Below are 288,358 nucleotides of genomic sequence, written 5' to 3'. Positions count from 1 at the left end.
ATACAGTTTTTTTTTAATTTTGCGCTTAGAACTCAGAGCGGAATTGTGAAAAATATCTAAATCAGCTTTTTTAAATGCACAATTGTAGGCTGAGACAATTCTATTTACCGGGGTGGACCTGCCTAGATTAGTTTTTGTGAATGTAGGCCTAAAATTTTGCTTATTCTTGATATACGATCTCGCATTATACTTAGGTACCTAATTATACCTTACCTACCTCCTTATAATAATGCATATGGCCAGCGTACCTGGGAATATATGCTACCATCACTTATAAATATGCTTCCAGTTAATTTGTTTGATAAGATTAAAAAAACTAATAACATAAAAAATTTAAGGGCAACCTTAAAGAATTTGGTTTTAAAATAACTTTATCAGAAAGAATGTTGCGTAGGGTAGGGATCTGGTATGTCATCTATGTACAAGTTGTAATCATAAACTGTTGTGTACTGACTACCGATAGCGTTGTGATTGCAACTTAAATAATAAAAAAAAAATGTTTTTAAAATGAATGTCACTAATCATTAATCTATACCTTGTCACATAAACTATGTGTGGTTTGAGATGAGGTGATTGACCTAGTTGTCGTAAATTGTTTTACTCTTAATTTGACCAATAAAAAAAAATTACTATCTTACCTAATTACTAATCTTAAATTAATTATTAATATAGACTTTAAATATTATTAAGTCATCATTATTACCGGCCCAATACAGGGTCTCCTCTCAGAATAAGAAGAGCTTAGGCTGTAGTCCACCACGCTGGCCAAGTGCGGGTTGGTGAACTTCACACAGCTTTGAGAACATTATGGACAGTGGCGTGCACTTCATACATGCACAAAAGCACTGCCTACCCTAAAATTGATATTTAACTCGTACAGGAGGAGGATTTTTGCCTTTTTATGCAATTTTCCTGCTGTATGAATACCCTGGTAAGAAACCCAGTGCACGCCACTGATTCTGGAGTACTCTCAGAAATTAGAAACGGTCTAACTCAAGTGGATTTTACGAGTCCGTAAATTTTTCTGCTCAACCATTAGGTATTGTGCGCGAAGTGATATATCAGTTTCGTTTGTACCGCGTGTCACGAACACACTCATGATCAAGAATCCCAGACAAGCATACTCCTACGAAAATCTACGTGAGTTTAGCCGTTCATGGATTCCATTAATATATTTGTAGGGACACATGCATACCGCAACACGAAAGATTGTTGAACTGCTGAGTTTTGCCGGCTCTTCTCAGCGGAATCTGCCTTCCGAACCGGTGGTAGAGTCACTACAAACAGACTGACTTGACGTTTCAAAAGTGCTTATTAATTAGGCCTACTTGAAATAAATGAATTTTGAATTTTGAACACGATTCCTGTTGCTGATTCAGCAAGTCACCTGGCCGCAAACGATTATTTTAATTGGAAAATTTTATATTTTTACAAGAGATTTGCAATAGGTACACTGCGCTGTATACGGCGAACACGCAGATTAAATAGAGTTACAATAAGAGATATGATCCCTTACTCCAGCTCCAAAATTTTATTTAACTTATGCATATAGAATTCATAAAAATTAGCTGAGTTTGAACCTTAACTATAGAAAACTCGTAACTGTGCATAATCACATAAATATTTAAATAAAATCGACGCGCACTTCATTAACTGTCTAACGCATTGCATTATGCGTTTTCTAATGTTTATTCATTATTGCCATTCTGACATCAATCTTACATTATTGTCATAAACGACATCCGTTTTTGTATCAATTAAGGCGGTTGCGGGTTTTTTTTTTCATTTGCATCTCTCAATGTAATGCAGGATGCAGACTAACAAGTAATCTAAGTAAGTTTAGCTTTACAGTTTTCCATACTTGTGTCATCATCATCATCATCATCTCCCACTTCTGGGCACAGGCGTCGTCTCTCACCACTTGGGTCTTGTAATCGAATCTTTAAAACCAAATTTGGCTACGCTAGACATACCCGCGCACACTCCAGATGATAAAGCCAAGGTGTCGCCGTTGACGGATACGTCATGGAGGACATCATTATCATCAAAGCATAGTTTCGCCATACTGCTCCAATGCGGTTTGGTGGGCTTTAACGACTGTTGTCACAAGTAAGTGATACTACCCGGGACAGATGGTCTAACGTGCTTTCGGAGGCATGGAGCCCCCGGCCGCCGCCTGACACCTCTAATTTCCTAACTCCGGTCTGGTACTAGAAATTCCATCACTGGGCCGACCCGAGATTCAATCCCAGGAACTCGAGATCCATAGTTGAACATGCTAACCAGTACACCAATAAGGCAGTGGAAACAAAATAGTTTAATACATACACTTCATTATTAACTTATTTACATTATACTTATATAAGGTAAATACCGCGGTTTCGACCTACTTTATTTCGGATATATAAAAATCCTGTGAAAACCGATATTTTTTTCGGGATAAAAATTATCTTGTCTTCAGGATGCAAGCTATCTTTATAATATATTTTGCCAAGATTTAGCCCAACATATGTATATGTAAAACAACATATGTATGTGTTAAAATCTCGATACAACACATTCCGGATATTTATGCGGGATCATAAATATAAACATATAAAAAAAAATATGCACATGTCCAGGATGCACGTGTGCCAAATGTCATAAAGATCCGAACATAGGCAGTAAACAAACAGACAGACACTTTCGCAATTTATTAAATTATATTATGGCTCTCTCATACCTATTTTGCTTCAAAAGTAGCGTAAATAATTAGCTTCTTCCTTACTTTGTAGTGTGCTTTTGATAATAATAGTTATCGTAGAATTATCAACTTCTTACATCTCAGTACACATTCTTACTTTTACATCAACTCCAAACAATACAAACGTACGAGTACAATACAAGTAACATGAACGATACAAAAGCGAATGTAAAATAAAAAAATTTAGAATAAAGATAGTTAGTCTCTTCAGGAACGTACTATATATTGATCTAGTGGAAAAATACTTTAAGAACGACTCCAAGTCGAAAGCGAAAAAAGTTGCATAAGAATTTGAATAAAGATATCTATTATTTACTGCGTTTTAAGTAGGTACACGATTTAAACTAAACATTTCATTTTTGTAGCGGAAAAATACATTAGATACTATTTACATTAGCTTTATAATAATTATATAAAATATATAATTTTTCAGTATGCAAAGTTGAAAATTTATTTACAATTATTTTTTTTGAAATCTTTAATGCATTCTGAGAATCGTCGTAATCATTATTAATGAAATTTCATGTAAAAATCAGTTTAAATTAGAAATTAAAAAAAAAAAAAATTACTAAAATACTCAGTAATGTCTACTCATTTTATACTATTTTTAATTTTATTCCATAACTTTTATAAATTAGAGGTATCTTTAAATTTTTTTCCTATAGAGGAACTGAATCGTGTACCTATGTCGGACAAAAATTAAGTCAGAAATATGGTCAATAAATTCATATCTTTTATTCGCTGTGAAGAACAACAAAGATTATAAATTAATAGTTTCATTTCTTTCAATGAGTTCTCAGGGCGGAAGGCATGTAAGGATGACTATTGATCTAGTAAAATTCGTATAGTCTAGACTTTGTCAGTATTGTTCTTAGAAGCGATTTAAGCCAGATAACATTTAGTGTTTTAGTATTGACGATATCACGCTCGGTGCGTCGCAATGCGCGGGGTGCGAGCGCCGATGCGCGCACGTACTTTCTCTCCCCCCTTAACGGCGGCTTGTTGCAGCGGGGAGACGCGGCTCGGCGGCCTCGGCAGACGACGAGCGGCCGCGGGCACCCAACCTCGTGAACAAGCAGCCCGCGCTCCCCTTCGTGCCGCCCGCATTCCCGCACAACGCGCCCGACCGCCTCATCAAGCCCTCGGAGTACTTGAAGACCATCACGGCGCCCTGCAAGCGCGACGATGGCGCGGCGGAGGCCCGGCCGCCCCCGCCGCCGCCTGTGCCCGACAACATCCCGCCCCCGCCGCCCCAGCCGCCCGTGACCTCGCACCAGCCCCTAGCGGTCATCAGCAGCGCGGAGCTCACAGCAGTGCGGCTAAAAACCATCGCCACCAAAACCATGTCAGCACCACCGCCCGCCAGATCCGTCAGCTTGCAATGCATACCCAGCGCTGCGGACTTCAGAACTGTGAAAACTGACCTGATAGAGGAGCTGAAGATGTCCAAGGACATCACTGGGATCAAGAAGTTGAAGGTGGAACGTGCGAGGCGCGAGAGTTTGCAGGATAAGGAGACTTTCACGGAGTTCACCAAACGCTTCACGGCGGAAAACTTTGTTGATCAGGTATGTGTTCTCTTTTGTTCGTTGTTCTATACTTGAATTGAAGTGGCATTGTGTTTTTTCGGATGTGATAAATAGTTGTACTTACTTAACTTCTTGATATTTTATATAGAATTTTCTTGAGGCATTTTATACATTGTGATTTAACTGCATCCGCGCATTTAACCCACTGATCTACTTATCCTCCCTCACCCCTCTCGGCTCGTCTAATAACCGTGAAATATAATGGCTGCAGTGTTTTTAGCTGAATATGCTCACTTTTACGGTTTGTTGGAAAATTTTTGATACAGAAATTGTGCTAACTTACAGCTGTTTAAATTGAATAACATTTACATATTATTTAACTTTGTAGTTTAATTCTAGACAGTTCTGCCTAGGTTTAATTTAGTGGCAACATATTTGCAAAACAATAAGTAAGCGATTTAATTTCCAGATCAATGTTTTAGCATTTTAATTCTCTATTATATGTAACTATATTTTTACGTTCATATCGTCAAAAGAAAAGTTAATTTTTGTACACGGTCAAGGTGTCTTTACGCTTTCTGTACTAGAAACCTTCGATTATAAAATGATTAGAACAATAAAGCTAGAATAATTTGTTCGCTGCAAATTTGTCAAATGACCTTTTTTCGAATTAGCCCGATTTCTTTAAGCTTAATTAATTTTATCCGAATGTAGCAGACTGAGAGAAATATTTTCGATTGTATGTATATATGTAACCTCTATTTTTAAGAATGTAGTAAAATTTTAGTAAAAATGGTTTCGTTAGTTGGTGGTAGATTTTGAACAAAAATAACAGTGTGTATGACAGAAAATATACAAACATACAGACGAATACTACGTCTGTATGTTTGTATATTTTATATGTTTATTCATAATAATAAGATTGTAATGATTCTTTTTTTATTAGCATACAATTACTTCAACTACGGGAATAGTGCATATCGAAATCGGTTCAGTAGTTTTAAAGATATAAATCACTATCCCATGCCCACTACACTGCACGGGTCTCCTCCCACAATGAGTCCACCACGCTGGCCCAGTGCAGTTTGGTGGACTCCACACACCTTGGAGAACATTATGGAGAACTCTCAGGCATGCAGGTTTCCTCACGATGTTTATCTTCACCGTTGAAGCAAGTGATATTTTAAAAACTTAAAACGCACATAACTTTGAAAAGTTAGAGTTGGAATTCGAACTTGGCTCTCGAAAGTGAAGTCGGGCTCCTATACCCACTGGGCTCTCTCAGCTTTGTATACGTTACAGCAAACGCCTGTAATATTAAGCGTCACAATTCTAAACGGCACTTGCGTTTGTCAATACTGAAGTCAGAAGATTTCCTTTTGAAAATTTTCCTGTTTTTTTTTTCTAATCTCCGTCAATAAACCTTAACGGGGATATAGGATTTGGGTTTGATTAATTGCATTGCTGATTAGCTTTGCAGGGTGACGTGACAACTGACGCCCATATTTTTTTTTGATTCTGCCCATTTGTAAGTGTATTTTAATAGTATCACGTTCAGTTTCCTAACATTTGCTTAAGACCTGGGCGGTGATACCTATGGAGTTGAAATCTTAACAACACACAAAATGAATTTTGCAAGCGAAATTTTGTCATCTCTTACTAGAGCTGTAAATTTGTAATGCTAAATAATGCTTCTGTGTCCAGCGCGCGGTTGCCAATCCAGCTTGAAGCTTTTAGAAATGAGGAAATATAGCCTGCAAGGTCATTGTCATGGTCATTGCACAGATAAAAAAATACCTGAATTTTCACAACCACTATTTTCAGTTATGCCGGGGACAGAATATTATGTGAATTTAGCTGTAAAATTTAACTGTGAAATATTATAACTGAGTTGGAACTGTACTGAGGAGTAAATCGCAACTATTGTGCCTCGTAGAGCACGTTAAATCTAGCAATCTTTGCAAACGTCCCTTTTCTATTTTTTTTTGGTATGCAAAAGGGATGTTTGATAGCAATGATCGCGAGATTTACGCCTGCCGAAAGCCTATTGTGAGATACGGAATCACACGGTTTTGTTTTTCTTTCCACTACAAGTTAGCCCTTGATTGCAATCTCACCTGGTAGTAAGTGATGATGCAGTCTAAGATGGTAGCGGGCTAGCCTAGTATGGTAGTCACCCCTAATCGGTTTCTACTCGAAATGTCACCAGAAACATTTAATTGCTAGGGTGGTAACTAGCCACGGCCAAAGCCTCCCACCAGACTAGACCAGAGGAAAATCAGAAATTATAAACTCCCAAATTACCCCTGCTGGGAATCAAACCCGAGACCTCCTCCTAAATTCACAGCGCTCGCCGTTACTTACTTACTTTAAGATTTATTTCGAAGTCAATTATACTTTTCTCTTCAAAAAATTGTCAGGTTTTTGTTGTCATTTGGACTAGGTGATTATGTTCGAGAAAAATACGCCGAATGTCGGCCTCGTCTTGTGAATTGAGATTAGGCGTTGAATAGGTTAATGAACCCATAAGTTTAACACATTGTTACCTACATAAACTCTAAAGTGGTTCAAAATATTTCGCATCAGGCTTGCGAAAATGGTTACTCAACCGAAGCATTGTGTTTATTGTTATCTATTTATCAATCGTCACGAAACCTCATGATTAAAGCATAACATCGCAACTACTTTATTAGGCTGTTAAAGCGAATATCTTTTAAGAACGGTTTTTTTTTTAAAGTAACCGTTTTTAAGTTGCTGCTTTAATCAATGACTATTTTATTTCGCGCTTTATTTTAATTGGATTGTGGTGAATCAATTTGAGCTCGATGAGAGCGAAATGTACTATCCATATAAACCCATTATTAATTAATAAACGTGACGTAAGGTCGCAATAGTAACGCAGTGTTTTGTCACGTTGCAACTAACAAATGTCGTGAAACGTTTATTAATAAGGAGATAAGGATGTCCTCACTGTGCACGCATATTTAGTGCTAAAATAGGGTATATAAGTTACATTAGGACGCATGAGCGAAACCCTTATACGTAATTTATACTGAAAACAAAAAACAATACAGAACCTGTCGCTGGGCAGTGAAACAATGAATGAATGAATATTATAGTAATCAGGATAATTCCAAAAAGCTTTACGTAACCCCGAATAGGCTAGTTTCTTTATTACACAATTACATCGTAGGAAATGACTTAACATATCGAGTGAAATTGCTCTTCTTACTAGTTCACCGCATACAAAGCATTTCTGACACTGGAATTATCTTCGAATTCGATGACAACTCTTTCTCACCTGATGACGCTGCAATTTAACATTTTAGAGTTAGTATACCCGGTACGGCGGTACGTCCAAACCTGCAATCGAAATCTTCACGTATTAGAAGGCTTACCTGCAATGGCGTGCATAGAGGGTATGCAGATGATATAAAATGAAGAAAATCTGCAGTACGAATTATAAATACTTACGGTACGAGTTATAAGAATACGAAAACTTATGTTTTCGGTGTGCCTTTGATTGTGATTAGGGACTTTTGAGTTCCCGGTATAACTGGGGGTCACCAATTAATTCCGGGCAGCTCGGTTACGGTTGTATGCGAAAGCGTTCCCATGATATAACATGCTCACAATGTGAGCTGGTGGTAACAAAAAGAACACCCGACTAAGTTTGTTGTGGGCTCCGTTTGGAACCCTCGTAGCTGTAGTTTTAAGTTTACGAATGTAGTTATCGCCATCACTACTCACTACTATGTACACATTTTATATGTAATCAACGCATCAAAAGTGCCATCTATATGTCTATTTGAATAAAGAAGTATTTGACTTTGACATCATTAACGTCAACTGCTGGAAATAGGTATTTCAAGCAAGTTCCAAATTCCTAGGACCTGGCCGTGTGTAACCAGCGGCTCCCTGCAACTTGTTTCATGTCAACTGTCCACCTACTCATAGTTTTGTGTCTACCAATGCTACGCTTTCCCGTTCAGCGTTGTCATTCAAGCATCCTGAGACACCAAAGTTCATTAGTTTTCTAAACTCAAAACTTAGTCTTTGTATCTACTAATGATAATTGTAATTTTACCAAATTTACCCAACGAGCTGAGATGATAAAGCCTTGTCCAGTTTGAAATCATTTGCGTGATCCGATCATTGTATCCGTATCGCTGACACGTGTCATGACCGCATATGTGATGATACGCACGGGTGATGATACGCAGTCATGATACGCTGTCTCGATACGCTGCTCTGATACGATACGCGATCGCTGTCCCGCGGCGAGTCGAAATTTTAGGTTTATTTTATTGAAATGTATTACCTCTTTGAACAATGACATTTTAACCACTAGTAGGTACCTTTATGAAGTTGTTGACTAATAATAACGACGAAAGCAACCGGAGCTATATTTGCACCGTCAGAGTCTCAATACGTAAATCCACCAGTATATATATTAAAATACCCACCGACAAAATATCATGAACATTCGCTATGAAACGAAATAAAATAATTAAAATAAAACGATTCCCGAATTAAGAAAAATCATTAAAAAGCACACACTGTACGTATAGTTATAAAAAAGATTAATTATTATTTACCCTCTTTCAAAACTTCTGTAGCACTAATTATCAAAAATTATATCGCTCATTACAAAAATAATTACTTGACACTGATACGATGATAAAATTTATGACATTTACACGGTTATTGATTGGATCGGAGAGATGATACATGTTGTATTATCCGGAACCGGCTGTTTACTGCTATAGCATACTTCGCCGCGTCGGTAAATTCGTCAGTATGAATTGCATTAATCTAGAAATTACTAGAGCGTTTATCGAATAAGATTAAATTTAAAAACTAAATCTTAAGTTTTTTTAAATACCACCAAGTAACCAAGTACGGTTAGTTTTGTTTTTCAAGACATATTACTAAAATGTGTTGTTTTTTTTATAATTATATTGATTAACTTATTTAGAATGAAGTTTTTAATTTAACTATGTTATGGCCGAAATTGGGGGCCGTTGCGTTTACCGGTGCAGAGTCGCCATTCCAGCACCTTAAAACCCCCAAACGTCCATCGGTTCTCCGAGCTATGTACCCCGCCCATTCCCACTAATACTTCGCGACCCGCTGAACTATTTCGGTATCTCTAGTTCTTCTATGGATCTCCTAATTTCTGATTTGATCACGTAGAGATACTCCTAGCATAGCTCTCTCCATCGCCCGCTGACTGAGCCTTCTTATGAAGCCCACGTAAGCGACCACGTTTCAGATTCGAAGACTTTAGTCTTCAGACAAAATTCAATCAAAATCTGTCCCCCCGATATCCAGGTCGGAGTGTAAGTTACTAGTCTATGATCGCTATAACTTTCAGACGCATGGCCTTCAGAAGCCTTTCATTGTTAGTTTACAATTACATTACCCACTTCACAGAGTTATTTTAAAAGAAATGCTGATTGTTATTGCGGCATTGTTAAAGGCGAGCGTAACAGGCTATTTTATTTGGTAACTTTTAAATGCGATTGTGCAGTTCTCGACTTGTAATCTCGAATTAGACATATATAGGTATCACCATAACTAAAGTAATATTAATATTCATGAAGCAGCCTATAATGAAATAATATGTGAAATAACTAGGCAAATCTAATTGCCTGTTTTATGTTTTCTCCCTTTTCATTAGAATAACATTCGAATCTCAATTAACAATGCACAGTTTAATATGAGATTCGATTATAATTTGAGATATTACTAACAAAACATTTTCCATACGATCAACAACTTTCTGTTTTGCAAAAAGCTCGCTGTGTGTTCACACAACTGTCTCGAAAATTTGTGTTAATATTATTATGTAACGCTTAACGAAAACGGCGAACTGTCATTCGAAGAAATCGTGTCAGTAATTATATCATCTTTTGAATAAGTTATTTGTTCAAAGTGCGATTTGGTCGCATGGCAATTATAATTCCGACAAGATTTTTGTACGGATTATTTATGCTTTTCCTAGTTTGTTCTCCTTTTTTTTAAGGTTGCCTGGCAGAGATCGCTACTAAGCGACAAGGACGCCTTTTAAATTTTACTTCTATTTTAATGGTTCTATCTTTTATTAAATGTGTAATTTATAGCATTAACCAGGTTGCTTCTTTAATAGTTTTTAAATGACAATGTGAGAGGAAGCCGGTTAGCCGGTTGTTATTTAAAAAAAAATAACAACCGGCTAAGTTTGTTGTAGGCTTCTACTTAGACCAGGGCGCGTTTGGAACCCTCGTAGCTTTAGTTTTAAGTTGACGAATTTATTTATCGCCATCAACTCACTCCTATGTCATATTTTACATGTAATGTACGCATCAAAAGTGCCATCTAATAATTTCAATAAAGAAATATTTGACTTTGATTTTGAATTTGGTGTACAAGTAAAGAGTAATTAATAATGAAAATAAGTAGGTTGTATTGTTGGTATTTGCGATTACAGATCACGAAGTCCACGATTCGATTTCCGGTTCGGTTTAAAAAAAATGGTTCTGTTAATTCTTGAGTATTTAGATACTAGTCTATTTGATATTTTTTTTAATCTGTCTTATTTATTTGTTAACCAAGCAACTGTTATATATACATTCATCATATAAACCCATAATCGGCCGGCATAATGAGAATGGTTAAGGCCACGCTAACCCAGTGAAGATTGGTGGTCTTCACACGCCTTTTAAAATAATATGGAGAACTCTTAGGCATGCAGGTGTACTCACGATGTTTTCCTAAAACGCATATACCTAACTTCTAAAAGTTGTAGGTGCGTGCTGGGATTCGAACTACGCCCCACGAAAGGGAAGCCAAAGTCCTAATTAACCTAGCCAGTCCTAACCATCACCGCTCCTATGTACATTGCAGTGTTTAAACTATATTGACTTAGTAATAGAAAGTGGTCTAAAAACACCCGTCTTTTATTCCCTTAAAGATATCAAAACATAGTACAATAGAAATTTCCAAATTATCTAATATCTTACCGTACAACAGCAAAATTAAATAAAAATCTCTTTATAACTACGGAATATCCATGGAATTATGCGGGTTTAAATTGTGTCATATTTTCGAAGAACAAGATTTTACTTTTTCTTGTTTTTGACAACCTTAAAAAACACTAAGGAACGTGCACAGGAAGGACACGTGCACTGGGTTTCTTACCAGGGAATGCACACAACAGGAGAATTGCATAAAACGACAAAAATCTGCTCATATACGAGTAATGTATAAATTTTAGGGTAGGCAGTGCTTTTGCGCATGTATGAAGTGCACGCTACTGCTAAGGAAGTACGATAAATTATTACAGTAGCCAGCCTTAATCTCAGCTCTTATACTGCCCGTTAATTACTGCTTTATTACCTGTGATTTATTGATAGTTACCTACTTACTTAAAAAACTTACGTTGAGTTTAAGTTATCTCACAGTTGTGTGAAAAATGCGCGCAAGATAACATTGTTCTGTTAACCAGGGCGATTGTGGATAACCCAAATTTAACTCAAATATTTACTTATTGTAATATTAGGCTAAATACTTATCTTAAATAAGCAAGTTAATTTGATGTGGGAATCGAGAAATCATTAAATTCTCATTTATTTATATTTCTCATCAATACCGTTGATAGGCTATTGGGTAAGGCTGCGGCTTCAGATTCGGGGGATTTGCAGTTAAAATTATATTTGGAGTTATATATAAAAGGTAAAGGCGACTGACTGACTGACTGATCTATTAACGCAAAGCTCTAACCACTTGACGGATCAGGCTGAAATTTTGCATACAGATAGTTATTACAATGTAGAATAAGAAAGAGGGATGAAAGTTTTCAATTTATTTTTCAAATTATATCCATGAAACTTTGATTTTAGGTTTTCGATTAAAAATAAAGAAATACGTGTTTCACAAATTCAAAAAATTCGAACTACAAAGGCATAAAATAGGAGATGAAAATTTATATGAAAGTTTCTGATTTTCTAAGTAATTTACGTTCATATTTCTCTATTAGCAGCAAGACATTTTTTTAAAACTTTTGCAGTTAAAATTTACCAAATCAAAAATTGAACTTAACGTAAGCGAAACCGCGGGCAAAAGCTAGTTTAAGCATATTACTTGCTTAATTGGTGCAGGAAAACATCGTGAGACCTAGCATGTATGAGACTTTTCATAATGTTATCAAAGGCGTGTGAAGGCTACCAAACTGGTCCAGCGTGGTGGACTACGGCCCAAACTCTTATCACTGTGTGAGGAGACAGTCTAGAATTTGTCAAACCAAAACTATAGGTGTGTCTTTAAGTTTGAAGAGGATATTTATTTTTACGGTTATTAAACGGCTTTTGCTAGCTAAAGGGTTCGAATTCCAAATAATTATTGTACTGAGAGAAAGATTTTGTAGCTATTTCAATTAGTATTAATTTAGAAAACGCCCTCCACTTTTGGTGGGATAAGAGGAAGAAGTGGGTTATGAACAACGAATTCAATTCATACAGAGCGTTAGTAAATATTGCGATAGTGTTTAGATTAGTTATTTAAATTGATTCAATTATATAATTAAAGTCTTTATATTTGAAATATGTGTATGTCACTAAACTCCTCCTACACGACTGGACCGATATGAATGAATTTTTTGGTATGCGTTTGGGTGGCACCCTGGATGGTTTAGATTCACAAATCAGCCCGACAGATGCTGATATATATATTAATTATATCTCATACTTATATATATATATAACATAAGAAAATGCTTTAGCATTTCGTCCACCTTTCGTAAGCCGACTTTGTACTATGAAGATAAAAAATATCGCCCGCAAGCCCGACTTTAAAATACTTTTTATAATGGTCTACTTACGAGCGTCTCATGTCTTTATTTATATGCAAGCGAAAGCTGTCTTTATGTATGATATCAATTAGCTCATGTGTTGAACGGAAAATCTTTATTTTGTAGACGGTACGCATATGTATGCCGTTTTTACGCTTTCACTACTCTCTGATGCTGCTCCGCGGATCGCGTCTGTCTTTTATTTATTCCCTCGACTGGTACGAAGAGTTGATATATCGGTATATATTATCATATGATAAACTGGCTTCTAACTGCGGCAACTTGAAATTTCATACAAGTTATATATCTTGTACCTACTTACTAATATATGCTGAAGAGTTTGTTTGTTTACTTGAACGCGATGATCTCAGGAACTGGTCCGATTTAAAAAATCTTTCAGTGCAGCCCATTTATCGAGGAAGGCTATATACATCTCGCCAAGACTAATAGGAGCGTAGTACCAATGAAGAATGTTTAAAAACCGGGGTTTTGCCTTTTGAAAGCATCGACTGCGTGCGCTGTGTAAACGTTAAAGTTTTGATTAAATCATATATGAGAAAATTGATCCCCATTAAGAGTTCTAAATATGTCTATCTTTTAAGGTTGACTTATATGCGGACAAAGTCGCGAGGAACCGTAGTAATATATAAATTCTATTTTATACCTAATAGCTACCCTACAGTACATTCGTATTATAAGCTTAAACTCATTCGCCTATTTATATTTGCAATATGTGATACACATTAATTTCCGTCTGAAACCTTGTCTAATTATTTTACTATTTGATCTTATTTCATAGTAAAGAAAATAGAAAAAACTGTAAAAAATACTTAAAAGAACTGATTGGGGTTTGGGTTGTATATTAAGCTTTACTTTTTAAAGCGTGTTTCAGACTTAGACTTAGACTTTTAAACTTAAAAGCGGAGTCCCAAGGTGTTAAAATCGCGACCTCGCACCGGTAAACTCAGCGTTCGTACACCCCCGAAGAGGTGGACGGATGATATCAAGCGAGTCGCAGGGAGCAGCTGGACACAAGCGGAACAAGACCGTGGTATTTGGAACTACAAAAGACCTACGTCCAGCAGAGGAAATCCATTTCTTGACATGATGTTGATAAACTTACCATCATGTTAAATCAACGAATAACAAAAACGTGGCTTCTAGCCTACGTAAGCAGACGGATTTCGTAAGACTTGCGTTATTTCGTGACATGATGTTGGTGAACTTACCATGATGTTAAATAAACGAATAACAAAAACGTGGCTTCTACCCTACGTAAGCAGGCGGATTTAGTAAGACTTGCGTTATTTCGTGACATGATGATGTTGGTAAACTTACCATGATGTTAAATCAAGGAATAACAAAAAAGTGGCTTCTACCCTAGGTAAGCAGGCGGATTTAGTAAGACTTGCGTTATTTCGTGACATGATGATGTTGGTGAACTTACCATGATGTTAAATCAAGGAATAACAAAAACGTGGCTTCTACCCTACGTAAGCAGGCGGATTTAATAAGACTTGCGTTATTTCGTGACATGATGATGTTGGTGAACTTACCATGATGTTAAATTAACGAATAACAAAAACGTGGCTTCTAGCCCAAGTAAGTGTGGGGTTCAGTAAGACTTGCGTTAAGCTGTCATAAAATCCGTAAGATGTAAAATAAGACCGCACACAACATTTAGAAATTGCGAGTAGGTAGTTAAGTGCGAGAGAGCTGTATTTTAACTCAAAACGAAACTTTCATTGCGCCGGCGCCGAGAAACGATCACAATCATGAAACACTTCATTCATAGAGCAACGATAAATATTATCATCATATATGCTTACTTAGTAACCGACATGCTTTAGGCGTCACTTCCGTTAATTTTAAAGGGATTTCTAAATCTTTCACATCATTGAAACCTCGATTTGTGACACTTGGCCAGCATGATGGACTACGGTCTAAACCTTTCTTAATCCGAGACGAGACCCCTTTCCCCGGGGAAAGGATAGATATTTACCTTCTCCCACAGCTTTATCAACTGTCAAAGCATTGGCGTACACGTGACAAGGGATATAATTCTCCATCTGCTAAAGCACGGGAACATGGAATAGGAGAAGTTTACACCCGTTTATTATTCATATTATTTGGATATTAATTTATCCAGATAATATTAATTTATTCTAATATATGTGAATAATAAACGGGGATGAACTCCTCCTATCCCATGTTCCACGGGAACTTTAGCAGATGGACATTTATATCCCTTGTCAGGGGATATAATCGGGGGATATAATTTTTGTATCCTGTGGGCCGGTAATGCAATGATGAATGACGAGAAGATGAAAAAGTCATACGTACATACATTCGCAATAGGTTCTTATCTACCAGGATAACAGCACCGATATTGAGGTAGAATTACTTATAATTATAATGCAGCTTCTTAAATGTTATTTCTAAAATGTTTCGCTTAAAAACAGGCGACAAAACGCACCGTTCCGAAATACTTTGTCATCCGTAAATATAAACACCGAACAAACAAAAAACATAATTTCCTTACAGTGAACATAAAATTTTATCTTTGTATGAGTTTGTTTTGAGATTAGTTATGGGCCGTAATCGTAAAAATATACGAGTCAATTTCTCTCGCGTCAATATTTGTTTAAATCTTACCGATTTCCGGAATTACGTAAACCGACGTGCGGTCCTTGAGATCGAAAGCTTTCGTACAAATAAAATGCTAATAATACTAGGCCAGGTCAGGGTTGTCAAATTTGTTGTAAATTATTTTGACAAACATAAAAACAACTTTTCTTGTCGTTGGTTAGATTTATTTCAGGTGCATCGAAATTCGAATTCGACTCCACGATTGCGTGGATGCTAAACTTGTACCAAGGGTACTGTTATCTTTTTATTCCACTACAGGTTAGCCCTTGACTTCAATCTCACCAGGTGGTAAGTGATGATGCAGTCTAAGATGGTAGCGGGCTAACCTGTTGGTAGTTTGATAGTCCACCCCCTTAATCGGTTTCTACACGACATCGCACCTGAACACTAAATCGCTTAGCTACACGTCTTTGTCGGTAGGGTGGTAACGTTCCACGGCCAAAGCCTCCCAGATCAGACCAGAGAAAATTCAGAAAAATAAATAACCAAATTGCCCCTGTCTGGAATAGAACCCGGGACCTCCTACTTAAATTCACAGCGCTCACTGTTGCGCCATGGAGGTCGTCAAAATGAGTAGTGGCCAACAGTCCGATTCACTATCTCAGTTGACACAAAATTTAGATCCTAATTACACAGTGGTATTGTACCTGCCAACCGAGACGTAATGAACTCAGTTGGACACTTAGGTTTCAGAATAAGGCGTCCAAGGCCGTGGGTTCGATTCCCACAACCGGTAAAAGGTTTGTGTGATGAATGTTTTTCAGTGTCTGGGCTATCTGTATATTATAAGATATTCATAAAAACATTCATCGGCTATCATAGCTATACCCTTAACACAAGCTAGGCTTAGTTTGGGGCTAAATGGCGCTGTGTGTATTGCGGTAGTATATTTATTTATTATTTGGTGGCCAGTTAAATTTTGTGTCAATTGAGATAGCTTTAGTACTTGTGGCGGGGATCCTTTGGAACTTTGTATTTGGATGAAAAATGCCATAGAATATATCATCGTATAGGCCCCTGGTGTCTAATGTGTACCAACTGCTTCGTTGGTCTAGTGTTTAGCATGCTCGATTCAAAAGGTTCGTGGTTCGATTACCGGTTCGCACCAAAAGTTGTTAGGTATCATACAATCTGTATCCACCCATTTAAAGACCACAGAGTATACTTCACCAGGTACGATGAGGGTACAGAGATTCAAATCCAATTAATTTTTTTACACGCCTATCAGTCATAGTCCTTCAGATCCCGTTTCGGTCACGCCTCGCAAAGATCGCGTGTGATGTAACCATGAGTCTGTTTCTAACTGACGCAAAGCATCAGAGCATCGCACCGGTTCAGATTAACGGTACTAGCTATATTATCATTAAGAAGTCTAGGTTACGTTGTTATGGATATACCGGAAATGGTTGTTAGTTTTTGCCGCATTATCTTACTCAAATAATTTTTACCTTGTGTGTTGTAGTCTTAAATAAAACTTAGTTCGGTACTTACCTATAACAAAGTTAAAAAAAATTAAGCTCACTATATTATAAATGCATATCTTTTTCATTCCACTACATGTTAGACCTTGACTGCAATCTGACCTGTAAGCGATGAGGGTAGCGGGCTAACCTGTCAGGGAGTATGGTAGGCATACCCATAATCGGTTTTAAAGCGACATCGCACCGGAACTCTTAATCGCTTAGCCGCACGTCTTTGTCGGTAGGGTGTTAACTAGCCAGAGAAAATTCAGAAATCATAAATTTCCAAATTGCCGCAGTCTGGAAAGAAACCCGGGATCTCCTACTTTAATTCCAGGTTCGTAATTTAATTACAGTAGGTACGCCTGCGAATTCTGTACTTTTTAACTTTGAGGGAGTTAATTAACCTAAACGTGTTTGAAAGAAAACTGCTCAGGAATATATTTTGACCCGCATGAATTTGCGCTCAGTCGACCGGAGAAGCATTTTCAGGTGTCACAACGTCTAAAATGATACTGAATGATGATGAACTTATAGATTGTATTAAGAATGCTAGTGATAAACGACTAGCGCCAGGAATTATCTTTGCACCGTTCGAGTCCATGTAGGACTGAAGACATTGAAAACGCAGTCGTATTTGTATCAAAATACCCACCAACTCAATGTCATGGTTGTTAATCAAATATAATTTCAATTGCTTTTTGAAAACTTTCTATTAACTAAATAACAATTATTAGCAATTAATTAATATCTGACAAATAAGATTTTATAGTTTGCAAAAGTTTAATTATTTACCCACTTTATAAATTTACTGTGACATGTGACAGAGTATTTTAACACAATTTTAATTTAAATATCCCTTGCTTTGGAAAACATTTTGAGGAAACTGCATAGGCAAGCCTGAGAGTTCTCCATAATGTTCTCAAAGGTGTGTGGAGTCAACCAATCCTCACTGGGCCAGCGTGTTGGACTACGGCCTTAACACTTTCTCATTCCGAGAGGAGTCCCTTACCTTAGAATGGGCCGTTAATGGGTTGATGAAGATGATGATGATGATGATAACGATGGTTACAATTTTTTTTTTTTTTTGGATATACAGTCTTTACATAGAAGTTACTTAATACATATAATAACAATATTTTAATATAGACTAGACATTGCCGAAAAAATACAGTTAAATTACAATAGTAAAATAAAAGCATTGAGCAGAGCAGTAAGGCAATGGTGATGATTTAACACAATGCCACTTCAAATTCACTGTTAGATATAAGATTACGACCACTAACGAGGACTAAGGCAGATCTATACAGCGTACCTACTTTGAGTTGACTCAGCCAAAGTTAAAGCCAGAAAGTTTTGTATTTGACGCATAACTTTGTCTCGTTTAAAGTTTCTCATATCTGAGGTAAGACGAAGCACGCTCTATAGATCGCAGCCTTGGTTATGAGACATATTATTGGCGCCAATTATGTTGTACAAAACTCCCTGAACTAAAAATAACGCTAATCTAGGTCTATTTGTAATAACGGATCATTTTCGCAAAGAACATAGTAAAAAAGATGGCAATTTTTTTAAGTTTGTGTACAATAAAATCGGCACTACGGATTGTTGGTGACACTTACTTGTCCGGGTTACGATTGTTCATTTGACAGCTAAAATGTACGGTTTCTTATTTCAAATAGCTAATGTGTATGAGGTTATTATTTACCGTTTACATGTTTAGCGGCATTTATTGTGTACAAAACTTATCTCAATATGAATTTGCGTATAACGATCCATGAGCAAAAGTACACAATCGCATATAAATTAAAAATTCAGTAATTTTTATGACATTTGTTAACTGGTCCCATATCTCATTACAAAATGTATGATGAGTTTGCAACTGCGAAATATGCGGGATGCGGAGTGCCTATTAGGTATCAAAAAATGTACGTTATATATACATAATTGTTCGTTTAATAACAATAATTGCATCTACTATCAAGATATACAAGAAAAGGCAATCCGCCTTTCATGTCACACGATAACTGCATATCAACGATTAAAATTATTGGTTAGGTACATCTGAATGTTAACTTTTCGTACAACTAGTCTTTAACAATGTCTAAACCTAGACCGTATGTTGGTGAAACAAGATATCGCCCTCCAGGAAGCAGCCTTTCTGGCGGATACATCGATAACCCGTCTTGTCTCGTAAATCTTGATAGTGCAATTATTTTTTGATCAATTGTGCAGTTTGGTACATTTTTCGTAATTTTTTTTGACACCTAATTAAATCCTGAACGGTGCCATCTCACCGCGAGAAAGTGCGCGCGTATGACGATATGCGAAATGCAAATTATGCTGTTTAAACGAAGACGACCGTTGGCAATCTATCAGAAAAATTACTGAATAGGCACATCAGGTTATGCTAAACTTCTATAGGGAATTACGCTTTGGGTGATTACATGTGATTTACATATTCTCTTTAGTATGTTTATTATTCACATGTCTAGTTGTTTGCATTTTTGGTATATCTACCTTTATCCTCTTGGTTTCGATGCAATTTCCGGGCTGGGCCAAAATTTGTAAACTTTAAATTTTCCGTACCAACCCAGCGTACAACCCAAAGTGTAATGCTTTGGGTGGTTACATGTGGATTACAAATTATTTTTAGTATGTTTATTATTCACAGGTCTAGTAGTTTGCATTTTAGATATACCTACCTATTTACACTCTTGGGTTCGATGCAATTTCCGGGTCGGGCCGAAATTTGTAAACTATAAATTTTCTGTACCAGCCCAAACTTAGCAATTCGCTGTAGTGTCGTCCCGTCAGTCTTTAGGTTCTCTTTCTCTTTAGGTCAGGTCACTAAAATGTGATAACGAACGTTTATCTGATAACCGGTGTTGAAGGTGTGAAGCTTTTTAACTCGGATATAATTCATACAAGAGACATATTCCTGTGCCCAGTTGCGTGGCCTTTCTAAGTTGAACATGATAGTATTTCAAATAGAGTTCTGGTAGAGAAAAAAAATCCATCTTACCTTCAAAGCGTATCTAATAGAAGTTTGACATGACGTGTTCTCGTATTTATGTTAACCACAAATTGTCCAATATTCGGACAATTTATATATCAAATATCCGAATGGCGGGCATTCCCTCAATATCGCGCGGTTGGTCGACGGCAGGGCTTTTCGCAGATCCCCGAGCGGGACACAGCCGGCAACGTCATACCGTCGTGGAAGCGCCAGATGTTGGCGCGGAGGGCTGCGGAGAAAGCTCGGAAGGATTTGGAGAGAGAACTGGCGGGCGAAGCGGAGAGACGGAGAGCTGCGGCCGTGCCTGCGTGGAAGAGGCAACTGCTGGCAAGAAGGGAGGAAGCGGAGAGCCGATTGAGGTGAGTTAAAGCATTTAAAGCATAATTTCCAACCCAAAATCTTTTGAATATGTACAGACAGCAACAGTTAGGTTTGCAGGGGTTAGGTTTTTGTGTAATCTAGTTTAAGTATTAGTATGTATCTTTTGTTAATATGCACAACCTGCAGTCTGTTATCCTTTTGTTTTCCTTATCCTTAGGTTGCCTGGAAGAAATCGCTGGGCCGCCTTTTGTATACTGCTTCTGTCTGTGTTTTTTTTATTCTTTTTCTGTATTTTTTTGTGTGCACTAGTGGTGTTAGGGCAATGGATGCCAACTTTTTACATGTATAGCGCGTCTGAGTATAACGCCTCGTTGCTCTAGGGGTGATTATATTCGACAGATCACGAGATGAGTTCGATCCCCAGGTCGGGACAATGGTATTGTGTTTTTGATCTAGATTTTCTTAGTACCAGCTCGGGGTTTGAAAAAAAAAACTTTCTTTCACCGAGCAAGAGACCGACTTGATACCGATATTGCTTAGTGGTAGTAGATATTTCAGGAGTTAGCGAATAACATAGACATCAACATCCATATTTCTCCGAAAAAAAGCTCGTTAGACCGCAAAATATGGTTTCTCATGAACCGTCAGTCTGACGTAAGGCCAACATTGCTCGAAAACAATGGATTTACGGCATAAATGGCTGCAGATTGCCCACCAGGGTATACGTTCCTTGTGGGATTTTAAAAGTTAAATTCTTTATTCAAATAGGCCTATCACAGGCAGTTATGAAATTTATTACTACATGCGTCCAATCGCAGCCTGGTCTAAAGGTTCTAGCCGAGTGTTATAGGTATATTTTATGTTATGACCACCTTAGTTAGTCCCACATTAAAACCAATCAGCTATTTTTTTTCTAACTAATCAGCTATTGAGTTCATAAAACATCTTTTCTCTTACTTTTTCAGACAATCGTTATACACACCAAAAGTCGAAGAATCCAATGATATATGCAAACAAAATGGCGAATGGCGCGCTTACCCCAGCGGCACCCAGCGTGCCGTGTCCATAGACAATATCTCTCTGTGCTACGAGGTGCATTCGGAACCCACCCGCGCGCCTTCCGAAGTGAAACTCTCATCGGAACATTGCAATGGTAATTTTATGCAAAAACTTTATTACCTTAGTAGGTATGAAATGAAATACCTAATTAGCGACTCATTGTGTGTTGTTACCTAGATAAATAGGAAGAGTATTATAGAGAGATCTCTGTGACAGTTATCTTTAGGTCACAGACACTGATTGCTATCAGTAACACACCAGACTGACTGTCCATATAGACATGACTGCTAAAATTTGGAACAACTGTCCATTATCCCCGTTCGAAACGCCAAATGTGACACACGAGTAGGAACAATTGTCTATTCAATATAACTTGTCCCCTTTAAATATACGTTAGGGGACAAGTCAGAATGAATGGACTGTTTAACTATAGTATTATTATTAATTTAGATTTTAGTTCCTTGGACGCTTATATTACAGCGTCACATTTAAGCGCCAGAATGGCGTCAGTGGTGTTTTATGGTGATGAAAGACGTCAGTTGTGACAGAATAATTATTTTACTCTGTGGTTTAAATCAGTGAGAGCAAAAACCAAGGCAAATATCAGCGGTGAGATGGGCCCTATTCTAATTTACATAATTAGAATAGGGCCATGATTCTCTTTGAAATTGAAATATTAACTGCGCAAGAAATGAACCTCGTTACGTATACTATGACATATTATACGTAACAAATTGCGGTTATGAGTATGTTAAGATTAGAATGAGGTAAATCTATTCAAACTTTATATGTTCAAGGAAGTTAGCAGGTAATTTGTCCCACTGATTGGCTGATACCGATTTATTGAATTCTGCGCATCAAGACGCACGAAGTTCGAGTAGTCATAAAATTTGATTCGGACTGTACTCCTAATGTATACAATCATTTGTGTACACTTTTTGCGAGTATTTTCTTAAAGTGTCAATATTATTGCTTATCAATACGTACTGATGTTTATACTAGACATAAACCAACACCAATCACCAACCCCTCTGCCCAGCGACGTGATCATGGACAAACCCTCCAATTGACAGAGGTTTCTAGTTCAGATGTACTAATGTTTATGTACTAGAAATAAATGTACTAGACACTGTACTGATGTTTATGTACTACACATAAATGTACTAGACACTGTACTGATGTTTATGTACTAGACACTGTACTGATGTTTATATACTAGTCATAAATGTACTAGACACTGTACTGATGTTTATGTACTAGACATAAATAAATAAATAAATAAATATACTACGAAAATACACACATCGCCACCTAGCCCCAAAGTAAGCGTAGCTTGTGTTATGGGTACTAAGATGACTGATGAATATTTTTATGAATTATATATACATAAATACTTAGAAAATACATATAAACACCCAGACACTGAAAAACACTTAATGCTCATCACACAAACATTTTCCAGTTGTGGGAATCGAACCCACGACCTTGGACTCAGAAAGCAGGGTCGCTGCCCACTGCGCCAGTCGGCCGTCAAATAACATAAACATCAGTACATCTGAACTAGAAACCTCTGTTAATTGGAGTGTTTGTCCATAATCACGACGCTGGACATACGGGTTGGTGACCGAAGTAATGATATTACTAGTAAATGATAGTAGTACAAGCACAGGGGACGCTGCTACCCGTTCTCTGCCAAATTCCCTTTGGCGCCTCGTACGACACCCACGGGAAGAGAAGGGTTGGTCACCACACGGCGCAACTTAATCATACCAATCGGTTTTCCTTGGTTTTCCTAATCCTAAGGTTGCCTGGAAGAGATCGCTACCAAGCGATAAGGCCGCCCTTTGTATCCTACTTTTTAAGTTTCTTCTTGTTGTGTCCATTTTTTTTTTTCAATTTGTGGTATACAAATAAAGTGTATAAATAAATAAATAGATACTGGAACTTTTTAATAAGCCAAAAAAAAAACTCACGTCCATTATTGTTTCAGGACACTCAACATCGAACGGCCATCATACGGTGGCGGAGGAAGAAAAGGCAAAAATTATCCCGTGGCGAGCACAATTGCGTAAAACAAACAGCAAACTTAATTTACTTGAGTAGGTTAACTAGTGGTAGGATCGGTTAGGTTGCTAGTGGTAGAAACGAATCTCTATGGTAGTTTTTGTATTAATGGCAACATCGTAAAATATATCTACTATATTTCATATGTTGCCTCACTCTAAATTTGTATTCGATAGCTGTTTCGTAATCTACCTACATTTTATTGAATTTCGAACCGACTTTTTCGATAAGTTTTATTCAAATATTTAAAACTAGTTTAGTATTTCTGCGAGTATTAATTTTTATACCTTGGACGTATTCTAATGTGTGAAAATTAAATTTATACTTTTACTTAACGCTCTTTTTTTTTAATTTAAAATTTAGTGATTATTGAACAAAGATTTTTATACTTTTATAATAAAGAAATTATATGTTAAGCTAAACATAACTATTCTACGATGTAAAAATGTAAATCTTTTAACTTTTTTTTAAATGTCCGTTTAATCGTTAACTCAAATTTAGATCAGAAAATTTGTATTTCTAAAAACATAGATAATGTATTTTAACGTTTTAAAAATGGGAATAAATATTTAATAGAATTTAGTTTTACACTAATATGCAAGTGATATAAATGTTGCAATATTAGTTTTAAGCTTAACAGAGGCTTTGAATGATCATACTTATAACCTAGATACGATTATGTAAGTTATAAATCATTACGAATGTTAATAAAAACCTGTTGCTTAAACTTTGTGTTTTAATATTGGATTATCTATACGTAAAAAAAACAGCTCAACACGCAATTTAAAATGGATGATTATAATTAGTGTATCTAACATAACTTACACACACACGCAATTACTTTGTAGTTAGATAGGTACTTACGCGTTCGAGTAATATACATAAGCCTATGATATAAAACTTCGGAACGTTCGGCCGTTGAAATAATGCGTCCGTCACGGGTCGAGATTGAACTGACGATGTAACTTCTCTTCATCTTTCTTATTATTGTTTTTGTTTGAAAACTTTATTGCACACATATTTCAGAAGAAACTTAGAATAGAAAATGGAGCGTGCAAAGACCGTCTTATCGCTAAAGTGATCGTCCAGACAAACTTTTTCTTCTGTTATTGTATTAGTTCCCTTCTAGCGTATTATTTTAATAAATATAAAAGTATCAATGATTCAAATAACTTAATAATTCTTTATTTATTTTTCAATCCATGAGAAAACAGTATTTACTGCACTGTTACAAGGTTAGGTATGTCCACAGATTATTATTGTTTTATATGACCAACTGACAGACGAGGAACACATTCATCATATCAACCCATTACCGGCCCACTACAAGACACGGGTCTCCTTCGACAATGAGAAGGGGTTAAGGCCGAAAGCCATGCTGGCTCAGTTGTTGGTGGACTCCACACGCCTTTGAGAACATTATGTAGAACTCTCAGGCATGCGGGTTCCTCACGATGTTTTTTGTCGCCGTTGAAGCAAGTAATATTTTAATTACTAGAAACGCACATAACTTAGAAATGTTAGAAGTGCGTGCCGGGATTTGAACTCGGTCCCCCTAAAGTGAAGTCTTTCGAAATCGCTTCTATGTGCTATTTTAGTTTGGCAGAGATGTGGAGATCCGTAGAAGAGCTAGAGTTACCGACATAGCTCAACGAGTCGCGAAGCTGAAGCTTCAATGGGGAAATGGACGTTGGGGTTCCAGGGTGTTCAAGTGGTCGGCCACCAACCAAGTAGACAGACGACATCAACCGAGTCGCGGGGAGCCGATGGAAACAAGCGGCCCAGAATCGTTGAGTTTGGAACGCCATACAAGACCTATATCCAACAGTGGACGTCAATCGGTTGATTTGATGATGACGATGACGTAGTAGGAAGCGTTTCTGCTTGGCCTTATCGAGGATGCCAAGTTTTTGCTATCTAGTTTGTAAAGATCTGAATACAATTGTCATCACCCCTCTTACCGCGGGTTTCGTACGAGGCGACTGAGGTAATTAAGTCAAAATCAAATATTTATTTATTCAAATAGGCACATAGATGGCACTTTTGATGCGTACATTACATTTAAAATATGAAATAGAGGGTTCCAACCGCGCTCTGGACTAAGAAGAAGCGCACAACAAACTTGGCCGGTTGTTTTTTTTTCGTTAACACCATCTCACATTGCCATTTAAAACTATTAAAGAAGCAACCTGGTTAGAGCCATAATTTATACCCAAGCATTTTTATAGTTGGCGTACTTTATTATGAAAATTAAGCCTAATTTGCTATACTCCGCGAACAGCAGGAGAATCTGTATGGTGTAATTTATAATTTCTCAACTTCAATCCGTATTCTCCACAGCAAGCAGATCGTCGGCAATGTACCCTCTTCGCACGTTTCGCTCCGAAACCAGAGCATCCTCAGGAGATGTTTAAACTGTAATAGGGCTTTTCTATAAGAATATAACGAAAAACGAGAAGTAGCGTCCTGTTGTACTACTATCAACTATTGCGATCGCCAACCCGTCCGTCCTGATTATGGACCATTCATCCCGTTGGTACACGCCTTTAGTCCATCAGTGGACTGTTATAGACAATAGATGTACATTTTCACTGTAGATGGGACTTTGAAATATCATAATATAATAGCTAAAGCGCAAATAATAAAACAAATATCGATAAAATACTTTATGTTACAGCAATAACAATAACGTAAAACACGGCGAAATTTTGAAATAAAGTAAAACAAAATATGCAACTCAGATTAGGTAATAATCTTAAACTTGTTTAAAATAAACAATAGGTTTGCCATGGCGTTTTATAGGAATATATTTTTAATTTATTTTTCAGCGCAAGTTATTTTAGCCTACAACGTATATTGTACTCGAGCATTTAATATGTCCAGCATAAAGGGCAATCTACCTGATCTCTCAGTAATTTCTAGAATATTTTATGATTTTTTAGGACCAGTGATGAGATCTTTTTCTGGAAATAAGCTGAAAATTAATAATTATAAAGAGTCATTAGTACATATAGCGATTAATAAGAAAATTGAAGAATTAAAACCTTTTCTACAAGACAGTGACGTAATATCAAATGAAGAAAAGTTTACGTTAGAAGATCACGACGACACGACGATAATAGAATTTTTGCCTAAAACAGAAGAACACAACCAAAAGACCGAAGACGATTCATTCAAAAGTAATCTTAAGGATTACAAAAAACTAAAAGAGAAGATAAATAAAGCTCTAACAAAGGAAGCGGTTTCAATGAAAACAAAAGACCTCGTAGTAAAAACCTTGGATGGTTTAATAAAGTCTTTACTTAGAAGTCAATGTAAATGGAAAAGAAATCTTCGAGCTGTGAAATCCGAAAACCCCTCGGACATAGCAAGAAAATGGAACAGTGGCTTGCAGAGAATTAAAGAAGTTATTCTCGACTTTGTTAAAAACAAATCGGTTAATTCGAGACGAAACGATGACGTTCTGAACATTTTAAATGCTATTCTAATTATGTTTAGAAGTGTTTCAGAGAACGTTGATATTATTTCCAAAAATTATAGAATTCTATGCGATTTTATACCAAAAGAAAGTAACAACTATGTTGTGAAATCTGAAGAAACGAACGCAGGTGCTTTAAGAAATAATTGGGACAAAACCGACCTTGAGGAGGTCCGCTGTCATATCGTCGTTTGTTCAGACGAGCTGAAAGAATTTATGATAAATTTTTATCAATCATTAAATGAAACAGCTGTAAGTGTGTTAAACAATTACGTCGAAATGTACACGAAGGACGTGAACGCAGACAACGAAAGCGAAAAAAAAGTAATAATATCTCTTCTTAATAATATTTCCAGAAATCTTGAGAAAGATATCTCTAAAGTATTTGTAAAAGAAACAAAAGAGCTGGGGCTTCATGAAGGAAAAAATAATCAGGCTAATATAAAAGCTATGTCTAGTTATGTCATAAATACTATTAAAAGCGTCAAATATTTTGCGAAACAGCTGTTAAAATCGGAGTTGCTTGTTTTAAGAGAAAATATATTTTCGATTATATTTGATGATTTAAATGTCAATTTGGATGTCGATTTGGGGAATTTGGAAAGAGATTTCTTAAGTAAAATCTGTACAACGTTTCGTTTCTGCAACGGCAGATATAGAGGTAGGAGGCAAGGCTCAAATAATCTTAATAAAAACAATCTATACGTTCAATTAAAATTAACTTTTGACGAAGATATTACGAACAGTTATAGGAAATTTTTAAACTTAGCGTCTTCTAAATACAGTCATTTCATCCAAGTAAAGAGTTCCAAGACAAATTTTATTGCGACGAGAACTACTCTGATGAATAATGTTAATAATCACAAGTGACTATGAGAATAATGTAAATATAGCTTAATATCTATAATTCGATTTCGTAATGAAAGTCATACCGAGGTTCGATGAAGTCCTCTTCACAATAATCATGTATGGGCCCAGTAAATTACCCTTACTGGCTTTGGTAATAAAGGTATAATCGAATACCTGACGGTGTATAGGATAAGGACTTCCTAAGTCAACTTTCCCAAGATATCAAAGGCGTCGAAACTCTCTGTATACGGTGGCATTATTACCTTGCGGAAGTTGTAATTTATTGCTCTGCTTAAAATAAAATAATAAAATAAACAATAAAGAACTGTTGCTATATGTCAAATTACTTTTTCAAATTCATTTATTTCAAGTAGACCTTACTGTACGGGAGCTATGGTGATACGCTCGACAGTAACAATAGGAAGATCTTCCTTCGAGCGGGTGATCGTGCTCGGGGACCGACGTCCGAACATTCATTTTTGGAAGTTGTATATATAGGCATTCTTCGTGAACACGTCGCTCGCGATGCAGGGTTTTTGTGACGCCATCTAGTTTTTGTAATGTGGAGACCGCTACACCTAGTTTAAAAGCACCTTTGAAAGGATATCTGTACTTTTCTCAGACAATATGCAGATATCACTAATTTATGTCCGTTTCTAGTAAGTCGATTGTTTATCACTACATTTTATATGTATCTCTACTCTAGTAACTTTTATATTAACACACCAGCTATTTTGAATGAGAATTAGATTATCTAAACACAGTATATTCAGAATTAATTCAACTTAACGTAACTTTTTTAAAAGCTTGAGTTCATCTTAGCTTCAAAAGACCATACTCCTAGCGGGACTAAAAATAAAATGTCTTACCTAAAATGACAGGTCTGAAAGTAATTATTCTTGTAAAAAAGGATAGCACTATTTACGACTGCTGTTCCGGTTTCAAAGACAAGTTTCAGTTAGGCAGCAAACCGTAGACTCGCCGTTGTCAACATACAAGAGTTACCGACATTTTGCATATTTTACGTAAACAAAAATACTTAAAACATATAAATAAAAAATATATTTTCAAGATAAACTTTTTACAACAAATACCATTGATACATTACAAAAATTGTTTGATACTTCTTAAAATATAATATAATAACTAACCAATCCGGATTCACATTACTTCCAGCACAGTACTGCTGTGGTCTTTTTTTTGATAGTTATTATTGACAGTCCAATCTATCACAATAAAAAAAAAATTAACTGGAATGCTACTGATTAATGTTAACCAGTTATATTTTGAAAAAAGAATCAAATTGTTCAGTGTTGCCATGCTGTAATATTACGTCAATAACTGTCAGTGTATATAATGGGGAAGTGTTGTATCCTACCGCTTGACCAGGCGATGGACAGACAAGCGCCCTCTGTGAAGTTCTGTTGGAAGGCCATGGTTGACGGCACTTCGTTGTCTATGCCACTGATGAAGCAACTGAAAATAATTGATTTGGCTTTAAACATACAACTTAAATTTAATCAGTTCATTACCACCTTCGCTTAAAGCAGTATTATTTTTAACTAGCCGATCTGCGCAACTTTGTCTGCATCAAATCGGTTATATTAAAAAAATCTAGAACCTAATTGCAGCGCCACCTACCGGGTCCAGTTTTGATTTCCTAACTAACTATTGGCATTCAATCACACACACCTCAACTCACATTTCGTATGAGTAAACATATTATTTTATATGACACACAGTGGCGTGCACTTCATACATGCACAAAAGCACTGCATTCCCTAAAATTGAAATATAGCCTGTATAAGAGGAGGATTTTTACCATTTTATGCAATTTTCCTGCTGTATGCATACCCTGGTAAGAAATCCAGTGCACGCCACTGATGACACACCATAGGTATGTCGTAATTGGTACCCCTGTTTTAAACTGATGGACATAGTACTATTGGTAGTTCTTTCTAATAAAACTTTGTTTACTGAAATAGGCCTCATTGAAGGATCATACATTCATGTTTTGATGCACAACAAACTCCGCCAGTTTGCTTTTTTTTTTTAATTATTTCCATCTCATATAATATTTATAAAAAAAATCCCTAACCTAGATAAATTATTCTCAATTATTTTAAATTAGGTTCTAAAGAAAAGAAGTACTAAAGCTAATTTCATTACTATTAGATAAATAACTGTATAAAGTCGTAATATTAAAATTGCGCAGTGCCAAACATAGCCGTACCATCAGCTATGCTGACATTTAAGGTCTAATGAGATCGCAGATTCCTATGGCAACAGCAAAAAGATTATTGCGCAGTCTGATGGTATTGGCGTGCACTCCATATTTTTCAAAGTGATTTGCATAAAAAAACGCTTCCTATCCTATAATTTTTACTTAACCCATGCAAGTTATGTAAAAATTGTCCTATACAGGTTTTTTCCATTTTATGGTATCTTCTTGTTTAATGCCTACCCTGGCAATATCCTGTGCGCAAATAACTATGTAAACAACAAAGCTGCCAAAAATGTAATTATACTGCAGCCATTTAAATATAAATTAACTTACCATGGTGTAATACTAAGCTGCATCATCAGTTGTGTTGTACAGAACACAGATATGAGGTGGGTTTCTTCATACAGTATCGCCAGGTAGCTGCCTGTGGGGTCCCAGCACATATCCAGTATGGGTCCTCCCACCGCTTCTCCAGAGGGTAGTTCTATTTTTGTTACGTCAAGAACTGGTTGTGCTTTGGTTGACTTTGCTCCTGAAAATGATAAGTAGGTTTGTAGTATATAAAAGAAATATATACAAGTAATCCAGTATGGACTACTTTATTTTAGTAGACATTCAGCAGTTTTCATCACAACATTCATTCATAAATAAATTTTTGCTTATTTCAATCTCAGTGGGATCTGACAGTTTATGAAAAGTGTAAAATAATATTCATCATCATAATCCGACCTACGACCTACACAGCGCCATAATAATATTGCATATCATGAAATGAAAATTGTTTATCTGAGGTAAGAGGTTAGTATACGAATCTCATAACATTAACAACAAAAAAAAGAAACTTTGCATATACATAAATGTAGTTACAATAAGAAATATCAACTAATGCAATTCTATTGCTGGAATAAGGTGCATCAGGATTGATTCCTATTGCACTGAAAAATAAAACCCCAGGCCCTCATCAAATTATTGTCTGAGTTTAAATCTAAAAAATACTATTACATTTTTTAAACACATGCTCAGACTCGAGAAACATCCCAATATCTTGGCACAGAGACTGCTTACAGACATAAATACTAAACGTCTGAAGAAATGGCATATACTAGACTTGCACGAAAGATAAAGCTTTAAGTACCGGACCATAATTAACTCTATAGGGGAGCATATTCACTGGAATACCCTTAAAAATCAAACAGCATGTAAACATACAATCTGATTATGGCTGGAAAAGCTGATGGCAGATAATGCAAAAAAAAAATATCTATGGTATCCTACTACTTACGTATAATAAAAAATGCAGATAGATTATACCCTGGATCAACATATATGCTGCTTCTTATCCCGGGAAAATGTAATGTCCCCACAAGTGTCATGAAAAACTAAAAAACCGCGTACTAAGCCGCAGGCAACAGCTGGTATATAATACTTACCATTCATCAAGCCAGTATTGCTCAAGGCATAGACAATAGGTTCTCCTTTAGCAGCAAACAGCACCATATCTTTGGGTCCCCAACAAGCAGCTACAACCCGGCAGCCCCGGGCACACCAACGCTCGGGGGTCCAGGCTTGAGTGTCCCACACCCTGTTCAAATAATAATGTAGACTAGATCATCTTGCCATGTTTTACAGGTTGGACGGGACCATCTGATTATGTAATTTTTTTTTTGACATCAAATATTTACCCATAATACGTGCATCTGTAGGATTTTCTTTATTTAGTAATAAGGCACCCAAAATGTACCTTCTATTGTTTTTAAATTTAATTCTTATGATTCTATGTTATGTGCAGTAATTTATTTCATTTTTTATTTTCTAATGTATTTATTTGTTCATTCATAACATTATTGAAAGATCTAGTGACATGAAACCCTATGTCATGATCAAAGCCAAGATAAAAACCACTATGGGTATCATCAGTATAGAATTCCAGATACTTTATTAAAAATTTATTAAAATAAAGGATCTATATATAGTTATATACAATATACATATATATATATATTTATTGTAAGAGATTGCTTGCAGCAATAAGGCTGCCTTTGCATACCTCTTTTCTTGTTCTTTTGTTTATTCTTTATTTTATGTATATTTTGATGTTTGTGTGCAGTATTTCTTCTTCTTCAAGTGGCATGTTTCCATAAACACCTTTGTTTTAAACAATTTATATAACTACTTGCTTAGAGGTGAATCCTCACACTAAGAATTGCACAGCAAAAACATACCTGAATATAATAGAAGATGTAGCAGCAAATATTTTACTAGCACTCAAAGACCATCTAGCAAACACAATGCCACCTCCTGCAACTCTCCGCAAAGGTACAGCCATTTCCATACTGACGTCCCAAACTAGCATAGAGGTGTCTGCTCCACAACAGCTGACTAAGAGATCGCCATTTGGAGACCAGCTCACGTCTGTAACTGGACTGTGTCCAGATCTGAAATGGCAACAATGAGGTTAAACCAAAATTCAATTTGGTAATCAGATTTGTGTTATTGGAATAAAAAAAGAGATGGTGAGACAGTAAGGTAAAGTGTATTAAAAACAGAGAACAAAATTGGTCCCATTTAATAGTCTCTTTGATTCACCATAGACTTTTTTAGTTTTTAGCAAACCTTTATCAATACTTATGTCAATTCATTGAGGCTTCAAACTATAATTTCTTATGCCTTTAAAACATGGTCACTTACTATGGCCATCATTGGAAGAGCTATGTGCATATTCAATTTAGACATTACCAACTCAGCTGTATTAGTAATGAAAGCTGAAGTAGCAATCGACAGGGTGCAAAGCACAGAGAACTAAAGGATGTTAGGTTACAGGGTGCTGTAGCGGCAACCAGTGGCAGCAGTGTCTAAGCTTTAAATCTCTCTCATATGACAGAGGAAGTATGTAACTAAAAGAAGGATGTTCAAATGTTGAGGATAATGGTTAAGCACAAAGGGTTTATGAAACGCCAAAAACTTATAAATGACAATTTAACACTCATTAATCATAAATTTTACTAGCTTACCTCTTTAAAACAACTGCATTACTGGAAGATGGTTTTGTGAACATGGAATTTGGGTCAACAGTCCATACAATCACACCCTGTTCACATCCAACCGCTATTTCAGATGCTGAGTATGGTCTCCAGCATAATGACGACACATGACCTTGCGCCTTACATTTTAAGGTAGATACAAATGAAACTTCGGAACAATACACTCTTACATTATCATCAGCTGTTGCTAAAGCAATTTTTGTAGTATGCGGATGCCAAGCAAGGCACTTCACAGGTGAACTACTCCAGGTTCTAGTTCTTGAGTATTTCGATACGATTTTAGGCCCTATGTCCTTCAAATGCGGCTGCATGAAGTATCGTAATGTAGTAAACAAATTCGTCACTTTCAAAGCATATGACGCTGTTAAAGCTAGCACTTTGCTTTCTCGGTTCACATTGGTATCGGCAGCAACGCTCAAAGCTTCTAAAAAACCTTGTTTATACCACACACTTGTTATTTTTTTCAGCAAATTGTCTTCGACATCGATATACATAGTTATGTTTTCATCCGACAGCCTGTGGTGGTGTAAATCTTTTGTAACATTGATTATTGGATGCTGTTTGATCTGAAACGCAAAAGTTAATAATTATTACAAAAAATATTGCTAACATCGCCAGAAAAACAAGCGTTAACCTTACCGAATTTGAGAAAGTAGAAATGCTTCCATAACGAACATTTCCGCAGCAATATGACTCGTTAATTTTACAAAATGCAGTCTCTTCTGGTCCTGGCAAGTGAGGAAAACTATTAAAAATCGACATTTTGATTAAAAATTGGGCAAATTTTCGAAACCGGCGAGTGCAATTCAAACTTTGGAAGTTCCGCCGCTGTCTGACAAGTGACAGTTGACAATATCTAAGGATGTGAAAATTCCTATTTCACTAGAATATTTGAGACGACCAAAGGATACTTTTTATCCTATGAAAATAAAAGGTTCCTACGGAATTTACAAAATAATTTTTGAATACCAATAATTACTGAAGTCAGAGAGTGAATGTGTCAGAGATTGCGTAACTAATTATTCTAAATGAGTGACTGAGCATATCAGTTCAATATTTTTATTTAAAAATACAAAAATCGTCATCTAGCCCCCAAAGTAGCTTGTGTTGTTGTACTAAGATGACTGATTAATAATATATTTAAATACTTATAATATACAGGTAAACACCTAGACACTGAAAAACATTCATGTTCATCACTAAAACATTTTCTTTTTGTGGGAATCAAACCCACATGTAATCCTTAATATTAAAATAGTATTTTAATATAAGCTTAGATATTATAAAAACTCTGAACTTATTGAGAGACGTTTTAATTAAAGATTTGTTGGTAGTTTGTTAGATTTTTATAGAATAATATAAAACTTATCTTGTTTATTTATTTATAAATTTACATACAAGAGATTAAACTGTTCCTACTTAAATGAATTACTAATAATATTATGTAGCCTTCTAAAATTATATTTGGTTTTGCATAATGTGTTTATTACATATGTGAATTTTTTTTTGAAGATTTGATGTGGTCTTATATTTAACTCAGTTAAAATAACGAAACAAAATAAGTAATGATGATGAGAAAGCGTCAAAACAAAATCATTTATGATTAGTTTTTTAGAGATTATACCTAGTGATCATGTAAAATTTTTCAAAAAAAATGTTTCTTTATGATCTCTTTTAAATTCATTATTCTTATAACGTTGCTTTATATGTATATACTAACTGTTGCCCGCGACTTCGTCTGCGTTAGATTTTGTTTTTAAAGTATTCAGTATCGCTAAGCCTTAAATGAGTATAGTAGTATATATATATATATATATAAAACATGTGACTGTCAATTAATTATAGACAAATAATTTGCAATAAAATAAAATAACTATAATTAAAGATCTAAGCTATCCTATCTCTTAAGTTGGAGCAGACTGCTCACGGTGTGCCAATTTAATTTAAAATCAGTTAAGTAGTTTAGGAGTCCATCGCGGACAAACATCGTGACAGGAGATTTATATAATTTAAGATGTAGCTTAATTTAAAAAACAATAAATAATATTATTACATAATATGTAACTATGTACTGACTTACGTATTCAAATTGGTAGCCAATCGGTTTCCTCGAGCCACGTTAGTTGAGGGAAAACCGCTTATTTTAAAAAGTGATACCTACGTATCACTTTCAGTTGCAACCCTTTTTGACATTATGTCAAGGTATTTTTTTTCTTTCCCATAAGGACAAGGCAAAAGTATATCACCGTACAGCCAAATATATAATAATATTAATAATAAAAATATTTATTAACCACAATAAATAAATAAATTACAACATACTACAAGAGGACAGAGAAAAAAAAAATATATAATAATTTAGGCGTATGTTGCTTCGTTGTGGTCAACGGGTTACCTACTCACCTCTGTGCCGCAGCACCATGGCAGTAAATGCCAAGGAATACTACAACGCTGATTTTCAGTAGGGACCAAAGGTAACGAACGGGTTTTCGCGGTCCGGCAGCGACATGGTCTGACGCAGTGTTTGCATACTCTATGGGTATAAATAACAAATATAATACAAACACTACGTCCTTATAACTTAACAATAATTACAAACATAAATTTAGGTCTACAAAATATATAATAAAAAAAAAAGAAAAACAAGATTATATCAAGATATAATATATATCAAGGTAAAGTTAAAATAAGTTACAATTTACTCAGGTCATATACATGGTTATCTTTGGTTTTGGCTTAAAACAGGTTATAATAAAATGGATTGGATGGAAATTAAGAAATAATGATGATCATTATTTCTTTATTTGCTTAAGGCTGATATGGTGGGCTTCGGCCGTAGCTAGGTAACGGTCAAACACGGAACCAAAAATACTTAGAGATATGGGTTTAATAAACTGCCATATCCATTCTTTTTCCTGCGCTTTCATACACATTTCCATCAGCATGGCTATCATGGGCATGGATGGATATAATATCCTAATAATAAAGGGAAGCCAACATCTCCTATTCCCTACGGCCGTGCTTTGGCAGCTGTACAACACAGAATTAAGAACAAACAGAAACCGTGTGTAGTAGTGTTTCTCGAACAGGCGGATAGTCACTTCATTCCATTTGGCAGTTGACAGTAATTATTTTACCTGTAACGTTCTAAACGTAACATAAAGTGTAAAAATGAGAAAAAGTTTGTTTAACTAGTAACATTCCGCGGATGTGAGATCATACGTGCGCTTTTTTTACCATTTTTGGGATACAACGCACTTCATGCAATAATGGCCATAGAATGAGGGTTCTGTTGGTTTTTAATTCTATGTGTTACGTTAATATTATCCCTTGTCAGGGGATAATATTAACGTAACACATAACGCTGCTGAAGTGGCCATTGTTCTTTATCATCGAATAAAAAATTCAGTGACTCTACATGCTATTAACATCTCATCTCTCAAGTAGATATTATAAAACATAAATATAATAACTTGAAATAACTGCCCTCATTTTCCATTAGGTAGTCCGTTTTGCATAATAAACCAATAAAAAGAATTAGGAAAGTCTTTGTCTGCATTTCCAAAGTAAGTAAGTAATTTCGAGTTACGAATACCAAGATAAAAGATTTTGCTGCGTTTCAAGGTATAATAATGTGCTTTACGAAAAGTTACAGCGTTTTGAAAAGATTTATTCAGAGTGTAAGGTGATTGTAGAGTAGGGTGTCCATAGTTAGGAGAAGTGCTTCATAGTTTATTGATAAAGCTAACACAACGGCGCTTAGACCTCAAAACTCTTTCATAACCATATTTTTTCAATGGATAAATTTACGGTAAAATAAATTAGCTTCTCTCAACATTATCTCTCAAACTATAGACATACACATAACACACATGCATATACACACACAAACACACACACACTCATACAAAATTGCACACACACACCCGCACTAAATAAGTCGCTGCATGTTTTTATTATTTTAATTGACTCTTATTCTCTTTTTTTTATTGGCATTTACTGTGTTCTACTTTTGTCTTATTGGTGCTATACATTTATTGTTGGAGGTGGGCGTTAATTGTTGCGACACAGTTTATACTACTGCAACAGTTATCGTGGCACCATGTTTATTGTTTCAATTCTGTACCCTTACCAATATTCTGAATAAATGAATAATGAATTTACTTCTATCGATCGACCTTTAACAATTATAATAGGTACAAATTTTATATAAAAAGTAGTTAAAAATATCTAAAAACACCGCAATTGCATTTTTAAGTCTCCCAGTTATGTTTTTGCAAAAATTTTTTATGAACAGTACGACTAGCATGGGCAGGAGACAATTATATCCACGAGGAAAGGATAAAAAATTATCTTCTCCCACAGCTGTATGAACTCTCAGAGCACTGGCTCACAAGTGAATATTATCCAAATAATAAAAAACCATCGCACGCTTTGGACAGAAAATGCTGGGCTGGCCTCTCATGACTCGTTTCCTATTAATGCACTAGACTGTAGCTGATAAAACTCCTGTGACTACCAGCACTTCTCGGTCTTCAATTGTTTCGACACAAAAGTTTAATTTCGCTGAAGCCTCACCTTATAACCTTTTTAGAGCCTTTCTGGGCCTAATTCAATATTATTTTGTCCTCGATTATATCTTCTTTGACTGGTAACCCTACGGAAAGGCAATTGATTTTGCACGCTACAAACAGGTAACGGAAAATGCCTCTCAAATGTGGATTCAAGATCGCATCTTATCGCCGCAGTAGTAAATGCATTTTTAAACTAAAAACCATTACTGTTTCGAAAGGTAACTTTGAATCCATCCAAGTTCATGGTTCGTAAATAACGTAAATAACTATTAAAAAGTTTAATGTACTCGGTGAAAGAGTTTCTCTACGTGATTAAATCGGAAACGATCACATCTGTTATTCGGTGGAACCAAATTGAATCCACCTAGCAAGGACCCCTAGACCTAGGAGGACAAGTTGGACACACCTGGTGGCAAGAGCTCTACAAACGGTGCTCTTTATCGGTGCGACGTCTTGGGACCCGAACATTCCCAAATCTTGACGGCCGATTGGCGCAGTTTGCAGCGATCCTGCTTTCTGAGTACAAGGCCGTGGGTTCGATTCCCACAACTGGAAAATGTTCGTGTGATGAGCATGAATGTTTTTCAGTGTCTGGGTATTTATATGTATATTCTAAGTATTTATGTATTTTATTTATAAAAATATTCAACAGTCATCTTAGTACCCATAACACAAGCTACGCTTACTTTGGGGCTAGATGGCGATGTGTGTATTGTCGTAATATATTTATTTATTATTATTTATCTATCGGTTATCCAAGCTACGTGTCCACCCACTGTCACTACAACTTTACAACTACAACAAGTTCTTGTCCCCTCCAAGAGCGAAACTACGCTAAGGCTTTTCAAACATATGATGATTGCTCTTCGGCTTCCCATTCGGACCGAGTTAGCTTGGTACTCACCTCTAACTTTTTGGTTGTGCGCGCTTTAACGGCGCAGGAAAACATCGTGAGAAAACCTGCATGCTTCTCCATCTCAAAGGCGTGTGAAGTTTACGAATCCGCACTTGTCCAGCGTGGAGTACGGCCTATACCCTTCTAATTCTAAGAGGAGACCCGTGCCTAATTGGAGCAGGCGGGACTTTGCGGAAATCCACGATATATTATGAAAATTAAGCTTACTTTGCTATACTCCGCTTTAAATTTTTGATTTAGCTGGAAAGCTATATGGAATATATAAGAAAATGTCTCTACCATCCGTATCAACCAGTACGTATAAGGGAAAAAGCCAGCGCTACGGGTATTGTGAAAATTAAGCTTAGTTAGCTATACTCCGCGAAAAGCAGGAGAATCTGTATGGTGTAATTTATAATTTCTTCAATCCTTATAATCCACACCAAGCAGATCTTCGGCAATGTAATAATTGTTAAGTCATCATTCATTATTCATTCATTGTAAAGTCTACAACTCCTGAGGATGCTCCGGTTTCGGAGCGAAACTGTTTGGAAAAGATCTGTTTGGTGTGGAGTATAAGGATTAAAGAAGTTATAAATTACACCATACAGATTCTCCTGCTTTTCGCGGAGTATAGCTAACTAAGCTTAATTTTCACAATACCCGTAGCGCTGGCTTTTTGCCTTATACGTACTGGTTGATACGGATGGTAGAGACATTTTCTTATATATTCCATATAGCTTTCCAGCTAAATCAAAAATTTAAAGCGTGCGAGCCTGGCGTAGTTTATTTGCTAGTTCAACGATTGTTCAGTGGAGTTTCCTAACTTATTTTAAAACCAATATGCCGAGAAATGCACTCCATGTCGACGGACGAGCGTTATCAAATATTTCTGATGAAATGCTCGTAGATACCAGGAATTCAGGCGCACTGGAGCCTTTAATATCCTGTTGCATTTCATACGGATAGCGGGGGAAATTTTGCATCATGAAATATTATTGGAAATTGTTAAAATAATTGAGACGAAAAACTGTTTTCAAATATCGATAGTTCTATAATTATAATTGAGTCTAGTGGCTGAATTTATTTATTAAAATTCATATTTGTTATATAAACCTAATTAGTTATTAATGTAGCCCAACAGTAAGTGTTGGGCATAGGACAGGAGGGAGGGTTTGTTTTTAGACCCAACAAACTCAAATGAGAGCTTTGGTACTCGGTTAAAAAAGCCAGGTCTACACGTAGCCCTCTCCATCTCCCGCTGAGTGACTTTTTTTCATAACTGAGTTAGGTTATGGCCTTAAAATAGGTCTAATGTCTGGGAATAACACTATTAAGTACATAGCACACACTGTTCGGGACACACATTGGTCTTTTTTCTAATTTAAGAAACATAACAGGACCGCTACTAGCCCTAGCTTGCTTTAAATATCCCACGTATTTTAAATATTATACTCTTTACACTAACCTAAACCTAAAAATTTAAAAAAATATATCTACAAAACGACAATGTGAGATAACTAAGTTCCGCAACACTCTCTAGAGACTCATAGACTAACCTTAAAATATATCAACAGAACACAAATAAAACACAGACACACACGCACACACCAAAACAGACACACACACACACACACACACACACACACACACACACACACACTCTTTCTCACACACACACACATACAGGAGCATACATACCCATGCACACAACAATACTCCCACATCGACCAGTATATATACCTATTAGTTCCATGGAGGTACGTTAGAGGTACTTTGTCATGGGTAAGGGTTTTAAACTTTAAAGTATTCTAGTTCTTTATGCGTGAACAAAGACTTTAATCTTAAGTTTTATACCAATTTATACAAACTATCCTTTCAGATTTAATCTTGGAGTCTCATTATGGACGATAACGTTGAAAGGACTGATATAAGATAATGAATTTTTGAAAGCATTTCGTTCGAACAAAGAGTTTCTTCGCTGAATCAGCATTTCGCTTAAAATTTAAAACTATCTTTCGCTAGGTAGGTATGTTTTTATTTATGTGATAAAGTGAGTAAATTTGATATGGTATTCATGAGGAAAATTACTTTTTTATGCTGAGTACTCCTAGGTACTCCTTCTTTGTCGAAAAATAGATGACGACGCACTTTTCTTCGCACTTCATATGTACGTTAAAGCAATTATTTATTAAGTTAAATATATAAAGCTTTATTTACTGTGATAATAGCCCATGTGGAAAGAGGTACTAGACACCATCTATAAAAGAATCACTAAAAGGCGATTAAAATAACTGATAGTTTCGAGTAGGTAACGTATATTTTTGCTGTCATGTAAAAATAACCTAATTAAATATAATATATAATAACTTGAAATGAAATTTGAACATAAGTATATGTGAGTGAGTGAGCGTGAGTTTGATTTATTATGTAGGACTTCTTTCTTCGAATTTTCTATCTGTGGCACAGTGCCCATTTGACCCAGCTGATGTCGAAACATCACTTTTTGTTGCCACTTAGTATTTATTGAAAATATTGTACAGCTACCGCTATTTTTGTCTACCTTCCTGGTGTATTCTAAAATCTGCGCTCTTTTTAATAAGAGATCCAAGGTTAGATCCTCAGTACACAAAACATGGGAATTTCTATTTTGTGAATATTCGGTCTGAAGTTTGAGGTTTCGGAGGTGATTAGTCCACTCTCTCAAAGAAGTGCCGCGTACCGGTATGATGCGTAAAACCAATAAAGGGGTATAATATAACTGCCATATCCCTAACAGGCTCGCTGCCATGTTAGAATCCATGCACACTTGTCACCAGATGAGACTGCAGTCCAAGGCTTTTAGTAGAATACAAAAAAAAAAACATAAATAAAATTCACTATTTTTGTTTTCAATTTAAGTAACATTAGTGTTTCAGATAATAATGTCATTTATAATTAAATTCCGTCTGATAGGCATCTTTCAAATTAAAATCGCATTTATATTTAAATTCCTCCAAAGTAATATTTGTAAATATTATGTTTCAGTTTAAATGGAGTTTACAGTTAAATTCCTTTTAATATTCTTAGCCACTGCACCGGCGAGAACACTTGCCAAACACAATACTCAGTTTGGGTCCCCCGGGATACGGAGAAATATTCTGCTTGGAATTCAGAACGTAAACTATCCATATTTAAAGGTAAACGAGAAACAGTCAAGCGAACTAAGCAATTTCTATAAGGATTTTTCAATAGTTATAGTTGAAAACCCACTAGATGTTAAATGAGAAACCATCGCCTATTTATTTTACATCTCGTTAGTACGGCAGGGCCACTTACACTAACTAGATATTACTACATAATTTATGGATAACTATAAGAAAAATGAATGAAAGATGACATTAAACATTATAAAAGGCATGATATTAATACAGTGTACTATAGTGATACTCTGCGAATATTAAAGTAAAGATAATTCAATATTCTCAGAGTATCTCAACAACACGCACGAAACGTTTTTTATCCACGTTTCTGATACGTGCCGCTAAGATGTCGAACGCCCTCCCGGTAACTGTGTTTCCTGCCACGTATAATTTAAGTACCTTCAAGGCTAGAGTGAATAGGCTTTTTCTAGGCAAGCGTGCTCCAACCTAGACCTCATCATTGCTTTCTAACGGGCATGATTGTCGTCAAACGCTGGCCTATCGTTAATAAAAAAAAAAAAAAAAAAAACAATTCACGGAACAATGCTGTCCACCCGTCATGGAATGGATCCCATTGAGCATTGCTGTCCAAGAGCGCATCGAATGACGATAATGGACGCGGTATAGGTGCCATGCTTCGTGCAACAGTGTTACAGGAAGGGACCACGAATAATTTGTTTAGGAAGGGTGAAGATGAATGCAAAGTTTAGATAAGATAAACTTTGCATTCATTCATTCCTGAACTACCTGCAAAGCTTTGATCTCCCTCACTGCTAGGGGACTACAGATGCTGATAAAGTATTAAGTACCTACGTTTGTTTCAGATACTTTTAATTACGCTCGCACCGCAGGCAAACTATGCACCACTCCACAGAAGTAGAAAAACGACACACACCAACGTAGAGATCGGTCCGGGCTCCTTCAAGCAAAGGCAGACTAACGAACGACTGCCAGAGGAATATTTAGTAATGCAGTTCAAAAAACTATTTGCTAAGAAAAAGAAAATGGAAAATAATAATTGAAAAACCAAAAAGCTGTTTTGTAACTCAAATAAAACTTTACATAATTTCGAAAGAGAGAATCATAATGACAGGTCGAGATATAGCGAAGTATAGGATAGAAGAAGGCGTGACTTTGCGGAAATCCATAATATATTATGAAAATTAAGCTTAATTTGCTGTACTGCGCGAACAGCAGGAGAATCTGTCTTAACAATTATTCACTGTAAAGTCAACATCTCCTGAGGATTCTCCGGTTTCGGAGCGAAACGTGCGTAGAGGGTACATTGGGAGGTTCTGTTTGGTGTGGAGTATACGGATTGAAGAAATTATAAATTACACCATACAGATTCTCCTGCTGTTCGCGGATTACAGCAAATTATTCTAGTTTTCACTTATTACATTTGAAATATAATCGAGCAGAGTTTCCCCATACAATTACTTGATACAGAATGAATGCTTGAGAAGGTAATGCTTCAACTTTTATACGGCTCAGGTACCGTTTAAAATGTTGACAACAAAACGAACGAATAAAAATATTTTACGATATTAGTTTCCGGTAAGTTATTTCACAAAATATATTGTTATTATTCTATTTGGTAAACATTAAATATTAAGATAAGTATTATTACGAATTATATAAAGCAAAATAGTACTACTAAAGAAATTCTATATTAAAAAGTCTTGTAGTGACGTCACAATTTGTTTACGGCGTAGCGTAGGTATAAGCCAGGTGGGCAACCGCTAAAACTTATTTGTCTATAATTACAGTTTACATCAGCAATCACGCGCTTAAGATCGGAACACAGCAATTATGCTTGGCGGCAGAAGTAAGCACGATTGAGCATAGGAAGATAGCACAGGAATCAAACTGTTTCCGTGGTATTTTTATATGTCTTCAGTGAATAAACCATAATCTTCTTAAACACAGGTTTATAGCATATAAAAAACCAAAATATTACTTTCTTAAACGATGAAAGAAAACATCGTGAGGAAACCTGCCTGCCTGAGAGTTCTCCATATTGTACTTAAAGGCGTGTGGCACATCCAATTCCACCCTTCCGCGCTGGGCCAGCGTGGTGGACTACGGCCTAAACCCGTCTCATTGTGGGAGACCCGTGTCCTGTAGTGGCCTGGTAATGAATGGATTGATGTGATGATGATGATTCTTTATATTATTATTAAGGATTTTCTTTTTAGCATCCAGCTGCAATGTCTAATATTCTATTCTTATAATTTTGATTATTAATGATACGAATAACAAATAATAGGCAATAAACAATACCTACAAATTCACTTGCCAACAATTTTCATCAAATATCTACTCTAACTTCATCGCGATAACTTTAAATTTCCTCGAAGTTGTGCTGCGTGCTTACTTTATATTTACCTACACTATGATAGCGCGAGCCAAATTGAACCTAAGCACACTACTGTAATGCTCATAATACAATAAAATAGTTTTATAAATCTTACACACGCACTGAACGCACCCATAACTATTTGGAGTTTTATGGGTTGTAAGGAATATAAACTTATATAACTATAACTTGCTTTAACTGTAAAGGAAAAGAATTGTGAGTAAAACTGATGTTTGAGAGTCAGCATAATGTACTCAAAGGCGTGTAAAGTCTGTGGATCCTCACTTGGCCAGCAAGGTTGACTATGGCCTAGTCAAAGCCTTCTGAGTTAACCTTTATGCCCTGTAGTTAACCGGTGATGGGTTGAAGATGACGCTGGTGACGATAAATCTTAAACTGGCTTCGCGTGGATTACCAAGGACTCTGGCCGCGTTAGAAGCTTGCGCTATGATGACCGTTTGCCGGTAAGTCGGCTTAGGATTAATTATTATGTGGTCAAATCGTAAACAACAACCATTAATTTGTTTGAGCATACAACTCTCAGGTCAAACAAACGAATGAACCTTACATCATAATCTTGCATGGATGAGATAGAAAGAAAGAAGAAAGAAAGAAAGAAACATTTATTTTTTACATTGCGCCACACATTACAATATTCACAACACCACATATGTTATGTAAGATAAGGAAAGTATTTTTCAGAAAGTTGCTTCCGAACAGGAGAGACCAGGCATCGAATCTGCATTTTGCTTACAAATAATTTTGCACCAGGGTCGTTGTAGGTTGACCAGGATTTGACCGGCAATTTCGCAATTATTTTTGGTTATTTTTTTTTCAGTCCAAGTCAGCCCCTAGCTGCAATCCCACCTGCTGGTAATCCCACCTGGGTGGTATTGAAGATGCAGCCTAAGGTGGTAACGAGTAGACTTGTTAGGGTTATGCCAGTTACATTAAATCCATACCCCTATGGTTTCTTAATCGCTTGGCGGCACTTCTGTTCAGGGGTAATTACCAATACCAGACGTACATAATATTCCACTGTATCTTTTCATATACTATTGTTTTTTTTTTTATAAAAAAAATGCCGCACTGTCTTAGTGGGACATTTTTTATTTTCATGATGATGTTGCGTAGTACACATACTGCAGTATTAGGTATATGAAATAAATAATAGTTTAAAAAAAACTAAAAAAACGCTTTTTATAGAAAACCGAACTAAAAAATAGAAAATAAATTTTAATAAATTCAAATTAAAATAGTGTTAAAAATTTCAATTAATATAAATTTCAATTTATTTTTATGTAAATTAATAATAGTGTGAATAAAAAAAAAAAATTTTATTGTAAAAAAAGCGCGGGGTGCATGGTGTCAATAGTTATCAATATTTTAATAGATATGAGTAGAGTGATTATAATTTTGATAATATCTTAAAAAGCACCCCGCATATATACGAGTATTACAAGTGGATTCCGGAACTCCCCAGCTATGTCCAGCAGTGGACGTCAATCCAGATAGTTATGTAATGTGGAGACCGCTACATAACTTATTAAGAAATCGCTCTGTAGAGATAAGGCCGCTAAATTGTACCCTCTAGATGTGTTTATATCTCTGTAACCTCTTTTTTATTTGGTTACAATAAAAGTTGATGCATTCTTTCATACATTTACTAGTGAGTATAATAATAATAATAATAATAAATCTTTATTTGGAACTGTTACAATGGCACTTAAAATACTAGCAAGGGTGGCACTGCAATAGTAAAAACTGTGCTGCATGTACCACCGCCCACCTCCGAGTTATAGTACAGTAATTATACAAATGTTCCACTAGATTTAGTGTGTGTGTGTGTGTGTTTGTTTGTGTGTGTGTGTATTATAGATACTCGTACGTACTACAGGATGGCTAGGGATGTCATATATTTGATAGAATGAACTCTTTCGTTTGATCATAGCTCATTTGCAGTAGCCATGTAGTAATTTTCGTTTTAGCTAGGCATTTAGTCATAGGACAGATATTTAATCTTTTATTGATCTTGTTATATATATAGGGAGCTAAGATTGAATGAAGTATGATATTTCATCGATGAAATGTATGGTCACAGTATTGTGTAGGTAAAGACACAGCAAGAGTCGCAACCTACATTGACACTAATCTGATTAGACAGAAGAGCGGACGCGATGTCTTGAGAGCGGCTAGATAGTTGCATTCAGCTGGAACACTGATAAACCTGGCGTTTGGATGCACCTGCTTGTTTTACTAAATAAAACGAGAATACAGTACCTTACACGCGATGCATTCAAGATGTCTGACATTTATTTAATTAGATTTACTCTTTTGTTAGTTCGGCAAAAATACATAATAATGACAATTTTAATTAAAAATAAAAATATAAATAGAAATTAGCAGACAAGTGAAGATGATATGAACGTCCTGACAGTAATTTATTTCAATGATCCTGTCTCCCGTAGAGCCACAGAGTATAAGTTACCCAGAACGGACAGCGAAAATCATTTATTTTCTCTCCCCAGTTCTACACACATATTCGAAAAACAGCCGATTGATCTTACATAGCGAGGTCATTTTCTTTAACTTTTCCCGGTGATAACTACTCAGAGTGTATCATTAGTTGTCAAGCAATTAATCCCAATTGTGTTTACGGTTAATAGATGATTTTCAATTTGGATCATTTAACTAAGGCAATAAGTGAAAAGATTTGTGGGGTTTATATTATATAGATACTTTTAATAAGTTTATAGTTTTTCTCCTAACAAGATCATAATTAGTGATAAAGCAAAGCTTACTTGCAGTTTAAAAAGCGTACATTCAGAAGTAAAACGGTCTGGAATACTCCGGTACAAAAACATCATATCAAACAATATTAGATGGCCCCGGGGCGGTATTCTATGTGATTGCTATAAGTATTTCATAAAAGATCCTTTTTAATAAAAACTCTTGTCTCATACTTTACCGTAGTCTACCGTCATTGTGTTTTATTGCTTTAATGCCTAATTAACGTTCTACCTAATAGTGTAATCTTTGTATTTAAACTCACACGCATCGAATAAGTTTAATTTCTATTCCTTCTTTTTTAGAACACTATACATCTGGCCACCACGCGGGTACCACATTAGTGTTTCCTACTGCTTTTTTTTAAAACAGTCTAGTATATAACAGAATCCCAGGACGACCAATCGGTAGTTGTTACTCGGTCGCATCTAAATTAAGACCGGGTTTCGGCCTCGAGATGCGCGCGCGCACACCCACCGACCGCTCAATAAAAACCAAACGTAGCACGTATTATATTTTTTTCTATCCCGATTTTTCCGAAAATCCCGTAGCCGGGTAACGAATCGAACACCAAAAAGAAAAACCCGGACAATAATAATGGTAAGTTGTTTCTATCGATCTATTTCTAAAAATAGTGCTCTTGAAATATTTTTGGTTGGCAGTGCTTTAAGACGAATCGTTTTGTAATAAATGTTTCTTCGTTCCAGTCTGTGATGAAAACGAAGTGATATTTTCGAAGTGAAAGGACTTATCCCGTCAATATGAAGTTCCAAATTGACGTTTTGGGGATATTTTTGAAAGTTGTCGTTAGGGTAAGTGATAATGCGAAAACGTGATAAAACTCCAGTAAAATCAGTGATAAATGTAACTTATTTGCTGAATTTTGAGCAAAATTAGTATGTTACAAATTTTACTTTTGGGTGATATTTTTCGGTAAGATTAATCCGTTTTGGCAGTTCGGTGTTTTTTTCGCTAAACTGAGTCTATGACAAATTTTGCGTTTTCGTTGTAATTATTCTTGGTTTAATAAAAAACTTACTTATTCGTTTGGAATGTTTATTAATAAGATTTTGAAATAGCTTTCATTAACAATAACATTAATTCTATACTTCTTATGCTTCTTATAATTATTTTTGTTAAAAGACTTTCAAGTGAATGCTAGCGAAAGTGATATTAATACGTACCTTAACCGTGATCAAATTTCTGGCGGCTTTTTTTTTTTGTGAGTAATTGATAAAATTCACCGTTTTGTAGCGGCGTGGTGGGTCTTTCCTCTAAAAACTATCTCTCTCGTGAGAGCAGTGGCGTGCAGGGTTTTTGACCAAGGTATGCATAACGAATGAACATGGTATGAAATGGAAAAATAATTCTAGTTTATGAGAAGTACTAAAATTTTAGGAGGCCTATGACCATAAAGGGATATTAAAAGATTGGAAATTGATAAAAAAAAAAGGATTCGGTTGCTTTAATTCTATTATTTATCTCGTAGGTATTTTGTAACGCCTACCTAACCTAACGTTCTGTATTTAATAATAAGTATTAGTCAACAAAGATTAAAACACTACTTGCTTTATTGCAAGAACTAAAGGGCTTCTTTTTCTTCGCTGTTAACCTTTATCGCTCTAAACCTTATGTAAGTAATATAACATTTGATTATCTTTCATAATAAATACAATTGTATTCATAGAGACAATGATAGATGGGCGTAAATCAACGTGCGACTACATTCACGGCCGTATCTGAGCCTTGTACCAAAATATCTGCCGTGCCGAGCATACTAAACTGTTTTGTTACGCCGTACGCGCAACTGTGTTTCGTTGACATAGGGCCAACACGTAAACACTTTATCTATCTAACTCTAACTTTAAAAGTCTTTGCCGTAACTGACTGACAGACAACCTACAGTCCAAATAAAATATAACTAAATATAAATTTTGATATAATGTTTTTGGAGCGCCGTAGAGGTCAATAAGTTTTTTTTTTTTAATCTTACCCCTATCCTACCGGTGGTAAAACAAGGTAGAAAAGAGTTTGTATTTCAATGACATATTTTATCAAGTCATATCAGTTTAACTTGGTAGTTAGGGTTTTGTTTAAAAAATAAGAGCGAGTTTCACAGTTTTAAAAATAGAATATAGTATAAGTGTCATCATCATAGTATCAACCCGTTACCGGCCTACTAGGGCACGGGTTTCCCCCTACAATGAGAAGAGGTTAAGGCCGTAGTACACCACGCTAGTCCAGTGTTGTATAAATAAATAAATATACTACGACAAGACACACATCGCCATACCCAGACACTGGAAAACGTTAATGTTCATCACACAAACCTTTTTCAGTAGTAGGAATCGGACCCACTGCCTTGGACTCAGAAAGCAGAAAGCACTACCCACTGCGCCAATCGGTCGACTGTGTTGTATAAGTATACTTACTGAGAGTATTTAAATACATTATACATTTCAGTAGCCAGATGTTAGCAGCACACTCCCGACTGACCAAGTTCCAACAGAAAAATGTAAACATTTTTTATAAAAATAAACATCTCATGAAAATGTTGTATACTCCTGAACATGTCCTGAACACATGGTCATATTACGGACTTTTTGTTTGAAAACATTTTGTCCTATCCTTCAGACCTAGTTACCCACTAGACTTGAAAATCGGGCTTTACACTAAAATATTTGAACTTGGTACATGGTACTGCTGGGCCCCGCAGTGTTACCTAGGGGAACAAAACTTATTTTATCTTTAACCGGGATTTGTTAAAAACGCGGAAGAAGAAGGAGTGCAGCAGCTAGTCATATATACAAATTACGGGTAGAAATAAAAGTAAATAAAAATAAATATACTACGACAATACACACATCGCCATCTACGAGTAGCTCCAAAGTAAGCGTAGCATATGTTATGGGTACTAAGATAGCTGGTGAATATTTTTTATGTTATATATTATACACATAAATACTTATAATACACAGACAAATACCCAGCCACTGAAAAACATTCATGTTCATCACACAAACGTTTGCACGCTCTATTTTTTTTTTTTTTATTATTTCAAGTTTCTTCTGTATTTGTGTTTAATTTATATAAAATGTGTGTGTGCAATAAAGACTTAAAACAAACAAACAAACATTTTCCAGGAATCGAACCTATGACCATTGACTCAGAAAACAGGGTCGCTGCCCACTCCGCCGTAGAAATGAATTAATAGCTAACGTTTCCACTACATATTACACTGATTCCGACAGTTGTGAATAAAAAAATCTATTTGATTGTTTATTTATATGTTTATATAATTTTTATGTTTTTACCTACACTTGGAGGAATTATAAATTTTATAAATTAAAAATGTATATAAATATTATTTCTTTTTCGGCATCGATGGTAGAAAAGCCGTAGCTTAATTGGAAAAAGCGCTCAGGCTTAGAGTGTCACAGGTTCAAATCCTGGCGGTCCCGAAAAAAGTTTTATATGCATTTTAAATTTATAAAATAAACTGTAAACTGTAAACCACCTATGTCTAAGTCTATGTTACTACCGGTCCATTCAACTATCTCTATGCCAAAAATCAATTCGATTGATCAGCGTGCAGGAGGGACAAACAAACATTCGCATTTACAATATTAGTTATAATTAGGATTTGATTAGTGTCTCACAATGCGTAGGAAGCCTAAAACGGTGTTTTTTTAACATGTCCGTTTTTGCGTAATTTATCAAAGCTCGCTGTGTTTGTGAGACAAGCTTTAAAATAGAGCTTTTAAACAACCGTCGGAATCAGTGTAATTTGTAATGGAAACGTTAGCTATGAATTAATTGGAAAAACAACTTTAATTTTGTAATTTCTATTCGTAAATTTTATATGGACTAGCTGTAGCACTCCGTCTTCTTTCGCGTTTTTAGGAAATCCCGGTAAAACGATGAATACGTTTTGTTCCCCTAGGATAAATAAATATACTAGGACAATACACACATCGCTATCTAGCCCCAAAGTAAGCTGACTGATGAATAATTTTATGAATAATATATACATAAATACTTAAAAAATACAGAAAAACACCCTGACACTGACTCATTATTATTTATTACTATTCTCTTAAATATTATTATTCGTATTATTTAACTCTATTATTTCATTACGCTTTAATTTGTATACCACATCATTAACTTATAAAAAAAAAATAGAAACATGAAAAAAGAAGTAGAATACAAGATTCGGCCTTATATAGCGCTTTATAGCGATCTCTGCCAGACAACCTTCGGATTAGGTAAAAAGAAGGGAGATGAAATGGCGTTGGGACAATTTTTTTTAAATACATACATGCGAATAACACTAATACATAAAATAGTTTACACAAATACAATCAATTTAACACAAAAGTAGAAGAGAATAGAATCGAAAAACCTTATTGTAACACAACACAATAGGAAAACACACGAGAAAAAGTAACAGTACTTATTATTTAAATACTTTAACATACAATTTTTTTTTTTTAGTTATAAATAAATATACTACGACAATACACACATCGCCATCTAGCCCCAAGGTAAGCGTTAGCTTGTGTTATGGGTACTAAGATGTCAGATGAATATTTTTATGAATAATATACATAAATACTAAGAATATACATATAAACACCCAGACCCTGAAAAACATTCATGCACATCACACAAACATTTTCCAGTAGTGGGAATCGAACCCACGGCCTTGGACTAAGAAAGCAGGGTCGCTGCCCACTGCGCCAGTCGGCCGTCAATAAATGTTTACGTGAGAGTGAATAAATGCTATTAACAGTTCGTGTTCGCAACCACGGCCTTTTACTTAGAAAGCAGGGTCTCTGCCCACTGCACCAATCGGCCGTCAAATAATCGGCTAAAACGTAGCCTATGGTTCGTTGAAGTTATGCTTATGATGATCTACATTATAATCATCACATCAACCGATTACGTTTCGGTCCGAAACCGGAGCATTCTCTTGACCTTACTTTACTTATTCATTATAAATGCAACATATTCTGAGCATGCTCCGGTTTCGGAGCGAAACGTGCGGAGAGGGTACATTGCCGAAGATCTGTTTGGCGTATGAGGATTGAAGAAATTATAAATAACACCATACAGATTTTCCTGCTTTTCGCGGAGTATAGCAAATTAAGCTTAATTTTCATGAGAAATTAAGACTTAAACTGTAAAATCTCTATCGGCATTCTTTGATAATACGGAATTCTATAAACTGCATCATAATACTCTTTTTAGTTTTTTGTGGAAAATGCAACCCACAATACCACACACACATATTTGAAAATTTAATGTACGTTCATAAAAACATTTCTAAATTTAACAAAAAAATGTGACTGCAATAATTTAAACATTAGAAGTAAGAATAAACTTACAGTGCAATATACTAGGTTACATAAAATTCATAATTCGTTTAAAGGAAATTGCGTACAATTCTACAATAAACTACCAATTGACATCTTGGAGATGTCTCTTAAAAAGTTCAAAGTTTGTATTAAACGTAAGCTTATAGAAAAGTCCTATTATAGTATAAAGGACTACGTAAACGAAAAAAAAAGCTTGGGTGTAAATTATTGCTCTAACCAGGTTGCTCTTCTAATAATTTAAAATGACATTGTGAGATGGTGATAACAAAAAAAAAAAACACCCGGCTAAGTTTGTTGTGGGCTTCTTCTTAGACCAGGACGCGTTTGCAACCCTCGTAGCTGTAGTTTTAAGTTTACGAATGTGGTTATCGCCATCATCTCACTACCGTGTAATTCTTATGTACGCATTAAAAGTGCCACCTATGGGCCTACTTGAATAAAGATATTTTTGACTTTGACTTTGACTTTACACACACAACTGCATTATTTTACACTGACCTGATTTTATCCCGTTTCTATATCTCCCAACGTAAGTATAAGTGAAGTTCGGCAAAAGAATGTAGAACAAAAATAATAATTTACTTTTTATTACAAGTTTCCAATACGTAGGCCCGCCATTATCAGCAGCCGTTAGCATTTTCTTCATTTTCCTTCCCCAGTAGTGGCGTACGTGTTAATAGTTCTAGATCCGAGGTCCCCAAACTTTCCAACCAACTGAATATATTCCATTCCAATTTTTTCGTGTACAACATTTTTAATAAATAAATATGCTATGAAAATACACACATCGCTATCTAAGCTTCAAGTAAGCGTAGCTTGTGTAATGGGTACTAAGATAGTTCAAGTATATTTTTACGAATAAAATTCACATCAATAATATACAGATAAACACCCAGACACTGAAAAACATTCATATTTAACACACAAACATTTTCCAGTTGTGGAAACCGAACCCACGGGCTTGGACTCAGAAAGCAGGGTCGCTGCCCACTGCGCCAACCGGCTGTTAATTATTTTTAACTTACTGAATGAATATATGATAAAATACAAGGCTTTGTACTGATTCTTTTAGCACCTTAATAAGGCATACTAAGAAAAAGTTTTTTAAATAACCCAACACCAAAGGGGTTAAATAAGGAAATAGTAGAAGTTGTTATGATACTTAGTATTCGTACTTCCCGTCAAAAATGAGTAACAAACATCCACACTTTCACATTTATAATATTAGTAGGATATTATAGTAGGATTGACGATGTTTTTCAAATAACCTATTACATGTTAGTTGAAAACAAAAGTCCTGTAGCTCTAAATTTCTGCGATTCAGCATTTAAAAAGCGTACGCAATTGACGCAACAGTCCCGTGGCAGCATGCCAAATTACATTCAACATAAACAATAACACATTTCAGTTATTATTATGTAATAAAAGTACGTACTTTGGTCAAAGGATGATTATTACAAGATTTGGTGACAAAAAAGATTTATAACTGTGTTACCATAGCCATTGCCAAAGACATAAAGTATTACGGTTCGGTTCTTAATGGGTGTCCGACAGGGCTCAATTGAGGGTCCCTTTCTATTTTTAAAGTATATAAATGATCTACCACACCGTTTCAGTAACACTTGTGACATTGTACTGTTTGCAGATGATACAGCACTCATTTTTAAGACGGATTGAAGTAAAGACAATTCTGACGATGTAAGCCGTACTGTGTCGCATGTGTTTCATTGGTTTACTGTCAGTAACTTACTTTTAAATGCAAAAATATCTAAGTGTGTGGAATTTATTTTACCAAAAGTGTGGAAGATTGCGTACTTTGGCAAAACAGCTGTTATGGATACTATATTTATACTACAAAAAAGAACTGTCCGATCAATATACAAACTTAGATCACACGAATCCCTTCGTGAAAATGTAAAGAATTATGTATACTTTTATATCTTCGCAATATATTATAATAATTGAATCTTTGTAGGATAAAACATTGTGGGGCTGAGTATGCTTTTATAACATGAAACCGTAATATTTACCTTTATGTAAGTTTAAGCAATGTATAAAAACATATTTAATACATCGAGGCTACTATACTTTTGATGAATTTCTTAATGACAAAAATTTAAATGATGTTGGAAAAAAATACACGACGTTTCAAAAGTGCTAATCTATACTTATAATAAAACTGTAACTAGAAGATTTCTGTACATTTAATACACAGACATTCCAGTTACAGAGAGTTCATTGTCGGAGATAAAGGACATATCTAACTCTTCACAAATAACAGCAAGCAGCAAGGCATATGGGACAGCGATCGAATACATGCGTACCATACTACTTAATATTATAAATGCGCAAGTTTGTGAGGGTGGCTATATGGATGTATGTATGTATATATCAACTAAAATAATGACAACTTACTAACTCATTGTATCACGTAAAATAGTAGTAGGTACATAGCTCGATTCCCGATTGACTCATACGCGGACGAAGTCGCGAGGGTTCGCTAGTATTGAAATAAATGAAAACTTACTATCTTATTTTACGGGTACAAAAACAAGTCATCCTACGGAACGTAAATAAAAAAAAAATCTAAATTAGGTACCTTTAGGCGGAAATCAAACGAATATTTCATTTATTCAGTGTGGATAAAGAGCTTTTTAATTAAAAGTAGGCTCAAACCTATGGCACATTGAAGAGCCTTTTCCATTAAAATTGTCTATTCCTATTAACTTTTAGTTTCCTATGTAAATTCAGTGTAGTCAGTATTCACGTGGTGTATTGGGATTTACACTTTACTGCGAGCAGAATTTTCAGTGAAAACATACGGCGATGTTATAACACTCTTACTCATTACATCTTATATTTTATACTAATAAATGATGAACTTGAACGCGATGATCTCGGGAACTACTAGTCCGATTTGTAAAATTACTTCAATGTGGGATAGGCCATTTATCGAGGAAGGCATAGGCTATATATAAACACTAAGACGTTAGTAAGGTGTTTTTCTTTTTCTTTTGAGAGCTTCCGCTGGTTGCGCTGCGTAAACGGCTAAAGTTTTAATAAAATTATGTATCACCAAGTTTAAAAGTTCTGAAAAAAAGTTCGCGACAGCATATATCTATCTTAAAATCCATCTAATATTATAAAAGCGAAAGTGTGTTTGTTTATTTGTTTGTTAGTCGTTCCTTTACGCCCTAACTGAGCAATCAATCAATTAGATTTTTGGAATAGAGTTAGTTAAAAGGACGAAGAGTAACATAGGCAAACCCAACCCACCAGGGTATTTATAAACACAAAGTGTGACAAAGAACGCTGGAAACAGCTTGTTGTTTTATGTTTCACTCACAAAAACGTCTAGACATCACCGGATTTGATTTCAGTTTTCAATGTTACAATTTTGTTACAAGTCATCATAAATAAAATTTTACATTATTACTAAATTGTTCTTACCTACACCACTAGCTCTTAAGAGTAAAATATGCTTTCACTAACTTCAACAGTGAAGGCAGAACATCGTAAGAAAACCTGCACACGTGTGAGTTCTCCATAACGTTCTCAAAGGCGTATGTAGTTTACCAATTGGCATTTGGTCTGCGTGGTGGACGGCCAAAAACCTTTATCATTCTCAGAAGAGACCTGTGTCCTTTATGAGTCGGTAATGGATCGATAGTTAGGATGATGTTGATCCACAATAAATTTATTGGGGTGTAAAACATTCCCGTGTTTCACAAGTTTACATTCGTCATCCATTGAATGGGGGTGTGTAAACATTTCCAGAGACTCGAACTAGATTTGACAACTTAGCGTAAACCACTAGCGGCGCCGTAAGCTGAAAGGTAGTTTTGCACTTCATTGCTATTAAGCGCTGTTTACGCTGAAAGATTTATTATTCGCTGAGACGGTTTCTATAGAGTATCCATATAATTATTTGCATTTTCATATCAACCGTCTTTGCAGTGTATCGTCAAAGTCAAATATTTCTTTATTCAAATAGGCACATAGATGGCACTTTTGATGCGTAGATTACGTATATAAAAAAATGTGGGGCAGTCTTCGGAGACTGCCGAGTGCCGATATAAGTGAAAACTAAATTTATGTACATATATTTACAGAACTCAGTATATCAAATCGTTCAGTGACAATGACGCAAGTTCAATGATTTTACTCGCCCAAAGAAGCTTTCAAGTATATTATTAAGATAACATTCATAAACTTAAAACTAAAGCTATAAGGGATTCAAACGCGCCCTGGTCTAAGAAGAAGACCACAATAAACTTAGCCGGAAGTTCTTTTTGTTATCACCATCTTACGTTATTATTTAAAAGTATTTAAGTAGCAACATGATGAGTGCGTTAATTTACACCCAAGCTTTTTTATCGTTAACGTAATTCTGTAAACTATAACAGGACTTTTCTAAAAGCTTACGTTTAATACAAACTTTAAAGGACATCTACAAGATATCAACATTTTAAATTGTAAAATTGAATAAGTACAATTTCCTTTAAATGAAGTTTATGCAGGCTAGTATATCGCATCATCAGCACATTACTGGTCCATTATAGAGCATGGCACTCTTCTCAGAATGGGCTGGAGTCGGAGACGGTTAAGGCTGGAGTCCACCACACACGCCCAGTGCGGATTGGTAGACTTCACATGTATTTATTTATTTAGTAGCTGTTGCGCGCGACTTCGTCTGCGTTTGATATTGTTTTTTGATGTGGCATTCAATTGGCATTCTAGTATTCAGTATCGCTAAGCCTTAAATGAGTTTGCTACTGTCCGCTGAGGACTTCTGCTCTCTATCCCCAACTACATTCATCAGATCTGCACAAAGTTTTGGCAAAAGTAAACACATATTCCTCTATAGTACAAAAATAATTATTTAAATCGGTTATAATTTGTCGGATTAATGGGGTAAAGTCGTCAAACACTTTCATTCCCTCTCCCAAAGGAACCGAGCTTAATTTCGGGATAAAAAGTATCCGATATTACTTCTGACACTTCCAAGAATATGTGTACAAAGTTTCATGAGGATCGGTTTAGTAGTTTTTGCGTGAAAGCGTAACAAACAAAATTACATTGACTTTTATAATATTAGTAGGGATAGGGATAGGGATTTTTCTTTAATTGGAAAACCAACAGTTGTAGACACTAAATAGTTAACAAATTGGTTGACTTAAAACTAATAACAGGTTTCCACAGAGTCTTATATAGTCTTATTATATAATAAGTCTTATATAAACAAGGGTACCTGATAGAACCCAGCAAAAACGCAGCAAACTATAACTAATTGTTAAGTTTACCTAGCATGCAACAGTTTATCTACTAAGTTGCGACGTAGACTGTTGATATTACCATAAAAATTATGAAAATTAAGCTCAATTTGCTTAACTCCGCGAAAAGCAGGAGAATCTGTACCCTCTACGCACGTTTCGCTCCGAAACCGGAGCATCCTCAGGAGATGTTGACTTTACAATGAATAAATAATTGTTAAGTCAATGTATTAACGTAGAGGGTACATTGCGAAAGATCTGTTTGGTGTGGAGTATAAGGATTGAAGAAATTATAAATTACACCACACAGATTCTCCTGCTTTTCGCGGAGTAAAGCAAATTAAGCTTAATTTTCATAATATATTATGGATTTCCGCAAAGTAACGCCTGCTTCTATCCAATAGACTTCACATGCTCTTGCTATGGAGTTCTACCGCCATCTTCTGCCGCTAAGCAGCATTGTTGCAACGCTGTGTTCCGGTCTGAAGGGCGTGGTTGCCGGTGTAATTACAGGTACATGAGGGGTTAGAACCTACGCCTCAAATTGATGGAAACAGCGGCATGTATCACTATGTATCGCTACTTGCATGCCCTGTGAAGTGTTTTTCTGTTTATGGGCGATATATCAAAAAAAAACTCTCAGGCATGCAGGTTTCCTCACGATGTTTTCCTTCATCGTTGTGATATTTCATTTTTTTAATTAAATCGCACATAAATCCGAACAGTTCCGATGTGGAACGCCCTCCCGGCGTATAATTTGAGTACCTTCAAGGCTAGAGTGAATAGGCTTTTTCTAGGCAAGCGTGCTCCAACCTAGACCTCATCATTGCTTTCTAACGGGCATGATTGTCGTCAAACGCTGGCCTATCGTTAATAAAAAAAAAAGTTAGAGGTGCGTGCCGGGGATAGTACTTGGTCGCCCGAAAGGCACCGAAGCTTAACCCACTAAGCTATCACGGCTTTATATTAAGGCACTAAAAGTATATTTTTGCTTCTAATGCTTTATTTCAGTCACATTTTTTTAATAATGCTTTATGATACGAACGCTCAAAGCGAATACATACACCAGATTTAGTCGGTCCAATATCGAAATGAGTCAAACGCGCTGTAGCGAGCTCAACAAAAACGTATTGTAGCTTTGGGATAGAAATATAGAACAAAGCCAGCTCTGACCACAGATTTAAGAACATATAGAAACCGCGTGCACGACTAATATTGAAGCATCAAAAACCACTATACTTTAAACTCAAATTATTCTTGTCGCACTCAAATTTAAAATGGGCAAACGGTTTTTTTTCAACCGCAAGATACTACTTTCCCCGCATGAGTGATACAAATACTATTGTATCACTCATGCGGGTAAAGTAGTATCTTGACGCTCGCTGTTGCGGTTGAAAAAACAAGTAAACTTGTCGCACTCAAATTTTAAAATGGGCAAACGGTTCTTTTTCAACCACAAGAGCGAGCGTACTACTTTCCCCGCATGAGTAATACAAAATAGTATGTGCAACAAGTGCGACATCGATTACCCACTCAAGCGAATGACCGCACTCGCTTCTCTCGTGCGTTGTACTTCGCTTTCGTGGGCAATCGACAACTTGTCGCACTAGTTGCACAATATACTATTGTCGAATAGGCGGTTAGTCACTTTATTACATTTAGCAGTTGACAGTAAATTATTTTACCTCTAATGTTCGAAACGGTAACCATAAAATGGGGGAAACAGGATAATTGTGTAAGCGGAAGTGAAATGTGCGCGGGGCATTTTCACTGTATTTGAACAATATGCAATAATGGCTCCGACGTATAAAAGTTCCAACTAATATACAACTATGCTCGTTCCAATAAAACTGGTCGTTACTCCACGTTTTAAAGGTGCATGTAAACAGCTTTTTCATTCCGAGCGACGCATCACATAAAATCCCACATAAACTCTGAATAAACGTTAGAGTCCGTTTAGGGATAGAAAGATAAGAGGAAAAAACTGAAATGGCATTGAATCGGTTTTTAATTAATATTAGCAAACTGTTAAGTGATTCAAATTTTCTTTATTCATGTAGGCCTATCAGAGGCACTTATGAAGCGTTCATACATATATGTTTAAATAATTGAAAGGGGATGGTGATAACTTCGTTAGACCTAAAGCTATGGGGGTTCCAAACGCACCCTAAGAAGAGCCCACAAAAAACTTCACCGGGTATTTTTTTTTTGTTATCACCATCTCACAGTTAATTAATACTAAGCTACGAAGTAATTCAACAATTCACACCCAAGCATTTTTATCGATTAATTAATCCTTCACAATTATAATAGGATTTTTCTGCAAGCTTACGTTTTGAACTTTGAATTTATTGTGAGACATCTCAAATATTTCATTCAGTAATTTGTTACATAATAATATACAATTGCCCTAGAAAGAATTAGCAATTTTATGTAGCCTAGTAAACTTTACAACGTGTAGTGTGTGTGAGTTTTTTTTTTTGCTCCTGCTATTTATATTCTTCTCTTTTGTTATATTTTATGGACATAAATTAAATTTTCAAATATGTACTGATCATGCACCGTCTTTATTTTTAATAATGATTGAAATACTTTTCTAGGATTTGGAATAGGAACACCGGATACCTCTAGTCACAGTAAACCTCAATGACTCTAGTGACACTTTAAAGTTTAATCAGCTTTTCAGTGCAAGGTTTCAGGAAACACTTCAAATTGCAAGTAACTAATCGAGTTACTAGGTTTTTGATCCCCCTGGCGCAGTGGGAGGCGCTGTTGTTGTAAGAGAGACCTCCCTTTAACAACCAATAGGGTTGGGTCCAATTATTGAGAATTAATAAATTCTTAATTTTCTCTCTGGTTGAGGCTTTGGCTGTATGTATCGCGTAGAAACAGTTTAGGGGTACATGTTTAATATAACTGCCATACTGCGTTAAAATCTTCGATTGCACCATCTCACCACCAGGTGAGATTGCAGTCGAGTGCTAACTTGTAGTGGAATAAAAAAATAGGTATCAAAAGGTATCTAACTTTTCTAAATTGGGCACATTTTAAAAAATTAAAATTGCACTTGCTTTAATGGTCAAGAAAAAACATCATGAGGAAACCTGCATGCCTGAACGTTCTCCATACTGTTCTTAAAGGGATATGAAGTCCACCAAACTGGGCCAGCGTGGAAGACCGCGGCCTAAACCTTTATCTCTGAGAGAAGACCCGTGCCCTGTAGTTGACTGGTACAGGTTTAATAATGTTTTTTTGGAATCAATATTTTTCGAGAAACAACTGTAAAAATCACTGAACATCAGCCGTGACAAAAAATAAAATTCAAAAAAAAAAAAATAAGTAAAGGTTTCGACTTTGATCATAAATTGCTAGTGAAATACAAATTTATAAAAAATATTAGTTAACTTAGCGTAACGAAATAGTTTATATAAAACCTTTCTGGCATGCCCGATTGGAAAGCACATGTACCATGGCGCTATGGCGATGCCAGCAAGTGAGTAAAAATGGGTGAATGTTGGTTCCTTCATTGCAGATCAACAAAGTGACGTTCGCACCGCTGGTGGTGTCGACGCTGTTCATCCTTCTGACCTCGCTACTAGCACATTGTGCGAGGCGGCTGGTGCAGAAGACAGTCAAGGAACCTTTCGTGAGGCTACTGCTGGAAGAGGCGATTGCTGCTGCCGAATTATGCGGGTGCTGTTTTGAACTGATTGTTGGTGAGGATAAATAAAATAAATAAACAAAAATCATCCTTGATGAAAAGAACGCGGGTAAGCAGTAACGGCATTCTGAAAGCACTAATAGATCGATACGACTCTCCAATTTACAAGTTGTATATTAAACTCCACGTAGGGCTGCCTGGACACAGAAATTTTAATTTGTACCTTTTTTTTATATTGCATTAATATTTAATGTAAGGTTTTTTATTTTTTTATTTAGTTTAGTTTTTAATTATTCTATTTATGTTATTGTGTAGTGGGTAGTTGTGGGTCATAGATACTAAATAAATAAAAATAAATATACTACGACAATACACACATCGCCATCTAGCCCCAAAGAGTATCTTGATGATTGGATAGAAGCAGGCGTTAGTTTGCGGAAATCCATGATATATTATGAAAATCGGAGCAACCACAAATGTTGATTTAACAATGAATTATTCTTAAGACACTAACAAACAACAACAACAGACACAACAACAAACAGCAAAACAACAACAATTATTGTAATTATTCATTGTAGTCAACATCTCCTGAAGATGCTCCGGTTTCGGAGCGAAACGTGCGTAGAGGGTTCATTGCCGAAGATCTGTTTGGTGTGGAGTATAAGGATTGAAGAAATTATTAAGTACACCATACAGATTCTGCTGCAAATTAAACTTTATTTTCATATTATAGCGTAGCTTGTGTTATGGGTACTAAGATGACTGATGAATAATTTTATATATGAACACCCAGACACTGAAAAACATTAATGTTCATCACCGAAGCATTTTCCAGCTGTGGGAATCGAACCCACGGCCTTGGTCTCAGAAGGATCGCTGCCCATTGCGCCAATCGGCCGTCAGAGATAGAGATAGAGGATAGAATAGAATAGAATAGAAAAATTTTATTGCAACACAACACAATAGGAAAAAGACAAGGAAACTACTTATGCTAATAGTACTTAGTGCTAGGGTGCAAAGGCGGCCAATATCCAATATAACTTATAGTGATTTCTTCGAGGTAACCATTAGTGAAAACGGGCATTTGTAACCCATGCCTATGTTTAGCACAAAAAATTAAGCTTTCCTTATCTACTACCACTACGTCGTTAGAATGAAGACGCTCCGAAACAATCAGTGAATTAAAAAAAAAACTATTCCGTCGTTATGCCACGTTTATTAATCAAGTCCCAGTGACAATACTAATTTGGTATTTTATTTTTTTTATAGGCCTCGGATAACACGTCCTTATCACATGCTTTCATGATAGTGAATCATTAGGAACTTAAGAAAGTCAGAGTTACTTCAGGTCCTGACCTGAAGTAACTCATCTAATTGTTCAATAGATACGTTAGCCCTTTGTAACAATATGAATTAGAGCTTGGACCTCTGTACTCTAATAGTCTAAATTGAAGCTTAAAATTATGATAATTACTCAATTTATATGAGGTTATATTGAAAGTCCTGTTTTCAATTGCAGTGGCGGACCATTTCGGCGTGGCCACGTACGCGATCTTCTTATTCGTGCTCACGATTTGGTGGTCGTTGAACTGGGGCGACGCGACGGCGTGTCCTTATACACACATTGAAGATGTCATAGAAGGTAACATACCCTACGCCATAGTTCTGAGCCCCTGGTATAAGATGTCAAATTACTATTAACTATCACAACTTTCGGAACCAAGATGGCCGCCTCCACAAAATGATTTTTTTTATTTTTAATCCTCGCTCAATAAGGTTTTATCAAATGAAATGGCTTAAGTAGTATAGTTATGTACATGAACTTGGAATTCGGGGTTTTCTTTCATCTCATTATTTCGGTTTCGTTTGTACGAATTCATTTGAGCACAGTATATCAAACTACTCTTTAACAAGGTAGCTCTGCCTATGAAATGTAAGACCACCTGAACAGCTGAGGGGCATTTAAGGCAGATGATGATGATGATGATGATCAAAGTCAAAGTTAAAGTCAAAAATATCTTTATTCAAGTAGGCCCATAGGTGGCACTTTTGATGCATAGTTACATAAGAATTACACGGTAGTGAGATGATGGCGATAACCACATTTGTAAACTTAAAACTTAAGCAACGAGGGTTCCAAACGCGTCCTGGTCTAAGAAGAAGCCCACAACAAGCTTAGCCGGGTGTTCTTTTTGTTATCACCATCTCACAATGTCATTTAAAATTATTAGAAGAACAACCTGGTTAGAGCAATAATTCACACCCAAGCTTTTTTATCACGTAACTAGTTAGTTTAGTGAACATGTTAAGATAAAGTATATACTTATATACTATACATAAATAAGTGCCTGTGATAGAAACGAAGTGAATGAATAAAGAAGTTTTGATAAAACGCTAAAATGTACCAATAAAGTTATTATATTTTTTCAGGCCGCGGTGACGTTAAGAAGGCTTTTCTGAAAACATGGGCCGAGCTAGCTGGTGGACTTTTAGTCTTTAAATACGTGCAAACGTACTGGGCGTTAGAAATATCAGAAACACACAAAAACAAAGCTTCCGAAGACTGCACTGCTGATTTACAGGTTATTGGCATGTTTTTATCTCTTACTTACCTAAAACAACGCTACTCGGATAGAGTATCGGCTGGAGAATTCATGGCGCCCTAGTAGAATGAAATCAATATAAAAATTTAATTTATAAAGCACACGATCATATGAAATAAGTTCTCGAAATCCGAGTTTTTGTGCGGTGTCCGACTTGAATTATGTATAAGCAGTATAAGGTTTTGCTATTAAATGTTTTATAATTATATATTAAAATACAATATGTATGAACGCTTCATAAGTGCCTGTGATAGGCCTACATGAATAAAGATTTTCTTTGAATTTGAATATAATAAGTTTTAAAGTTTAGTGTACCTAATATGAATAAAGAATTTTTTAAGTTAATACTTCTTTAGGCACCTTGAGCACTTTTTTAAGTGAACAAAAATCATGGAACTCGCGTCATATATCATATAAGTACTGTGTATCTGTGTATCATAAATGTACTTACATTTATACACAGTACACTGTATATATATATGTAGTTTTCACTTCTGTCGGCAGTCCTCAAAGACTGCCCAGCATGTATTTTTATTAAAAACGTTTGCTTAAGTTGGGCAGGTTGACCAGTATTGCCAAATAAAAAAAAAAGTTTTTGGTAAAAACATCAGAGTATTTTACAAATCGAAATTTTAGAAATGTTCGTATCTTCTTTGGTATTTCCAGTCATCAAAGATTGTTTTTGTAACACATAATTTTAGTTATTTGCGTTATCGTGAAAATTAATGATAAAATGTCCCTTTTAAATAGATAATTTCATTACAAATATTCATGATTCAATTACAGTGTATAGACGACCCGTCCATTCATTTTATTAATTGTTACCCGTTTTAATTAAATAACCATAGCTTTTACAGTCAGACAGGGACATAAAGAGGTCATTTAATTTATTATGAGGACTCTTGAAAAAACGTTTCAGAGAGACAATTATTGTTTGCATTTAAAATAAACGACCTGTTTGACGATATGGGCCACTCATTGTGGCACCACTTTTGATTGGAAAATAATTTTGTATTGTAATTTAAAACTTTTTTAATAGTAGCGTTTAAAATTTTGGATACGATCAGGCGCTGAAATACATTATGTATTCATTCTCGTTTTTTAAAATTCCTCAAAAAAACGTTAGTTACGACATCAAGCGAGTCACTGGGAGCCACTGGAAACTAGCGGCCCAGTATCGGGGATTTTGGAATTTTTTTTTTTAACGTCGCCATCTAGCCCCAAATTAAGCGTAGCTTGTTTTATGGGTACCAAGATAACCGATAAATATTTTTAGTTATAATATACATAAATACTATATATAATAAAATAAATAAGTAAACTAAAACTACGACAATACACACATCGCCATCTAGCCCCAAAGTAGCTTGTGTTATGGGTACTAATATGACTGTTGAATATTTTTATGAATAATATACATAGATACTTATAATATACAATTAAACACCCAGACACTGAAAAACATTAATGTTCATCACACAAACATTTTCCAGTTGTGGGAGTCGAACCCATAGCCTTGACTCAGAAGGCAGGGTCTACCTACTGCGCCAATCGGCCGTAAAAACTCCTTACAAATGACCTATATCCAGGACGATACTCGGTTGAACTGATGTTATAGTTTGAAGCCCACCCACTAACTCGCTTTAAGTACTATCTCTGATTAGGAGAGGAGGCATATGCCCAGCGGTGGGATTCTATAGGGCTGTACTTATACATTAAATAAGGAACTGCTTTTTATTGCACTAATCCTGACAATATACAAAGTTCAAATCAATATTTATGTATCTAACTGGTTTTTTGGAAATATATAACAAAGCTGTAACTAACGAGTTGATAATTAAGGTTTTTTTTGTCTGATGGGAGGCTTGGGCCGTGGCTGTATCGACAAAGACGTGCCGCTAAGCGTATTTGGGGTTCCGGTGCGATGTTGCGTAGAAACCGATAAGGGTATGACTATAATACTCCCTAACAGGTTAGCCTGGTGGAAATTGATGATGCAATCTAAGATGGTAGTGCCATCTTAGATTGCATCATCAATTTCCACCAGGTGAGATTTCAATCAAGGGCTAACTTGTAGATTAATAAAAAAAAATCATCCAGTTTCGAAACTGGCCGGACTAATAAAATTTGATGAAAAAATCTTGAAAGTTTCAGCTGCGTTCAAATAAAGAAGCTTTTTCAGTAATTAGTTCGAGTTTGGCTAACAGCTTCTAAAATCGCACCCTAAATGCAAATCGGAGGATCACACAGACTTTTGGTTATTACGCAGGGTGCCATATTATACTGTCCTCTCCAGACAAGGCTGCATTTTCATAGATGCAAGCACTAGAGTCCGTTAGGGCACAGTATTAAATTAAATAATGAATGAAAATTAACTAATATATGCATGCTTTACTTTAATCTTAATGACGGTTGGAATAATGTTTTTATTCTGTTCAGACTTGAGGCCACTGGCCCTCATAACTGCAAAGTCAATACGAAATACAAAAAATCTACTTAAAGTATATGTCAATTTTGAAAAAAGTGTGTGCGTGTAACCTTTACGCGCGATTGAAGTCAAACTTTTATTATTATAAATATTGATGAAAGAGTAAAATGTTCCTGGGACTCCGCATTTTCAATAAATATACACTATTTCATTTTATATTCTATTTAAAATATATTAATACCACTTTCACATTTTATAAATATATTCATTTGTTAAATAGAATAATTGAAAGTAGAAAATTGAAGGTATCGGCGCATCTCAATATAACCTTGTCATTGTTATAGAGTGTCTCATGTAATTTATTACAAAAGTAATAAATAAACAAACATATTTAGAGAATTTCAAAAAACTTTGCAATTTAAAATATTTTTTGTATAATTGTTTGAAATTATTGGAAATGAATAATCCTAATTGATTATGATATTTGCCACTAGCTGGCGTATAAGTCAAGAAGCGTGGAGTATATGATATATACTTACGACCAATCCAAATTATTATTTTTAAATAGCGGAAACTACACAGACGTAAGCATTACTTCCGTCAAAAAAAATCTGAATAACTCCCTAGTCGCGCCTAAAGAAGTTTTACTTTAAAAAACAATACGTGCAAACAGTTAACCTTTTTTTTCTCTATATTTCTTTCAGGAATCAAACTCTTACTGGAATTCAAATAACGGGTTGACACTACTATTCTACTCGTCATTACTTAACAAACACTAATTAATAAACGTGACGTAGCTTCAAAATAGTATAGTATGTAGTGTTTTGACTGACTGCACCATTTGAAGTTATGTACGTCGGTTTTTTAATAAGTAGTAGATAACCGAGTAACAACGAGTAGAGTAGTAGTCTCTACTTTCTGACTTTCTCATCTTTCTCGACAATAGCCGGAAACAAACACGTAGGAGATAAATAAAAAGAGATCTCAAAATAGCTATCGTAATTCGGAATATAATAAAATAGCAGAAATATTACAAGTATACTATACAAATTTTGCTTAATTTGCTATGATACGTGAAAAGCAGGGGAATCTGTACGGAGTCATTTATAATTTCTTCAATCTTTACACAAAATAGATCTTTAGCAATGTAGAGTACATTACGCACGTTTCGCCCCGACACAGGAGAATCCTCATAACATGTTGAGTTTTTATTATTATTATATAATAGACTAAAAAGCTTTCGCTGATGCGTCTATATCATTTCTTGTGCTCTTTGTCTTTTTGATGTTTGTCCAGTCTGTTCCATAACTGATTCAGTGATACTGCAGTCACTCACACACATCTTCAGGCAAGGCATTCCACATTTGTATAACTCTATTGCTGATAAAGTGCTTGGAAGGATTAGACGATGCGTGCTGAAATCCAACTTTAAGACCATAGCCTCTTAATCTGGGATTACTCTTTTTTGCAAATATTATTATTTATATTCTATCCAATATATTATTACAAATAGTACTTTGATAGATAGATAGTACTTTGATCATTAAAATGAGTTAACTATTCATTTTATTATTAATTTTAATCTGAGTTGTACCCGAGCTAAAAATAATGTTTTAAGTACCAACATAACAACAACGAATTTAAATTCAACGAGATTCGTTTAATAATAGCCAAAACGAATAGCATTTAATTCAGTGCTATCAAACGCTATCACAGGTACTAAAACGTTAACACGCATTTACCCCGTTGTTACGGAAGAATTTATTGTTCCCTATATCTTCGGAAGCTGCGCTAATTTTGTAAAATCAATAAAGCTAGGCAATAAAATAGGTACTTTGGCTGAATTTATGAGTTCAACCGATGAAAATGGCACGCTGCGAACATAAATGAAATTTTTACAATTACTATTATGCAGCTCTGCAAAGTTTTGTTTTTCGAACAGTTTTAACTGTTTCATATCTAATTTATCAAAATATTTAAAATTAATCGAAAATTGTAATGTTGTAATATTTATTTAATATGTTTAATGATATCATCGAAGTGAAAGTGTGTGTATTATTTTGTTTGCTTTGTTACCCTTTTTCGGATCAAACGCTGCACCGATCTAGTTGCAATTCAAACTCAAAACACTTGATGAGGCGGTTTTTTTTTATTTATTGACATACCCACATAAAAATTTATAATAAATTAGCATAAAAAAAACAGATCCTCAGAATTTTGTTAGGTAAATAGAAAGTACCTATACATCTAGAACGGAGAAAATAAAGGTTTCACAAGGGATTCATAATAACGTTACTTTTGAAGTATATTTTATTTATATTTGGCTCAAACACTTAACAAATCCTAACGAAATCTAAACATTTACTTACAAAGATAGAATGCATCCTGGAGACGGCCAGAGAATAGAGAATCTTTTATAATTCCAGAAATTAAAAAATAACATATTACTTATTATTAACAGTTCGGCCAATACTTCTTTATAAGTAGTAGCCGCGGGCACAGCTCGTGAGCAATGGCTTTTACTTCATACATGCACAGAAGCACTGCCTTCCCTAAAAAAATATTTCACTCGTAAAGCAGGAGGATTTTTCCATTTTCTGCCAAGTTTCTGAATTATGCCTACCCTGATCTAAACCCTTTTGAACGCTACTTACTGCTCTTGAGTTATATTGATCCTAGCAATTTATGTCAAAGCTTTTAAAGAACCATGTCAATATTATTACAGGTACCAGTTTTGTACGGAGCTATGGTAGAAGGCATAGCGACATGTCTTTGCAGACTAGCATCTAGGTCACTGAGCGATCTCAACCCAAGATATGCCACTGCCATCGACTCTTTTATTGGAACATCACTAGTAGTTGCTGGTAAGACTTCATATGATTTGTAATCTTCTGGCTTTAGAGTGATCATAATTTTACTATCTCATACATTGAGTCCATACTGCAATTGAACACTGTTACATCTTTGAGTTCTTGTTAATACTATTATCCACTAATTCAATTTCGATGTCCAGATCATATAATCTCATTTCAAAGTCTCCTTTCAATCTAGCAAATACGGGCAAATTCGTTTACGTTTGACCGACGACTTCTCGTTGTATATATAATTTGGCATCCTAGCAGTCGCATTAAATTTTGAATTTGAGAGATGGCGGTCAGATTTCTAGTTGAAAAAATAATAATTAGAAGAAAATTAGTACCTTGACACCCGGAAGCGTGTCAAGCCAAAAGAAAGGAACTGGCGACGCAGAATATACGAGTACTTTACAATAAACATGTACATACATTTAAGAACCTCAAGAAAACCGTAAAGTTTAAGAGTCATGCAAAACTTGTACTAGAGATGCAATTACCATTTACTTAATGCCCAATTATCACGAACTTAACCTATTTAAAAATCCTTACATTCACATTAGTCACACGTGGGTTACTTTTGCAGGGACTTGCTTGCTCCTCACTAGGGACACGGTATACGTCTACCGCTATGAGGACAGTAGTGCTAACGCAGACCTCAGTGTGTCCGTCTTTTGCAAAGTCCATTTAGGAAAAGGTACATAAGTTAGCGACCCGAATCAAAGGCACAACAATATAAAAAAATTCTAACAAGTATAAAATGGTGTACCCTTCAAACTGTTCAAAGATCCTGATTTTTTTAACGTTTGTGATTTACCCTTTTATTTTCAACTTAATCAATTTTAAACAATATTCGGAAGATCCTAATGAGTTTCCCTCAAAATTATTAATAAATCTAATCAAAAACCTTCGGATCGAAGATTAAATATATTCGTTTCGTAGCCAGGTTGTGACTACAGATTAGAATACAGTAGACCTTACCCCTCCTCATCTCGCGGATGTCGAATGAGGCAACGTAGGGAATATAGCGGAGTTCAGGCAGCAGTCTCTGTGCTAGTAGCCTAGTACCACCATCTACTGCGATCACGAACCATTCTGCCCAACGTGGTGATTATTGGCACACTCCCGTTGTGAGAGGCCTTCAATCAGTTATTCAGTAGTCAGTTGCAGGCTATTGATGTACCCTATTTTCGGTTTCTTATTATATGGCCGACACATCAAGCTTTCTTTTCTTTACTACACACTTCTGGGTTTTCTCTTCACGCGACTTAGCACAGTTACGTTTTTTATTTTGCCTCTCCAGGATATTTTTAACGGTGTCTTATATACCCACATTTCGAAGGCTGAAACTTAAAATACGATCTACTACAACTCATAATATAGGGCAAGATCCAAGGAAAAGGAAGCGTTGGGCAAAGAAGAACATATTTGCTTAAAAACTTGTAGTTTGGAAAAATGTACTTTTTCCATATTCAGAGCAGCGGTATCAAAAGTACTTACCTTAGAAAGAAGATGGCACTTTAAGAAGAAGAATAAATTTATCTTATATACATATATAGGTAGATAGCTCTACTTAATTTATTTCTCGATCGATAGATTTTGGATTAGAGTGTTATTAATTTCGGGCGTAAAACCATTAGCGTGTCACGTGAGGCAGAAGCGAAACAACTTGTCCAAATTAATAGATGTTATCCGTAAAATAATACATTGATTTTGTTTCACAGCAACAATAAATATTGTTTTTTTTTATTCCTATACTAGCTAGCATCTTTAAATTACCACAAAACGTGCGTTTGATTCGGACAGCGCTCTGTATACTAAAAACGTTTTTTAGAGCCTACTAATTTAAAAAGTGAAATCCGGAATGGAAGCTGTAATTATATAACTTTTTCTGGTTGGTTTTATTTGTAATGTATAAACTTAAGTTTTTCAAATTTCAAAACTAAATTGCAAAATAAGAGTATGTACTTAACTATATATAAAATAATGTAAACAACGCCGGGTTTCATTTTGATATTTGTAATTATGATCCGCAATAGCTCTAAGTGTCTCGCTATTCACAACCAGCACTTCACTTTCATTAAATGCATTTTCATCATGCTAAAAGCGCATTTAAAATCCATTTTTTTTTGTCAAGCTGACACCATTTTTCATAATACTAACATAATCAAGTTTTTCGGTAAGGTTTTACCGAATAATTAGTAGATTAAATGTTAAATAAAACTTGGAGACTCTTAAAACTCATGTGATAAATGAGAATTGACCAGGGCGTAAAATTTTCTTTCTAATGTATTCCGGTTTCAAGGGCGTGGTTTCCAGTCCAATTTCAGGCACGTAAAACCCACGACTAACGCTGATGGACACAGAGCGACTTTGTAGAACGTCTTTCCTGCATGCCTGCGAAGTTATTCTCAGTTTTTAGGCAATGGTTTGTTAATGACCATTAGGCGGGCCATTTGCTTACTATAAAAAAAAATCTAATTATATATTTATACAAACTTGTAAAAATCTGTTTAATAAGATAAGCTATTTTAAATATATTATGTCTGTAGACTTAACAATTACCTATACTACGTAGTGAGGTAGAGTGATTATTCACTTATTAAATTGTAATCTATTTTTTACAGCTTTCGACTACTCTGGTGGATACTTCAACCCAGTGCTGGCAACATCTCTGAAGGCTGGCTGCGAAGGTCATACTTTAATGGAACACGCTTTGGTATACTGGCTCGGCGCTTGCGCTGGTTCAATCATTTCAGTATATGTGTATAAAATACCTTCTATACAGAAGTACGTTAAGGGTACCACCGAAGTAAACGGTGATAGTTTTTGGGCGGAAAAAGAAGATTAAGTCAACATGTTTGGTTGGTTGTACTTTTACTTTATTTTTAATTGTTACCAAAATCGCAAATCTGTCACGCGCTCCATTCGGTCCAGGCTTAATATTATAAGATATACCTCATTCTATAATGAGTACACATATCATATATCGCACTCACCAACATAATGAAGTGAGAGCAAAAAAGAACATGATGAAGCAGAGCAGGACAGACATATGTCTGCGTTTCACGTGACGCGTCGGAGTAGCGTTCCTTCCTATTAAGAAATTAATAAAATTAGAAAATCTGTATCACTTTGCGCTGTCCTGATGTTCACCCTCCACCTTAAAATTGTACAAAATAATATAGAATACATCCATCGATAATGTCAGTCAGTATTTTTAAAGGACCTGAATATCGCTGTTATCTTCTCCGTAACGTGCATTAATTCATTTTTCCTCGTTCTTCTGTATTCTAGTCATTTAATTATTAAGATCGAATGGGAAATAATTTATTATAATAAAAACATTATGTTTTTAAAAATATAAACTTCTTTGTGCATATTAACAATACCTTCAACCAACCTTTAGCGATTAGTTTATATAACAAACGCCGGTTTATTTTATTAAATGGAATCCTATTAATTTTAGGAAAGTTAACTTTTATGTTTGTATTTAAATTTTATTTTTATTTTTATTATTTTGTATTCAAGAGACCTGTTGCGTCTTCCAAAGGTATAATAAGTGCTACGTTATCTTGTTGTAAATAAAACATTTATTTACCTATGTTAATAAACTGTTTTTTTTTTTGATAAATCTGTATCTTTCCTGTCCTAAACCACTACGTAATTTTAATAAAAAATGCGACTTTGGCAGTCGTTTTTATATTTTGGTTCCCATCCTGACTGAAGTCAACGTTGCCCAGCAAAATCGACAAATTTTTTGATGCTACTACTAGGCCACACAAATCTCGATTTATTTGCAGTTTTTTGTTGTAAGGACGAAAGTGTAATATGTCAGGTAAAACCATAGTAATATATTATGACCCCACATGGTCAATGTTCATGCGGTCGAAGATTTCACGTGTTTGAAGCTCCTATAGGTATGCTATTTCCGCACACCTTAGTGGATGGTAAAGTTACATCGCTATCTTTAATAACAGCACCTAATTCAAATTATAAGACTTAACTTCTGGAGATAATAGTCCAATTGAAAAGAGTTCATATGTTAAGAAAGGTATATATGTAACATTGCGCTGGTAAAACGGAGGTGAAACTGCAGGGCACAGCTAGTGCAAAGTAATCTTTACTTATACCTGATATAAACGAGAAAGTTTCTGAGAATGTATGGATGTTTTTTACTCTATTACGCAAACACTACCGAAAGAATTGGCTAAATTTTTTCATGAAAATAAATTATCAACTTAACGGCTTTTAGACCGGAAAACCCAAGTTTCCTGCGCGAAAACTAAATTTCACGTTGATAAGCTGAACCTACTTAAATTGCTCGAAATTAGATTAATTACACTAGGGCGGATCGCGGTGTTCCCTGCAATGAACAACGTCTACGAGTATACCTACCTGAAATTGAAATAAAAACTAAATGAGGTGTACAGCGTATCGCGAGTAATACCGCGGGGCACAATTAGTTTAAAATGTAGATGAATTTGGTGATATTTTAAATGAGGCTACTCCTATTATTTTTACTCCCATTTGTTTCTGTTGTACTGAGTCGTGTGTTAACAATATTTTTTAAAAGGTTTTTGTCGTAAGCCCCCAATATGCTATTACGTATTTCTATCTTTTATACGAGATCAAAAACGTATAGACTCGGCACAAGTTATATTTCTGTAAAACTGAGTTTTTTTACAAGTAAATATTTTATCATAAGATGCACAAATGTAACAATTTTTTTTTCTCGCCAAACTGGTTAAGCAGTATGTTGGCGAGATAGCACTCATCTAATATACATCTAACGTGCACCTAAAGCTAGAATATAATAAAAACTATATCTATATTGTTATTTAAACAAGTATTCATTGTCTTAGATAATTATATCATCCAAGTAACAGATATTTATCTGCACCTAGCCAAGTAACAACGCATATTACACATGTTAGGAAAAGGAAATAATTTATAGCATATCTAAAAATTTGTATGTCTATAATTTGTGAACGTTTAAATTGATAGGTACTGAAAAAATAAACAAAAGCAAAGCAATGCCACCGTAAAGATGTTGTGTGTAACATTTTTTGTTGCCATATTAACAGTATCCAGTGCTGACATTAATCCAATTTCTGATGAACCAAATTTCAAAATGAATTGCATTGTAAGTTTTTTATTAAAAAATTTTGGTGCTTATGATTATAAGCCAACAATATTACTCGTTAGAAATCAGATGGATATTCAAACACTCAAGAGCGATATCTTTATTGATATAGCCACTTCTGAAGCTATTAAAAATCAAATACCTTTTATTATTACTGATGAAATAAGTGGAGTTAATATAACTGAAGAACCTGATAGAGGAACTCTATTTTCTCTGAGTTATTTCGAAAACTGTGAAGCTTTAACTAATATTACTAAAGTAATAGATAAAAGAATTAAATATTTTATAATAGTTCAGGAAATCTGCGAAAACATTAAAAGTGACCTGTTGAGTGAGCTACAATTTTATGACGTCATGTTCTTTACATCAGATCAAGACAATGGCAAACTTATTTCAATAAAAGTCACTTCAGAAATGGATGAAGAGAGTTGTCGCTCGATGGGACATATAAAGATGGAAGTAACTATAATTAATCATAATGAATCGTATGAAAATAAAGAAAGACAGTCATACGTTTCAACAGCGGCTTTGAACCTTAAAAAGTGTAAATTCAACGTAGGACTTGCCAGTCTTTACCCATATTCTATGATAAAGAATAAAAAATATCTTAAAACATTTGACCCACTGCAGATTGACGATATAAATGGTTCTGATGTAGAAATAATTAAAATCATCGCAAATTATTTAAACGCTACTTTAAATCTGCATTACGTTCATAGGAACGAAGAAAACCCATATTTTGATTCAGATTATCTAAAGTTTGTAATCAATGGTTCATTAGATGCATGCGTCGGTGGTCTATACAAAATCTATGGTGACATCGTTTCTTACTCTGGTATTTACTCAACCCAAGCTATTGTTTGGGTGTACTCTGTAGAAAGGAATACAAGATCTTGGCAAACGCTATTTGGTAAAATGCATGGACTTTATATTTTTCTGATAATTTATATAATATACTCAATTATATGGAAGATAGTATGTAAATTTGATGGTGAAGCTGTATCGATGAAGGACACTCTTTTATATAGCTGGGGAGCCCTACTCGGTACCACATCCCTGCAAGATGCCCGGACGGTGAAACAAAGAATCCTGAACATTCTGTACCTCATCATGAGCTTGTTCTTATCTACTTACATAAGCTGCCAAATTTATTCTTATCTCACTATTGTGGAACCACCGCCACATTACAGAACAATAGATGAACTAGAAAACTCAGATAGAATACCATATCTGGTGCCTGTGTCCAAATACTTCGTTAAAGATAAAAAATATGAGACAATTGCTAATGCGTCACGAGATTGCATAAATTTTGAAGATTGTGAAATCAAATTAATAAATAACAAGGCATCGACGGTTCTTATTGATGGGCATTTACCATTTTTGCAGTCCAGAACAGCTGTTAATGACGAGGCGAGAGTTTTAAGAGTTGCAAATGAGATTCTGACGATTTATCACGAGATGATAATTCGAAAATATAGCCCCTTTGTCGAAAGTTATAACAAGGTAACGCAAAGGCTGTTTGAATCCGGAATTTGTCGAAGATTGTACGACGAAGCTATAGGTATAACGGTGGTGGATAAAGCTAAGATAGCGAATAAGAATATATTATCTAATAGTTACAGTTGCACCGTTGGATGCCAAATAACTCTTTTGCAGTTGGCGGGAATTTTTTATATTTTAATAATTGGGTGCTTCATATCTATTTGTATTTTTATCATAGAACTTCTTAGCTACAGACAAAAACAATTTTAATAATTAGAATTAGCCTATAAGAAGTCTTAATAAAGATTTAAGAAGTCATAAATATTGCTTAATAGTGATTGATGTGCAAAATAGTTTATTAAAAGTATTTACCTAAATTTAAAATTCTTTAAAATTTAAAATTTGAAATAAACTGCAATGTGCTTTAAAACTAAAGTGTTTCATTGCAAAATATTATTCTTCTTAAATACCTTTCTTTTAATGAAGTGGGAATTATTTCTTTTTTAATGGTTGTTTTTGAGGCCAGAGGTCCGTTGCATAATACTTAACGTCAAAAGAATATCTGTTAAAAAAAGCTAACTTGTTAAAAAAAAGTAATTCGCCATTTTGTTGTGATGGCCATCTTGGACCCACATTCATCCAACATGGCTCCAATCCAATAAATTAACCTTTCAAAATGAAAGAAAAATATATATTCTTGCTTCTCGAAAATACGATGCCACACACAGGTACAGAAACCCAAACACACACACACACACACACACACGCGAACGCAATTAAAAGATGATAAAGGACTTCTGCATAAAATAATAACGTTACCACGTTTAAGACCATACACTAAACGGGTTTAGAAAAAAGAAAAAAATAGGTAAAAAAACTTTTTAAGTTAATCGGTTTTATGTTAAACATACATTGCAATGTTTAAGATAAATGTACTAAAAACCAAAAAATAATAAAATAGATACAGTCGTGGGAATTATAAACATATGCATAGACTAGACTAAAATAAAACCGTGGGGCACGTCAATTGTCTACAAATTATCGACTTAATGTGCGATAGAAGAATCGTTTAATTCTTCGTTAAAATAGGCAGTTGGCCCGCAGACGGTGAGGAAATTACTTACTATTTTCTTGCTCATGGAAATTCCAATAGTTATACACTCCATGTAAGTAAAAGAGATGTTTCAACTAGTTTATCGTTGGACGTTCACACTGCTGGCTGGTGAGGAATCGTTTCACTGCTCGTAGTTTGTCTTTAATCGACAAAACATATGATAAAAGTACTACTCGCTCACCACTATGAAACCCTAATTTGTAGACAATTGACGTGTCCCACGGTTTTATTTTAGTCTCGTCTATGCATATGTTTATAATTCCCACGACTGTATCTATTTTATTATTTTTTGGTTTTTAGTACATTTATCTTAAACATTGCAATGTATGTTTAACATAAAACCGATTAACTTAAAAAGTTTTTTTACCTATTTTTATTTTCTAGTTTTTAGTTTTTATTTCGCATTCTGTTTAATTCATTTAGTGCTTCATTATTGCAAGGTTTCTTGCCCGTTAGTTTTAGTGTTGCCCAAATGCAAGAACAAGACGAGACTTAGCCAGTCTTGGTCTTGGTCTTGCGCCAATACACCTGGTCTTGGTCTTGGTCTTGGTCTTGCGCTCCCAGTCTTGGTCTTGGTCTTGGTCTTGCAGCAAGAGTCTTGCAAGTCTTGCAATTACCTATTAGTCTATTACTATTTATTAAAGTTTACTTTAAATCTTAGAAAAACGTATTAGAATTGGAACATTGTGAGCTTGAATTAACATAGCCATAGTAAAGATCAAGCAGATTAATAAATAACTGAAGATTTGATAAGAAATTCGAAAAATCAACTGACCTATATGTCGTTTTCCATGGAAGTAACTGTTTCTTAATAAACATTTATGATTTATAAGCTTACATTTGCTAAAACATGTAAAAAAACAAATTAATTACAATAACTTGACTGTATTTTAAAGAACAATACTTATCTGTCTAGAAAGAGATTGAACCCTCAACTTATAAGAAATTTAATAAAAGAGTTTTACGATTTATCATTTATTTGAATAAAGCTGAAGAGTTCGTTTGTATGTTTGATGACAGAAGTTTTAAAATAAATAAATAAATCCTGAACGTCACTATACCTCCAAAGTTACTATTCCTCGTGGACGAAGTCGCGGGCACAGCTAGTAAATACTTACTCTCATCATCTCTCTCAGAGATATTCGAACACTTTTTTGCTATTTTTTCTTGTAAAAACTTAAGAAATATAATGACTAAATGTACAATAATAGTACCTAAGTAATTAGTTTAAAACCATATAAGTAATCAATATTATAATTACTTACTAGAATGAATTATTATGACATCTACTACCTATCCTCACCATTTTATCCTAATCATAATACTACTTGCGTGATCAGTATAATGTATTCATTTTCATTCTAAGCACTCTGAAACTTATTTATTCTTTGGAACACCTGTAGGTACTCTTAAAATTCGAAATTATTTTGCATGAATAGTGTCAAATGTTATGATTTCGGCGCGGCGGCAACGATTGTTTTAGATTTCAAAAGAAGCCGCCGGCGCGTGTATCATAACCATGTACTTCCGAAAAGCGGCAAATTTCTTTGAGAAGTAAGTACAAAACCTTTGATGCCGCATTATCAAAGTGCCGATGGTTAAAACATAACTATGCATGCACTCAGTTTGATTTTAATAGATATTTTTTTATTCGCTATGTTTATGGTATTAGTCGTAATGCGCATAGGTCCAGTTTTTCATATTCTTTGATATAGTTTTTTGCGTCTCATAGAATTCCTAAGCGTACCTACCTACCTATACACCGAACTGTTACACCTAACTACTCCGTGAAATAGCGCTAAGTCCTAGCTGCAAGACGCAAGAGTCTTGCAGGCTATGTCTTGTTCTTGCTCAAGTCTTGCACGGTCAGTCTTGGTCTTGGTCTTGCTAAAAATACGCGGTCTTGTTCTTGGTCTTGGTCTTGCAAAAACGCAAGAACAAGACCAAGACTGCAAGACCAAGACTGAATTTGGGCAACACTAGTTAGTTTATTGCAGTCCAACTCCTCTATACGTAGTCCATGCAAAGATCTTACTCTACTAAGAGCCACGTAGGCTTGACCTTCTTCAAACTGTTTCGCACCTAAGTTTACGACTGCGTGATCCACAGTGCTGCCCTGCATTTTATGTATTGTAGAAGCCCATGATAGTATTAAAGGCATATAGAAATAAATAATATATATATAATATATAATAATATATATGTAATATATAATAATATATATATTTAATATCTATATGTAGAGGCCGCCATCTTGGATTTTAATTTTATATAGTACATTGTATTATACTGGTTGAGCATATTCATTTGATACCTATATTGATGGGATCAATAAAATCTACGTTATCCGCCATTTTGTAGCGGCCGCCATCTTGTATTTCAATTTTTTATAGTATATTGTATTCTGCTTGTTGAGCCCTTTCATTTGATACCCATATTGATGGGATTAATAAAACATAAATTATCCGCCATTTTGTAGCGGCGGCCATCTTGAATTTATAATGATAATGAATAAACATAATTGTATTGTCACCAAAATCCAAAGTGTATACAAAATTTCAGATTAATCGATTGACAGGAAGAGGGTGAAATTTGAATTACTAAATTTGACCCAAGAATAATAAATAAAACAAACGGGATGAGCTAAATAAAACCGTTTAAACATATATTGTAAATACGAGAATAGTAAAATAAATCAGAATTCTTGGATATCCAATATGTACCTGTATGTGAAATTGAAACCCGATAAGGCTTCGTGCTGAAATTATTTTGCCTCTGCATGCTTCGTGGGAATATAATAGCGAGAAATAATTATATTTGTTCAAGTTTTAGCATTATAGTTCATTTTTGTGAATTACATTTTCTTTATAAACTATAAGAGATATAGCACCTAGTATTTAACTAAATAAATAAATATACTACGACAATACACACATCGTCATCTAGTCCCAAAGTAAGCGTAGTTTGTGTTATGGATACTAAGATAACTGTTGTTCTGCTGCTGGCTGTTCCGGCAAACTTCGTATCGCCAAACAATTTTTTTTTGAACACTATATTTTAATACTTTTTATCCTATTCCGGACTAAGAAGACCAACTGAAGGCGATGTTTAACAGTATTTATTTACTTTGATCTAAGTATTTATTATATGGAATATATTAGGCTGATTCAAAAAAAACGGCTATTGTTTTTTCTTCAAAATCCTCACATAAAAACTTCCGAGAAGGTGTGAAAAGACGCTTGTAAAAAGCAGAGCCCTTAATATTATTATTGAGAGGTCGCGCATCGGAAATTTCTATTTCCCGTTTAAATAACACAGGAATATTTTTTTTTAAATACCAGCATCTTCTGCCGTACAGGACAGTACGGTAGTAGATGATAGCACGGAGGATGCTGCTTTTCCGCTATATTCCCTCAGTCCTCTCGTACGACATCCGCGGGAAGAGGAGGGGGATGACAACTGTATTCTGATCTGCCTTTACCACACGGCAAATATATTTTTTTAATACATCTTAACAATCATCATCAACAAATCAACTTAATGGGTTGATAGGTAGGACCCCGGCCGACTACAGGGCACGGGGCTTCTACCACAATGAGAAGGGTTTAGGCCGTAGTACAACTCGCTGGCGCAGTGCGAATCGTGGTGGACTCGACACGCCTCTGAGAACATTATGGAGAACTGTCAGGCATGCAGGTTTCCGCACAGTAATATCCTTCACCGTTGAAACAGGTGATATTTTAATTGCTTAAAACGCGCATAACTTATAAAAGTTAGAGGTTCGAAATGAGTTGGGTTCGAACTTGGCTCCCCGAAAGTGAAGTCGAAGTCCCGCTGGGCTATCACCGCTTCGAGATTTAAGGCTACATGGAAGACTGGTTATTCCGAGAAAACAAATCCAACCGGTAAAAAAATCTAAATACGTCGTAAAAATATTTTCATTTTCAGAATGCGAGGAAATGGAAATGAATTACTGATAAGGCCTCGTGTCAATCTTTTAAAAATTCGCATTATTCGTTTCGGAATGTTGGTGTTTAATTTAAAAACCGGATTCAATGTACTGTTGTACTTAAATTGTGTAGTAATATTTTTCTTGTGTAAGTAATTTTTTGTTTTTTGAAGTTATACTTCTTTTGGCATTTTTAAAATGATGAGAGTAATTTTTTAGGATCCGCGCGCACACCGTCACAAAAAACCAACACCCTGAAGTTAGTTCTAAAGTTTGACTGTGTACACTTTCAGTTGTCAAAGTCTGTGGGTTCATTCCTTTGATTTAATTGTACAAAAATCTCAAATTTTAATGTTGAGTGAAACTTGTTTGTCCGATAATGAGTCTATCAGTATTCCAAATTTAATTATGTTTATTATGTCCATTATTATGTCAAGATTTTTTTTTTGTGCTATTAAAATAAACTTTATTTAATTAGATAATGCGTTATAATAAAACTTTCTTTTTTCTATTTTCTATTGTTAGTGGCGTTTTTTCTACAAACGTAGAATAAGGCGTAGGATAAAAATTTTGAAGAGATATTTATCTAGTTACGCCAAAGAAGTATAACTTGTAACGCGTGCTCATAAGTACAAACACGTTTTTGTTTTATAAATAATTGATTCCCAAAGTAGACCAGCTGAAGCCCCAGGGGTCCACGTGAAGCTTTTTACGAGGGTCAACATTTTTCATGAAATAACTGTAGGTACAATTTGTCATAAAATGTAGTGACAAACAGCTATGTTTTCATATAAGGTCGAGAAATATGTTTACAAAGTTTTAATAAAAAATACGCAGTGACAACCAGCTGTGTTTACATATAAGGTCGAGAAATATGTTCACAAAGTTTTTATAAAAATGTACGCAGTGACAACCAGCTATGTGTACATATTGTAAGGTTTAATGAGGTAACATATTACTATGATGATATAAAAGCAATAATTCAACAAATTATCTGGTATTTGAAGCCTCTTAAACATGAATAAAGCGAAGCTACAGTGGCAATGGACGGGGCACATAGCTCGGAGAACGGATGGACGTTGGGTCCCAAGGTGTTGGTGTGGTAACCCTGCACTGGAACGCTTAGTGTGGGAAGACCCCCCACCAGTAGGCCAGAGTAGCTGGATACAAGCAGCACAAAACCGTGCGAGTAGAAATACCTACCTCCCTAAAGACCTATGTCCAGCAGTGGACGTCACGTAGTTGAGATGATGATGAATCATCGCAGTGTTGATAGAACCGCCAGGAGGTGGACATACGACAAAAAACATCTCGTAGGGAGTCACAAACAGAAGCGGCACAAAATCGTGGAAATCCCTACCAAAGATCTATGTCCAGCAGTTGACAGCAGTTGATGTAGTTGGGATGCTTTTGATGATGGTGGCTACTCCACTAATGAGGAAACCGTGTAAATCAACCTTTTCGTGTGTTATTTAGGTGCTCTCGTCAAGCAAGCAAAGACCGCGGTACCCATTGACATCGAAATAGAAAAACCCGGTTCAAAACCAGCCAAGTCAGAGCCGAAATTCGTCTTCATGATACCAGACAAAAAACCGCTTATTTCAAGACGGAGAGAACTACCTCAGAGTATACAAACATAAGTATAGCTTAATGGTTAAATAAAAAAATTCTTAAATGTTTCAAATGTGTTTGAATGGCCAAACTAATTTTTATGTATACTGTACGGCTGAAATAAGTGTTAAAAACATACAGAAACCGTGTACACGACTAATATTGAAGCATCAAAAACCACTTGGTTTTTGGTAATGTTTTTCGAACAGACGGTTAGTAACTTAACTCCATTTAGCAGTTGACATTAATTACTGTATCTCTAATGTCCCGGGTTCGATTCCCGGCAGAGGCAAGTGGGGAATTTATAATTTCTGAATTTTACTCTGGTCTGGTATAGTGGAAGGTTTCGGCCGTAGGCTATTTACCACCAACAAACTAAGCGATTTAGTGCTACGTTCCTATGTCGCGTAGAAACCGATCAGAGTATTACTACCACATTCCCTAACAGGAAAGCCCGCTAACATTTTAACACCTCACCTGCCGGAAATCGAACCAAGGACCTTCAACTTAAAACAGCGCTAAAATATAAAACTATAAGTAGTTTATAAGTAGTTTCATTTTAACGACCTTGTATTGAGCGATGTGTTCTTGGAAGTGTAAGGTCCTGAGTTGATTGACGGCCGAGTGGCGCAGTGGGCAGCGACCCTGCTTTCTGAGTCCAAGGCCGTGGGTTCGATTCCCACAACTGGAGAGTGTTTGTGTGATGAACATGAATGTTTTTCAGTGTCTGGGTGTTTATCTGTATATTATAAGTATTTACGAGTATTTGTATTATATTCATCAGCTATCTCAGTACCCATAACACAAGCTACGCTTACTTTGGGGCTAGATGGCGATGTGTGTATTGTCGTAGTATATTTATATTTTATATTTTACGGTTTTTGAGTTTAGCGTTACGGTACGCTGCCGCTTAGAAACCGCATAGGTTTAATATAACTGCCATTTCAATGACAGGTTAGCCCTTTACCTAAGCTGTGAACGCAGTCAAGGGCTAACTTCAACTTGTAATGAAATAAAGATAATCTCATCATCATCATCAAATCAACCGATTGACGTCCACTGCTGGACATAGGTTTTTGAAGGGCGTTCCAAACTCCACGATTCTGGGCCGCTTGTATCCAGCAACTCCCCGCGACTCATCTGACATCGTCTGTCCACGTGGTTGGGGGGCGACCAACGCTGCGCTAACCGGTGCTGAGTTGCCACTACAATACTTTGGAACCCCAACGTCCATCGGTTCTTCGAGCTATGTACCCCGCCCACTGCCACTTCAGTTTCACGACTCGTTGAGCCATGTCGGTAACTCTACTAAGGATCGGCTACGGATCTCCTCATTTCTGATTTGATGACGTAGAGACACTCCTAACATAAATCTTTCCATCGCTCGCTGATTGATTCTGAGCCTTCTTATGAGGCCCATAAAATCTCTTTCATCTACTCAATACGCTTATCTGGTAAGAAAATAAAAATGTTAATATTAAAACGGAACTTTTTGTTCAGTCTCGTAGCGAATAAAGTTTAAAAGCTTACTAAAAACTGAATGGAGATATTGAGGGGAAATATCTCAAAACTATCTGATTAAAGGCAGAAACTCTCTTGCTTTGGCTAAGTTGTGATTAAAACAGATTTTCAAGGGAAGTGAATGCGACGTAGCGTAAACTCCATCAAAACTTATAGAAAAGATCTCTTTGAAAATCGCCTTCAGACTTACAGCATCTTATGAAAGCCACAGATTAATGATATAATAGAGAGTTGCATTCGGACCCCTCTTCGACCAAGTTCAATTTTCAAGTCAAGTTTCTGATCTGACTTTGAGATGGGAAAATGTCAAAGGAGTTATGGAGGTTACAGTGTGTGTACAAAGTAAGTAATACAATGGGAAATACAGGAAGTTTCAATGAAAGTTTTATTTTAATCATCATTACTTCAACCAACTGACGTCCATTGCTGGACTTAGGTCATTTCTAGGGAGTTCAGAAATCACATTTTTAGACGTGGACTTTGTACGGAGTTAAAAAATCAACGGTCCTTAGCCGCTTGTATCGAGCGGCTCACAGCGAGTCGCTTGATATCGTCTGTCCACCTTTTTATTGGACGGGCAAAACTGCGTATATCAGTGTGGAGTCGCACCGTGGGATCATGTCCATCGGTTCTCCGAGCTATGATGAATAAATATATAAATAAAATAAAATAAATAAATATACCAGGTCGATACTCACATGGCCATCTAGCCCCAAAGTAAGCGTAGCTTGTGTTATGGGTACCAAGATGACTGATGAAAATTTTTATGGATAATATGCTTAAATTGACATTGAAAAAAGACACTTAAAAAAATCATATTCAACACATAAACATTTTCCAGTTGTGGGGAATCGGGTCGCTGCCACTACGCTAATTTGCCGCCAATGATGAATTAATGTATATCTATAGAAATACATAATACAATAAATTATTTCTTCGACATTTAATGGCATGGCTTTGTTTTAAGCCTTTTTTGTCGAGTAAATTGATTTTAATTGTTTTTTTTTTTATTCCACTACAAGGCTTACTTGTAGTAAGTAAAGTTGAATCCCTTAGCTTTACGTCTTTGTCGGTGAGGTTGTAAATATTTTTATGAATTATATACATAAATACTAATAATACACAGATAAGATAGACAGACACAGACACTGAAAAGCATTCATGTTCACAAACATTTTTGCAGTAGTGGGAATCGAACCCACAGCCTTGGGGGCAAAAAAGCAGGGTCGATGCCGACTGCACCAATCGGCCGTCTAATAACTCGTCAGTTTTCTCTGATAACAGTTAGTCTGCGGTATACGTAACTTTATAACTTTAATCGGCATCTCATCGGACATTTTCTTTTCAGAGATTGAATTAAAGCGTACAATCATCGAAAAGGCCGAGTGGTTTACTAAGTAATCCGTTTAAGAGTTTTAGGAGAGCGTTTCTATTTAATTAGCAAGTGTCGACTGTGGATTAAGCTGTGATAGCGGGGATAGGACTTCGACTTTATTTTCAGGGGGCTGAGTTCGAGTCCCATATCTAACTTTCCAAATAATGCAGTGCGTTTTAAAAGTTAAAATATCACTTGCTTCAAGGTGAGGAAACTTGAATGCCTGAGAGTTCTCGATAATGTTCTCAAAGGCATGTTAAGTCCGCCAATCCGCACTGGGCCAGCGTGGTGGACTTTGGCCTTGTGCCCTGTAGAGGGCCATTGATTGATATGATGATGAATGTGCATTTGGAAACTGTAGTCGCTATTTCAGATGGGCGGGAGATGATAAACACCTTATCAGCTGGTTGTACCAGCTTTACTGGGGAGTTGTTGAGAGTGGAAATTCAACCTAAAGTATGAATTCCTTAAATTAAAAAGAAAAGTGAGAGGAGAAGGGGCGTGTCGGGGATCAAACCTGTTCACCGTAAAATGGATCACGGAGCTCTCACCACTAGGCAATCACCGCCTTAAAGCAGTAGGTACTATTTTAAAATGACAGTAAGTTTCACATCGGATTGCCTGTTGGCAAAGGCCTCCTCTAGCTCTCGCCACTGCTTCCTGTCGTGCGCTACTCTGCGCCAGTTAGGTCCCGCGGTCTGTTTAATGTCGTCTTCCCACCTCCTATATGGTCGGCCTCTATATCTCACATACGCGTGCCATAATTAATTAATAATTGAAGTACATAATTTTGATTCAATATTATTGTAAAACCATACCTAACTTAACGAATCAATATATTAATGTTTATTAAATTTAAAAGTATTAAAATGTTTATTAGTATGTATGAAATGACGTTTTGGAATTAAAGGCTATTTTTATTTTTATTTTATTTTATTCATGTTTCACATACCGTGACGTCCTAGAGATAAGGATCATACCACTATATGCGATAAAAGTATTGTTAGAATCTTTACATCAACAAACCAGAAATGCTTTAAAACTTGGTTTAAAACTTTCATTCCTATGCGAAACAAGACCTGTTCCTAGCGGCCGGATATTAAAAAGTTAAGCATGGTGTAGTTTGCTTTTGTACACACAAATTTATTTAGTTTAACAAAATTATACAATGATATAATATTTCTTTCATCATCATCATCATTTTCCTCATCATCATGGAAGTATCCACTATTTGAAGGCTGATTGGCGCAGTGGCCAGCGAGTCCAAGGCTGTGGGTTCGATTCCCACAACTGCAAAAATGTTTTTGTGATGAGCATGAATATTTTTCAGTGTCTGGGTACTATATGTATTTTTGCATCTTATTCATAAAAATATTCATTAACTTTGGGGCTAGATGGCGCTGTGTGTAATGTCATAGTTTTTTTTTGTTATTTTACCGTAGGCTTAACAATGTGTAACGGTGATTTGTATAAACGAATAAAGGGCGTGTGAAGTCTACCAATCCGCAGTTGGCCAACGTAGGGTACTACGCATTCTGTCTCATCTTGTCATTCTGAGGGGGATCCTATAGTGGGCCGGTAGTGGGTTGATAAGGATGATTAACGCGACTCTTCGCGACTCTTACTCATACTCTGACGGTTTCTTTTTCGAACTAGCTGTTACCGCATTCTTCATCCGCGTATATTATTGTTTCAAAAAAATCCCTTTGGAACTTTTGGTTTCCTGGGATAATAAGAACATAGTATATGTTACTCTTCATCCTTTCAACTACCTCTATGCCAAAAATCTTTTTGATTTATTGCTTATTTAAGGCGTGAAGGAAGGACAAACAAAGATATATTCGCATTAATCATTTTATGAAGTACATAATGTTTGATATCACGCTTAATTATTTATACTTATAATAAAACTGTAACTGGAAGATTATTGTACATTTAATATATTTTTTAAAATTTAGGCCGGGTGATCCTTTATAATCGATACTGAGTCCAAAACAGATTTTTATTACATTTTTGTCTGTCTGTCCGGACATCAAGTGAAAACTAATGAACGGATTTAAATAAAATTTGGTATAGTGGTAGCTGGTATCCCGGGTAAATATATACAATGCTTTTTATCCCGATAAACAATAAGTTTCCTCCGGGAAATGGGATAGTTTTTTTTTATCAATTTTACTTCATATCTCCGTTAAATTTGCACCGACAGTGTATACTACCAAGCATGTATTGTCTAATTTTAATCAAGTTCTGATAAATATTGTCGGAGACAAAGGACATAACTCTTCACAAACAACGGCAAGTATCAATGCCTTGCTACTTCCTGTTATTTGTGAAGAGTTATGATAATGATTGATGGGACAACGTTCGAATACATACGTATACCATACTACTTAATATTATAAATGCGAAAGTTTGTGAGGGTGGATGTATGTTACATACATACATCCACTCAACTAAAATAATGAAAACTTACTTACTCAGTATACAACGAAAAATAATAGTAGGTTACTAGCCACGATGATTATGATGTTAGCATCGCATTTATTCTAGCTTCTCGATTGACTCATACGCGGACGAAGTCGCGAGGGTCCGCTAGTTGACAAATAAGATATTAATTAATTAGCAACTACAATAGATAAAATAGATTAACATTACGTGTATCTAAACCGAAAATGTTTGTATACTCATTATCTACAAAGTATGCTTAAAAAATACCATTTGTCTGTGTTTAGCAAGTAGGGATAGGACGTTGAAGTAAGATGTTGATCTTTGTACACACTTCATGATAGACAGACAACGGACCACGATTCATTGCTATTCCTACCCCCGAAGTGAAAACAGTGTAATTAAAACCTTACACCTCATAATCATATTACTCTTTCTTTTATAATATTACCATCGGTATTCTATTAATAAGTAGGCAGTACCTAGTTCTTGTGTAAAGATTTCATAGTCGCACATAAAAACAACTTTAGGCAATTTCTAAAATTAATTCTAAACATTTTGCAACATAAAATGTTCAAGTGTTTATTGAACGTAATTAAAAAGTTAATGTAGCCAACGTTTATAGCCGGGCGTTGTTATAGCCTGAAGCCTGAATGCAGTTAGCCGTTGTTTTCAATTTCCAATTAAAATTATTGTTTGAACGTACGCTACCCTGAGTGGCTTGATTGGTCTACCAGGGAGCCTGTGTAGTATAGTGTACCTTGCAGGCAAAATGTATTAAATAAATAAATATACTACGACAATACAAACATCCCCATCTAGCCCCAAAGTAAGCGTAGCTTGTGTTATGGGTAATATGACTGATGAATATTTTTATGAATAATATAGATCCTCCCCCGGAGTCCAAAATCTTTGGTTTCCTGGAAGCTCCCCGCCGAGCATTGTAGTAACGTCGGCGAATCGCTAGATGTCATGTTTACGGTTAGAACTTACTTCAATGTTGTGTATACCTGTAAGTGATAACTGTACTCGGACATTAAACTATAATGTAAAATGATTAATGATAATACAGTGTATCGTTGGTATATCTAATGAAATAAATAAATAAATAAAACAGCCTAGTGGGCAACGGCTAACATTATTTTGTCCTAAGAATGTTTAAAGTACTAAGCAATCAGTATTAAATAAGCATTCAATTAAGCTCTCCAGCCAACACTAACCTAACTAATTTGTAGTTTAGTTAAGTCAGTTGAACTACTGCGTAAACTTTGTCTGCTGACGCTTTTGCCACTACCAAAGCACTAAACTCAGAAAAGCGGTCTTGTATTGTGGTGGGAATTCTTTGAAACTTTGATTTTGGATGTAAAATGCCAATGAATGAACGAATGAATGAATGAATGAATATACTTTTATTGCACACCACAAAAAGTACATAGAAAAAAAAGAAAAGTATAACAAAACAACTTATACAATTTGGCGGCCTTATCATAGCGATTTCTTCCAGGCGAAACCAATAGCGAAGATAAAAAACGATAATATATACATACTGCAAATACATACTAGACGACTTATACGACGATAATATATCATTGTATAAGTCGTATAGTATTTGTAATATTGCTATCTCCCTCATCTCAAGTGTCTCATAAGCTCCTTTCACAAGGATAGCCAACTAAGGTCACCTTTTGCTTGAAAATTATATTTTTGTACTTTTTTATCCCTTTGTATGCGTATTATATAAGTATTTATATATAAGTTTTGTTTTGATAAATATATTAAAAAGAACTAAATAATGCCGTGTGGCTCACGAACAAAGACAAAGTCATATCGTTTATTTTTACCATTATGGTAACGAAATGACACCCTAAAAAAACTTATAAATAAGATTGTTATTTCTATATCATGAGACAAATTAAAATAAATGCCGCATCTCGCGCTCGTTCGGTTTTTTGTATGTTTTTGTCTAGTAAGTTATGTTATAATCTATTGTTTAGTTTCTTTATTTTGTATGCGGCTGTACAAAACTTATTCGTTTTTATAGTTTATAATAATATTATGAGAACTAAAATAACTTAAGAAACAATTAGGTTTAAGTATTATAAATATAACCTATTATTTAATTATAGTAAGTATATAATACAGATGTTTTAACATACAGATGTTTCCACAAAATAAATAAATAAAGTTAAAGCCCGTAGAAGAACTACAGTTACCGACATAATGAAGTGGCAATGGGCGGAGCACGTAGCTCGGAGAACCGATAGCCGTTGTGGTCCCAAGAAGTTGGAATGACGGCCCGCACTGCTAAACCCAGCATTGGTTGACCTTCAACCAGGTGGACAGACGACATCAAGAGTAGAAACAAGCTACCCAGACACTATACTATACGAGTATATACTTAAGAAATGTTGATTAACCACGAAATTCTAGTTTAAAATCTTTAAGCTACCCAGTATCGTGTAGTTCGGAACAAAAGACCTCAGGAAGGAGTCCAGCAGTGGACGTCAATCGGTTGAAGTCATGATGAGGATGATGATCTGATTATTTAATTATAGCACTGCATGTTTCCACTAAATAAATAAGTAAACAAATATAATGGATAATGAGCCGAGATGCTACTAAACCCTTCCGTTTAATTATTATTAAAGGATTTTCAAAAGAATTTTCATTGAAGCTTACATTTAATGAGGCAGTCGAGTCTATTTGCCCTCAAGAAGGTATTCGGTTAATTAAAACTTGAGAATACTTACACCCTTTTTCGAGTTATTTTCATAACATCCAATTTATTGTATGGAAATTGGATTGTTGGAATTTCTCCCTTTGATTATATTTATAAGGGCTTGCCCTAAAACTTTGAGAGAGAAAAATCTTATTTACTTTCAAATTTGATAAAGTTATTTTTATTTAAGAAGAAGAACACCCTCTAACGAATATTCGTTACAAATGGTTCCTCAAGAATGCACTGCTTCGACTTTTATACGACTCAGATAGAGTTTACAATGCTGACAACAAAACGAATCAAGAATAATATTTTACGATATTAGTTTCTGCCAAGTTATTACACAAAATATACTTTTATTAATCTATTAATTTGTAATGACTACGTTTTTGCGGCGCTTACGTTTGAGACTACGCCCCTTCATTTGATACTCATATTGAGGGAGTTTTGAGGAAATATGAAATCCGCTTAATTGGTAGAGGCCATCTTGAACCGATTTTCATCAAAAATAGCTAAGAGCAATCCCAACTAATTCACCATTCAAAGTAAAAAAACTTAATCAAAATCGGTACACCCGTTCGGAAAATACGATGCCACAGATACTCATACAAACGTTAACTCTTAACGTTACTCTATAACGTCGTCGTGGTTTTCGCGTCGGTGCTTAATTAAAACCAAACAGAAAGTAAATAAAGCAGGCGACGTGAAAAAATTATCTGATTATTAGATGGAAGACCTGCATTTATCCAAGGGGCGAATGAAGATTAAAACTATTTCCAGTGAAGTGAGTGCGGCGGAGCGCGAATTCTATCATAAGTTTATAGAAAAGGTCCCTTTAGAAAAACCGCCGCCAGACTACGAGCTTTTTATGAAAACGTTAAATGATTAGAGTTATTCTTGAAAAGGTGATTTGACTGAGAAATTTGTAAAGCTAGTTTGAAATGTCAAAGATCAGAGAGCGTTCGTGAGCTGGAGGAGGTCGAAGTGAAAAACCAATTATCTAAATCTGTTGTGTTTATCTGTCCTGACTTCCCGCCTTAACTGAGCAACCAATAAATAATAAACAATAATAATAAATATACTATGACAATACACACATCACCATCTACCCCCAAAGTAAGCGTAGCTTGTGTTATGGGTACTAAGATGACTGATGAATATCTTTATGAATAGGATACATTCACACTTATAATATACATATAAACACCCAGACACTAAAAAAATATTCATGTTCACCACACAAACATTTTCCAGTTGTGGGAATCGAACGCACGGCCTTGGACTCAGAAGGCAGGGTCGCTGCCCACTGCGCCAATCGGCCGTCAATCAACTTGATGTTTGGCACAATGTTAGTTAAAAGGACGGGGCGGAACATATGCAACTTTTTATCCCAGCAAAACAAACGGTTTCCATGGGATTTGTAATAAAACTCTATAAACGCAGACGAAGATCGTGGGTAATAGCTGGATTAATATTATAAATGCGAAAGTATGTTTATATGTTTTTCGTGTACACCCTAACTCAGCAACTAATCAACTTGATTTTTGGCATAGAGTTAGTTGAAAGGACGGAGAGTGACATGAAAACATACGGTTCCCACGGTATTTGTAAAAAACCTTAATAAAAGCGGACGAAGAACCGGGGCAACAGCTAGTACTTAAACAAAGCTCAAGAGCCAAAGGCTATTTTTAATAATCGACAGACTCAGCAGATGGCCCATCTGAGTCAGTGGCGTGCACTTCATACATGCACAAAAGCACTGCCTACCCAAATAAATAAATAAATATACTGCGACAAAACACACATCGCCATCTAGTCCCAAAGTAAGCGTAGCTTGTGTTATGGGTACTAAGATAACTGATGAATATTTTTTATGAATAATATATATAAACACCCAGACACTGAAAAACATTCATGTTCATCACACAAATACAACAAAGCTCAAGAGCCAACGGTTTTTTTTAATAATCGACAGACGCAGCAAATGCACGCCACTGACTCAGATGGCCATCTGAGTCAGTGGCGTGCACTTCATATATGCACAAAAGCACTGCCTACCCAAATTAATTTATATAACTCGTATTGGAGGTTTGGAGTGGAGGAGGTCATTTTTTGCCATTTACTTGCTTTATGCATACCCTGGTCGAAGACCCTGTGCACGCCACTGATCTGAGTATAAGCGGAAAAACATTGCCTTTTTTAACCGAGCACCACTTTACAGGACATGCAAGGAACTCGTCCTCGGTCCATAAAGTACCGCCCGTGTCACCAACCTTTTTTTTTATGCATGGTGGAAAAGCTTTATTGCTACCTCCGACCCTTAAGCCGTATCATCAACTAGAGACGTCGGTGTTAACCATCACACATCCAACCAAGCTACAATCGCAAGAATTATCGCGATAGTAGGTACTTCCTCGGACGAACTCTGTCACATAAAACTCTACTGCTATAATGGGTGATGAAGACAGTTAAGCTAAGAGTTTCTATGAGTAGTATTCTCGTAACAAAATTCTTTGACATAGTGTTTTCAAATAAAATTCTCTCATTTTTTTTTTAATCCACTACAAGTTAGCCCTTGACTGCAATCTCACCTGGTGGTAAGTGATGATGCAGTCTAAGATAGTAGCGGGCTAACCTGTTAGGGAGTATGGTAGTCATACCCCTAATCGGCAGGGTGATTACGTATCTCGCGACAGGCTTGCGACAGGCGTAAATCTTGCAATCACTGCTGTCAAACGTCATATTTCCATACAATAAATAAACAAAAGTGACGTTTGACAGCAGTGATTGCAAGATTTACGCCTGTCGCGAGATACGTAATCACCCTGCGGTTTCTGCGCAATATCGCACCGGAACACTAAATCGCTTAGCGGCACGTCTTTGTCGGTAAGGATGGTAACTACCCACGGCCAAAGCGTCCCACCAGAGCATCATATAACTTAAAAGGTGCCTGTATTATAGGTACGGTGGTCTAGCAACTGTATTGCTATAAAAAGCGCCTGGGCGCCCCCATTTATACAGTAAATTCACTTTTACCTGTATAATACAGGGGAAAAGTTCACTGTAGTTCCTGGACCTTTGTACTTTTGGTTGCTTCGGTGGTCATTAAATGGATAATGAGTTAAAAAAGTGATTTTAATACTGTTACCAAATATGTTCGTGAAGCAAGGCGTTTTTATCAGAATTTGATATAAATCAATATCCCATAACAGTCTACTGCTGGATAAATGTCTCTTATAACGGGCAGCCAAAGAATAATGGCCCATAATCACCACAATAAATTCAAAATTCAAATACTAAATTTCTTTATTCATGTAGGCCTATCACAGGAGTATAGCAAATTAAGCTTAATTTTCATAAGCTAGAGCAATTCACACCCAAGCTTTTTTATCGTTTAAGTAATCCTTAATATTATTATATGATTTTTCTGGGCAGATGGGTCGATGATCGCAGTAAGTAGTGGTAATAGAAGACTACATACACGCATATATTAGAAAAGTGTAATGTAGTGAATAACTTGTAGTTTTTTATTCATTTAATGATTTATAATGCATAATTTAAAAAATAAATAAATAATAAAAGGGTTATAATGTTTTACCTTCACGTTTTAATAATAAACGTAACGTATTAATTAATATTAATACATTATAATAGATTAAATACATTAATACCGCTACGAGATCAACTTAACTTATTCTCTTATTCCCTTATTCACGGATAAACAATATATTGAAATACCGTGTTATATACGGAAGTTTATAATACATATCTAAAATCATAGCCATACAAATTTTCGTTTTGCTACATATACCTTACCTTAATATTCTCATACTGCAAACAGTTCTTTATTAAATATCTTTGCAGTAATAAATTCTCAGAAATCCCCAGCAGAAACTGTGGCACTATCTACGCGATATGGAGGAATTTATTTTACCTGAATTGGTATGTTTGAGCATTTTTAAAAGACTTAAAAAAGAGAAGGTAAGTTGAAATTAAACTTATAAAACGATTGCATAAATTGGTATTTATAATGACAAGGTTGCCTGGAAGTATTCGGCTCTGTTTTCATCTCTCACAATATAGAAAAATGAATGTTGAAATGTAAAATGGAAATAGTAACTGTTGGAAAAGAGCAACTGCTGAGCTTCTTGCCGGCTTCTTCTCCGTAGAATCTGCCTTCCGAACCGGTGGTAGACTAGTCACTACAAACAAACAGACTTGACTTTGAATTTGACTTTGGTCGGGCATCTTCTTCTTCTTGTTCTGCTGTTCCTGGGCCTTTTCCGTTCTGGGTTGGCCTGGAACCGTCCGTTGTACGTATGGCAACTTATCTCCAGCCAGCCGAGCTCACCGAGTGCTTCATGAAGTGTTGCTCGGAGCCAAGCTGCACGTTATTCTGCTACTCCATTGCATTGGAGCATTAGGTGTATCGGTGTTTTTTCCGACTCCACGCATGCTCTGCAGAGAGAACTGTCAGTTATACCTACAATGGAAAGGTGTTGTTTTAGTGTGCAGTGCCCTGTTGGTCGGGCATAAAGTGTGGAGACGGCAGATCAGAATACAACACCCCTCCTTTTTCCGCGTCGTTCGAGGCGACTAAGAGAATATAATGGAGAATGGGCAGCAGCGTCCTCTGTGATACTACTACGATCTACTGTGACCCTAAACCCTTCTGGTGATTAAAAATACAATGTACTTAGTACTAATACATAGAGTCCACCAAAACTTCTAAATGCTTGAACAGAATATGAGTGAGGTATCTTTAGTAACCTTATATCATCCCCAGTGGCACTTGCCGTATTTTAAAATAAATTCAATATGGCTGCTTTATGACGCCATTTTGAAATGTGTAAATTTGTAACGTTAGACAGTCGTGTTTTTCATTAATTACATAGAAAATTACTGTTTCAAATCTTGACTTAACCATACTTTTTTCAGCTGAACTACGACAAATTACAATTGGAGGCACGGAAGATGTAACTTTAAAACAAGAACCATTAGGTCCATATCTCTATGTTAGACATTTACGACAGTGTACTAACAACCCCAGGTGAGAATGATAGGAGGCTGTGACGCGATTTGTTCCAGCTTCCAACAGATGGAATACGGGATGTGTTTGCGTCCGTGATTGTGAGTTGTGACCAACTGTTTGCGACACCGGGTTTCTATTACAACCTGTATTTACACACTTGACCGTATGTACGACTCGTATCTGATTGCACATTCTTTCAGTGTTGCTTGTTTGCGGTCATTATTAGCCTAATAGCTACTTAAAAAGACGAAAAAGAGTTGGTGAATATTGTATTTGGTAGTGAATATAAAACATGGCAGTTTGGGCAATGAGATGTTGCTCTCCATTTTTATTTTCTTTTGTATATACAAAAGATCATCGCCCAAACACATGAAATTACATTAACGCATTTAATACCCTCTTAAACGCAACGGTGGGAAAACTAATCAATGTAGCCATAACTGAGTTTATTGAACTAAACTTAACTGAACTAAACTACCGCTTCAACTCTCGCTCGGACTGTAATTACTTTAATGATGCTTTGAGATAACTTTCGACTGGTACGACTGTACATAGATTTATATATTAAAATACGACGCTGCGCAACTTCGGCGCGTTTGCCGTAGTGGAGAAAACTCTTACAGCTGCTGAAACAACCACCGTAAAAAAATACAGCCCAATTGAGAACCTCCTAATTTTTTTTTAGTCGGTTGTCTATGAATAACTCTTGAAAAAGGAATAGGCTCTTTAGCACCTTCATCATCATCATTTAAACCCATTACCGGCCTACTACAGGGTATTGGTCTCGCACACATGAGAATAGTTTAGGCCGTAGTCTACTGCGCTGACCCAGTTCGGATTAGTGGACTCCACACGCCTTCCAGAAAATTAAAAAGAACTCTCAGGCAGTTTTCTCACTTCAGGTTTCCTCTTAACTATAACGACACTGAAGACAGACACGCACACACACACACAGACACGCACACACACACTGTAGATTTGATGAAACATGGGTTTAAAATAAACAAGCACCCCTTGTAACATCAGGAAGGACCTACCTACCCTCTGTAACACAGGTTTTCCATTCCGCAAAGATTAGGGCATTCACGTTAACATTGTATCCATTATTTTTAGCCTGATTGTTGTAATTATTAATGCCCGTCTATTGTTGGATATAGGGAGTTCCAGCGACTTTGATTTCGACTGTCCACCTCGTCAAGGCTCCGTTTACCGGTGCGAGGTCGCCATTCTAGCACCCCCCGACGCTACCGTCCATCGGCTCTCCGAGTTATAAGCCCGCCCATCGCCACAAGTCAAATAACTTTAAGGGCAGGGACAAAATACCTGTAAATACAAACGGTTTGATCGCAACGCTATGTCACGGATGTGTGGCGTATGCACAATGCAATCATTCGATGAATACGAAACAGGGACGTGTCAGTGCATGGACGGACATGTCGAGACCCGAACGGATATGTTCCACCTTGTACCGAAAGCTTTTACTACAGCATGTCTGAGTTTTTAGTGGGATTTTGACTGACTTCAACTATTTCTATGTATTTGATAGTGCTAAGTAAAAATAATATGACAATATATTCTTATTAAAATAGTGATCGTAGACCTTACGATTTGACACCATGTGGCATTATGAGATTTAGGAAAGCCTTACTAGGAATTAATTTTGGAAGTATAACGAAAGGTTCACCCAATTTGTAGCAACTATTATATAAATATGTGTACCCAGTCTAAGATGGTTGCGGGCTAACCTGTTATGGAAGTCATACTCCTAATCGGTTTCTATGCGACATGGTACCGGAACACTGAATCGCTTAGCGGCACGTCTTTGTCGGTAGGGCCAACTAAGTCTCCCACCAGACCAGACCAGAGAAAATTCAGAAAAAATCAATTCCCAAATTGCCCCTGCTGGGAATCCAACCCGAGACCTCCTACTTAAATTCCCAGCGCTCACCGTTGCGCCAGGGAGATCGTCAATATACACTGCACTAAGCGATGGGAGTAAGCGCAATGTACATTTAAATGAGGATCGAATAAAAATGGAACAAATAGGAGCAACTAAATACTTTCAGTCAAGCACTTTAAGGCATCAAGTTGCATTTACGTGGCATAGCAATTGGATCACATTCCTCCCTGCTCTTGCAAATATAATGTTAGGATACCAGGCGGTATGTCTTTGTGCTCTTTGTGCAGCGCTATTTATTATTGAAATACCTATTCGGTTCAAGTTTCATTGTAGTCTAAAGAGCATTGTGGAATGCTCAAAATTTTAATATGAAAAACTGTTTTGTTTTTTGTCTTCGTTCTACCTACCGTCTACATTTTATTTGTCTACGGTTTTAATTTTAATTATTTCTTCTGTGGCTCTCAGAGGCGGTTATTCGTCTTGGTAGCAGCGTTTTTTTCCTGGGTAAGGTAAAGAGTAAGTTGTGGAAATAATCTGTTCGGTGTTTCTTTATCCGTATTTCAGTTCCTACATATAAAAATTTCAAATTCAAAATTAACAAACCTTGTATGAAAAAAAATTAAACACGTATTATTTATTTCCTTTTAATAAAGTACTTAGTATAGCCCGTTAAGCATTAAGGAATCAGCGTAAACATGCGATTGCTACAAACCTTGCCTCAATAGATTTTTAAAATTATACAGAGAAAGTAATTTCGACTTATCATTGACAATGCCCAAAAAATAGATAGTTTTATTTTAATATTTTTATTTTTTTTAATTTATACCATTTTATAGGCTTTCAATTAAGGTGGCCCTTGTTTACCGCAAGTACCTAAGTACTTATTGCCCGCTTTTATCCACAGTTTTTAAAGTAAAAAATCTGAAATAAATAGATGATAGAGGTTTATATTACAGGTAAAATAAAACTATATTTTTTCGTATGCATTTAGGTAAAAAGCATTAAATTTTTAAATCGCCGAATTTAATCCCATAAAATATTAGATTCAATTAATAGTGTATAACAGTCCGCTGCTAGACTAAGGGCCTCTTGCAACGGTGACGGCCGATTGGCGCAGTTTGCAGCGACCCTGCTTTCTGAGTCCAAGGTCGTGGGTTCGATTCCCACTACTGGATAATGTTTGTGTATGAGCATGAATGTTTTTCGGTGTCTGGGTGTTTCTATGTATATTCTAAGTATTTATGTATATTATTCATAAGAATATTCATCAGTCATCTTAATAAGCTACGCTTACTTTGGGGCTAGATGGCGATGTGTTGTCGTAGTATATTTATTTATTTATTAAACGGTAGGGTTTGGTTTTGACGATAATCACCACGTTATGGCGCGTTAGTGATCACTTCATATGGTGGGTTTAGTAGTAACAGAGCTTTTAATGATGAAGCTGTGAAAGCCTAGTGGATAAGTCTTCGGCTTTCCTTTCATAGAGACAGAGTTCGAGTCCCGGCACGCACCACTGACTTTTCGGAGTTATGTGCGTTTTAATTTAAGCAATTTTTAATATATTTATCTTTGAATGGTTGAAGAAACATTGAGAGGAAATCAGCGTGCCTGAGAGTTCTCAATAATGTTCGAGGCGCGTGGGAAGTCTACCAAGGCGCATACGCACGCATACGTGCGTGCGTTGCGGTGCGTTGCGTTGCGCAAGTGCGTACCAGTGTGGTCGACTACGGCCTACAATCTTCTTTTTCTGAGAGGAGATCCGTGCCCTGCAGTGGGCCGTTAAAGGGCTGATGATAATGAGAGCTTTATGTGACAGAGCTCGTCCGGGGCAGTACTATCGCCATGTTTATTTCTGTCACTGAGCGGCATTGTTGCAATGCTGCGGTGCGGTCCGAAGGGCCGCATAACTCTTCACAGAAAACAGCAAGTCGCAAGGCAAATGGTACAACGATCGAAGGCATGCGTACCATACTACTAATATTATAAATGCGAACGTTTTGTGAGGATGGATGTATGCATGGATGGATGGATGTTTGTTACGCTTTAACGCCACGACGATTGAACAGATTTCGCTAAAATTTGGCAGAGACATACAATATAGTCTGGAATAGCTCATAGGCTTCTTTTATCCCAGAAAAGCAAACAGCTCCTACAGGATAGCATCGCTATTTTTTTCGCATCTGTCTTTCAAAATCCACGCAACGGAGTTTTAGATCGACATGGTTTTTTGTGACAAAGGTTACTTTTTATCCCAGAAAAACAAGCAGCACAAGCAGCAGCGTGCGTGCGTGTGTGCGTGTGTGTGTGTGTGTGAGTATATGTAAATTTGAGCGTGTGTGAGTCTGTGTGTCTGTTGTGTGGTTATTCAAGTTGGACCCATCGTTTAGAAGTTACGACGGGTATAGAAATGTTAAAAGCAAGGAAAATGCTGAGGAATGCCCGGCCGCGTATTATATAATTTGGAAATAAAACTGGACCCGGTAGGTGGCCCTGCAAGAAGGTTCTTGGTTTTAAGATATTTGCAGACGAAGTTGAGCGGGTTAGGTAGTATTCAATAAGAGGCATATTAAATATATATATATATATATATATATATATATATATATATAAGAATGTGCTCTACAGAATGGATGTGTGTTTCCATTTGGAAAGCCACAATTAGGATTAATTGCGGCAACAGTTTAATTATCACAAGTGCGCTGCACTCTGATGAATTTACGAGATAAACTTATTGATGTGAGCGCCAATTGTTACTTCGATGTGGCTGTTTGACCGCTGCTCAAACGCGTCTATACGTGGTCAAGCAGCTGCTTTAATGGTCTAAGTCTCATAGCCTTATACGTGTTCCTTTTTTGAATATCTCAAATGTTGTTCACGCACGCACACAAGCATCCACTTACACACTCATATACACACGCACACTCGCACGCGCACACGCACACACACACACACACACACACACACACACACAGTAGATTTGATGAAACATAGGTTTAAAATAAACAAGCACCACTTGTAACATAAGCACGGCTAGCATAAGCAGGAGACAATTATATCCCCGGGGAAGGATATAAATTTATCTTCCCCCAAAGCTTTATCAACTCTCAGAGCACTGGTGCACAAGTGGAAATAATATCCAAATTATATATGAAATTTAAAAAAACGGGGGTAAACTTCTCCTATTCCATGTTCCAGTGATTTAGCAGGTGGCTTAATTATATCCCTTGTCAGGGGATATAATCGGGGGATATAAATAAATAAATAATTATACTACGACAATACACACAACGCCATCTAGCCCCAAAGTAAGCTTAGCTTGTGTTATGGGTACGAAGATGACTGATGAATATGTTTATGAATAATATACATAAATACTTATATAAACACCCAGACACTAAAAAACATTCATGCTCATCACACAAACATTTTCCAGTAGTGGGAATCGAACCCACGGCCTTGGACTCAAATAGCAGGGTCGCTGCGCCAATCGGCCGTCAAATTGGGGGATATAATCTTTATCTCCCGCCCGTGCTAGCCCTGCTGTAGGTCAAATCAGTGGGTCCACGGGCCCTAAACCGATGCAGCATCATCATATCAACACATTACGAGCCCACTACATGGTACGGGTCTCCTTTCACAATGAGAAGGGTTTAGGCTGTAACCCACCACGCTGGCCGAGTGGTGGACTCCACACGCCTTTGAGAACATCGCGAAGATCTCTCAGGCATGCAGGTTTCCCACGATGTTTTCACATCAAGCTTAAAACGCACATCCCCTAGAACACGTAAAGGTGCGTGCTGGGATTTGAACTCAGCCCCCCGAAAGAGAGGCCGACGTCCTAACCACTGAGCCATCATCACCATCTTAACCGATTAATATGACTTTATTCGCGCAGGTTTGTCGCAGCTTTGCTCTCATCACTCTTTGACTCTAATTATCTGCACGCAAACTTTTGTGTCCCGTTGCTGCGTGAAAAAAGGCAACTTTCGCAACATTGTTACTGTTATTTATTTTAGTATGAATCTCTTCTTAAAGCTTTCGGCAGAACAAGAATGTGTGCCACTTTAAACTTAACAAACCTTTTTTTGTTCTGCATTTTTTTATAGATTTTAGCAGGTACCTTGCCATTTGTAATGAACTTGTCGGACCCTTTAGTGCCCATTTAGGTTATTTTTGAAGCGAGACAAAAAAATAAACTTTAATGATATATTTAATTTATCTTGATTAGAAATAAATAATATTTATTCTAGGTAATAAGAAGCGTAAATATGACAACCTGGATAGCAGCTTCATATTTGTGCCTTTTGGAGTAGAGACTTTGGGACCGTAGGGACCGGAGGCACAAGCTCTTTTCAAAGAATTATCGCAAAGGGTTATCGAGTCTACCGGTGATCTACCTTGGCCAACGAATTAGTTTGGCCATCCAAAGGGGCAATACTGCCGCTTGCCAGCATCTTAGGAACTGTGCCTCGCTGCGGTGGTTTTGAAGACGTTTTAGATTTGATTTAGCTTTAAAAAGTTTATTTTAGGTATTTAGGTAATATTTTAAAGGGTAATAAAATGTAGATGATTGCCTTACAAGAAATATTAATTACAAAAGTATTTTGCTTAAACTAATTAAAATATTTTTTCTTAAATATTATGATGATTTTCCGGTACCTATTTTAATTATTCATTAGTTAATCTTGTACACAAATCTCTATATTACTAATAATAATAATAATAATAATTTATTCACAAGAATGTAGGTACATAGAGTTTTTATAATAAACATTGAATCTAGTACATTCTACCAGGTGGTTTATGAATATTTCACAATTTAAAAAAATTACAGTAATGAGATTAAATTAATGAAGTACTCAACAATTTATTCTGATTCAATATATTATATTTTAAATATTTCAAATTAAATAGATTTTAATTATGAATTGTTTTAATATTAACAAAATTATAATAACTAAATTGACCCCAAAGCAGAGCTGGCCTTTACACAGTATAATGCACCTTACAAAATTCAAAAAATTCAAAATTCACTAATTCCTTTGTGGAAAAGTATTAACTGTCAATTTCATTTATTTCAAGTAGGCCTAATATAAGCACTTTTGAAATGTCAAGTCTGTCTGTTTGTATTGACTCTACCACCGGTTCGGGAGGCAGATTCTACGAAGAAAAATCTGGCAAGAAGTAGAAAGATTTGTACACCATTTCAGTGTTAAACTTATTAAATGTACAACTTCGTAATGCTTTCGCAACAACCAAAGGACGTTGCACGCCATTTAAAACTCGATCAACCTTTTTGTTGTTTTTTTTGTCCCGAGCAGGTAACTTGTCATCCAATGCTCTTCGCGGCATTTTAAAACAACCTATAGAATTTCAGTTACTGCTTTATGGAACTTTAGTTGACTGAGAATACGTTACGTACCTCGCAAAGACCTTTTCGAGCTATATTCAATTAATTCAGCAGTTTTAATTGATAATAAAATCAAAATTACAATGAAAAATTAAAATTGAAATAAGAACTTTTAAATAATAAAATAAAACAAAAACGAAAACAAGATTAATTTTTAAATTTAAATTACCTAATTATTTTTCCTCAGAATGGAATTAATTGGAAATCACCACACCACACTCTAGCTAAGCATCCAATGAAGTAGGTTTTTGGTATAGAACAAGTTGAAAGGACAGAGAGTAACATAGGCTAGGTAACACACCCTAAGCTAGGTAAAAACGTTTCCTACGAGATTTGTAAACTACAGCTATTAAATTGTTTTGTGTCAGTAGGTATAAGTCATGTTGGATATTGGTGCTGGCATAAAGCCACTAAACAAAAGAAAAGTAGTCCTCCTAATAATACCATTATTTATTAATTAATATTGGCTGACAAAAATTATGACGCGATTTTACCGATTTTAAGTCCGTAATACAAACGTATGGTGTCTTCTGTTAGAGTTTACAAACGATGAAGAAATTCTGTAGAATCAATTTGAATTTCGAATAAAAAGTAAAGAATTAATAACAAAAATGTCAGGTCACAGAATGGAACAGTTTTTTTTTAAATTGATAGGAAGCCTACTAGAAAGCCCGCGAAACAGAATTCTACGAATTTTTCTCTAACGAAGAGACGGGTATGATGGGAATTGGGAAGAACACCTGAAAGTTTGGAAATCTGATCAAATCAAAATCACAAATATTTATTTTGTTTCGTGCCGTTGAAAAATAATACTTCGAAATTCGGGCAATCCTAGTAATTTACTAGTATTACTACTAAGTAGCACTTGTGGCAAGTGGCCCCGCTCTTCCATAAAATCATACTTATACAAATGGAAATAAAAATAATCTGATAAGTATCTGATCGGTAAAAAGATCATAATAAAACACTTTCTTATTGAAGACGATAAATATTTTTATAGATTTACCGATTTTTTTGTAGTGGGTATTTAGAATTTTTCACTGTGTATTTGTAAAGTTAAGTCTTACTAATTAATTATTTACTTTTTTGTTATCCCTAAAAAAATTAAGTGACAGAAGTTCAAAGAAATTGGTTCGAAGATAAGTATATCATGTGATATTCTCTTTTTATAACGCTACTTTTAGAGCTGTCAAATTAGTTTTGAGTTATGCGAGGGACGTAAGTACCTGTAGGATTTGTGTAAGAATCACACCATAAGCGTTTATTCACATCGTTATCCTTTCCCCTGGAGAAAGTTTAGTTATTCCCCCTGGAATAGCATAACACTTGTTTAGTCGAGTCAATTCAGTTAAGTTAAGAGATTTTTATATTTCGAATTCATTACGATACCATCTTTACCTACATTCCCGAGTTACAAGATAGCACTATTTATAGACCCCTTAAATGTTTTATTTATCTCTTTTATGCTATAAAACTATTACTAGGGCCCGCCCTGCTTGTATTCTAATCCTAAAAAAAATTGGGACACTATTTTATCATTAAAAAAAACATCAAATTTTAGATAGAAGCGGGCGTTACTTTGTGTAGGCACTAAGTCCAATTGTGCATTGTAAAGTTAACATCTCCTGAGGATACTCCGATCCTTGAGCAAAACGTGCGTAGTGAGTGCATTTTGGAAGATTTATGTGTTTTGGTGGGCTATGATTAAAGAAATTATAAATCAAACAGACTATTTGATCTAATCTTAAAGTAGTTATATTGAAGTTCCCACGGGAGTTCAGAAACATTTTAAAAGCGAGGGGCAAATTGTCATTTTAATTCACAATACACAAAAGAATCATGCCATCCTTTTCTAATCATTAATTAATGTTGAGTCAAAGTGGTTGCATTCTTCCTAAGCACAATTGTTGAGATGCTGCGCTTTTGATCCAGGCAAATATAAAAATTTCACGGTTCAATCATCTCAAATATCTAAACTACACGGTCTCGCTCTGATGAAGGGCTATTGTATATATCTGTCCCTTTTACTTCGGTATCCTAGACGCAGCGCTGATATCGACGCAGCCTTATCACTGACGCCGCACCAAGCAATAATTGCTTTTATGTATTCCGTGTAAGGGATGAATTTGATTTGTGTATACTTTGTATAAGAGGTTGTTCACATACCTGAATGGCCGTATCTCGTTACTCGTAGTATTCGAGAATGGATCTGCTCACATTCACATTTCCAGCACCAGTAGCGTTCAGGTCGTCGACGGGAGAGGACGTTTGTTTACTTTCGCGAAAACAGCATCCGCGTGTTCTGAATATAAATCGTAAACGAATCTCGATTTCTGTATTGAACAAAGGTTTTGTGTAATCACATTTTAATACTTTCGAATTATTAAGTTTTAAAATGTGTGTGTGCTTTTGAAAATTGTGTTCCTTATTTGTGAAGTTTTTTTTTCGGACACTTACCGGTGATTGGATAAACTTGTCTCGAAGGTATGTCAACCAGTTTGTTACTTACTGTAGTTTTTAATAATTACTTGTGTATTAAAGCGGGCACTCCGATACTGGTGATTTCCTTTCGGTATGCAACTCGGACCTGTTTTTCGTCCGGCCAAGCGTGGGAAGGAATTTTGTTTGCACTTGTAATGTCAGTATAGATACACATTGTTTTTTTTTAATAGTATTGCAATAAACCACGTAGTTAGTCTAGTTTCACGTATACAATTTTGATTAAACTTTTAATTATTTTTTATCTAGATAGACTAGATACAAGTTAGCCTTTACTGTAAACTCACCTGTGATGATGCAGTCTTAGGTTATGGCTTAGGGGAAGTACCTACTATCGCCATGAATATTTCTGCCGCTTAGCAGCATTCTTGCAATGCTGTGTTGCGGTCCGAAGGGTGTGGTTGCCGGTATAAATACAGGCACTGAGACTTAAGGCGTACCTAGGTGAGGTACCTACGCCTCAAATATGATAGGTACAGGGCGGCGTGTTACAGGACGTGCTCTTTGCATGCCCTGTGAAGTGTTAATCTGTGAAAAGGCGATGGTTGTCCCTCTTCCCATCACGTGAGCCATCTGCTTAGTCCGTCAATTATTATATATAAATTCAAAATCAGAATTTCTTTATTCATGTAGGCCTATCACAGGCACTTATGCAGCGTTCATACATATATGTTTACATAATTGTAAGGGGATGGTGATAACTTCGTTCGCCAACTTAAACCTAAGGCTAGGTACTAGGGTGCCAAACGCGCCCTGGTCTAAGAAGAGCCCACAATAAACTTAGCCGGGTAAATTTTATTTTTGTTATCACCATCTCACAGTAAATTTATATTAAGCTATGTGAAGCTAGAGCACGAAAACAATATATTAAAAGTAAATTTTTTCCATCTAATTTATTTAAGAAATTTTCGCATGTCACCTAGAAAATAAATGAATATAACAAAAAAATTATAAGTTGAAAAATACTTAAGACTTATTGTGAAATCCTTACCAATAGTTTCATAGGTGGGTAATTTTGTGATTATTTTTTCACTGATCGTAAGATCATTTATGGTAATTGAACAGGAAGGTTTGTGCTATCAATCTGGTGTGTTCCAGACAGTAGTGGGGTGGGTTCTATGTATAGAAACAAAACCTGTCACCCCACTCAGAATGGGTGAACGGGATACGCGCATCATGAACACGAAGGTAGGCCTACCTACACGAAACAAAACAACGCTGATTTTCAGCCCAGACCTGTGACGTCACAAGTCAAATCCCCTTACTCATAACATACACTTTCCTGGCGCAACGGTGAGAGCTGTGAATTTAAGAAGGTTCGATGCCAGACAGGGGCAATTTGGGAATTTATCTTGGCTTTGGTCTTGGCTAGTTACAACCCTACTGACAAAGACGTGCCGCTAACAGATTTACTGTTCCGGTGCTATGTCGCGTAAAAACCGATTAGAGTATGACTATCGTACTCCTTAACAGGTTAGCCCGCTACCGTCTCAGACTGCATCACTTACCACCAGGTGAGATTGCAGTCAAAGGCTAACTTGTAGTGGAATAAAAAAAATACACAAAAGTAATTGGTGATATAGATTTAAATGTAGGGATGTATTGTAATTTTAATTAAAAACAAATGTTTAAAATGTAAACAATCTATCTAAGGTTTAAGTAAGTAGGTACTTCAATCAACTATAAGTATAAGACTCTACCTACCAATAATAATTTGCTTATCAACAAATAAATAATACTTACCTATTTCCATATTATATCGTATAACTACTACATTCATATGTGTTGTCTGTGCTGTCTTAGGTTAAGAAACAACAATTTAATTAAAACTATTTATTCTTAGGTACATATTCAAAATTAACTTTTCATTATTTTCACTGATCAATCTCCTTTCATCTACAAGTCATTGGCAAAATACCTTGTGACCAGTTGGCATTCATAAAAGCCTTATAGAAGTTTCTTAATGACCAAAGGCTCCGCTTTAATCTCTCACAAGACAGAAAAATGAATGTTAAAATGTAAAATGTAAAGTTTATGTTGAAAAAGAGCAACTGCTGAGTCTTGCCGGCTTCTTCTCGGTAGAATCTGCCTTCCGAACCGGTGGTAGAGTCACTACAAACAGACAGTCTTGACGTTTGAAAAGTGCTTATTTTAGGCCTACTTGAAATAAATAAATAAACATACTACGACAATATACACATCGCCATCTAGTCCCAAAGTAAGCGTAACTGGTGTTATGGGTACTAAGATAGCTTATGTATTATGAATATAATACACATAAATACTTATAATATACCGATAAACACCCAGACACTGAAAAACATTCATGTTCATCAACAGAAGCATTTTCCAGTTGTGGGAATCGAACCCACGGCCTTCGGCTCAGAAAGCAGAGTCGCTGCCTACTGCGCCAATCAGCAATTCTTTAAAATTCGAAATTTAAAATGAATTTTGAATTTCGAATTTTAAAGAATTGATTTGTGTAAATGTTATTGACAAAATAATAGGTTATAGGCTCGCTTAGTACCGAGTAGGCCAGATAGATAGGCGTTATGATAATGACTCCCCCAGCGAGCAAACAAACGATTCATCTGAAGTGCCCATTCCAATAACAAGAGCAGATAGAGAGAAGGAAACAATGGGTAGCCTTGAGCATGACAAACGACCAGCGTTTAGCTGAATGTGTGACACAAATTCTTTAGTAAACTTAAGATTCTGGATATAACCAAATGAGGTTCAAACAACTTCATCTATTTACTGTTAAGTCAATGAAGTTCTTCAAAACGATAAAACTTAAACTAAATTAAAAACTAAACTACTAGTAAACGAAACTAAGTTTAAGTTTTTTAATTTAAATTTTTTAAAGTTTAAATTTCAAAACTTAAACTAAAAAAATAGACAATTATAAAGCGTTCATACATTTAACATGTTAACACTAATGTTAGGTGATGGTGATATCTGCATTCGTTAACTTAAAACTAAAGCTAGGAGGGTTCCAAACGCGCCCTGGTCTAAGAAGAACCCACAACAAACTTAGCCAGGTTTTTTTGTTATCACCATCTCACAGTCGAGTTAATATTTAGCTATGAAGTTAGAGCAATTAATACCCAAGCTTTATTATCATACATGTAATCCTTAATATAACTATTTTCATAAATACATATATAGATATGAGATACACACACAGAAAAACATTCTCTAATTTTATTATAAGCAATAATGTTTTCTTAGTTATTTATATTCATATTGAGATTAAATAAAAAATACTATAGCTACCTTTATGTAGGTATTATTTAGAATTTTAGTTATTTTTAATTTAATTAAGGATGCTGAAAATGCAAAAAAAAAGTTGAAATGGAAAGTGCACGGAGCTATTATAGTTTGCAACGTTTTGAAATGTATAAAGGCATGTATGTCCACGCTTTTAAAGTATACTTTACTCTCTCGATTTAGGAAAAAAAATTACAAAAGGTCAAAAATATTATATTCGTGTGTTAAAAAACCATGAATAAGAATTTCATTATAAAAACAAACCGTACCTACTTATCACTGATTCCGGTAGTCGATATAAAAGCGACCAATTAATTTTAAGGAGAAAGTTGATAAAAAGTTGATTTCAATTCTAGTTCACCTCACCGCTTCTAGTAAACGGATGATTTTGTTAACAATATATAATTGCTTATAATACAAAAATGTTTTATTGAGCAGATACAAAATTTGTATTTCAGATCAGAAAGACCCTTGTTCGTTTGCTATCTTAATAATATTGTTAGACGAGGTAAATATTTCAGAGCTTTTTTTGTGTGTCACCTGAAAATGAGATATATATTCTGGCTTTCAGTTTGTAGTTCATTATAAAAGTAAGAATAGGCATCGATTTGTAATAAGTAGGTACAAATAGGTCCACGAGAAAAACTGGGTATTAAATAAAATAAAAGCTTAAAGGAGTTACGTAATAGTAGATTGTTCAACATGGTAAACCAATCGGTAAACAATTTTACAAGGTTTACATTACGGGCGAGTGATCAGCTAAACTTGTTAAGGGGTTTTAGTGTAACTTCCTAGCGTAGCGAGCTAGAATCCTGAGTAAAGCGAGTGGGTTTAGGGTCGCCGAAGAAGTTTGCAGAACAACGCCTGTGTTGGATACCTACTCTTACTTCACACCTCTATCACAACCAGTTAATGTTTCTCAGCTAAATTTTGGAGGGAGTTTTAGATAATGTGCACTCTATGGTTCACTCTTCATTGGGCATTTATTAAAGCGATATAGTGTCGTTCATAATACATTAAAGGGACACAATTTTACGTCTATGGAAAATAGCAGCATTAGAATAAACAAAACGTTCTTCGGATGCGGGATTTTTCCTATTTCTAATGGCATTACAACCCATTAGTGTTTTAGATTTCAGAACAACATTACAACCCCGCTAAGCCTTATAAGTGGAAAGATGAAGATACTTTACTTTTAGATAACAGGGTCTTGTAATAATCCATTTTCGAGTGAGCGCTGTGAAAAGTAATTAGAAAAAGTAAATCAATATTACATCCGTGTATCTGTAGGTATAGCCTACATAAAAGCGTTATTACGCATATTAAGCAATTAAGCTAATGGTTTAGTAAACAATATATTTTTGGCGTGCGAGATGTGTTTGCGCATAAAGTTAACCTTTATCTGCTGAATTTATTTAGACAACAGCGTATGAATGACTATCGCCTTCGTAATGTGGCAATTAGAACGGCCGTTAAGCTCGTTTGTGATTTCAAAAGGGTAAGGGTACATTTAATTCGTATACAGGGCTGCATAAAAAACATTAAAACTAACCACTTTTGTTCTATGACTTTTCAAAAATTCCGTTTTAATTTATTTCATACAAAAACATTTATAAATCTATGTTATTTATGTAAAGTTAATACTAGAACTACTACGCAAAGACAATTATTTCTTATTGTAAGAAATAAGAAAGCACCTTTATCATCATCATGAACCCATAATCACGACCAATTGGCGCAGTTTGCAGCAACCCTGCTTTCTGAGCCCAGGTTCGTGGGTTCCATTCCCACAACTGGAAAATGTTTGTGTGATGAGCATGAATGTTTGTCAGTGGGTGTTTATATGTATATTCTATGTATTTATGTATATTATTCATAAAAAAAATATTCATCAGTCGTTATAGTACCCATAACACAATCTACGCTTACTTTGGGGCTAGATGGCGGTGTCTGTATTGTCGTAGTATATTTATTTATTTATATAATCGACCCATTTATAATACATAACGGGACGCAATTTTTAATTCGACAGGTCAGGTCTTCTTTCAGCACAAGAAGTTTAGGCCGTTGTCTACTAGGCCTGGCCTAGAGTACAGTTCTCAGGCATGCAAGTATTTTTTTTTATTCCACTACAAGTTAGCCCCAGACTGCATCTCACCTGCTGATAAATGATGATGCAGTCTCATGGATATGGCTACCATACTCCCTAACAGGTTAGCTAGGTTAGGTATGTTAGTTTTCTTACCACCAGGTGAGATAATGAAAAAAATATAACATTAAGTGCCTACGGTGGGCGAAGTAAAAGATAATTCAAACTTTTCAACATGCCATTAAAATTTCTGGAGATTTCTTTTGGGAAATATACTGTGATTTCTTTTCTCAGCAAACCTGATCTCGCAAATTAGTCTTTCGGGAATCACTCCGAGTTGAAAGTTGATGAGATTATCCTGCTGCTGCCCTCGTCACGCCGTTCAAATACCAAATGAAATCCTTACAGATATTATAAATGAGAAAGTTTGTTTGTTTGTTTGTCCTTCCTTAGCGGCCTAACTAAGAGAAATCTATTTGATTTTTGGCATAAAGTAAGTTGAAAAGACAGAGAGTCTTAAGATAACTTTCATCTCAGGAAAACAAATGGTTCCCACAGGATTAAAAAAAACGACACAGACCGTGGCGACGCATCGCCACGCTATATGATTGAATTTTTGTATTTCGTATGTTACAATAAAAATGAATATTAATTTTGTAATAAAACAGTCATTATCAACCGACTCACAAAAAGGAGTGGTTATCCATTTGGTTGTATTTTTTTGTAAATTTGTGAAACAAATTTGTTATGCTTCATCTTTTCATTATGAAATATCTGCAATAACTTACAGAAAACAATTTTTTTCACATCTGCCAGGCGTCCTGTGACGGCTCACTCGTTTTTTGCTTTTCTGAACGTGGTGTGGTGTACAAATAAAGAGTAAAGAATCTCTTCTGATTTAAGGGATAGGATAGGATAACCTCGTCCCAATTTTTAAAGATTCCTAGCTGGCCATATTTGGCCCTATCCTTTACCTGAGTAACCTTCAAGGTGCATTTACATTTCCTATACACCGCCGAAACGCCGTTAACGAGAATATCAGTGACGGTATTGTTCAAGTACTTATGAGTCATTCCGCGCGGTTGTGCCTGTTTGTGCAATTTTCTTAATCTCCTGTCATTTCGAGGCTGACGACATACGTTTGAGTCCCGGCTTCTGAAACGATGATCGTTAATCGAGTTAGCTAACGATCAGCGATCATTGTTAAGATGGGCTGGTTGGATACTGATCCAAGTTGGTCTTATTCAGGTCCCAAATATGCACAATAATTTATTGTATCTCAATGGTCGATCAGAAAAAAACGTTCATCATAATAAAAATAGTGTACCTATGCAGAAAATAATAAAAGAAGTTTGTTTGCAATTATATTAAACTAGCTTTCCCGGCGAACTTCATACCGCGGATCATTTGTTTTTTAAGAATGTTATATTTTAACACTTGCGGTTTAAGAAATTTATTGTTTTCATAAGGACAGTATTCACTTACATGAAAACTTAAGCTATTGCATTATAAGGTTTGCTTACTTTGCAAGTCGGCTATCTTATTCCGGTCTTAGAGGAATCCAAAAAATCAAATATCTTAAAAATTGGTTATAAATGGTGTAACCAACATAGTTTTTTTATATATATAGATGTATGCAGTATGTTTGCAATAAAATAATTTTTGATATTTTGAAAAGAATCCATTTAAATTAAAGAACTTAATTTTAAACAGTCTGTTAGTAAAATTCACCTTCTTTAGGTAGATACTATGAGTCACTAATATGCAATTAATAATAATATACCATAGTTGTATGCTTGTCATATTGCATTACGGTCTTAGAATAATAAGTAGAAGATCCTGTGTAAACAATGTCGGTAGAAACAAGATACTGGCTTGAGTCTATATTATCATATTATTATGTGGAAACGTTATCGGAGCGTATTCTACTTAATAATTCCTTGCTTAGTTAGTTCGGAGACTATGTCTAACAAGATCTTCGGTACCATAAAGAAACTCTGCAGGCTCTCCTATGTATAAATATTATGCATATTATAGCATATAGGTACAAATAAATTTAAAGACGCCTTATGATAATATATATTTTTATTCCACTGGACCCCCGCGACTTCGTCCGCGTATGAGTCAATCGAGAAGCTAGAAAATTTTACGTGGTTTCTTACCAAGGTATGCATACAGCAGGAAAATGCATAAAACGGCAAAATTCCTCTTTTTATACGAGTTATATATCAATTTTAGGGTATGCAGTGATTTAGTGCATCTATGAAGTGCACGCCACTGCATACATCCATACGTCCACCCTCAAAAACTTTCGCATTCATAATATTAGTAGGATGGTACGCATGCGTTTAATCAATGGCCTTGCGACTAACAGTTATTCGTGAAGAGTTATGTTCTTTATCTCCCCTGTAATTTATCAGATCCTTATTAAAATAATACCATACATGCTTCATGAAATCGGTTCAAATTAAACGGAGCAATGAAGTAAAATTAACAAAAATTTTCATCCCATTTCCCGGAGGAAACTTATTGTTTATCGGGATAAAAAGTAGCCTATATGTTGACCCGGAATATCAACTACCACCATACCAAGTTTTATTTGAATCCGTTCAGTAGTTATCACGTGATGCCCGGACAGACAGACAAAAATTTAATTAAAATCTGTTTTGGACTCAGTATCCCGGTCAAAATTTTCAAAATATGTTAAATGTACAGTAATCTTCCAGTTACAGTTTTATTATAAGTAGGTATAGATGGTCCGCCCTTGACTGTAATCTCACCTGGTGATAACTGATGATGCAGTCTCAGATGGTATTGCTGACCTGTTAGGGGTATGGCAGTTATATAAAACCCGTACCACTATTCATTGGCTTCGTGGCACGTCTTTGTCAGTAGGGTGGTAGCGGCCGACTTGCGTAGTGGGCAAGTATGATTTGCATTAATGGGTATTTATTATATGTCGTATTTATTCATATTTGCTCTTTAAAATAATTGTTTTATAAATATAACCTAAAATAAACTATTTAAAACTAAATAAAATCTAAAACGTCCTCAAAACCACCGCAGCGAGGCACAGTTCCTAAGATGCTGGCAGCATTGCCCCTTTGGATGGCCAAACTAATTCGTTGGCCAAGGTAACTAACTGCCCGCTCTAGGATCGCCGGTAGACTCGATAACCCTTTTCGATAATTCTTTGAAAAGACCTCCGGACCCCACGGTCCCAAAGTCTCTACTCCAAAAGGCACAAAAATGAAGCTGCTATCCAGGTTTTCATATTTACGCCTCTTGGCCTGCTCGGCACTGGTAGCAGCCGCACCCACCATTGACGAGGTGGCCTGGACGTGTGATGCAACTAGGGTATCAACACAAGTTGCATCCCACAGAAGTATAAGTATTTATATATATTATTCATACAAATATTCGTCAATTATCTTAGTACCCATAACATAAGCTGCGCTTACTTTGGGGCTAGATGGCGATGTGTGTATTGTGTTAGCACATTGATTTATCATTATTTATGGAATAAAAACAGGTAAAATACCAAATTTTTACACAACTTTAGCACTAGCATATTGTGTTATCAGCATATGATATTGAAACATCTTTACGGTTTAATTGTTAAGATAAGGAAGTGTACCTACTAGCCAATAACGCAAACGCAAATATTGATAATATTAAGGTGGCATACGATAAGAGGAAATTTCTACATCAAAATAATTAAATCGGTTCGATTACGAATCCATTAAAAGACTTCTTACTAGTACAGCCGATTGGATATGTTAAATTTGTATTAAAAGTAAGTAACATTGGTTATTTATACTACCGTGTTTGATTATTACTTCATCAACATCATCATTTGAACTCATTACCGGCCCACTACAGAGCATGAGTCTCCTCCCACAATGAGAAGGGGTTAAAGCCGCCACCACGCTGGTACTGTGTGGATTGGTGGACTCCGCACACCTTTGACAACATTATGGAGAACTTTGAGGCATGCAGTTTTCCTCACAATGTTTTCCTTCACCGAGAGTTATAATTCCCTTCACTTCCTTTCAGAGTTATAATCCTCATTTTAAGGCATGTCTTATGGAACTTTATGGGAACCGCTAACTTTACCGATAAAAAAAAATTACCGGTTAATTATAAAAGCCCCAGTCTCATAATACGTAGTGGAATTTCCCCACCACTAGATCAACGACGCAGTCCCACAATAGGTAGGTAATCTACCTATATACTACAATAATAGGATATACAGTCAGTTTTGACATTAACGTCGTCACTACCCACCTGGTGACCTCCTGAACGCGTTAAGCCTTCCCACAGTTTCCGCCGTTTGGACATAATAGTTGTAAATGTAACCTCGTTATTGGTACCCGTATCCCATTGTCTAACTCCGGACACTTATATACAAGACAATAGAATCTACAACTGTAATAGAGTTACAGTGGTGTTAATTCAGCTGTAAACATAACAATTTAGAGATTCTAAATTAAACTTTTGACCTACTAAACGGAATTTGATACGTTTAGCTTTTTTATAGTTATATTTATAAGAAATGAGGAGATCCTTAGAAGAACTAGAGTTACCGAGTCGCGAAGCTGAAGTGGCAATGGGCAGGGCACATAGCTCGGAGAGCCCATGGACGTTGGAATCTTAAGGTGCTGGAATGGCGACCCCGCACCGGTAAACGGAGCGTAGGTAGACCCCCAACGAGGTGGACAAATGACAGCAGGCGAGTCACTGGGAGCCGCTGGAGGCAAGTGGCCCAGGACCGTGGATTGTGGAACTCCTTACAAAAGACCTATGTCCAGTGGACGTCAATTGGTTGAAATGATGATGATGATAGTTATAATTGACGCAGTCAGCAGATGGCCCACCTGATCATCAATAAAATTCAAAATTCAAAATTCAAAATTCATTTATTTCAAGTAGGCCTAATTAATAAGCACTTTTGAAACGTCTAGTCAGTCTGTTTGCAGTGACTCTACCACCGGTTCGGAAGGCAGATTCCACTGAGAAGAGCCGGCAAGAAACTCAGCAGATTGCTCTTTTCCAACATCATTTTAAAGTTTAACAATCTTTAGAATTTTTCTGTTTTGTGAGAGATGACAGCGGAGTGGCCTGCATCCAAGCAGCCTTGTCGTTAAGGAGTTCATCAATCGTCTAGTAACCACGATTTGTTAAATGTGTTTTAATATATTGTTTAAACTAAGGTAAAGGTAGATCTAATATTAACTTCGGTATCATGTTATAAAAGCATATACCCAATAGCCTTTAAAGGTCCACTGATGGACTAAAGAGCTCTCCCAATGGTAGGGTTTGCCATAATCACCACACTTGGCAGAAGGGTTGGTGATCGTAGTAGGTGGTAGAGTAACACAGAGGACGCTGCTTTGCATTCTTTTTTTCATTCCCTTAGTCGCCTCGTACGACACGCTCCGGAAGAGAAGGGGTGGTGACAACTGTTTTCTGATCTGCCGTCACCACGCGGCACTATCGCAGACTATGCAAGGAACACGTAACGTGCCACCCTGTATCCAACGAACGTAGATGCTAGAAGTCATGTTTCTGTAATTACACCAGCACCATGTCCCTTCTGATCGGGACACAGCGTTGCAACAATGCTGCGTGCGTAAATAAGCATGGCAGTAGTGGGTACTTCCTCAGACGAGCACTGTCACAAAACTAATGTTTAAAAACTACTATACTACTATAATTTTTTGTGTTTTTACCTACACTTGAAGGAATTATCAATTTTATAAATTTAAAGTAGCGTCATCTAGTAGGAAACGTTGCAGTTTCGATCCACTTTTTCAAAGGTCCATATTACAATGAGACAAGTTTGAAATACGAGATAAAACATTGATTTTTATTTTTTTTATATTTTTTTATGTTTAAATACTTAAAATATTATCAGTTACAGAGTTAAAGTGTCTTTGGTATATGAAAGTCGAAACCGACCTTTATAAACCAGAGACACTGACTCTGAGAGACTTTCACGTGTACAGGGTTTTTGGCTAGGTTGGGTGTATATCCTTCTTTTAATGGCAATGATTTTGGGCATGTATAATGTACACGCCCACCGCTACGTTTTATTCCAAAATTCATCTTCTAAATAAAATGGAAGGAACTATGTTTTCCGAGTTACTATATAACCTAGAATCTAGATATTGCCTAGAAGCAGGCGTTACTTGAATGAAAATTAAGCTTAATTTGCTATACTCCGCGAAAAGCAAGAGAATATGTATGGTGTAATTTATAATTTCTTCAATCCTTATACTCCAAACCAAACAGACCTTCGGCAATGTACGGTGTACCCTCTGCGCACGTTTCGCTCCGAAACCCTCATCGGATTTTCATAATATATCTAGAATCTAGAGTTAAATTGTTTTTAATGTGTGTTTAAGAAATAGTGGATACGAGTTTTTAAGCCAAAATTGTACTAACAGATCTAGTAATGTACGTACATATAAAAAGTAACGCGTAACTGCTAGTCGTAAATAAAAAAAGAAATAGTAATTATATCACGCTGATGTCCTCATTCTGACGTAACACGTGTTTATAGTCGCCTACTGTTTGCCGTGGGCTTATTTTTGATGTCACTTATCTCCCGCGTCCTCCCTCACCAGTGATCACATGGTTTAATTATATCACTACAAACGTTAATAACCTAATAGCTGATATATTAATGCTCAAAGTTCATGTTTACAGCTAAGATATTTTACCTTTAACAATAGTCATTATAAAATTAGGTATAAAATAAGTTAGAATACTTGACTTATTAAAGTACCTTAATAAGTCAAGTATTCCAACTTATTTTATTTTATACTAGCTTTTGCCCGCGACTTCGTCGGCGTGGACTTCAGAATTGGGTCTAAAGCTTCGCTCGTTAACAATTTTTAATCTTACCACGGGAACTTTTTGTGAGATCGGTATAGGAAGTAGGTATTAGTCTATTGGTTAGAAACTGGCGTTACTTTGCGGAAATCCATAGTATATTATGCAAATTAAGCTTAAATTATGAATAATATAGTGAAAAAAAAGTGTTTTTTTTTTCACTTAACAATTATTCATAGTAAAGTCAACATCTCCTGAAGATGCTCCGGTTTCGGAGCGAAACGTGCGTAGAATGTATCCATTGCCGAAGATCTGTTTGGTGTGGAGTATCTGTTTGGTGTGGCGTATAAGGATTGAAGAAATTATAAATATATAGTATAGTAAATTATGCTTAATTTTCATAATAAGGTATATGTCTGACATGCATAGGTATCAAATTTCAAAGCGGTCTACCGCAGGTTAGCTCGTAAACAATTTTCAATTTACCCTCGGAAATAACTTGAGGAATCGGGATAAAAAGTAGCCTATATTCTTTTCCATGTCAAAGGCTACATGCATGCCAAATTACATCCAAATCCATTCAGCCGTTTTTGCGTGATTGAGTAACAAACATACACACTTTCACATTTATAAAATTAGTAGGATAGTGTTGCTAACACTTAAAATTTTATTAGGGCTGGTTCAATCTCTATTAGTATAAACTAGATGACCCGTGCAACTTCGTCTGCACCAAAGCGGTTATAACCGGAAAACACGAAAAAAAATTCTAAAAATTCATCCTAGCTAGATCGATTTATCGCCCCCGGAACCCCCTGTATACTAAATTTCATAAAAACGTTTGAGCCGATTCCGAGATTCCAATAGAATATATAATATATACAAGAATTGCTCGTCTAAAGATATAAGAAAAATAAATAAATTTCGAGGTAAAATAACTGAACGGACTGTAAGCTACTAAAACTACTATTTGTGGTTTTAGGCATAAAAAGACAAAAGTCATTTTTGACGAGCTATTGACGTGAGTTTTGCACGGAAATATTGTATACCACTTATCACTTATCTCACTTCTATGTACAATTTTTGTTTTGTGATATATACTCACCAAACGTGCATTTTGATGTTTTTGATTTTGACTTTGACTTTGATTTCATTTGGCCTATAACTACTCTTATTTCCGTGCAAAAATTCACGTCAACTCTAACTTCCCGATATTTATTTCGGTGTAAACGATGCCAAATTAAATCAGTATGTAATGTATGCAAAGCAAAAAGTAGGCCTTAAAACTCAACCAGTTTTAATTATTATTACAACCTTGTCACCAAGGCTACGTAAATCCGTCCTTTCGTGTAGGCAGTTAAACAAAAGCATAATAAATGATTTTTTTAACACCGAGAACTTGTTACATTAGTTTTTCACCTCCAAATTGTTGCGATCGATCATAGCATGTCAAAAGCACTATATTTTATACCTCCAATTTATAGGGTTGCCTCTACATTAACCTATATTGTCCATTATTTTGTAATAAATTGCGTTTATATTTTTAAACGTTAAACCGTCACCGTTAACCGTTATAAGCCCACCAAAACCCATTGTAGCAGCTCAGTGGGTTTTGTGTTTTTTCTGTGATAGGGGTAGCCTGTGCCGAGCAGTGAGATTTTAATATTTACACCAGGGGTGCAGGACTATTAGCAGGTGAGATGGTAAAATTCTACAAAACTCTGTTACTAATTGTGTTTACTTCGGAAGTAGTCTGAAAACTCGCATAGGAACTTGTTATTTATTCAAAACTTGCTCAGTGCGGATTCCTGCATGTTCCGTCGAGCAAGTTAGCTCGTTAAAAGAGTAGGAAAGTTATGTAGGAGCAATAATTTAGAGGCGATCGGAAACGGGAACAACAATCTAGACAGCGCCATTCTTAATGCGTGTTTTCACTTTATTTACACCGTTACTAATTTATGTTATTAAATTTATTTCTAGTGGCCGGAGCAATAAATATTAACCTATAACACAGGTTCATACCTAGCTTAGGGTCAGTTGATTTCTGTATATACACGTCATTTATTAGAATAATATTAGTTACTAACTTGTACCTATGTTTTTTTTGGAACAATTATAGTATGTTTGTTATAATAATGATTGTGCTAAATAAAGCGATTAATGCTTAATAAGCAGTTCTCCGCGACTACACGCACCTACCTACTTTAACAAAACATGGATAACGTAAACGTTAAACTAGGTTTCTCTTATCTAGGGTAGAGTTATTCGCGGTAAATAATTCTGTATTTTTTTTATTGCAATAACAAAAATTACAGACTTATTCACCGCCTAATTACGTGTACACTTTTTTTTTATAATTAGCAGGGGAAAATACTCATGGACATCCCTATGAATAGTCTCGCAATTTTTCCCGACCGACTTCTTAAGTTCTAAACGTTAGTGTACCTGCCTTTTGGCGCACTACTAAAGTTGCTGTCGTTTTACCTCCTCACGAGCCTGTGAAGTATTATTTCGCTTTTCGTTTACAAGTTGTATAAAATAATTAGGATATATTTACTTATCCTCGATAGGTATATTATGTACGGTGTCTGAGATTTATCCGTTAAACCGAAACCCTAATAATTTGGAGTAAACCTCTGCCATAGTTTTTAGTTGACAAAAATCAGATATGGCCCTAACATCACTTGCAAAATGAAAATCAAGTGATTCCTGTCACTTTGTTAAGTACGCGGCGCGCAGCGTAAGTGCTATGCGTGTGTCAGTCTTTTATCGTCAATAGGGTTGTCATAAGTAAACAATTGGAATGTTTTGAATTCGTTTGTATGGAAAAATAATTATGATTCTTTTGATTAAATATTTTTACAGGGTGATTTATACTTATGCATCCTTCAATATATTTTTGTTGAGTAAATTTTATCTGTACTACTTTTCATCGTCTATTTTATCTACTAAGACAAGGCTAATATTCCTTTATTGCTTCTAAATGTTTATTTTTAGTTTATTACCTCTTAACACTAAAAACACATTTATACAATCTTCTAACGGCTACAGCTATATTATATATGTATACTTCCCGTTGTTTCTATGTCTCATATATTTTTAAGTACAGGATACCAGTTTATTTTACTTTGTAGTAAAATATTTATATTTGGATAGTGCCGTTTTCTACCCAGTACACAGACTACGAACACAATATAAACGTACTTTGAGTGGGTAAATATAAATATACGTTTAACTCAACATTAATTTTAAACGGTCGCAGTTCTGTTACATTTCGGTGTGATAGAGAGTTTACGTGTTTGTGCAATGGATATCAAAATAATGAAAGTGTGTGTGTGGGTGGGTTTTATGCTTCGCAATATCTTAAGAAGTATGTATTGTGTTTAAACTTTACTGATATTTTATTGAATTTATTCTCAACTCGTAAAAAAGAGATTTATTACCTACCCACGATATCAGATTATATATCTCTTTCTGCGCATCAGTCAAATTGTTCACGTAAAATATGTTTTGAAATCAACATATTGTAAACACTGAGATTTTAAAAAAAGAATGCAGTCCTGGTGTTCTTGATAAAAATCCAGACTAGACACGTCGTTGATACGATTCGTTGTCGTTATAGATAGTGACCAAGTTTTGATGATGGAACTATTATACTGCTAATAGTATTCCCATCGAGTTTTGCCTCGTTGGAATCGTCGTAATTGGTAACATTTAATCAGAATCTGATTACTAACTGCAACGATTCAAATCCGTGCGATGCACATAATTCCGGAAAGCTAGAGGTGCGAGCTGGGATGGAATTCTGTCTCCGTGAAAGAGAAACGAAAGCTTTACCAGCTTATTACTACTTGTTGATTAAAAATAGCTTTGTAACATTCGCTTAAAGAAAAACAACCAGCAATATATTAATTTCACCATCATCATATCAACCCATTACCGGCAGACTACAGGGAACGGGTTTCCTCCCACAATGCGAAGGGATTAAGGTGGTCCACCACGCTGGCCCAGTGCGTATGGACTTCACACAGCTTTGAGAACATTATGCAGAACTCTCAGGCATGCTGGTTTTCACACGATGTTTTCCTTCACCGTTGAAGCAAGTGATATTTCAATTAGGCACTTAAGAAAGCATATAACTCGGCCCCCGATAGTGAAGTCAAGCTCCTATCTACTTGTCTATCACCGCTTCGTTTATTTAATAGCCTCATAAATTGAATATACAAATTACATATTATTTATTGCAACAGTTATAAAAACAAAACGAATATCGTCCTCCTTTAAAATATAATAATAAGAGTTAAATCTACACGTATTAACACTCTACGGAATGGTAAATTATACAGATGTCAATTAAGGCAGCAAAGAATTTCTCCTTCATCAACATTCATTCATTCTGATCAGCTTCTGCAAGAAAGCCAAAAATGAAATCAATATAAATTTAAGCAATCACATATAAAAGACGTTTAAGAATATTACTTTGTGAACATTAAAAGATGTTACCCTTAAATACAGTTATTTTATCCATGTATTTTTATGATTCTGTTTTTTTTCTGTTTTAATATACTATTATGAATTACAATTGTTAATAACAATAAGTAGTTTCAGTCTTACCAAAAACTTTCATCTTACTATTCAATAGACTATGAGAGATTCTGTTTTTGTAACTCAAACTTTCAGGAATATAAATTCCCTATAAATTCTATCGAAATTAATTTAGCAATTTATGCTATTTATAGAAATTATGATGATGATGACTTTTTGTTTGTTGTTTCCCTTCGATACAATTTGTTGGTAGAGACTACTTGATTGCATTACAATGAAGTTGATATTTTTTGTTTTCATTGCTTAGCATTTGAAATGTTAATGCACCCCGGTGTGACAGGCGGCCGGTATGTTTATTTAATGCATCGCTAGCAATGAATCCTAAGGCGCATAAGGGCATGTGGGTAGTTTATTTACTGCATTGCCGTATAGAGGAGTTCTTTGACCGCGTATATAATTCAGGATTTTTCTAAGAAATTCTTTTCAAGTATTATATTTGTATGCGTTATTTGCTGTTTGAATTTCTAGTAAAGGTGCACGTATTCGTTATTGATATTTGAATAATATACTAACGATCATTCTGTTTGAAATGAGAGGATTTCATAAATTTCTACATCATGTTTATTTACGAAAAAGTTAATTGCGAATAGAACGTTGAGCCGAAGTAGGATGTACAAAATTACTCAAGTATGAGCAAGACTGGTTATAAATAATATATATAGTGTACCTATGCATATTTAACTAATGCTTTATAATATTGAGAAGGGTTTAGTCCGTGGACGACCGCGATGGCCAAGTGTGAATTGGTAGACATTGTCCTTAAACTCTCAGGCATGCAGGTCTTCCCACGATGTTTTTCTAAAGCAAGTGACATTCAATTACTTAAACACACATAACTCTGAAATGTTAGAGTTGCGTGCAGAAATCGAACTTTACCCCCTCTTGAGGTTATACACGCGAAGCTATCACCGTTATTTACCATACTAGAGTCCAAATTAGTGTTTGTTTACTTCAAAAGTTATCTAACGATGTGATGTGACCCTTTGTTTACTATAGCAATCTCACTAATGTATTAATGATGTTTGCGTTATGCTAATTTCATTGGTTTGATTGTAAAGTTTTGTAGTACTAAACATTAGATGCGCCAGGGGAGAATAAATATGTTCCAGCCCGGTACACGTAATTTTTTTTATTGCGTGACCGGTGACAGAATGGTTCACCTTCGATGTAACTGTCGTCCATAGAGGATACAATATAAAATAGAATATCTTTGTTTACTGTAGCAATCTCACTTATGTATTAATGAGGTTTGCGTTATGCTAATTTCATTGGTTTGATTGTAAAGTTTTGTAGTACTAAACACTAGATGCGCCAGGGGAGAATAAATATGTTCCAGCCCGGTACACGTAATTTTTTTTATTGCGTGACCGGTGACAGAATGGTTCACCTTCGATGTAACTGTCGTCCATAGTGGATACAATATAAAATAGAATATCTTTGTTTACTGTAGCAATCTCACTTTTGTATTAATGAGGTTTGCGTTATGCTGATATCACTGGTTTAATTCAAAGGTTTAGTAGTACTAAACACTAGTCGCGCCCGCGCTGAATATATATGTTCCTAGCTCGTCTAGGATAATGTAGGTACACGTAATTTTTTTTAATGCGTGACCGGTGATAAATTTGTTTACATTCGATGTTTCTATCGTCCATAGAGGATACAATATAAATTAGAATATCTTTGTTTACTGCAGCAATCTCACTACTGTATTAATGATGTTTGCGTTATGCTAATTTCATTGGTTTAATTCAAAGGTTTAGAAGTAATAAACACTAGATGCGCCCGCGGTGAATGATGTAGGTACACTAATTTTTTTTATTGCGTGACCGGTGACAGTTTGGTTCGGTGTAACTGACGTCCAAAGAGGATACAATATAAAATAGAATGTCCTGACGTTCGAGAGCAAAGGGATGCTATTCTTTATCTGTTACCTTATGTGTAAGCTGTAGACCTTAAGCAGCGTGTTCATTAGTGTACAATTTAAAATGACTTTAAATAAACCTTATGTGGTAAGTGTATGAAATAGGGGACACTTTATTTTTTGTTATTCAATGGAATGTTTACACAGTGTTATGGCAACGTTATTTTTTATCTTGGTTTTTAGAAAGTTGTCTTGTCCTATTATACAACACGCACTTAGAAGTTTATTTTGCGGAAATCGCCAAAAAGTTAAGTTACTCTCGTAAAAAACGAAATTACATAATAGATAAGATAAAATACTCCTAATAACCTAATTCTTAATGAAATAATAGCAGCAAAACCGATTTATTCAAGCTCAGGTTTGCAGATCAGTTGCCAATAAAACATTACGTTAGCAAGTGTGGTTAAAAATAAAATGGTACATACATTTGGTTAAAGATAAAATGGTATCTTCTTTCAAACTAGTCAATACTATGTATAATCTTTGGTCGGTATAAATTAGAGTAGAAATTCAAAAGGACAAAAACCTAGATAAAAAATAGAGGTACAGAAGAGTACAGACAAAAGTTTCAAGGGAAGTTTGGAGGAGTTATCTCTTTGTAGTTAATAAAAGGTTTGCTATAAGTTCACATAGATTGATGTTTGAGTTTATAATGTGCTAAGTTGTAATTAGAGATACTCAAACGATTAAACGTTGAAAGATAATGAATATGGTTTCTTTTATATAACTTTTTGAAAATTTAATGCTATACAATTATATTAACCGAGACCAAATATCACATTTCAGACGACGATGTTAAAAAATCGAAAAGTTTAAATACAAGTGAATATCGTACCTACGTACGTATTTGAAAATATGTAGGTACTTCGAAAGCGTATTTCAATGCACTGTTTCAATGTAATGAAATCGTCAACTGTTGTTATTTAAGCCCACACGGTTAAAAATGAAACAAACAAAACTTTAAAGTTTGTATTTTTAGATAATATAAAATCCACGTGTATGGTGATTCAAATGCATTTTTGTATATCGCTGAAACATACATAAGGCGTTCTCCACACTGCACTGAGTCGATGTCAATCGCAATTTGATGTAGTTAAGCGAACCGATGTTGATGTAGCTTTAGGACATTTAGGAACGTACAAATCGAAAGTGTAGTAAAATTAAGAAATGTTTTGTTACACACATACTTTAACTTTAAAGTGTCAGTGATTTCGACGTACTTCCTGGCGCAATGGTGAGCGCTGTGATCTTATGATTGAAGGGTCCGGGACAGATTCCCGGCGGACGATATTTTAAATTTCTGTGTTTTCTCTGGTCTTCTTTGGTGGGAGGGTTCGAGTGTAGCTAGTTACCAACCTACCGATAAAGACGTGCTGTCAAACGATTGTTTGACATTGTGAAAACGACGCATAGAAACCGATTCGGGATATGGGTTTAATTTAACTGCCATACCCCCTACACTCGTGCCCCTAAATGGTAAGCCTGGTACCATTTTAGACTGTATCAACATGGTAAGATAGCAGTCAAGAAATTCTAAACGTTGGGGTCCCAAGGTGCTGGAACGGCGACCCCGCACCGGGTTGGCCTCCAACGAGATAGACGGACAGCAAGTGCGGCTAGTTTATAAGCACTTTTGAAACGTGGGTCAACTTGTCGTGGAATAAAAAAAGAGCGTGTTAAAATCACTGCACGAATATAGCAAAGCTATGTCACATTTATATGTAAGGCCCTTAATATGTCGAAAGTACCTCATTGAGGGGGTTTCTTTAACTACGTTCAGTTGTGGTCGCGGTCAGAATGAAATGAACTTCAAACACGCGCGGGAAGTAGTTACGCGATCTTAATGCGTATAAAATAGACTCTTTTTAGCTTATCAATCTTCAAAGGCCAGCGTTGGTGAACTTCGGCCTTAACCTCATTTGCGGGAGGAGACCCGTGCCCTGTATTGATGAAATGATGATGATGATGATGATGATGATGATGATTATTTTTCAGTTCAGACAACGCTAAAAGAAACAAGGCATCCATATCTGCATCTGTAATGGCTAAGAGATATTTATGTTCATGCATTTTCTCTTCTTTTCCCATAGCAATAGGACAGACAAATGGCAGAAGTTTCAGTAGTAGTAATTTTTTGTGACAGAGCTCGTACGGTAAACCACCGCCATGCTTATTTCTGCCGGTTTGTCTGCGATGGTTTTCCAGTTACCTTTTATGGGCCATCCGCTTTGTACACTATTTATTTAAAAAAAAAAAAAAGATTTTAATATCTCTTCAACCGCATTAACGCACTTACAGATCGCATAAGCATGATAATAGTTAAAGGAAGAGCAACATTGACAGTCAATGGGCTGGCTGCGGTCCGCACAAACAAACCGTCTAGTGAAAAACACCGTACCCGCGCGGATAAACTGCGATCGCGACCTATACCGCCCTAGTGTGAGGAGAGCTTTATTGTATCACAAACATTCCCATATTTCGCGATAACACGCATGTTTCCGGCGACATGTTCGCTAGCTACTTGATAAATGTGAACAGAAAGTGCCCTGATTCATTGCTCGCAGAAATATCTACGTGATGTATCTATAACAGGTGTATCATCTATCCGGGGCCAGCTTATAATAGCGTCCGAGACTAAAAACCACAAAAAGAGTTGAAGGTTTAAAGGCAAGGCCAAATTGTGGCTTCCAACATAGGATCGAAAGGGATTTACAGTTTACCATGCAAGCCCTTCCCTTCTCCCTGGCTCAGTTGGGCATTGTGGTTCTATGTTAAAGCTCCTGGGTTCCATTCTGGCAGGGGAAATTTGTGAATTTTCAATTTCTAAATTTTCTCTGGTAGGTTTCGGCAGTTACCACCATAAAAACAAAGACTCACCGCTTAGCACTTTAGCGTTCCAGTGCGATGTTGGGTGGAAACTGATTTATTTAATACTAGCTATTGCCCGCGACTTCGTCTGCGTTTGATTTTGTTTTTTGATGTGGCATTCAATTTAGTTGTAGTTCTAAAAACAATTTAAGTATCCAGTATCGCTAAGCCTTAAATGAGGGGTTTGCTGCTGTCCGCTGAGGAGATCTGTCCTCTATCTCTAACCACATTCATCAGATCTACACAAAGTTCGGGAAAAATTAAACATATAATATAAAATCGGTTTAAATCGGTTATAATTTGTCGGAGTTATGGTGTAAAATCGTCAAACACTTTCATCCCCTCTCCCAAAGAAACCGAGCTTAATGTCGGTATAAAAATTATCCTACATTACTTCTAATACTTCCAAATATATGTGTACAAAGTTTCATGAGGATCGGTTAAGTAGTTTTTGTGAAAGCGTCACAAACAAACTTACATTGACATTTATAATATTAGTAGGGATTACTACCATGATCCCTAACAGTTTAATCCGCTACCATTTAGACTTTATCATCAGTTAAAAACACGTGAGAGTCAAGGGCTAATTTGTAATGGAAAAAAAAGTAAGGGTTGGTGATGGAAGTATGATTTTGTTAGTTATTGGACAAGACTCGGCTGCCCTTTCGAAAAACAACGTCTTGATGCAACTTATTTGCCTGAGACTTCTCCATGATGTTCTCAAAGGCGTGTGAAGTCTTCCGATCCGCCAGTACCGTAGTCCAAATCCTTAGCATTCTTAGAGAATACTTGTGCCCTTACTGAGAATTTCTTGACAAAAAAAAAAGTCAGGCCTAGTTATTGTTTTGGCCCTACCGGTGAAACGAAACCTTTATTAAGAACTAGCTGTTGCCCGCGACTTCGTCTGCGTTTGATTTTGCTTTTATAGTATTCAATATCGCTAAGCCTTAAATGAGTATAGTAGTATATATAATACCATATTATTTATAGACAAAAAATTTGCAATAAAATAAATTTGCGACTATAATTAAAGATCTAAGCTATCCTATCTCTTAAGTTGGACCAGACTGCTTACGGTGTGCCAATTTAATTTAAAATCGGTTTAGTAGTTTAGGAGTCCATCGCGGACAAACATCGTGACAGGAGATTTATATATATATTAAGATTAGGATATCATCAAATCAAGCTGGCCCAGTGCGGAGTGTGGACTCCACCCACCTTTGAGGACATTATGGAAAACTCTCAGGCACGCAGGTTTCCTAACGATGTTTTACTTCGCCGTTGAAGCAAGTGATATTTTAATTGCTTAAAACAAACATAATTTAGAGGTGCGAGCTGGGATTCGAACTCGGCCTCCCAAAAGTGAAGTCGAGCGCCTACCCAATGCGCTGCCACCGCTTGATTAAGGACAGTTCGCAATGATAACTGTTAGACAGTTAGTTGATTTTGCGTTTGAAACCCTGTGGACTTTTTAGTTTTCAATGATATATATTTTCTTTGACTTGTACCTACATAAAACATTTAGCTTAAGTTTCGGATGTGAGCGTAGCGGCTGGAACGCAGTTTTAATCTTTTACGCCATCGTCTCTGTTGTTATCGATCCAATTCAATATGATCATAAATAAATGAACTTTTTATTTTTTTTGAATTTTTATAGTGAAAACGAGCCTTTATGTAGCTTTATTTAAGCAAAAAAGCTCCCACGGGTTTTTACCCTACCTCTGTATTCCAAGTATGGGTTGGAATGAATTATTTTTCTATTTAACAGAAAAAACATCTTGGATCAACCTGTTTTCCTTATGTGAGCGATTATTTCGCTTAAGGAGAACTGCTCCCTTGAGTTTTTCCTACCTTCCATGTTCTCAGTATTGGATAAAAATAATTTTACTTTACTACTTCTGAAAAAATACGAAATACATTTTTATTTTCTTCGTAGTTTTGTATGGTTTTATTGTGGTTTTTCAACAAAAGTTTTTTTTTTGGTTAGTTTTATCCATGACATTCATATTTTTAATATCACACCGTAACATTATATGAAATTGATATTAAACGAAGCTATTTGTGTTTTCACTTCATCAGGTTATAAAAGCTTATTTTTGATATCACTTCGACAATAACATGTTGAATAGCTTAAAAGAATTCACTATTTAGTTATTACTGGTATAACTTTTGTCCATATCGTCCAACGTTTATCTATACAACGTGTAACAGAATTACGAAATAGTATTTAAGGATGCATAAGTATGTTTCATAAGGAATTAACCTGTAAAATATTAAATCAAAAGAAGCATCTTAAATTTTTCATACAAAAATTAAAACATTCTAAATGTTTACTTATGACAACCCTATTGAAGATTAAAGATCGACACACGCGTAGTACCTTCGCTGCGCGAAGCGTACCTAATAAACTGACAGGAGTCACATGATTTTAAATGTTAGGGCTGTATCTGATTTCTTTCAGTAAATATTATGGCAGTGGTTTACTGAAAAACTATTAGGTTTTCGGTTTCACAGATAAGTCTCAGAGACAGTACATAATGTACCTCTAAAGCCAGTGAAGTATTATTACGGTTTTCATTTACTCGTTATATAATAAGAATAAAATAATAAATAAAGTAAATGAACCATTTACTAAATCCATTATAAATAGGTCACAAGTATCACAGTAAAATATTAAGCAAACAGGAGTGCTTTGTCACTAGTATTAAGAAAAATGTACTTTAGTCCCTTAGCAATAAGGTTCGATATCCATATACGCTCACACTATCGCACGTCTGAACACATAACGTAATATAACAAACCTCAACGCAACATGTTCAAAATACCTTGGCGTATTATGTGAGTATATGCGGATTGATTTGAAGCTCGATTGGAATACTAATGAAATTATTTACAAGGTTTTGTGTTTTATAGTTCTGACAATGTGGGTTTGCTTTAATTAATAAAATAGATTGGTTCATTTGTTTCAGTTTATTGATTTATTTAATAAACTCTTTATTTGTATACCACAACATTAACATATATAAAATATAATAAAAACAGAAACATATCGAAAGAAGTAGAATACAAAAGCCAACTTTTTGAAACGAATTTTAGAGTTCCTTAGTTACAGATTTTTTTTTTAAATTCTTCTTTTGGTAATAAATTCACATAGGAATTACATACTGATGAAATATGAATAATATTTTTTTATCTTCACCCCATCAACCCATTACCGGCCCACTACAGAGCACGGGTCTCCTCCCACAATGAGAAGGGGTATAACTAATAAACAAACAAACCCTCAACGATGGCCTAGTGCAGATTGATGGACTCCACACACCTTTGAGATCATTACGATGTTTTCCTTCACCGTTAATGCAAGTGATATTTCAATTACTTATTTAAAACGCACATAACTTAGAAAAGTTAGAGGTGCGTGCTGGGATTCGAACTCGTCCCCCCGAAAGTGAAGTTTGTAGCATTTTATCATTGCCTGAAAATACAAATAAAACGGTATTTTCTAAATTTGAAACATAGCGAGATCGATTTATACATATACACATACATGAAAATTGCTAGAGACTTGTGTTGTCAGTTTAATGTTCACGTATATTAAAGCGGAACAATATGCACATTTAAGTTCATGTTCATCCCTATCCCTATCCCTACATCCCTACAAATGTTATAAATGTGAATGTAAGTTTGTTTGTTACGCTTTCACGCAAAAACTACTTAAACGATTCTCATGAAACTTTGTACACATATTCTTGGAAGTGTAAGAAGTAATTTAGGATACTTTTTATCCCGACATTAAGCTCGGTTTCTTTGGGGGAGGTGTTGAAAGTGTTTGATGATTTTACGCCATAACTACGACAAATTATAAATTATTTTAATAATTATTTTAGTACTATAGATGTTATAATATGTGTTTAATTTTGCCCTAACTATGGTTGGAGATAGAGCGGACAGCAGCAAACCCCTCATTTAAGACTTAGCGATACTGAAAACTAAAATTTTTTTAGAACTACAACTAAATTTAATGTCACACCAAAAAACAAAATCAAACGCAGACGAAGTCGCGGGCAACAGCTAGTACATTATAAAACCGAAAGTTTGACAATTTCCTTAATACTCATTGAGCGAGCAAACGATTGCAAATAGCATTCATCGTTTTAAAAACTCTCATACCTATCCTATTTTACGAGTTGAACTATTTTAAATGAGAGAAATTCAAACTCATATTTAATGGTTTAAATTAATAACAAAACTTTTTATTATGTAGGATGAATCTGATGTGCTTTAATGAGGCTCAAATTTACCTAAAATTGCAAGTAGCTAGTTCTGCCATATTCGGTTTTAAATGAACATCCTGTTTCGGAGTAAAATTATATTTTAAATGAGAAAAATTAAAAGCGTTATTTTATTCGTTTAATTAAAGAATCCATACCAATATTATAATGTGAAAATGTGAAAATGTGTTTGTTTGTTTATTAGTTATTCAACACTGCATCATCTCAACAACCCATTACCGGTCCGCAACGGGATACGCGTCTCCTCCCACGGTGAAAAGGGTTCAGGACGTAGTACACAACCCTGGCAAAGTGCGGATTGGTGGGCTCCACACAGCCACCAATCCGTACTCATGGTTTGAGAACATTAAGAAGAACTTTCAGGCATAGCAATTATAAATAATTGAAGCAAAGGATATTTTAATTCCTTAAAACGCACATAACTTAGGAAAGTTAGAAGTTCGTGTTGGGATTCGAAATCGGCCCCACGAATGTAAAGCCGGAGTCCTAGCACTTGATAAATTACATTTATATACGAAAATATGCGATTCAGTTTTTAGATGGAAAAGTCCAAGACAATATCCAGAACGCAAGCTATGTAACAAATATAGGTTTCCGTAAGATAGATTCAGCCGTGGAGTCGTAGGTAATCTAGAGACCTGCACTTGACCGCTGATAAGTGAAGATGTGGCCTAAGATGCTTATTTACTCCAGATTTGAAGGAACCGGAAGGGTATTCCTGATCTTTGCGGGGCGAATATGAAACGTGGAAGCGTTAACGTAACAGTGCAGATACGATATCCTTACGATACCTCCCAGTTCGAAGTTGATAATGAAACAAATAGAATAATTCCGAAGTTCCTCATAGGAATTTAGGAATTCTTCAATTTGGTTCCATAAAGGAACTTTTAATTAAGCAATAAACAAACCCGCTTTCGCATTTATAATATTGGTATTGGGTTCTACATTCTGTAGACTATAAAACTAAAGTTAGTATTTCTAACTCCTTTGAAATTAAAGGTACTTTTTCCCTTGATATTTTCTCACAGTTCGCAAAAGTTTATAGAAATTCCAAGTCAAAACGTAATTGCGACTTCCAATGGGCGTCACCCGAACACCGTGGGTACCAGGGGTGTATGAAATGCAAGTTCCTTAGCAAAGAAAATCCGACCCTTTGAAGACGTTTCGCACAATGCAAGTAATTGGCATTCCGATTCCTTTACGCTGGACGAAATTGCAGGAGACTCTTTTCATGTAAATGGCGTGGACTTTGCAATTTTAAATAAACGTTTACTGACGTAGCGTCTCGTCTCATTACATATTAATGTAACTCGTAGCGTCTGCATCGAGTTTCTTAGCGATGGGCAGACGGGTATTTTACAAACTGCCCGTGGAAAATGGTTTGACTTTCGTTCAACCACCAAAAGGAAGGAATTCAAGTATCTATAAAAATAAATAAATAAATAAATATACTACGACAATACACAAATCGTCATCTAGTCCCTAAGTAAGCGTAGCTTGGGTACTAAGATGACTGATGAATAATTTTATGAATAATATACCTCTTTTTTTTTCTTTTTTTGTCGTGGTGGAAAAGCTTTATGGCTACCTCTGTCCTTTTGGGCAGGACAGAGGTTATGTGGAGGTTATGTGGGACTCGTTTACCCGAACTAACAACCACCACGGCATGTCCCTCTCGTTGGCTTTATTGGACGTCCGGGGAACCCGTTGTATACTTCCCAGTATGAATAATATACCTACATAAACACTTATAAAAATATAGATAAACATCCTGACACTGTATAACATTCATGAAAGAAGGGTCGCTGCCACTGCGCCAAGTGGCCGTCTGAGGGTTTGTTAAATTGAAGTTCGCGTTCAATCTTAAATAAATCTAATATTGTTTCTATTTTTAATAATGCTGTTAATATGAATAATTATTGCGCGTGCTTTGCGCACCGGGTCGTGAACGCATCTTAAACTATGAGGAAATCGGGATTATTCGAGGAGCTTCTTTGGCGCATGCCGGGTATGTGAGGTGCGAGGAAGGGGCCCGTGGTGTGCGCTACAGTATTATTATTCATGGAAGTCAACGTTGAGATGATTTAGTAGGTACGTACCGAAGTCTTCTTTGGTTCTTAAACATCTAAATCGCAGAGCCTAACGTGAGAGATTCCTCACTTTGCGATTAGCCCGCTACAATCTACGCATCATAACTGTGGTAGTGATATTGAAGTCAACGATGTAAGTGTGCAGGCATCTTGTGATGGAATTTAAGAAAGGCATCAAAGCTATCTTTTTCCTCGACTATAGTTACCGGGTGCTTTTCTACCTTTTTTAATTATGTTACAGATTTAAAGTGGTAGTAGTTGAATATGCATTCGGTCTTTTGCTTCAATGATGAAATGAAATGTGGCAAATCTTCAGTTTGTATCGAAAACCCAAGGGCGATATTCATAGGCGTACACAGCTTCTGGGTTTAGGTCGGCTCGTCGATTTTGTAAAATTTTGAGGGCATTCTATAATCGATACTGAAGCCAAAACTTTTTTTTTCTTTCTGCCTGTTTCTCGGTCACCATATATTTTTTAAGAGAGTTCAGCTGCACTCCCCTGCCCCCCTTGGGTACATATAAATAATATATACAATAATATATATTGGGTGGATATAAATACTAATCACATTCAAAATACCAGTCTTTAAAAGTGGTCTCTAGTCTGTTCGAGTTTCTTTACACAGTAATCACCTTAGAGCGTCTCGTGTTGAATTTTGAGGTTGTAGCCACCCTGAGAGTCATTTATTACTTGTATGTTATTTATTACTTTGGTTACTTATTTCAATAAGATTAAGTCAACTCAGGTCGCAAAATAGGCACAAATGTATCAAAGTTATATATAAAACCATATATAAAGCACTTTTTTAATGTAACTTTGCTATAACTTACGTAAACTTAACCCGTTAAGTTAACCCGTCCTTATAAGAGCAAAGACCTCTAAGGGCCGATGCAGACGATTCGACGAATCCGCTCTAGTGACATTTTCTTTTTTTTTGAGCGTTCCTTCCGCAGTCGCTTGTTTGCAATACAGCTAATTACTGAGGTATGATATACAAACAAGCTCATGCAAAATTCTCCTAATGAATAAATAATTTAAAGGACTCGACTTAGAAGGAAAATAACAAAAGTAAATCTTAAGGTTTAATTCCAGCCGTAATTCCTTTATTTTCTTTATTGTTAGTAGTCATAAGGTCACCAAATCGTATCCTCTATGTAACTTTATATATTAACATGCCTATATATATAATATAGGCATGTTAATAAATTATTATATATGTATAAGTATATAAATCTAACTTGCTCAATGTATTCTTATATTCTGTTTTTTTCCTGCAGTGTACAATAAACGTGTATTCATTAATTTATAAAAAGGCATCCATCTTAAACTTGAGTGCAAATTATGGCAGAAAAGATAGAATTAAATATTTCTGATATTTAACCTACTTACACACACCTACTGTCCTGGAATCAAACCGATGATCTCGCTTGATGAAGTTAGACATGCTAACCATAGACGAATTTAATGATAGAAATTTTTCTCTCGTGTTTTAGCAAAAATACGGCACCCAACAACAAAACTACAGTTGTATTACAGTATAAACGCTTGTCGTCTGCATAGACCCTTATAGAAACTATTTAAGGGCTATTGTCGGCAGGTGGGCGCACACCTTTAGCCCATAAAAGGACATAGTTTACATAATAATGTTTTTTGCGTAAATAATTACTCGAAATGCTACTAGATGTCGTACTTAATTAAAAACTAGTTTTAAATATCAGGTCACTTACTTGACATTTTAACTTCAATTACATAATTAACTTTAGCAAGTAAACTTTACGTTTTTTTGATAAACAAAATAAATATTTTTATTGCTTTTAACTCATATTATAAATGCGAAATTGTGTTTGTTTGTTAGTCCTTCGTTCACGCCCTAAGTAAGAGGAAAAAAGCGGGCGACGGACGCGGGCAACAGATAGAAGGTACAACTAGAATTGCAAAATCCAAAAATAAACACAATTAAATTTTTTCGTAATTAATAAAATAACGTTACGTGCTATGTGACGATATTATAATTTTGCACATAATATTTGCCTGTCACGTCCGCCATATTATATTTATCATTACGTCATTCATCTTATGACATGCGAAACGCAAAGACGCAGCTAACGAAACTTTATTAATAAACCTATTACGAACTTACAAGTTATGCGGGAACAGATCGATGGGCATACATATAGACAAACCTAGATATGTTCCAAATGTGTATACACCGCTTATATACCATACGGATTTTTATTCCACGACAAGTTCGTCAAAAAGTTTCACTACAAGCATTCCTAAAACCAGTACTATTTTAAAATTAAGAAATCCTCACATCCCTTAATTAATATGCATTTTAATCCAGAAATGAGGCAATCAATTATTAATAAGTATAAATAATTCTATTTTAAACGATCATAGCAAGTCCCTCATTTTAGAGGTTTGGGCGACTTCTAAACTATTGTCGAATCTGAGCGGTAAAACAAGGATTAAAAGTAGATGCGAAATTCTGCGAAATGCTATATAATTCATCGCTTTGGGAAATATTAGTAAGTTCATGCGGGAGCGTATTAAATTAAATAGGTTAATTCAATTTTTGGTGTAAAAAAAAACATTATTCTAGTAATACACGAATGCGAGATTACGTTTTGTTGGCCAGTGAGTACTTTTTAGACGCAGTGTCAGTTAAAGAGTTTGATGTTTTTTTTTCGGTAAAGAAATAGTGGAGGCGGATAGTGTTATAGACACATTGAAAAAAGCAGGTCCTGTTTTATTCTTTTATCAAGTAACCCAGCAATATCTATTAGCATGTTAAGTTGTGAGAATTCACATGCTAATGAAATAAACGGGAAATAGCTTTAATTGACCACTTCTAAGTACTCGGAACAATGAGCGCCGCACCGTTCATCGAGACAATTATAGTGAATGTGAAACTATATTACGTTCAGTAGGTTTCCATTGTTTTGTTCTTGTAGTGTTACGTATAGCTGTGTAAATCACGGTAGTAACAGTTATCGATAGAGTAAGTCCTGCGATTTCCCAGAGATGGCATCACTGATGAACTAAAACAGCGTCATGTCCCTTTTTCCCGTGAAGTTCTTAATACTGCAACAAAACGTAACCGTATTAATATAATACAACTTTAAGCAAAATTCAAATTAAAAAATGTTTGTTATGTAGAACCTATTATCACACTTAACAACACTTATGAAGCGTTCATACAAATAACATGTTACCACTAATGTGAGTGATGGTGATAACCACATTCGTTAACTTAAAATTAAAGTTAGTAGTAAAGCGATGGTAGTGGGCTTTCGCATTCCTTAACCCACTCACCTCAGTTTTTTAAACCTACTGTGTGAACCATAACACAGTTTCACTGCATCTTGCATCTACTAGCTAACAGGCAACTTCCTGGAGGATATTAAGGCTGGTACAGTGCGTTTCAAACTTTAAGTACCTAGTCAAAACTAAAATTCATTTATTTCAAGTAGCACTTTAAGCCAATACCAATATAAGCACTTTTGAAACGTCAACTCAGTCTGTTTGTAGTGACTCTACCACCGGTTCGGAACGTTTTCTTGGTAACGTTTCTTAGATGGTTTACGTATGTCTTTGTTAAAAATCGCAATTGTGAGAGTATTTTATCTGTGCTTACTTTTCTTATTAAGGTGCAGGTTTTTAATGCGTATAAATGACTTTAATATTAAGATTTTCGTCTCTGTATACAATTTATTTGTAGGAGTCAAATAGTTGTACTTTTAAAGACCTTGAATAAATTTATTTTGTATAATTTGCAATTTTTTAATAAAAAAATCATAGCAGTAAACACATTATACATATAATCAAAATTATTTTAGTCCCAACTTAACCGAACACAGGGTCCTGTAACTAGTATAGTAAAAGTCTAGTATGCTATCCATGAGACCAACGTGGCATTTGCTAGCCAATTGTAAACGGAAAATGAATCCTTTAAAATTGTGTTATATTCCGTCAATAAATACATTTGCGCGATTAAATTCACAAAAGCAAATAAACTCGAAACGATCCCAAACAATGCCGAGTGGGCTATCGAGTCACTCGATATTGCAGACAGTTTAATCAATTTAATGCATCTTGCGATGTTGAAATACCTAGTTGAAAATAAATTGCACTTATTTAAACGAGTAGCTTACCTTCACAGCGCAAGGAGTAAAATATAAAATCACTTAAAAACACTTCAAAGACGGCCGATTGGCGTTGTGGGCAGCGTCCCTAATATCTGAGTCCAAGGCTGCGGGTTGGATTCCCGCAACTGGAAAATGTTTGTGTAATGAGCATGAATATTTTTCAGTGTCTGAGTGTTCATCTGTATATAATAAGTATTTATGTATATTAATCATTAATATATTCCCCCAATTATCTTAGTATCCATAACACAAGCTACGCTTTCTTTGGGTCTAGTTGGCGATATACTTATATATCATCTTAGTATATTTAGTATTTTATTTATATATACAAGAGGCTTATGCAGTTTGCAATTCCCACTAGTGGCAACTGACCTATTTGTGCCTCGCGTAATTGGACAATGTTGATTACTGCTACAATCAAGGTTTAGCAAACAATAGGAGATGTCCCGCGGCTTCGTCCTGTTACATTCCATACATAGCCACTAGTTGCCTGGAAGAGATCGCTATGTAGATAAGGTCGCATACTTTTTCTATTTTATTTTTATTTTGTTGTGTTTATCTGGTGTACCCGAAAAGTGTATTCGTTAATTCCTAAAATACTTGCGTACATATGTTTTATTATAATTGATTAGCTTAATAATAAAGTCGAATCACCAATATTTATTTTTACAAGGCCATCTCATTTCGATTAACAGTCGATCTGGTATTAGCCGAATTGCTGTCTAATAACTACGGACCTGGTTCTGCTTACCGTCTGGCTCAACAATAAGCTAATTTCCTGAGTACAAACAGCCCAGTGCGGATTTGTGTACTGGACATGCTTTTGAGAATATTATGGAGAGCTCTCAGACATGCAGGTTTCCTCACGATGTGTTCCTCACGCACATAATTTTGAAAAGTGAGAGCTTGCTGGGATTCGAGCTCGATACTCCGATAAGTGAAGTCAAAGTCCAAACAAGAATGTTCGTTTCTTCACGCGAATCGAACATTCTTGTGCGCGCACAATTTTCAGAATTATTTTTCTTGCAAAAAGAAGAATGCTATCAATACAGATGTTTTCTTCTCTTGTAGTAATACTGCCGAGCCACATATTTGGCCCTTGATAATTGTTTTACGTTCCCAAAATTCGCATTAAAATGATATCGCATTACCACTCGGTAACAGATAAATATACAACGTGTAACGAAATCACGAAATACGGGGTGCATAAGTATATTTCATAATAATCACCCTGTAAAAATATTAAATCAAAAGAAGCATATTTATTTTTCCATACAAACTAATTTAAAAGATAGTAAGTGTTTACTTTTGACAACCCTATTGTAGATAAAGACAGACACATGCATAGTACCATCGCTATCCGACGAGTGCCTACAAAAGGGACTGGGTTTACTTGATTTTACTTTTGCAAGTGATTAGGGCTGTATTGAACTGTTAGAACTATGGCAGTGGTTTACTCCACAACTATTAGCGTTTCGGTTTCACTGATATGTCTCAGAGACAGTAAATAATGTACCTCTAAAGCATCCGGAGTGTTATTTTGGTTTTCATTTACACGTTGTATTTAGTAATGGATGGATGTTGTTCATTAATAGATTAGTCGATACACAAACCAGTTTAATATATTTAATCGTTGGAGTGGGTAAATGATCACGGAGCGATACGGAATAGCCGACGAATCGATATTGCGTATAATTCAATCACGTTGATGCATTTTGAAATTATCAGTACCAGTCCGGAGTAGGGGATTTTCATTGTCAATGCTCTTGACTCGAAAAGCGAGTAAGGCTTAGTACCGTTTATTATCAGTACCACGTGACAATGATATCACCTGCAGCGTAGGGCGCCTAAGCTAAGGTTTGCGTCCCAGGTCAAAAAGTCTCAGGAATTCGACACGAATAGTGTCGAATTCCTGAGACTTTTTCTACTTTTTCTACTCCGTGGTCATCATCAGCAACCTCATAATAACCCATTTCCGGCCCACTACAGGACACGGGTCTCCCACAGAGAGAGGTTAAAGGCCGTTATACACCACGCTGGCGTAGTGTGGATTGGTGGACTCAACACACCTTTGAGAACATTATGGAGAACATGTAGGTTTGCTCACGATGTTGATCAATGTTGAAGCAAGTGACTTAACTTATAAAGTAGGGGTACGTGCTGGGATTCGAACTCGGACTCCCGAAAGTAAAGTCGAAGTCCTACCCACTGGGCTATCAACGTGGAAGTACTAATGCTTATTTCTGCCACCAGTCAGCATTGCTGTGTTCCGGTCTGAAGGATGTGTATGCCGGTGTTATTATGAGGCTTAACACCTACGGCTGAGGTAGTGCGACGTATTCCTTGCATTCTCTGCAAATTTTTGATCTGTTTATAGGCGACGGTGTTCACGCATAGCCATCTACTTGGTCGTCTGTTATTACAATTTAAAAAAAAACTGTCTCGGGAATGTCCGGTTGAGACTCGAGACACTGTTTCGGAAGTTGTATTGGTTATAATTAAGTATGTTACTTTCATGCACAATAAACTTTGCTGGCTAACCACATCTGTCATATCACTACTAATATTATAAATGTGAATGTAAGTTTGTTTGTTACGCTTTCACGCGAAAACTACTGAACCGATCTTCATGTAACAAATAGTATACTTTTCATTGAAAAAAAATTACCTAAAATAAAAAAATGTTTGTAAAAAAAATCTCAAAATCTAATAATATGACTATAGGTGTAGACTATGTAGCAGTACGCTGCCTCCCAAAATTACGCGGGCGAAGCCGCAGGGCACATCTAGTAATGGGTTTATTTAATAAACCCATTACTAGATGTGCCCTATATGTGTGGTTTATTTAATAAACCCATTATATTACCTGATAACTTCACGAATGTGTTTGCACCTATTGTCTTCAAATTTTGTTGCTTTGTGACATTTGTAGAAATCGCGTGACTTGTGACGTTATTTAAGTCAGTCAGTTGGCAATTTTACTTAACAAGAAGTACTAAACTTAGTTGATATTCAATAATATAGCTTTTTTGAATATATTATGTATACTTAATAAAATTGTCTTTTTATTTCAGGTAAGGTTAGAGGGATGAACTAGGATAACATGACTCAAGTTCAGCTTTCCTTGATTCCATTCCAGGTATTGTAAAACTATTACATATTTGATTGAATTCACCTTTTTAATTTAAGATAGATATATTGACAAACTTATAATTTAAAGGAACTAGACTGTTAAACAATTGTATAAAACAAAGGATATCGACAAAGTTTGTATTGTATTAAACTGAGTACAAAACAATCTTATGACCCACTTAAATATGTTAATATATCGTTACCAGTACGCACTCTTTGACTGCCTCGTTGGCCTCTCTCTCTCTATTCCTGCTCCATTATTGCTGAAGATCGTGGTCTTGTAGTGCGGGCCAGTGCTTCCACCGACTTCTATCTGAGGCCAGTCCAGCAATGGTGTAAATGGTGCGCAGTGCCCAAGTCGCATAGTTTCCGCGTGATGCCATGTGGGTCACACCAGCGCAGCTTGTAGCTTATTTCAAAGCACGTCTGCTGTTTAAGTTGCACGGGGCGTTAGCCGGATAATCTGACAAAACCAGCATTGAGTTAACACCAACCATTTATCTCGTTTGAAAATAGTGCAGTGGTTCCATTGTCTTCTGCACCAGTAATTTTAGGGGCCGTCTAGATCCCCAAAAGCTGTCGCCTCTTCCTACAAGTTGGTCGCCACAGCCTCCTTTATTGTCTGGCAGGGGGCAAGTGAGGTTGACGCTGGCGTTGGCGTTCTCCCTCTTAAACCCCCCCCCCCCCCCCCCATGAAAGAGTACTGTAGTGACAACGATAAACAAAGCAAGGTAATTTCGTCCTTTTAGATTGATTGTAAATACTGCAGCAAAGTTATGTACGTTTGAAGTAATTCAAAATATTACTTGCGCCAACGCTGAAGGAAAACATATTATTTTCCAAGGTGCGTAGAGTCTACCAATCCGCGCTGGGCCAGTTTGGTGGACTACGCCCTAACCCCTTCTCAGTGCGGTGGGAGACCCCTAGGTCTGTAGTGGGCCGGTAATGGGTTGATAGTATGATGTCTACAACAAGACTGTAAGTCGATCTTGTAGACACTGGCTATCAACTTTCTAGAAAGAAAAACATTCAATCCACTATAAAGCCTAGCTGTTTTATAAACAAACAATCAATCGTAGACAAACAACAAAATCACAAATACAACCCGCACAATACTCTGCGAATAGTTGTTATTACTTATTCAAATTCTCACTCCGCCAGTTCGCCTCTACGCTGATATCATAAAAAATAGAATCCCAACTAACAAAGCAGGCGACTTTTTTTCAAGAATTTCGAGAACAGTACAGCAGTGGAAAATATATTATTATTTCAACGTGTTGTACTCGTATTTTCAGCTTTCCACTAGTTTTCCACATTACTGTTTCGTGTTTATTTCTTATTTTCCCTATCTTATTCACCGAGGGTGTCTTTTTTTTTATTATTTTGCGCACTTTGAATGTTATATCGCGATAATGTTTTTGTGTTTTATTGTGGTCGTTAGATGTATTGGTTCTTAAATTTGATTGGTGGATTTTTGTACTTTATTTAATTTAATACTGTCAATTTGTAGGTTATTTTGACATACATAGATAAAAGGATAAGGAGGAGGTTATTGGGGCTTCATAGACATTGATCATAGCATAAGTGTTCTAATAATATAACTAAATACAGTGATGAAACAAGAATCAATAAATAACAAAAAAAACAACTGCCTCGCTGGTACAGATCATGAGGTCGATTCGATTTCCTGGTCGTTCCAAGATTTGTTAAACATCAGATTTATCTGTTATAAATCTGAAATACTAACCCGAAGTAGAAAAAATGTTTTTATTCACTTTCTTTTATTCCGTTACAAGGTAACCCATCACTGTCACAACTGTAACTTTTGGTAGCGTGCTTACCTGTTAAGGGTTAGGGTTAAGGCAGTTACCTCATAATCTCCGTGCCTGGGAGAGCAAGTTAAGCCCTTTGTTCCGGTTATTAGCACTCGCCTATTGTGATACAGCTGACAACCCCAACGCGTAAATGAATCCAGTCGTAAAAAAAACTTTTCATAGGCACCCTTTTCTTTGAATAACTCAAACTGGTCGTAATGTATAAAATATTTTGCGCTACTTAACAGACAATCTTCTTCTATTGTTCCTTGTAGAATACGGCAAAAAGTATAATTAAGAAGTTTTACAATTTACACCAGCGAAACAAAGATGCCCGTAAAACATAGAATTAAAAAGTTCAAAACAGTATATCATTAAGTTACACCCCCAAGAGACCACTCAGGTGAAATCAAAAAAAAAATCTTACTATTTTAACTAACCTAACCTAACGGGTATAAGAGAAGCAATATCTGTTTTGAGAAGTTAAAATAGCAAGGTATAGTTTTGCATCGCCTCTCAAATGAACTAACGTCGATATGGGTATCAGGCGGCTAAAAGGTTGACGGATGATAGTTACCACCGTGGCTAGTTACCACCCTACCGATAAAGACGTGCTGCTAAACGATTTAGTATACCAGTGCGATGTCGCGTCGAAACCTTTTAGGGGTTTGGCAAACCTACTCCCTAACAGGTTAGCCCGCTACCATCTGCCCGCTGAATCATCACTTACCACCAGGTGAGATTGCAGTCAAGAGCTAACTTGTAGTGGAATAAAAAAAATTATAGAAATTTGTATAGGAATTTTCTGGGTCATGCCCCCAGGTATAAAGCGCCTTGATGAGGTGAATTCTTAACCGTTAGATGATGGTCCTAATGCTAGCAGAAGATGTTTGTCTCACGGCGAAAGCAATGCCATGTAATATAAACTCTGGAAAACTATATACCTATGGATGAAACCTAATCGCATGAAGCGTCTGACAGAGTGAAAAATAACCAATACATTGAATGTAAATTGAAAATGGCCGCGCGTCGTAAGTGTTAACGCACCAAGTCGTTGCATATGGGACAAGGTAAGGTAACCTTGCCTTTAGCAAGGATTGGACAGGATCCGTTGCACGTACATGTATGACACAGTATACAAACAAGATCTCTATAAGAAAAAAGTTCAGTTAAATTAATATAAAATAATTCTATTGATAGATTAGGTGACCTATTGGCGCAGTGGGCAGCGACCCTGATTTCTGAGTCTTAGGCCGTGGGTTCGATTCCCACTACTGAAAAATGTTTGTGTGATGAGCATGAATGTTTAACAGTGTCTTTGTGTCTATATGTATATTCTAAGTATTTATGTATATTATTCATAAAAATATACATCAGTCATCTTAGTACCCATAACACAAGCTACGCTTACTTTGGGGTTAGATAGCGATGTATTGTCGTAGTATATTATGTATTTTATTTTTTAATTATTTGAAACACAATGTCTCTGTACCCTCTAATTCAAACAAACTACGATGTCTCGTGTTAAAGTATAGCTTTTAGACCCAATGGTCCGATACTTTGTTTCAGGGGATCGTTGCTTTCCCCTTAGCGCAGCGTAGCTCGTTGCAATATATAGTTGTGTTCCTACAATGTAGGACTTCACAAACTCGTTCCCTGACTCGCATTGATGCGCTTGAAGTTACAGTCTTTGTACTCCTTGCGTCAGAGGAGCCTTTGTAAACCTTGGCCCTCTGACGTGGCGAGTTGTAAAAGTTGTTTGAGACTTATTCTACAAACACAATGCAATGTTCTTACAGAGTTTTGTTCTGATATATTTTGAAATTAAGTTGGTAAACATAACGCCATCTTATTTTTTATCACACGAGTCGTTTGTTACGGGTACGGGTAAGCGGTTTAGCGGGTTTGAAACCCGGCAAAGGCAAAATGGAATTTATAATTTCTGAATGTACTTTAGTTCGGTCTGGTGGGAGTCTTAGGCGGCGGCTAGTTACCGGTCTACAGACAAAGACGAGCCGCCAAGCGATTTAGCGTACCGGTACGATGACACGTAGAAACTGATTAGTGGTATGGATTTAATATAACTGCCAACAAGATATACCGTTATCATCTTAAACACACTCTGTCAAGGGCAAGCTTGTAGTGGAATAAATAAAAGAAAACGATGTTTGATTTTAATGTTCATCATCATCACATCAACCCTTTACCGGCCCACTACAGAACCCAGGCCTCCTCCCACAATGAGAAGGGCTAAGGCCGTAGTAAACCACGCTGGCCTAGTGCGGATTGGTGGACTCCACACACCATTGAGAACATTATGTAGAACTCTCAGGCGTGCGGGTTTCCTCACGATGTTTTCCTTCACCGTTGAAACAATTCCTTAAACCGCAAAAATATAATATCGAAACCGTTGACTAAGGCCCAAAACTCATACACGCGATATGATGTCGCACCGTGGCACCTTGTCGTACCATGATGTCGTATCGCTGTGCGATGTTTTTTGCTACATAAGCAAGGATGTGGATAATTTTTATCCCGGAAAACAAACATGGGATCTTTGAAAATCTGATTAAAACTCGTATACTATTCTAGTTCATACTAACCTTTTTGGCTGCCTATGTTCGACTCAACCGTGACACCGCTCTTGGTATAAATCGACATACATAAAGCTACCATCCATAGGATATATTTATTCCGGAAAAAGTAAAAGTTCCACGCGAGATTTAAAACAAATAGTATTTGTTGCGAGTCTTGGCCGTTTAGTTTGGTGAAATTTTCCATAGAATCAGTAGGCCGTCAGATGATATTTCTAATTCCCGGAAAATAAAGTTTTTGCAAGATTTATATAACCAAAATAAGGGCGGACAAAGTCCTAGGGAATGTTGAGTCAGTGGCGTGCATAGAGGGTATGCAGATGATATAAAATGAAGAAAATCTCGAGTAAATACTTAAGGGTAGGCTTTTAATAACTCTTACAATGCCAATCCTTAAGTTTTCTATAACTCGTACAGGAGGTTTATTTTTCATTTTATATAATCTGCATATCCTGTGCATACCCTCTATGCACGCCACTGCGTAGAGTAAGTAATAAAATTAGGTAAAATTAAAAAAAAAACTTCAACTCCACCAATAACATCTATGCTATAAACTTACGCTTATATGTGAGAGCCTGACAAAGCCTCGGGGATAAAAAAGTTGATGCGACAACACTTCGAAGAAAATCTGTCTCGTCTTGGAAACTTTTCAAGTTTATCCGCCATTGTTTCGCAGTGTGAAGACGTCTATTTTCGGTCGGATTTTTACTATTTTATTGCAGCTCAATCCGCCGAACGGGTAATAGCCTAGTGGGTAAGACTTCGGCCTCCTAGGGAGTTCGGGAGAGTTCGAGTCCCTCTAAATTTTGGTGTTCACTTTTGTGTAAAGGTCTCACCTTTGCCTTTCGCCTTCACTTTCTAGAGAATTATTCTCGAATCCTAGCACGCATTTCTAACTTTACTGAGTTATGGGCGTTTTAAGCAATTATGCATTATGAGGAAAGCATATGCATTATGTTAATTTAGCATCGTGAGGAAACCTGAGAAATGCCTGAGAGTTCTCCATAATGTTCTCAAAGGTGTGTCGAGTCCACCTTGCACTGGGCTAGCTTGGTGGACTACGACCTTAACCCCGTCTTATCGTGTGATAAGACGGGGTTTGACCTTTGAGAACATTATGTAGAACTCTCAGGCATGCAGGTTTCCTCACGATATTTTCCTTCACCGTTGAAGCAGGTGGTATTTTAATTACTTAAAACTCACATAACTTAGAAAAGTTAGAGGCGCGTGCTGGGGTTCGAACTCGGCTCCCTGAAAGTGAAGCCGAAGTCCTAACCTAAGGCTATCGCGGCTTCAATGTTTAATGCGTAAAGACCAAATTATATACTTTCACGACGATATTTACGTTCAGCTGGAGAAGTAACGAAGTTTATGTCAAGTTCTGTGTTCACATTTAAAAGGTACTATTGGTTATTGTGCGACAAAAAACTGCGATATTATTTTGCCGTTCGCCAAAATACGTTTTTTAAACAACGGTCCTAAATAATTCTTTTCAGAAAAACTCCTCCTCTACTCCTCCTTCTTGTTAAGGAATCAATATCAGTACCTCGTGGTTAAAATTTAAAGAAATAACATTTATTTCAAGTAGGCTTATGTTCATTTTCTACATTCAATCTATCCGTAATCGATTGATTTATTAATTAGCAACTTTGTTATTGTCAAAAATATCCATCCATACAATTTTTAGCAAATAACAACTTCGCTTAGCAGTTAATCAACAGATTACAGATAGTTTGAATATAGAAAATGGACGTTACTTTGAAACGTCAAGTCTGTCTCTACCACTAGATCGAAAGACAAATTCTACCGAGAAGAAACCAGCAAGAAACTCAGCAGTTGCTCTTTTCCGACATCAACTAATTACATTTTAACATTCATTTTTTATCTTGTGAGCGATGAAAGCGGAGCCGGATGCTTCCAAGCAACCTTCTCATTAGGAAATTCACCAATTGTATTAATTTTACAATTGATCTCCAGTAAGATATGCTAAACACTAGAGTAACGAGGCGGAAAAAGGAACCGGAAGGGAGAATACAATATAATTCTTTGTACATTCAAGAAAGGCATAAATCATTGCTGTCTTGGAGTTGACTTCACCGAAGTTCGTAACAAAAAGGGTGAAGATTATTAATTCTGTAGTTGTTACAAGTTTCGCAAGCTGAGTATTTCTTGATTTAAAATAAAAAATAGTTTAAAAAAAACTAATAAACACGCTTTTTATAGAAAACCGAACTAAATAACAGAAAATATTTTTTTATAAATTTAAATTAAGAATAGTGTTAAAAATTTCAATAAATATAAATTAATAATATTGTGAATTAAAAAAAAATATTTTATTGTAAAAAAAGCGTGGGTAATTGTAATTAATAGTTTAAAAAAACTAATAAAAATATTGAAAATTGGAATGATCTCAGATTAGTGTATTGTCATCGGTCCTCGATATGTCTACAAAGTTTGAATCAAATCTGATCGTTCAAAGTGGGTCAAAATCGCGCCCAAAGAAGTCGGTTACAAACATACAAACATACATACAAGTGAAGCTAATAAAAAGCTAATAAAAACTAGGTTTCAGAAAAAACTCAGACAAAGTAGAAAAAGTATCTAGAATTGAGATTAAATAGAAGTTACAAGAGTCATTAAATCATAGCTGCCTATGACTTGACCGAAGGGGTACAACTTATAAATTAAAAAATTAAAACCCTTTCGCCTTTCAATATAGCGTACATTAGTTTACTAGTCAAGCCCCTAACATTTGAGGAATTGGTGAAAAAATATAATTCGCAACTTTGTGATGGCGGCCATCTTGGTTTTGCTATTTGTCATAGCGCACAGTATTCTACTAGTCAAACTCTTTCACTTGATAACCACAATGAAGAAGTTGTAAAAAAAAAAATGTCGGCCCCCATCTCGCATTGACTTTCATCAAACATAGCTTATAACACTCCCGTCTAATTCACTTCAAATTCAAAAAATAAACAAAATCTGTTCAAACGTTCAGGAGCTACGATGTCACAGAAACAAACATACAGAAACATAGTTTTTGCATCGGGGATTAAAAAGGTGCACAATAAATAACCATAATCTTATAGAATATAAATTCTATAGGTGTTACAAGTTTCGCAAGCTCGAAAGCGCACTTTCACTGAATCCCCCCGGGGTCAATGCACTGTATTGTGCGGACCACTTGACGCTCAATAGGTATTGTATAGGAATATCTTTTTATTGCTGACTATTAGTCCAGTGCCGTGTGAACGCCTATTTGAAAACTGGAACTAAATTTATTTCAATTATTAAATCCATAACATCCATAACGCTAGATAAGGATCATTTTAGCAACTAGCAGAACGTATTAAAAAGTAAATCTCATTTTAATGTTGTTATTTTTTAATAGCGTTTTTACCTTTTTATTTTTGATAAAACATGGATGTCAAATTTCATCCAAATCCATTCAGCTGTTTTTGCCTGGTTGAGCAACAAACATCCACACTTCCACATTTATAATATTACTAGCTGACCCCAGCGCCATCTGTCGGGCTGATTTGTGTATCTAAACCATCCAGGGTACCACCAAACGCATTTCGAAAAATTCATTCAAATCGGTCCAGCCGTAGGAGTTCAGTGACATACACACGCACACAAGAAATATAAATATAATGATATTATCATTAGGATTAGCATGTATGTTTATATGACATATATATATATACACAACCTACCTTTTAAATATATCCCTAGCTCTTTAACGATAAGACCGCCTTTTTGTACCTACGCACATTAAAGTTTATGTTTGTAATCTTTTACGATTTTCTGTGTTTTACAATAAAACATTTACACACATACATAAGTACCTAACTAAAATTAAAATAAAACTAATATTCACGTCAAACCTCAGCCCATCTTTAAATTTTATATAACTAGCGGACCCGCGCGACTTCTAATATTCGTATTCGTATTCGTATGTTGTCGCGGACTGTTTTATAGAACTTTAAAGAAAAAACAATTCCGACAATACCAATATACTTCATACTGCCGTCGTTTGGCGTAACGTTTACCGTTCACGCATCGCACGCATCAGAATCTCTCAAAAAGGATACTATTTGCAGAGATTCCAAAATAAATGAATCTTAGCTAGATTGATTTATCGCCCCTGAAGCCCCCTGTATACTAAATTTCATGAAAATCGTTGTAGCCGATTCCCAGATTCCAATTATATATCAAGAATTGCTCGTTTAAAGATATAAGATATCTGAAAGTACCGAAATATGTGTATATCAGTTATTTACACAGTGCTAAGCAGTTCAGAACTATGTAGAAACTATTAAACTCTATTCAAACGCCTCTCGTTTCAGGTCATTCCAAACCTAATTTATTGACTCAGTAAATTGTATGCTGGGAAACTCTTGAAAGAAACTTAATAAACTAGGAAGAATACCAAGGAATTCTTTTCTCGCGGAATTCTAAACCCTCTTAAGTCAACAAGGGAAATCTATTAAATATTTTTATAGCTTTATATTTTATTTCTCCTCGCCCTGTATATTTTTCACTTGTACATTTGCTTTACAGTGTATAGAAATAACATGAGAAACAGTTTTTAAAATGTATTTTTGTTACCATTACATAACCCATTACCCACATCCACCACGCTGGCCCAGTGCGGATTTGTGGACTTCACACGCCTTTGAAAAAATAATGGAGAACTCTCAGGCATGCAGGTTTCCTCACGATGTTTTTCCTTCGCCGTTGAAGCAAGTGATATTTTAATTACATAAAGCGAACATTAAGAAAAGTTAGAGGGTCGGACTGGTATTCAAACTCAGCTCCCCGAAAGTGAACTAAAGTCCTAACCACTGGGCTATCAGCGCTTCAAAAACTTAAAGTAATGCTTGCTATTCCCGCGGCTTTGGTCGCTTTTGTTATTAGCGTATCCGTATTTTCCTACTAATATAATAAACGTTGTTTGTTTATTAATAATAATAATAAAATTTATTTGCAAGAAATATTAAACATAAATATACCAGGACAATACATACATCCCATTGACCCCCAAAGTAAGCGTAGCTTGTGAAGTTGTGTTATGGGTACCCAGATAACTGATGAATATTTTAATGAATAGATACTTATAATATACATATATTTTCATCACACAAAAAAATTTCTAATTGTGGGAATCGAACCCACGGCCTTGGACTCAGAAAGCAGGGTCGCTGCCCACTACGCCAATCGGCCGTCAACATTGTAAAAGGATGGTACGCAATAATATAGGTGCATACAGAATACAATACCGTTTACGCGTCCAAATATGTTTCGTCAAATGCTATGCGATATTAAATTGTAGATTAACTAAAAAATATGAAAAATAAATAAATGAATGTGATAGTGCTACATATTTAAATACATTAGGAACATTTCTGTGGTACTTTTTTGGCATTAAAATAATAATATACTACAACTATGTCCATTTTCAGGGTGCAAGCTATATACCTTTCTGCAAAGTTTCATCAAGATTGTATGATTCACTCCTTTACCTTAAACTTACGCCACACAGATAATTTTACAAAATTGCAAATACAATAGCGCGATAAGTCAGTCTTCGTCAACTTTTGATTTTGTATTTGTTTCGGATAGAAAATAATTATGGTCAGTTACCTTACTTATACTTAATAAAAACACTGTGCTAGAATCAAATGGTTTTAAGATTCCTGCAATATCATTAAATAATAACAGAGGTTTTTGTCATTTTCAAACCTTATTAGTTTTCTTGTTTGTTATTTTTTTTATCATATAAATGTATTTTGAAGCAGTGATAGCGCATTGGGTGGAAGCTCGACTTAAATTTCGGGGGGCCGAGTTCGAATCCCAGCACGGTCCTCTCACTTTTCTAAGTTATGTGCGTTTTATTTATTTCTCCACATTACTTATAAGTATGAGTACAATGTTGCTTACGGGCTATTTTGTTACACATTTATAATGTGGGGACTGATGCTTGAACTAGGTAGAACCTGTATCTCAAGTTGCTTGAACTTTGAAGGAAAACATCGTGAGGTAACCTGCATGTGTCCTACATTATGTTCTGGGCCAGCGTGGTGGTTTACGGCCTTAACCCCTTACATTATGCGAGGAGACCCGTCAAATTTAAACGGCTCCTTTCAAACAGTAAACCCTTTGAACTTAAATAAGAATAATTAAAATCAGTTCCGAAAATGGAGTAACACCACAAAATTCTAATTTATTCGTATTCTGCGCACAAAGGAATTATATCCTATTCATTGCCATATCAAAGTCCAATGTGTTCAAGACGCTTTGAGATGCGAGTATTCTTTGATCCAATTTTATACCCTTTTGAATACCACGATATTGTTGTGGAATAAAGAAATGTTATCTTTGTGATTGGCGGTCGTAAATAAGAATAAAAAGAAAAGAAAAATACATCTCATAAAATAAGCATGAAATTCTCAAAGTGGCAAGATGAATACAGTAGAGGTTGACGCCTGATTGGCGCAGTGGGCAGCGACTCTGCTTTCTGAGTCCAAGGCCGTGGGTTCGATTCCCACAACTGGAGAATGTTTGGGTGATGAACATGAATGTTTTTCAGTGTCTGGATGTCTACCGTTTATAACAGTATAAGTATTAACTATAACACCAGCTACGCTTACTTTGGGACTATATTGCGATGTGTGTATTGTCGTAGTATTTATTTATTTAAAAAAAAAGTTTATGTTAGAATAGGAATCCTATACTAATAAGAAATAGGCGTTAAAGTAATGTGTACTTGCCAATTTGTACTGAAAAATTGACTTATATTTTAACAATATATTTACTCTCATTATATACATTCCTGCCGGTAGCCTTTACGCCGGAACTTTGGGAATCTAGATGCGACAAATTGTGTGAGTAGTAGAGTTTTGAGGGACAGAGCGCGACGGGAAAGTACTGCCGCCATTTTTATTTCTTCCTTTAAGCAGCACTGTTGCAATACTGTGTTCCGTTCAAAAGGGCGTGGTGACGACAACCACGAGACATGATGATAGTAACAATGAATCGCTAAAATATTCGATTTATCCAATCATACATGATTAATGTATTATACAAAACGTTTTTTTATTTATACTCGAAGTGAGATTAGTATTTTTTTTAATATGTACATAAAACTGCTAAATCTAGCGTACTGCCGTTACAGTTGAAACGCCGAATTCAAAATTATGACGTCACATCTTTATAAACATAATTTTATACAGCTTGAACTTCGAAAATCTCTGCGTATGTAAAATATTTTCTGATTTCGAACTATCAGTTGCAAAGTTTTTTGTGATCAATACCAGAATCAATAATAATCTTTACCTTGGAAACCAGCATTTACTAAAGTTCTGATTTGCTTATTACGTCACGAGTACGGCCATCACACTCAGCGAGCGTTTTCGCAGGAAATATTTTTATTTAATATAATTTTCAATTTATATCAACATAACTTAATTTCTGCAAAATAAGATATTTTTTGCGATAGCGTTTCCGTGGTCCAGACACTAGGCGACGAGTTGGGCTGTAGGGTTTAGTCTGTAGGAGTCCGACATAATCACTGAGCTTCCCCGCTGGTACTCTCTGTGCCTACTCATACTACCGTAGACAACACAACTATCCTAGTTGACCTTTCGCACAGACCTAAATAGTCAACAAATTAGAAACCTCCGCTTTTTTTGGAAATCGGTTGAAATGCTATGAGATAGCATAGCACAGCTATGATAGCACACTCATTATAATATGAAACTGTACTTTAGAAGTAATTTCCCTTGAGAGGTGTTCACTTGCCCGATATAATGTTTCAACCCGATGCGTTAATTGAGCCACTAGATCATTGACTAACATATGCAGGGTGGAAATTTGAAATGGGTCAGTAAAATTACCCTACGTAATGACCTGTACCCTTAGTACAACGTTTGCTCGCTCGCAATCGAGGAGTCGGTTTCGAGAATTAAACTCCGTATCATCAAAGTAAAATGGACCTAATGCTACTCGTTTTTGAGTCCCAAATCCTGTACTATCAAATGAAAGAGCAGGGTAGAATAATGTTTACATTCGGGGTTTTATAATTTTTTTTCACGTAACTTAATTGAATTAAAAACCTAATTCCGAAGTTAAAAATCTGGGGTCAACCAAAAAGTTTGCTTGTCAAGGAATTCTCTCAGTGCCAAGATTTAAGATTTAAGTAAGGAAAATTGGCGTCGTCTTTGAGGAGCATGTTAAGCCGTCGGTATAGGTTATTACTACTATGCTGCTATAATAATCTTGAAAAGCTTGCCAACTGCCAACTTTAAGCTTAAAACCCCGCGTTCTTATAAAGGTGAGACCCGTTCCCAGCAGAGAGTGTTCATGCTGAGCATTATGACACCGACATCAAAATATAATAATGCGAAATTTTGTTTGATTGTCCGTACTTTAACCCTAACTTTCTTTTTTATTCCACTATAAGTTAGTCCTTGACTGCAATCTCCCCTGGTGGTAAGAGATTATGCAGTCATACCCCTAAATGGTAGTTATACCCCTTATTGGTTTGTACGCGATATCGTACCGAATCGCTTAAAGGCACGTCTTTGTCGGTAGGGTGGTAATTTGCCACGGCCAAAGCCTCCTACCAGACCAGACCAGAGAGAATTCAGAAATTATAAATCATCTTATTGCCCCTGCCGGTAATTGAACCCGGGACCTCTTAAAATTAAATTCACAGCACCGTTGCGCCAGTAAGGTCGTCGAAAGTAAAGTAACTAAGAAACTTATCGACTCGCTTTTTGGTATAAGTTAATTAAAAGGAAGAAGAGTTTTATCCTAGGAAAACAAACGGTTCCCATGGGATTTGTGAAATAGCGTGTAAAACACGGACGAAGAACGACGGCAAAACTAGTCACAAAAATAATTAAATTAAACCTTAAAAATATGAACAACATTTTCAACAAATAACACCTAAATTTAATCTGCGTATCTGCGTCCTTAAACGCTTCCCTAAAGCTGCAATCGTTTAAGTTAGGTTAACCCTTGCTGACCCATCTAAAATTGTCACTCTGTAATTCGGTAAATTGAATTATACACATATTGCTCGTTATAGTCTGTGTAATTTTCAAGGTGTTTTAGACCGTTCAGTGACTCTATTAAGTGTCTGTCAAGTCCGGTTCAACTTTATATTTTTTTAATTATTATACTATGACAACAAAAACATCGCCATCTAGCCCCAAAGTAAGCATAGCTTGTATTATGGGTACTAAGATGACTGATGAATATTTTTATGGTTAAATACTTATTATATACAGATAAACACCCAGATCCGTTCATGTTCATCACACAAACATTTTCGTTAATACTTAAAACGTACATCTCTTAGAACACTTAGAGTTGCTTTCTCTTATTCTTAAATCGCCACCACCACCATTCCGCTCTGGGCCAGCGTGGTGGACTACGGTCTTAACCCCTCCTTGTCATTCTGGGAGGAGACCCGTGCCCTGTAATGAGCCGGTAATGTTTTGATAGTTTCGATAAAATCGTGTATCACAAAATTATTTCCCTTTAAAAGCTCTAAAAGAAGTCCGGAACAGCATATTTCTGTATTTTAAGGTTGACATATAAACAGACGAAGAAGCGAGAGACCGCTTCTATTTAATAAATGGTTAAATATATCGTAATAAAAATTTAACCGTACCTAACTTCTGGTTTCGCAAACACTGCACTTCACCACAGCACGGCTAGCATGGGAAGGAGAAAATTATATCCCCGGGGAAAGGAAAAAAATGTGTCTTCTCAAGTTCTCCCACAGCTTTATAAACTCTCAGAACACTGGCGCAAGGGGGAAAATAATATCCCAAAAATACATGCGTAATAATAAACGGGGGTAAATTTCTCCTATTTCATGTTCCCTTGCTCTAGTAAGTTAATTATACTTAGGGGATAATATAATCGGGGGACATAATTTTTGTCTCCTGTCTGCGCTGGCCCTGCTGTTCGTTAACAATATGTCAACAACTTATCCTCGATTTAACATTACCGTGAAATATCAAAATATTGCTTGAATTACGAAATTTCCGTTTGAATCCGTGTCAATTTGCCAAAGTAAGCAAACCGACTCCCTTATCTACCCAGCGCAGGACTTGTCACGGCCGTCCCTTAAATATTAGATGTCTTACCTTGAAATAATAGCGGTCCCACTTTCTCTTTATTTTGTAGAGGTTGAACGGTTTTTTCCACAGATGCGAGCAATTCGCTTGCCGGATTCATGTCAAGATAGCCGCCATATTTTTTTTGGTACCTAGTGTTTTTAATTTTTTTTTATTCCACTACAGGTTAGCCCTTGACTGCAATCTCAGCATGTGGTAAGTGATGATGCAGTCTAAGACGGTAGCGGGCTAACCTGTTAGGGAGTATGGTAGTCATACCCCCTAACTAACTAACAGAACGGTCCGCTTATTTGCAATCTTCCGAAGTTTTTACGCAAGAAATCCTTTATTTCCAACTATTCGATATGTCGAAACATTATAAAAGAAAATTAGAGGCATAAATATGAAACCTGGATAGCAGTTTCATTTTTGTGCCTTTTGGAGTAGAGACTTTGGGACCGTGGGGTCCGGAGGCACGAGCTCTTTTTAAAGAATTATCGAAAAGGGTTATCGAGTCTGCCGGTGATCCTAGAGCGGGCAGTTACCTTGGCCAACGAATTAGTTTGGCCATCCAAAGGGGCAATGCTGCCAGCATCTTAGGAACGGTGCCTCGCTGCGGTGGTTTCGAAGACGTTTTAGATTTTATTTAGTTTTACACAGTTTATTTTAGGTTATATTTATAAAACCAATGTTAAATAAAGTTTTTAAAAGAATAGAAAAGAAAAACGGCCTTTTTATACAACTAAAAAGCAAGAAATAAATATTTTCTACAACATTATTAGTTTAGGTAAATGTAGAAAATTACTTGGTATAAATCATAGTCTCAGTAATCCCTTTTATTGTAGTAAATGTCTTAACACATACAACCGAATTGAGAACCCCCTCCTTTTTGTGAGTCGGTTAAAAGCAAAAATACAATAATATTATTAGAATTAGAATTAGAAAATATTATTACGACTATTTTAGCGACTTAACGCTAAAACTGTAAAATGAATACGAAGTCGCCCATAGTTTCAAAGCCATCGATTATGCATTCATTTTATAAACGTTAATATTCTATCGCGGACGAATTGAATAGTTATTTTTATTTATACGCGTTATACCGTTGGCTTATGGATAGATTTAAATTTATTACTAACAGACTTTCATAGCATTATTTTATTATAGCTTAGACCTAAATAACGTAGCGATCGCATTATTTTATTATTAAACTTGCGGTAACCCTCGATATTTTTTAACCCCCGACGCTAAACTACGAAGATTTAGCGAAAAAAATGTGATATTTACAGTAAGAAGTATTAACACATATACCAATATTTTATATGTATGGAAAGTTTGTATCTGCAATCAAAAAATACACTTGAATTGTTTTTTTCTTACATAAGATAAACTTTTCTATAATAAGAAATCATATCATTGTTGCGTTACTAATAAATTGTAACTAGCATTAGTTAGTACTAGCTGACCCGTGCAACTTCGTTGCACCAAATCGGTTATAACCGGAGAACACAAATAAAATGACATTATCTAAAAATTAATCTTAGCTATATAGAATTATCGCCCCCGAAGCCCTCGGTATACTAAATTTCATGAAAATCGTTGGAGCCGATTCCGAGATTCCAATTAAATATATACATATACAAGAATTGCTCGTTTAAAGATATAAGATAAGTATGATTAAACATAACTCCCGTATCCTTAAAATTACTGATTAATGTTAAAAACTTTATTGGCTTGTGTAGGATCTATAATTAACTAGCTGTCCCGGTTTTATGAATGTTATATTCTAATCCGGACTAAGAGAAATCCAAAAAATCAAATATCATAAAAGTTAGTCCAGCCGTTCTTGAGTTACAAAGTAACTTACACAACTTTCTTTCATATATATAGATTTATCCATTGTAATTTTTTTTTATAGCGGCCTGTTTTCCAAATATGTAAATAAATATGCAGTCCTGTGTCCACCAACCTGAGGCGTAGGTGTTGTACCGGCAACCACGTGGTTCAAACTTTTGCAACAATGCTTGCAGGTCCCGGATTCGATTACCGACCGAGCGAATTTGGGAATTTATAATTTCTGAATTTTGTCTAGTCACGTCTACAAAGACGCTAAGTTATTATCTTTAAGGTAGGTAACAGCGTTAAGGTACAATGTCGGTAGAAATCGATTAGGGGTATGGATTTTATAAATGACGTTCTCCCTAACAGGTCAGCCCGCTACCATCTTAGACTGCATCATCACTCCCCACCAGGTGAGATTGCAGTCAACGGCTTATCTGTAGTGGAATAAGAAGAAAAACATGGGCGTAGTACTTCCACGGATCTTCCTTAAGTATTGCGCTATAGAATGGAAAACGAATTTCAAAACTAACTGGTAGTTCCAGGGATTCGCGCTTACAAACAAACAAAAAACAAACAGAATAGCTTGCCGTACCTATTACTGTAAATAATTTAAATCGCTTGCTAAAGTTGAAATAAATTAATTAATGTTTTCAAAATAAACAATCTGGTTTAATAAACTTGTATAGTTCATACCAATTAAAATTTCAGTTCTAAACTCATAGGCCAAGAGCTAGCATACTCAAGCGAAAGCCACACCGCTGCGAATAAAACGAAACGAAACGCCGCCGTCGCTAAGGATGCAAATTGGTGGACCCAGCTCTTATTAGAGCAAATGGCAAAGGCAGGAAGGAGTATGCTAAAAAGGTGGCCCGGCAACTTGACACCTCATAGGAAAAAAAAATTGAAATTAGTGGCAGTCGGGCTTGTTCCTTGAAAACATCATTCTAAGATGCGAACCGCAATAAATAATAATAATAATAATAATAACGATTCATTATAGCCATACAAGATCAAATCATCAATACCAAAAACTACAGGAAATATATCATCAAGGACTCTACCATTACAAGCGATAAATGCCGAAGATGCCACATTCAATCAGAAACCATTCAACACATTACAGGAGCATGCACAACACTCACTCAGACCGACTACACTCACAGACATAACCAAGTCGCCAACATCATTCATCAAAAACTGGCACTCAAGCACATGCTTACACAAAACACTAACACACCTTACTATAAATATACCCCTCAAACGATACTAGAAAATACCACATACAAACTTTATTATGATCGCGCTATTCTTACAGATAAGACCATACACTATAATAGACCAGATATAATTCTACAGGATAAATTAAGAAAAACCACTTACCTCATAGATATTGCAGTTCCTAATACCCATAATATACAGAAAACAGTAAGTGAAAAAATTAGCAAATACACTGAACTTAAAGAAGAAATTACGAGAATCTGGAAACAAGCCAAAGTGTATGTGGTACCTATTGTTATCTCTACTACAGGGGTTATTCCCAATAGTCTTCTACATAGCTTAAAAATAATAGGTCTGGAAGAATCTCTCTACATCGGTTTGCAAAAAGCTGCCATTTTAAATACGTGTAGAATAGTAAGAAAGTTTTTGCAGGTTGACGAAAGCATTGGTTTAACATAAAAACACACCACTGCATTTACTTGGTTAAGGCCCGTAAATGCAGTTAAAACCAGCCAAGAGCTGAGAAATACAAACACTTCCAAATAATAATAATAATAATAATAATAATCATTTATTCAGGCTAAAAATGATGGATATAATAATTACATGAATGCCCTAACCTCTGCGGAAGGAAAACCTGTGTTACAGAGGCTAGGTCCTTCCTGATGTTACAAAGGGCGCTTGATTATTTGAAACCTATGTTTAACCGTATTAAATGTATAAAAATTAAACTATAAGTAAAGAATTAATTTTGTAGGTCTGTGTGGGGTATTCTGGGTGAGTGTGTGTGTGTGTGTGTGTGTGTGTGTGTGTGTGTGTGTGTGTGTGTGTGTGTGTGACCGTATGTGTGTGTGTGTGTGACCGTATGTGCGCGAGTGCGTACATGAATGTGCAAGTGGATGCTTGTGTGCGATAAACTGACGACTGTTTTTTTGAACACATTCTGGTATAAAAAATTTAAAAATCTCAGTACTCATATCGGCATTTGGATGGCATTTTTGATGTTTACATACGTGACACGGCCAAGAAGAAGCCCACCACATCTCAATGTTTCTTAAAACCAGTGAACTCATTATACTATTTTATAGATATAGCATACTCACATTTTCAATAGTGCTATAAAAAAAGAACTACAAAGTTAGTTGCAACTGTTATTGTTATTTTTGTTTACTGAGGTTTATTGTACACTTCTTTTTAGAACTGGGTCGCGTGGCGGTCACAACCCTAGTAATCATTGTGGCGTTAAGCGTGACGGCACATGGGTTGATTTTAATGCCAAGATGCGCCAATAGAAGCATTACATAAAAAGTAAGAGTATTTTGGTATTCTGAAGTGATATCGCAAAAGCAAGAATAGAACGCTTCAGCGTCCATTATAATTATATATGTTATACATACATGTAAATACAAAGCCTTTTTGATTTTTTTAACGAATAGATTTCTGCAATCATTATGTATTTTCCAAATTTAATGAAACATAGTAAACTTATACCTCTATTTAAATCTGGCAATAAAAACGACATTAACAATTACAGACCCATTTCAATCTTACCAGCTCTTAGTAAGGTCTTTGAAAAAATTATATTAAATCAACTTTTGAATCACTTCAATGTAAATAACTTACTACATCCGGAGCAGTACGGTTTTACTAAAGGTCGTAGCACCACGGATGCAGGCGCTAAACTTTTAAAACATGTGTACGATGCCTGGGACCGTTCGCAGAATGCCATTGGTGTTTTTTGTGATCTATCCAAAGCATTCGATTGTGTCGATCATAAAACCTTGCTTCTTAAACTAGCCCATTATGGTATCAAAAACATTGCACTAAATTTGGTTGCCTCTTATCTCAGTGACAGAACCCAAAGGGTTTGCATAAAAGACATTAAGTCGCAGGGGTCGGCTACGTCAATGGGTGTTCCACAGGGTTCAATCTTGGGTCCCTTTCTATTTTTAGTGTATATAAATGATCTACCACACCATGTCAGTGAAACTTGTGACATTGTACTGTTTGCTGATGATACATATCTAATTTTTAAAACTGATAGAGGAAGAGACAACTCTGACGATGTAAACCGTGCTATGTCGCATGTGTCGCACTGGTTTACTGTCAATAATTTACTTTTAAATGCAAAAAAAATAAGTGTGTGGAATTTATTTTACCAAATGTAAAGAAAGTTAATAAAAATATAATAATAAATGGAGAATCACTAAAAATGGAAGATTCCACAGTTTTTCTGGGCATGACCTTGGATTGTAAGCTTCAGTGGGGTACCCATATAGATACACTAGCAGGTAAACTAAGCTCGGCTGCCTACGCCGTCAGGAAAATTAGACAGATTACTGACGTAGAAACAGCAAGACTTGTTTACTTCGCGTACTTTCATAGTGTGATGTCTTACGGGATCTTATTATGGGGCAAAGCTGCTGATATTGAAACTATATTCATATTGCAGAAAAGAGCTGTACGGTCAATATATAAACTTAAATCACGTGAATCCCTCCGTGAAAAATTTAAAGAAATTGGTATACATTTATAACAATATAGTATTTGTAAGACAACATATTAGTCTTTATAAACAAAAAGTGGATATAAACAGTCGGCTTACAAGAAATGGTCATAAATTAGTGACATCTGCATATCGTCTGCGAAAGGTGCAGAAGTCATTTGTGGGATTGAATATACGCTTTTATAATATGATTCCGAAGGTAATTTTGGACCTACCAATCCATAAGTTTAAAGAATGTGTTAAAACACATTTATTACAGCGAGGTTATTATACAATTGATGAGTTTCTTAATGACAAGGTTGCTTGGAAGCATCCGGCTCCGCTTTCATCTCTCACAAGATAGAAAAATGAATGTTAAAATATAAAATGTAAATTTTTGATGTTGGAAAAGAGCAACTGCTGAGTTTCTTGCCGGCTTCTTCTCGGTAGAATCTGCCTTCCGAACCGGTGGTAGAGTCACTACACACGGACAGACTTGACGTTTCAAAAGTGCTTGTATTAGGCCTACTTGAAATAAATGAATTTTGAATTTTGAATTTTTGAATTTATTATAAATTAATTATATATAAATCTGATAAAGGTATTAAATTAATCGTTAACCTGCTCTCAGTCTATCTTGCATTCGCTGTAGTTTCTTTGGCGCATGTAGGCGACGTTTTCATTAAGCTTATCACATAAACTTTGTCATACATTGTGTATTTTGAACTCTAAGTCAGAAGGAATAGGATTTAAAGTGTAAAAGTATTAGGTTGCTATTGTTTACAGATGTATTGAAATGTACTTATTGCTCCCTTTTACTAAGTAATACAATGGAAGTTGATGCAGAGGGATTATCTTGCGTTACATACCAACCAGGGTGATACCCTAGTGAGATTGCAATCAAGGGCTAACTTGTCGTGGAATAAAAAAAAAACGTGTGTACTTATGTACACGCGTTAGAAGTTATACTCCTTTGGCGTAAAAATACTTTTCAAAAATCTATCGCCTTATTCTACGTTTGTAGGAAAAGGTATTTATTACATTGAAAGTTTTATTATAACGCATTATCAGTTAGTTATTTAGTTAAATAAAGTTTATTTAAATATCACAAAAAACTAAAGAAATGGGCATAATAAACATAATTTAATTTGGAATACTATTAGACTCATTATCGGACAACGAACATAAAAATTTCAGATTGATTTACAATTTAATCAATTGAATCACCGAAATGAGCCCGCAGACTTTGACAATTGAAAGTGTACACTGTCAAACCTTATAGCTAACTTCAGGGTGTCGGTTTTTTGTAGCTGTGTGCGCGCGCATCGTAAAAATTTATTCATATATTTTTTTCCTAACGCGCGAAATGAAGTATAACTTCAAAAATCCATCTATAGTAATAGATGGATTTATTTCATTTATTTATTTATAGGTAGGTACATTGTTTACTGACTCTTAGACTTATCTGTGAAACCGAAACGCTAGTAGTTATTGAGTTAACCATAGTTTTACTTATAGAAATTAGATACAGCCCTAACACCGCAATGCAAAAGTAAAATCATGTGACCCCTGTCACTTTATTAGGTACGGTGTGCAATGTATGGTGCAATTTAAAATCTACTGTCCCTGATTTAGGTAAAAACCTATATTACAGGCGACAATGCTCTCCTTAAATTGCTAAAATCCCCTTAACTTACGCATCCTTCAATATAATTTCGTAATTAGGTTATACGTTGCATAAGAGAATATGTTTGGGTATTTGTGGTGCGCTGGTAGTTCAAAATCAATTAGTTACAGCGAACAGTAATTCCCATTAGGTGCAAGTTGCAAGAAATGAATTATCATGTTACTTAGATCTGTAGCTGATAACATAGAGCTGTATTCCCTAACAGCAAGTTACAAGACAAATAGCAAGACTTAACTGGAGAAGACAGGATCCGAAACAACGTTATTGTTCAAGTCTCGACAAATGTCCCAACTAGAGATACAAATTAGCTAAGTTTCTGAACTGTGTTTTAGGTTGGGAGCACACTTATTATACACCAGCTGACCCGCGCAACTTTGTCTGCACCAAATGATATTAATTACAGGTTTTGATATCTTAGAAAAACCTAGAAACTAATTGCAGCGCCATCTACCAGGCCTACTTTTATTTCCAAACTGTAATCATCCATACATCCATCCTCAAAAACTTTCGCATTCGTAATATTAGTAGGATGATACGCATGCATTCGATCGCCCCATATGCCTTGCGACTTGCTGTTATCTGTGAAGAGTAATGTCCTTTAACTCCGACAATAGTTATCAGATCTTCATTAAAATTAGACACAACATGTTTGTTAGTATACACTTTCAAATAAAAAAAGATTTAATCAAATAGGTTCAAATGTATTGAGCTATGAAGTAAAATTGATTAAAACTTTTATCCCATTTCCCGGAGGAAACTTATAGTTTATCGGGATTAAAAGTATCCTATATGTTGACCCGGAATATCAGCTACCACTATACCAAATTTTATATCAATCCGTGCAGTAGTTTTCACGAGATGCCCGGACGGACAGAAAGAGACAAAAATTAAATAAAAATCTGTTTGAGTATCGATTATAAAACAACCGCCGGTCAAAATTCTCAAAAAATATTTAATGTAATAGTAATAGAAATCTTCCAGTTACAGTTTTATTATAAGTATAGATAATATGTTTCGCTTATTGCTTTATTAAATATAGCAATATATGTTATTTGTATGTTATGACATATTTTATAGTAACTCAGGATTCTAAATTTACATAAGTAAGTACCTACTCGTTTATTAGTACCTAGTAGATTTTTTTTAAAGTTAATTATTGATTGTCCAAACAGATAGCCCACCTGATGGTGGAGAAGTGGAGAACCATCGCATTTAAGGAACACACAATCCATCCTGCAAAGTGTTGCCCTGTGTCCATGAATCTAAGGCATAGATGTGGGTGCGTGTAATTTCACCGGCACCCACGCCCTTCAGACCGTAACACAGCATTGCAAACGTACTGCTTAGCGGCAGAAATAAGCATGGTTTTAGTACTTCCCCGGACAAGCTCTGTCACCAAAATCTCTCATCATCATCATCAAATCAACCGATAGACGTCCACTGCTGGACATAGGTCTTTTGTAGGGAGTTCCACATTCCACGGTTTTGTGCCGCTTGAATCCAGCCGCTACCTGCGACGCGCCTAATGTCGTCCATCCACCTCATCGAGGGTTGACCAACGCTGCGCTTACCAGTGCCATTCCAGCACCTTGGGACCCCAATGTCCATCCCTCCGAAATATGTGCCCCAACCATCGCCACTTCAGCTTCGCGACTCGTTGAGCTATGTCGGTAACTCTGGTTCTTCTACGGATCACCACATTTCTGATTTGTTTCACGTAGAGATAATCCGAGCATAGCTCTCTCCATCGCCCGCTGAGTGACTCTGAGCGTTCTTATGAGTCCCATAGTAAGCGACCATGTGTCATCAAAAGCTCTACTTCTACTAATTTAGTTATTATAGTTTATTTATAGCTCATTATCGTTTTGAACCCGAGACGCAAAAACGACGGGGACTGAGAAGTTTCACGTGACTGTGTCTGTGTGTGTTGGTGTGTGTGTTTGCGGATTTATTTTTTTTTAAAGAAAGGTAGGTAAATTAATCGGCAGTTTTCTTAGCGATGTTTGCCGAAAATCGGTCAAAGACGGCCGCTGCAACAAAATGGCGGATTACAGTAGTTCAACTTTTATGTATTGCTTTTTATGGCCTTACGGTCGACAAAAATCACGTCTGAAAATTATGATGCACACACTCTTCTCAGTTTTTCTTCTAAAATAAATAACCGCGCGCGTGCGATATAACGTATATTATAGTATCTAACCTAAAGTATTGTATTAATCATTTTATTATTCTTCCAAGGGCTGAAATCTTTTGAGGTTTGAGGTAATAATAACGTATGAATTTCATACTCTATTTTTACGTCAGAAATTCAAACTCAAATTCAAAATTTCTTTATTCATGTAGGCCTATCACAGGCACTTATGAAGCGTTCATACATATTTGTTTACATAATTGTAACGGGATGGTGATAACTTCGTTCGCCTAAACTAAAGCTACGAGGGTTCCAAACGCGCCCCGGTCTAAGAAGAGCCCACAACAAAATTAGCCGGGTAAATTTATTTTTTTGTTATCACCATCTTCCAGTAAATTTATATTAAGCTATGAAGCTAGAGCAATTCACACCTAAGCTTTTTTATCGTTTAAATAATCCTTAATATTATAATAGGATTTTTCTGTAAGCTCCCGTTTTATATAAACTTTGAACTTATTGAGAGATTAACATTATTATTATCATGACTAACATAATGTTATTCACCCTGAGAAATATTTTTTTTATCATTACTTCATCATCATCATCAAAGCCCTACAGCCCTGGGTGGGCCTTGGCTTGGTCAAGCATATTCCTCCATTTGAGGCGGTCAGAAGCTGCTTCTTTCCAGCTCCGAACTCCTAGAACCCCCATATCCTTCTCAACTCCATAACTCCTCGGCCTTTACGCCCCTCCAAAGTGCCCTCCATCAACCTCTTTGGGGCTCTCGTGCCTTCCATGCGTTGCACATGCCATGCCAATTGCATTCTAGACAGCCGATTGGCGCAGTTTGCAGCAACCCTGCTTTCTGAGCCCAGGGCCGTGGGTTCGATTCCCACAACTGGAAAATGTTTGTGTGATGAGCATAAATGTTTGTCAGTGTCTGGGTGTTTATTCTAAGTATTTATGTATATTATTCATAAAAATATTCATCAGTCGTCTTAGTACCCATAACACAAGCTACGCTTACTTTGGGGCTAGATGGCGGTGTGTGTATTGTCGTAGTATATTTATTTATTAATTCTTATATCATTACTTATTTCGACATATAAACTACCTAATACTGACTGCCTCTCTCTAGTAGGGAGTTATCCCGACTAGAGTAACTCCGCAAATTTACCGTAACTTAATGAACACATTAACAACTAAAGTTGAACCGAGTACACTATTACAGCTGTATTAATGTCTCATAACTTATAATGAATATCCATAAATATGTCATCTGTATACTATAAACCCTATTTATAATTCTACACTAATAATGTAAAGAAGAATCGTTTGTTTATTTGTAATCGATATTATGATACTTAGAAAATACTGAACCCAGAAATAACATAGGCAATATTAATTAATTTCAATAATAATTAGATTTTAGCTCGAAATAATATTTGTAAACCAAGCCAGAATATTTTTTGAAAAATTGCCTACTGAGCAATGTATTTTATTCAATTGATATATAATTGACCAAATTTTGTATGTGGGGTAGCCTGACTGGATATGTTCCGACTTTTTATTTTGATAAAAACATTTTTTTTTATATAGGTACTACGACAGTACACAGATCGCCATCTAGCCCCAAAGTAAGCGTAGCTTGTGCTATAGGTACTAAGATGATTGATGAATATTCTTAGGAATAATAAACATTATACATGAATACTTATTATATACAGAAAAACGCCCAGACACTGAAAAGCACATATGTTCATCACACAAACATTTTCCAGTTGTGGGAATTGAACCTACGACCTTGGACTCAGCAAGCAAGGTCGCTGCCCACTGCGCCAGTCGGCTGTCATACAAATAAATACAATACAATTTATAATATCTAATATTGATTATGATTTTAAAAAAGTTCGCTAACCCGTAATTATACCTATCTCTTATAAACAAAAAATATTTAAAAATAACTTTCAATTTCCAATAAATCTGTCATAGTGTGTGCAGCAGTTTTATTTTTTTCTTTTTGAACTAGTTACACAAAAGAATTACAAATATATTGAAAACTTTAATTTGTCATTTTGTTTACGTAAAAACAAGTGCTGTTTTTACAACGGAACATCTGATTTTGTTTGTAAAAGCTATTTATTTGAAAATTCACAAGACCGTAACAAAATTGGAGCAAAAAAGTACATTGAACTGAACGAAAACTTCGAATTCGATTATAGGGCAAGCAAAAAAAAAAATCCATTTATTCTATTTAGCAACATCGTTTCGTTAGTGTGCCATTTTTATGAAAGACTATCACTTAAAGTTGTGGCGTCAACTTCGAAAATCCTTATACATACGTACATACTTAACAACAAAGTCAAAATGTTGACATAACATTTATTCATTGGAAAGTTAACATCTGAGGATGCTCCGGTTTTAGAGCGAAACGTGCGTAGAGGGTGCCGTAGATCTCTTTGGTGTGGAGTTTAAGGATTGACGAAATTATAAATTACACCATACATATGCCATACCATATTCTACTGCTTTACGCGGAGTACAGCAAATTAAGCTTAATTTTCACATATATCATGGATTTCCGCAAAGTAACGCCTGCTGCTTCTATGTAATAAATAATACGATTTTTTACTAGCTTTATGTCTCTACATGTACGTTTTATCATGTAGCACCTACACGCAGTGAGAGAACGCAATAACTGTCATACACTTCCGTAACACACGCCTCTACTAATGGCCGCACGTCTAAAGCTGCAACTTTGACGTCGTGAATGCATCCTACACAGTATACAGGCATTACCCTTTGTGGTGGTACACCATAGACACTGTCATTAAAACACTGTATCTTTACTTGCAGTCGTAAAGTGTCTTGCTCTCTACCCGTATGAATAATGACACAATTCAAAAGTAATACTAACTACTACTGATATAACAGCTTTAGATGAATAATGACACAATTCAAAAAAAGATAACAGCTTTAGATGAATAATGACACAATTCAAAAAAAGAATACTAACTGCAACTGATATAACAGCTTTAGATGAATAATGACACAATTCAAAAAAAGAATATTAACTGCTACTAAAATACAACACAACAGCTTAGCTTAGAACAGCTTCAGATGAATACTATCTACTACTGGAAAATTAAATTGTTGTAATTTTTTACTAAATATAATATTTATGTTCATTTGATATAATATAGGCGGTGATAGATTAGTGGGTAGCACATCGACTTTACTTTCAGGGTGCCGAGTTCGAATTCCAGCATACACCTCTAACTTTTCTAACTTACGTGCGTTTTAATAACTAGAATGTGACATTTTCGACGGTGAAGGAAAATATCATGAGGAAACCTGCATACCTGAGAGTTCTATAATGTTCTCAAAGGCGTGAGAGTCCACCAATCCGCACTAGGCTACCGTTTAGGGCCTTAACACCTTCTCATTTTGGGAGATCAGTCCCCGATGATGATGAATATAATAGTAAAATATTAAGAGATTGAAATTCTATTCGTTTACTGTACTGGAGATTTTCTTCATTTTATATCATCTGTATACCCTGTGCATATCCTCTGCATGCCACTGCTTATGGTCCTGAAAAGGAAGTCGTAGAACACCCAGGGGATTTAAAAATATTTGTTGCCATGTGTAACGGATTCACAGCCAAACCATTTTTTCCTAGGATATTTTTTATCATGAGAAATATAACGGTTCTCGCGGGAGAAACAAAATAACAACGAAGTCGCGGGCGACAGCTACTTAAAAATTAAAAAAAAAGCACGTCGAGTAAAGAACCACCCTTCAGGCACTCAGTAAAAACTGGACCTAATAATCCAAGGCTTATAGTGGGGCAATAATTCACGCCTTTCATAGCTCGGAGCTAAAATTAAGGTACTTCTAAGAAGCAAGAAAGCGGCTTAAAAGCAATGTGCTGCGGTAGGTCGGCAACAGCGCGTCATCCATCTTGCTGAGCGAGATTTACCGCGCTCCCGTCACTTGGCTAAAAGCCAGTCTGGAGGTATGGTATGGGCCCGTGTGAGTGGGAATTGGGTATTTTGTATTGTCTCTTGAAAGGGAAATTGTAAGTAGTTTTGATACTAGTAGAGCTTCTGGCATATGATAATCTATCTAAAGGGCGTGGTTAGCACCTACGCCTCAGGTTGATGGACACACGGCAAGTTGTAGGACGTGTTTCTTTGTGCCCTGCGAAGTGTTGATCTGTGTATATATCAGAAGATTTTTTATAATAAATAAATATATATATATATATACTAGCGGACCCCAACGCCATCTGTCGGGCTGATTTGTGAATCTAAACCATCCAGGGTGCCACCCAAACGCATACTAAAAAAATCATTCAAATCGGTCCAGCCGTTTAGGAGGAGTTCAGTGACATACACACGCACACAAGAAATATATATATAAAGATATATACGGGAGCTTACGGGTGATACGCTCGACCGTAACAATAGGAAGATCTTCCTCCGAGCGGGTGATCGTGCTCGGGGACCAAGGTCCTTCGAGGACATTCACTTTTGGAAGTTGTATATATAGGCATTCTTCGTGAACACTTCGCTAGCGCGATGCAGGATTTTTGTGGCGCCATCTAGTTCTGTAATGTGGAGACCGCTACATATATATATGCTTTGCAGTGGCGTGCACTTCATACTTGCACAAAAGCACTGCCTACCAAACTGTGACTCGCCACTGATCACCACAGGTGTGATATAGTCTATATAACTTATAAAAAAAAACGCACTTCTAGGTGCCAAAACGACCTTTTTTTCTTGCCTGGACCTATAGGTGATAGGTACACATTTTCCAGACAATTTCAACATTTTCTATCTTCCAAGGTGTGTTTACAACAATACAACTCTTTACCTGAGAGGCTGAAATATAAAACATTTTATCCCAGGAAGCAGCCTTAAAGCTATGTAACACGGCCGGTGTGGTACCTTGTCTCATCTATATCTCTAAGCTTGATTTAAGACTGCGCGATACTTGGCTGGGGGCCAGCGTAGATAGCACAACCATAGGTGTATTGTGTACCAGTTTTTAGATTTGTACTTGAAAAGAAAAGTGCTCAAGTTTGCAGCGAAAGTTGTATCACATAAATTTTTCAGCGTCTACTTATTTAGTTTCATAAACCTCTATGGAGCACGGGTGTCTTCCCACAATCAGAAGAGATTAAGGCCGTAGTCCAACATGCGCGCTGGCAAATTATGGATTGGTGGAATCCTCACACCTTGGAGAACATTATGGAGAACTATCAGGCAATTTTGTCTCTCCGAAATCCTACCCATTGGAGCTATCGCTGCTTTGATAACCCGGAGAACATTAAGGGGAACTGTCAGGCAAATTGGTCTCCCCGAAATCCTACCCATTGGAGCTATCGCTGCTTTGATAACCCGGAGAACATTATGGGGAACTGTCAGGCAAATTGGTCTCCCCGAAATCCTACCCATTGGAGCTAGCGCTGCTTTGATAACCCGGAGAACATTATGGGGAACTGTCAGGCAAATTGGTCTCCCCGAAATCCTACCCATTGGAGCTAGCGCTGCTTTGATAACCCGGAGAACATTATGGGGAACTGTCAGGCAAATTGGTCTCCCCGAAATCCTACCCATTGGAGCTATCGCTGCTTTGATAACCCGGAGAACATTAAGGGGAACTGTCCGGCAAATTGGTCTCCTCGAAATCCTACCCATTGGAGCTAGCGCTGCTTTGATAACCCGGAGAACATTATGGGGAACTGTCAGGCAAATTGGTCTCCCCGAAATCCTACCCATTGGAGCTAGCGCTGCTTTGATAACCCGGAGAACATTATGGGGAACTGTCAGGCAAATTGGTCTCCCCGAAATCCTACCCACTGAGCTATCGCCGCTTTGATGACCCTGCAATAATGTGTTAGAATTTAGAGTAAAAAAATGGAAAGCTGGAAAGAGAATCGTAAATGTTGGTTGCTTATCACGCTTTATCGGCAATATGGATTTGGACGAAATTTGTCTAAATGACCTGTATTAACATAACACGCATGCTCTGTGTCCCGGTCAAATATTTCCGTCGGTAGGAAAACGTAATTTCCATATTCACGAAGTGAAGAAAGAAATTACGTACCGGAAACCTAAGTACCGGAAAGTAGAACAGGAATAAATTGAAAAATAAGTACCTTATGTTTGAAATCTCTTGAAGCCGAACTCCTACTTAAACGCCAGTTTAAAGTAAATAGAGAATTTTAAAGTTAGTCTTAAAGTGCTCTTACCACATCGCACTTCCCGTTAAAACCATAATCACGTATCTTTGAGACGAACTTTCGTTTTGAACTCCAGTAAAAGCATAAAAACGCTTAAAAGTTAGCAAGAAAGCTAGACTGTAGGTGCGATTTTCAGAAAATGTACATTAATTATTATCTGGTTCATACATTCTGCATTATTGACATATAATGCTTATTAATATGATAAATGCGAAATTTTATTTGTCCGTTTGTCTTTCCTTCATGCCCTATCTTACCAACCAATATACTTAATTTCATCAACATCACCATCATATCAACCCATAACCGGCCCACTGCAAGGCGCGGGTCTCCTCCCACAATGAGAAGGGGTTAAGGCCCACCACGCTGGCCCAGTGAGAATTGTTGGAATCCACACACTATTGAGAAGATTACGGAAAACTTTCAGGCATGCAGGTTTCCTTACGGTGGTATCCTTCACCGTTGAAGCAAGTGATATTAAATTACTAAAAAAGCACATAATTTAGAAACGTTTGAGCTGGGATTCAAACTCGGCTCCCCGAAAGGTAAGTCGAGCTCCTACCCACTGGTTTATCACCGCTTATAAATAATGTATATATCTAATTGTTTGAATAAAGAGAAAATGGCATTTTACCTAAGATATATATGCACGTCGGTATCCCAGAGCTGCACAGACTCCGAGGCGACGCGCGACGTCGTAATGGTTCCATTTGTATGCGGGACGTCTTACCGGGATCTCTGGATGACCGGGAAATGACCGAAGTTCCGTGCACGTTTTTTTTAACTCGAAACAAACTGGTTAGGGTGACTTCGTAATACAAACGATATTTTAACCATCCTGGCACAGGGGTGAGTGACAGGTGAGCGCTGTTGTCTCATGGGAGGAGGTCCCGTGTTCGAATTCCGGCGGTAAAAATTAGGAATTTATTAATAAAATCCAATCGAAGCGTGGGAAAAAGGTATCAGGATTTCACTGCCCGCTTTCTACTTTTACGCTTCAAGTATGCTTGTTTCAGAAACACTCTAGTGCTATAGGCCCGGATTTTAACAAAATAAGATAGGTAATATAAAATAAATTTTTAAATACGATAACTGAAAAATTTAATTTGTATAGAAATCTAGAATTGCGCTACATAAAATATGAAATCAAACCATTAAATTTATAAAACCCTGAATAATTAACAACGATCTTGTATTAAAAAAAAAAAAGTCGGTGGCCACCGTTGGTGTTTAATATAGTGGTTTTCCGACACTGCAAAAAGTAACTGCGTAAAAACACCAATATCGTGTAAGCTTAATGGATTATATGTGTTCACAAAAGTGGAACATACATACGTACATACATACATGCATAGACTGTCAAACACGTCACCCTCCTGTCGGGTGATAAAAAGAGCGTGGATGTCCTACGCAGGAAATAAATAAAGGATGATTCAAATAAGACACCAATCTTTTAATTTAAGTAATCAGCTTTACACCATGAGAAACAATCCTACTAATATCATAAATGTGAAAGTGTGGATGTTTGTTACTCAATCACGCAGAAATGGCTGAACGGATTTGGATCAAATTTGGCATGCATATAGCCTCTGCCATGGAAAAGAACATAGGCTACCTTTTATCCCGATTCCTTAAGAAGTTCCCGAGGGAAAATTGAAATTGTTACCAAGCGAAGCTTTAGACCCAATTTGGAAGTCCACGCAGAAGCTAGTCAAACATAAGTATAGCTACTCTAGAGTCTCTAGACGCGATGATAGCGCAGTGGGTGGAAACTCGACTTCACTTTCGGGTTCCGAGTTCCAATCCCAGCACGCAACTCTAACTTTTCTAAGTTATGTGCTTTTTAAGTAATAAGAAATATCACTTGCTTCCACGGTGAAGGAAAATATCGTGGGGAAACCTTCATGCCTGAGAGTTGTACATAATGTTCTCAAAGGTGTGTGGAGTCCACCAATCCGCACTGGACCGGCGTGGTGGACTAGGGCTTTTACATCTTCTCATTGTGGTATATAGATCTATATTATGATGATTGCTACTCTACAAATAGTATCATTATCATTTCAACCGATTGACGTCTTCTACCGGACATAAGTCCTTAGTAGGGGGTTCAATGTGGTATTATTTAAAGGGCGGGTGATCATGCTCGGGGACCGAGGTTTCGGTGCATTCATTTTTGGAAGTTGTATATATAGGCATTCTTAGTGAACACTTCGCTAGCGCGATGCAGGATATTTGTAGCGCCATCTAGTTATGAAATGTGGGAACCGCTACAAATAGTTTCTCAAAAGCCGGCAACACATATCAGTTCCGGTGCTGTTGATGTTCATGGGCGGCGTTTGCTCGCTAATAATTAAAAAAAAAAAATCTTCTACTGGTTCATATTATCGCTTGTAATGCGACCGGGGGCGAAACATTACGGACCCGACTGATTACGGTGAAACAGATGGGGGTCCCAAAAAAGAGGGCCTCATTCAACTCGATTAGCATCGCGCTTTAATTCAGCCCCGTTATCATCATCAAGCAACTCATCTTAGAGAAGAGAAGAGTATCTCAGAGTAGTAGCAGTAGCACTTTTAGTAACAGAGCAGGAAAGAGCTACTACAAAACTTCCTGTACAGTACATTAAAAGAAAGTACAGTCAAAATGACTCGATATATTTAAGAAAGCTGCCAAGAATCACTATAGTTAACATTAAAGATGACTAGTAATAGTGTTTATAAATAAATAAATACCACGATAATACACATATCGCCACCTTTCCCCAAACTAAGCGTAGCTTGTGTTATGGGTACTAAGATGACTGATAAATATTTTTACGAATAACATACATAAATACTTAGAATATACATATAAACACCCAGACACTGAAAAACATTGATATGCACATCACACAAACATTTTCCAGTAGTGGGAATCGAACCCACGGCCTTGGGCTCAGAAAGCAGGGTCGCTGCAAACTGCGCCAATCGGACGTCAAAATTTGTATTATATGAAAGTTAATGTATTATGAAAATTATGGAAAACCAGTATCAGTATCATCAGCAGTTAAAGTGACACCAATTATTTATTGAAAAGTCAACATCTCCTGAGGATGCTCCGGTTTCGGAGCGAAACGTTCGTAGAGGGTACATTGCCGAAGATCTGTTTTGTGTGGAGAATAAGGTTTGAAGAAATTATAAATTACACCATAGAGATTCTCCTGCTTTTCGCGGAGTAATAAAATTAAGTTTTATTTTCACAATATATCATCATAGATTTCCGCAAAGTAAAAGCTTCTCCAATATAGTTAATGTAGTTTTTTATAATTCTTTCAAAAAAAAAAGTGCTATTGATAAGTCAAATAAATAAGATTTGAGGTATTTTATGACTTTTTCCAGTGAAACAGAACTTCGTGAGCAAATACGGATTATCTCGGGACATAATAATAATTACGGAAAGTTCGCAGGTCGCACTGGATCTGCCGTAAATCATAGAGTCATAAGCTCCGCATCTCAGACTTTTTAAGACCGGAGTCTTTTAACCAACTTCATTTCTTTTAAATATCTTTATTTGTGACATTAGACAAGAAGTTTTCCGACTGTCTCAGTTTATTTTATAACCTCAGTTAGGTATTAAGAGACTATAACTACTTGTTTCGTAATATTATTAAAGAAAAGAATTGTGTGGTTTTATGAAACCACGGTAAAAGTGATTTTTTACCGTGGTTTCATAAAAATTTCGGAATAATGTTCCATTGGTTCCAAATTTCCAGGGAATAAGAAACGCTTCATGGAAAATGGGAATTATGACTGATATTTTTATTGAACTCTGTGTTTTAGAGTACGACATACATAATACTTAACAATTATTTAGATGATATAAAAACTTGTATTAAAAAAACTCAAAACAATATTTTATAAGCGTTAAGTCATTTTGATCCGTTTTCCAAATATTTTAGTCATTCTTTTAACCATACCATCTTCATCATGAGTTTTACAGTTTATAAATGTTACCAATATTTTATAGCGCACTGGCACAAATGAGTGATAATCTATACTATGGCGCCGCCATATTGGCCACGGCTGCTCTAACGAGTGCCTGTCACTTTATCCCTACTCCGCGGCCGAGCGTCACGCGACATGCACAGTCGAAAAAGTCTGAGACGATGGTAACAGTTTCACTTTAATAATATAATAACGTTAGTAATGCAACTCATGAAAATATAGTTTAGAACAAAATAATACTTACCAATAAAGCATGCCTGGTGACACATAAAAATACCTCTTCACTCTTTAACGTCTTATTATACAAAACCTGTTTTAAAGGTAAAGTAGGAGCCGTCCTTTTCATTCGCCAGAGGCTGTGAAGCGTGAACCATAGATTATAGAATAGTCCCTCAAAAACTTATCTCCGAAATATAATGTGGTTTTATTATCTATCTATTATATTTTAGCTAGCAATTTCTAAGATGCAAGATCTTCGCCACGCTGAGGAGTTACTTTAAAATCGTTTCGTTATTCTTGGGATTTATCCCAGCGGGCGTAACGTTAGATACTGGATTATTCTTATGTTAAACAATCCACCAGTAAATAACGTGGTCGTATATTTTTACTAAATGGTCTACTGTTTTGGCAGTGGATAACGTTGCGTGTCGGCTCACCTCCTAAAGGTTCTGCGTTGCTTTATGGTTGTAATTTACGGTGAATAATTTACGATATTTTTTCATAGTGATTAAGGTCCTGTTCGAGGAAAATTTTCTGTTTTACGGTCAATTAATTGTGGAAATGTATGAAAATGCATCGTGTACAATCTTTTTCTGCTCTCTAAACAGTAACAACCTGACACAATAAAAGTATAATTAAGAGAAATTTTCTCGACTAATATATCATCATCATCACATCAAGCTACCAACGGCCCACTACTGGGCACGGGTCTCCTCCCACAATGAGAAGGGGTTACGGCCGTAGTCCACCACGCTGGCACAGTGCGGATAAGATTTTATTTTTAGGAAAACAAAGAGGCCGTGATAAACGCGGAGGAAAATCACAGGCAACAGCTTGTATAAATCAATAAATACATATACTACGACAATACACACACCGTCATCTAGCCCCAAAGTAAGCGGAGCTTGTGTTATGAGTACTAAGATGACTGATGAATATTTTCATGAATAATATACATAAATACTTATAAAATACATATAAACACCCAGACACTGAACAACATTCATGCTCATCACACAAACATTTTCCAGTTGTGGGAATCGAACCCACGGCCTTGGACTCAGAAAGCAGGGTCGCTGCCCACTGCGCCACTCGGCCGTCAGTGTCGGAAGTATTTCAATAATTTGCAGTTCTAAAAGTATACAATGCGTTTCCTAACAATTATTTCACAAGCAAGTGATATTTTAATTACTTAAAACGCACATAACTTTTAAAGTTAGAAGTGAGTGCTGGGATTCGAATTAGGCTCCTAATAAGTCAAAATCCTACCCTCTGGGTACACCACATCGAAAAAAAAAACATTCCAGGCGTATTTTCCCTAAGAATAATATTCGCATTATGTTAAAGGGATCTTAGAAAAAGCCGGTAAAAAGGTCTAAGACGATCGTCCATCAATCCGCGACACACGGGCGGCGGGAAGGTTACCGCAATACTCGAAATAGATTACCCACCAAATCTTCGAAGACATTAAACGGCGCGCCACATGAATAAAACATGCGTTACTTATGAAGTGGCTCCTACGAACTAACTTGTAGCAATTTCTGGGAACGTATCGCTAATATGAAACCTTTTTCGGTATATTATGGGTTTATTTTGACGGCCGATTGGCGCAGTTTGCAGCGACCCTGCTTTCTGAGTCCAAGGCCGTGGGTTCGATTACCACAACTGGAAAATGTTTGTGCGATGAGCATGAATGTTTTTCAATGTCTGGGTGTTTATATGTATATTATAAGTATTTATTTTATTCGTAAAAATATTCATCAGTCATCTCAGTACCCATAACACAAGCTACGCTCGTCGTAGTGTATAAATTATTAATTTTGATGTAATGAATTGCTGACAGGTCGTGATTAAACAACTTTGAAGTGTCTTTGCTTTACGATAAAAATATTTCTATTGTTTTTTATTAACCTCATCATCATCATATAAACCCATTATAAACCCACTACAGAGCACGGGGTCTCCTCCCACAATAAGAAGGGGTCAAAGCCGTAGTCACCCTGGCTGGCCCAGTACGGACTGGTACACTCCACACACCTTTGAGAACAGTAGAACTCAAAGGCAAGCAGGTTTCCTTACGATGTTTTCTTTCACCATTGCAGCAAGTGATATTTTAATTATATAAAACGCACATAACTTAGAAACTCAGAAAAGTTTGAGGTGCGTGCTGGGATTCGACCTCGGCCCCCCGAAAGTGAAGTCGAGCTCCTACCCGCTGGGCTATCACAGCTTCCTTCATACTAACGAATGAGTGTTATTAATATTAAATACTATTTCATTTTTTTTATTAATAAAATTGCGTTTAATAATTGGTTCTCCATACACCAAATAAATCTTTAAAGACATAAAACGGCGCGAAATGAATAAAAAAAACATGAAACCTCTTTCCTCGGTATAGTGACCACCTCCTGTCGCAGCGGTGAGTGGTGTGGTTATAAGTTACAGGTCCCAGGTTCGATTCCCATCATCATCATCACTTCAACCGATTGACGTCCGCTGCTGGACATGGGTTTTTTGTTGGACGTTTCCACGATCCTGGGCCGCTTGCTTTCATCGGCTCGACAGGGTCGACCAACGCTGCGTTTACCAGTCCGGGGTCGCCATTCTCACACCGTCGGACCCCAGCGTCCATCGGTTCTCTGAGCTATGTCCCCTATCTATTGCCACTTCAGTTCGTCGTGATCTTAGGATCTCCTTATTTCGCATCTCGTAGAAACACTCCTAACAGATCCCCCCATCCTTCCTCCGCTGAGTGACTCTGAGCCTTCTTATGAGGCCCATAGTACTATAGTAGGCGACTAGAAACAAGAGGCAATAATATACAATATACAATATACAATAAATATACTACGACAATACACACATCGCCACCTAGCCCCAAAGTAAGCGTAGCTTGTGTTATGGGTACTAAGATGACTGATGAATATTTTTAGGAATTATATATAAATAAATACTTAGAAAATACATATAAACACCCAGACACTGAAAAACACTTATGCTCATCACACAAACATTTTCCAGTTGTGGGAATCGAACCCACGGCCTTGGACTCAGAAAGCAGGGTCGCTGCCCACTGCGCCAGGCAGGGGCAATTTGGGAATTTATAATTTCTGAATTTTGTCTTGTCTGGTTTTGTGGGAGGCTTCGGCCGCGGCAAGTTAACACACTACCGACAAAGACGTGCGGCTTAGCGATCTAGCGTTCCGGTAAACTGACTAGGGGTATAAGTTTTATATAACTGCCATATTCCCTAACAGATTAGCCCGCTATCATGTGAGACTGCGTTATTACTTACAACCAGATGAGTTTGCGGTCAAGGGCTAACATAAACTGGAATTAAGAAAACAAAAACAGTGTTACAAAACGAAATGTTCAATTCCTTAATAACAAGTTAGGCCTATAAGTTTTTGAGTTTGAGTATGAATGTAAGTACCTACTTTAGTTAGAGTGTGATAGTCTATCATTAAATAAGTCGTGTTAAGTGTTAAGAAATACACAGAAATACACAAAATATGTAGTTTTCTAAACCTACAAACATGCGTGTACAAAGAAATTACGTGTTAGACAAGTAAGTCAGTAGGTTACCATAATGTTTCTGCACTAATGACCAGCAACCACAGTCTAATCGGATACGTTACAGTTCTATAAACATACTGAAGAAGAACCTGTTCTCAATCAACGTTATTACATTTGCTAGGTACAGACGACGGTCGCTCAACTTTCTATCCGTATATGGCGTAAGGAAGTGAAAATCCGGAAACTGGCCTCAGTATCGTGGGAAATGCGAAGCCATCGCTTTCTTATATCATCTTAATGTTTCGAAATGTCATTATCCTTTAAAGGTTATTTTGGAAGTTTCTGCCTACCTGCTAGGCGCGTGTAGGTATTTTATCTTCAATAAGGTTGCCATAATTAACACTTAGAATGTTTTATATTTAGTTGTATGGAAAAATAAATATGCTTCTTTTGATTTTATATTTTTACCGGTCGCTTCATTATGTAATATACTTACACACACGCACACTACAACAGTATTTCGTAAATTATCAAAATTATCAAAATTAAGCTTAATTTGCTATACTCCGCGAAAAGCAAGTAAATTGCATCATCTCCTGATGATGCTCCGGTTTCGGAGCGAAACGTGCGTAGAGGGTATATTGCCGAAGATCTGTTTGGTGTGGGGTGTAGGGATTGAAGAAATTATAAATTACACCACACAGATTCTCCTGCTTTTCGCGGAGTATAGCAAATTAAGCTTAATTTTGATAATATATCATGGATTTCCGCAAAGTAACGCCTGCTTCTATCCAATATCCAGTATTTCGTAATTCGGTTACACGTTGTATAACATACCTATAACGTGGTAGACCGCTCTAGAGAGAGAGAGAGAGAGAGAGAGAGAGAGAGAGAGAGAGCGCGAGAGAGAGATGGAGATAAGTAGCAAAAATAAGTACTTGAGCTGTACGAACATACAAATAAACATGTTATCACCACTGCGCCATAGATCGCATATGTTACAACATTTTTATAAAGTGTGCTAAATTAAAGTTTAAAACTATAAATCCTATTTGCCAAATATTCAATTCATAAGGTTTTTTACAAATACACTAATAATTATTATTTCGTTTTCAAGAAACAATTAAAATTATATAATCATTTGACAGCCGACTGGCGCAGTGGGCAGCGACCCTGCTTTCTGAGTCCTAGGCCGTGGGTTCGATTCCCACAACTGGGAAATGTTTGTGTGATGAACATGATTGTTTTTCAGTGCCTGGGTATTTACCTGTATATTATAAGTATTTATATGTATTATATTCATAAAAATATTCAACAGCTATCTTAGTACCCATAACACAAGCTACGCTTACTTTGGGGCTAGATGGTGATGTGTGTATTGTCGTAGTATATTTATTATTAAAAACCAATGTTCATGATATTGAGTTGGTGGACATTTTGATATTAATACAGATGCATTATAGATACACTTCAGTCCTGTATGGACTCGAACGATACAAAGATACCTCCCGTTGTCTTCGCCGCTATCACATAGTACATTTTTTTTTTTTTAAATAAATCAATAAATACATATACTACGACAATACACACAACGCCGTCTAGTCCCAAAGTAAGCGTAGCTTGTGTTATGGGTACTAAGATAACAGATGAATATTTTTTTTTATGAACAATATAAATAAATACTTATAATATACATATAAACACCCAGACACTGAAAAACATTCATGTTCATCACAGAAACATTTTCCAGTTTTGGGAATCGAACCCACGGCGTTGGACTCAGTCAGCAGGGTCGCTGCCCACTGCGCCAGTCGCCGTCATTAAACCGTTGGGAGAAAACTCCAATACAAATAGTAAGTTAACGTTGATTAATGATAAACATTTGTAACTCCCGTAATGTCCAAGTTAAGGTTTGTTGGGCCCCACAGAGCGTTTAGCGAACAATTAACAGCGGGTCCCTCTACATTTTACAACCCTTTATCTGTGGGAACTTTGATAGCGTTTAGCCAATTATGATATTAGCTTATTTCGGAATTGTTTAGTATCACAATGACTTAAATAAAGTTAAACGGGTACATACCACGATAATATTTCATAATGACTCTATCCAGCAGTGATAGCCTAGTGGTGCACAGGGGGCTTAAACGTGGGTATGCATAAAGAAGGAAGACGGCATAAAATAGAAAAATACTTCCCCTTTATGATTTATACAATTTTAGGGTAGGCAGTGCTTTTGTGCTTGTATGAAGTGCGCGCCACTGGGGAATACATATAAATTTCCAGAGATATGGGCGTTTTTTAATTTATGACAATACATATTTATTAATAAATAGAATTACCAGCAATGTGTTAAAATGCTAATAAATTTAATAAAATATCTGGGCCATATCAGGTTATACACAAACCAAACGTTTAATTTTACCCACTTTATAAAATAACTGTAACAGAAGTTTGACAAAACCCTCCAATAGCTTTAATTAAAATGTTGAAAATAATCTAATGTTAAAATTGAATTGCGTTTTTGGTCTAGTTTATTCGACTTCACGTAAAATCATTGTTTTTTATATTTACAAATAGTTGGAATATCCAAAAGTGCACGCCTCATAATCTCATTCGTTACAATAAAATTGAGATTATTTGTTTGAAACTGAATTGAAACACGCTTGGTATAAAAAACTAAACTAATTTCTTTCTTTTAGTTTATTCATAATAGCGATTTTTTTTTACTTTTTCTTGATCTATTATTTTTATTAGAGCAAAATTAATCGGTAACCCATCCACCATTAAAGAGAAAAAAATATTCTTTTTTTATTCAGTGTGCCCGTCTTTCGAAATGCAAGTTCTAATTATTATTTAAAACAGGCCATTAAAAAGTAATAGCTAACGCCCTCTACCATCTAGTAGCTTAATGTTTTCTGTGGAATTTGTTAGGTACGCGAACGCCATAGGTTTTTTACATTTGTGTCTAGATGGCGCTGTAGTAATTAGTAAAAAATCTTATTTTTTATAGTGAAAATTGGAATAATCTTTTCAGATTAGTGTATTGTCATCGGTCCTCGATATGTCTACAAAGTTTGAAAGAAATCTGACCGTTTAAAGTGGGTCAAAATCGCGCCCAAAGAAGTCGGCTACAAACAAACATACAAGTGAAGCTAATATAAAGCGTGTAAAAACAACTCGATAAGTGAAGTATTTCGCTCGTTATCGTGACGACGTCCGAGACAGAACTTTTTTAAACAATTTTTAATTAGTTGAAAATAATAAAAAGGGATTTAAAAATATCATGAGTGTTAAAATAGTGTTTTTTCTTAACATGTGTCTATTTATATTCACTTGTAAAAGCAATAAAAATTAAAAAAGTGAAATTTTAAGTATAAGAATCACTAGGTGTGCGTAAACTGACAGTAATACCCACCTCAACGCTTCGCTTATGAGGCGTGCAATAAAATAGTGTTCACATTCCTGTCCTTTAATTAAAAATAATATATATTTATAGATATTTAAGTCCAATGTTATCTAATAGTCAGGATTCTCAATGTTATTAGAATCGTGCTTAATGTGATAATTGGCTCGCATAAGGTCGCATTTCACTTGACCTAATTTGACCTAATGGGCTATTAAAGAAAGAAAGTGGTCTTCTCCAAGTGGTTAGGCGGGAAACAATAATGTGGATCCGAAAAACGTTGCTCGCTCTGGAATCCATTCTTATTTGATTCCTTTTAAGTTAATAAGCTGAATTGTTAACTAGTATTGACTAAGCTTTCATGCATTTTATCCACGGGGGAAGGACATATTGTTCCCCATAAAAATTTCTAAGAAGAATACCTCAAAAGCTAACTTTCTTTTAAGGTTGACTTAGACGCGAACGAAGTCGCGAGGGACCTCTAGTATACTTATAATACACAAAGTGGGTATACTTCTACTTAGCCGTCCTTTGGCAGGTGGATAAGTAAATTGTATCCTTTGTGAGTTGATATAATCGGGGGATACATTTTTGATTTCCTGCCTATTTCCTGTGCTGCGGGCTTATAAGCGGAAGGTCCCGGGTTCCATTTCTGGCAATTTAGGAATATACAATTTCTGAATTTTCTCTGGACTGAGTTGCTAAGTGGCTTCGGCAGCGTCTAGGTAAAGTCTAGAGACCATCTGCAAAGCGTCATATAGCGTCCTGACATCGGGATCTGACCACAGTGATCACCGCTATGGATTAATAATCGGTAACAACCGCGGACGAAGTCGCGAAAAACTGCTAGTACACTACACACAGTAAACAAACGATTATAGAGTGACAAGGACAAGTGACCCCGCAATGGGTGCGGATAGCGAAGCGTTGGACAAAATAAGATAATTAATGACGCGATGCGGTTCGTTAACCGAGCGTTGTCAGGATCGTTGTTTACTCGTACCTTCTCTCTCGCTGAGAGAAATTAATTTTCCGTGTTGACTGAAAATTTCCTTTTCATTCGCGAAAGAAACGCATTATGGTGCAAAAACTTTAACATTATGATTTATTACGCCGTTCATTTATCGCTAAAGACTGTAGTCCTGGAAAGATCTTAGCATAGCATTGATGGAATAATTTTCATTATCGGCCGGCAATTTTTCCAAGCTTTTAAGTATGTATGGAAAAGCATTGCATTAAGTACAATTACAATAATGAATATAATATTTGTCAATATTGTATTTGCAACTAAATTAAGTAAATAACTAAAAGATTTACTAATTAAAAAATAAACAAATCTCTTGAAAGTGTTTTTATTAAATGCAAGCAAAGACTTACGAACAGTTTGAGGTTGACACACTATTTCATAAAGGGACTCCACAGTGGGGAGCATGTAGCGAAATGTTGGACAAAATATGATAATTAATGACGCGATGTGGTTAGTTTTGTGGAAGAATTGGTGAAAAGAAATACAAATTTTCCTGATAACAGAATAATTTCTTTTGACTTGAGGAAGAAATACAAGTCGGTCTATAATATTAATAAGTATTTTCGTATGAAGTACTCTTACTTAAAACACGAGTGTACTAGTGACAAAGACTAGTGATATATTATTACGCCGACGGCAGATTGGCGCAGTGGGCAGCGATCCTGTTTTCTGAGTCCAAGACCGTGGGTTCGATTCCCACAATTGGAAAATTTTTGTGTTATGAACATGAACATTTTTCAGTGTCTAGATGTTTATATTTATATTATAAGTATTTATGTGTATTAAACATAAAAAAATTCATCAGTCATCTTAGTACCCATAACACAAGCTACGCTTTGGGGCTAATTGGCGATGTGTGTATTGTCGTAGTATATTTGTTTATTTATTATGAAAATTAAGCTTAATTTGCTATTTTCGCGGAGTATAGCAAATTAAGCTTAATTTTCATAATTTATTATGGAATTCCGCAAAGCAACGCCTGCTTCTATCCAAGGACTAGTAAACCCCCAGAGGAATGCGGGTAGCGAATAGTTGGACAAAATAAGATGATAATAAATGACGCGAAGCGGTTCGTAAACTGTTTACTTATACTTACACTTTTGCCATGAGAAATTAATTTCCGGTGTTGACTGAATATTTCCTTTTCATTAACAAGAGCAAAACTTCTATAAACGAAATTTAATATTATTTTTGTTATTCAATTTTGTCCTTATGTTTTTAGGTTATGGTTATGGTTAACTCTGTTAGGTGCTTATGTGGCTTTAGAGTGAATAATCCTGTTTACAATAGTCGTCCTATTTCTAAATTAATAATGTATCTATCTTTGTAAATAGATCCTGGATAATGAACGTAAAAATTTTACAACTCTTTACTCCAAAGAAAAGTTTTGAACACAAAAAAAACAAAATTTTGTTAGAGAAAGCTGCCAAGGACTTACTGATTGATATTTGTAAAGCTAGACGTCCACTGCTGGACATAGAACTTTCGTAGGGAGTTTCAAATTCAACGGTTTTGTGGCGCTTTTCCAGCGGCTCCCTACGACGTTGTCTACGTTTACCGGTGCGAGGTCACCATTCCAGCGGTTCGTTAACCCAACGTCCATCCGTTCTTCAAGCTATGTGCCCCGTCCATTGCCACTTCATTTGCAGCTTCGCGGTAGCTCTGGTTCGTCTACCGATCTCCTCATTTCTGATCACGTAGAGATACTCCGAGCATAGCTCTCTCCATAGCCCGCTGAATTATTCTGAGCCTTCTTATGAGGCCCGTAGTTAGTGACCATGTTTGTAGACCATGTTATAGGTCACTACTCACTCTACTGTTCGAAGACTTTTGACTTCAGGCACTGAGGGATTTTGGACGAAAAGATGTCACGAAGATGCCCGAGAGCTGACCATTTCTGTATAAATATGTGTGAGATATGTTTGCCAAAACATATCTGATAGCCCTTTCATAACTAGACCAACATTTTGTAACGAATTACCTGTACAAGTGACAAGCCAATCAGGTCGTCCAAACTGCACAGTGGTCCGAAAACGAGAAGCCTGGGACAAAAGCCAGCGGTGCGTGTACTCCGACACTAATGCTCACTGGAGTGTTTGCGGGGGAAATTAATGGCCACCTACCGGTAGTTATTTGATGCCTATATGAATCTAGTATACAAATTCGCTATATACAAGAACTTTAATGCGTAAATATGGATTTTAAGGATTATAGCACTATCATGCATCATCCTACTATTACTTATTGGTTACTTACTTTTCAGTTGATGACTTCTACGCAATCGTGAGAAAAAGATCTGCATCAATGTTGAGCAGATTGCGCGGAAGCTCCTAGAATATTTTGAAAATATTAAGCAATAAATGGGTTTGTACACACTCACACACCAAGTGCTCAAGAGGGTACTTATCTTAGTTAGAAGATTCCTAATTATTTATTATTCATAGGTTTGGCCAATTTTAATTTATAATATAGTAAATAACATAGTATAGTAATAATATAAACAAATATAACATACGTAACGTACATAAACTAAAAACTTAAATGGGAGTGGGTTGGTCATTTAATGAGAAGGAAAAAAGAAAATTGGGCTAAAGATATAACAGAGTGGTATCCTAGAGACGGTAAGAGAAGAAGGGGAAGACCATTCCGAAGGTGGGAAGATGACTTTAGAGCGACAGCAGGACCTCTGTGGACAAGAAAAACCCATGATCGCGAAACATGGAAAAACCTGGGGGAGGCCTATGCAAACCATAACAATCAAGCGTAACCGGTGTCTCAATAAGTAAATAATCAGTAAGATAAGATTGTTAAATAGGCTATAAATAAATAAATAAATAAATAAGTTAATATATTATTGTTATAGCTATGGATTTTTATCCGAATTAAACATTATTATTATTATTATTACACCGCAGGGCACATTAGCCTGGCGGGTCCATGCTGCTAAAATGCGGGTTAATAATATCCAAAGTCAAAGTCAAAAATATCTTTACTCAAGTATAGGCCCATAGGTGGCACTTTTGATGCTTACATAAGATATATTATCAAAATTAAGCTTAATTTGCTATACTCCGCGAAAAGCAGGAGAATCTGTGTGGTGTAATTTATAATTTCTTCAATCCTTATACTCCACACCAAACAGATCCTCGGCAATGCACCCTCTACGCACGTTTCGCTCCGAAACCGGAGCATCATCCGGAGATGTTGAATTTACAATGAATAATTGTTATATATGCTTACATAAGAATTACACAGAATATATAAAAATATGCTTACATAAGAATTACACGGTAGTGAGATGACGGCGATAACCACATTCGTAAACTTAAAACTAAAGCTACGAGGGTTCCAAACGCGTCCTGGTCTAAGACGAAGCCCACAACAAACTTAGCCGGGAGTTTTTTTTTTGTTATCACCATCTCACAATCTCATTTAAAATTATTAGAAGAGCAACCTGGTTAGAGCAATAATTCACACCCATGCTTTTTTATCGATTCCGTAGTCCTTTATACTATAGGACTTTTCTGTAATTTTCATTTCTGACTGACCAAGCAGACGGCCCACCTGATGGTTAGTGGAAAACCGTCGCTTATACACAGAGCAACACTTCGCAGGGCATGCAAGGATCACGTTCTACAAAATGCGGCCATGTGTCCATCAACCTGAGGCGAAGGCGTTAACCCTCATGGCCTGTAATAAAATCGGCAACGTCACATTTTGTTTTGAAGTTATTAATTAAACAGCAAATTCGGATGTTTTTAAGGTAGCAAACTAAGGATTTTATGACCCCCATTTTACCTCTCTAATAAAAATAAAATAGAAAAATAAAAAAGCCATTTATTCTACTACCATAATTATCATTTTTTGTTAAGATTAATATTAATGTTAGTGTATTGTTTATTTTAATTGCGATTTCCGGTCTCTCATGTATTATTGTGTACTATCGTTAAGGTTACCTGGCAGAGATCACTTTTAGTGATAAGGTCGCCTTTTGCTTTAATTTTTTTTTAAGTTTGTAATTTCTCCTTTATTACGCAATAAAGATGTTTAAAAAAAATAATGTTAGTATTACCTATTGTATTATATTACATATAACATTTTTTTATTAATTTATTTATTCCTTAATTTTTATTCACAGCTTATTTCTAAACATTAAACACAAATACAATCCTTAAAAGAATGCACTAACTTATAGCTTATGCACTAACAAATTTAAATTACTTAGAAATAATATGTATATACTAGCGGACCCCAGCGCCATCTGTCGGGCTGATTTGTGAATCTAAACCATCCAGGGTGTCCCCCAAAGGCATTCCAAAAGATTCATTCAAATCGGTCAAAAGTTCAGCGACATACACACGCACACAAGAAATATATATATAAAGATTTGTAGTTAGGTATCTGTTATTTAAGTTTCTCCGTTACGGTACGGTTACGGTAGAAGTCGCCTCTTTGGCGTAGGCCTCCACCAGCTCTCTCCATGTCTTCCTTTCCTTTGCCTTCCTCAACCATAGTTTACCTCTCTAATGCCAATTTAATCACCATTTAAGTAAAATCCCTTTCTGTAGTAGATGCCGTAATATCCTAAAAGAAACCTACAGAAATTGAGTAAATCCATTACATTGTTACGACTTTCAGCATTTTCATAAAGAAAAGAAGTAGAACCCGCTTCAGAGCCTTTTATATAATAACTAACAGTTTCATCATACTTAAAACGTGAGCCGGCAAAAATTAAAAGCTAGTTCAGTTTGATAAATTGTTTTCATTAAGTAATGATAAATGATGCCACACGCTTAGCCCTACAATATGGACCAAATATGTTACAATCTATATGGACAAATAAGCATCTAAACAAGTTATTACCGGCCGATTGGCGCAGTGGGCAGCGACCCTGCTTTCTGAGTCCAAGGCCGTGGGTTTGATTCTTACAACTGGCAAATGTTTGTGTGATGAATATGAATATTTTTTCAGTGTCTGGGTGTTTATACGTATTTTATAAGTAATTCATGAAAATATTCATCAGTCATCTTGGTACCCATAACACAAGCTACGCTTACTTTGGGACTAGATGACGATGTGTGTATTGTCGTAGTATATTAATTTATTTTATTTATTACGAGCTGTTGCCCGCGACTTCGTCTGCGTCTGATTTTGTTTTTATCGTATTCAGTATGGCTAAGCCTTAAATGAGTACATGTGACTGTCAATTAATTATAGACAAATAATTTGCAATAAAATAAAATTGCGACTATAATGAAATATCTAAGCTATCCTATCTCTTAAGTTGGACCAGACTGCTCACGGTGTGCCAATTTAATTTAAAATCGGTTAAGTAGTTTAGGAGTCCATCGCGGACAAACATCGTGACAGGAGATTTATATATATTTACTAGCTGTGGCCCGCGACTTCGTCTGCGTTTGATTTTGTTTTTAAAGTATTCAGTATCGCTAAGCCTTAAATGAGTATAGTAGTATGACTGTCATGTGACTGTCAATTAATTATAGACAAATAATTTGCAATAGAATAAAATTGCAACTATAATTAAAGATCTAAGCTATCCTATCTCTTAAGTTGGACCAGACTGCTCACGGTGTGCCAATTTAATTTAAAATCGGTTAAGTAGTTTAGGAGTCCATCGCGGACAAACATCGTGACAGGAGATTTATATATATTAAGATTGTTTATGTGTTTGTTATCTGTCTATGTTCAGCTTAATCACATCTCCGATCTTGACCAAATTTGCCACAAAGATCTGCTGTAATCCTGGAGAGAGATCTAGGTTCCCTTTTATCCCGAAAAAGCACAAACACAAAGACAATTTTGTTATCTTCCAGATTATCACCCCGTAATATATAATGTCTTTAGTATTCAGTCATTGTACATTCAACATCTGAGGATGCTCCGGTCTGACCGAACCGGGCGTAGAGGGTACATTGCCGAAAATCTTTTTGGTGTGGAGTAAAAAGATTGAAGAAATTATAAATTGCGCCATACAGATTATCCTGTTTTTGGCGGAGTACAGCAAATTAAAATGGTTATCTTCTCTCACAGTTTTTAACTGCTTTTCTTTGTTACCATGCCTTGGCAGGTGGTGGAGATGTTGATTTTACAATGAATAATTGTTATGATATATTTAAAAATAATTCTAAGTATTTGCAGAGTTTGAATAAAATCAAGCTTTGCGAAAAAGAAAAGTCATAAGTCATTCGTCCTATATTGGAATAATGAGAGAACAATTTAATTTCCGATAGAAAGAGCGCAATCAAAAAAAAAATCCTGACAGGAACTCAAATAGACTTCATTATTCCCGGAAAGCCTCATTAGCAGTTTATTGAATCAAGCGGCCTCAAGGAAGGACTTATTAACCTTATTTCGTCTTGGTTTGCAATAATGAATTCAATAATGACACTGGCTATGAGACTGAGACTTAATTAATTATTCACAAGCGATCGGCCTCTTACTTTGAGAAATTGGTCAGTTCTTCACTCAGATTCTATGAAGAACGTGGTGCAGTCAGACCTCGCCATCATCAATAGCCTAAGACAGTAGACTGATGTTGTATAGAAGCAGGCGTCACTTTGCGGAATTCCATGATATATTATGATACACCGCGAAAAGCAGGAGAATCTGTGTGGTGTAATTTATAATTTCTTCAATTTTATTATACTCCACACCAAACAGATTTTAGGCAATGAAACGCACGTTTCGCTTGCAGAAAGATGTCACTTGGTTGCACGGACACTTCACAGAACACAGAACATGACCATAAAATTGATCCAAGCGTCTGGCGCCAAAAAGGCGACATATGTCAAGTGGCCATCGAAAACATACCAAAATTGTATATTTGCGATAGCCACATCGTTGCTGTCATCCACTGAACTACCCGCTGGTGTTTTGAACGGTAAAACATACATCACGCATGTGACGATAAATCAAACACAAACTTTAATTATTTTTTTTTCAGTTGTTTATTAGAACACAAGGAAAAACATAACGCAACTTTCCCGATATACCTAGTCACAGATACCTACATCAGAGATGTGATCATATTTCCTTGGACCAAATATGAATCTTATGCATAAGTTTTGCTGCCGCTTCAACCTACCCAGAAGGTCCTCAGTCAAGTCTAATTAACAGGCATCGGCATAATCATCTTAGTCTTCATCAAGGACCCAAAGGCACCAAAAACTTTCTGGCTCACATGGGCCAGTTGTGGCCGCCAAGATATACTGATGTCCATGAGACTTCTAGGTTTTTTATAGTTTTGCTATAAGGCAGCATTATCGATATTAAAATAATCGACACTCTTCAATCTACCCCCTTTTCTTTTTTTTCTGTTGACGGGGGGGAAACCTTCTTAAAAGATACCCAATTCTCTGCGGGAGAATTTGGGTTATGTGGGATTTCTACCCACTTAAACCCCCTCGGTAGCCAGCCTCAGTACATAATCCACCCCCTACGCTGTGGTGGAAGCTAAGTAACTGGGTAGTATCAAAACCCTCACATCAGAATTAAGTGAGGAATCAAAGAACACTAACACTTCATTTACACAAATAAAAGATTGACATAGAATGACAAAACAAACGGGAACTTAATTAAAAATATTTTTTAACCCCTTTAACCAGAGACGCAAAAAGTTTCCATTATTCTCGGGAAATCTCATTAGCAGTTTATTAACGCGACTGGCCTCAATGAAACGCTTTTTAAAACTTTTTTTCTCAAGGAAGGGTTCATTGACCCCATTTCATCTCAACTTACGATGTCTAATTAAAAATAATGACAACTTGTAAGTTGTAATGAAAACCTTGCTGACAATACAATTACATTTTATCTACGCTCATATCTTAAACATACAGGTTACTAATTCGTAATGACCTTCAACCAACAGTTAATAATGATGAGTGATCGAACTATTCTCATAAAATAAAACTTTGTGTGTGTGTTCAATAAGCGTCGTAGCTTCCGAAGGCATGAACCGATTTCGATTTTTTTTGTTTGAAGGTGAATTAGTGGCGTGGAGATGGCCGCCACCACAGAACGACGAATTTTTTTTTTTTACAGTTACAAACCATCAAATAAAAAGGCATGACTAGTAGAATAATGTCCACTATATTTGTTTTGTACATCAGAAAGTAGAGGGTTTTTTTTAATATTGAATTTATAACAGCTTCAGCGTAAGAGGTGCTAAAAAAGAGAAAATCTAAAGAACACGTCTAAGTCATAAAAAATGTTCAAAACTCCTGCAAAACTTTTCAATTAAAAGTACTGACAATTTCCCGATATTTAGTCTAGGAATTTGCAAGTATCTTTTTGTGTAATTATAACGTAGATGCTGATATTCTTCCGGGCTAAAATAATGGGTTACAAAATTGAGAAAGCCCCCGCGTAATACCCAAATAAAGCGGGGGCTCATTGTAAATGAAAACAGCTGTGGCCCACGAAATTAATATAGCGCTATTTATATAGGAATTCATTTACTTAGTTTTATAATGTAGGCTTTCGCCATTTTATAATTACAGTGAATACCAAATGGCTTTTTCAATATTTTGACGTTTTGACGACCTCTCTGGCGCAACGGTGAGGGCCGTGAAAGTCCCGAGTTCCCGGGTTCCATTCCCGACAGAGGCAATTGGGGATTTTATAATTTCTAAATTTTTCTCTGGTCTGGTCTAGTGGGTGGCTTTGGCCGTGGCTATTTATAAATAATAAATAAATATACTTCGACAATACACACAACGCCATCTAGCCCCAAAGTAAGCGTAGCTTGTGTTATATACTAAGATTACTAATAAATATTTTAATATTCTTAAATACTTAGAAAATACATATACTCGTAAACACCCAGACACTGAAAAACATTCATGCTCATCACACAAACGTTTTCCAGTAGTGGGAATCGAACCCACGGCCTTGGACCCAGAAAGCAGGTTCGCTGAAAACTGCGCCAATCGTCCGTCAGACCGTACCAATGAAGACGTACCGCTAAGCAATTTAGATTTCCGGTGCGATGTCGCGTTGAAACCTATTAGGGGTATGACTTCCATACTCCCAGGTTAGCCCGCTACCATCTGAGTCTGCATCATAACTTACCAGCAGGTGAAATTGCAGTCAAGGGCAAACTTGTAGTGGACTAAAAAAATAAACAAAAATCTACTTTCAATACTACTTATCTACTTTTGGCTTTGTTGAGCTTAAGCCCTTTTGGTTCTGTATAGTTTTTCTCTCGTTTCATCAACAGCCTACAAGCGTTCACTGCTGAACGTAGGCCTTTCCAAGAGCGCGCCACCACACACGGTCCTTCGCCTTTCTCATCCAGCCGCTTCCAGCCACCTTTTTAAGGTCATCTGTCCAGCGGGCTGGAGGTCGTCCCACACTGCGCTTACCGATTCGCGGCCAGAACACGTCTGCCCCAACAGCCATCGGTAATACGACAGATATGACCCGCCCACTGCCACTTCAACTTGCTTATCCTTTGATCTATGTCGGTGACCTTGGTTCTTCTACGGATTTCGTGCGAATTCTATCCTGAAGAGAGACTCCCAACATAGCTCGCACCAAAGCGCGTTGCGCGACTTTAAATTTGTGGATAAGGTCGACTGTCAGTGTCCACATCTCGGCTCCATATGTCATTACAGGCCGGACACACTCGTTAAAGACTTTCGTCTTGAGTCATTGGGGTATCGGCGAATCGAAGACTTGGCGCAGTTTACCTAAAGTTCTTTGATTAAAAGTTCTCTTATTAATATTTAGTTCTCTTGTTTAATTAACATAAAATATAAAGCTTGTCTTATTTTTCATTTAGATTGTCAACTGCAAATTTTAGGTAAGCCTTACTCTCGGTAACAATGCATTCAAAAGCGATCCTATAGTTTATGAACGCATCCATCAGTTCGCCCTGATTGCCTATTTCGATAAACGTAGCTGCAGTTAATTTGCGACTATGCTGCACTCGTAATTTTCATAGATAAACCTGTAGCCTTAATACGAGGTCTGCCTGCTCTGATCGAGGAGTCGAAAACGAGTGTAAAAATATTTTAAACCTGTCTGTATCTTATTTGCTTTCGTTTTAACGCTCGAATTAGCGTACAATACTTTAGTTCGGGCATTTGACAGAACGTTTGCACAAGAAAATGTGAAGTACAGGATTTGCCACTCCAAAAATAGGAATAAAAGGTTCATTTTACTTTGAAGACATAGAGTTTGTTACTCTAAAATGACTCCTCGATTGCAAGCGAGTTTATCTTGTACTAAGTGGGCAATAAATTATAGCTTACTGTTCTCTAGCTATTGAACCATTGTCTCGGTGCAATTTGCACCTATATGCAAGGAAACTTAGCAAGCCTCAGGGGCCTCCAAGAATAATATTACGGTTTTACTATTGATCATTATGATAACATTGTTTAGATTATATATGGCATGTTGAAAATCGCGTACTGGTGTTTACTGAGTGCTTTTTTAAAAGGATAAATTATATTGTGATTTTTTAAACTCATTAGATATAAGAGGAATGTGCAGCGTCCAAACAAACTCATTTGAGATGCGAAGAATATTAAATTTAGTAGTTTGTGACATAAAATAAAATAAATAAATAAATAATGAAAAAGTTGAACAACTTTTGTGACACACAAACACATAAACATACAAAGAAACAAACAGACATCTTTGCATTCATAAAATTAATGCGGTAGGTACTTATGATATAATAGAAAAATAATAAAATAGATAACCGGTCATTGTCTTTGACGTCACGACGCAAGAAACAAACACAACTTTTGTGACAAACAAACACATAAACGTACAAAGAAACAAACAGACATCAAGCACTCATGGGTGTGGCGACAGTGACGTGCACAGGAATTTCGACCAGGTTAAGAAGTAAAATGGCATAAAATAGCAAAAACCTCCGTTGCCAGTTGTATAAAACTGTTAGGGTAGACAGCGCTTTTGTGCATATATAAAATGCACGCAATAAAACCACAGAGACGCTCTCGCAGGGTATAGATAGTTGTTTGGGAACATAAATTTGCTGAGAGCACCCAGGACGATATATAAAGTAACAAATAGGAACAAGTTCAGAACTTGCGTAGACTTGGTTTGTTGTCGCGAACTTTGGTGCAGTTTAATTGAATACTGCCTCTATTTGCTTAGATATTGAGCTGATATGAATAACGAACACGTGAGCCTCTTTGGTCTAGTGGTGAGCATGTTTAACTACCGATTATGTAGTCTTGGGCTCGAATCCCGGGTCGGACCAAATCTTGTTAGGTATTGGGACTTTCTGTTAAAAAATCGCAGTTGCTGACCGAAGTTTGGTGTTAACCTCTGTGCGTCGGAAAACACCTTCCCGATTATGATCACTGATTTGTGATAAGAGTTGTTATATTCCACAGATCCGTATGATAAGAGTCTTTATAGTCCATAGATCCGTATTGAAGCAGTTTGGTGGGTCTATGCTCTAAACTTTAACTTCTTTGTGGCCGGTGGGTAAATGGGCTGAGGACATCGCTGAGGGTCTAAGGGGTGTTGGGGTGTTGAACATTGGTGGTGGGTGTTCCAGGATGAGATCTGTCTTAAAAAGCACTTCTACCTACTACTGTTACTTCTCTTCTTGACGGCCGATTGGCGCAGTTTCCAGCGACCCTGCTTTCTAAGTCCAAGGCCGTGGGTTCGATTCCCACTACTGGAAAATGTTTGTGAGCATGAATGTTTTTCAGCGTCTGGGTGTTTATATGTATTCTAAGAATTTATGTTTATCAATGTATATAAAAATGTTATGTTGGTTTGTGTACGCTTAAAAAACTCAAAAAGTTCTGCACCGATCGATCGAAATTTTAGCATGATATATAATATGCATCAAGGATCGTTTTTCATCTATTTTTCTCAACCATTCAATTACAATGTGCCACAGCGAAGCGTGGCAGGGTAAAGCTAGTTATTCATAAAAACACTCATCAGTCAACTTAGTACCCATAACACAAGCTACTTACTTTGGGGCTAGATGGCGATGTGTGTATTGTCTTAGTATATTTATTTATTTATGTTTCCATGCATGCTCTGCGCAGAGGTCTGTCGGTTATACCTAGAATGATTTACGGGATTTGTATAAAACCGTAATAAACTCGACGACGACCGCCGGCAATAGCTAGTTAATGTAGTGTATCTATAACTTGGGATCTTTCCTAAACAAGTTTTGCTGTACCAAACTGTGGTGAAGTTTAATTGAATATCGCCTGTATAATTCACTTCAATATTAAACTTTCTAAACATTAAACTTGTTAACGTTTGCATGCTGTGTTATTAAAAAAAAAAACACACATTTACGTATTATTTATTTAATTTAATCTAGTTTAAGCCAAAATTAAAAAAAAAATATTGTCGTGGCAAGCGTCGTATAGCCTATACGTAACCTTATTCACTCAACCTTGTTTCAAATGCGTGGATATCCTACACCCATTTTAGAGAGTCAGTTGATAAACTCCTCCCTTTTTAAAACTCATTTTGTCACTCCCACCTTTTTCTTCTAAAGTCTTTGGAAGCCTTCTAAAGTTGTATAAATTCTCACTCTATAAAATCTAACAAGCACTCATTATTGTGTATGAAGTATATTTTCCAAAAATATAAGATACCGTGCAGATTCACGAACATTATCGTAAAAGTGACACTAACGCTACACGTCTGTTACACGGTGTGGGAATATCGAATAGGTCGTATGCTTATTATGTCACAAAATGTATACGGGACGAGCGGAATACGAACCGACATATTATTATTTCGCTATGTTCATATATTTTAGTTTTAAGAGCTGTAGGCACCGCCATTTGAAGAGCATTGCCTACCCTAAATAATTATATCACTTGTACCTTGTGTGATTTGAAGGAGTGATAAACGACTAAGACAACGGGAGGTATCTTTGCATCGTTCGAGTTCGAGTAGGACTTCAGTATATCGATAATGCAGTCGTATTTATATCAAAATACCCACCAATTTCATGTCATGAACATTGGTTATTAATAAAATGTTTAATTATTTACCCACTTTATAAAGTTACAGTAACAGTAGTTTGAACTTAAACGACGACCCTGGCGTAGTGGTGAGAGCTGTGGTTTTTTGTGGCCGTGGTCCCGAATTCGATCTTCGGCAGGGGAAATTTGGGACTTTATAATTTACTCCTGACGTCATAGGCACATCAGAGCTTTAGTAACTCCTTTTTCCTTAGCTAAGATTATTGATTTTGACATTGATAGCAAAATAATTAGTAACTGATTGTTTGAAATCACAAAGAACATGATATACACAGAGGTTTTCGAAGTACAAATTTAAGTTTTTATAGACGTGACGTCATAATTTTGAATCCGACGTTTCACCTGTCATGGCGGATCGCTAATGTAAATAAAAATACGCTTTTCATAATACTAAATCATATATCGTTAGACAAATACATTATTTTAGTGATTCTTTGTTGTCATCATGCCCATTTATTCTCTTTTTCTGCTCCAAAAAAACCTTTAGTTGCCATTCGGAACTTTGAGCATGAGGTCAACAGAATTATGCAAGTTATTAATGTTAGAAACGGGAACATTTTGTCTGGACTTTTTTGCCCCCGCAAAGTAATTACCAGCATGTGTGAAACATGGAACTTTGACAACAGTTGTGCCGTTCGGAGCTTTATCTTTGTTTAGGAATGGAGACAAAGCGAGCATTTACTTCATATATACAACGTGTAATAGAATTACGAAATAATATTGAAGGATGCATAAGTATATTTCATAAGGAAACACACCCTGTAAAAATATCAAATCAAAAAAAGCATATTAATTTTTCCAACGAATTCAAAACATTCTAAGTGTTTACTTATGACAACCCTATTGAAGATAAAAGACCGACACGCGCAAAATACGTACCTACGCAACGTGAGGTACCTAATAAAGTGACAGGAGTCACATGATTTTATTTTTTGCATGTGTACGGGAGCTATGGTGATACGCTCGACCGTAACAATAGGAAGATCTTCCTCCGAGCGGGTGATCATGCTCGGGCACCGAGGTCCGAACATTCATTTTTGGAAGTTGTATATATAGGCATTCTTAGTGAACACTTCGCTAGCGCGATGTAGGATTTTAGTAGCGTTCTTTTAGGGCTGTATCTGATTTCTTTCAGTAAAAACTATGACAGTGGTTTACTCAAAAGCTATTCGGTGTTCGGTAAAGTCACGTCATAAGTCACAGAAACAGTAAATAACGTACCTCTAAACCCTGGGAAGTATTATTTCTGGTTTCATTTACACGTTGAATAGTATATTCTTGGTATATTTCTTAGTATACGAGTGTTTTTGCTTTATATCACGTTTTAGGAACCAAGTTTTGTGTGTATCATGAAACTTGGTCACTGCAAAGTTGGGAATTAAAGTTGAGACTGGAGAAAGTTATACGCATCTGACACGAGCTACAAACGCGATACAGTTGTAACTTATATAAATTATATTACTAGCGGTGAATTCGACTTCACTTTCGGGAGGCCAAGATCGAATCGAATTATGTGCGTTTTAAGCATTTATCGTTACATGCTTCAACGATGAAGGAAAATATCGTGACGAAACCTGCGTACCTGAGAGTTCTCCATAATTTTCTCAAAGGCGTATGGAGTCCACCAAACCAGCGTACTGGACTATGACCTAAACCTGTAGTGGGCCGGTAATGAGTTGATATGTTGATATGAACATAATAATAATTCTGGATAAAAGCAAGCGTTACTTTGCGGAAATCCATAATATACTCTGAACTAAATAAATCTACTATCATTTATTTATTTTAATTTTTTTAATAATAATTACTTAATAAAGTATTTTTATTATTATGAAAATTAAGCTTAATTTACTATAAGTACTCCGCGAACGGCAGCAGAATCTGTGGGGTATAATTTATAATTTCTTCAATCCTTATACTCCACACCAAACAGATCTTCGGCAATGCCACTATCTAATAGCTACCCTCTACGCACGTTTCGCTCCGAAACCAGAGCTACCGCAGGAGATGTTGACTTTACAATGAATAATTGTTAAGTCAACTTAACAATTATTGTATAAATTACACCATACAGATTCTCCTGCTGTTCGCGGAGTATAGCAAATTAAGCTTAATTTTAACTTACCACCAAGTGAGATTGCAGTCAAGGGCTAACTTGTAGTGGAATAACCAAAAAAAAAAGATTCTCATCAAACTCGCTAAAATACGACCGCGAAAAAGTAGTAATGTACAAATGCTTAAAGAATCCCTTTTATAATTCAGAGCTTATCACACTATCCCAAAACTTTCCATTGTAAAGGTCAATAAGCTGAAAGGGATAAATAAACAAACAAAAAAAACAACAAAAGAACACCGAACAATCCACCGTAATCCTATAACCGGGTCAGAATATACCCGGCCGCTTATTTACGACGTGTCTCGAAAGATTTACTCAAATGTACTGAAAGTTAACCGATATTGTCCCTTTATTTTCGCTTTAATAAAAGTGTAGGGTTGATCTTGTCGCACATCTGGTATCATCACCGCACCGTACCTGCGCAATCCCGTGATTTTAATTGTAAATCGAATTGTTTAACAAGCAGGCATTCTTTAGAGGCAGTTGTCAAACGTCAAGTCTGTAGTGACTGTACCACCGGATTCTACTGAGAAAAGCTGGCAAGAAACTCGGTAGTTGCTCTTTTCCAACATTAACATTGATAATAATTTTTCTATCTTTCGGGAGATGAGAGCGGAGCGGCTTCTCCCAATTGACCTTATCACTAAGAACTTCAGCAATTTTATATTAACCTCACTGTAATAAATGTTATTTAACGCATAACTTAAATGTATGCATTGGTAGATCCAGAATTACCTTACCTTACAGAGAGAGATAGAAGACAATACACACATCGCCATCTAGCCCCAAAGTAAGCGTAGCTTGTGTTATGGGTACTAAGATAGCTGATGAATATTTTTTTATGAATATAATACACTTAAATACCTACAATATACAGATAAACAGTGTCTGGGACACTGAAAAACATTCATGTTCATCACACAAACATTTTCCAGTTGTGGGAATCGAACCCACGACCTTGGACTCAGAAAGCAGGGTCGCTGCCCACTGCGCCACTCGGCCATCCGTTTGAGTTTAGTAAAATATGTGGCCACCGACTACGCCTGTTTGTTAGGTATAAAATTATTGTCATAAAATCAGAGTATATAACAACTAATACCTAAATATATTTGAATTTGTGTTTAATAAGTTATTTCCTTTGTTTCAGGTAATTATTAATCCAGTAAGAGCAGCTGTGCCCAGAGCTTGGTGGAACGGGGAATCGCGTTATAATGATCATCAATTCTATTTCAGGGTACATTTATTTTGTCTGGACACTCTGGCCGCGTGCCCACTGTGCGTCACATTCATAAAGACGGGGCCACATTATAAACAAACCGTTTTGTTTGTTTAGCCCCTTTGTTATGTCACGTTAATTTTTAAACAAAGGAACTTTACATGCTTAGAGCTTATTGTATCTGGAGAAATTCTTTTCATTCATTACAAATACAATTAGTTGGGACTTTAGCATTAAATTGCAAAATCATGTAATTCAATATTAAATACTGCAATAAAAAAAGGAAAAATTTAACGTAGTTTAATGAAAAGGGTAGTAGTTTTGTGGCATTGGGCCATACAATAATTGTGGCATAATGACGGAAGAGTTATGCACTGTTCTGTCAAACTCTATCTGACAGCACCTGTCAAATTTTAGAGCGTGATAATAAAAATAATAATAATAAATATACTACGACAATACACACATCGCCATCTCGCCCCAAAGTAAGCGTAGCTTGTGTTATGGGTACTAAGACGACTGATGAATATTTTTTACGAATAATATACATAAATACTTAGAATGTACATATAAACACCCAGACACTGACAAACATTCATGCTCATCACACAAACATTTTCCAGTTGTGGGAATCGAACCCACGGCTCTGGGCTCAGAAAGCAGGGTTGCTGCAAACTGCGCCAATCGGGCGTCGGTAATAAATAACTGCACTCCGATTACTATTCCGGAAGCGGTGATAGTCCACTAGTTCGAAATTGGGCTTCACTTTCGGAAGGCAGAGTTTGAATGCAAGCACGCAACTTTAACTTTTCTCTTATGTGATGTCTAAAGACGTTACGCGCCGTCTAAAGTTACAACACCGATTCGACGGATCGTAAAATTTCACTTGACAGATGGAAAAAATATTTCTGGTTTTATATCACCTTAAATCAATACGCAAAATGAAGTATATGATAATACAAACACAAAATACCACGACTTGCGGCAAGAACTATGTTTGGTTATAATATGAATTGCCTAGTAAAATCGATTGGTGAATGATTCTTTTGATTAGGAGTTACTTAAGACATTACACGGGCAAGGGTCCGTCGTTAGTGAAGACCAAAGTTAATGTTAGCCCACGCACTGAAAATAATAAGAGCTGTCAATTATCTAAGTAAATAGAATTTATATAATTTTAACAACCTTATATAGAGTAATAAGTAATATTACTAATTACTACATTAATTATAACTATAAGTAAGATAAAATAATATAGGTTAATAAGTAAAATATTATGTTAAAATAATTAAGGCGTGCGATAATAAGGTACTGAAGAATTAGGAAAGAAAACAAAGAAAATAATTCAAGATGTTCCGAAACAATGTTCCTGTAAATGAACAGGCAATAAAGATTTAAAAAAAAAAGGTCTTGGGCAGTCACAATAATTAAATTTACCGACTGTCGACATCATGTACATTATTGTACTAGTCAAGCCCTTTCATATGACACCCATAATGACGGAGTAGTGTAAAAAAATTTAACACTCCAATTTCTGGTAGCAGCCATTTTGGATTTGTAATTTGTCATCGTTTTTAGTATTCTACTAGTCAAGCCCTTTTATTTGATACCAATATTGAGGGAGTTGTGAAAAATTATGTAAACCGCCATTTTGTGATGGCGGCCATCTAGGGCCGATTTCCATCAAACATAGCTAAGAACAATCCCGACTAGTTCACCTTTTAAACGAAAAAAAGAACAAAATCAAAATCGGTTCAGCCGTTGGGCCGCTTCAATGCCACGGGCACACACACACACATACACAATCATAGACACACAAACAAATGACGTAATAAAAAGGTAAGTAAACGGTCAAACTAAGTGATAACTAATAATATCATACCTAAGTAGTCGGAAAAAATTAATCAAAGAGATTGATTAGACAGCTCCGATGCCAATCTACGCCTAATATGTACCCACCTTAAGAATTGCCTCCTTGTAGATCAATCACTTCCACACAGTGTTTTCTCCTCGACGTGAAATTTATCCAGTTTTTATACTCTCATAATAACGTCAACATCCATCTTAGCGTTCAAATAATTATAATATGTAAACAAGTAATGAAGCTTTTGATAAATACTGTGGCAAGGGGATTGTTGATGGAAAATCAACAGATTTTCCAGTTTAGTTTGTGGTATATCGTTACTCCTGGGTACTTTACCTCGGTTGATAGTTTCCATCTTCTACATATCTATCTATTTATAAAAACCTTTGTCTTGATGATTAATATACAACCAGAATATTAAAAAACTAGGTGAGAAACATGACAATGGTATGAACAGAATACCCACTCGAAAATAATGAATGCAATTATACAAAAAAGTTATGTGAGAATGCAGGACGAAAATAAAAATTCTTGCGCTCAAAAATTTTTTCGCTTCCACGTAACGCTGCAGTGGTACATTCAGAATTTCTGCAATGAATAAATTTTAACGTGCTGCACAGTGAGATGTTATTCACTCTGGAGGGAGAGAGTCTACTGTGGTCAAAATTGTAGCTCTATTTTCATGGGGATTCATTCAATTCTTATTGTTATGGTGCATACTGATGGTCCGGTTAAGTCAGTCCGGTCGGTCAAACGGTCATATCATAAGTTATGTTTATTCCGACTGGCTGCAATCTTACCTGATAAATAATAATGCAGTTAAGGCTGACCAAGATGGTAGCGGGCTAACCTGGTGGAATGGCAGCTATATTAAAATCGCTTTCTACCGACATCGTACTGGAACGCTAAATCGTAACGCGGCACTTGTTTGTCAGTTGCAGTCTCATTCGGAGCCATTTTTTCAACCATCCTCCTAGAAAATCGAAAACTCTCAGTTTGTACTGTTGTACTACAGACGCATTAGGCAGACGAAAGGTACCACGATAGGTCTATATTTCTCTCGAGAGAACAAGAATATCATCATCAATGCATTGAACTGTCCACTTCTGCGCGGCTAGCATGCAGGCAGGAGACAATTATCTCCCCGGGTAAGGATAAAAATAAGGCTTTAGTGATAAGACCGCCTTTGAACGCTCTATTTTCTATTCGAAGTATGTTATATATATTTTTTTGCTTTGTAAAAAATGTGTGTGTGCAATAAAGATTTCAAACAAGCCAACAAACGAAAATGTATCTTCTCCCACAACTTTATTAACTCTTAGAGCACTGACGCACAAGTGAAAATAATATCCAAATAATATATGTGTAATAATAAACGGGGGTGAACTCCTATTCCATGTCCCCGTGCTATCCACCTGCACCTATAGCAGGTGAACACGTTAAATGTATCCCCTGTCGGGGGATATAATCGGGGGATATAATTTTCGTCTCCTACCTGTGCTGGCCTTGCTGGACTAAAAGCCTCTCCCATGGCTCTCTGAATAGGAGGGTTCGCCCATTATCACCACGGTGGGTGAACAGTTGGTAATCGCAGTAATCCGTGATACCTACTAACTCAGAGGACGCTACTGACCGTTTTCCGTTATATTCCTTTAGTCTCCTTGTATGATATCCCCGGGAAGAGGGTGGGGACAACCGCTGTTTTACAAAGTCGTGGTGGCCAACGCATCTCTCTTTATATTATGCAAATAGGTTTGTTGAAAGAGTCTACGCCAGATCGTAGTAGAGCCAAGCATTGAAAATTTCAAGCAGCGAGATTTGTCTATGCAAAATAAGTTCTGTTTGGAACTTTGAATAAACAGGAAGTCATTTAATCAGTTATTTTTTACCTTTTTTTTCTCTCTACTATTTTATTTACTTAATTGTTTACTTTAAACTGTTAAATATGTACTATTTGTGTTAGTTTTACTTTTATTTGTTCCCTTTTACAGTTTATTTGGATTTTTTTATTTGAATTTACTCTAGTTATAGTAATAACGCGACGGGCGTCGCGGTTGCTGATACTGGTGCAGACTGAAAATCAGCGCTGAGCATTGTTGCTAATGCACAGCATAAGGCTGAGTTTGCGGCCATTTCTCATATTGTTAATATTAATTGATAATCATTTAGTTAATAATCTTGTATTACCAATAGTGTATGGCAATAAAAGATTTTTATTATTACTATTATTAAAATAAAACGGCTTTATTGGTGGACATAAGTCACATTCTTAGCTATACAGCTTAACATTTCTCTGGAGAAAAAGCTTTCTTAGCTTTATGTATATTTACATATACATAAAGCTAAGGAAGGCTTCCATAATATTGTGAGTTTAAGGAAAAATACAAGTACTTTCTACTCAACATTTTTATGAACGTATTTGCTTGCCAACCCTTTTCTGCTAACGTCTTCTCATATGACTGTTATATAACATTTGCACCTTATTATATGTTTTGGTACATCGAATTTTAGGAGCTTCAATACTTAGAAGCAAAGAGTTTTAATAAAACGTAGAGTGGATATCGAGTACATTCTCGTATCCACTTGATATCTTTTGCAGCAAAGCAAAGAGTAAATTGTCGCGGATTATATTTAAAATGAAAATAAATATATTGCACGCCTCATAAGCGAAGCGTTGAGGCGGGTATTACTGTCAGTTTACGCACACCGAGTGATTCTCCAACTTAAAATGTCACTTTTTTTATTCTTTATTGCTTTTATAAGTGAATATAAATAGACAAATATTGAGAAAAACACTATTTTTAACACTCATGATATTTTTAAATCTCTTTTTATTATTCAAACTAATTTAAAAAAATTTTAAAAAAGTTCTGTCTTAGACGTCCGTGTGTCTGTATGTGCGGATCCCGTATCTTGTGGTCACAATAACGAGCGAAATACGTCACTTATCGAGTTGGTATTTTTTTTGAGACTTCGTCATAACCAAAGTCTTACCACCAAGCGATACATGTAACTGCCATAAAGCCTAAAATGGCATCGGGAAGAAATTACAGACCAGGGCTAGCTCATAGTGACATATATAAAGTGCTCTCAGTTGAAGTGTGACAAAACATTGTATCTATTCTGACGTTATGCCACATTTATTTGCAAGTTTCTAAGATAAAAAAATGATTGCAATCTAATTATTTTTAGTTTAATATTGTTTTTTGTGATGCCTTTTATTTAGGTGTATATATAGTCAAAGTATTATTATCTCACAAAAGTATATTGTGATTTTACAAATATTGAAAAAATCGCGTGCTTTTGAATTGTATCTTCGTCTGATGGACATCTAGTGGTTTTTCAGCACTGTCACTGGTGGCTCCGCGTTTCCTACGATCGTCATCGGCTGTTTATGGAATATGGGCTGGAACACCTTTCCCCTCTCAACGACCTTGGGATTTTGATTTTCTTTTGGTTTCAAAGACAAGGGGCGCGTTATGCACGCTGTACGCCATCTTCTCCAGGATAAAGTTTTAAGATGCGCTCCATACGCCTCTTAAACGGAAGGGGAGGGAAGTTTGGACTTTTGACGACCACCAGTCACCTTGAAGTAATTTTCCTTGATTAACTGAGCCTTCTTGCAGCTAGCACAACAATTCGTTGTGCCATCCTTCCCAGAAGTTTTGTTTGAAGTCCTTTGTCCTATATGTTACAGATAAACCATTTAAATATCTTTGGCTGAGAGTAAGCAAAATGTTTATTTGGGTCAATGCGTAGCTTAGAGGTGACACTTTTATAAAAACGTACGGGCGGGCGCGTCTTTTTGGGTGAGGCAAGTTTAATAGGGCCTTTATTAAAGGGTTTTACAGAGGGTTTTTCGGTTCGGGTTCGTAGGGATATAGCCAAAAATAGGATCTCGACGTTAATAAACCTGTCTTCATGATATTTAATATATTTACCTGTTACTCGTCCTAAAAATTGCCGCTTGTTTCCATTTATCTGCGGCGCAGGTGTTAACCCATCGTTTCTACCGCCAAACAGCATCGCTGTAGTCCGGTCTGACTGCCGGTGTAACTTCAGACACTTGAGGCTTAACGGAGCGATTATGGCCTAGCAAGCGGTGACAGATTGTGGTTAGGACTTCGGCTTCACTTTCGGCCGGCCGAGTTCAAACCCCGGCCCCGGCACCTTTGACTTTTTAAAGATAAGTGCGTTTTAAGAAATTAAATACCACTTGTATTATGTAAATTAAGCTTAATGTGCTATACTGCGCGAAAAGCAGGTAAATCTGTATGGTGTTATTTATAATTTCTTCAATCCTTATACTCCACACCAAACAGATCTTCGGCAATGTACTCTCTACGCATGTTTCGCACCGAAACCGGAGCATCCTCAGGAAATGTTGACTTTACAATGAGTAATTGTTAAGTCACTCTTAACAATTATTCATTCAAAGTAATTGTTCTTCTTAAGATCTGTTTGGTTTGGAGTATAAGGATTGAAGAAGTTATAAATTACACCATACAGATTCTACTACTTTTCGCGGACTATAGCAAATTAAGCTTAATTTAAATAATATATCATCGCTTTCCGCAAAGTAACGCTTGCTTCTATCGAATAAATACCACTTGCTTTGACACCTGTTTCACCCTGTTCGTGTACCTTGGTCTCTCTTTTATTATTTTTCCTACCCTCGGATACAATTCTGTGACATCTCTTGTCCATTTTTCATTTCTATCTCTAATCATATGTCCTGTCCAATAGAGATTCATAACTATATTCAAACTACGATTTTATAAGCTGCAATAACTTTCTACAATTTTTCCAATAAAGTCCGCATATCCACATGATGTAGGTACATCACTTCCGACGTTAATCCTGGAACGCAGACACGAGGCAAGGTCGGGAACACAAAAATCCCCATTTTCATATAGCTTACATACTCCGATGCAGCGTTTTATGCTCATATTACTCGAGTAATCTTTCCCAGACGACGACGCTCCAATATAAAGCTCAGACAGAATAGCTCTGCGACTATAATGACAAGCGGAGCGATGTAATCATTCATTTTGTTGTGTTTTAAACAAATGGGTTATTTGTGCGTTGTTAAGATACCAATTAGTTTTGTTCCTTATTTTAGAGACTAAAGGGATTGTGATTGGGAAAGTGCGCAATTTAATTCAATTCAAATCAGAAAATCTATTTGTTTTTGCTTTGCCTAGAAAATCATTTTGTGGAATATGTTTTTCCTACTTTTCTATAACATTAGTCACCCAAGAAATTTTTTTAGTTGTTTTCGGCTCTTAAATCTGGGAGTTGCTAAAGATATATTTATTTTTTGCGCTGTTTTTTTGATTCGGGATACAACGAATGAACTCTCGGACTAACTTCTTTAAAAAAATATTATCAGACATGTTGATGTATATAATGCTTCTATAATAATCATGCCTCGTTAAATTTGATACGTTAGGTTTAAATCTGGAATTATTATTTGAAAATTCCGTACTATGGCCTGGAAGCACTGAGCTTTTGGCCGAACCACGTACTAAAGAAGTGTCTTCAAATAATTTTGGTTTCAGTACAATGCCGCTCAGCAACCGAATAGGAATATGAGTTTATATATTATTTATATATATTTTCCCGAGCGTATACTGCATCACTTACCAAGTAAAATTGCAGTCAAAGGCAAACTTTTGGTGTGATAAAAGAAACTATACGGGAGTGCCCGCCTCCGCGTCCGCTCCCGCCACCACAGTGTACCAACGTATCTGTTAGACGGCTTAGTGCTTGCATGCGTATCAAATCCGGGCACATGAGCACCTCGTAAAACACTGCCTTTTCACTTATATTTCGGGAATATGAGGGTAGATAGTTCACTGTTTTGCATGGGTTTATTTACGTTCCGCGCATATCTTAACTAGATTCTGCTACCTTAGATAAAGTTTTACAGCTTTTATCATGAGCGAGCGTAACAGCTACTATACTTAGGCTGTGTCCCCAATAGGCAAACTGTTAGCGGCCGACTGAGTGTGCCGCAAAGTGGCGAACTGAAATAATTCGAGTCAGCTGCAAACTCAGATCAATTTTCGTGCGTCGCAAGCAAACACTGTCATGAGTTAGCCGCTTATTTAGCTCGACCGACTGAATTTTCACTTTACTATTGTTGTACGAAGGGAGTGGTTGTGTTTGGTCACGATGGATATTTTTGGAGTAATTGGTATCTTAGAGGCACTGAAACAGGATTATGAAATTAATTATTATATATAATATATTATTAAGGAAGATGAAAGAGGATAGGTCGATAGCTTCGTTCCAACTGTCCGCATGAACAGTTTGCGGCAAACCGACTCACTACTGCAACCGATTTTGCTGTAAGTCGGCTACTAACTGAGACAGTCGGCGCACGTAACGCCGCAAACTGCGTAAAGTGAGCACAAAACTATCTAACTATGGACACTCAATTTCAAATATATGGAAGGGCGTTCTAAACCGATAACAGCAAACTCTTGCCGCTAACAGTTCGCCTACTGGGGACACAGCCTAATTACACAAGTGCTGACACTTTTATCGTCTTACATCTGCAATCCCAATAATCTGAACGATCAAAGTAAGTATCTACGGGTTTAAACCTATGCCTGTAATTATACAGGAAATCACGTCCTTCAGACCGGAAAACAACAGTGCTGCTTCGATGCAGATATAAGCATCGCGGTAGTTGTTCCCTGGACGAGCTCTAAGACAAAAGCTCTTCTACTACTTCAGGAATATTTAAGTTATAGTACTAAAGGAATAAGTAATAGTAGTTTTAATTCACCTTGTCCAGGTGATAGAAAAGTGAATATTCAAGCAAAATATAGTCAAATAGACACTAAATTATACCTGTTGCTTAAAACTAATAATAATAATAATATTTTTTTTATAAATTTTTATAAATTTTTAATAGTGTTTTTTAATATATTCTTAAGCATTGTTAATAATTTAAAAAAAAAAAAGAAAATAATAAATGATAGAAAAGGTAAAAGATAATAATAATAAATAATAAATTTACTACGACAATACACACATCGCCATCATCATAAGATGACTGATGAATATTTTTTATGAATAATATACACAAATACTTATAATATAGATAGATAAACACCCAGACACTTAAAAAAGGTCATGTTCATCACGCAAACATATTCCAGTTGTGAGAATCGAACCCACGGCCTTGGACTCAGAAAGCAGAGTCGCTGCCCACTGCGCCAATCGGCCGTCATTTATTTATTACAGTACGTTCTAGCTTAACGTATTATGCGAACTGGATCGTTACTTTCCACAAAGTGGGTTCTACAGAAGTGGCTCAAGTCTCCAACCAAAAAATAAACATTTAATTGAAAAGGCATTTTTTTCCATGCCAACCTAGGAGCTCATTAGAAATTGTTTTACAAAAAATTCTTTACAGCAAAATACTTTAATAAATAACAATCAGCCGCATCTTATTATACCTCGAAAACCACGAAAGGAGCGCGAAACAAAAAAGTTTTATAACAAGTACAATTTGTCGTATTTACTTCTCGGAGATAACAAGCTTTGCTTTTTGAGGCTTATCCCATTTCTGATGTTGGAACTTTTGAACTGTGCTTCCAATTGTACTAGCCTGGAATAGAACATCAACATTTTGAGCCTAATTAACCTGCTTGTTTCGGGGGCATGGTTATTCATTCATAAGAGACCAATATAGAGCCTCGCGGCCTTCCACAATACTGTGTTCCCACGTAATTTCAGTACGTGTTGGGAAACTTAGCTAATAAAATACTCTTTCTCAACATTTGAGGTAACGTGATAATGACCAGGATGAATAGTTAGTGCTTCCTGAAATACGGAGGAATAGAAAGGCGCAACCAGGCTACAAGCCCCTCAACAAAAAACACGGTCATTTAAGCTTTTACGTTATCCCAACTTATCGCCTTCGTATATAAAAAGTAATAATTTTTTAACCGATAAAAATGTATAAATAAATATTAAAATGCGTTTATAACTGATTTCAAAATTCTTTACAAATTAACTCATTGATTCTGCAAATAAAAATAAAATTTACAACCGACATACGTTTTCTTTTAGAGTTATTAATGGATGCATAAAAAACAAACAAAACTGTAATAAACAATAATTTTCTTTAATCACATCAATACGTGTTTCAATAATAACAACAATAATAAATCAATAACTAAAACCTATGTATACTTATATACAAACAAATATTACTACAAAAATATGTGGCCACACTATTGTGCGTAAATCAGTAAATTTTATTACAGTTCAAAAATCTAGATGGAAGCCGAAACCAAATCGCACCCGTCTTTGTCGGTCAATGAGGGTGCTTCCCATCAACCGGATAACCCGAACTTCGTTATGTGGCTCCTGGAATAAAACGTCCCTCTCGTAAGTGAAACCTCCGCACCGTTGCGAGTCCACGAATATTTTCAACTCCGACCCATTTTCGTAGCTTTTATGCAACGCCAATCCGACGGAAGCGGGCCCGCCTTTATCACCCTCATTAAATATAGTCGCTATTCGTAAACCTGGGGAGAACTTCTTGAATAGGCACACTTGGAAACCGACCTTGCTGAGAGTTGATGTAAGCGTGAAGGACGGGCGTTCATATCGAGCACTGAACGACAACTGCGGTGATATAGGATATGCCAGAGGTCTTATGCCGAATTCGCTGCCAACACTCAACTCCGGCCTAACTTTGTACATCCACTGCGTCACCAGGCTCAGCGTTATCGGATCAACATCCTTCATGGAACAGGATATAGAACTTATAGACTTTTCGCTGTCCTTCTCAAAAACTATCTCAGTTTCTGACGACACGATGTCCTTTATTTTCGACGTCAAACGCATTTCAATGTCATCAATCGTCTCTTTATACGTAGCTATCGCAGATCCTGTGGAGTCGATCAGTAATCCATCATCAATGTTTTTTGCGTCAGTTTCCTTATACAGAAGATGAGAGTAGCATTTGTAGGATTCCTTCGTTTTGCCGTAACTGTAGTTCTGCATTAACTTCACCTTGTCCATTATCTCTCTGAGAACGACCAGTTTTGCGCCAATAAAGCACTTTGGGAAGACATTCTTCGCCTCCAAATGGACATCACTCAGCCTTGTCAATGTCGGCTTATGAAATTCGAAGATAAAACCATCCTTCCTCTTGGGCAATAACTTTTTAAGACTGAATATGAAATTTCCGACGTCATCTTTGAAAATTGATTCGTTGATGTCCATTATCTATTACTCTATTATTATTTTACATTTATATATTTTGATTAGCAGGTCTTACGTCAGTGACCTGTCTGCGATTATTTTTAACTGCACGCTCGACGTTTGGCCAGTATCACACATTCACAGGCCGCAAGAAGTCTAATTATATTTCGCTTGTAAAAGATATCGCACTCAAGTCACACTAGAAACCTGGAGACCGAGTTCTATTGTGCAATGTATCAAGGGGCATGATGTAATTGGTTCATACATATTAATTGTACCTAGTTTCGATTACAACCACAACTCTGTGTTTCACATTATAATATCGTGTATCGTGCAGATTAATATTAATCAACAACCTTATTACTCGTCTCGAGTGACAGGGTTTCCGGGACACATACAAGGACAAAAGGCTGCCTCTATCAATTAGAATTTATCAGAGTTAGTTGCTCCTAAAGTCTACTATAAAAAAAAATCTGGCAATACATAAACACATTTTGTTTACAATACAGTTCGATTAGTATTGGTGTTCCCAAACTTGCGTATCAGTCCCCTAACTGTTTTCTCTCCTTTCTAGAAAAGAGACAGTTTAGAGTAGTTTGAAATTCCAAATTGATTGAAAAGTACATGCAAATCATCTAACCAGCTTCCATATGCCGTGGTAACATTGGTATTCAATATGGGATTATTAAAGGGGTGGATAAACAAATGTCTCAAACGCTGGTATTATCGTGGGCGGTAGTTGTCATAACATGTCGTCCGACTTCCGTTGCTCATATTTTTATTATACATTGTCGAAGATCTGTTTGATGTGAAGTATTATAAATTATTATTATTTATTATTGAAGAAATTATAAATTACACCGTACAAATTCTCCTGCTTTTCACGGAGGGTTGCAAATTAACTTTATTTTTCATAATATATAATGAGGTGACCGTAGATCAGATTCTGATCTACTGTCACCATATACTGTATTCTGATCATCAGAATACATTTGTCACCACCCCTCTTTTTCCCGTGGGTGTCGTAAGAGGCGACTAAGGGAATACAACGGAGTGAAGTCAGCAGCGTCCTCTGTGCAACTACTACCGTCTTCTGCGATCACCAACCCGCCTGCCCAGCGTGGTGATTATGGGAGAGGCCTTTATTCCAGCAGTGGACTGTAGGAGGCTGTTGATGACGATGATAAAATAGCCCAACGCTGCTCGAATATGTTAGACTTATTTGGCGAGCCCTTTAATAAAGCTCAGGGAGCCTGGCTGTTAAAATGCTATCAATAAAAGATAAGGAAACTGTCGATAGCGAGTAAAACAGGCTCTAAGGATGATAAATAACTAGCGGAGTCAGCGGCCGGACGTAAGTCATCAATAAGATAGTACTATATGTTTGGACAGTGCTGAATTGGTGTAATGAAATTTTGTTTCCGATTTTTCGTTGGGTCAGTATATCATAAATATAGTATTACAGACTAAGATTAAGATTTTATGTGACAAAAATATAAACAATTATTTAACAAAAAATAATTTTATTCAGTAAGTCTGCTTATACATGAAGTCCTGGAATTCTCGTAGCTTTAGTTTTAAGTTAACGATTATTGTGTGTTGTGATCTTCTTCGGGTGGCCTTGGCCAAGAGGTGATACGGGTCTCGCGACTAAGCTTCCTTACCCAGATAATTAATGCCGGTCAAAACACTTCTCTTACGTTGGTGATGCGTAGAGAAAAAAACGTTTCACCAACTCTTAGAAGCTGACTAGCAACGTTAGGCGCCATCTAAATTTATGACAACGATGCAGCGGTGAGTTAGGGAATTCGTAAATTGCCACTCGGCAGATGAAAAAAAAAAGTTTTTTTCAAAATAACCTGTGTTGTGTGTAAACAAATATCTGGTTTGCGAATGAATGTTCTTGTACGACAGCCTTAAATAAAATTTGAATACAATTGGAGTAATTCGTAACTGGAGCATTGACAACATGAGTACTTATATCTGTCACTTAAATATAAACGAAAGTTTCAAAAGTATGTAAATAGACCTTGAATACAGAAAGTTTCACTTTGGCGAAGATTCGCGTTCCGTTTCATAGTCACCTTCCGTCCCACAGTAATCTTTGAAACATGGCTCCCGTGGCTCAATTTCAGACTAGTATACACAGGGTACGGTCAGATCGAACAAATGTTGTGAAAGAGGTCAATCGTCTAATCCAATTGAGCAACAGCGTTGGGGAAACTCCGTAACATGATCCATGAATATCCATGAGATAGCTTGCAGACTGAAGTATTCGAACAGTACGTGCTGTCAAGCGGTGATAGCCTAGAGGCAGTGGCGTGCATAGAGGGTATGCACAGGGTGTGCAGATGACATAAAGTGAAGAAAATCTACAGTACGAGTTAGAAAAAACTTAAGGATAGGCATTGTAAGAGTTATAAAAAGCCTACCCTTAAGTATTTTGTTAACTTGCTTTATAATCCATACCGAGTAAAAAACAGATTTTTATTTAATTTTTGTCTGTCTGTCTGTGTCTGTCTGTCTGTCCGGGCATAAACTGCCTAAACGGATTTGAATACAATTTTGTATAGTGGTAGCTGGTATTCCGGGCAAACATATAGGATTTCAGTAAAATCTTTGAAAAACTCATTTTAAATCAATTACTTTACCATTTTCATAAGTATAATTTACTTCATATTAAGCAATTTGGTTTCACACGGGGTCGCTCAACAATCGACGCAGGTGTTGAGCTAATACAAAACATATTTGAAGCCTAGGAGGAGTCACGTGATGCACTTGGTGTGTTCTGTGACTTATTTAAGGCGTTTGATTGTGTTCAACACGAAACGTTAGTTAGGAAACTACACCACTATGGAATTCAGGGTGTAGCTCTAGACTTAATGAGTAACTATTTACGCGATAGAATTCAGAAAGTCGACGTGAATGGAAAACGGTCTAATGGATCAGTTATGAAAATAGGTGTCCCACAGGGGTCTATATTAGGACCATTTCTGTTCCTTATTTACATTAATGACCTTCCTTACCTTGCCAAGGATAAACACGGGATAGTTCTGTTTGCCGATGATACATCACTGACTTTTAAAATAAATCGACGTGAACTAGCTTTTGACGACGTAAACAACTCTCTCGCTAAAGTGGTACAGTGGTTTGAAGCTAATAATTTGGTTCTTAACGGAAAAAAAACCAAGTGTATAAAATTCACTTTACCTAATGTTAAACACGTGAAAACCACTGTACTACTTAATAATGAGGAACTGAAACTGGAGGATACGACAGTTTTTCTAGGAATAACGTTAGATTCTAAACTTCAATGGGGCCCTCATGTAAATAATTTATCGAACAGGCTTAGTTCTGCTGCCTATGCGGTAAAGAAGATACGCCATATGACCGACGTAGAAACTGCTAGACTGGTATATTTTAGTTACTTTCACAGCATTATGTCATATGGAATTTTACTTTGGGGTAATGCTGCTGATATTAGCACTATTTTCGTGCTGCAGAAGAGGGCTGTTCGTTCTATCTACAAAATGGGTCCGAGAGAGTCATTGAGAGATAAATTTAAAGATTTTAAAATAATGACAGTGTATAGTCAGTACATATTTGAAAATTTAATGTACGTCCATAAAAACATTTCTAAATTTAAGAAAAAATGTGACTGCAATAATTTAAACATTAGAAGTAAGAATAAACTTACAGTGCAATATACTAGGTTACATAAAATTCATAATTCGTTTAAAGGAAATTGCATACAATTCTACAATAAACTACCAATTGACATCTTGGAGATGTCTCTTAAAAAGTTCAAAGTTTGTATTAAACGTAAGCTTATAGAAAAGTCCTATTATAGTATAAAGGACTACGTAAACGATAAAAAAGCTTGGGTGTAAATTATTGCTCTAACCAGGTTGCTCTTCTAATAATTTAAAATGACATTGTCAGATGGCGATAACAAAAAAAAAAAAGAAAACACCCGGCTAAGTTTGTTGTGGGCTTCTTCTTAGACCGGGACGCGTTTGGAACCCTCGTAGCTTTAGTTTTAAGTTTACGAATGTGGTTATCGCCATCATCTCACTACCGTGTAATTCTTATGTACGCATCAAAAGTGCCACCTGTGGGCCTACTTGAATAAAGATATTTTTGACTTTGACTTTGACTTTGATACTTTTTATCCCGGTAAACAATAAGTTTTCTCCGGGAAACGAGATGAAAATTTTTATCAATTTGGATTTTAATAATTCTTATTTTATTTGAAAGTGCAGCGGGCCGCCCGGCTCGAACGAAAACTGGACCTGGTAGGTAGCGGTGCAATTCGTTTCTAGGTTTTTTAAGATATTAAAACCTCTAACCGATTCAATCAAAATATAGCCAACCTACAACCCTAGGTTAAACACCGAACTGAAGTTAGCCATTTCCCGAGTGACGTCTCCTTAATTTTCCAACATTGCCTTTAATCCCAGCACTGGTGAAAAGTAATTTATTATTCGCGTCGGCAATTCGCCACCTGTCCGCGCCCGCTCCCCGGGGAAACCCCTTCCAAGCCAATGCAATCAGTAGATACTATAGAAAATTGTTGTAACCAATCCCTCCTACCTTTTCAAGGAACTAGCTATTGCCTATGTCCCCGTTTCTACGCCTAAGGTACAACAACACAGGAACACAGAGCGGTACGTTGTATGACGTGTTCCTAGCATGCCCTGCTTAATATTGTCCTGTTTATAGGCGATGGTTTTCCACTTATGATCAGCTTGGTCTGGCAATAGCTTGGCCCTTATCCAGCTGGAATTGAAACTGATTCAAGCATTAAAAGTTTCAGTATTAAAAGCTGCCCCTAATTCTTAAGCCTTATAGGGTGCCAAAAAAATATAAATATATACCGGCTAAGTTTGCTGTGGGCTCTTCTTAGACCAGGGCGCGTACCGCAGGGTGCGTAGACTACCCTCGTAGCTTTAGGTTTAAGTTGGCGAACGAAGTTATCACCATCTCCTTACAATTATGTAAACATATATGTATGAACGCTTCATAAGTGCCTGTGATAGGCCTACATGAAAAAAGAAGTTTTGAATTTGAATTTGAATTTATACTACGACATAAATATATGCCTCTAGCCCCAAAGTTAGCGTAGTGTGTTATGGGTGGGTAAGATGACTGGTGAATATTTTCATGGATAATATACTTAAATTACTTATAATATACAGATAAACACTCAGGTACTGAAAAATTCATGTATATCACACAAGCAGTTTTCCAGTTGTGGGAATCAAACCCACAGCCGTGGCTCAGAAAGCATGGTCTCTAGGGAACCGAGGTATGGTAGGTGTAGGAAAAAGTTTTGCCAAAATGCTCTATGAGAAAGAAAATGAATAACGAGTGGGTCAAGACTTCTCACATTATTTTCTCTTTCATCGAATTGCCCCGCGCACTAAAAGTTTCAGACTTAAAAGGCGTCTTAAATTCCTACGCCGCTTAGGGCCCCAAAAACTTTCAGTTTAAATATAATTATTGCCAGATAACGGAGCAATAAACTGTTACTAATTAAACTACCCCGCTCGGTAGGAGATATTATTTTAAGGGGCTCTACCCACAGAATTATGAACATGCAGAACCCGTGTACATGACTAATACTTAAGCATGTTTCTCGAACAGGCGGTTAGTCATTTCATTCCATTTCGAAGTTGTCAGTTAGTATTTTACCTCTAATATTTTAAACGTTTACCATAAAATGGGGCAAATAAGAAAATGTTTGAGAGCTAGCAACATTCCACGGGTGTGAGGTTAGACGTGCGGGGTACGTTTTCACTGTTTTTGGACACAATGCACTTCATGCAATAATGGCTGAATTAGGGTTCTGTATGTTCTTAATTCTATGGCTATACCCGTAATAGTTAGGAATTTAATCGTGATGTGGAATTTTTATTGGAAAGCTAAACCCGGTTATGCTTTGTTTGGCTTATTTTTATATTGCTTCGATTAACGTGAGAATCTAGTGAAAAGTTTATAAAATTACTTAGCTTGTGTTAGTGATGAAAAAGTTTAAATTGGAAGTGGTGAGGACATTGCGGTAAGCTTTCAGGCTTGCTAGTTGCAGGTGACCTCACGATATCTCCCTTCACCATACAGCAAGTGGTATGTAATTACTTAAATTACCATTTAATAATAATAATAAATTTATTTAATTCATAGTGGTGAAAACATTATAAATACCAATTTTACATATTTTATCTAAGATACACTTTTCTTTATCAAATGATGCAAAATATAATAAATTAATTTAAAATGGTTGGTTTAAAAACTAAGCTTTTTTTTATATTTAGTAACATACCTCTTGTAGAATACTAGTAACAACTTTTATCGCTGATATTCCACTCCCTTGCTAGCTATATCCCATAAGCACAGCGCACGCTGCGTCCCCTAACCTTGAACCCTAGTTGACAGCTGACAGTTGACAGGTGACAGTTGACATCTGACAGTTGACAGCTGACAGTTGACAGTTGACAGCTGATAGCTGACAGTTGACAGCTGGCATTTGACTCTCCTCTACCACAACGTCAAGTCTACTACCTCTACACTACACTTCTGAAATGTGAGAGGTACGTCTCAATGTTTTCTATTAGGCTATCGTAGTTCTTTCTATTTCGAATGGTAAGAGACAATCAAATAACAAATGGCGAGGTTTTTTTAAATAAAACCTAATTTTACTTAGATACTACTGTGAACAACCGAAACAAAGGCCGATTGACGGCCGATTGGCGCAGTGGGCAACCCCGCTTTCTGAGCCAAGGCCGTGGGTTCGATTCCCACAACTGGACAATGTTTGTGTGATGAACATGAATGTTTTTCATTGTCTGGGTGTTTATCTATATATTATAAGTATTTATGTATATTATTAATATAATTATTCATCAGCCATCTTAGTACCCATAACACAAGCTATGCTTACTTTGGGGCTAGATAGCGATGTGTGAATTGTCGTAGTATATTTACTTATTTATTTAATTTGATTGTCGATTGTCGTCGACGGCTGCACGAGGTTCTTGTGTAGGGAGTTCCAAGGTCATGGGCCGCTTGTTTCCAGCGGCTCTCAGCGACTGGCTTGATGTCGTCTGTCCCCCTCATTGAGGGCCGACCTACGTTGCGTATAACCGTGCGAGGTCGCGATTCCAGCACCTTGGGGCCCCAACGTCCCTCGGTTATCCGAGCTATGTGCCCCTCCCATTGCCACTTCAGCTTCGACACGCTGAGCAATGTTGGTAACTCTGGTTCTTCTGCGGATCTCCTCACTTCTGATTTGATCGCTTAGAGATACCCCTAGCAGAGCTGTGTACATCGCCCGCTGAGTGACTCCGAGCCTTCCTATGAGGCCCATAGTTAGCAACTTAATGAAATTTTAGCTAAATAGAAATAGATAGAGACATTTATATATCCCAGCGCACGCACGGGTGTTTAGGATATCAAAAGCAATTTTGCATTGTAACTTGTACGCCTATGTACATTGTACAGGATATCCGCAGTCGGCCATCTTGGCATCGCTCCAAAGAGATGATGCGATACCACTCCTGTATAACGGAAATGTTATTTCACGGTACGAATTCAGTGAAAACTAAACGCTCCAACAAACTTTAGGAACAGCAAAAGTTGTACCACAGAAAATAATCAATCGTATTAAACACTAGCTGCGCCCCGCAGTGTACCTCGCGGTGAATAAGTCTGTACGCGTATTTTTTTATTGCAATTCCGTATACAGACTTGTTCGTCTCGGGGCACAACTAGTATTTAAAATCAAATTTAGGCTCTGTTAGCAACGGGGGTTAATAATGTACATATGACAGAAGCAGGCGTTACTCTGCGGAATTCCATAAAACTCGTATAGTATGTACTCGTATATACCTACTCCGAGAAAAGCAGGAGAATCTTTTATTTAATATGGTGTAAGTTTTAATTTCTCAAATTTTATAAAGATTGAAGAAATAACAATTATTAATCAACAAAAATCAATTAACAATTATTCATTGTAAAGTCAAAATCTCCGAGGTTTCGGAGATCTGTTTAACGTGCAGTAAGTATAAAGATTAAAGAAATTATAAATTACATATATATATATATATATATATATATATATATATATATAATTATATTAAAATTAATTAAGCAAACGAAGCTTAATTTTCGTAATTTAACAATATACAATACCATATTTAATTTCTGCCCGACCCGGGATTCGAACTGAAGGCCTCGTGATCCGTACTTGAACATAACTAATAGCCCATTAATGGGGTAAGAAAACAAAAAAGGATAAGATTTTTTAAGTTTTACCCTTTCAAAAATACGAAACCTTCCATGCGCGAATCGGACTCATAAACCAAATATATAACCCACTTCATTTTACTTTTTAAATTACAGTAACCATATTTAAGCTATTTTTAATGGGCTCCGCAAGTGATCGCGTAACCACAAGCAACATTAAACGGTACAATAGCGCGTAAAAATCGGTAAATATATTATTTTCAAATGGTTACCCCTTTTGTTAACGGTTTCCTGCATCCTATCAACAGCGTAGAGTGGCCTTCAAGATCGTAATATATGATTCCAAGCTGATACTTTGTGAGCCTTTAGTGTGAAGAACTCCCTGACCCAGTTGTGAGCAATGGGACCTTATAAGTGGAGGCCCCGAGTTCAAATTCGGGAATCCATAATGTATGTTCTCTTATCTGTTCTGGTGAGAGGATTCGGCTGTGGCTAGTTACCACCCTACCGACTAATCTACTGCAACTAAGAATAAGTACATCAAAAAATCGAATCCGAATCTATCACTTATACGTCCGCAGCGCAAACTACTGAGCGAGGATCATCGATATCTAAGACTTCTCGATTCCGACGCGGGTGGTGCCAAAAAAGGTCGCGCTTCATCAAAATAAAGTTATTGGTTTTTCTGTGAAACGCCCTTTGGGAACTACAGGTCATATCTATTGTTTGAAAACAGTGCGAAATGGAATTCGATATAATATGAAAGTTTAAATCGAAACGTGTTTGTTTTTGTTACTGCGAATCTCTAGAGATCTCCGCTATATACAGATACTGATATCAAATATCAAGTTTCTGGTTAGTTAAAAATGTCTACTTCAATTTAGACGACCACCCTGGCGTAGTGGTGAATGCTGTGGTTTAAAGTGGGAGGTCCCAGATTCGTTCCCCGGCAGGAGCAACAACTGCTGGACTAGTGGCATGTCCCAAAGGAAGGGTTTGCCCATAAGGCTTATGGGCAATCCCTGGGCGTACGAGTTGGTGATCACAGTATTTTTTTTAATTCCTCTACAAGTTAACCCTTGCAATCTCACCTGCTGGTAAATTATGATGCCGTCAAAGTTGATAACGGGCTAACCTGTTAGGGGTAGGGCTGTTTTATTAAACCCATACCCCTAATTGGTTACTACGGCATCGTACCGGAACACTTAATCGCTTAGCGGTACGTTTTTGTCGGTAGGGTGGTAACTAGCCACGGCAGAAGCCTCCCACCAGACCAAGCCAGAGAAAATTCTGAAATTATAAATTCCCAAATTTCATCTACCGGGGCTCGAACCCGGAACCTCTCACTTGAATCCATGGCCCTCAGCGCTGAGCCAAGGAGGACGTCAGTTGATAGTGGAAGTTATTTTCTACAATTTACTTTACACAGACTTAAAAATGTTGTATAACTTTACTATTACCAACGTTTAAACGGCAAAAGTAAAAATTACAACAAAATATCTAGAGCGCATCACGTCAGGCTCTTGAATAAACGTACAATGTGCATCCCCTTTTTTTAATTATATAATGCACTTCACAATACTGCATGTAATATGAAAATCCTACAATATTAAATGCAGTGCGTCTCATATTAATTAAAACTGTAAACTATGTATGAGTTATTGTTAAAAAGTATTGATAAATATTACGGAAATAAGGAATTATTACGGATTTTGAAAACCATGAATTTTATTTATATTGAATTATCTCTCTTCATCTCTCAAAAAAACCCTTAAAAGTGGGTTAGTGTATAAAATAACCTATTTCCCTGACAAAGTCGCTAATAATTATAAAAACCTCTTGTCTCGTTAAAATTTCAAAAAACCTTCCCTATCTACTGTTGGATCCTATAGTTTGAGCTGGCCTTTTATTACTCGTTCACTGAGTGAATCGGCCGTTTTTTTTATACAATAGAGATTAATACTGTGTAACAGTTCGATTATTGTCTTCATCACGAACCACAATTTTTGGAACCTTTGAAAATTATGTATCACACAGATTTGCGATTTGTTGCTTTTGAATTGCGAAAGCTACATTTCAATCGACATAATAATAAGTGTTGCACTATACTCTAACAAAAAACTAGCTATCTAGCAAAGAAGCTAACTACTTTAGCTCCATATATATGTATGAATAAACGTACAATGTGCATCCCCTTTTTTTAATTATATAATGCACTTCACAATACTGCATGTAATATGAAAATCCTACAATATTAAATGCAGTGCGTCTCATATTAATTAAAACTGTAAACTATGTATGAGTTATTGTTAAAAAGTATTAATAAATATTACGGAAATAAGGAATTATTACGGATTTTGAAAACTATACGCAAATAAGAATGCTTTTTGAACGATGACATGAAGGTGAAATCTGTATTCAGATGTCACCTTCCCATCTTCCCGTACTAAGTGTCGCTAAGCCTGTACTAATAAACTGCAGAGCTTTAGTACATGCCGAGTCTTTGGAGTGGCCGACGCCCACATCTCAGCATGAGCTGGCAGCCACTTTAATAGCACACACACACACAACACAGCACTGTTAGCATAGGCAGCAGGGCTAGCAAGGACGGGAGATAAAAATTATATCCCCCAATTATATCCCCTGACAAGGAATAGAACATGGAATAGGAGAAGTTTACCCCCGTTTATTAATACACATATATTATTTGGATTTTATTTCCATTTGGCTAGCATGGGCAGAAGACAATTATCTCCCCGGGGAAAGGATAAAAATGTATCTTCTCCTAACAGCTTTATCAACTCTCAGAGCACTGGCGCACAAATGGAAATAATATCCCAATAATATATGTGTATTAATAAACGGGGGTAAACTTCTTCTATTCCATGTTCCAGTGTTTTAGCAACTGGACACGTTAATTTTATCCACTGTCAGGGGATATAATTTATGTCCCCAGCCTGTGCTAGCTCTGCAGACAGTTAATCTGTAATATGTTATTCATATTTCTTGATTCTTTATACGCAACAAAACGTTTTTCCATACAACTTTGCAACTGTGAAATCTGGAGTCAGCATCCCCTGAGATTGCTGTGGTATCGAAGCGAAACTTACTTAACGTATAAAACATTTTTAAGGTTCAATTTCGTTTGGATTCGATTTGAAAGTTAGATAACTTATTTTATACTGTTTAGCCAGTAACTTAAAAGTCAGCAGTGCAGTGGGTCTTCAAATTAATCAATCATTACTTCTATACTAATATTATATACAGGGAATATTTATTTGTTTGTTTGTAATTGATAAACTCTGGAACCAATTTGAATAATTCTTTACCGTGTGTACGTTTCTATCTAGAAGTTACAGAGACTTTAAAAATATTTATTATATTATTTAATAATTAGATAACAGCCGTACGGAAAAAGGCTAACGTGCGCTGGCTAAATTATCACCCAGTACCAGTCACCCGTGAAAACTATGTACTCACTTTAAAAAATATTGGTCGATCCAAAAAAGTCCAGAGATCCAAACAAACCTGTCCTTTATAAATAAGTCATAATAACGTATTTTACGTCGATAATATCCTCACACAAACAGGCATTTTGTTATCAAGATTCAAGAAAATGATATGTAGATAAACCTTGTTCTTGGTGGCTATGGTGTAAAATAATAATGAGGAGACAACGAAAATAAAAATTTAATTACGGGAAGGAAGTTTACGTTTATGAGTAACACACCCATGCAGCATGCTTATGACGTTTCGTAGTGTATATATCAGCTACTTTAATGTAAACTCCTTAAAATGGAGAAAGATATTATCCCATAAGACCTTCATGCAATAAACTCAACAATATCTTTTAGTACATATTATTTTGCTTACGGAGTTGTCTAACTTCCCCACTTTATTCTTTCATTGATTTTTCCACGCAACCGTGGCCACGTTTTATTTTAGGGTAACCATGAATTTTATTTATATTGAATTATCTCTCTTCATCTCTCAAAAAAACCCTTAAAAGTGGGTTAGTTTATAAAATAACCTATTTCCCTGACAAAGTCGCTAATAATTATAAAAACCTCTTGTCTCGTAAAAATTTCAAATAACCTTCCCTATCTACTGTTGGATCTTATCTATCTTATCTACTGTTGGATCCTATAGTTTGAGCTGGCCTTTTATTACTCGTTCACTGAGTGAATCGGCCGTTTTTTTTATACAATAGAGTTTAATACTGTGTAACAGTTCGATTATTGTCTTCATCACGAACCAAAATTTTTGGAACCTTTGAAAATTATGTATCACACAGATTTGCGATTTGTTGCTTTTGAATTGCGAAAGCTACATTTCAATCGACATAATAATAAGTGTTGCACTATACTCTAACAAAAAACTAGCTATCTAGCAAAGAAGCTAACTACTTTAGCTCCATATATATGTATGTATATTTGAAACGTAACTCTCTCTCTATTTCTATCACACTCGCCTCGCAGTGGCGTGCATAGAGGGTATGCACAGGGTATGCAGATGATATAAAATGAAGAAAATCTCCAGTACGACTAATAGAAAACTTAAGGATTGGCATTGTAAGAGTTATAAAAAGCCTACCTAGTATTTATAACTCTTACTGGAGATTTTCTTCATTTTATATCATCTGCATACCCTGTACATACCCTCTATGCACGCCACTGTCGCCTCGCCCGATCACACTTTTCGTAACGCTCTCGTCACGCATTTACGTCCTTACTCTCGGAATCAAGCGTGCTTAAAGTAATTTTACTCCGAAAACTTTTACAATTTTAAAAGACTACATTTTTGGTAACCCTATAAGAGATCATAAAAATAATTTTGAGTCATCGCTACTTGCCTACGGATTTACGACTCCCTCGGAGGTTTTATCGTACTTTCTTATGTCCTATTAACGGTGAGCTGCCGAAAGCTGTACAGATCATTTAATTTCTACGCCCATTTTCTTACATACATCTTCTATTAAACTTACTCATAACAATTTAATAAATTTTTATGAGAGTTTTTATAGAGTATTTAACGCATATTATTAATACATGTTTTAACTTATGAATTAATCCTACGCAAATAGGACAGCCATCCTTTATGTGGATTTAACAGGGACTGCTTTTATAGTTATACAGGGTTAAATAAAAGATACAGAAAAGCTCTCGGCCTTGTAGTATTTTACATTATAGCTAATAACTTTTGTTCTCTGTTTTTCGATTTTTTCTGTTCTGTTCTCGATTATTTTTTAACTCGACAGTTTGTGAAATATTAAAAATTAAAGATTTTACACAGATAATCCACTTGTTACTACTCTGTAATGTGACATCGATAAAGGCGCGCGAACCACGACTCGCGACACGATGATGTCGAATCAAATGTATTTGGTTGCACATAGTTATGCCACTTGACAGACATAATAGGATTTCGGTATTTTGTATGAAATAAATTAATACTGTAATTTAAAAAGTCGTAAAACATAATTTGTGAGTTTTAATTATAGGAACTACAAGCCCGAGAGCATTACTGATATTTATGATTTAACACTTTTTTATACAGTTTAATGATTAACTATCATGTGATAATAATCGTTAAAGCTTTCCACAACCTTTCCAAGCTCTAGTTTTTAAAAAAAAATGCAAAATTCGAGAGAGTCTGTGCCAAGCCGTTGGACATTAATAGTCTTGATCCCTTTATCCAGAAACCGATTAGGGTTTTTTTTTTAAATATAACTGCAATACTCCCTAGCAGGTTACCCGCTACCATCGTAGACTGCATTATAACCTACCACCAGGTGATATTGCAATCAAGGGCTAATCTGTATTGTAGTAATAAAAAAATGTTTGTGTACTTATGTACACGCGTTAGAAGTTATATTGCTTTGGCGTAACAAGATAAAAATCTTTCCAAAAATTTTATGTTTTGCCTTCCACTACGTTTGTAGGAAAAACGACACTTACAATAGAAAAGAGTTATTTAATACATTGCAAGTTTTATTATAACGCATTATCTAGTTTTCTCATTATTGGACAACTAAGTTTCACTCAACATTAAAATTTGAGATCTGTGTACAATTGAATCAATTAAATCACCGGAATGAGCCCGCAGACTTAGACAATTCCGAGTGTAACTGTCAAACCTTTTCTTTAGAAACCTATAATGTTGACTATATAGCTAACTTCAGGGTGTCGGTTGCACGAAACGGTGAGCGCGCGCCTCTTAAAAATTTGCTCTCATAATTTTTCCCTGACGCGCCAAAAGAAGTAAAACTTCAAAAACAATTGAACATGACAATGATACCTAAAATATCTATAATATTATTTTTACAGCATAATCTGAAAAAATAACGATATTACCTAAATACAACAGTTTGTTAATATCACAGGTTATTATAATGAAATAAATAAAATCCGTTCAGTTCAGTCAACTTTATGGTAGAGAAATCTGATTACGTACTAAATGTATTCCGCTATAATGATTTGGCAGCTTTCGAAAAGAATTGACAAGTTTTACGTCACAAATTGCAGTAACGATTGTGACACGATTTTATTATCAACAGTTGTGTCAGTATAAGTTTTCATGTAAACTGCAGTCACATCCACTTTAGCATATAACTTTCCTCTTTAATGGAAGATCAGAAGTTATTTTTTCACAGGTGGGACTGGCTGGCTTTGGCTTTATAAGTTTAGTTGGTAAGCATGTTAAAATAAGGAGCTCTGGTTCTTGTAAAAGTAGTATTAACGTCAAAGACAATAAGTATACACATTTACTGACTTTGAGTTTGTAAATATTCTCCTAGAGCCGTTGTTAGTTGTGACTTACATTATTACTGACTACAAATTTTTGCGGCTTCGTCAGTGGCGTGCATAGAGGTGGTATATGCACAGGGTATACAGATGATATAAAAAGAGTTATATTAAACCAGTACGAGTTATACAAAACGCAAGGGTAGGCTTTTTATAACTCTTACAACTGAGATTTTTATAATTTTATATAATCTGCATACCGTTTGCATCTATGCACGCCACTGGGCTTCGTCCGTGTTTATTATTGCCATGTACTATAAAAAGTAGCCTATGTCATATTACGGACCATAATCTAACTCTGTGAAAAAATAACATGAAATTGTTACAGCTTAATATGAAATAAACATACGCAGTATCACTTTTATATATCAGTAAGGATGTAAAGTTGTAGTTTATACTGCACGCGATTATTTTACGCAAAATACCCGGGTATAAATACTCGTTATTACTATGTTACACTTACCATAGTAATAAACGAAGTAACGCTCCAAATTCGGATTTTAAGACTTAAAATTTCATGGTAACCCTACAAACAATAATAATGGAGCGATAAGTCGAAAAAATATGTGCTCAACTGACATAAACAGTGCAAATATATTTTTATACTATGGCAGTTATACACGTACGGTAAAAGGAAATCAGCTTAATATCTTTTGTTATATAATCCGTTAGTTTCATAAATGTATGGTAAACATTGGATTACACGCAAATGCGGGAATTACTGGTTAGCATTTGAGGATTTAGCAACAGTTTAATTTTATTGAATCAATTTGAAATCAAATTGTTTTAATAGAATTAAAATTTACTTGGCTTTAATAATAAAGCTGACGCGTTTGTTTGTTATTATTGTTATGTTTTTGTTTTTGTTTTTGTTCGAGCTCACATATAACAGTCGTATTTGAAAAATCATCGCACTTAATAAAACAGTCGTATTTGAAAAATCATTGCACTTAATCTTGGAAGCACTCAGCTCCGCTTTCATCTCTCACAAGATAGAAAAATGAATGTTAAAATGTAAATTGTAAATTTTTCATGTTGGAAAAGAGCAACTGCTGTGTTTCTTGCCGGCTTCTTCTCGGTAGAATCTGCCTTCCAAACCGGTGGTAGAGTCACTACACACGGACAGACTTGACGTTTCAAAAGTGCTCGTATTAGGCCTACTTGAAATAAATGAATTTTGTATTTTGAATCAAATAAATAATTATACTACGACAATACACACATCGCCATCTAGCCCCAAAGTAAGCGTAGCTTGTGTTATGGGTACTAAGATAACTGATGAATATTGTTATGTATAATATACATAAATACTTATTTTATACAAATAAAAACCCAGACACTGAAAAACATTCATGTTCAACACACAAACATTTTCCAGTTGTGGGAAACGAGCCTTGACTCAGAAAACAGGGTCGCTGCCCACCTCGCCAATCGGCCGCCAATGAAATTATTGATTTGATAGCCCATTTATCGAAGAAGGTTGTAGGCTATCTAACAGCCTTCGAGCTTAAGCTTCACAAATAAAAAAACAAAAGAGCACGGAGCAATAAAGCATACGGCTAATGCGACTCGTCAGGGCGGGATTTGTTGCGTAAGAGCGGATGCAAGTATGTATGCACGTAACAGGAAAATAGAAATTCTGTGTTTTTACAATGTTGCGTTTTCCATCGCAACATTGCAAAGTAAAATACAAAGACTTGCAAAACCAATTGAAATTATTCTCGTTACTCAAGACAATGAGGATTTCAGATCAATTGGTTACAGATAGATTAATTCGGCAAAAATTTGTATCAGACAGTAAAATTTACAATTGACTGCAAAATGAATTAAGTTTTGATGATGAAACTTTTCAGTGCTACCAAAATTTATACCTTCACTACACTCATGGGCGTACCCAGGGACTTCAATGTTGAAGGAAAACATCGTGAAGAAACCTTCATGCCTGAGTGTTCTAAATAATGTTCTCAAAGTTATGTGGAGTCCACCATTCCGCACTGGGTCAGCGTTTTAGACTACGGCCTTACGGCCGGTGCCCTGTAGTGGGCCGGTAAAGGGTTCATATGATGAACCCTGGAGTCTATTTTTTACACGGTCTGGCGGTTCAGTCCGGAAATGCAGCCAGCCTGACTTGTGCATTAATTAGTATAGTTATAAGTTTTATAGTAACATTATAATTCTTAGCAAAAATAAGTGATATTTTATTGCTTAAAACGACCACAATTCCGTTATGTCAGAAGTGGGTGGATTGAAAGAAAGCACATACGCATACTTTTGTGGAAAAATTCAATAAAATTGGTTAAACGGATTTTGTTGGAATATAACTAGGAAAATCCATAACGCGTCGAACAAGCGAATCCCGATTTTAAAGTTAAGAAAAAAAATAACCGTCCACTTTACCCTGGCTTTCTAGCGCTTCGATATTACTGGGCAAACGAGCGAGTGAATCAATTTATTTTTCTGCTAAGTATTCCTTGAATGTTCATTTAATGAAAGAGTGTAAAATTTATAATTATATCTATAACTACCCGTATTAACCCACTAAATATACGTGAGGCAAAATCGCTTGAAACATTTAAAAACGCGGTGAAAGCATATTATCTTGCACTATAATGACGACATTTATTATACCTTGATTATGTTTATTTTTATTATCTATATGTTCATATATGTGTATGATTGAGTATATATTAGTTTATTATTTTATATTTATTTATTATATTTTTCTTATTTGTGCAATTTTGTTTATGTATTTGTATTTAGCTATTTGAATGTACGTTTATAATAATTTTACACCACCTGTCCGCTCTCTCTCATCTTGTCCTAATCCAAAGGTTGCCTGGCAGAGATCGCTACTTAGCGATAAGGCCGCCTTTTGTATTCTACTTCTGTCTTTGTATTTCTTTTGTTTTTTTTTATTTTCCTAACTTCATTGTGGTGTACAAATAAAGAGTTAAATAATAATAATAATAATAGTATTTCACTTCAGTTACAATGGCCTTTAAGTTTACATACTTCTTCTTAGACAGGGCGCTTTAAGAACCCTCGTAGCTCTGGTTTTTTTGGTTTAAAAAAAACCAAAGCTGTAGCTGTGTTATCGACATCATCTCATTACCATGTACGCACAGTATCCCTTGAATGTACATTTAATGAAAGAGTATAAAATGTATAAATATATCTACAACTACCTGTATTTCACTTCAGTCATAATTGTCTTTAAATTTACAGACTTCTTAGACACGACGCTTTAAGAACTCTCGTAGTTCTGGTTTTTTAACGAACGTTAAAAAAAACCAAAGCTGCAGCTGTGTTATCGACATCATCTCATTACCATGTACGCACAGTATCCCTTGAATGTACATTTAATGAAAGAGTATAAAATGTATAAATATATCTACAACTACCTGTATTTCACTTCAGTTATAATGGTCTTTAAATTTACAGACTTCTTAGACACGACGCTTTAAGAACTCTCGTAGTTGTGGGTTTTTAACGAATGTTAAAAATAAAAAACCAAAGCTGTAGCTTTGTTATCGATATCATCTCATTACCATGTACGCATTTTTAAAGTAATCGAAAGTGTTGTGAGCTTGAACACCTACGCCTCAAGATTGATGGGCAGAGGGTGGAATTTTGCATGACGTGTTCCTTGGTTTTCCACCTAACTATCTGGTAGGGTGCTTGGTCCAATTATTACCTTTTTTTTATAATTACGCTACCAGTTAGCCCTTGATGCAATGTCAACTGGTGGAAAGAGATGATGCAGTCTAAGATGGTAGCGGGCTAACCTGTTAGGGAGTATGGTATTCATACCCCTAATTGATTTCCACGCGCTATCCCACCGGAACACTAAATCGCTTAGCCGGACGTCTTTGTGTCATGTCTTCTTGGACGGTCGATTGGCGCAGTGGGCAGCGACCCTGCTTTCTAAGTCAAGGCTGTGGGTTCAATTCCCACAACTGGAAAATGTCTGTGTGATGAACATAAATGTTTTTCAGTGTCTGGGTGTTTATATGTATATTATAATTATTTATGTATATATACATAAAAATATTCATCGGTCATCTTAGTACCCATAATAATAGCTACGCTTACTTTAGGGCTAGATGGCGATGTGTGTATTGTCATAGTATATTTATTTTATTTATTTGTCAAAAACCATTGTATTACCATAAAAGGACAAAGTTAAAGAGTAGATAGAAGATTGTGCAATCCCGTTGCTCAAAAACTTGTTCGTTGTTACAGATTACACCGAGTAGTGACATGTGGTCCGGCAAGAAGTGTTCAGAGGGGGGCGCGGGCACCCCCTCTGAGGAGGAGATCAAAGTTGTGCTTGTGGGAGACACACAATGCGGGAAGACCTCTTTGGTGCAGAGATTTGTGTCTGACACCTTTGTTGAGGTAAGTTTACATGGCAGGCTTGTGTACCCTTTGAGCGATATTCCCATTTATAATGGTTTATTTATATGGGAAATGTGTGCAAGTTGCCGGATACGATTAGTTCCAATAATAAAAAAAATTGTAATGCCTTCTACCGACATTTGCTGTGCGTTTACGACATTAAAGAATTCCTAGCTGAATAGACCTCAATACCACGACATGCCACATTTCACAATAAGGCTATGCAATGAACCTTCCCTAACCTAATACCTATTTAAATATTATATTCATTATTCCTATTTAAAGTGTTATATAAAATTAAATATTAACAATCAGTTGATGAAAATAGCATTTGACATATATTACTATCTGACTGACATTTTAATTTTAATTTAATTTAATAATTCCATTTTATATAACATGTTATTATTTAATATTATAATAATTTAATCTTAACCGTGAATAAAGAAATGTAAATAAATATGTTTGTAACGCCATGTTGTCATGTACCTACATAATAGCAAACTATATCAAATGATTAAAATAAAAACAGACATACACATTTTCCAGCAGTGGGAATCGAACCCACGGCCTTGGACTCAGAAAGCAGGGTCACTGCAAACTGCGCCAATCGGCCGACAAATAAAATTGCATTTTCTTTTCAATGGGCTGACCATTTACCACCATTTACATTCATGAATACTTTGAACATAACCCGATAGGTACTTCGATGATCCACTTTTTTCTGGAGCACAACCGAGTATTTGAATGCAAAATTCGTTATAAATTAAAATAAAGTCGCTCAGCGAAAAGTCCACTTCAGCAGCAAAAGTGGAGCACTCATCAAAACGTAGTGCCGCGTCGCTTTACCACAAAAGTTTGCGGATATTGTATCCTCACAGCAGAGCATTATAAACTTGATTTGGACGGTTTGAAACAGGGTTGTATCTACGGTACAAATCAGTAAACTTATAATGGAGTTCGTTTTCAGGTCAACATACGTCAATTTGACCCTAGCAAGTAAATAAAGTGGTTAAAGACGTTTATTTACAACATATTTTATGTAGGCAATATTAAAACTACAAACAACGGCACGTACAAAACAATCAGAAATTATATAAAAAAAAACATGAGAGTAAAATTATAAATAAATACTTCATACTGTCATACATAGCCAGGACTGCACTCAGATTTTGTAAATTACAAAGATTTTAAGTTTTTTCTTAAAAATATGGAAATTTTGTTCTATTATAACGTCGTTAGGTAATTTATTATACACTAGCTGTTGCCCGCGACTTCGTCTGCGTTTGATTTTGTTTTTAAAGCATTCAGTATCGCTAAGCCTTTAATTTGTATAGTAGTATTATATATATATAACATGTGACTGTCAATTAATTATAGAAAAATAATTTACAATAAAATAAAATTGCGACTATAATTAAAAATCTAAACTATCCTATCTCTTAAGTTGGAAAACACTGCTCACGGTGTGCCAATTTAATTTAAAATCGGTTAAGTAGTTTAGGAGTCCATCGCGGACAAACATCGTGACAAGAGATTTATATATATTAAGATTAATGCACCTTCAAAGCTTGTGTTTTTCTTACCGTTTCTTTAAGCAAATGTTGTAAGCACTACGAAGTTGTGATCCATGCTCCTTTTTGTAAAGTTTCATTGTAAATGAATGTTTCTGGATTTAATTTTTTTTATAATTTTATAAGAATACATGTGTTATAGTAATATAGTTGTTGTATGTTAATTAATTTAGTTTCGTTATAAATCCTTTTTGTTGGTGTAAATATACTACGACAATCCAAACATCGCCCCAAAGTAAGCTTGTGTTATGGGTACTAAGATAACTGATGAATATTAAATGAATAATATACATAAATACTTAGAATATACAAATAAACACCCAGACAGTGGCGTGCACTCCATACATACCCTAAAATTGGCTAATATAGCTCGTATTGTAGGAGGATTTTTCCATTTTAGGCTATTTTCCTGCCGTATGCATACCCTGGTAAGAAACCCAGTGCACGCCACTGCACCCAGACACTAAAAAAACATTCATGTTCATCGCACAAACATTTTCGAGTTGTGGGAATCGAACCCACAGCCTTGACAAGCAGGGTCGTCGCCCACTGCGCCAAAGTGAACCCCAAGAGTGAAACTGCAGTCAAGGGGTATCTTGTTGAAGAACAGAAAAAAATGTGTAGGTCTAGTCTAAAAAATGGACTAGGAAATTTGTATGTGAATTTCAATATTAGTCTAAAAATTTACCTACTTCAGACTAATAATGCCCTAATATCTGACTCTAAGGTGGAAGCCTCTTTCAGTTTCAGAAATTTGAGCTTTTGGGTTTAGAGTTTCGAAGGCCCAAGGAAAAGGGACTTCCTAACCTCGCACTATTAATAAAAATTACTGACAGCAAGACCCGGAACAAAACAATATTTAGCCCAGCCCGGAAGTAAATCCCAAGACTTCTGGATCCCCAGTCGAATATGTTAACCACCAGATCAACGAGACAGTAATTCAGTAGGCCAGACATATTATATATAAAGTGTGTTTATTTGTTTGTTTGTTTGCCCTTTCGTCACGCAACGCAACCATTTAAATTGATATTTGGCATAGAGTTAGTTAAAAGGACGCAGAGTAACAAAGGCTACTTTATAGAAAAAAAAACTGTGTCTACGGGATGTGTAAAAACCCGATATAAACGCGGACGAAGAACGTATATAGTAAATATATTTGGGCCTCATAAGAAGGCTCAGGGTCACGCAGCGGACGCTAGAGAGATATGTTGGGAGTATCTGCGTAATGAAATCAGTAATGAGAAGATCCGTAGAAGAACCAGAGTTACTCGTACCGACATAGCTCAGCGAGTCGCAATGCTGACGTGGAATGGCACATAGCTCGGAGAACCGATGAACGTTGGGGTTGTGCTCATGAAAGGTGATGAAATGGCGATGGCTAGAAGCAGGCGTTACTTTGCAGAATTCCATAATATATTATGAAAATTAACTTAATATTAAAGTTCTTAACAATTATTCAATGTAAAGACAACATCTCCAGAGGATGCTCCAGTTTCCCAACGAAACGTGCATTGCCGAAGACCTGTTTGGTGTGGAGTATAAAGATTGAAGAAATTTTAAATTACACCATACAGTTTAGCAAATGAAGCTCAATTTTCATGGCCGACGGACGACATCAAACAGTCGCTGGGAGCCGCTGGAAACAAGCGGCCCAAAACAGTGGATTTTAGAAGTCCCTACAACGACCTATGTCCAGCAGTTCAATCGGTTGAAGTGATGATAATTTATCATAAAAATTAAAGTCGCTACCGCACTGGTGTGCTCGACCCTGCGCCACTGGTTTCAGAAACTTATTGTCTGATCTCAATCCAGATTCATTTGAAACGAAGCGCTTTAGCATTTGGTGTAGTAATGAAATGTCTTATAGTTCAAACAGCTGTTACTAGCTAGTGTCACTAATGGAAATACAGTTGTAGAGCTAAAGGGCGGTAAAAAACAAAACCTTTTCACACCACTCGCTCGACAATCCCTTATTAGAAAGACGAAAAATGAAAGAAAATACATTTATTCATGTAAACAGTACTGTACAAACAGTACATCTTATATTAATATAGTAACAGAATGCCTGTGTGTAACACCATACAGAAAGGGTGTACAGCTCTGCATTTGAAATGCATTTTAGGTACATGCATGACGCTGATTTTCAGTTGAGACCCGAGCGACATTACAACATATCAGAATAATTAAAAAAAAATTAAACAAAGTGAATATTGGATAGAAGCAGGCGTTACTTTGCTGAAATCCATAATATATTATGAAAATTAAGAATTTTATTATCAAGAAATTATTTTATATTTATTTTATTATTAAGAATTAATGATTGCAAAGTGAACATCTTCTGAGGATGCTCCGGTTTCGGAGCGAATCGTGCGTAGAGGGTACATTGCCGTGGATCTGTTTGGTGTGGAGTATACTGATTGAAGAAATCATAAATTACACCATACAGATTCTTCTGCTGTTCGCGGAGTGTAAGCAGAGTGTAAGAGAGCAAATTAAACTTAATTTCCAAATTAAACAAAGTAAAGCACAGGTTATTACCACTTAAGGGATAAAAGCAACAAAATCTTGATAACATTAAATAATAATAAAAAATCTAAAATACTGTAAATTACATCATAAATAAATAAAATGTTGCAATTATATAATTAGTACTACATAGGCTAGTATTGAAAGCTTAAGTACCTCAATACATCCTATAGGCTTAGCGGGTAAATAATGTTGTACTAGAGTCCCTAGGAGCTTTTTATGATTTGAATAAGGAACATCAAAAGAGAATTTGAATAAAAACATTCCAATATTGCTATCTCGCTCTAACGTATTATGGCGTCCCTGTCACTCACCAAAGTATAGTTAGCGCGATTTTAAAAATATTAAGTACTATACATCGACTTGTTTTACAATAATGCACAACTTAAAAATCTGTTTAAAAACAAACGCGAACGGCGAAGTCGCAGGAATAGCCAGTATTCATTATATACCTGGACTAACGCCAAGTTGTTTTTGGTTTAAGTGACTCTGGAACAGAAATAATAGTTTTTTTTTTCAGCACGACCTAAAACAACACCCCGGGGCGAGTGTTGCCCGTCACAAATATAGAAGGGTTGTGTAATGTTAGGGGAATGGGTATAACTCGTTCGACGGTTCCAAAAATATTGGTATTAAGGTTAAAGGGCTTAAAGAATGCGGAAACAAACTTAGTGAATGGGAAAAAAATATATATCTAGTTTAAGTTAGGTGCCCAAAATCGTGCAGTCTACTGCGTGTTTTACTATAGATAACGCCCTAGGTTTAATTCCCGGGTCGGCCCAATAACTGTGATGAGTTAGTATTTTTTACAATAATAGTCAAAGTCAAAGTCAAAGTCAAAAATAGCTTATTATTGTAAAAAAACCAGTGAGATGATTGGGCCTAGTGAGATGATGGCGATAACCATATTCGTAAACTTAAAACTAAAGCTACGAGGGTTCCAAACGCGTCCCGGTCTAAGAAGAAGCCCACAACAAACTTAGCCGGGTGTTTTTTTTTGTTATCACCATAGTAGTAGTAGTAACACCATTTTTATTTCTGCCGCTAAGCAGCCTTATTGTGTTCCAGTCTTAAGAGCGTGGTTGAAGGCTAAGGTTGACGAAAACGGTTGTTAGGTTGTATGGACGATGGTTTCCCACTAACCATCAGGTGTGCCATTTCCCGTCAATTATTACCATAGACATAAAATAATAATACGGCCGATTGGCGCAGTGTGCAGCGACCCTGCTTTCTGGGTAAAAGGCCGTGGGTTCGATTCCCACAACTGGAAAATCTTTGTGTGATGAAAATTAATGTTTTCAACCACAACATGTTCCTGAAAATGTAATGCCTCTTAAGCTTTATATACAACACTGGCTCAAGGCCGCGGCTTCGCCCGCTTTTGTATTTGTTTTTAAAGCATCCCGTAGGAACAGTTTAATTGGCAGATGTGTGTCATTCAATTAAGGTATTGTTCTACAGATATTTTAAGGAATCGGGTGTAGTTTTTGAAACGAACTTTTTCAATTGAGTACATCTCTAAAAATAACTGTTTTGTACTACTTAAAGTTTGAAACTTCCGATAACGCTTAAATTAAATGTCCGATTGGAAGGAATTAAGGTCGCGGAGTTGGCAGCGACCCTGCTCTCTGAGCCAAAGGCTGTGGGTTCGATTCCCACAAATGTTTTTCAGTGTCCAGGTGTTATCTGTATATTATAGATATTTATTACTTATAATACCACAAGAGCTTCAAAATTATCGGGTATTTCCCGATAGGTTCGTTGCAAACAAATGAAGGATTCGAGTGATTTTTCCTGAAATATAGCTAAATATATATAGCAACTACCAGAGAAAATTTTCAAAAAATTATCAGTATAATACCATGTAGGTTGTACCACGTGACGTCGAATGGTGCAATTCTATTGGTCGATATTTGGGTCGGAAAAATAATCTGTATTATTCATAAAAATATTCATCAGTCATCTAAGTACCTTCTTTGGCTAGATGACAGATGTCTGTAGTAGTGTATTTATTATTTAAAACCTTTTTGAATAAGAATTTATTCTGCGTTACTAATGTAACCCACTTTTGTTTCTAGCGGCGACACATTTATATTATAAGGTTTTATTTGTAGGTAATAATAAGCAGCTAACGTTTACGTACTCGTATCACCAACAGTTTTCTCAGCGCACGCAAAGTAACAGGCTCACTACATCTCATTAATCGTTCGTTGGGCATCATAGTTCCAGAGCACTACGCAAACCATAGCGTTTTTAACCAACCAACCCGCATTGGAGCAGCGTGGTGGGTGCATGCTCTAAAACCGCGTCTCCTAAAAGAGATAAGGTTGATAGGCTGCGTATGATGAAGCAAAACGTTCCAAAATTAACATCAAAAGTAAAACTACGCGTAAAGCTCTATAAACGTTGCCGCAAAGCCTCAGAAACCCCATAAATAACCTTGCCGAGACGTTAAATAAAATATATTAGGGTGTCACATAAGATGCTTCGCGCTCTCTAGACGTAGACGAAGATTAACGAATACCCTAAGTACGAGTTTGAAACGAAACGTTGACGGTTTTCGTCACGTTCTGCGTAGTCATCATAAGGCCAATTACTTTATTTTCGACCGACGACCCTAACGACATAGAAGCGCCGTCAAGCGAGGTAGTTACTGACAAACTATTTGTCGTTACGGTCCCTGAAGGGTGCAGTAAGCAGCCAAGATCGGGGCCCAATACCCGAATTGAACCCAAAGTAATCCATTTATAAGACCAGCGCGCACTACTCCGCCAGCGTGGTTGTTGTATTCAGATATACTGCAACATTTATTTTCAGTATGGGTGAAAAGATTACATTTTATAGTCCAATAATAAAGGAAAGTTATTAAAAACAATCGTTATTTTTCAAAAGTCAGCTTTGTAATTATTGAGATATAAAATGCAAAAAGTAGGTTTTTTATGTATGTTCAATTACGACTCCATCATAATATACAACGTGTAACGGAATTAAGAAATAATATTGAAGGATGCATAAGTATATTTCATATAGAATCACCCTGTATAAATGTTAAATCAAAAGAAGCTTATTTATTTTTTCAGTAGGGGTGAAAAGATAACAGTTTATAGTCCAATAATAAAGGAAAGTCAGGTTTGTAATTATTTAGATATAAAATGCAAAAAGTAGGTTTTTTGTGTATGTTCAATTACAACTCCATCATAATATACAACGTGTAACCGAATTAAGAAATAATATTGAAGGATGCATAAGTATATTTCATATAGAATCACCCTGTATAAATGTTAAATCAAAAGAAGCTTATTTATTTTTTCAGTAGGGGTGAAAAGATAACAGTTTATAGTCCAATAATAAAGGAAAGTCAGGTTTGTAATTATTTAGATATAAAATGCAAAAAGTAGGTTTTTTATGTATGTTCAATTACAACTCCATCATAATATACAACGTGTAACGGAATTAAGAAATAATATTGAAGGATGCATAAGTATATTTCATATAGAATCACCCTGTATAAATGTTAAATCAAAAGAAGCTTATTTATTTTTTCAGTAGGGGTGAAAAGATAACAGTTTATAGTCCAATAATAAAGGAAAGTCAGGTTTGTAATTATTTAGATATAAAATGCAAAAAGTAGGTTTTTTGTGTATGTTCAATTACAACTCCATCATAATATACAACGTGTAACCGAATTAAGAAATAATATTGAAGGATGCATAAGTATATTTCATATAGAATCACCCTGTATAAATGTTAAATCAAAAGAAGCTTATTTATTTTTTCAGTAGGGGTGAAAAGATAACAGTTTATAGTCCAATAATAAAGGAAAGTCAGGTTTGTAATTATTTAGATATAAAATGCAAAAAGTAGGTTTTTTGTGTATGTTCAATTACAACTCCATCATAATATACAACGTGTAACCGAATTAAGAAATAATATTGAAGGATGCATAAGTATATTTCATATAGAATCACCCTGTATAAATGTTAAATCAAAAGAAGCTTATTTATTTTTCTATACGAACTAATCTAACTAAACTAACTAATTTGACGGCCGAGTGGCGCAGTGGGCAGCGACCCTGCTTTCTGAGTCCAAGGTCGTGGGTTTGATTCCCACAACTGGAAAATGTTTGTGTGTTGAACATGAATGTTTTTTATTGTCTGGTTGAGTCACCAAAGTAAGCGTAGCTTGTGTTATGGGTACTGAGATAGCTGATGAATATTTTTTTTATGAATATAACACAAATACTTTTAATATACAGATAAACACCCAGACACTGAAAAACATTCATGTTCATCACACAACACTCTCCAGTTGTGGGAATCGAACCCACGGCCTTGGACTCAGAAAGCAGGGTCGCTGCCCACTGCGCCACTCGGCCGTTTAGAAGAACTTTCAGGCATGCTTCCTCACGATGTTTTTCGCCACTAAATTTAAATTTCACTTAATAATTAAACCATGTTATGTAATTAAAACTTGCCATAATGTTATATTAAGAGTAAAATTTCAGTTATAAATGCCAAACTGCCTGAGTTTTAAGCATTAATAGTAAAGCAACGTCGGCACTGAGATTAAAAGTCTTTTAGTGTACCTACTTCCAGTGTAGTTTTGTAAGACGTCGTCTGGCGGGCAATTATGTAAAGAAAGTAAGCTGCTTTGAAAATCCAAAATGCTTACTAAACGGCTTTATTTTGCTTTCCCACTTGAGACTTGAAAGGGTTTTGGCGCTGCTCAAAGAAATTACATTATTAAGTCCAGTCAGCTGGGAATTTTATCTTACAAAAGGTGTGTTACTAATGATTCTATAATAATACTATGTTAACCGACTAATACGTAATTTTTTTTTCTTTGAATCAAGTTTGTATACTCTTTGATCCAAGTAGCTTCTACTTCTAGAAGCGAAAAATATGGAACTACTTTGTGTGTACACTGATATATTGAATACTGTGTCACATGTGTGTTACCTTTCGAGTTTACTGGCGCGTTTTATTTTGTGTGACTGCGTAAACAATGCGTATTTAAGCGATTTAGATGTCTGTCTCCGAAACTCTTTAGATCTTTTAAAAATTTCGGTGGGACCATTTCGGAATAAACCCTTTTAGAAAAAATAAAAATTTGCAAAAACGTCTCTATAGAAAGTGTAAATGAAAACCGAAATAATTTCACAAATAGTCACAGGCTTTAGATGTACCTTATGTACTGTCTCTCAGACTTTATTTATTTATTTAAATGTTCTCAAAGGCGTGTGAAAGCTACTGGGGCAATCCAAAAAGTTCTATATAGTTTTAGTTTGTAATAAAAATCATAAAAATTCGCTTGGGTCCGCAATTGGCAAAAGCCGGTATACAGACTTATCATATATCGATAAGTACAATCGATACCGACTACCACATCACTACTTCCTCGACGACTGAGTGAATGCTTTGTATGTACCTGTTGCATAGTTCCGAGTTCTACTCTCGTTTAGAAAAGTCCTATTATAGTATAAAGGACTACGTAATTGATAAAAAAGCTTGAGTGTAAATTATTGCTCTAACCAGGTTGCTCTTCTAATAATTTAAAATGACATTGTGAGATGGTGCTAACAAAAAAAAACACCCTGCTAAGTTTGTTGTGGGCTTCTTCTTAGACCAGGACGCGTTTGGAACCCTCGTAGCTTTAGTTTTAAGTTTACTAATGTGGTTATCGCCATCATCTCACTACCGTGTAATTCTTATGTACGCATCAAAAGTGCCATCTATGGGCCTAATTGAATAAAGATATTTTTGACTTTGACTTTAAATTATAAATATGGGATTAATATCATGAACAATTAAATGCATTTAATTTTATTAATAAACTGACGTCTGTACTAAGTTCTACGTAAAACAAGTTATTATCATCTGTTATGTGGCTCAATAAGTTGTTAAAAATGTTTAGTTTATATGCTGTAAAGTTTTAAAAAGGTGTTGTAACCTGCTAAACTGTAAGTAATATATTATTTATTTCTTTAACCTAGGCTAGTCACTAGGATATGAACTGTAATACAGTTATTTAACTGTAATAGCTAAGTTCCTAAATTATATTCAGACAAATGAATTAATATTTTCGTAATGTACTTCTGTAACTGACTTAGTATACGTTTTGGCTAGCTGTAAGTATACTAGGGATATTCATAAATAAATAAATAAACAAATTTTATTAATAAAGATATTTTAAAAACAAACAAAACAAAGGTTCTTGAACTCTACCAATCCTCGCTTGGTCAGTGTGGTGGATTATGGTCTAAACCCTTCTAATTCTGCAGGGCTAGCACGGGCAGGAGACAAAAATTATATCCCATGACAAGGAATATAATTAACGTGTCCACCTGCTAAAGTATGGGAATATAGAATAGGAGAAGTTCACGCCCATTTATTATTACACAAATATTATTTGGATATTATTTCCACTTGTACGCCAGTGCTCTGAGAGTTGATAAAGCTGTGGGAGAAGATACATTTTTATCCTTTCCCCGGGGATATACTCGTAATTGACCACTGCCCATGCTAGCCGTTTTGAGGGGGATAACCGTGCCCTATAGTGAACCGATAATGATGAATATCCGATGACTGAATTCGATCGTTGTACGAGCTTCGAGGTTAGTCTTTCTTGCCCGGGCGTTAACTCACAAGCTGCTTTGCTTGGGATTGCCTGTGGGGCTACGATGCGAGATAATTATCTCTACCTATTATCTCGCCTTATCTCTATACGTCTACCGAAGCTAACATGGTTGCACACATTATTCCTCTCATCACGTTAAAAGTAGAGATAAACGTATTTTTTACTTATCTGTAGTATTTTTCTCGACGAAAACATGGCAACCTAATTTTCTCAAATTTTGCCGTAGGAATAATTGGCTTTATTTTAAGCTGTTGTTCAAATTGTTCAAATTTGTATGCTCTTTATCATGCGTGTGTTATGCTCTATATATGCTATGTTGTTTGTATTTTCATGGAATTGTACAAAGTTAATTTTCAAAGTGACACTTACTTAGAATTTCTGGACAGAAATTATTGTTTACTTTCGGCTTGACCTAGAATTTAAACCACCGACAGGATTTATTTTTCCACTTGGTACTTCATTTTGTAACTTGACCAGTTGGGTAGCTGAAAAATTATTTACCAAATTAAAAATACGCAAAAAATAATAAATTGATGAAACAAAACCTTCAAAGATACATATAAAAACTTAATAAAAACGTAAACCTTCGCAAAAGAAAAGAAAAGAACAAAATCTATTCAATTCAAAATGTTAACTTCTTCCAAATTACTCGTCGATCCCAAGAACAAAGGAAATTAAGTAAAAGTAAGGATAAGTAACGGGGAATACTTGTACTACCTTCGTTAGCGACTTAGCGAGTGACAACTTCTTAATTCTGAGGTACAGAACCAATTTGATACGAGATCCTTTACTTTTTATTTGTGTTGTTTGTAACTTGTTTTTGAGTTTCGCTTCTCAGCGTCTCGACATAAAGTCTTTTTTAAATTGCTTACAAAATTCGTTTAACCTATGTTAATGGACACAAACACACAGTACTGTCTGTACTACATCTATACGGCAGTTTTTCTAGGAATAACGTTAGATGCAAAACTTCAATGGGGCCCTCATGTTAATAATTTATCGAACAGGCTTAGTTCTGCCGCCTATCCAGTGGAAGAAGATACGCCACATAACGGACATAGAAACTGCTAGGCTAGTCTATTTTAGCTACTTTCATAGCATTATGTCATATGGAATTTTACTATGGGGTAATGCTGCTGATGTTGGCACTATTTTCGTGCTGCAGAAGAGGGCTGTTCGTGCGATCTATAAAATGGGTCCGAGAGAGTTATTGAGAGATAAATTTAAAGATGTTAAGATAATGACAGTTTTTAGCCAATACATATTGTATCAAGTTTGTATCCTCTTTGAAACGTGCGTAGAGTGTACATTGCCGAAGATCTGTTTAGTGTGTCGTATAAGGATTGAAGAAATTATAAAAATAACACCATACAGATTCTCCTGCTTTTCGCGGAGTATAGCAAATGAAGCTTAATTTTCATAATATATCATGGATTTCTGCAAAGTTACGCAATATTTCGTTAAGTTATGTTTATTTCAGAATAATTATTTATTTTATTTATATTGTTTCATATTTAATCTATTATATTATTTTTAAGTAAATATCATTTTTATATACTATATATAAATATAATTGTAGTTACTTATTTATTTATTTATCTTTACAAATATTGTTTTTTATTTATTATGTGTTTAAGTAATGAAATGTTTATTTTATGGGTATATGTACTCGTATATATGTTCCACCTAACTATTTTCTGTATGTACTTTTTGTGGTGTGCAATAAAAGTATATTCATTCATTCATTCATTCATACAATTTGTAAATGGTAAATATTTTGCATATGTATTAAGTTTTAATAGTTAAACGAGAATAAACAGCTACATTGTTAGGTGTTCAGTTTCAGAATTAATTAAATTTTCTAAGCACGTACATACAAAGGGTACAAAATTGTAATGAATTGAAATGGGATGTCGAGACGTAACATTAATTAGAATTTCGTGCAAATTAGGGAATTTATTAGTGTACATTTTTCTTTTCTTTATTAACGCAAAAATGACGGCGACGGTGTTTTATAAGTTTGTCGTCTCTGTGTGTGAATGTGTATGTCTGTCTGTCGCATCGTATTTCATAAATGGATTTCAATTTAGTTACATGAAAATCGGTGGTAGATGGCGGCACAAAATGGCGGATTGTATTTTTTTCACAAACCCCTCAATACGAGTATCAAATGGATGGGCTTGACAAGTGGAATACTACTATAAACTACAAATTTCAAATCCAAGATGGTCGCCACCACAAATGAAACAGTTTCTTGTTAAATTTTCACTTATATATTTTTATGTCTCTAAAAGTTTCGGATTTCAACCCCGGTAAAGTCAATTTAATCTTTTCTAATTAGCAACGTCTGTTTTCTTTTTAAATATGCGAGCTAACTAATGTTTGCCCGCGACTTCTTTCTTATCGATGTGTATACTTATGTTATAATTCAAATTCAAATTCATTTATTTCAAGTAGGCCTACTTTATAAGCACTTTTGAAACGTCAAGTATGTATGTTTGTGTGACTCTACCACCGGTTCGAAAAGCAGATTCTACCGAGAAGAGCCGGCAAGAAACTCAGTAGTTGCTCAGTAGTTATATTAACTTAGTAGTTATATTTTGACCCACGAACTTTCACTATGAAAAACACATGTCGATCCTTTGTTCTTTGGAAATATCCCATGGGAACTCATTTTTCCGGGATAAAAGTTAACGTATGTGCTATTCCAGACTATATTTATTTCTGTGCTGTATATCATTAAGATTGTCATTGATAAGCTTAATTTAAGCGAAAAGCAGGAGAAACTGTATGGTGTAATTTATAATTTCTCTAATCCTTATACTCCACACCTAGCAGATCTAAGGCAATCCACGCTCGAAACCGGAGCATCCTCAGGAGATGTTGACTTTACAATGAATAATTGTTAAGCTTAACTTTCGATTTTTATTAGTGGTGATGAACGTAAAAGCATTCACTCTACTATTAACTTATTGTATATTTTTATTCAACTGCAATCTCACCTGAACAGCCAGCTAGACCGTTATGGCAGTTAACATAAAACCTTTTTGTTCCATAGGAACTAAAGTCCTCAAATCGAATTTACAACAACTTGGGTCCTAGTTAATGAGCTAAAATTATTCTCTCTTAAATTCAAAATGGCGACTAACGCAACCGCGGAATTTGGTTAATAATTTGAATTTAGAATACTTATTAAACCTATAGGGTAAAGCAATAAAATTTCTGTCGGTAATTAATGCAAATTAGAACTAATTTGTCTTAACTGACTGAGTAATGAGGGAGACATTCACATCTTTTAAAAGACTGAAGGAACGTTCTGGGAAACTCTACATAGTCATTTACCTACGTCCTATACGCAATACATGGCAGGGCAGGTGACAACCATAAATAATAATAAATAAATAATAAATATACTGCGACAATTCACACATCGCCATCTAGCCCCAAAGTAAGCTTAAGGCTAAGGCCGTAGCTTGTGTTAAGGGTACTAAGATGACTGATGAATATTTTTATGAATAATATACAGATAAACACCCAGACACTGAAAAAAATTCATGCTCATCATCACACAAACATTTTCCAGTTGTGGGAATCGAACCCACGGCCTTTGACTCAGAAAGCAGGGTCGCTGCAAACTGCGCCAATGGGCGCTAGCGGTTAATCACTTTATTCCATTAATCAAAAAAACAGTAATTATTTTCCCTCTGATGTTCTAAAAGTTGCCATAAAATGGGGAAAATGAGAGAAGTTTGTGAGCTGGAAGAACAGCAAAAATCCTCCTTTTATACGAGTTATATATCAATTTTAGGGTATGCAGTGCTTTTGTGCATCTATGAAGTGCACGCCACTGTTCACAGGACATGCAAGGAGCAAATCCTGCGACATGCAGCCCTGTGTCCATCAATTCGAGGTGTAAGTGCTAAGCTTCAAGTGCCCGGAAATACACCGGCAACCACGCCCTTCAGACTTCAACAATGCTGCTTAGCGGCAGAAATAAGTATGGCGGTACTTCCCCGGACGAGCTGTCACTAAAAGCTCAGCTGCTACTGAAATTATCATAACGTATCGGTTTAGTTTATGACCACGCTGGTGCAACGGTGAGCGCTGTGAATTTACGTAGGAGGTTCTAAGCTCGATTCCCAACAGGGGAAATTTGGGAATTTATAATTTCTGTACTTTTTGTAATCTAGACTGTTGGCGGCTTTGGTCGTGGCTAGTTACCACTTTACCGACAAAGACATGCAGCTAAGCAATTTAGTGTGACAGTTCGATGTCGCGTTGAAACCTATTAGGGGTATGAGTGCGGACTGCCATATTCCCTACCATATGCCATATTATAAATAATAATAATAAATAAATATACTACGACAATACACACATCGCAATCTAGCCCCAAAGTAAGCGTAGCTTGTGTTATGGGTACTAAGATAACTGATGAATATTTTTATAAATAATATACATAAAATACTTATAATATACTGATAAACACCCAGACACTGAAAAACTTTCATGTTCATCACACAAACATTTTTCAGTCGTGGGAATCGAACCCACGGCCTTTGACTCAGAAAGCAGGGTCGCTGCAAACTGCGCCAATGGGCCGTCAAAAACTTACGACCAGGTGGGATTAGTAGTCAAGGGCTAACTTGTAGGTTTTACACGTAACCTTTTAAATGAAGTCGTAGGTTCCAGTATGCTATGTCATAAGGACAGATTTGGACTATTTTATGTTTTTGAGAATCTTAATAAATTATCTCTAAAACAGTAAGCTGTGCGATAAAAACCTTTGATGTTTTAACTTTTAATAGCTAGTTAGAGCTAACATAATTATAAGTCGAGTCGTTATTATACGTTCTTGGTCATAGAAACAGTTAAAAAATGTTGGTAACTAATGTTTTTTTTTCCTCTGCTTCAAATATACCTTTATATCTTTATATTAAGAAAAGACTTTCTCTGGGACTTAATATTTTTTACCTAATATAAATTTCAATTTATATCATTTAAAAACGATTAACCCATACCTAAGTGTTTTATGCCTTAACAAATATTATTTCAGTAGATAAACTTTAGGACCCTCGCTGAGAAAAAGAACAATTGCCATCGCAAAACCAACCATATGTCGATAGCTTTAGATACGTTAAGATTGCTGTAAAAAATCTCGGTTTACCAACTTCACTAATACTATTTATCCACTGTGATACTGTAAAAGCACCTTTATTTATAAGAGACTTAAAGCTTTTTTAGACTGAATTTGTTAAAGGAAAAATTAGTTCAATACCACATGTTACCAAATTATTTGTTCTCTCAGTTACAAGAAAATCAACCTTATGTTGATCGGAATAGGATAGCGACCAACCGCATTGCGGATAGGAAAGATTTGTTTGGTACCACATGGGTCGGTGATTAGCTTTTTTGCCGCCGAACGAATCGCATTGGACTGATTTCACGAAGAACTGCGGAAAACGTTCTTAAATTTTTTGTTTTCTTGTTCTCTCGTTAGTGCCGTTTTCGATTTTATTGCCTTCCATACATCTTATACTTTCGGTTCAATCTTTAATTAACATCTCTTGAACATCAGGGTCTCCTCCCACAATGAGAAGGGGTTAAGGCTATAGTCCACCACGCTGGCCCAGTACGGATTGGTGGACTCCACACACCTTTGAGAACATTATGTAGGACTCCCTGGCATGCAGGTTTCCTGAAGATGTTTTCCTTCACCGTTGAAGCCAATGAATATTTTTATTAGATACTTAAAACGCACATAGCTTAGAAAAGTTAGAGGTGAGCTGGGATTCGAACTCGACCCCCCGAAACTGAAATCGAGCTCCTACAACGCGCTATCACCGCTTTCGCTTTTTAACATCTCTTAATGGCAGTGGCGTGCACGAGGTTCTTGGCCAGGGTATGCATAAAGAAGGAATATGGCATGAAATGGAAAAATCATTCTCCTTTATGAGACAAACAAAAATGAACGGGTAGGCGGTACTTTTGTGCATATATGAAGTGCACACCACTGCTTAGTGGGGAGTAAAGAGGTGATAGCCTGGTGGTTACAGCTTCAGCCTCTCTTTCGGTTGGTCCGAGTTCCATCCCCGGCACGTACCTCTTACTGTAATCTCATACTTCAAGCAATTAAAATATCACTTACCCGTTAAGGAAATCATCGCGAGGTAACGTGCATGCCTGAGAGTTCTGCATAACGTTTGCAGTCTACCAATACGCACTTGGCCAGCGTGGTGGGCGCTGGCCCCATTTTTTATAATTCTAAGAGGATACTCTTTAGTGGTAATAGACCTCTATTACTAAAGACTCTCCTCTTAGAATGAAAAAGGATGGATTGATTATGATGAACAAACCGATTGACATTCACGCTCCACAGCCTCGTCCGACTTGCGTAAAGCAACTCGTTTTTTTTTAAATTTCACAACAAGTTAGCCCTTGACTGCAATGTTATCTGATGATGATGTAGTCTCAGATGATAGCGGGCTAACCTGTTAGGGGGATCGCAATTATATTAAACCCATATCCGTGGTTTATCGGTATATCATAAGTATTATTCATAAAAATATTCATCAGTCACCTTAGTACCCATAACACAAGCTACGCATACGAGTACTTTGGGGCTAGATGGCAATGTGTGTTTTGTCGTAGTACGTTTATCTATTAATCGGTTTCGAAGCAACATCGTACCGGAACGCTAAATTGCTTAGCAACAAGCACATCATTGTCAGTAACTAGCCAGGGCCGAAGCCTCCCCCAGACAAAAATAGTAGTTTCGTTTTCTTGCCACTTCACAAAAACTCTTTAAAAAAGTCTCTCTCTCTTTAAATAGGAATCGTATCTTGTGTTACCTATAGGTACTAAGGTGACTGATGAATATCTTTATGAATAACATATATAAATACTTATAATATACAGATAAACACCCAGACACTAAATACATTCATGTTCATCACACAAACGTTTTCCAGTTGTGGGAATTGAACCCACAGGCACGGATGCAGAAAGAAAGGTCGCTGTTAGCTGCGCCAATCGGCCATTAAAGAACTTCAATGTATCTACCATGAAAATGCCCTAAGCGGAAAGAATGAGTGAGTGAGTGAACTAATTAACAAGATTGTACAACACAAAGGCCTTCTCACTGATTAACGTTCATGACATCATCAAACAATTGTGGCATAGTTGGATGGAATGAGCTCATTTTCAAATTGATCTTGTTCGGTACATCTATATCTGGAATAGGTTTTTTTTTTTTAATAAATGAATGAATATACTACAACAATACACACATCGCCATCTAGCCCCAATCTAGCTTGTGTTATGGGTACTAAGATAGGTGATTAATATTTTTTTATGAATATAATACATAAATACTTATAATATACATATAAACACCCACTGGTAAACATTCATGTTCATTTTTTTATTAGTGTTTTTACCTACACTTTGAGAAATTATCAAAGTGTAGCACGTTCAAATCCTGTCGGTTCCGAAAATTTTTATATGCATTTTAAATTTATAAAATATTTATGTTTATCACACAAACATTCTCCAGGCGTGGGAATCGAACCTACGGCCTTGGACTCGGAAAGCAGGGTCGCTGCACGCTGTACCAACCGGCTGTTAAATCCCATACACATTTTTATAATGTGGCCAAGACGAGTTCTAATGATTTTAGTAATAGGTAATGGAGCTTTCGGTGACAGAGCTAAAGCGAAATACTACGATGCCATGTACATAGTTCGGAGACAAGTGTCAATATTAATATAGTGAAAGTTCTAAAAGGCATTTCTAGTGTCTATGATATTGATGTCTTGATGTCTATGGCAACATTTACGTACAATGGACGGACCAAGACCAACCAAGTGCGGAAAAGGCCCGGGTCCAGAAGAAGAACAGAAGTCTATGGCAAACCTTGTAACAAAGAGAAAATTATACTTTTACACTAAGCAAGAGCTTAGTAAGTTAGCTTAGTTTAGCGCAAATTGACATTTTTATTACTTGCATTATTAATACGAAAACGGATTAAAAATTTTAAGCGGGCGTTAAATCATGTTCCAACACCCATTAGCTTTCCAAACGTTTCTCGAAAGGAAATATTTAAACATCGCTTAAGCTGTAGCAATTAAAAATTAAACGGTGTAATTTCTTTCGGAAAATTCGCTCGATTTAAGTCAGAATGCATATTTCTATGCAGCCCTTAGTAAAGTAAGCTTTACCCTCGGGCAAAGTAAAGGACCACGGGACCGAAATAATACACAGAGATTTTTCAAATACTTATTTGCCGATTGTTATTCCTACAACTTTTTATGCAATTAATTGAATTAATACTATCTTACTGCGAGGTTTATAAATAAATAATAAATTAATATACTTACTACGACAATACACACATCGCCATCAAGCCCCAAAGTAAGCGTTGCTTGTGTTATGGGTACTAAGATAGGTGATTAATATTTTTTTTATGAATTATGGGCATTTATAAGTATTTATGTGTATTATACACATAAATACTTATAAATGCCCAGACACTGAAAAACAATCATGTTCATCACACAAACATTTTCCTGTTGTGGGAATCGAACTCACGGCCTAGGACTCGGAAAACAGGGTCGATAACCACTGCACCAGTCGGCTGTCAAACAACAGGTTTACATGCATTTTTTGGCACTGAAAATGGTCAGCTTATTTTTATCAAACGCTAGAGATATTATTTTTGTGTTTTAAATTTTAATAAAACGACTTTCCGTTATTTAATTTTAAAATAAATTATCACATTTATATCGCAATCATGTTCTGAAAAGTCTGTAAATTACACTAGTGAGGGAATTCTAATACTTAATATAATTGTGAGGCTAAACATAGGGAGTGGTGCTAACTTATGTCCGTTTTCTATATTCAATCTCAAAAAATATCCATAAATTTTTTAACTACAGAATATTGCTTATCTACAGAATATACATAGATTGAATATAGAAAACGGACGTTATTAGATCACTATTCAGAGTTTATAAGTACAAGTTTCTAGTTAACAAACAAAATGCTGAAAAAGCTGATTTATTGTATAAATGTAATACGATTTCAATATCACAAAAACCATGGCCTAGACGCTGTCCCGTAGCATTATCCCCAGCGCAATCTGTCCGCATTTTTTGCCACAGATGGGAGAGATATCTATCTCTTCTGGTATTAGTGCTGCTCGATGATTTAACCTCTCGAGGTTCCCACGCTCTGTTTATTCAGAGATGCATTCACTCGTGAGAGAAATCCTTTTTATCCTGACCTCGAGTGCAAGTCAATCGCTTAGAAAGTGAAGCTCTTTACGTTTTGGTTCTTCCAGATCTTCGGTTCAGCGCCGACCAACTGACATTTTCAATCGAGAGAGCAATAGGCGAAGAGGCTGCCGTCAGCAATCAGTTTTATATCTACAGAAAAATCTAGGTTCTTTTTGTAACTTTTAATATTTTTACTTTTTACTTTAGATCAAAAGCATATTACCTTTTTTATCAAATAAATGTAGCTTAATGTCGAAAAACCGATAGGGAAGAGTGGCGACTTATTGTAAAACCAACGACAACACCGATGACCACCAGTCTGTCAAGACTGTAACGACTAAGAAGAAAAAATAGTTTTGCGGTGTTATATCACACTTCAACTGATAGCGCCAGCGAAAAAACACTCCATAACTATTCCGACGCTATGACACGTTTATTTGTAGTCTTTAAATAGTATGATTAAAAAATAATATAGAAGGGAATCCGTAGTCCACCTCGCTGGCCAAGTGTGAATTGGGGGACTTCACACGCCCTTGAGAAAATTATGGAGAATTCTTAGGCATTCCAGTTTCCTCCTGTTTGCCTTCGAATTCGGTCCTCTCAAAAGTGAGGTCGAAATCCTAACTTACCTAACTAGGCTTTTCGCTTATGGCGTATTAGCAAAGGTATTCACGACAGGTTATGAACATTGAGCGCAGCGGTGAGCTCTGTGGATTTAAGTGAGAGGACCCGGATTCAATCCCCTGCAGGGTTTCTGAATTTTCTCTGATCTAGTCTGCTGGAGGCTTTTGACGTGACCGAGAAATAAATGCCGCTAAACGATTTACCGTTTCATTACGATGTTGCATCGCAATCGATTGGGGTATAGGTTTCATTTGACTGCCATAGCCTTAACTGGTTAGGTTGCTACCATCTTAGACAGCATCAACACTTACCAGCAGGTGAGATTGCAGTCGAGGGCTTGACTGCACTGCAATTTGTAGTCGAAAAAAACAAAAGGAATTTATACGAAACACGAATTTATGTTGCTCATATTATACAGCGTCAGTCTCTTGCACTATGTTCTTTGGAACGGAAATATTTGCGCCGTAAAATTTGATATTGCGTCCCAATAGCGATGAAAAATATGAATCGATTTGAACTGCCAATACTTTTTATTGGAAGCAACCGGGTAAAACGAAAATGGAAACCTCAAAGCAAACAACTCTTTTGATGCGGCGCCATTGATATTTTATATAAAAGGCGAGAATTGGGTGTGTGAAAGCAATTTCTGAATGATAAATAATTTTATTAATTAAGAAATTTTCCTTTTTTTTTTTACTCTCTCGGGTTTCTCTCTTCGTGATTTGAATGAGCTTATGCAACTAAAGACCTCGGACGGCTTTCAAACTAGTTTGACTTTAAACTAAATAAAAATCACCCGTATTACTATAAGTTTGTTGTGGGCTTCTTCTTAGACCAGGACGCGTTTGGAACCCTCGTAGCTTTAGTTGTACGAAAGTTGTACGAAAAGTTTACGAATGTGGTTATCGCCATCATCTCACTACCGTGTAATTCTTATGTACGCATCAAAAGTGCCACCTATGGGCCTACTTGAATAAAGATATTTTTGACTTGGACTTTGAATCTGTGAGTGAAGCCTATTATTTTTTAAGCTTGGAGTATCTCTAATACTGAGCAGGTCCGCGGAGAAACCATAATGCTTCATCTATATTCGAAACTCAAACTTATACTCTAAAATTCTAACCATTTACTCTTTAGTGTTTCATAATAACACAGACGCTGTGGCTAGAAAATCTTGGCTACGGAACTTAGAAGTTCGAAATTTTTTAATTCGAACCACAATAAATGTAATTTATGAAATTACCGTCTTCATATGATAATACAAACAGTACTTGTATGTTGGTTAAGATGACAATGTTGGGCTCCTTCTCTAGGCAACGCCTTCTTTTCTCAATAGAGATACACAAAACGGTTTCCTCATGGCGCATTTCTTAACCTTACAAAAGTTGGACAGAATATCCTTATTGTGTCCAATAAGAGTCTAGACTATCGATCCAGACTCCGAACCCTTAATCGTTGTGCTAGGCAAGGTTAGGAGGCTCTATCACGGCAAGTAAACCTTGATTGAAGCACTCAGAAGTTCGAAATTCAAAAATTCGAACCACATCCCCTACAACCAACGTAATATATAAAATTACCATCTTGCTATAATCATACACATTTGTAATTCAATTATGCTAAAATCTTCATAAATACCTAAATATATACTTGGAGAAAGTTGCTCCAGTCAACTTGTTTGCTTAGCGTAATTTAATTGGTGGAGTGTGGCATTGCCTAGTTGCGGCAGACCAAATCATTTAAGGGTGTTTTTATTACACCTACCTAATAAACATTTTGGCAACCGCCACATTTGTGGGGGTTTTTACCCGCAGTGGTGGCGACAATTTGACCTAACATTCTTTGCAAAGCCCTCTTCTGCCAATAGAAGAGTTATAAACAAGTTTTCTCACAATGGCTTCCTTACCGTATACAATTTTGACAGAAAAATCTCAAAAGTACCTACTCTTATTTTATGCAATAATGAGTCTTGACTATTTATGTAACACAAAAATTCAAACTTTGTCCCTTAATGTTTCTTAACCACTAATCCTTCGAAAACCTTGATTAAAGCACTCAGAAGTTCGAAATTCGAACAACGTCCAAGACAACAAATGTTATTTATGAAATTACCCTCTTATTATGATAATACACATTTGTAATTCAATTATGCTAACATCTTCATAAATAAATATACCTTCTCTAAGCGCGAAATTTACTCCACTCAACTTAGGTATTAGCTCAGAGTAATTTAATTGGTGGAGCCTCCCTCCACCAATTAAATTGCATCAAATTATTTGGGGGGTTTTATTGTGCATTCGGCTTAAAAACAAAAACCGAGAAATAAATCATTCTGAAGGGAAGACCGCCAGAACCTGTTATAATAGGGCAACCTAAATTTTAAAATTTTATTTTAAAGACTGATATTTTTTTCTTATTTTTTGATAAATCTATTAGTATATCATTTAGAATTCTGCGTGTAAACTCTTTCCGGTTTATTTAAAGTTATTAGTAATATATTTCGGATGAGGAAATCTAAAGGCTTTCGAAAAAGGCTGAGCATACGAGACAGCCTTTTTTCGAAAGAAGTTGCTCGAAGCTTTTTTAAAAAACATAAAATAAGTTAAATTATTTAGTCAATTTAACATATTTTTTCAATATTTTAATAAACATACTTAATATTTTACGAAAGACGACATCAAACGAGTAGCTGGGAGCTGCTGGAATTTGAATCAACACAGAAAATGTCTAATTGTCGTTATAAAGCATGGCGACATAAGAGTGTGCAACGCTATTTGCCGTGAATACATTCGGGTCAATTTTACTTTTTTTTTTTGGATAATGCAGTCTAAAATGGTAGCAGACTAAACTGTTAGACTTAAAGCAGTTTTATTACCCCTTTCGCTTTCTGCGTGGTATCATACCGAAACACTAAAACGCTTCACAAGTACCTGCCGAATAAGACGTGTAACGTCACGTACGTAGACAGAGAAGTAAATAGACAAATGGATAGCTATTTGTCTATTTACTTCTCTGTCTACGTCTTACACCTTCTCAACCTTTATCTGGGTCCAAGGCTGTGCGTTCGATTCCCACAAGTGAACAATTTGTGTGATGAACATGAATGTTTTTCAGTATCTGGTTTATCTGTATATTATAAGTAAATACATAAATATCTGTATATTAATCAGATATCTTAGTGCCCATAACATGTTCTACGCTTAATTTGCGGCTAGATGACGATGTGTGTATTGTGGTAATATATTTATTTATTAATTAACTATACAGGTTACAAGAAGATTGTGAAGGCTGCTTTTCACCATCTTGTGTGATTATCCAGTAATAGCATGCGTCATTTCACTAAGTAACCATAAAACAACATCCCGTCGCGTCGGTGTGGCCACCGTAACCCGTAGCCTGTTTGTTTTTTTCATGAGGCTACTAAATACTAATTTGTTAGTTTTCACACAAAAACCCTCCACCTACCTGTTGAATGGATCGTGAGAACATCCTTTCTAAATCCGTCGAGTATTTTAAACACGTTACCGGATTTTTTACTCGAATACGTCAGTATTGAAAAGTTTTGGGTGTGTTAAATTACTTGTTATATAATATGCTCAATATTTCTAATTATATATATCGTTTCTTAAATATAGTTCAACGGGTACATACCACGATAATATTTTGGATTTGTCGATATTTCGACCCAGTTGCATGGATCGTGGTCACGGAAGCTGTACGATGCTTTCTTGGTTTACATAATATGCAAAACAAGAAAGCATCGTACAGCTAAACTATATTTAAGAAATGTTGATTAACCACGAAAATCTTAGTTTAACATCTTTAATATATATCGTTACTCAGCAATATAGTTCAATCGTCCATCAATTTATTTGACCCAAAATTATAGTTAATATCTATGAAAACCATAATGAATTTGGGTAACCTTGACATTATTTACGTCGAAAAAAATATACTTAATCTTTTACAACGGTTTACAAACATTTAGTCAGAAAGACGAAATAAATCAAGCGGTGATAGCCCAGTGGGTAGGACTTCGACTACACTTTCGGGGGGCCGAGTTCGCATCCCAGTAATCTCTAAGCTTATCACTTGCTTCGACGGTGAAGGAAAACATCGTGAGGAAACCTGCATGCCAGAGAGTTCTCTATAATGTTCTCAAAGGTGTGTGGAGTCCAACAATCCGCACTGGTCCAAGCTGGACCAGCCCTGTAGTGGGCCGGTAATGTGTTGATATGATCATGATGACTCAGAAATATGGCCAATTGTATCCATTTTTTTTTTGTGAAGAACTTCATAGTTAATCATAACTAATGTAAATGCGAAAGTTTACTTTTTTGTTGTTCCCTTTGCAACCATACAAGTAATTAAGTTAAAAGGATGGAGAGTCACACAGGCTTCTTTTATCCTAAGAAAACAAACGTTTTTTGGACAACCACCTAAAGCTACGATGGTCTAAGAAGAGCCCACAACAAACTTAGCCAGATATTTTTTTTTGTTATCACCATCTCACAGTAAATTTATATTAAGCTATGAAGCTAGAGCAATTCACACCCAAGCTTTTTTATCGTTTAAGTAATCCTTAATATTATAATAGGAATTTTCTGTACGCTTACGCTTTATATAAACTTTAAACTTATTGAGAGACATCTCAAAGATTTAATTCGGTAATTTGTTATAAAATAATATACAATTGCCCTTGAATGAATTTGCAATTTTGTGTAGCATAGTACAACGAGTTTATTTTTGCTTCTAATAGTTATATACAAAAACATAGTAATCTTATAATTAAAATATTCTATTACATCCAGCTTCCAATAGTACAAACTAAACCTAAACCTTCAGGACGTTGCCCTTTGCAATACTGTACAAAGACGGTCGTTAACCTGACATGTTGCACGTTCAGTACTGTAACAAACGTTACGAGAAAAATTGAATAGAAATTGAAAACAACCTTAAGTTTCTGAAAGATATACAATCAGAAGATTACAATAACGTGAAATTTTTTACATACTACATATTATCACGAATGTGAAATGGTGAGTCTGTTTGTTTGTTACCTGAGTTTACCTCAAACACTGGACCGATCTTTTTTAGTTAAACTGCAATCTCACCTTTTGTAAAGTGATGATGCAGTCTAAAATGGTAACGGGCTAACCTGTTAGGGGTATTGCAGTTATATTAAACTCGGTTTCTACATGACATCGTGACGAAATGCTTAACTGCTTAGCGGCACGTCTTTGCCGGTAAGGTGGTAACTAGCCATGGCCGAAGAAAGATGAGACCAGAAATAAATCAGAAATTATAAACTCGACGACGAGGACGCAAAGCACTGCCTACCCTAAAATTGATATATAACTCGTATAGGAGGACTCGTTTACGCCATTATCCCGCTGTATGCATACCCTGGTAAGAAACCCAGTGCACGCCACTGTTTTTGGGGGACTGAGTTCGATCCTTGGCACGCATCTTTTTCGGAGTAATGTGCGTTTTTAATTCACTTAACTAATTGAATATAACTCGCTTTAACGATGAATGGCCACATCGTGAGGAAACCAATATACCTGAGAGTTTTCCATTACGTTCTCAAAGGCGTGTGAAGTCTACCAATCCGCAATTTGGAAAGCGTGGTGGACTACGGTCTATACCCTTCTGACTTTGAATGACCAACCCAAAGTAAAGATCTAGTTAGACGGCCGATTGGCGCAGTTTGCAGCGACCCTGCTTTCTGAGTCCAAGGCCGTGGGTTCGATTCCCACTACTGGAAAATGTTTGTGTGATGAGCATGAATGTTTTTCAGTGCCTGGGTGTTTATATGTATATTATAAGTATTTATGTATTATAGTCCTAAAAATATTCAACAGCTATCTTAGTACCCATAACACACGCTTACTTTGGGGCTAGGTGGCGATGTGTGTATTGTCGTAGTATATTTATTTATTATTTATTTATTTAATTAAATGTAATTTTAATTATTTATAAAAATACTAGCTGACCCCAGCGCCATCTGTCGGGCTGATATGTGAATCTAAACCATCCAGGGTGCCACCCAAACGCATACCGAAAAATTCATTCAAATCGGTCCGGTCGTCTAGGAGGAGTTCAGTGACATTATAATTAATAATTGTAATAATAAAATCTTTTATTTGGGAAAAAAAAACAACACATAGCAATTACGAGTAACATATAAAGTACACGTTACACATAACTTATCATTGACAACTTAAACTATATAAAAGAAGCTAAAAACAAACAAATATAATTCCATGTTGGCAGTGACATATCTGTGGTGTTGTTTCTCCCAAAAAGAGTATCGCCTCAGCGTTATGCTGTAGCAGTGGTTTTGTGATCACTGCTACAGCGCTGATTTTCAGGCGACCTCTCACATACACACGCACACACGAAATATATATGTATATATAAAGATAATATTTAATTTTTTATTGAGTTAATTTTGATGGTTTCATCTAAGTTTATTGTTTATTGTTATTAGGTACACAAAACAGGTAATAACTAAAAGTAGATCTAAATATAAGTAATAACAAGTTTTGTTCTAAGCTACAACCCAAAGTATGTGTACATAACTTGGAATTAAATTAAACAGAAAGTAAAGATAAAATTAAAGTTGAAACAAAAAAGAAACACTTAAATAATAATATATATATTATTTCCCTAAAGATTATGTGGAATAGTGCTTAATAATTTGATTTTTAAAAATATTTATCCTTTTGTTAAAAATGTCAATATTATGATTACTTGATACTAAATCATTATAAAGGCGGCACATGCGAACGATGAGATTGTAAAAGGAAGTATTGTTCTTGTAGACACTTAGGGAAAATGGTTTAAAATATTTTAATCTGGGATTAACGCGAGTATTTATAGTAATGAGCGAGAGCAAGACGGAAGAATCAATTTGGGAGTTAATGAGCTTAAATAAGAAGATCAAATGAAAGTATTTTCGACGAAATTGCAAGCTTTGCATCCCAAAGTGTACAAGCCTGTCATGATAAGTTGTACGTTTATGGCCGAAGTGATGTCGATACGACAATATTCGTAAAAATTTTTTTTGAACAGCTTCTAAACGATCGCAATGAATGGTATAATACGGTGACCATATTAGTGAGTTATACTCCATTATACTACGGACCATAGTTTGATAAAGTTGTATTGGGCTTGATAGTTTTGTAAAATCTCTCGTTGACCTTAAAATAAATCCCACTAGTTTGTTGCATTTAGCAATGATATACTGGTAATGGTCTCTACAAGATAATTTATCATCAAAAATTACCCTATAAGTAATAATTAAGTTTATTTAATGTTAATTATAATTTCTAATCTCTTAATTTTGATATTCTGTTGTATATGGATTCCCAACCTGAAATAAAATGATTTTATTTTATTAAAAAAAAAAAAAGGATTTATCGAATTATATGTCAATTTTTATTATATTAATTATTATTGCTAATCAATTAATTAATTATTTGGCATATATCAAGTTATAAATAGTAATCAGAAGTTTTAGTTAGTTAGCCACTTTACCATATTACTGTAACAAAGTTACAAACCCAATTACAGACGTAGTGCCTATTGATAACGTCGAATGCGAGTAGCTATGAAAATTTCAACACCTAATTAACAATTCAGGCCTATTAAAGGAGTTTCGCGTCGCGGTTCACGAGCTTGTAGCCGAGTACTTCTCCCTGGGGACCGGCGCACATTCAGAACTTCCTATTTGAACAGTACCTAATTAGGGATACCGAGTTTGCATTGAAAACGTTTTATCACAGCTTTAATACTCACATCAGATATTCAGCTTTAGTATAAGCGATTGCCCTACTTAGTTACGTAGTAATAGCAGTGGCTGTGCACGCCACTGAATTTGGACAGGATAATCATAAAGAAGTAAAATGGCATAAAATGGCAAAATCCCTTTCGTTGCCACTTTCATGAAAATTTTAGGGTATGCAGTGCTTTTGTGCATGTATGAAGTGCACGCCACTGAGTAATAGAGGTTCTTGTGACCGAGCTCGTCCAAGGAGGTGCTACCACCATGCTTGTTTCTGCTGCTAAGCAGCTTGTAATGCTGTGTTCCGATCTGAAGAGCGTGGGTGCCGCTGTAATTGCACATGTAATAAAGCGGTGATAGCCCAGTGGGTAGAAGCTCGACTAACCATTCGGGGGGAAGATTTCGAATCCCAGTTATGTGCTTATTAAGTATTTAAATATCACTTGCTTCAACGGTGAAGGAAAACATCGTGAAGAAACCTGCATGCCTTCTCCATAATGTTCTCAAAGGTGTGTGAAGTCCACCAATCCGCACTGGGTCAGCGTGGTGGACTACGGCCTATACCTTTTTCATTCTGTGAGGAGACCCGTGCCCTGTAGTTGGCTGGTAATAGGTTGATGATTATGGTAAGAAAAAAAAAGTTAAGAAAAAAACACCTTGAATTACAAATAAGATTACAAAACTGCAACGTTGGCTTCATGACATCTCGCCATTTTAGATAGTGCTCTCATGGGCGTATACCCCATGAGAGCACTACCTAATATGCCCCCCCCCCCCCCCCCACCGGATATTTCGCAGTTTTTGAACTCTCTTAACAAATGTATGGCGACCAAGTTACAGACGTACAAACAAAAATTAAAAAAAACAGTTTTGTCTTCAGAATGGGTTTAGAAGAGGTTCTTCTGAAAAAAATTCAAAAATCTTTAGTGTACCTACAGATTTCGATCCGCTACAGTTTTATTATAAGTATAGATAGACTACCTATGAAGCCGAACCATTTGCGGCTTTTTCGGTGTTCCTACACACTACACTACATATATTTAGCCTTCGTGTAGTGTGTATGACATAAAAGCGGCCGATCTGACCTAAAAAAAACTCACTTGCTCCCCATATAAGCTGGGTACGCGTACGCCCATAGTGACGCCATCTCTGGAAAAAACACAATACTAACGATTTCGATATCAAAGCCTCAAAGGCTAATAAAATATTCGTTTGTTACAGGCATACACGCCCACCGGGTTCGAGAAGTACGGATACACATGCACCGTCGCAGATTACAGAGTCAACTTCTCCGTATGGGACACATCAGGTAAATACAATCTTTAAAAACTTCTATTATACTATGATTGCCTAGTAGTAAGAGCTTCGGTATATTTCGTTGAGAATGAATTAGTGTGTTATGTGTGTTTTAATATATAGAGAAACAAGCTTGCCCGCGGCTTCGAACGCGGTTATTGGTTTTTCATGAATCCTGCGGGAACCGTACATTTTTCGGGATAAAAAGCAGCCTATGTATTAATCCAGGGTATAATCTATCTCCGTTCCAAAATTTGGTCAAATTGGTTCAGTAGTTTTTACGTGATAGAGACCATCCTTCCTCACAAACTTTTTAATTATTAGGATAAATGTTATTCGCATTTATAATATTATTAGGATAAATGTTAAAATTTAATTGAAATATACATTAATATAATAAAATACAATTACATTTATTAATTTTTACTTTTTAATGCATGCTGTGATAACCTGTAAATAGTCGAACATTTACTATGTGACTCATTCAAAAAAAAAAAAAATGTATCTACTGTTGGTTGTCCATTATAAATAAATAAATAGAATCTTAATTGTTTGATGTTAGTTAAGTTTCTGGCCGGCTTCTTCTCTGTAGAATCTGCCTTCCGAAGACACTACAAACGGTCAGATTTGACGTTTTAAATGTGCATAAGAAGTTAAATTTGAATTAAAATATACCTTATATTATGATGTAGCGTGCGCTCGTGTGTGAGAGTGTACGTATGTGCCGCCACACACCTAAGCACGCTATCACACGCACGTTTTATTTATAAAACAATCAATACAACTTTAGCTACATACGTATACTATATTTGTATGAAACGTCTAATTTATGGGAACTCTCGCACAAGTGTTATCAGCAATAAATAGATTTTTATGCGTGCCGCGCGCGATGCTTTTGTGTCGTAAAATCTGAAATTGCCCACTTTTAGCGTGTTCAAAAATAAAATGCTAGCACTTATTTTATTGATATTCAGGGCCCGCTCTGTCCTGAGAAGATTGCGGGAGTGTGTAAAACGGCAAGTGTATTACGTTCGATACATAGGTACATACTTCATAATGTGTGCTCTAGAAACAACTGGCTTGCTTTTAATATTATTACATGTGAAAAACCTAGGACGATTGCAAAGTAACGGATAATTAGTGTCCAAACCAGGGCCGAAACCAACCTTTTTTTTTTATTCCACTACAAGTTAACCCTTGACTGCAATCTTACCTTGTAAGTAGCGATGCATTATAAGATGGTAACGGCTTTACCTGTACGACAACCGTACCTAGGCAACTGTAAACTGTTACTGTAGCAGTATGGCAGTTACATTAAACCCATACGCCTAGTTGGTTTCTAAGTGACATAGCACCGGAACGCTTTGTCGCTTAGCAGCAAGTCTTTGTCGGTAGTGTGGTAGTGTGGCAGGCTAACCCGTTAGTGAGTACGGCAGTTTTATAAAACTCATACCCCTAGTCGATTTCTAACCGGAACGCTAGATCGCTTAGCCGCACGTCTTTGTCGGTAGTGTGGTAACTAGCCACGGCCGTAGCCTCCAACCAGACCAGAGCAGAGGCAATTCAGAAATTACAAATTCCCATATTTCCCCTGCAAGGAGTTACACCTGGAAACCACAGCGCTAACTGCTGCACCAGGGAGTTCAAAAGCGGCGTTTAGCGACCAATCAAAACAGGACTTTTGCTGGTATAAAGATGCCTTGTAATTGGCCAATCATGAACGCTGCTTTGGACTCGGTTCTGTTTTGCTTTTCAAGTTTTTCACCATCCGCATTCATCATAGCTATGCTATTAGTATGTAAAGAAAACCTTTTTTTAAAGTCACCGGTGTTTACAGTCATAAGTGTTTGTTTTAACAAGAAATTATTTTATTTAAAGACCTGAAGTAAACGCTTTAAATGTTGTTTTTTGTATTTTCACAAGTTAGTGAATATAATGTTTAACCATATAATTATTGTAATATTTGTAAATAAATCTTGTATTTTCACAGAAACGCAATTTCGTCTTTATTTCAACTACCCATTGAAGGGGATATTATAAACATTATTAAAAGTATTTAAATGTATTTAAAGAATTAAATCCTGCCAAATTAGTTGTGGACCTATTTATAAACCAGTGCGCGTTTGGAACCCACGTAGTTTTAAGTTAACGAATATGGTTATCACCATCATCTCACTTTTTTCTGTAACTGTTTTTTATCTTCGCCATTGGTTGCCTGGAAGAAATCGCTATGTAGCGATAAGGCCGCCAAATTGTATACGTTGTTTTGTTATACTTTTCTTTTTGTTCTATGTACTTTTTGTGGTGTGCAATAAAAGTATATTCATTCATTCATTCATACCATATAATATCAGGGATGGCATGCACGGACCACAGGCCTATTTAAAAAAAAACTATTTTTGACTTTGTCTTTGACCTCGATCGGATGCAATTAATATGTATATTCTAACCTAACCTTACTTAAGATTTTGGTAACAAACTTATCAAAATGCAAAAATCTTTCTTTGTCCAATTATCCGGTTCTAACTTCTTGCTCTCATACTGCGTGTATATTAGTAAGCATTACTTATTCTATTAGAAAATAATTACGAGCTATATCTGTATTGTTAACTGAATCGTAATAAAATACCGGAAACTATTTCTAACTAGGTTTAATCCATGACCATAGACCATAGAAAAAAAATAACCATAGAGCACATTCATAACATAGATAAATATAAACGACACTTTCATGAACACTCAACAAAAAAAAACAATATTGTGGTCGCACGAACATCACAATACTAGAGCAAAGATAAATATTTACAGTGCGCTGACATAGTACCGGATGCCATACTTTATTTTGACAGACATAAACAATAGATATCTCCCCAAAAACACCCGTTCACAAAGTATGTAAGTAAACCTTGACAGACTATGCGAATTATCATTAGGTATATCCAGAATACAAATTACCCAGTTTGCGAGCGGGCACTTTTGTTACGAGTTGTAATAACATTTAAACATTTTGGGTCCGTATCGCTTAAATTTCGCCTTGCTGAAACTTAGTAGAATTTGTTATACGACTTTAATAATTCTAGACGAAGTTGCCTTTGTTATATATAAGTGGATAATTTCGAAATATTAGGTTTAGTACCCACTCTTAAATAGTATAACGTTATTCATCATCCAATCAACCAATTACCGGCCGACAGAGGGTCTCCTCCCACAATGAGAAGGGGTCCACCACGCTGGCCTAGCGCGCATTGGTGGACTCCACACACCTTTGAGAACATTATGTAGAACTCTCAGACATCCAGGTTTCCTAGCGATGTTTTCCTTCACCGTTGAAGCAAGAGCTATTTTAATTACTTTAACACACATAAATTAGAGGTGCGTGCTGGGATTCGAACTCGGCCCCACGAAAGGGGCGCTATCACCGCTTTAATGAGTATTTGTGCCCTATGGCTTGATGCTATATAGTCTACACCATCTTTAATAGATTTGCTACTACTACATTTTTTTTAAGAAAGATGCTATGTCAATGCTTAGGGGAAGTACCTATTGCCGCCATGCTTATTCCTGCCGCTAAGCAGCACTTGTGAGTTCGGGTCTGAAAGAAGGTTTGTTGACGGGTACAGGTCGCCACATTGATGGAAGTGCGCCTTGAATGCCCTGCAAAGTGCCGCTCTACTGTACGGTTTAGAGGCGGTGGCAGGCAGTGGCGTGCACTCCATACATGCGCAAAAGCAGTGCCTACCCTTACATTGATATATACCTCATCATATATGATGTATACATACCCTGGTGAGAAACCCAATGGGGAAACCCAAAGGGTTTCTCACCAGGGTATGTATCCACCAGGAAAATTGCATAAAACCGCATAAATTCTCCTCCTATTCGAGTTATATATCAATGTTAGGGTAGGCGCTGCATTTGCGCATGTATGGAGTGCACGCCACTGGTGGCAGGTGGGCCATGTCCTTAACTATAGACTGTAAACAGGGCAACACTTCGCTGGGCTAGCAAGAAACACGTCCTACAAAGTCCAGCCAGTATAGACCATACTGTGTCCATCAATCTGACGCGTAGTTTTTCATCTCTTAAGGCGTATTACAAAAACTCTATCTACTACGGAATAGTATAATATCTTTTCGGACGACCATGTAATAGGGTTATTTATTTCAATAATGTAGGTCCTACAGCAAAAAGAGGTCCCGCACAATGATAGACATTATCGGCCTGATAACGATATATCGGCATACAGTCCACTACATTGCACAATAGGGAAATATCCGCAAACAGTAAAAACATTTTAGTACTCTGTCGCTTTAATTTGTTGTAACTGTAGCGTCGAACTTTACGAGAATTTCGCTCAGAATAAATTGGAAAGTTTTTATAATTTAGTGCGACACGGTTCTTCATGAAATATTGTTTGTTATGAGAAGAATAAACAAGTTTGCTGTAGCTTTAACGTCATAAGGAGTTTATTTAATTTGATTTACGACTTTAAAGTAACCACCCGGTAAACTTGGGTTTTATCTTGTAGTTTTAAAAATGTAATGTAACTTGCACTTTTTAATGCAGTAGGTACTTATGAAAATAACGTTGAGACGTATTAGTATTTGACATTTTAATTATTTTAATGTTTTTTAAAGCAGTTTACAGCGCCTTATGTACCCAGCTGATTTGCATGCTATGTTCGCATCGAGAAGGCACAATTGTTTACACATGCCAAATAGTGCTATAGTTTATATTAGAGTAGGCAGTTTATTATCAGTTTTGCGAATTCAATTAAAAAAAAACAAATAAAAGGGCTTGACTAGTAGAATAATATACCTAAATTGAGAGTAGGGTTTTTTTATTTTATTGCTTATTGGTAAAAATAAAACATCCGGCTTAGATAACCCAATGATCTTTTTGTACCTACTTCAAATACACTGTTCGAAAATAACCATCGGTACAGGAAGCGAGCATGTGAAAGTGGTTTAAATATTATCTTTGGATATATTTAGGAACAGCACTGCAGGTTAGGTAATCTCGTAAATATTTGTATGTGAATTTAAGATCTTGTTGAAATATTTGAGGTTGGGAAGAAATCTGGTTTAGTTTCGTTGAACTCTTATTTTCCGTCGGTCGTTGTAACCATTCCTACCAGGAATGTTAAATCGAGCAAATTAAACAACAATGGACGATGTGACCTCGAAGTGGTGTTGCTTTATGAGAAAAATATTTTAATGCTTAGTGGATCTAGGCACCGCCTAAATCAAAAATAATAAATAATGCTAAAATACACTTACAACTAAACTAATTACTGAAGAAATGTATTTAAACGCCACAAAACTGCTTCGTTTATACGTTTGGATCACGACGTCACGAACCTACTTTCAAATAACCAAATAGATAATGGTATGAAAATTTACCTACCTGACCACATTAAGTTAAAATATGAGCTGCACATGAAAATTGTAAAATTAAAAAAAAAACACACTCAATATTTCGATAGTCAATATCAGCGAGTAAATAAATGGGTCAGCGGTTTGCAGCGAACGGCGAAAATTCATCGACATGTACGTTTCATTACGGATGAATGTTTAATTATTATATGGGAGGTACGTAGCCGACTGAACGTTCGGGCTATATCGTATCATTATTATTATTATTAAATTCTTTATTGCACACCCAAAAAAAAATACACAGAAACACATTTACAAATAAAAAATAATAAAAAACTAGTTTAGGTGTGCAAAGGCGGTCTTATCGCTAAAGCGATCTCTCCCAGACAACCTTTGGCGATAGTAGTCTTTATATCAACCCATTACCGGGCCACAGGTCACGGGTCTTCTCTCAGAATGAGAAGCTTATAGGCCGTAGTCCACCATGCTGGCCCAGTGCGAATTGGTAGACTTCACACGCCGTTCAGAACATTATGGAGAACTCTCAGTAATGCAAGTTTCCTCACAAAGTTTTCCTTCACCGTTTAAAGCAAATGATATTTAAATTGCTTAAATTAAAAACGCACATAGCTCCGAAAACTCAGTGGTGCGTACCGGGGCTCGAGCACGGTCTCCACGAAAGGAAAGCAGATGCCTTACCCACTAGGCTATCAACGATATATCTTATACTATGACATAATATTGTAACGGAACGCCAGGATGATGACAGTGACATTGAACGAGAACGCAGAGAACTGTCGGTCATTGGCAACATGTTGGGTCGCAGATTTGCACGTAGCACGCCCCAAGCTAAACTAACTTTGTCTGGGGTATACTGCCTAGCTTTTTACATTGCAGTCTGTGGGACTGGCTATACAATAATGGGCTAAGGGCGATGTTGAGAAGGCCTCGACACTGGAGTGCGTTTGCAATGTTTGCGGATGCTTGTGTGGATGACTTCTAGTTCTATGCAATCATGCGCAAGCGTTCAGCGCCCATAATGGTTATCAGAGAAGTTTCAACACTCTTCTCAGCACATTGGCTTTTAAGCTGGACAGCCCTCTCTGGAGAAGCTCGAATAGTGTGCACCAGAGCAAATCGTACAGGCGGGTGGCCCAGGCCACAAAGTAGTAAATAAGATGATATATGCACTATTTTCGTGCTGCAGAAGAGGGCTGTTCGTGCGATCTATAATGGGTCCGAAAGAGTCATTGAGACATAAATTTAAAGATGTTAATATAATGCAAATACATATTTAAAACGGTAAAATATATGTTCATAAAAATATATCGAAATTTAAGAGTAAATGTGACTGCAATAGTTGGAACATTAGAAGCAAAAATAAACTTGCAGTGCAATATACTACACTACATAAAATAAGTAATTAATTTAAAAGAAATTAACAATTTTACAATAAACTACCAGTTGATATCTTGGATATGTCTCTTAAAAAGTACAAAGTTTAAATTAAACGTAAGCTTAATTCAAAATTCAAAATGACAATCGGATATGGTGTAAACAAAAAAAACAACCGGTTTGTTGTTTGTTTGTTTCTTAGACCAGGGCGCATTTGGAAACCTCGTAGCTTTAGTTTTAAATTGACAAATTAATTTATCGCCATCTATTCACTTCAATGTATATGTTATGTATCTACACACTGAATGTACGCATCAAAAGTAATAATAATAATATCTTTATTTTATCGAAATAAACACATACATTTCATGAGTGTGAAGCCCTGTCTCCTGCGGTAGTTTAAAATGTGTTTCAGTACACAGTGTCTTCCCTATATCTATGGTCTTATTAACAAACGTGTGACAATTTTACAGGGAAAAATTATATAAAGGAAAAAAATAAATAAATATAGGAAAAAAATTAAGAGAAATATATACATTTTTGAGGCGGGTGCTTTTTTTTTGAAACTGCCATCGATGTGTCTATTTGAATAAAGAAATATTTGACTTTGACTTAAGAACTAACATAGAATAACTAATTGTTACTAGCGCGAAGTTTCCTTACATAGTTTACTAAGTAAATTGTTACTGACAAAATAGTTATGTAACGTGGTCAGAAATAAATACTCTATTATTATATTATTTACGTATTTGGTGGGGTTCAAAATTAACGTTTGAATACCGAGAAAATCGTGCCACTAAAACTCAGTGTAGATCTAACTAGGTCTAAACTAGCAATTATTTTGTACGTTATTACGCGTGTTAATAAACGTGCAGATAAATGCCTACAAAACTAATTGTAATAAGCGTACCTACTCGTAAATTATTCGTATGCTAGCAAGCTCCATTACTGAAAACAAAGAGCTTCCCGGTTTCGGAAATCAACAAAACTGCACATTATGCTTTAGGTACATAGGTAAATTATCATGAAGAGCTATTTCCGCTGCTAAGCAGTATTGTTGTGTTCCAGTCTGAATTACAGTCACATGAGGCTAAACACCTACATGTGTAGGTGCTTAGCCTCATAGGAAAAATAAATAAAAAAAATATATATTTATGTATATATTTAATATAATTGTTTTATAAATATAACTTAAAATAAACAATTTAAAAGTAAATAAAATCTAAAACGTCCTCGAAACCACCGCAGCGAGGCACAGTTCCTAAGATGCTGGCAGCATTGCCCCTTTGGATGGCCAAACTAATTCGTTGGCCAAGGTAACTGCCCGCTCTAGGATCACCCGGAAGACTCGATAACCCTTTTCGATAATTCTTTGAAAAGGGCTCTTGCCTCCGGACCATTATATATATATATATATATATATATATATACTTTTAATAAAACTGTAACTGGAAGATTTCTGTACATTTAAAATACTTTGAAAATTTTGAATGGGGATGCTTTATAATCGGTATAGTGGTAGCTGGTATTCCAGGTCATATAGGCTACTTTTTATCCCGATTAACAATAAGAGATGAATATTTTTATGAATTTTACTTCATAGCTCTGTTAAATTTGAACCGATTTTGATAATTCTTTATTTATTTGATAGTGTATACTAACAAGCATATATTGTGTAATTTTAATGAAGATCTGATAAATATTGTCGGAGATAAAGGACATAACTCTTCACAGATAGTATCTGTCAAGTCGCAAGGCATATGGCACAACGATTGAATGCATGCGTACCATCCTACTGATATTATAAATGTGAAAGTTTGTGAGGATGGATGTATGGATGGATGGACTTAAGTATGGATGGGTGGTTTTATGTGTATATTTTACAATGATTTTCTGTAAATTGGCTGAAATATAACGATGTTTTCTTAATAAGTGATACCGACTTAGAGTTTTACTGGCGTACGCCGCGAAAATGATTGATGGTACATAAAAATAATGTACTACATGTTTAAAGTAATCGTGATTATCTACAAAATAATCCGCGAGGCTATATATCTTACAGTTATGGTTAAGTCAGAATAACTGCTTTTTTTAATTTTTCTTTCAAAACACGGGTATAATCGTAAGATGTTGACATTCCTATCATTATATAATGCTTATCCAAATAAATAGTTTTATAAATATTAATTTTAATTATATACCTGCAAACTACCCACCCGGCTGCTAATAACATAGTTTGGAAATAAAACTGAACCTGCTAGGCAGCGCTGCAATTCGTTTCTAGTTTTTTTTAAGATATAACCTCTTATAACCGTTTCGGTGCAGACGAAGTTGCGTGGGTCAGCTAGTATATATTATATATGTTTAAAACACATACATATTGTACAAACAATTAGCATGATATAATTAATATATATAAAATTAAACGATATAAAAAAATGTGTAAAAAAATGTTGCACTATAAAAGCATTAAGTACCGCAGTATCTGCGGGGTTTTAGCGGGCAGTCGTACCAGGAGTCCCACATATTAAATCAAATGAAGCATATTTATTTTTCCATAAAAACTAATTCAAAACATTTTAAGAGTTTACTTATGACAACCCTATTCAAGATAAAAGACCGACACTCGCATAGTACCTGCTACGCGTCGCGTACCTCGACACACATGATTTTAATTTTGCATATGATGTTAGGGCTGTATCTGATTTCTTTCAGTAAAAGCTATGGCAGTGGTTTACTCAAAAACTATTAGGTTTTCAGTTTTACAGATAAGTCTCAGAGAGTACATAATGCACCTCTAAAGCCTGTGAAGTATTATTTCGTTATTCTTTAATATAGTATTCATTTACATTGTATATGACGAAGGAGTGCCCTTCTTTTTGAAGTCTGTTAAAAACTGTATTGATCAAGAGTATTTTTTCGTAAATTTTGCAGGCAGAAATCCTTATATACCCAGACTGCTAAAGTTTAATATAAAATGCAACCGCGTACCTAATCGTTGGTATTTATTGCGCACTAAGTACAAATAGGTGTGCTTATCTAATAGAACAAAAAGTTACTTAGCTCCATACTCGATGGTAACGGAGCGTTGTGCCCAATACACTTACTGGTGTAATAAGTAAAAGGGTAAACGGCAGTTTGTACTCGAGGGACACTTACATACTTGTTGATGGTTGCAAAAACTACGGGAAACGGTCCCGCCAACTACGTATGGAAACAGACTTTACAAGTTATAAATATTTATAGAAGCTTTTTAAACTGGAACATAACTTCGATATTTCATAGACTAAACACTAAACACTAGTGAGTTTGACACTAGAGAAAAGTTTGTAAAGTGTTTTAAAACGCTTCGGGTTTGTCTTCTTATTTCTACTACCTAGGTGCCTTTTGATGTGTTGGCGGATCCTATTTTGGATTGTGTTGAAATGCGAACCTATCCATACTAATATTACAAATGCGAGAGTGTGTATGTATGATTGTTTGTACCTACTTCATGCCCTAAACAAGCAATTCTTGGCAGGTGACTTGATTTTTGGCTTAGAGTTAGTTGAAATGACGGAGAGTAACCCAATGGGTTTGTTTAAAGTAACAAACGCGGACGAAGAACGCGGCCAATAACTGGTATCAAATTAAAAAAAAACAATTTATTAATCACGGGTAGTAGCAGTAAGTTAATGTGAGAATAATTAAAAGAAAAAAATATTTATTAGACGGCCAATAGGCGCAGTTTGCAGCGACTCTGCTTACTGAGTTCAAGGCTGTGGGTTCGATTCCCACAAATGGAAAATGTTTGTGTTATCAACATGAATGATTTTTTTTGACGATAAACACCCAGCTACTCATTGTCCACAACTGGTCAATGTTTGTCCCACAACTGGACAGTGTTTGTCGTACCCACGGCCTTGGACTCAAATAGCACGGTCACACAAATAGACGATTGTTTGCTCTCTCGGGACGCTTCGCACTTGGTAAGGACTACAAAAACTCCTGAAAACAATGGCCCGGGCAGCTATGCATTGAGACAGACTCCAAATTCAATAATCCATTCATTTAATTTAGTTCATTATGTAGAATTACTTTACTGGAATCAGGTATATTTATTTTGACTGTAGTTTTATAAGCAAAATAACAACATCTTACAATTTCAAATAAGAGTTTTTTCTATTTACCGCGACCCACTTCATTTTTTTTGCTTGATATTAATGGCCTGCTTCTTTACTTAAAAGTTTGATATTAAATGTAAAATAGATTTTACAAATTCAACTGCTACTAGCAGAGATTTGCGAATCCGCCGCCATATTTACAAACTAAGTAAACTGGTAAGGGCTCCTGTTACATATCACGAACTGTGTTATCTGTAGGGAACTTAATCAATCAGGAACTCTCCGCTTTTAAGTTTTATACATTGATTAATTGGTTTTATTTTTTACTTTCATCAATAGCCTATAACAGTCCACTGTTTGACTAAAGAAAGGTAACACATAATAACCTGCACGGTCGGCAGACAATTTATTTATGTACTAGCTGCCCGCGACTTCGTCTGCGTTTGAATTTGTTTTTTGATGTGGCATTCAATCCGGTTGTATTTCTAAAAAAAATTAAAGTATTCAAATGAGGGGTTTGCTCTTGTCCGCTGAGGAGTTTTGTCCTCTATCTCGAACCACATTCAGATCTACACAAAGTTTAGGCAAAATAAAACACATATAACCTCTATAGTACAAAAATAATTATTTAAATCGGTTATAATCTGTCGGAGTTATGGTATAAAATCGTCAAACACTTTCATCCCCTCTCCCAAAGGAACCGAGCTTAATGTCGGGATAAAAATCCTATATTACTTCTAAAACTCCCAAGAATAAGTGTAAAGTTTCATGAGGATCGGTTAAGTAGTTTTTGCGTGAAAGCGTAACAAACAAACTTACATTGACATTTATAATATTAGTAGGGATAGGGAAGTAGGGATAGGGATAGCGATTTATTTTAAGTACACATTAATTATATGTATCTATATGTAAAAGCTATCGTATATAACGTTTCTGTGTGTTTGTCTTTAGGAACCACAGCCTACGACACAGTGAGGCCACTGGCGTACCAGGACGCGAAGATATTCATGCTCTGCTTCAACATCGCAGAACCTGAGACGCTAAACAATTCTGCTGCTAAGGTATGACTTAAACATGTAGTACTTTCGTACATTGGAGTAAAAATGTCTGCTTACGTACCTTAAATCATCTCAGAGTCAGAAAGTATTTTATCGTGTTTCCTCCATCACAAGAGCGCTTGTTGTAGTACTTTAATGAATTTAAGCTTTAAGTAGCAGTAGAGCCATATGTGACAGAGCTCGTCCGAGGAAGTACCCCCGCCATGCTTATTCCTGCCGTAAAGGTTTGGTCTGATTTTCTAGTTACCATCAGAAGAAGAGTAACTCAGCGGGAGATGACGGGAGCTATGTAGGGAGGATCTCTAAGTGATCAAATCAGCAACGAGGAGATCCGTAGAAGAACCAGAGTTACCGACATAGCTCAGCGAGTCGCAAAGCTGAAGTGGAAATGGGCACATAGCTCGGAGAACCGATGGACGTTGGGGTTCCAAAATGCTGGAATGGCGACCCACACTGGTAAACGCAGCGTAGGTCGGCCCACAATAATATGGATAGACGAGTTTCGCGATTCGCTGAGAGCGTGGATCTCGGAACTCCCTACAAAAGACCTATGTCTAGTTTCAATCGAACGAAGTGATGATGAAGATGATGATCATGTAGGCCAAGTGCTTGGTCCGCCAAATTTTAAAATAAAAAGAGCTGTAAATCAAGGTCCATGAATTCCATTACACTCTAACGTCAAAGAGTATCGAAAGTCGAAACCGTCTTTGTAAAGCTTATATTAAGCTACAGGTTTTTATTACTTATTCCAGTGGTAAAATGAGCTGTAAATCAAGGCCCATCAATTCCATTTCACTCTAAATTTAAAAAGTATCGATAGTCGAAACCATCTATGGGTTAGAAACATATAAAACCTATGTTAAGCAACTCTTGTTCTTTTGCTTATTCTATTTTTTATGTATATTTTGATGTTTGTGTGCAATAAAATATTTCTTCTTCTTCATCTTAAGCTACAGGTTTTCATTCCTAATTCCAGTGGTACAAAGAAGTGCGCACGCATGGCGGCTTGGCTCCGGTGCTGTTGTGTGGGTGCAAAGCGGACCTCAGGCATGACAAGGAGACGCTGACCATGCTGTCCAAGCTACGGACACATCCAGTCACCAGCGAAGAGGTCAGTACACGTTTCATTGTGAACTAACCTGAAGCTTGCAATTTATTCCACATATGTGAAGGAAACCACAACGGTGAAGGAAAACATCGTGCGGAAACCGTGCATGCTCTAAAGTTCTCCATAATGTACTCATAGGTGTGTGGAGTCTAGCAACCTGGGCATGGTTGACAACGGCCTTAACCCCTTCTCATTTTGGGAGGAGACCCGTGCCCTGTAGTGGGCCGGTAATGAGTTGATATGATGATGATGATGTTTTATGCTATCCTGTTCCCTAAACACAAGATTTGGTCGCACGAAGAATTAAGGAGTCGCTATCGAGTATCAAAATATGTACTTGCCATTAGAGTATATCTTAATATTATTGTTTTAAAGCTCAAATTTGCCTACAATTCTTCAGTTAGGGCTTTAAATTTAAATTAAAAGATTTACGACTATGCAAAGATAGTTTGTTATAGGATTCTACAAATAAACGTGCCATACCGCCGGAATAGTTGTTGTGTTTTGACACTACAACTGAGTGCGTCTGGTCTGGTAGCAGGCTTCGGTCGTGGCCTGTTACCACCCTACTGACAAAGATGTGCCGCTAAGCCTATGATGTCGTGGTGACCGATGAGTGGTATGGGTTTAGTATAACTGCCTCACTTCCAAAATGTTAGCCCGTTATATCTTAGACTGCATCATCACTTACTACCAGGTGAGATAGTCAAGGGCTTACTTGTAGTGGAATTAAAAAACATTATGGTCTCTTGGGCGATAGCAAAGCTGAACATTTCATTGATCGTTCACAGTTTGAATGTCATACCAATGATATTCCACATGGCAATTGACTCTACAATTTGGGTCAATCTATAATAATTCCAATTAAATCGAGCTCCTCTGGGCAAAACAGCAGTAAATAAATTCTGGACTGCCATTATGCTGATTTACTGTAATTGTCTCCCCATTTCATATGAGGCCACGGATTGTTTGGTTATGGTAGTTTCGCGAAGCTATTTTTGTTACCTATAAAGGTCTCGTGAAAAGATCTTTTACATAAGAGCTATATGTACCTCGCGTTTTCCCCTGCGTTAACTTAGGGTCGTAACTTTGTTTAATTGCCACGCAGGTTTACTCATAGACGTAAACTGCTACCTTACGTCCCGTATTATGGAGTTACGATTATCTCATTTTTTAATAATCCGCACTAGGCCAGCGTGGTGGACCACGGCCTATTCCCTTCTCATTCTGAGAGTTACAAATTACAAAGTAATGTTGAAGGATGCATAAGTATATATATATTTATACTTCATAAGTAAAAATATTAAATCAAAAGAAGCATATTTATTTTTCCATACAAACGAATTCAAAACATTCTAAGTATTAACACTTAGAATGTTTTGAATTCGTTTGTATGGAAAAATAAATATGCTTCTTTTGCTGACAACCCAATTCAAAATAAAAGACCGACACGTGCATAGTACCTACGCAGTACGCTACACGACGCGCACCTATTAAAATGACAGGAGTCACATGATTTCAATTTTGCCTGTGACGTTAGGGCTGTCTCTGATTTATTTCAGTAAACTATGTAACTATGGCAGTGTACTAAATAAATACTAAATAAATACTCAGAAACTATTAGGTTTTTGGTTTCACAAATAGGTCTCGGAGACAGAACATAATATAAGCCTGGGAAGTATTATTTCGGTTATAAACACTTTGTAAATAACAAAACAAAAATATGCAATAACTGAACATTATGAATCGACATCTATAAATCGTGAACGGAATGTTGGTACACCGTCCTAGACATTTAAATTATCCATGCGGACTCTTTGGATCGGTTTTGCTGTGAAGCCGTGTACAACGTAAGCTATTATTTTAAATGTATGTTTCTCTGGTGCTTTTCCGGGTAAAAGTATCCTAGATGCATATTTTTTATTCTATCATGTCGCTAGCTTGGTTATAGTCAAAGTCAAATATTTCTTGATTCAAATAGGCACATAGATGGCACTTTTGATGCGTAAGTTACATGTAAAATATGACATAGAAGTGAGTTGATGGTGATAACCAAATTCGGTAACTAAACTACAGCTACGCGGGTTCCAAAAGCGCCCTGGTCTAAGAAGCCCACAACAAACTTAGCCGGTTTTTTTTCTGTTATCACCATCTCACATTGTAATTTTAATTATTAAATCGCCACGGCTAAAATTCGGGACCCAGTGGCGTGCACTTCATGCATGCACAAAAGCACTGCGTACCCTAAAATGTTTGTATGACTCATAGAGGGGCAGGATTTTATGCCATTTTCCTTCTTTACGCATACCCTGGTCAAAAACCCTGTGCACGCCACTGACTGCGACGGTCATCAATGCAATAGAGAAGATAACAATTGCATTTTCAGAATGGAAGCTATGTAATTTCCAAATTTAATCAAGATCGGCTCTGTAGTTAAACCGCACATAACAAAGATAAACCAACAAACTCACCACCACTTATTATGGACGCATTACCGTCACGGGACACTATTACGGGAGTCCTCTTAGAATGAAAAAAAATTTAGGCCGTAATGCAAACACTGTTTAACACATTATTTTGTATATATACAAATATATATTTTTAAACTTAAATTGCTGCGCCAACCTGTTCCTTCGTTTTTCCTAACGTCAGAGGTTGTCTGGAAGAGATCGCTTTATTAATAAGACCGCCTTGGCACGCTCTATTTTATTTTCTAAGTTTCTTCTGTATTTGTGTTTAAATTGTATAAAATGTGTGTGTGCTTAACTTCAAACAAACAAACAAACACTGGTCAAGTGCTTTGGTAAACTTGCAACATTATGTTTGAGAAAACTCAGGCATGCAAATTTCCTCACGATATTTTCCTTCACCGTTGGAGCAACTATTTTAATTGCTTAAAATTTAAAACGCGCATAACTCCGAAAGGTTAAAGTTGCGAGCCGGTTGAACTCGGTCCCCCGGTAAGCCGAAGTCCTAACTACTAGGGTATCATCACTCATAAGTATATAAAGTAAACTATTTTTAACAGGCTCTATCAGTAGCGAGGCAGTTAGGAGCGACAACGTACGTAGAAACGTCGGCCCGAGCTTCCAGCAAAGGAGTGAAGGACGCCTTCGAGGTCGCAGCGTTGGCGGCGCTGGGCAAGCTCAACAAACAACAGATGAAGCAGCAGGTGTGTGTTTAATTTATAATAATACACTACTTGTTTGCCCACCAATCTGCCTTGGAGCATCGTGTTGGGTTCACCACCTCAACGAAACAAACGAAAAAAATCTAATATGCATATAATTTGTTAGTAAAGAATATAGGAATTTAACATCATTATCATTTTCTTTTTATTTGATTTGAGGCATTTTTTTTTTCTTTTTTTCCTTTCTGGCTTCTTTATGACATATTTATTGTATATATTATAATATATTCTATTATTTTTTTTATATTATATGTAAGAGAATGCATTTAAGCGATAAGGCCGCTTATTGCACTTTTTATTTCTTTCTTTCAATTGTGTTTTTTTTTGTTTTGTCTTTAGTGTACTATAAAGAGTATTTGATTTGATATAACAATGATATATTACCAACAAAGAACAATAATCGGAAAAACAAATAACATTCAAAAAAACTCAAAGTAGACAAGATTTGTCAGCATGATTTCTTAAATAATCATATGGCTTAACCCGCACTATTGGATTAAAATCGCACTTAAGAATTGATTTATAAAAGCCGGTCGATGACGTGTTATCTCATTCGCACAATGACTGCCAATAAATCTTTTATTTATATACTCGCAAATGATCATCACTCGTTGAACCCGGTGGTAGAATCACTACAAACAGACAGACTCGACGTTTCAAAAGTGCTTATATTAGGCCTACTTGAAATAAATGAATTTTGAATTTTGAACCGACGAGGGATTAGCGGTTTCTCCGAGGAACAGTGGTGGACATCGCCAATTTCCTACCTGGCACTGAAATTTTTAACAGAAAAACGCAACAAAAACTGGATCGAGCACCTCGTTAGTTGTACATCCTAACAACTAGACCAATAGGCAATAACGTATGATTTTTTATTGCCTAATATACAGCGAATAAAACGTTATGTAATTCTAGCCTCAATAGAATCTAATTTGAATAATCATTGCTAAGCCATACTTCACTATCATTGTGTGCCTACGATGAATATTTATTATACTTTGTTTTGTCAGAAGCAAGTGGGACGCAGCAAGAGCAAGCGCGACTTGAAAGCTGAGCTGAAAGGACGGGCGAAGAGTTGTTGCGTCATGTGATCCGTAGCTGGCCACCCATCCAGGTGGCCGCACGACTGCTAGGCGACCACCGCCCTTCCGGAGTACTACATAGTGAACCTTTTTGGATAACAAACATTACTTGTTCCGATAATGGATATATGGAACAGTTACGGGCCTAATGGACAACCTTGTGGAACCCCTCGATAAACTGATGCTTTTGCGTCCTTTTTCCTGAAAACGAATAATTACAAAGTGACATCTTAATAATTCCTATTTGAAATTAAATACTTGATAAAACAAATGAATGCGGATACTTGAAGAAAGAATACGAATAGGGCAACGTAATAACTTTAGTGTAATTGGAACAGAGTTCGTTTAAAAAAATTATGATAAGAATATAATAATTTAAAAAAATAAGGTGCAATCGATGACCCTCAGGGTTAAGAGCGTGAGAAGCCTGTGATAACGTAAAAATAGAGCATTTGGGTTATGGGAATAGAGATGATTAGAGTTTGGATCTTAGAGAGGCAATAGACGCTCATTTGCAATCACGGGATGACACAAATTGATCACTGCAGGTTCCTGAATTTCTGTGACATGGTAATTTTGACACGTTTTCTACAATTGACACCATAATTTGTAGTAACACGTGTTATTGTTTAATTGTCATAGCGAGTGGGGACCCACATTTTAAAACAATATAAGGGTTTATATTTACAGCAAACAATTTATATAAATATAACGTAGTTAAATGTGTGTTTTCATATACAGAAATTAGAAATAATGTAATATTGATGTTTTTCTATAGTAATGGCATGAATGTATGCTGTGTAAATATTGAATACCAATAAAATATTGTAAAAAATTCGTAAATTTTTAATTAATTCAATGTGCTCAAATTGTTTAGCGAAGCCGTTAGTTAAATATTGTTACTGAACAATTTTAGACGAAAGACATTGTTTGTTTGAATAGATATTTTTCCTTGTGATAATTTTAAAAAATTATAATAATTATAGTATTTTAAAACAAAATGCACAATGATGGACAATACTACTGAATACGGAGGTCCATAAAATTAGTTCAACGTCCATGTTGCTGTTAGATTTTAGATTTTTGTACGTTTAATATGGAAAAGAATACGTCATGCTCATGTGTCCCTGTATCACCCTGTACAATTAATTTATATAGTGACAATCACCCTGTAGTTGAATTCAATGTCTATTTAATTTTAAAATGTTACTAGCTATAACGCAGGATTAAGGCTATTACGAAAAATATTTTTAAGATAGCAATTCTAATGCAATTTAAAAAAAACAAGTTAAAGAACGAAATTACGAGTGAACCGTTAAAAAACAATTTCCGTACTACTAAAAAATCTCGACTCAAATTACGATTCATTTGAAAACAAAATATTTTTTGTAATTTCATTTATAAAACTTAAGCTTAAAATATTCGTAATTTGAATCGAATCGATACTAAAAAGCTTTTAGATTTGTTTTTGTTTACATTATAATTAAAAGTTTATAATAATTTATTATAATTTATCGTATTATAAGTCGATATCAAGCTTTAAATTTGATGTTAGCTTTAATTACCGAATAAAAGTTATTATTATATTTACTATTTAAATGAACAAAAATATGTATTTCTTTTCAGTAGTAACCTTTATTTTTTATGTTTGGAACAATGTCTCAAAAATTTTGTTTAAAAATTTATTTATTATCGAAGGACATATCATTGATAAAAGTTCACTTTTAGATCAATAAATAACATCACTGAAAAGAATCAAATGAGTCTATAAACATAATTTATTTTTAGAATGTAAAACTTGTTAAACAATGAAAACAAAGAAAATTATGGGTACACTTATTCAAACATATTCGTGTTCTTTTGGTAGAGGTTTTTGTATTCTTCTGCTAAATTCGAATTCTCAATGTAAGTTTTAGTTGCGCCAGCAATGTTGAAAAATAGATAGTTAATTATCTCATTAGCATGCTATATAAGATTTCGCATGCTAAAAATTGATGTGACTGCAAAAAACTTTACATTTTAGAGATTGTAACGTTAATTATACCTTTTGTGGTGTAAACTGCATAAATATTAGGTACTTGTACATTAATTTCTTTGTTTTCATTATCACATAGACCAATAATAATAAATATTAACACAAAGATATTTCATATTGCCATAAAGGAACTGTTCACTGTTCTAATATTAAATTTGATTAAAACAAGTTCCCACTTGTTTGGAAGTAATAGCATGTAGAAAATTAAACACATTTTTAATAAAAAAAAGTTGTAACTATAATTTACTGTTATTAGCTTTATCAGTTTTTGTATTTAGATAAAATGCCTGTTTGGTTTAAATAAATAAAATAAGAATAAAAACTGTTGCGTGTTTAGTTTATCATAATCATAATATGGAAGTGTCCTAAAACTTATTACCTTTTCAGTTTAACCTGTTTAATTTAAAAAAGGGAAGTAAAACAAACAAAAGTGTTGTAGAACTCTATGCGAGCATGTTGTCTAATATAATATATGCTTCGATCAATAACTAGTACTGTATGCAATTTCATATGAAATATGTTAGATTAGTTTCCGGGTTTTATTTATATTGAATAGTACTCATATAATTCTACTTTTGGAATGTATATTGAATATTATTTATAGAATATATCAATCTTCATTATCAAACCATTACCCGCCCGCTAGAGGGCGCGGTTCTCTTTTCGTCCACCACGTTAGCCAAGTGCGGATTGGTAGACTTCACTGACCTTTGAAAATGTTTTGGGGACCTCTAACACCCGTGCAGATGTATCCTTTACTTCAAGCGAGTGAAATTTTAGATTCCTTCAACAAAAAAAACAATACGTATAAATATATAATATATCTATGTCACAGAACATATATTTATATTATGTAGGAATATAATATAAATATATGTTCTGTCGATCTTATTGCACTTTTGGAATTCAACTATACATCACTTGTGGCATCGCAAGACGTGCTCGGAAACTTAGCAGTAATAGCTTAGCAGTCACGCTGCTAATATATTTTAAGCAACAGCTAGTTTTCAGTCATTTTTTGACGACCGCGTATCTAGTATATTATTGATCGAAGCTAAAATCACCCATCTCTAACAACAATAAAGGATCTGAAAATGTTTTTTATGGCATTACAACATGTATTTTGAAACTTATAAAGTTCTTTGGTTTTTATCTTGTTTTTTATCGACCGCCAGTCCTAACTTTAACCGTTGGCAATATTGTATCCGTGAAATAGATACTACCTTTCTGTAAAAAGGGGGAAGATTGTAATTCCCCTTTAATCACAGATACAGTCAGTCTGAAGTCCTGGAGTCATAAAGAGTTCCACTTTTCATCAGACTCATTATTCTACGCCTTATCCGCTATTGTAATTTGTTAAAAAGACCACCCGCCGATTCTTTTTAGTGCAAATTATTGCAATTGACCTCCCTGGCGCGTTGTTGAGCACTGCAGTCTTATCACTGGATGTCCCGGGTTCGAATCCCGGTTGTGTCTGATTCTGATAAGGGATTTTAAATTTATTGAATTTTCTCTGGTCTCTCCTAACATACCTGGCGACAAAAACGTGCCCAAGATTTAGCAGTCCAGTGCAAAATTGCTCCCGATGGGAATCAAAACCATGGCCTCCCTATTATAATACCACAGCGCTCGCCACCATGCTAGGGTGGCTGTTAAGTGTAAAAAAACATTTTTTTTTTTTTAATTAAAAGTACCAAAACTCAGATCCTATGTCGTTGATGGGACGTGGTTTAGTATTAAAATTGTTGTTTATTTACAAAATGAAAGAAATAGTTTAATAGAAAATGTAAATGCGTTTGTTTACAGCGTCTCAAGTCTAGACAGTTTTTAATTAAGCCACTTTGAATGTTGTTTCTAGTAAGACTATTGAATATAGCGTTCAATGTTTTTGATATTCGCCTTTTATTTCACCCCTAAAAAACCCTTACGCAGGATGTACCTGTTCAGAAAGCCAAACGAACTTTGTTTAGGTCCATTTAAAAAAAGTAATTAAAATATCACTTGCTTCAACGGTGAAGGAAAACATCGGGAGGAAACCTGCATGCCTGGGAGTTCTACATAACGTTCTCAAAGGTGTGTCGAGTCCACCAATCCGCACTGGGCTAGCGTGGTGGGCCACGGTCTTAACCCATTCTCATTGTGGTAGGAGACCCATGCCCGGTAATGGGTTGATATGATGATGATGATGATGATTTGAAAAAAAGTTTAGTAAACTTACTTTTAATTTACTGATATTGTTATACTCATCTATATAATCACTAGCTTTTGCCCGCGGCTTCGCTCGCGTTAAGTTCAATTATAGATTTGGTAAAATTAACAAGAAAGTTTAAAAAAAATGTCTTGCTGCAAATAGAAAAATATGAACATAAATTACTTAAAAAAAATCAGAATATTTCATATAAATTTTCATCCCCTATTTGATGACTTTGGAGTTGGAATTTTTTAAATATGTGAAACACGTATTTCTTTATTTTTAATCAGAAACGTACAATCAAAGTTTCGTGGAATTAACTTGAAAAATAAATTGATAAATGAAGGATTTTATGCAAACTTTCATCTCCATTTAACCCTCTTAGGGTTGGAATTTTCAAAACCCTTTCTTAGCGGATGCCTACGTTGTAATAACTATCTGTGCGCAAAATTTTAGCTCGGTCCGTCAAGTGGTTACAACTGTATGTTGATAGATCAGTCAGTCACCTTTGCCATATATATATATATACTAGCTGTTGCCCGCGACTTCGTCTGCGTTTGATTTTGTTTTTAAAGCATTCAGTATCGCTAAGCCTTAAATTAGTATAGTAGTAATATATATATATATATAACATGTGACTGTCAATTAATTATAGAAAAATAATTTGCAATAAAATAAAATTGCGACTATAATTAAAAATCTAAACTATCCTATCTCTTAAGTTGGAACAGACTGCTCACGGTGTGCCAATTTAATTTAAAATCGGTTAAGTAGTTTAGGAGTCCATCGCGGACAAACATCGTGACAGGAGATTTATATATATTAAGATTATCAATACATTACCCGCCAAGTTCAAGGCACGGATCTCTTGTACGAATGGGAGGTTGACCAATTGTGGATCGGTAGACATCACACGCTTTCAAGGGCACTATCAAGAACTCTCAGGCATGCACGTTTCCTCACGATGTTTTCCTTCACCGTTAAAACAAGTGATATTTTAATTGCCTGCTGCGAATCGAACTCGGCCCCCCGAAAGTGTAGCCGGAGTCCTAACCACTCGTCTATCACTGCTTTAGGCTTAGGGTATATTTATTTATTTATTTATTTGTTTTTTAAGGACACTAACATTTATACCATATACAGTAATAAACGTGTACAATATTCTACACATTTACGTATATGTACATCGATAACAAGTGACCATGACTTTCAGAAAAAAAAAAATTACATGTAAACACAGCAAAAACAATCATAAAGACAGGAAGGAATAGGTGTTGGGTACATGATATCTATCTTAATGACAAGGTTGCTTGGAAGCATCCGGCTCCGCTTTCATCTCTCGCAAGATAGAAAAATGAATGTTAAAATGTTGCTATGGAAAAGAGCAACTGCTGAGTTTCTTGCCAGCTTCTTCTCGGTAGAATCTGCCTTCCGAACCGGTGGTAGAGACACTACACACAGACAGACTTAACGTTTCAAAAGTGCTTATATTAGGCCTACTTGAAATAAATGAATTTTGAATTTTTTAAGGGAGGGCTCACTGATAGGTAAGCGATAAGCTCCTTTTTAATTATTATTTGACGTAAGTGTTACGGTAATTTTATAAAGTGGGTAAATAATTAAATTTATTTTCATAACATTGAGTTGGTGGGTATTTTGATATAAATACGGGTTTTCTATAGTCCTACATGGACTCGAACGATGCAAAGATACCTTCCGGATTCTTAGTAGTTTAACACAAGTGTTGTGAAATATGTAGATTTCTATTTATTTATTAAGGTGTTTTGTCTTTTTATATGTCTGTTTGTACAGACAAACAGACATAAAAAGACAAAACACCCCACTGTTTGCGTCGACGGTGAAATATACGCTAAGAAGTCATGGGCTAAGCCAGTCCCCTTGTAAAAGTTTCATTCCAAAATTAAATTATTTCATTACTCGAACTCCGAGGTCCATTAAATGGGAGGTAAAACTTATTACAATTTCATTTGGAAGGACAACGACATCTGGGCATTAACTGTGTAGAGTTTTTTAGGGTACCGCAAAGCTTTGAATAAAACACTTTCTGGTAATTTCGGGCTTTCGTAGGGCCCTTCACAGACAGACAGTATTTAAACTATAATAACCAGTGACAACGTCTGCCTACCGGGTCCGCTACTCTACCAACTTTCTCTGTAGCCTTAGTACAATGTTTGCTCGCTCGCAGGAGAAGTCGTTTTCGAGTGTTGAAATACTTGAACATCGGAGTAAAATGGATCTTATGATCATTTATTGAAAGCTCAAATTTGCCTACAATGCTCGGGCATTTGACAGAACGTTTTTAAAACAAAAATCAGAATTACTGGATTTGCGACTCTAAAACTAAAGATTTTAAGTCCATTTTAATTTAATACTCGATTGCGAACGAGCAAATCTTGTACTAAGGCTACAGAACTTTTGTAAAACAAAAATCAAATGTACCGAATTTAGGACTCTAAAACTCTTACGGCTCTCCAACGGCTTTAGGTCCATTTTACTCTGTCGACCAAGAGTATAATATGCGACACGGACTCCTCGATTGCGAACGAATGGATCTTGTACAAAAGCTGAAGTTGCAAATCCCGCTACCACTAGTCATATTAATATTATAAACCAGAAGATTTGTATTGATGCATGGATAAGAAATACCTACTTCCCTATTCCTATCCCTACTATTATTATAAATGTCAATGTAAGTTGGTTTGTTACGCTTTCACGCAAAAACTAACCGATCCTCATGAAACTTAGTACACATATTCTTGGAAGTGTTAGAAGTAATATAGAATACTTTTTATCCCGACATTAAGCCGGTTTCCTTTGGGAGAGGGATGAAAGTGTTTGACAATTTTACACCACAACTCCGACAAATTATAACCGATTTAAATAATTATTTTTGTACTATAGAGGTTGTAATATGTGTTTAATTTTGCCCAATCCTTGTGTATATCTGATGAATGTGGTTGGAGATAGAGGACAGAACTCCTCAGCGGACACTGCAAACCCCTCATTTAAGGCTTAGCGATACTGAATACTTTAATTTTTTTTTAGAACAACGACTAAATTGAATGCCACATCAAAAAACAAAATCGCGGGCAACAGCTAGTAAGATTGTAAATGTCAATGTAAGTTTGTTTGTTACGCTTTCACGCAAAAACTACTTAACCGATCCTCATGAAACTTTGTACACATATTCTTGGAAGTGTTAGAAGTAATATAGAATACTTTTTATTCCGACATTAAGCTCGGTTCCTTTGGGAGAGGGGATGAAAGTGTTTGACGATTTTACACCATAAATCTGACAAACTATTATTGTACTATAGAGGTTATAATATGTGTTTAATTTTGCCCACCTACTTACAAATACTTTAAATTGTTCATCATTGTCCTGTAACAGTCCACTGCTGGACAAAGGTCCTGTTCCAACGGAAGGGTTTGGCCATAATCACCACGCTGGCCAGACAGGTTGGTGATAGCAGAAAGCAGGTTGTAATAGTAACACAGACGACTCCACTGCCATTTTCCGTTTTATTCCCTTAGCCTCGTAGGACACCGGAAGAGGCGCAGTATTCCGATCTGCCGTCCACCATACGGATATAAATTATTATAAACTAAAAAACCCATTTGTTACTCCCATTTCGCACTTGACCGCCATGTTTAATATCGCAGTACAAATTCTCGGCGGATATTGTCACGTAGCTGCGACCCTTAATATTTTCGGCGGTCACGACTTTTAATAAAAAGTTTACGAAAATTATACCGTAAATGGTAAAGCGTTTCGGGGAAATTCATAGAATGTGGCCGACCGAGCTCTGTAGAGCCCCGCTATTACTCAAATAAAAGTATATGGTAGGTCTTATTTTGTGTAAGAATCATATTTGGAGTAGCTTTATTATGCAAGGCCATATTTGATAATCATCATGTTAGGAGAGATTATTGGTGAGAGACTTTGGAGAGATTATACCTCACTGACGCACTCCTCGCTGCAATTCTTCAATTGGATTTTCCTCGTAGTCCGGACGATACGAACTAACACATATGCGCTTTCACACTGCATCACTTGGATATCTAACGGTAGTCGATTCGGCACCTCTGCAGTGACCCAAAGTTTCCAACGAATCGATGGCTTTCTCGTAGTCCACAAAAGGCAAGGAACGAAAATATAAATAACAATACAAAATTATTTGGATATTGGATAGAAGCACGCGTTACTTTGCGGAAATCCATGATATATTTTGAAAATTAAGCTTAATTTGCTATAGTCCGTGAAAAGCAGGAGAATCTGTATGGTGTAATTTATAATTTCTCTAATCCTTATCTCCACACCAAACAGATCTTCGGCAATGTACCCTCTACGCACATTTCGCTCCGAAACCGGAGCATCCTCAGGAGATGTTGACTTTATTTAACAATTATTGTGCATACGATTTGTAAATTACATTGGATTATTTACAGCTGGGATTATCAAGAGCTTCCAACTTTATTATCTGTAAAGGTCCCCATTCACAATCTGTCGAAGTGATCCGTCGCTTTAAAACTGCCATACACACACACAAACACACACGCGCGAAATTGTTTGTTTGAATCGGGAAGTGACATAACAGAAAGGTCATGCAAGTAGAATGTCCTGATCAGTAACTCATGTTAATAGCAGTGATCTGCATGTCGCTCGCACCAGTAAACTTGCGAGTAGCTTAGACCAGTAACATGTGCAATATATTGACGATCGGAAGTATTTGCTTTTATACCAAGATACCAAAGGTAATATTAGATTTACCATTACATAAGTTTTAAGAGTACATTTTTAGAGTATACTATTGATGAATTTCCTAATGCCAAGGTTTCCTGGAAGCAAGCCGCTCCGCTTTCATCTTACACAAGATAGAAAATGATAGTTAACTTGTAAAGTGATTTTATTAGTGTTTTTACCTACACTTGGAGGAATTATCAATTTTATAAATTTAAAATGCATATAAAAGATCAAATCCTGTCGGTTCCGAAATTTTTTATATGCATTTTAGATTTATAAAATTGTAAAGTGATGTTGGAAATGAGCAATTGCTAAGTTTCTTGCCGGCTTCTTCTCAATAGAATCTGCCTTCCGAACCGGTGGTAGAGTCACTACAAACAGACATACATGACGTTTCAAAAGTGTTAGGCCTACTTGAAATAAATTAATTTGAAATTTGAACAAAAAAAATTAAAAATCAATAAAAACTCCGTGCACGGATTTGTACTTACATACATTTCAGATTACAGCATCAAATCGCAGAACATAACAGTCAAGGTTATTTAGAAGGCCTTGAGAAAACGTTTCTCTTTTTACATAATAATACCTATATTATTGTAAGTATACTCGTAAAATTATATGGGTTAACTTTCGCGGTATTTTCGTCGTTGTTATTCCCTATTACACCACAAACTTCGCTATAAATATGGGGAGAGAAGAAAACAAGTACCTAGATTTTTAGAGTTTGGCTTTACTAAAGTTCGTTCTGCAATGTATGGATACATTGCAGAAGGAGAGATTTCCGTGACAGAGCTAGTCCGGTAAAGTACTGCCGCCAGTGGCGTGCATAGAGGGTATACACCAGTGGCGTGCATAGAGGGTATGCACCAGTGGCGTGCATAGAGGGTATGCACCAGTGGCGTGCATAGAGGGTATGCACCAGTGGCGTGCATAGAGGGTATGCACCAGTGGCGTGCATAGAGGGTATGCACCAGTGGCGTGCATAGAGGGTATGCACCAGTGGCGTGCATAGAGGGTATGCACCAGTGGCGTGCATAGAGGGTATGCACCAGTGGCGTGCATAGAGGGTATGCACCAGTGGCGTGCATAGAGGGTATGCACCAGTGGCGTGCATAGAGGGTATGCACCAGTGGCGTGCATAGAGGGTATGCACCAGTGGCGTGCATAGAGGGTATGCACCAGTGGCGTGCATAGAGGGTATGCACCAGTGGCGTGCATAGAGGCTATGTCCACGGCGTCCACTGCCTGAACATAAACCTTTTCGAGATCGCTCCACCAAACACGATCCTCCGCCTTTCTTACCCAGACGCTTCCAGACCTTTTCAGCGAACTTTTAAAGGTCATCAAGGTAGAGTCACTACGCACAGCCAGCCTTGACGTTTCAAAAGCGCTTATATTAGGCCTACTTGAAAAAAATTAAATTTTGAATTTTATCTGTCCAGCGGGGTCGTCCCACAATGCGCTTACCGATTTGCGGTTTTCACTCCAGTGCATAGCCTCTATGCACAGGGTATTTAGATGATATAAAATAAAGAAACCTCTAGTACGAGTTATAAAAAACTTAAGGATAGGCATTGTAATAGTTAATAAAAGCCTACCTTTAAATATTTATGACTTGTACTGGAGATTTTCTTCATTCTATATCATCTGCATACCCTGTGCATACCCTCTATGCACGCTACTGACTGCAGCCATGCTTATCTCCGCCGTAAAGGTGCATTGCTCTCGCCAAGCCAATGACAGCCGGTTGGCGCAGTGTGCAGCGACCCTGCTTTCTGAGTCCAAGGCCGTGGGTTCGATTCCCACAACTGAAAGCTGTTTGTGTGATGTTTTTTAGTGTCCGGGTGTTTATCTGTACATTACATTTATTTATTTTTTTAAACATCTTTATTGCGTAGTAAAGGAGAAATTACAAATATACTTCAAAAAAAATTAAAAACAAAAGGCGTTATCACTAATAGTGATCTCTGCCAGGTAACCTTAACGATAGTACACAATAATACATGAGAGACGGGAAATCGCAATTAAAATAAACAATACATAAATTTACACACTTAAGTACATACGACTAATAACTAATATAATAAATTATGTGTATTATATTCATAAAAATATTCATCAGTCATCTTAGTACCCATAACACAAGCTTCGCTTACTTCGCTTACTTTGATGTCGATGTGTGTATTGTCGTTGTTTATTTATATTTACATATTTAAAGCATCATTGCTGTGGTTGCTGATGTAATAAGAAGCACATGAGGCCTGTAACGACTTATGGAACGGAGAAGTTGACACTGACAGTCCATCTAATCCACAAATTCTAAGTCCGAGCTACGTTGGGAGTCTCTCTTCCGGGCAAAAATTGCAAAAAATGGAATGGAAAAAAATGGAACCACAGTCACCGACATAGCTCAAAGGACA

The 288,358-nt window shown here is 36.1% G+C and overlaps 7 protein-coding genes and 1 long non-coding RNA gene across 14 annotated transcripts in view; 6 read left to right on the top strand and 2 right to left on the bottom strand.

Moving 5' to 3' along the window:
- Positions 1 to 24,401, top strand: part of LOC120631292 (espin) — a 94,827-nt gene extending 70,426 nt beyond the window's left edge. Inside the window, exons 12-15 of the mRNA XM_039900777.1 lie at positions 3,752 to 4,311; positions 20,393 to 20,589; positions 21,517 to 21,704; positions 23,601 to 24,401. Coding sequence (XP_039756711.1) covers positions 3,752 to 4,311; positions 20,393 to 20,589; positions 21,517 to 21,704; positions 23,601 to 23,713 — 1,058 coding nt within the window. The 3' untranslated portion in view covers positions 23,714 to 24,401. The remainder of the gene's footprint in view (positions 1 to 3,751; positions 4,312 to 20,392; positions 20,590 to 21,516; positions 21,705 to 23,600) is intronic.
- Positions 24,402 to 26,380: 1,979 nt separating this feature from the next.
- Positions 26,381 to 28,386, top strand: LOC120631051. Its single transcript, XM_039900450.1, has one exon. It carries the CDS (start codon positions 26,463 to 26,465, stop codon positions 28,020 to 28,022), a length of 1,560 nt encoding a protein of 519 aa, XP_039756384.1. The 5' UTR covers positions 26,381 to 26,462; the 3' UTR covers positions 28,023 to 28,386.
- Positions 28,387 to 29,044: 658 nt separating this feature from the next.
- On the bottom strand, positions 29,045 to 35,440 carry LOC120631160 (aladin-like). Of its 3 annotated transcripts, none has more exons than XM_039900616.1 (7): positions 35,347 to 35,440; positions 33,906 to 33,994; positions 33,237 to 33,832; positions 32,448 to 32,660; positions 31,656 to 31,807; positions 30,559 to 30,757; positions 29,045 to 29,477 (listed from the first exon to the last, which is right to left on the bottom strand). In XM_039900616.1, the coding sequence occupies exons 3-7, from the start codon at positions 33,758 to 33,760 to the stop codon at positions 29,336 to 29,338; spliced, it is 1,230 nt and encodes a 409-aa protein (XP_039756550.1). In that variant the 5' UTR covers positions 33,761 to 33,832; positions 33,906 to 33,994; positions 35,347 to 35,440; the 3' UTR covers positions 29,045 to 29,335. The 3 variants fall into 3 exon arrangements, with proteins under 3 accessions (XP_039756550.1, XP_039756551.1, XP_039756549.1); XM_039900617.1 differs by having other exon boundaries at positions 35,343 to 35,419; XM_039900615.1 differs by lacking the exon at positions 35,347 to 35,440 and having other exon boundaries at positions 33,906 to 34,097.
- A 5,193-nt stretch (positions 35,441 to 40,633) lies between these two features.
- Positions 40,634 to 43,040, top strand: LOC120631298. The gene is made up of 3 exons (XR_005659051.1): positions 40,634 to 40,760; positions 41,763 to 41,914; positions 42,742 to 43,040. It is a non-coding gene; the product is annotated as an uncharacterized LOC120631298 (long non-coding RNA).
- Positions 43,041 to 47,497: 4,457 nt separating this feature from the next.
- Positions 47,498 to 72,740, top strand: LOC120630928 (aquaporin-11). 3 transcript variants are annotated; one of them, XM_039900272.1, is made up of 8 exons: positions 47,498 to 47,663; positions 47,771 to 47,875; positions 61,250 to 61,433; positions 62,901 to 63,023; positions 63,812 to 63,963; positions 69,138 to 69,278; positions 69,862 to 69,961; positions 71,892 to 72,739. In XM_039900272.1, the coding sequence occupies exons 2-8, from the start codon at positions 47,825 to 47,827 to the stop codon at positions 72,113 to 72,115; spliced, it is 975 nt and encodes a 324-aa protein (XP_039756206.1). In that variant the 5' UTR covers positions 47,498 to 47,663; positions 47,771 to 47,824; the 3' UTR covers positions 72,116 to 72,739. The 3 variants fall into 3 exon arrangements, with proteins under 3 accessions (XP_039756206.1, XP_039756207.1, XP_039756208.1); XM_039900273.1 differs by lacking the exon at positions 47,771 to 47,875 and having other exon boundaries at positions 71,892 to 72,740; XM_039900274.1 differs by lacking the exon at positions 69,862 to 69,961 and having other exon boundaries at positions 69,138 to 69,276; positions 71,892 to 72,735.
- Positions 72,741 to 74,479: 1,739 nt separating this feature from the next.
- Positions 74,480 to 76,162, top strand: LOC120631230. The gene has a single exon (XM_039900712.1). It carries the CDS (start codon positions 74,480 to 74,482, stop codon positions 76,160 to 76,162), a length of 1,683 nt encoding a protein of 560 aa, XP_039756646.1.
- Positions 76,163 to 105,223: 29,061 nt separating this feature from the next.
- On the top strand, positions 105,224 to 277,288 carry LOC120631122 (rho-related GTP-binding protein RhoN-like). Of its 3 annotated transcripts, none has more exons than XM_039900566.1 (7): positions 105,224 to 105,455; positions 229,764 to 229,919; positions 259,562 to 259,649; positions 271,461 to 271,570; positions 272,544 to 272,678; positions 275,704 to 275,847; positions 276,876 to 277,288. In XM_039900566.1, the coding sequence occupies exons 2-7, from the start codon at positions 229,782 to 229,784 to the stop codon at positions 276,954 to 276,956; spliced, it is 696 nt and encodes a 231-aa protein (XP_039756500.1). In that variant the 5' UTR covers positions 105,224 to 105,455; positions 229,764 to 229,781; the 3' UTR covers positions 276,957 to 277,288. The 3 variants fall into 3 exon arrangements, with proteins under 3 accessions (XP_039756500.1, XP_039756499.1, XP_039756498.1); XM_039900565.1 differs by lacking the exon at positions 105,224 to 105,455 and adding an exon at positions 140,691 to 140,727 and having other exon boundaries at positions 276,879 to 277,288; XM_039900564.1 differs by lacking the exon at positions 105,224 to 105,455 and adding an exon at positions 140,691 to 140,727.
- LOC120631121 (mitochondrial import receptor subunit TOM40 homolog) lies at positions 209,444 to 210,560 on the bottom strand. The gene has a single exon (XM_039900563.1). The coding sequence runs from the start codon at positions 210,493 to 210,495 to the stop codon at positions 209,530 to 209,532; it is 966 nt and encodes a 321-aa protein (XP_039756497.1). The 5' UTR covers positions 210,496 to 210,560; the 3' UTR covers positions 209,444 to 209,529.
- Positions 277,289 to 288,358: the final 11,070 nt, after the last annotated feature.

This window comes from Pararge aegeria, chromosome 17 (genome assembly GCF_905163445.1).
Source record: "Pararge aegeria chromosome 17, ilParAegt1.1, whole genome shotgun sequence".
Taxonomy (NCBI): Eukaryota; Metazoa; Arthropoda; class Insecta; order Lepidoptera; family Nymphalidae; genus Pararge; species Pararge aegeria.
The sequence above is the reverse complement of the archived record's forward strand: the minus strand, read 5'-3'. Positions and strand labels throughout refer to the sequence as shown.

Bases quoted from the DNA above. Each gene is read 5' to 3' on its own strand.
- LOC120631160 (XM_039900615.1), bottom strand. From the start codon at position 34,028: ATGTCGATTTTTAATAGTTTTCCTCACTTGCCAGGACCAGAAGAGACT. The intron at 30,758-31,655 runs GTAAGTATTATA...TATCATTTTCAG, and splicing joins CAATACTGGCTTGATGAATG to GAGCAAAGTCAACCAAAGCA. The intron at 29,478-30,558 runs GTAAGTTAATTT...AATTATTTTCAG, and splicing joins CAGCTTAGTATTACACCATG to TTGCTTCATCAGTGGCATAG.
- LOC120631121 (XM_039900563.1), bottom strand. From the start codon at position 210,495: ATGGACATCAACGAATCAATTTTCAAAGATGACGTCGGAAATTTCATA.
- LOC120631230 (XM_039900712.1), top strand. From the start codon at position 74,480: ATGGATATTCAAACACTCAAGAGCGATATCTTTATTGATATAGCCACT.
- LOC120631051 (XM_039900450.1), top strand. From the start codon at position 26,463: ATGGCGTTTTATAGGAATATATTTTTAATTTATTTTTCAGCGCAAGTT.
- LOC120631122 (XM_039900564.1), top strand. From the start codon at position 140,692: ATGACTCAAGTTCAGCTTTCCTTGATTCCATTCCAG. The intron at 140,728-229,763 runs GTATTGTAAAAC...TCGTTGTTACAG, and splicing joins TTTCCTTGATTCCATTCCAG to ATTACACCGAGTAGTGACAT. The intron at 272,679-275,703 runs GTCAGTACACGT...TATTTTTAACAG, and splicing joins ATCCAGTCACCAGCGAAGAG to GCTCTATCAGTAGCGAGGCA.
- LOC120630928 (XM_039900272.1), top strand. From the start codon at position 47,825: ATGAAGTTCCAAATTGACGTTTTGGGGATATTTTTGAAAGTTGTCGTT. The intron at 47,876-61,249 runs GTAAGTGATAAT...CCTTCATTGCAG, and splicing joins TTTTGAAAGTTGTCGTTAGG to ATCAACAAAGTGACGTTCGC. The intron at 61,434-62,900 runs GTGAGGATAAAT...TTTCAATTGCAG, and splicing joins CTGTTTTGAACTGATTGTTG to TGGCGGACCATTTCGGCGTG.